At 43.7% G+C, this 250,618-nt stretch overlaps 7 protein-coding genes and 1 long non-coding RNA gene across 9 annotated transcripts in view; 3 read left to right on the forward strand and 5 right to left on the reverse strand.

Moving 5' to 3' along the window:
* Window positions 1-1,625: 1,625 nt before the first annotated feature.
* LOC124048251 (vesicle-fusing ATPase) lies at window positions 1,626-53,972 on the reverse strand. Of its 2 annotated transcripts, none has more exons than XM_046368850.1 (22): window positions 53,831-53,972; window positions 36,788-36,873; window positions 35,385-35,484; window positions 33,885-33,924; window positions 29,365-29,531; window positions 26,172-26,279; window positions 25,016-25,091; window positions 24,210-24,365; window positions 21,398-21,597; window positions 20,265-20,430; window positions 15,022-15,096; window positions 14,548-14,735; window positions 13,549-13,644; window positions 12,726-12,882; window positions 8,051-8,184; window positions 7,778-7,844; window positions 7,425-7,504; window positions 6,325-6,459; window positions 6,089-6,202; window positions 3,727-3,782; window positions 3,549-3,623; window positions 1,626-3,420 (listed from the first exon to the last, which is right to left on the reverse strand). In XM_046368850.1, exons 1-21 carry the CDS (start codon window positions 53,840-53,842, stop codon window positions 3,593-3,595), a joined length of 2,244 nt encoding a protein of 747 aa, XP_046224806.1. In that variant the 5' UTR covers window positions 53,843-53,972; the 3' UTR covers window positions 1,626-3,420; window positions 3,549-3,592. The 2 variants fall into 2 exon arrangements, with proteins under 2 accessions (XP_046224806.1, XP_046224807.1); XM_046368851.1 differs by having other exon boundaries at window positions 36,783-36,873; window positions 53,831-53,884.
* Window positions 53,973-60,001: 6,029 nt separating this feature from the next.
* Window positions 60,002-66,632, reverse strand: LOC124048252 (26S proteasome non-ATPase regulatory subunit 11B-like). Its single transcript, XM_046368853.1, has 13 exons — window positions 66,494-66,632; window positions 65,444-65,545; window positions 64,637-64,833; window positions 64,386-64,443; window positions 63,896-64,090; window positions 62,282-62,426; window positions 62,133-62,193; window positions 61,949-62,011; window positions 61,686-61,811; window positions 61,535-61,570; window positions 61,336-61,387; window positions 61,067-61,209; window positions 60,002-60,956 (listed from the first exon to the last, which is right to left on the reverse strand). Exons 1-12 carry the CDS (start codon window positions 66,582-66,584, stop codon window positions 61,067-61,069), a joined length of 1,269 nt encoding a protein of 422 aa, XP_046224809.1. The 5' UTR covers window positions 66,585-66,632; the 3' UTR covers window positions 60,002-60,956.
* Window positions 66,633-67,421: 789 nt separating this feature from the next.
* cdk5r1b (cyclin-dependent kinase 5, regulatory subunit 1b (p35)) lies at window positions 67,422-74,545 on the forward strand. The gene is made up of 2 exons (XM_046368854.1): window positions 67,422-67,946; window positions 69,571-74,545. The coding sequence occupies exon 2, from the start codon at window positions 69,807-69,809 to the stop codon at window positions 70,713-70,715; it is 909 nt and encodes a 302-aa protein (XP_046224810.1). The 5' UTR covers window positions 67,422-67,946; window positions 69,571-69,806; the 3' UTR covers window positions 70,716-74,545.
* A 3,345-nt stretch (window positions 74,546-77,890) lies between these two features.
* LOC124048254 (unconventional myosin-Id-like) lies at window positions 77,891-212,212 on the reverse strand. Its single transcript, XM_046368855.1, has 23 exons — window positions 211,653-212,212; window positions 177,861-178,069; window positions 177,152-177,245; window positions 167,986-168,151; window positions 167,821-167,874; window positions 167,155-167,250; window positions 166,379-166,495; window positions 164,839-165,042; window positions 164,313-164,458; window positions 163,934-164,048; window positions 163,581-163,751; window positions 139,273-139,343; window positions 138,314-138,388; window positions 133,660-133,698; window positions 133,482-133,575; window positions 131,733-131,899; window positions 129,068-129,275; window positions 113,771-113,994; window positions 113,140-113,278; window positions 112,286-112,390; window positions 111,909-112,022; window positions 104,005-104,159; window positions 77,891-80,945 (listed from the first exon to the last, which is right to left on the reverse strand). The coding sequence occupies exons 1-23, from the start codon at window positions 211,745-211,747 to the stop codon at window positions 80,789-80,791; spliced, it is 3,015 nt and encodes a 1,004-aa protein (XP_046224811.1). The 5' UTR covers window positions 211,748-212,212; the 3' UTR covers window positions 77,891-80,788.
* Window positions 212,213-212,956: 744 nt separating this feature from the next.
* LOC124048255 lies at window positions 212,957-216,859 on the reverse strand. The gene is made up of 10 exons (XM_046368856.1): window positions 216,535-216,859; window positions 216,346-216,407; window positions 216,085-216,122; window positions 215,806-215,883; window positions 215,524-215,589; window positions 215,296-215,358; window positions 215,159-215,198; window positions 214,441-214,893; window positions 214,125-214,217; window positions 212,957-214,035 (listed from the first exon to the last, which is right to left on the reverse strand). Exons 3-10 carry the CDS (start codon window positions 216,097-216,099, stop codon window positions 213,626-213,628), a joined length of 1,218 nt encoding a protein of 405 aa, XP_046224812.1. The 5' UTR covers window positions 216,100-216,122; window positions 216,346-216,407; window positions 216,535-216,859; the 3' UTR covers window positions 212,957-213,625.
* On the forward strand, window positions 216,388-217,935 carry LOC124048256. The gene is made up of 2 exons (XR_006841195.1): window positions 216,388-216,664; window positions 217,342-217,935. It is a non-coding gene; the product is annotated as an uncharacterized LOC124048256 (long non-coding RNA).
* Window positions 217,936-220,924: 2,989 nt separating this feature from the next.
* Window positions 220,925-233,696, reverse strand: pdk2a (pyruvate dehydrogenase kinase 2a). Its single transcript, XM_046368857.1, has 11 exons — window positions 233,455-233,696; window positions 228,189-228,330; window positions 225,389-225,460; window positions 225,117-225,301; window positions 224,932-225,021; window positions 224,650-224,727; window positions 224,195-224,271; window positions 224,011-224,109; window positions 223,191-223,301; window positions 222,825-222,938; window positions 220,925-222,518 (listed from the first exon to the last, which is right to left on the reverse strand). Exons 1-11 carry the CDS (start codon window positions 233,570-233,572, stop codon window positions 222,375-222,377), a joined length of 1,230 nt encoding a protein of 409 aa, XP_046224813.1. The 5' UTR covers window positions 233,573-233,696; the 3' UTR covers window positions 220,925-222,374.
* Window positions 233,697-241,568: 7,872 nt separating this feature from the next.
* The window catches only part of tbkbp1 (TBK1 binding protein 1), an 86,745-nt gene continuing 77,695 nt past the window's right edge, over window positions 241,569-250,618 (forward strand). The window contains exon 1 of the mRNA XM_046368858.1: window positions 241,569-241,723. The gene's annotated coding sequence lies outside the window, so the exon portion shown is untranslated. The remainder of the gene's footprint in view (window positions 241,724-250,618) is intronic.

Genomic DNA, 250,618 nt, shown 5'->3' on the forward strand with positions numbered 1-250,618 from the left:
TCGTGCAAGCTAACAGGTGGGTCCATGGCCCCATCCTGCTTGTTTACAACGGTACAGGCTGGTGGTGGGTACGTAATGGTGTGGGGAATGTCTTCCTGGCAAACATTAGGTCCCTTGATAGCAATTGAGCTATGTTTCCATGCCCCAAAGAATTCAGGCGGTTCTGGAGGCAAAAGGGGGGTCTGACCCGGCACTGGATGGTGTACCTAATAAACAAGTACTTGGTACTTGTGATTATCTGGGGGGAAAATAACTGCATACTGTAGCTACTGTATGTAAATGGAAGTTTGTTAGGCATGCACACAAATGGGGTGAGAGGTGGTGCAATAGTGTCTAATATCGACATTATCCTTCTATTTTAGGGGGCAAACACTCAATAGAGTACCACAGTATGAGTCAAAATACGAACAGCCCAGTACATCACGGGGGACAAGCTTCCTGCCATCCAGGACCTCTATACCAGGCAGTGTCAGAGGATTGCCCTAAAAATGGTCAAAGACTCCAGCCACCCTAGTCATAGACTGTTCTCTCTGCTACCGCACGGCAAGCAATACCGGAGCGCCAAGTCTAGGACTAAGAGGCTTCTACCCCCAAGCCATATGACTCCTGAACACCTAATCAAGTGGCTACCCAGATTATTTGCTCTTTAATTACTTGTTACTTTTATTTCTTATTCTTATCCGTGTTTTTATAAACTGCATTGTTGGTTAGGGGCTCGTAAGTAAGCATTTCACCGTAAGGTCTACACCTGTTGCATTCGGCGCATGTAACTAATACAATTCGATACCCATTAAACCTAGAGGTCAAACAGGGAAATGGTTCTAGAAACACAAAAAATTAGGGGTGTGTTTCGTGTAGGCTTAACCTGGTGTGACGTTTTGATAATTGTGACTGTCATCAATATATTTACCTGTATTTACCTCCCCCCAAAATGAAATGCCAATTAGCAGCTAATGTGGCTATCTTGAAGAACTAAATGTGCCATGATGATCTGGACGAGATATACTGGGGTGGCGGGGTAGCCTAGTGGTTAGGGCATTGGACTAGTAACCGGAAGGTTGCAAGTTCAAATCCCCAAGCTGACAAGGTACAAATCTGTCGTTCTGCCCCTGAACAGGCAGGCCGTCATTGAAAATAAGAATTTGTTCTTTAAATAAAGGTCATTAAAAAAAATAAACGCAACAATTAATGGTTTTACTGAGTTACAATTTTAACAAATTCATCAGGCCCTAATGTATGGAATTCACAACTGCACATAGGCCCACCCACTTGGAAGCAGACAATTTCCCCACAAAAGGGATTTATTACAGCCAGAAATACTTCTCAGCTGTCCGGGTGGCTGGTCTCAGACGATCCCCCAGGTGAAGAAACTGGATGTGGAGGTCCTGGCCTGGAGTGGTTACGATGTGGTCTGTGGTTGTGAGGCCAGTTGGGTGTACTGCCAAATTCTCTAAAACGACATTGATGAACATTAACCGCTCTGGTGGACATTCCTGAAGCCAGCATGTCAATTGCACGCTCCCTCAAAACTTGAGATATCTGTAGCATTGTGTTGTGACAAAACGGAACATTTTAGATTGGTCAGTTATTGTACCCAGCACAGAAATAAGCTTTTTGTGCATATGGAACATTTCTGTGATCTTTTATTTCAGCTCATGAAACATGGGACCAAACACTTACATTTCTTTAAATGGACAATTCTGTAAACTGTCTTATGCACGTTGACCCAATACCTGTTAACAAACGTACCTGCTAGAGGTGACGTGCAGGAGCTTGCAGGGATTTGAAGTTTTGTGTGATATCTACTTTGATGCTAATTAGCATTTTTTGAATCAGAGTGAATAGAGCCAAAAATATTGAGATGAACATGTTTATCAAAAAGTCACACCAGGGTAAACCTACACAAAACACGATCCTTATTTGAAGTGTTTCTAAAATGCAAAGGCATGCCAGAGGGTCTCCAGAGATCCTTCATAGAGAACAGCACAATGCAGAAAAACAACAACCGGTCAACAGTATCATGTGTGTTCGCACACGTGTGTCTGTGAGTGGTTGGGGAGAGGTTTCCTTCTAAAATGGTCTGGGTCTGAAAATGTATCACTTTTTCCAGTTACTAGCTAATCAATATTAGTAACATTATTATTCATTCATAACAATTATTCACAAAACAGACTGCTGTGATACTTTGGTCCTATTAGGTTTTGTGTGAGTAGAGTTAAGAGTAAGGCTTGGAACCATCACTTCCCGGAATGATTATAAAATCTAAGCACATAATATATTAGAGCACACACAATACATGCCGCAATTAATCAGTTTCACCATCATGTTGCGCATATTCAGCATATGATGCATTTATAGAGAAGTTTGACTGGTCAGTTATGCATACAATTTGAAAATTGCTTTGTCAAATGCATCAAGCCCAATGTTGGAGTTGTATCAAACTCAAATAGGTCATCATATACACAGAGTACAAAACATTATAAACACCTGCTCTTTCCATGACAGACTGACCAGGTGAAAGCAAGGATCCCTCAAAATTAGTGTAGATGAAGGAGAGGCGACAGGTTAAAGAAGGATTTGGGACAGCCTTGAGACAGACATTTGAGAAATGGATTGTGTAGATGCCCATTCACCCTCTGAATGGCACAAGACTAAATATTTAAGTGCCTTTAGACGGGGTATGGTAGTAGATGCCAGGCACACTGGTTTGAGTGTGTCAAGAACTGCAACGTTGCTGTTTTTTGTTGTTGTTGCTCAACAGTTTCCCATGTGTATCAAGAATAGGTCCCCCACCCAAAGGACAGCCAGAAAACTTGACAACAGTGGGAAGCATTGGAGTCAACATGGGCCAGAATCCCTGTGGAACGCTTTCGACACTTATTTCCACGCGCCAACGAATTTAGGCTGTTCTGAGGGCAAAAGGGAGTGCAACTCAATATTAGGAAGGTGTTCTTAATGGTTCATACACTCAGTGTAAATGGTTTTGCATACACTTTTCTCATGTTTAGTTATAAACATACATTTGATTTTTATACATAAAATCCCCTGGAGAGCTAGCAGCACAAATCACAACACTTTGGATGCATCTCAAATGGCACACTATTCCTTATACAGTGCACTTCTTTTGACCAGGGCCCATAGACATCTGGTCAGAACCTAGTGTACTATACAGGGAATAGAGTGTCATTTGAATCACAACACTTTGCCTTCAGAAATAACAATTACAGACTTAGTTTACACACACAGAGAAATAGTGCTGATGAGGAAGGAGGACGATGCAGGTCGATCGAGTTGCCCTGGAAACACACGGTACAGCGATTTACGCGGCGAGCGTTTGCGATGGCCAGATTAGGTCGGAGATATATAATCTCTCGCTCACTCCATCTTGCCGGCCGCATACGGGCTTCCACTCCTCGCCCACTGAGGGTAAAAGACAGAATAAAAAAAGTGGGAGGAGTTAGAAGAGCAGGAAGGAAGATAGAATCTGCTAATTTTGTTCCAAACCCACTCTAACACGCCCCTGCTCTACCCTCTGTTCAAGCACTTACTGTGAGAGGCAGCTACTGCTGGGCAATGCAGCTCCACCATTGGCTTAAATGGCTATGTGCTTGTCAGAACCCAGCCTGTGGGGAGGGAAGGAAATATATATGGATTAAACAGTCAACCAACTACACAAGAATTAGCTGGTGTGAGATTGGGGACAGAACAGAATAGTGCTCTACTTACGCTCCCTGTTCTCTCAGCAGGGTCAAGAACTTACTAACTCGGTATTCGGGATCCATCTGGAAGACACACACGTTAGCTCTCTGTGCATATGTCCATACACTGGCCTACATAGCCTCCTTTCCTATAAACGTGTCGAAAAGTACAGGCCCGGGGCCAGCACAGCAAACGTTCAACGTCTGTAATTGTCTGGGAAGGTGTGAGTGAGGGGCTCACAGAAACAATGTTACGTAACAATGCAGATATGTGGTAGCATTCAAATATGGTCGTCTTCTCAGTTTATGACGGAGATATAGACTCAGTGCACAGTTTATTAGGTACACCACCCTGTTCACAAACATTTTTCACGTGGCTGTGGCTTGCTATATAAAGCATGCAGACAGGCATGGAGGCATTCAGTTTTGCCCATACAGTTAGAATGGGAAAAAGCGAGTGACCTAAGCGACTGAGCATGGTATTATGGTCGGTGCCAGACAAGCCAGATCCAGTATCTCAGAAACAGTCGTCCGACTGGGCTTTTCACGCACAACAGTGTCTAGGGTTTACCGAGAATGGTGCGACAAACAAAAAACATCCAGTCAGCGGCAGTCCTGTGGGTGTGCGTGTGTGTAACCTTTATTAAACTAGGCAAGTCGGTTAAGAATTTGTTCTTAACTGACTTGCCTATTTAATATGACTGCCTACCACGGCCAAACCCAGACGACGCTGGGCCAATTGTGCGCCGCCCTATGGGACTCCCAATCACGGTCGGATGTGAAACAGCCTGGATCCAAACCAGGGACTGTAGTGACACCTCTTGCACTGAGATGCAGTATCTTAGACCGCTGCGCCACTCGGGAGGGTGAAAACAGCTCATTGATGAAAGAGGTCGAAGGAGAATGGCAAGAATTGTGCAAACTAACAGGCGGCCCACAAACAGGCAAATAACGGTGCAGTACAACAGTGGTGTGCAGAACGGCATCTCAGAACTCACAACCTGTTGGTCCTTGTCACGGATGGGTTATTGCAGCAGACGACCACACCGGTTTCCAATCCTATCAGCTAAAAACAGTGGGTACGCGATCACCAACACTGGACATCCCCTGGAATCCCAGTTCCTGCTACGTCATGCTGATGGCAGTCATGATATGGCGTAATCCTGCCTGGTGTCAACGGTACAGGCTGGTGAAAGTGGTGTAATGGTGTGGAGAATGTTTTCCTGGCACACGTTAGGTCCCTTGTTACCAACTGAGCAATGTTTCCATGCACCAAAGAATTCAGGCTGTTCTGGAGGGGGGTCCGACCCGGTACTAGATGGGTGTACCTAATAAACTGGCCTCTGAGTGTATATGATTGATTTGGACTGAACACGATTAACTGTGTTACATAAAATATGTGGAATTTCAGACATGACCTCGAGTTCATGCTTTTCTATAGAGGAAACAGGATTTGAAGATGTGTGTGTATCATGTGTGTGTGTGTGTGTGTGTGTGTGTGTGTGTGTGTGTGTGTGTGTGTGTGTGTCACGTCGGTTGGAGCAGGGCGTCTGTGTGCAGCATGTCTCGGCAGACACTCGTTCATACTTCTCCTGGATGGAGGGAGGGAGCAGTGCGTGTGTGTGCATGTGTGTGTGTCGGTGTGCCAACTCAACATGGCTGCATTAGTGCATACCACAGCAATTAGCCTACACGGCATTCAGCAGCCACATGGACAAGCGACCAGAGACCATACAACCAAGCACACCACAGCCACATACCGTAAACTACGGTTACTACTATACAGTAGTAACACTCGCACTGGATTTTTACACCCTGGTCCTTGGGAACCACATCTGATTCAACCAATTCAAGTCATCTTCCAGCCCTTGATTAGCTGAATCCCTCTATGAGGAAGTTTCTGGACGGGGCCTAAGAGAGTAACGACCCTCACAACAGTAGATAAGACATTTCCAAGGTGCGATGTGGTCTTTATGTGTGGCATCCCTCTACTAGTCAGAGCATGTGAACACATAAGACAGGGAAGTATGCGGAGAATGATCGGGAACTATAGCGATGACATTTTTGGGGCTCACCACAAAAATCACTGTTGAATCCAAACTGGTTTTAATGAAAGGTCGTAATTAACAGCAGGTTGTTTTGACTGAAACCAGACGAGATTCCATCTGTGACTCCCAAGACTGTGGTTGTCTAGGCCCGGGGTTCTCCAACTCACACTCTGGGAGAGCTAAAGGGTGTGTGTAGGCTTTTGTTCCAGCCCAGCAGTAACACATCTTAACCCGCTAATCGTGGTACAGATTGAAGAAGGCCACGGTTAGGTGATAATTTGATGGTTAGTGCTGGGCTGGAATAAAAACGTGTCACCTAAACCGGGGCTTTGTCTCTGTCACCTGCACCGCCATCTCGATGACCATCGTCAGCTTCTTGATGCCGATCCACACCGCCTGGCTCTTCACAGCCTTGGCAATGGCTGCCCGCTCTTTCTCCTGGAAACTCCCCAGCATCTACAGCAGACACAGAAGCAGTTTAAAAGCTCACGCAACAAATCCATCACTACTTATCACAACTTTAAAACCGGAGAGCGAGGAACATCCATTTCTGTGTGTGTGTGTGTTTGTGTGTCTACCTCCAGGGCTTCAACCAGCTGCTCTCCTCTAGAGATGTTGGGGATGTGGATGGTGGTACTGAAGGCGTCCAGCATCTCCATCTCCTGCAGCACGTCCTTCCTGCTGGTGGTGCCAATGATCAGCAGCTTACGGCCCTGTGAGTGTGTGTGTGGGGGGGGGGGCACACACATGATGGAGAATGAAATTAAGCTCAGTGCCAGACAGGGCATCCTGTACCATATCATGTACGGAGGTGTATCAAACACATTTCAAAACGGCGTGCTTCACATCATCAACATCAATGGGTTGTAAAAGGTGGGGTCCCTACTGCCTAATATGAGCCTTGTGGATTTTTATCAACCTTTTGCATTTTTATCAAGCTTGATTCTGGTCAGTCTGTCAGTCTCTCCACGGTCAACCACCTCTACATAGCTGCTTAAGTCTAGGTGACTCTGAATCAGGAAAGTGGATAGTTTCTTTCCCCAGGAGGCCCTAGTCGCTCGTTCGGGGCCAGAGGAGAGGAGGATTATGGGCTGTCCCCCCCCCCATTGTGCGGAGGGGGTGTGCCCATGCATGCAGATGAGGTACCACACAGGCGGCGGTGCTGCCAGGTTGTCCCCCCACCCCCCCGGCTCTCTCACAGAGCCCATTCTCTTCTGTTGTCCCCCCCCCCCCCCTCGAGGCAAGGCCTCCCCTGGCCTCACCCGGGCCGGGCACCCCGCTGGGCCTGGAGCTTCACAAGCCTGGAGAAGCAGCCCCGGCTCCCATTCACACCCAGCACAACAGCCTGCCTGGACCAATACATTATCATACTCATTGACAAACGTTCACAGCTGAACGTAGGCCTACAGCCTTAAATGTGGTAGTGTCTTACATTCAGGAGATATAGCTCCTGCACACAGAAACACAGGGGTAAAGATGTATACTGTCCCACAACTAGGATACACTTTGATTCACTCTGCATGGAAATGACTTGCATTACTGGGGGCATCAGTACGATCTGCTGACATCTGTCTGTCACTGGCAAAATAACGACTAGAGCATACACAGAAACATTTAAATGCTAAGACTAAACACACACACACACACAAGTAAGTGCCAAAGTTCACAGAATACTGACTTTGGGAGGGGGTTTCTTGAGGAGAACCAGCAGAGCTTGAAGGACCAGGTTTGAGAAACGAGGGCCAATCGGGACATAGTCTGAGAACAAGGACACCAAAGCACAAAGAGAGAACGAGAATTTTGAATAAATATTCCGACCTCGTGATTCAATGATCTGTGGACTTTTACCATCAAAGTGATGCTTGGGTTGAAAATATAAGAGCATGGTTTTCCAACTCATTGTTCTTTAAAAAGGTCTGTATCCTAAGCAAACTGCCCAGTGTTTACTGTATGTTACAACCCTGAACTTAGGATACTTAAAAAAGAAACGAAAAGGAGAACAGTGTAACCACAATGCAAGCAGGACCTTACCCAGCAAGCGTTCAATGTCGTCCACCACTACACAGCTCAGCTGGGACTTGTAGGCATCGTCAAATATCTGGAACAATGAGGGTTAAGGGTGGTCAAGACACAGGTACTGACACGTGTGTGTGTGTGTGTGTGTGTGTGTGTGTGTGTGTGTGTGTGTGTGTGTGTGTGTGTGTGTGTGTGTGTGTGTGTGTGTGTGTGTGTGTGTGTGTGTGTGTGTGTGTGTGTGTGTGTGTGTGTGTGTGTGTGTGTGTGTGTGTGAAACCCTTTCCTCACCTTCTTGATGGCCTGGCACTTAGCGATTTCGGAGTGACCGATCATCTTGTCAGGAGAACAGATCTTTATAAAGGGAAACTGGGATTCCTCTGCGATCTTAGCAGCTAGGGCCGTCTTTCCACTGTTGGGGGGACCTAGGAGAGAGAGAAAACAGGATACTATATATACCGCTATCCTGTATTTTGAACCAAAGGAAGTCTTAATGATAATATGACTATTTGAATAAATATTTGCATTTATCAGTATGCTTAAATATATCTTTCAGCTCTTATAATGCCAAACGTTGGAAAATGTCGTTCTTTTATACATCTTCATTTTACCATCTTCATGCTGGTGTCCCGTTTAGCAGTAAAGGGGTAAAAAGTAATATATACTATAGATACTATACATGTGTTGCAATGTTCTATAGATGTGTTGCAAGGTTCTATAGTATATTCTATACATGTGTTGCAATGTTCTATAGATGTGTTACAATGTTCTATAGTATATTCTATACATGTGTTGCAATGTTCTATAGATGTGTTGCAATGTTCTATAGTATATTCTATACATGTGTTGCAATGTTCTATAGATGTGTTGCAATGTTCTATAGTATATTCTATAGATGTGTTACAAGGTTCTATAGTATATTCTATAGATGTGTTACAAGGTTCTATAGTATATTCTATAGATGTGTTACAAGGTTCTATAGTATATTCTATAGATATGTTACAAGGTTCTATAGCATATTCTATAGACGTGTTACAAGGTTCTATAGTATATTCTATAGATATGTTCCAAGGTTCTATAGTATATTCTAGAGATGTGTTACAATGTTCTATGGTATATTCTATAGATGTGTTACAATGTTCTATAGTATATTCTATACATGTGTTGCAATGTTCTATAGATGTGTTACAATGTTCTATAGTATATTCTATAGATGTGTTGCAATGTTCTATAGTATATTCTATAGACGTGTTACAAGGTTCTATAGTATATTCTATAGATGTGTTACAAGGTTCTATAGTATATTCTATAGATGTGTTACAAGGTTCTATAGTATATTCTATAGACGTGTTACAAGGTTCTATAGTATATTCTATAGATGTGTTACAAGGTTCTATAGTATATTCTATAGACGTGTTACAAGGTTCTATAGTATATTCTATAGACGTGTTACAAGGTTCTATAGTATATTCTATAGACGTGTTACAAGGTTCTATAGTATATTCTATAGAGTTACAATGTTCTGTGTTATTCAGATGTGTTAATGTTCTATAGTATATTCTATAGATGTGTTACAATGTTCTATAGTATATTCTATAGATGTGTTACAAGGTTCTATAGTATATTCTATAGATGTGTTAAGGTTCTATAGTATATTCTATAGATGTGTTATTCTATAGATGTGTTACAAGGTTCTATATTATATTCTATAGTAGATATTCTATAGATGTGTTCCAAGGTTCTATAGTATATTCTATAGATGTGTTATTCAAGGTTCTATAGTTCTATAGTTCTATAGCATATTCTATAGACGTAGTTATTCAGATGTGTTCTATAGTATATTCTATAGACAATGTTCTATAGTTACAAGGTTCTATAGTATATTCTATAGATGTGTTACAAGGTTCTATAGTATATTCTATAGACGTGTTACAAGGTTCTATAGTATATTCTATAGAGAGGTTCGTAGTTATTCTATAAGGTTCTATAGTATATTCTATAGAGGTTCGTGTTATTCTATAGAAGTTATGTAGTTCTATAGTATATTCTATAGATGTGTTATTCTATAGATGTGTTCCAATGTTCTATAGTATATTCTATAGACGTGTTCCAAGGTTCTATAGTATATTCTATAGATGTGTTCCAAGGTTCTATAGTATATTCTATAGATGTGTTACAAGGTTCTATAGTATATTCTATAGACGTGTTACAAGGTTCTATAGTATATTCTATAGACGTGTTCCAAGGTTCTATAGTATATTCTATAGATGTGTTACAATGTTCTGTAGTATATTCTATAGATGTGTTACAATGTTCTATAGTATATTCTATAGATGTGTTCCAAGGTTCTGTAGTATATTCTATAGATGTGTTACAAGGTTCTATAGTATATAGTATGTTCAAGGTTCTATAGTATATTCTATAGATGTGTTAATGTTCTATGGTATATTCTATAGATGTGTTACAATGTTCTGTAGTATATTCTATAGATGTGTTACAAGGTTCTATAGTATATTCTATAGATGTGTTACAAGGTTCTATAGTATATTCTATAGATGTGTTACAAGGTTCTATAGTATATTCTATAGATGTGTTACAAGGTTCTATAGTATATTCTATAGACGTGTTACAAGGTTCTATAGTATATTCTATAGACGTGTTCCAAGGTTCTATAGTATATTCTATAGACGTGTTCCAAGGTTCTATAGTATATTCTATAGACGTGTTCCAAGGTTCTATAGTATATTCTATAGACGTGTTCCAAGGTTCTATAGTATATTCTATAGATGTGTTACAAGGTTCTATAGTGTTATTCTAGTATAGAGATGTGTTACAATGTTCTATGGTATATTCTATAGATGTGTTACAATGTTCTATAGTATATTCTATAGATGTGTTCCAAGGTTCTGTAGTATATTCTATAGATGTGTTACAAGGTTCTATAGTATATTCTAGAGATGTGTTACAATGTTCTATGGTATATTCTATAGATGTGTTACAATGTTCTATAGTATATTCTAGAGATGTGTTACAATGTTCTATGGTATATTCTATAGATGTGTTACAATGTTCTATAGTATATTCTATACAATGTTCTATTCTAGATGTGTTGCAATGTTCTATAGATGTGTTGCAATGTTCTATAGTATATTCTATAGATGTGTTACAAGGTTCTATAGTATATTCTATAGATGTGTTCCAAGGTTCTATGGTATATTCTATAGATGTGTTACAATGTTCTATAGTATATTCTATACATGTGTTGCAATGTTCTATAGATGTGTTGCAATATTCTATAGATGTGTTCCAAGGTTCTATAGTATATTCTATGATGTGTTACAAGGTTCTATAGTATATTCTATAGACGTGTTACAAGGTTCTATAGTATATTCTATAGACGTGTTCCAAGGTTCTATAGTATATTCTATAGATGTGTTACAATGTTCTGTAGTATATTCTATAGATGTGTTACAATGTTCTATAGTATATTCTATAGATGTGTTCCAAGGTTCTGTAGTATATTCTATAGATGTGTTACAAGGTTCTATAGTATATTCTATAGATGTGTTACAAGGTTCTATAGTATATTCTATAGATATGTTCCAAGGTTCTATAGTATATTCTATAGATGTGTTACAATGTTCTGTAGTATATTCTATAGATGTGTTACAATGTTCTATAGTATATTCTATATGTGTTATTCTATAGATGTATATTCTATAGATGTGTTCCAAGGTTCTATAGTATATTCTGTAGTATATTCTATAGATGTGTTCCAAGGTTCTATAGTATATTCTAGAGATGTGTTACAATGTTCTATGGTATATTCTATAGATGTATTACAATGTTCTATAGTATATTCTATACATGTGTTGCAATGTTCTATAGATGTGTTGCAATGTTCTATAGTATATTCTATAGATGTGTTACAAGGTTCTATAGTATATTCTATAGATGTGTTACAAGGTTCTATAGTATATTCTAAAGACGTGTTACAAGGTTCTATAGTATATTCTATAGACGTGTTCCAAGGTTCTATAGTATATTCTATAGACGTGTTCCAAGGTTCTATAGTATATTCTATAGACGTGTTCCAAGGTTCTATAGTATATTCTATAGACGTGTTCCAAGGTTCTATAGTATATTCTATAGACGTGTTCCAAGGTTCTATAGTATATTCTATAGACGTGTTCCAAGGTTCTATAGTATATTCTATAGACGTGTTACAAGGTTCTATAGTATATTCTATAGACGTGTTCCAAGGTTCTATAGTATATTCTATAGACGTGTTACAAGGTTCTATAGTATATTCTATAGACGTGTTCCAAGGTTCTATAGTATATTCTATAGATGTGTTACAATGTTCTATGGTATATTCTATAGATGTGTTACAATGTTCTATGGTATATTCTATAGATGTGTTACAATGTTCTATGGTATATTCTATAGATGTGTTACAATGTTCTATGGTATATTCTATAGATGTGTTACAATGTTCTATAGTATATTCTATAGAACATTGTAACAGTTGGTGTCATTGCTTTTCTTACATGCACTGACTTTGCTCAGAGTTGCTTTGCTGAGGGAAATTTGAACTACTATGTAAGATGCTGTGAGATGCTCCTGTGTGGCGCAGTGGTCTAATGTGTCACTACAGACCCTGGTTCTATCCCGGGCTGTATCACAACCAGACGTGATCGGGAGTCGCATAGGGCGGTGCACAATTGGCTACGCGTCATCCGGGTTAGGAGAAGGTTTTCCCGGGGTAGGCCGTCTTTGTAAATAATAATTTGTTCTTAACTGAATTGCCTAGTTAAATAAAGTTTAAATAAAATGTGCTTGTTGTATCTAGCTACCTTAAGATAAATGCACTAACTGTAAGTCGATCTGGATAAAATTGTCTGCTAACTGATTCAAATGTAAAAGTGTGTGTGTGTGTGTGTGTGTGTGTGTGTGTGTGTATTACCTTCCAGGAGCACAGACACCAGCGGTGTGCGGTCGCTGTTCTTAGTCTGCTGCACCAGCAGCTCCCCATCATCCAGCACAGCAGTCACCGGGTCACCCCACTTTATGATGCCATTCATGATGTAGCTGGCATAGTCCTCAGAGTTGGTACCAAACGCCTGGCCATTGAGAGAGAGAGAGAGAGAGAGAGAGAGAGTCAGATCCACTAAACCAGGGATCCTAAATAGGCAGCCCGCTGGCCAAATTCAGCCTGCGGGGGATTTTATTTGGCCCCCCAAGTTTTTTTTCGCAAAAACATTCATTCTTGAATATTAAGACTGTATAATTACCAGGACATGAGCTCAAAGTGATTTTAACGAAGGAAATCTGTTCCCAAGTATTCCCACGCATAAATAGAGAGGCATATGTGATCTCTTCCAAATGTAATCAAGGTTTGAAAATATTCTGTTTTTGTCATATACTATATCTGTTTGGGGTTACTGCAGTCAATTTGCAGTGTACAAATGATTTATAACTATGTTCCGGCCAACCGACCATGCACTCAAAGAAGAATTGGCCCACGGCTGAATGTAACTGGGGACCCTTGCACTTAACCATCCATAGCCTGAAAGGGTCCCTTATTAAAATCACTTCTGAAAAATATCTCAAAATGATTAAAAAAAAGATCTAATTCCCTGCGTATAGTGGACACTGCCATCAACTACAAGTGGATGATGACGTTTTTGTAAGTCCAAATGTTGAGGGGGACTTTTGGATGTAGGCAATGGTAAAGAGAGGGGTCTGGAGAAAGGTAAAGAGATGGAGGATGGAAGGGGTCTACTCACAGGTTTGATGTCGTTGTCCAGCGAGGCCAGGAAGTCATCTCTGTGGACCTGCAGATTCACAGCCTTCTCCAGGTCCACCTCCACGGTGGCACTGGCCTGCAGGGGGACAGAGGGATGTTATTAGGATGGTCCGATGCGGACGGTTAATAGATGTTCAACTAACTATCAACAAACTGTTCGACTAACTTTAATGCTAAGACCTGACACTAGATTAATTAGACAAATTGTGGACAAAATGTTCAAGCTAATCATTGATAGTATCTACCTTTATTTAGTCATGTAATGATGACAAGCTAATAGTGACTTTTGGGTCTTACTGATTTCACACACACACACACACACACACACACACACACACACACACACACACACACACACACACACACACACACACACACACACACACACACACACACACACACACACACACACACACACACACACGTCGCCAGATTAAGTGAGGTGGTAGTCTGTTAAGTGGTCTGCCCCCCCCACCACACTCCTGGACCATATTAGAGGGTGATGACATAGACAGACAAGGGCTTACGCAGGTGGAATGGCTGGAGTGCTCCCTCCCCTCTGTCTCTCTCTGTCCTTATCACTCGTTTTCTCCCTCCCAGATGAGAGTTGTCTGACCTTTCCGCTCTGAGGGAGCACTTTGTCTCATGACTGATTGTGAAATAACTACCGAGACCTACAGCCCCTTAACGCATAAAGATGGTCAGTTGTGGAGTTGATGATGAAGAGGGGAGAAAAACGCTCTCTATCTTGTCCAGGGCTGCCCAACCCTCTTTTTGGAGATCTAACGTCCTGTAGGTTTTCAGTCTAACCCTAACTTAATATATCTGAAATGGCTACTTAAGGTCTTGGCGAGCAGCAAATAACTAGAACCAGATGTGCTAAATCAGGGTTGGACGGAAAAACCTTCAGGATGTTACCTCTCCAACCAAGAGGGTTGATCTAGGCTAATGAAAATGGCCGCCTGTGTGTGATATTGACCTTGATGTGTCGGTTCATGGCAGTGGACTGGGCAGCTCTGACCAGCCCCTCCAGCTCGGCTCCGCTGTAGTTCTTGGTCTCGGCGGCCAGCTCGCTGACGTCCACGTCGCTGCCCAGCAGGTTGAACTGACGCATTTTAGCCGTGTGGATGTTGAGGATCTGGACACGCCCCTTCTCATCAGGCAAACCTGGGGGAGGAAGCGCGAGGGGAAACGTCTCATATATATCTGTGTTTTTTTTTTTACCGCGTAACCGCATACTGTACAAGAGATGGACCCGGAACAGTAGAAATGTCTGGGTGTTGTTTTGTTGGTTGTCGGGTAAAAAGGTACAACATCTATGAATAACAATGTCTTCCTCAGAAGAAACTACCTGAAAACAAACTAATACCGGAATACAGTAAACTAACAAAAATTAAGCAAGGTCTTTGGTTAGGGTGGATGCTTTGTGGTGTACTACGTTGTGCTTTCTTACCGATCTCCATTTTGACTTCCAACCTGCCTGGTCTCAACAAGGCCTCGTCTATCAGGTCCGGCCTGTTGGTCATTCCTTAGAGGCACAGAGGGAGAGATAGAATGAGAGGGAGAGATAGAGGGAGAAGGAGGATGAGATAGAAGAAGAGGGCAAGAAAGGCATAGCTCAGATAATCCCGCTCATCTTCTCAGACCACAACTGGACCGGTCAGTCAAGCAGACTGTGGCCCTACTACATACTATTTTAGAAAGTACTGTTTAGTTAAAAAGGTAAGCAGTAAGCAACACATATCAACATACTACTCAACCATACTGATAAGGCGTCATCTAACGCGCAATCATGCTTGTTGCGCGCCATTCATTCATTTTTGTAGTGTCCCCTATTCTGTCCCCTATTGATTAATTGATCTTATAAACTGGTTGGTTCGAGTCCAGAATGCTTATTGGTTGACAGCCGTGGTACAGTATATCAGACCATATACCACAGGTATGACAAAACATTTATTTTTTACAGCTCTAATTACGTTGCTAACCAGTTTAAAATCGCAATAAGGCACCTCGGGGGGGTGGAGGTGGTATAAGGCCAACATACCACAGCTATGGAATGTAGCCAGGAAATCTGCGTTGCGTTGTGCTGTTGAACAGCCCATAGTCATGGTATTTTGGCCATATACCGCACCCCCTTAGGCCTTAATCATACTAAACAAAAGATAAATAACTTTGATTTTTCAAAACGAATCCAAGTAGTTGGACTTATTGCAACTGTTACAGAGATGGTTGTTCCAGTTTCGAACTTTGGGGTAGTCTTGTTTGACAAGCTCTTCACCATAGCAGTCGCTCTGAATGCAGGTTGTCGGTGATAAAAAAGTTCAAATTGTTGAATATCCTCCCTCTGGCTGGATTCCAATAGGAATTACAAATCATTTCACTAGCCAGCATATTGTGACTTGCAGATCTGATATGGCACATGAGCCAGGATCATCAGATCACAATGTAAGACTTCAGTGTTTTGTTAGACTTCAGTGGTGCTTTTGGCTTTATCGATCATAGTTGCTGCTGGAAAAACGTGTGTTATGGCTTTATGCCCCCTGCTATATTGTGGATAAAGAAGTACCAATTTAACAGAACACAGAGCGTGTCCTTTCATGGAAGCGTCTCCAACATATCCCGGTAGAATCACGAATTCTCCAGGGCAGCTGTCTAGGCCCCTTACTTTTTCAATCTTTACTAACGAGTAAAGTCAGTGTGTCTATGTATAACTCAACACTATACGTGGCAGCTACTACAGCGACTGAAATGACTGCAACACTTAAAGAGATGCAGTTAGTTTCAGATTGGGTGGCAAAGAATAAGTTAGTCCTAAATATTTCTAAAACTAATAGCATTGTATTTGGGATAAATCATTCACTAAACCCTAAACCTCAACTAAATCTTGTAATAAATTATGTGGAAATTGAGCAAGTTGAAGTGACTAAACTGCTTGTACTAACCCTGGACTGTAAACTGTCATGGTCAAAACATATTGATACAACAGTAGCTAAGATGGGGAGAAGTCTGTCCATAATAAAGCGCTGCTCTACCTTCTTAACAACACTGTCAACAAGACAGGTCCTACAGGCCCTAGTTTTGTCACACCTGGACTACCATTCAGTTGTGTGGTCAGGTGCCACAAAAAGGGACTCAGGAAAATTGCAATTGGCTCAGAACAGGGCAGCACGGCTGGCCCTTGGATTTACACAGAGAGCTAACAGGAATAATATGAATGTCAATCTCTCCTGGCTGAAAGTGGAGGAGAGATTGACTTCATCACTACTTGTATTTATGAGAGGTATTGACATGTTGAATGTCACCCATGCATACCCTACAAGACATGCCACAAAAGGTCTCTTCGCAGTCCCCAAGTCCAGAACAGACTATGGGAGGCGCACAGTACTACACAGAGCCATGACTACATGGACATCAAGTAACTGATGAAAGCAGTACAATTCTATAAAAGAAAATTATGCAAATACACCTTCTGGCGGGGACAGCGGGGACTGTGAAGCAACACAAACATAGGCACAGACACATGCGTCCACACACACACACAATAACATATGCACTATACACACACATAGATGTTGTATTGTAGATATGTGGTAGTGGTGGAGTTGGAGCCTAAGGGCACACAGTGTTGTGAAAACTGAGAACATATTGGAATGTTTTTAAAATTGTATAACTGCCATAATTTTGCTAGACCACAGGAAGAGTAGCTGCTGCTTTGGCAATGGGGATCCATAATAAATACAAATACAAATGTTAGGGAAGAACTAGGCCATAACTAAAGGCCTTATGAAATGTCTAATATATGGTCATAAATGTTTTACTTTTAATTCAAACACATTCACTTGAAGGTTTCAGGACTATACGTTTTTGACTGCAAAAACCATGCCTCCGTCACTAACACACACATTCACGGGTCGGTATGTCTAACAACGACTTGACAGGCATGCTGGGAAATATGTAAATGAGGCTCTACATCCTACAATGTTAAAACATCCCAAAATATTACTTTAACACAACTAAGTGTTCTTTTAAAGATGCATTATGTAACTTTTTGGGCGACCTGACAAAATCCACATAGAAATGTGTATTATAGCTTTGTCATTCTCATTGAAAGCAAGTCAAATAAGTGGTTGATCTGTTCTATGTGTGCCATTTCTACGTTTTCCATTTTAAAGTTTCTGTTTTTGGGTCTTTTACTTTCAGGTTTGTACCCCAGTTTCAAACAGCTGAAAATACAATATTTCTGGTTATGGATAATATATAGCGGTTAAGATGGTACAATGACTCTCTACACTATTGCTTGTTTTGGTACATAAACTGAAATTAGGCAAACTATTAGAATTTTTGCAACAAGGAAATGGCGAAAAAAATTCTGCATAGTGCATCTTTAAGTCGGAATTTGCAACACCCACAGTGTTAGTGATCCAACACTTAGGGTGTTAGCTTATCAACACTTTGAAAAGTGTTGGTTTAACACTATTTCAGTGGGTCACATGCACACACTAAGAAAGTGTTAAATTTAACACTGTGGGTGTTAAACTTCTGATCTCAAATTTGCTGTGTATTCATAAGTATTTGGACACGGCCTGTGTGTGTGTGTGTGTGTGTGTGTGTGTGTGTGTGTGTGTGTGTGTGTGTGTGTGTGTGTGTGTGTGTGTGTGTGTGTGTGTGTGTGTGTGTGTGTGTGTGTGTGTGTGTGTGTGTGTGTGTGTGTGTGTGTACACTACCGGTCAAAAGTTGTAGAACATATGGAATAGTGTTTAAAAAATGAATAATCAAAATCGATTTTATATTTGAGATTCTTCAAAAAGCCACCCTTTGCCTTGATGACAGCTTTGCACACTCTTGCATTCTCTCAACCAGCATCACCTGGAATGCTTTTCCAACAGTCTTGAAAGAGTTCCCACATATGCTGAGCACTTGTTGGCTGCTTTTCCTTCACTCTGCGGTCAGACTCTTCCCAAACCATCTCAATTTGGTTGAGGGCAGGGATTGTGGAGGCCAGGTCATCTGATGCAGCACTCCATCCCTCTCCTTCTTGGTCAAATAGCCCTTACACAGCCTGGAGGTGTGTTGGGTCATTGTCCTGTTGAAAAACAAATGATAGTCCCACTAAGCCCAAACCAGATGGGATGGTATATCACTGCAGAATGCTGTGGTAGCCATGCTGGTTCTAAATAAATTACAGACAGTGGCACCAGAAAAGCACCCCCACATCATAACACCTCCTCCTCCATGCTTTACGGTGGGAAATACACATGCGTTCACCCACACCGCGTCTCACAAAGACACAGCAGTTGAAACCAAAAATCTCCAAATTGGACTCAAGACCAAAGGACAGATTTCCACCAGTCTAAAGTCCATTGCTCCTGTTTCTTGACCCAAGCAAGTCTCTTATATTATTATTGGTGTCCTTTAGTAGTGGATTATTTGCAGCAATTCGACCACGAAGGCCTGATCCTCTGAACAATTGATGTTGAGAAGCGTCTGTTACTTGAACTTTGTAAATCATTTATTTGGGCTGCAATTTCTGAGGCTGGTAACTCTAATGAGCTTATCCACTGCGGCAGAGGTAACTCTGGGTCTTCCATTCCTGTGACGGTCCTCATGAGAGCCAGTTTCATCATAGCACATGATTGTTTTTGCAACTGCACTTGAAGAAACGTTAAAAGTTTTTGAAAAGGTTTGTATTGACTAACCTTCATGTCTTAAAGTAATGATGGTCTGTTGTTTCTCTTTGTTTATTTGAGCTGTTCTTGCCCTAATATGGACGTGGTCTTTTACCAGATAGGGCTATGTTCTGTATACCACCCCTACCTTGCCACAACACAACTGACTGGCTCAAATGCATTAAGGAAAGAAATTCCATAAATTAACTTTTAACAAGTCACACCTGTTAATTGAAATGCATTCTAGGTGACTACCTCATGAAGCTGGATAAGATAATGGCAAGAGTGTGCAAAGCTGTCATCAAGGGAAAGGGTGGCTATTTGAAGAATCTTTTTTTTAACTGTTTGAATTTGTTTTACCCCTTTTTCTCCCCAATTGTTAGTAGCTACTATCTTGTCTCATCGCTACAACTCCCGTACGGGCTCGAGAGAGACGAAGGTTGAAAGTCATGCGTCCTCCGATACACAACCCAACCAAGCCACTTCTTAACACAGCGCGCATCCAACCCAGAAGCCAGCTGCACCAATGTGTCGGTGGAAACACTGTGCACCTGGCAACCTTGGTTAGCGTGCACTGCGCCCGGCCCGCCACAGGAGTCGCTGGGGCGCGATGAGACAAGGATATCCCTACCGGCCAAACCCTCCCTAACACGGACGACGCTGGGCCAATTGTGCGTCGCCCCATGGACCTCCCGGTCGCGGCCGGTTACGACAGAGCCTGGGCGCGAACCCAGATTCTCTGGTGGCACAGCTGGCGCTGCAGTACAGCACCCTTAATCACTGCCCCACCCGGGAGGCCATAATAAAATATATTTTGATTTGTTTAACACTTTCTTTGGTTACTACATGATTCCATATGTGTTGTTTCATAGTTTTGATGTCTTCACTATTATTCTACAATGTAGAAAATAGTAAAAAAATAAAGAAAAACCCTGGAATGAGTAGGTGTGTCCAAACTTTTGACTGGTACTGTATGTGTGTCTGTGTTTCTGTGCGCACATATGAATATGCGCATGTATGTGTGGTTTACCTATGACCAGGATGTTGTTGAGCTGCTCGACTCCGTCTATCTTGGAGAGCAGCTGGTTGACCACAGTGTCGTGGACACCTGTGCTGCCTGCCATGCTGCCACGTTGCTTACAGATGGCGTCGATCTCGTCAAAGATGATGATGTGAAGCCCACTGTTGGCGCCCAGCTGTGGAAGGAGAGAGATATGGGTGAATGAAGCAGGAGGAAGGATGCTGTGGTCACACAGGCAATGCAGTGCTAACTTAGGAGAGTATGTAGAATGTCTACCACTCGCAGCCATGGCTGTTCTGGGCTAAATTCTCCTTTCAAAGCCTCCTCATCCTCCCTCTGCTCTACCATGGAGGGACAAAGTCCACACAAACAGAGAAAGAGAAAGAGAGAAAGAGAGAGTTTGTGTGAGGGAGAGACCGGGAGAGACCGAGAGAGACCGGGAGAGCCCGAGAGAGACCGAGAGAGAGAAAAAGAGAGCGATGTGAGAGAGACTGTTAGCAAGAGATAGAGAGAGCGGGGTGGGGGGTTATCTGTCCATCTCTGGCCCTGTCAGTCTCCAGACGTAGCATTTAAAGCAGGTGTGGAGCTGAGCTTATTGTGGGCTAGGTGAGAGAGGGGGACAGAGAGGGGGGCAGAGATAACCCAGCAACTCATTAGGTGGCGAGGAGTGAGGCCGTCACTGTCACACCGCCGTCACCATGGAGGCTCAATACACAACTGTCCCCCAGTATGGAGAAACCCACGGACTTTTCCACCGTTATTATTACTAATATGCCTCTTTAAAGGGCAAATCAATCTTCTGCAGGAGAAATGAGCTTCTCCGTGAAGATTTGTGTGATGCTTATCTGTGTTTCGTGGAGTAGGCTGCATATTGGCCTCAGGATAAGGAATCCATTTAGTATGACATCTATTTGATTGACTTGTTATCAGGTATGTTGTGCTTGATAACCACACGAGTAATTGCAGTGAAGGTACTGGGTGGATTTAATGACATACACAATTGATTTACTGGTGTGTGTGTGTGTTTGTGTGTGTGTGTTTGTGTGTTTTTGTGTGTGTTTGTGTGTGTTTGTGTGTACGCATCTTGCTGGAGCTTTTATCTATGTCACATAGTGTTTATGATTTTTTTTTCTCCCTCCCACCCTCTTCTGCTCGTCCTCCGCGTCGGCGAACAGCTTCCTGATGTTGGCCTCGGACTCTCCCACGTACTTATTGAGGATCTCGGGGCCGTTGACCACCTTGGGCTCGCGGGCGTTCAGCATCTTCCCAATCTGCCTGGCCATCAGAGTCTTACCACAGCCAGGAGGCCCGAACAACAGGATGCCCTTCACATGCTTACAGCCTGACAGGGAGGGACACAGACAAAACGTTCAAAGAAACACATCAGACTCGGTGTGAATGGTTTGTGTGTGTCACAATCGTATCAGAGTCGGTGTGAATGGTTTGTGTGCGTCACAATCGTATCAGAGTCGGTGTGAATGGTTTGTGTGCGTCACAATCGTATCAGAGTCGGTGTGAATGGTTTGTGTGCGTCACAATCGTATCAGAGTCGGTGTGAATGGTTTGTGTGTGTCACAATCGTATCAGAGTTGGTGTGAATGGTTTGTGTGCGTCACAATCGTATCAGAGTCGGTGTGAATGGTTTGTGTGCGTCACAATCGTATCAGAGTCGGTGTGAATGGTTTGTGTGCGTCACAATCGTATCAGAGTCGGTGTGAATGGTTTGTGTGCGTCACAATCGTATCAGAGTCGGTGTGAATGGTTTGTGTGTGTCACAATCGTATCAGAGTTGGTGTGAATGGTTTGTGTGCGTCACAATCGTATCAGAGTCGGTGTGAATGGTTTGTGTGTGTCACAATCGTATCAGAGTTGGTGTGAATGGTTTGTGTGCGTCACAATCGTATCAGAGTCGGTGTGAATGGTTTGTGTGTGTCACAATCGTATCAGAGTTGGTGTGAATGGTTTGTGTGTGTCACAATCGTATCAGAGTCGGTGTGAATGGTTTGTGTGCGTCACAATCGTATCAGAGTTGGTGTGAATGGTTTGTGTGCATCACAATCGTATCAGAGTCAGTATGAATGGTTTGTGTGCGTCACAATAGTATCAAAGTCGGTGGGGAAAGTCCTTAGGCCTTCTTTAGCACTCTATGCTCCTATTGGCTGTTTCTCCAATGCACTGTGTTTGAGGTGACTTTGGCCTTAAAGTCATTGTCCGATCTCATCCCTGATTCCTATGTCACATCCAGATATGAAACATTCCCAAGGTATTTAAAGTTCACAAGTTCAATTTGTGAGAATGAGCAGGAAAAAAACTGATGAATGGGCTAGATTTACTGTATTTACTGCTATGATTCACTACAAGTTGACTCTGTGGTGTGTTTCTTATAAAGATCAAGTCTTGTGATTAGACCCAACCAATTAGGAGCAGTTTTGGGTCTAGACTGAAACCCAGACTGCATTGGTCCTAGCAGCTTTTTGCACCTGTTTAGTGACATTTGCTCCCGACTCATCGAGGGGCCAGAGATAGACATCGCCCCTGTCATATATACGTGCTGAAGGGGAGACAGACAGGGGTAATGAGGAGGGGCTCCAGGTAAACCATTATAGTGTGTGTGTGTGTGTGTGTGTGTGTGTGTGTGTGTGTGTGTGTGTGTGTGTGTGTGTGTGTGTGTGTGTGTGTGTGTGTGTGTGTGTGTGTGTGTGTGTGTGTGTGTGTGTGTGTGTGTGTGTGTGTGTGTGTGTGTGTGTGTGTGATCCCTTGCTGTCTTCCTGACTTTTGCGGGAGTGTGAGGAGACATGGAGAGAGTGAGAGCCCCACCACACACACACCTCCCCCCTATGATCATCTCTCTCAGCACCTGCGCTCCCTGACACTCCCCAATTACACCCTCACCTTTAGACTCTCCTCTATCAGGGCTCGCCATCTCATTAGACCAGCCAGCTGGCCACAGCCAGGGGCCAACTCCTGCACCCCATAGCACCCAGCCGCCCTGCTTAAGGTCATCTCTCGCACTCACACTGGACGCCACGAGGCTAGGACTGGGGCTCTTTCTTTCTGTCTGTGTGTGTGTGTGTGTGTGTGTGTGTGTGTGTGTGTGTGTGTGTGTGTGTGTGTGTGTGTGTGTGTGTGTGTGTGTGTGTGTGTGTGTGTGTGTGTGTGTGTGGATGACGCAGAAGAGCACCTGACTTGCTTTCACTATGAACCATTCTTTAGTGATGGGAATCAGCATCGTAATCTGAGACATGTCAAACAACTATTTACCAGTGCATGCAAGGATTATTCCATGGGGGATGGATGCCTGCGTCATAACTGACAGACGACTGACAAATGAGAGCAGCTTCTCGAGAGGACACTACATTGTCTGTCCAATAATGGACGCCCCCTTGGGCCTAACCGAGTGAGTGAGACAATTCATTTTTCAAATAACTAGTTTACCGGTAGTCTAGTGTTCAGTAGTGTTGTCAAACAAAGAGAAAAGTCTGAAACTACATTGTCAGTCAAATAATAGTATCCCCATTCGGTCCACTTGTTTGAGACTTTGTCACAATGTGCAGTAGTATTGGTCTGAAAACCAATGCCATCAGAACACAGAGTCTTATTCATATCATGGTGTTTCATCCAGAGACCGATTGTGTGATTTGGTTTGGCAGGCTGTCCTGCCCCCCCCTCCCCTCACAGTGGCTAATGGTTCAGTCTGTCTGACGTTAGGCTGGAACACACGCTCACTGGGACCTTGAAAAGTGGTTAGCGGGGGGATGCGGTGAGAGAAAAATACACAGAGAGCTATAAAAAGTACAAGTAAGAGAGCGAGAAACTGAGTGTGCAAGAGAACAGGCATGTGTGAAAATAAGACTGAATACAATGGATTGAGTGAAAGTCAAGAAGGAGAAACTGCTGTTGAGAAAGAAAGATCTGGAGGACGAGAAACACCAACAGAGACAGAGAGGAGCTCACCCATCTGCTCCACGATGTCTGGAGGAAAGACTCGAGAGGCGAAGGCCCTACGGAAGATATCAGAGAACTCCTTGTCCAGGCCACCGATGCCCATGCGCTCAAAGTTCCAGTCTGGGTTGATGATGGACTGACGAGACTCTCTGGTCTTCGCTTTCCCTTGATTTTCAGAAAGGCAAACACACAAAAAGGGCTAAATACGTTGTTAACCTCAGGTTCTCATCTATTTAACGTTTGACATTTTCTTCTTTATTAGTGTTTTGTATGTGTGTAAACCTAGCACCAGTGGCAGCTCATAGATGGGGAATGGTGCAAAGCTTTTAATGTATTAACTAAATAGTCCATCAAAGACATAATGAAGAAGATGTACTCTACATGCCACTGAATGAATGACACTTTCCTCTCTAGGAAACTTTCGCCATCTCAATTTCGTCACTCAAAACAACTGAAAGCAAGGAGAGGATAGCCAAACATAAAAAGTGGACAGGGTGCCCCCTTGGGGTCGTATTGGGTTACAACAAGCACATGCCACAAACTGATAAAGTCAGTCAGGGTGGTTTAGTGAGGCCGAGTGTCACTTAGCTTAGCCTTGTAAACACATCCACTTTGGTTCATTATGGAAATATCAAGCCTAATTTGTTTACATCTTAATATCCCGGGTCTATTACGCTTTGAGCGGACCAACTTGTCAGATATACACAACCCTGATTTACAAATACCGTAACGGAGTGAGACTAAATAGATTTGCTGTAGTCACTTAATACAAGACAGCGTTTTCCACATGAGAGCAAGCCGAGGATGACACTTACCAATGAGGGTAAGAGAGGAGCTCTCTGCCTTCTCGAAAACCACCTGGCTGTTGCCCAGCAACAAGCCAATGTCAATCTGTAAAGACCACGGAGATAGAAGACAGTTAGGAGTGAGATGGTGGACAGAGAATTCCACACGTTTCCTATGAGAATTTACTTCACTAACTAGCTAGCACCTTCGGTGTGGCTTACATCACCATGTTGTGTACACAATAACTACTGTATAGCTAGTGTAACTATAATAACTCAGGAAAAAAAGAAACGTCCCTTTTCAGGACTCTGTCTTTCAAAGATAATTGGTAAAAATCCAAATAACTTCACAGATCTTCATTGTAAGGGTTTAAACACTGTTTCCCATGCTTGTTCAATGAACCATAACCAGTTAATGAACATGCACCTGTGGAACGGCCGTTAAGACACTAACAGCTTACAGATGATAGGCAGTTAAGGTCACAGTTATGAAAACTTAAGACACTAAAGAGGCCTTTCTACTGACTCTGAAAAACACCAAAAGAAAGACGCCCAGGGTCCCTGCTCATCTGCGTGAACAGGCTCATACTGACATGACCCTCCAGCATGACAATACTGCTCGTTCTGTGCGTGATTTCCTGCAAGACAGGAATGTCAGTGTTCTGCCATGGCCAGCAAAGAGCCCAGATCTCAATCCCATCGAGCACGTCTGGGACCTGTTGGATCGGAGGGTGAGGGCTAGGGCCATTCCCCCCAGAAATGTCCGGGACCTTGCAGGTGCCTTGTTGGAAGAGTGGGGTAACATCTCACCGCAGGAACTGGCAAATCTGGTGCAGTCCATGAGGAGGAGATGCACTGCCTTACTTAATGCAGCTGGTGGCCACACCAGATACTGACTGTTACTTTTGATTTTGACCCCCCCCACCCTTTGTTCAGGGACCATTATTCAATTTGCTAGTCACATGACTGTGGAATGTCTGTTGCTGAATCTTGTTATGTTCATACAAATATTTACATGTTAAGCTTGCTGAAAATAAACGCAGTTGACAGTGAGAGGACTTTTCTGTTTTTTCTAAGTAGTTATGATTAGTTATAGTGTATGAATAGTCCTATGTAATGTAACATGGAATGGTGATAATCTAACTAATAAAGGTCATGAGAGGGTTGATGCTGGAGGTACATGTACATTGTGCTTCTTCCCAGCGCCTGCATTTCCCTTGAGGATGCTGGGGTCCATGGCCTCGATGTCCTTTATCAGCAGGCCAAATAGCTTCTCGCAGAAACTAAACACCAGCTATATAGACAGAGAGAAACAGGATGAAAAGTGGACAATATGTCATAAGAATGTAAAGCATAACAGCATGTGAACAAATACAAACCGTAGCAAATTGTCACAACGTAAGTACACCATTCTCAAAGGTTCTTGCACGCCATCAATGAGTATTTCGATCGTCTAATCGATGGGGATAAACAGGATTTGTTAAGGATCGCCTTGCATCAGACGATGGAAGTTGACTATTGCATGTGATATATTTTGATTCCCCTGACATCTTACCATTGGATGCAGAAAAAGCCTTTGATAGGTTAGAATGAGAGTACCTACAGATCGCACTAGGTCATCTGGGCTTGTGTGCTAAATACATCAATCTGATTTTGTACGCCAACTATTGCGCAATGGTGATGACCGGCACTAACTGCTCCTCCTTCTGTCCCCATCTCTAGAGCTTCTGTCCCCATCTCTAGAGCTTCTGTCCCCATCTCTAGAGCTTCTGTCCCCATCTCTAGAGCTTCTGTCCCCATCTCTAGAGCTTCTGTCCCCATCTCTAGAGCTTCTGTCCCCATCTCTTCGTTGCTTCTCATTCTCTCACTTCAGCCTCTTGCCCGAGCCGTACGGCAACCCAATGCCATAGAACCAATTATCATTAATGGCTCTTCCCATTTTATCTCGCTGTACGCAGATGATGTCCTCTTGTTTTAAACACCATTTTTATTGAGTACATTTAGTAGCTTCTCGGGATAGAAAATTAACTGGCTAAAGTCTGGACTGTTGTCCCTTAACAATTCTAATGACTCTGTAATAGCTGGTATACCTTATGTTGAAGACCTTAGATATCTGAGCATTGACAAGAGTCTGGAAGTGATTGTGACAAAGACATATACTTCCTTTCTAAACAAGTTTGAATGTGATTTAAAGAGACGACTCAGTCCTCATTAGCTTCCCAGTCTTGCGTTTCTGTAATTAAAATGAATGCGTTGCCCCTTATGAACTTTATTATCTCTATGATTCCGCTGTGTCTACTATCAGGATACTAGGACAGGCTTCATAGTGCAATCTTAGAATAGCAAAATACAAATAATCAAATGATCGACTTTACAAAGACCCAAGCCTGCTGTTGGGTGGGGTGTTCCGGATGTTACATTTTATCACTGGGCTTTTGTATCACGACCAATTCCAATATAGATAGAGCCTAGTAGTGACACAGATTGGCGATCAAATGAGGAGAAACTTGTTCTTTACGCGGTTTGTTCGTGCTTTTTCAGATAAACAACAGATGTTTAATTTATCTTTATTTTGTGTGTGTGTATTTTACCACTATTTTTGAGCTTGTCTCATCGCTGCAGCTTCCCAACGGGCTTGGTAGTCGAAGGTCGAGTCATGCTTCCGCCAAAACATGACCGGCCAAACCGCGTTTAACACCCGCCCGCTTAACCCGGAAGCCAGCCGCACCAATGTGTCGTAGGAAACACCATTCAACTGCCAACCGGGGTCAGCCTGCAGGCACCCGGCCCGCCACAAGGATGCGCTAGAGAGCGATGAGCCAAGTAGAACTTCTCGGCTAAACCCTCAATTAATAACAAATTCTTATTTACAAAGACGGCCTACCACGGCCAAACCCTCCCCTAACCAGGACGACACCCTATAGGACTCCCAATCATGGCCGGTTGTGACACAGCCTGGGATCAAACCCAGGTCTGTAGTGACGCCTCCAGCACTGCGATGCAGTACCTTAGGCCGCTGTGCCACTCGGGAGGCCCTTTGTTTTCTAGTTATGTGCTACCTTAAAGGCTTATGGTGTTCTCTGGATTTCACATTTATGTAAACATCCATTTACTGACTGGATGTATGTAAAAATCTAAAACCAAAGGAATTGTATCAGTTATTTATTTGAAAATTGTTTATGGTACAAACAAACCCTTGAAGATGAATGAAACCATGGAATAATGACTTTTGAGTTCTAGAGGAAGACATTGGAGTGGGAAACTGTGTGGAGTACATAAGTGGGGCATCTCGGGAACCTTAACCTCAAAACAATTCACTTCAACTTCATTCATAGAACGTATGCTACTCCACACAAAATATATCAAATGTCTTTAGTACCCTCCCCTTTACGTACCTTCTGATTACAGCCACTGCTTTATTTATGCATGTAATGTGCAATTGTCCTCAGGTTTATTGTTTTGGGAAAAAGATCACTATATGTCTATCTAAAAATACTTGGTAGAAAGTGTAAGATCTCCCTGCTCTCCTGTTGTGTTGCTGTTGAATGACAGCACATCGGGATCAATGTCTTTAGATCACAAAAGGGTGTGGCTAGCAGGCCTAACAACTGCAACAACAACTATGCTTGTCTTGAGATGGAAGCTCCAATGGGTGTTCTCATTTTTAGATATTGTTATTTAGGAATTGTCCACTGCTCGTTCTCAAGGTGACAGTGAAATAATCTTATTAACGTGGTCAAACACAGCTGAAAGTGTAAGATCTCTTGCTATGAGAAGTTAAATCCAAAGAGTCACGGGTGGAATGTTGTGGGTTCTATTTTGGGTTTATTTTCTAATTCATCTTGTTTTTTTATTTTACTTGCTTTGGTGGACTCAATTAGCATAGCATTTATTGTTGCTTGGTAAGTGCATGTACTATGAATGTATCTTGTGGTATTGATAAGCATGTAATGATTTGTCATGTGATATGGACATGCGCTGACAAGGTATTTATCATTTGTCCAATGCTGTTTATTCTGCCAATTGATTGAATACAGAATAATAATAAAAACATATTTTAAAAATATATACAAAATGTAAGTACACAACAAAAAAGTTTGGGCAATTAAATTATTTGACGAGATGTGCGCTCTATACTACCCCTCAACCTAAAGCCAAGAGTACGACAAAGTTAACCCTTGACAATGATCTACAGTCAGTTTTGCCACTTTGCAATGATTAAGGATTTAGGATAAGGGTAAGCTGATCCCAGATCTGTGTGTACGGGCAACTTCTACCCAGAGCTTCAAGACCAACAAAGTCCTCGAGGAGATAGTGTGTGTAACCCCAACCTGTCATCCCAGCCTTCCCCATCCATCTGTAGGCTACAGTTCCAGTACCTGCTGGCCTACACTGAAGGCCTGGCTGTTGAAGTGCTGGATGAACTCTGCAGCCATCTTGTCTGAGTCGTATGGGCTGCTGTCCACGCTCTTCTTCTGCAGGAAGTCAATCTCCACTATCATGGTGCCTACACACTGCTTGGACTTGTCAAAGTTGTAGCCGGTCACTACATGGACACAGAGCGGAGAAAGGACACACACAGTGAGATGGCAAAAGAGTAGTAGCCCAATTACTCTTCACCTCGTTTCTCAGTTTTTATTTTCACGTACAACGTCAACTGTCTGGTTGGTGTTCGATTACAGTACCTTGCTTGTTAGTGCTATTCACGTTGTAGCATATTGAACTGAACAACCTCATCTAGGACTAACAACTAATTATTACCATTTGTTAGAGTGTACTGTTCACGTTACAGTAAGTTCAAATGGGCCTCTGTCGTTCAGGGCTTCACATCTGAGAGAGCACACTGCAACACGGGGCTGAAAGTGATTAAGGGAACCAGCTGTTCACAGTGCTCCGTCCACACCCGTTCACACCCAGCTTGTGTTGCCTTACCGCCGTTATGCAAATGAGCCATGTTGCGGATCTATTCCGGGGCAGGGTGTCTTTACATATCAACACTTTGCTGATTTAAGGGCTCATATTTTGATTTGCCTAGGCAGAGCTAGTCTGGTCCCAAACCGCATGTGCTGTAGCCAACTGTTGTTGCCATGCCTACATGTTTCGCTTGACAAAGAACGAACACAGAGAGGAGTTGGCTGTAGCACTAAAACAGATTTGGACTATGAGGCTAAGGCAGAGCTACAGGACTTAGGCCTATTACAATAGGCATTGTCGCTACAGATATAATCGGATAGTAGGTTTATAATGGCTTTGGTCACTACATGATTCCATATGTGTTATTTCAAAGTTGATGCCTTCAATATTATTCTACAATTTAGAAAACAGTTCAAATAAAGTAAAACCTTGGAATGAGTAGGTGTGTCCTAACGTGACTGTTGCTGTATATACACTACCAATCAAAAGTTTAGACAACTACTCATTCAAGGCTTTCTTTATTTTTACTATTTTCTACATTGTAGAATAATAGTGAAGACATCAACACTATGAAATGGCAAATATGGAATCATGTAGGAAGCAAAAGTGTTAAACAAATCTAAATAAATGGTATATTTGTGATTCTTCAAATAGCCACCCTTTGCCTTGATGACTGCTTTGTACATTATTGGATTCTCTCAACCAGCTTCACCTGGAATGCTTTTCCAACAGTCTTGAATGAGTTCCCATTGCAAATAAATCAACGACAGCGTCACCAGCAAATCACCCCCACACCATAACACCAGCTTCTCCTCCATGCTTCACCGTGGGAAATACACATGTGGAGATCATGCATTCACCCACACCGCATCTCACAAATACACGGCAGTCGGAACTAAAAATATCAAATTTGGACTCCAGACCAAAGGACAAATCTCCATCAGTCTAAAGTCCATTGCTCGTGTTTCTTGGCCCAAGAAAGTCTCTTCCTCTTATTGGTGTCCTTTAGTAGTGGTTTCTTTGCAGCAATTCGACCATGAAGGCCTGATTCACGCAGTCTCCTATGAACAGTTGATGTTGAGATGTGTCTGTTACTTGAACTCTGTGAAGAATTTATTTGGGCTGCAATTTCTGAGGCTGGTAACACTAATGAACTTATCCTCTGCAGCAGAGGTAACTCTGGGTCTTCCTTTCCTGTGACAGTCCTCATGAGAGCCAGTTTCATCATAGCGCTTGATGGTTGTTGTGACTGCACTTGAAGAAACATTCCAACGTTTTTTCCCGTATTGACTGACCTTCATGTCTTAAAGTAATGATGGACTGCCGTTTCTCTTTGCATATTGGAGCTGTAGTTGCCATAATATGGACTTGGTCTTTTACCAAATATGGATATATTCTGTATACCCCCCTTACCTTGTCAGAACACAACTGATTGGCTCAAATGCATTAAGGAAAGAAAGAAATTCCACAAATGAACTTTTAAGAAGGCACACCTCTTAATTGAAATGCATTCCAGGCCACTACCTCATGAAGCTTTTTGGGAGAATGCCAAGAGTGTGCAAAGCTGTCATCAAGGCAAAGGGTGGCTATTTGAAAAATCTCAAAAATAAAATAGATTTTGATTTGTTTAACACTTTTTTGGTTACTACATGATTCCATATGTTGTATTTCATAGTTTTGATGTCTTCACTATTCTTCTACAATGTAGAAAATAGTTTTAAAAAATAAAGAAAAACCCTGAGTAGGTGTTTTAAAACTTTTGACCGGTAGTGTATATTAGTGAGATTTTCCACATTTTCTTACATTACAGCCTTATTCTAAAATTGATTAAATAAAATAAAAATCCTCAGCAATCTACACACAATACCCCATAATGACAAAGCAAAAACTATTTTTTTGAAATGTTAGCAAATGTATTAAAAAATGAAAACAGAAATACCTTGGTGCGGCAGGGTAGCCTAGTAACCGAAATGTTGCAAGTTCAAATCCCGAGCTGACAAGGTACAAATCTGTTGTTCTGCCCCTGAACAGGCAGTTAACCCACTGTTCCTAGGCCTTCATTGAAAATAAGAATTTGTTCATAACTGACTTGTCTAGTTAAATAAAGGTCAAATAAAAAATACATTTACATAAGTATTCAGACCCTTTGCTATGAGACTCGAAATTGAGCTCAGGTGCATCCTGTTTCCGTTGATCATCTTTGAGATGTTTCTACAGTCCACCTGATGTAAATTAAATTGATTGGACATGATTTGGAAAGGCACACACCTGTCTATATAAAGTCCAACAGTTGACAGTGCATGTCAGAGCAAAAAAAACTATCCATGAGGTTGAAGGAATTGTACGTAGAGCTCAGAGACCGGATTGTGTCGAGGCACAGATCTGGATAAATGTACCTTCTGCAGCATTGAAGGTCCCCAATGGTCTCCATCATTCTTAAATGGAAGAAGTTTGGTGGCCCGTCCAGCCAAACTGAGCAATTGGAGGAGAAGGGCCAATGGTCACTCTGACAGAGCTCCAGAGTTCCTCTGTGGAGATGGGAGAACCTTCCAGAAGGACAACCATCTCTGCAACACTCCCCCAATCAGGCCTTTATGGTAGAGTGGACAGATGGAATCCACACCTCAGTAAAAGGCACATAACAGCCCACTTGGAGTTTGACAAAAGGCACCCAATTACTCTGGTTTAATGAAACCAAGATGTAACTTTTTGTCTGAATGAAGAAGAAACCTGGCACAATCCATACGGTGAAGCATCATTCTGTGCAGATGTTTTTCAGTGGCAGGAACTGGGAGACAAGTCAGGATCGAGGGAAAGATTAACAGAGCAAAGTACAGAGAGATCCTTGAAGAAAACCTGCTCCAGAGTGCTCAGGACCTCAGACTGGGGAGAAGGTTCACCTTCCAACAAGACAACGACCCTAAGCTCACAGCCAAGACAGTGCAGAAGTAGCTTCGGGACAAGTCTCTGAAAGTCCTTGAGAGGCCCAGACAGAATTGAACCCGATCAAACATCTATGGAGACCTGAAAATAGCTGTGTAGCAACGCTCCCCATCCAACCTGAAAGAGCGTGAGAGGATCTGCAGAGACAAATGGGAGAAACTCCCCAAATACAGGTGTGCCAAGCTTGTAGCGTCATACCTAAGAAGACGCTATACTATAATCGATGCCAAAGATACTTCAACAAAGTACTGAGCATCTGAATACTTATGCAAATGTGATATTTCAGTTTTTTTTATATAAATTAGCAAAAATAAAACTTTTTTTTGCTTTGTCATTATGGGGTAGTGTGTATACATTGAGGGGAAAAAGCAATTTAATTAATTTTTGAATAAGGCTGTAACTTAACAAATTATGGAAAAAGTCAAGGGGTCTGAATTCTATCAAATATATTCCAAAATTATTTAAAAAATGAATACAAATACATTTGAAAGAAAAAGAACACCTTCTTAATATTGAGTTGTAATTTTGTCTTTCCCATTCACCCTCTGAATGGCACAAATACACAATCCATGTCTCAATTGTGTCAAGGCTTAAAAATCCTTCTTTAACCTGTCTCATATCTTCATCTACACTGATTGAAGTGGATTTAACAAGTGACATCAATAAGGCATCATAGCTTTCACCTGATCAGTCTATGTCATGGAATAGGCAGGTGTACCTCATGTTTTTTACACTCAACTGGAAGCTCTATCACTGCAGCAAAGGATCATGGGATAATTGCCATTTCTCTGACATAGTAGAAACATCTATAACCAGAGTGAAATATGATTAGGTTGCAGGGTTTTTGCTAGAGAAGGATGCTGGGTTGTTATTGTTAAGACTGAGTGGTTATTGTGGCTATGGACCAGAGCTAACCATCAATAGGAGAGCAATAATACAATGGCAATGGTAATCAATGGCCTTAAAGAGGCTGCTTGAAGCCGAAAGTACCTTCCTGCACTCGCACACAATCACCTCACAGTTCATCATGTTTTACTCTTACCTTCCACATCCTGACCAATGGAGATGCCTGCCCATTTTCTCTGAAAAACAAGTCATTTATCCTAATCAGTGTACAGTTCACACATTTCCATTATATAAACTATTTATGGCAGGGTTGGGCCAACTATTTGGCTTGAGAGCCACAATGTGATTTTGAAATTCAACAGAGGGCCCACAGATTTTTTCTTACAGATATGTTTGTCAATATCATTTTGCGGGCCAGAAAAGGGAAGTTATTTGATATATAGGTCCATTATAATTTAAAAGGAGTGGCCTGGAGTGGTTTTTTTTGCCCAAAATAAATCACCCCCCCACCCTGATTTATGGCATCCAGTTTCTCAGCAACAAGGTATAAACAGGCCCAGGAAAAATACATTCTTGCATATGTGGACGACAGTACATCTCCAACGCAACAACACTAATAAATAGGGTGTTCTGACAAAAACAGTGGTGTAACGTTCCTCTCAAACATGGTCTTATTTTACAACCCATTTCATCTTTCAAGAAGAACATCAGTCACACAACGGTCAAAAACCATCAGGACCAGGCAACAGGTTTTTGACTGATCGTGAACTGATGTGTCACCTACTTTACATGATTTAGGCCTAAGCTCTTGGCTGATGTATGGAGCATTACTTTACATGACTTAGGCCTAAGCTCTTGGCTGATGTACGGAGCATTACTTTACATGACTTAGGCCTAAGCTCTTAGCTGATGTACGGAGCATTACTTTACATGACTTAGGCCTAAGCTCTTAGCTGATGTACGGAGCATTACTTTACATGACTTAGGCCTAAGCTCTTGGCTGATGTACGGAGCATTACTTTACATGACTTAGGCCTAAGCTCTTGGCTGATGTACGGAGCATTACTTTACATGACTTAGGCCTAAGCTCTTGGCTGATGTACGGAGCATTACTTTACATGACTTAGGCCTAAGCTCTTGGCTGATGTATGGCACATTAGGCCATTGACAAATGTCCAGTGAAGAGTTATGGTGTAGTGCTTCGCTACACCTTCAAATGTTTCTTACGTTTACACTCCAATCTAGTTGTAAAATAAGACCGGGGTGAGGATGTTACCGTAGTACCTGTGTGCTGCTGTGGCTGCAGAGTTTAAAGATGGAGAAAGAGCAGGCAGTCAGGCAAGGTCAAAGGTCAAAAGCAGTGACATACATGATAGAAAGACAACAGACCGGGTGAGGAGGAGCACACAGACAGGCCATAGAAGTCAGACAGCTAGAGCACAGTACAGCCCCAGCTGAAGTAAGACGCTCAGATGGCGTCAGTTACATCCACAAAATGTTCCGGGATCTGCACTTGTAGAAACCCACTTCATCCTCATTGATTAAATAATGGCTTTATTTATAAACGCCCTAAAGGTGTGGGTTAGACCTTTAGTCCGTTTACTGTTACAAGACATTTTACACAAGACATTCAAGCAAGGATAGGCTTAAACACAGTGTGTAGCCTATTTCTGAAGGCCATGATGGTGGCTCCTACCTGGGGAAGACTGAAGGCGATGGTTCCTGGGACCACACTCTGGTGGGTCTTCACTGTGAACACAAACTTGTGGGTCGGCGTGGTTCTCACCGTCACGTGACTGCGTAGAGGAGAAGAATATCATACAAAGTACTAGAATATGCATGGATAGCAAGCATTCCATTGAGAGAGAGAGAGAGAGAGAGAGAGAGATTTTTCCATGTTCCATGTTGTGTGTTAAAGACATACTACCGTTCAAAAGTTTTATATATACTACCATCCCAATTTTGTATTTATTTATTTTATTTTACCGCCTTTTTCGTAGTTACTATCTTGTCTCGTCGCTACAACTCCCGTACGGGCTCGGGAGAGACGTCCTCCGATACACAACCCGGGTCCTTCTGTAGCTCAGTTGGTAGAGCATGGCGCTTGTAACGCCAGGGTAGTGGGTTCGATCCCCGGGACCACCCATACGTAGAATGTATGCACACATGACTGTAAGTCGCTTTGGATAAAAGCGTCTGCTAAATGGCATATTATTATATTACAACCCAACCAAGCCGCACTGCTTCTTAACACAGCGCGCATCCAACCCGGAAGCCAGCTGCACCAATGTGTCGGAGGAAACACCGTGCACCTGGCGGCCTTGGTTAGCGCCCACTGCGCCCGGCCCGCCACAGGAGTCGCTGGTGCGCGATGAGACAAGGATATCCCTACCGGCCAAACCCGGACAACGCTAGTCCAATTGTGCGTCGCCCCACGGACCTCCCAGTCGTGGCCGGCAGCGACAGAGCCTGGGCGCGAACACAGAGTCTCTGGTGGTATAGCTGGCGCTGCAGTGCCCTTGACCACTGCGCCGCCTGGGAGGCCCTACCGTCCCAAACTTTTGAACGGTAGTGTACATATTTAGCTTGGCTATAATACAGTATATGGAAGCCTAGCAGACATCAGAAACCTGGAGTGAACTAGAGCTGGGAATTACCAGGGACCTCACGATACCATATGTATAGTGATTGGACACAGAGATTTTTATTTCAATTTCAAGTTTCAAACACATTGCTGACTATACGTCTGCTGCAGAGAGACAAGGGAAAAAACGTTTTTGATCAGTCAGGGAAATTAAAATGCTGAAAACAGAATGGGTTATTTCTTTCACCAGGTGAGAAGGTTTGTTGAGTCCCCACGCCTGCCCCAGAGGGAGATGTGCAGGCCAGAGATGAGAAAAGACCGAGAAAATGTAGTGACACGATAGAAAAGGAAATCAGAGCAGCCATAGTGTGATGGCCCCGAGGCTTTTTTTGGCATCGTGTCTAGAGAGCTGAGCCCCAGTGATGCACTGTGACCTGCCACTAACCACACACTGATTAAACAGAGGCACCTCAGGGCTGGGACTCAAAACACACACACACACACTCACACCTTACTGTTCAAACTGTGACTCCTTCTCACTCACGACTGCACAGTTGGTCAGTGACAGTTCATCTGTTGGACATCGCCCGGCTTGCAGAGTCTGGAAAGGAGAAGAAAAGGAGGCTCAATAACCTTTACAAAAGGGACACATGACCCAATGACATATATGTATATGCTGTAATGAGAAGACCTCTTCCCTTGGCTGTGTATCCTTACAGGATCACAGCAACTGTACTGATGTAAATGGGTCTTTCTCTAAGGAATGGGGCCAATGTGTGACATTGGGATCAACATTTCAAAATGTTTGAAACAAAACATAAAAAAGGATTTTCATGCAGTTCCACGTGTGTACTAAAAGGAATAAAAGTGAATATATGCAAAATTGACCCATAACTCCACCTATACAACAACATAGGCCTAAGACTATACATCCTTTGAGCAGAGTTCGTAGAGACATTAGCAAGTCAAATTCAAGGAATTTCAGGGGCTTTTTCAAGTGCTTAATTGTAATTTTCAAGGACCTCAATGTTATACAATTGTATAATGTATATAATTCTACATATAGGGCCTAATATAGAACCCTCCCTCCTCCCAAAAATGCATGCAAAAAGTTGTTGTTTTATTAAATAAGAAAAAAGTAGGCCATTATCACTGAGAATAAAGTATTATTTAGGCCGACCTGTGTGGTCGACGCAGGCACACATAATAAATACATGAATAGCGATTGAATTGATCTCACTATCGCTGTTTTTATCCTGAGAAAGTGACCAAAAACCAGGTTACTTTTTTAATGGGAGGATTTGTATGGGGAGGATTTGTATGGAAAGGCAAGTTGAAGCCAACATCAGATGGTGGCATCCCCATAATAACAGCACGTGGTTTTACAGCAACAGAGTAGCGCAACACCCTTCAATTGAAGCGGTGGGAAACAAACGAAAGTGGCCACATCGCTCACAAAAAAAATGTATCAAAAATTAAATCACGGATAATTATAAAGGGAGCAGGAGAACTTATAAACTGGCTACAATAATTACAATAACTTTTCATGCACCAAATTGAGGAAATGTTTGGTTTTCAAGCTAGGCTATTCCAATAATCCAAATTCAAGTTGAAGTAGGCTACTTCAAGCCCATTTTATTGTTTAAAACTGCAGGTCTAACATTGAAAACAAAATTTATTTGTCATGCTATTTCATTACCAGATCATATTGTGATTAAGCCCACTGAGCTATGTAATTTGTTGTCATCATATCCAGAATAATGAATAGGAATAGCGCCGGGTGTCATTCAGGGCAAGTGTTTTGTATGTTATTTTGGCATTAATTCGTGTCACATATGAGTTTGCAAACAATGAAAAAAAAAACGAAAACATTTGGCTTAAGTTAATAAAGCCACATACAAACTAAGAAAAGCAGCTCCAAATGCGGGTGTTTTAGCCTAATTCAGTGCTTTCTGTGGTGGAGGGGCAGTCAGCGAAAATACAGAGAGTAAACTAGATTGTCTCAGAGTTGTCACTAATGGGGACACTAGGTCACAGGCGAATCTACAGGGAGAGCTAGGCAGTTCAAATCCCCTTGGGTGCTGCCATAGATTTACATTAGAAGTGCCCATCCAATAAGGCGCAAGGTCATGGGACAAATCACGTTACATCTCCTGTAGCTTTGACTGGACTGATCATGTCAACATAACACTTTCACAATCTTAGCTAGCAAGCTAGACAAGCAGTCATCTTCATGAATCAAGTAAAATAAATCTACAGGCAAATCATTTTCAATCCTTGTCATATGACGAGAAATTATAGATAAAGCATATCGGTGCTCATCAGCCATTGGACATAAACATTACCCAACAAGTCAGCAATCGCAAATTCAACAATGAGTGGTTTGGAAGGAGTCAATGGCTAACTGCAAGTGTCACAAAGCAATCACTATTTTGTTTCCCCTAACTGCTATTTGGTGGAGAGGGTGTGTGGTCCAAGTCTGGGTTTAAGGATTTAAAACATCTGTCAGGGTCTCTTTTACAAGCTTAAAAGGATAAACATTCACACAACACACTATGGGGAAGAATAGGTTGAATACATTGCCCCTGCTGTCAATCCAGCATGACTTCTGCCGCGTTCAAAACAACTGGGAATTCGGGAAAAAAATAGTTTGGACTGGAAAAATATGTTTGGAACGGTCATCCAGCTCGCAATTCCAAGTCGGGAACTCCGGCCTCTTTCTAGAGCTCCAACCTGAAGATCATTGACGTCCTGAAAGCACCATAAATCCAGAGACTGACAGACTTTGATGACAAAATTTGATGAACGTTCGCCAATAAGAAGGACCGCCTCGCCACGTTCAAGTGAGACCATGTCTTGTATACTGCTGCATAAATGATGTAATATGACAGGGAGATATGTATACTGTAGCTAAAAAATAAAAAATGTATGTTGTGTAGTAAGCTGTTAGTAGCCCATGTGTCTCACCTTAAGAATTTGGTCCCTCTCCCCCTCATAACTTAGCCTACTGTTCTGACATGGTGGTGCACATGTAGCCTCTAGCCTGTTTTAGAGAAATATTATCATCTTGAAGAGCTTTCATTGTCTGCTTATATGCCCATGTTATTTATCCTACGGTTCTGACTTGGTGTACTGGGAGAATACTGTAACAAAGGCCCGTGTTCTGAATTCTGTCTCTGTACATTTCAAAAGTGCTGAATCGGCTACTCGCTCATTATGTCATAGTTTGTACATCTCAATTGTTTCATTGCTTATATTGTAGGTTTATCTCATTAGTACACTACATGACTAAAAAGTATGGACACCTGCTTTTCGAACACCTCATTCCAAAATCATGGGCATTAATATGGAGTTGGTCTCCCCTTTGCTGCTATAACAGCCTCCACTCTTCTGGGAAGGCTTTCTACTAGACTTTGGAACATTGCTGCAGGGACTTGCTTCCATTTAGCAACAAGAGCATTAGGGATGTTGGGCACTGATGTTCGGCAACTATGCCTGGCTCGCAGTTGGCGTTCCAATTCATCCCAAAGGTGTTCAATGGGGTCGAGGTTAGGGCTCTGTGTAGGCCAGTCAAGTTCTTCCACACCGATCGACAAACCATTTCTGTATTGATCTCGTTCTGTGCACAGGTGCATTGTCATGCTGAAACGGGAAATGGGCTTCCCCAAACTGTTGCCACAAAGTTGGAAGCACAGTATCATCTAGAATGTCATTGTATGCTATAGCGTTAAGATATCCATTCACTGGAACTAAGGTGCCTAGACCGAACCATGGCAAACTGCCCCAGACCATTATTCCTCCTCCACCAAAATGTAAAGTTGGCACTATGAAGTTGGCACTATGCGGCTGAGCTTTCGTTGCTCTTAGATGTTTCCACTTCACAATAACAGTACTTACAGTAGACCGGGGCAGCTCTAACAGGAGAGAAATTTGACGAATTGACTTGTTGGAAAGGTGGCATCCTATGACAGTTCCACATTGAAAGTCAATGAGCTCTTCAGTTAAGTCATTCTACTGCCAATATTTGTCTATGGAGATTGCATGCCTGTGTGTTCAATGTTATACACCTGTGAGCAATGGGTGTGGCTGAAATAACCTAATCCACTCATTTTCAACTGTTCTGCCTGCGGCTATGGAACACTGACCTGTTCACCGGACGTGCTACCTGTCCCAGACCTGCTGTTTTCAACTCTCTAGAGACAGCAGGAGCGGTAGAGATACCCTTAATGATCGGCTATGAAAAGCCAACTCACATTTACTCCTGAGGTGCTGACTTGCTGCACCCTCGACAACTACTGTGATTATTATTTGACCATGCTGGTCATTTATGAACATTTGAACATCTTGGCCATGTTCTGTTATAATCTCCACCCGGCACAGCCAGAAGAGGACTGGCCACCCCTCAGAGCCTGGTTCCTCTCTAGATTTCTTCCTAGGTTTTGGCCTTTCTAGGGTGTTTTTGCTAGCCACCGTGCTTCTACACCTGCGTTGCTTGCCGTTTGTGGTTTTCGGCTGGGTTTCTGTACAGCACTTTGAGATATCAGCTGATGTAAGAAGGGCTTTATAAATACATTTGAGTTGAAAGTGTCCATATACACTATATATACAAAAGTATCTTATTCATAATTTTAGGCAATGTTGGAATGATTTCATTGTTTTGCTTACTTTGTGTATTATAATTAGCTTGTGTGTTTTCCTTCACGAGGAGGGGATATTATATAATGTTGTTGGGTCTGTAACCATGCTTCCCATTCAAATATTTGTTTTCAACAGAAAAGCTCAGGAATAGACCCTTGTATTTCCAGTTGATATTGCGAGGGTTGTTTTGTTTGCGCAATGCTCCATCTTTGTCAGTATATTTTCTATAAAAGTGGATCCCCGTGATTGTATTTTCCTTCCTTTTTAGACCACATAGGACATATAAAATAACACAAAGCAGTGTAGTGGCTTTGCTGGCATGCAACAAAAAATGGTGGTCGACTTCACTCCACTAAGACAAACATGCTAAAATCGCCACAATTGTGCACAGTCGACTTCCAAGGCACAAAAACATACGAAAGAATGAACTCATTACCTGTATGCTTTCTCTGTTAAACTGATGAGACACTGCTGTAAATCAAGCAGACAACAGACGATCAACATCAATTCACTAGGGATATCGAGGCACAGCGGCCTTTACCGGTGTAATGAATGAGACAGCAAAATACTCTGGACATTCCACTCAAACACCTTTTTTCCCTCAGGACCTGGGCTGTTGTTGAATCGCAGGCACCATCACAACAGCTGTTCGTCACTTGACTGTCATTTGGACAATTCCTTCCTGGATCAGATGATGTGTGAAAATAATCAAATAATCAGCTGGACACCAAATACACATCCAACAAGTATTGTGTATAATTATTTTAGAACCATGTTAATTACAGTATCGATTTAGGTTTTAAGTATCAAGGTAAGGTGGCTCCTTCAGTAAGAAGCATTCGATTTGAGGATATATAGAAAACCTTGCACAATCTGACAATCTCTTAGGGGGGAAAAACTATTGGAACCAAGACTTTAAAATAACTGATATTGGTATAAAAATGGAGGGAATGAAGGAGCATAACTAATGAAATTACGGTTAATGAAAATTTACGCTCAATTCAGTATAAACTAATATATCGAATGTATTATACAAGAGTCTTAAGTGTAAAACCAAGAATGCCTTCTGGGAACACTACAAAGCCCAAAAGTTACGGGCAGAGTTAGAAAGTTGGCTGTCTTTTAATTAAAAATGTACTTTTAATCCGCCCGTCTGCATATTTCTAGACATGGCACATGAGGGTGCAGTGAGATACCGGATGGGTTGGATGATACGTTTCTCGTCAATCCTCTTGAAAAAAAACGAATACTTAACGATGGAGGATTGGTTGATTTCCAGTTAACACAATGGAAAGGTCAAAGGTTTTATTATCCAAATGTTGAACGTGTGATAGACAGAAACAAAATGGTGCCGTCTGAATCTGTGTCGGAGAGTGATACAGACGCTGGAGATGGGGGGTGTGAGCAGGTGGCTCTTGGCAGATCGTTGATGTTTGTATTGTCGTCTGCATGCTGTCATTTGTATGTTTTGTACCGTTTGAAAAAATTATCATAGTACAAAAAAAAAAAAGAAGCATTCAATTTTGCAGTGCATACATTATTTGGAATTTGTGTTCCCATAAAGTGTTTTCACCCTGTAACATAAGGAGACAGGAAATGTTACACTGCATTTCTGAGATTTCTATACAAAAAAAAATTCTGACCGCTAGATCCACGATTCTTACAGGGTTCAAGTTCAATGTCTAATTTAACTGATTAATGCTTAATATATGATATGACAACTTACACTGCCATAAATGCAAGGACAGCAAAGTCATGTTTTATGTCACACCAATTTAGACAAGTCCGTCAAGACACCAACCATGATAAAGGGTTAAACATTCATTTTTTAAAACCGACTCGTGAATTTAATTTAATCTAGATATGATTCCCCCTTTATATCGTAATGTAACGACATGAAAAACATAGGCAGATTATTATAAACGACTTAACAGCTGTAATAAGTTGTCCAGTGTAGAAAATCCTTAGTTTATAGAAAATCCCAAATGTTATCACATGGCCATGGCCTTTTAATGAGCATAGCTATTTGAATGGATTGTACTGCTAACAAGCTGCTCTAATTCAGAATATCCTCAACATTGTAATGTGAGGAGTCTACTACGCAAACATATTACGCACACGTCTACATGTGGGAAACAGGTTCACTGCCTTGCATTCCTGTGTAGATTGTCAACCGATGCACCTTTGCCAGACGGCTTGTGTTCAAATACACTGCTCAAAAAAATAAAGGGAACACTTAAACAAAACAATGTAACTCCAAGTCAATCACACTTCTGTGAAATCAAACTGTCCACTTAGGAAGCAACACTGATTGACAATAAATTTCACATTCTGTTGTGCAAATGGAATAGACAACAGGTGGAAATTATAGGCAATTAGCAAGACACCCCCAATAAAGGAGTGGTTCTGCAGGTGGTGACCACAGACCACTTCTCAGTTCCTATGCTTCCTGGCTGATGTTTTGGTCACTTTTGAATGCTGGCGGTGCTTTAACTCTAGTGGTAGCATGAGACGGAGTCTACAACCCATACAAGTGGCTCAGGTAGTGCAGCTCATCCAGGATGGCACATCAATGCGAGCTTTGGCAAGAAGGTTTGCTGTGTCTTTCAGCGTAGTGTCCAGAGCATGGAGGCGCTACCAGGAGACAGGCCAGTACATCAGGAGACGTGGAGGAGGCCGTAGGAGGGCAACAACCCAGCAGCAGGACCGCTACCTCCGCTGTTGTGCAAGGAGAAGCAGGAGGAGCACTGCCAGAGCCCTGCAAAATAACCTCCAGCAGGCCACAAATGTGCATGTGTCTGCTCAAACAGTCAGAAACAAACTCCATGAGGGTGGTATGAGGGCCCGACGTCCACAGATGGGGGTTGTGCTTACAGCCCAACACCGTGCAGGACGTTTGGCATTTGCCAGAGAACACCAAGATTGGCAAATTCACCACTGGCGCCCTGTGCTTCACAGATGAAAGCAGGTTCACACTGAGCACATGTGACAGACGTGACAGAGTCTGGAGACGCAGTGGAGAACGTTCTGCTGCCTGCAACATCCTCCAGCATGACCAGTTTATCGGTGGGTCAGTCATGGTGTGGGGTGGCATTTCTTTGGGGGGCCGCACAGCCCTCCATGTGCTCGCCAGAGGTAGCCTGACTGCCATTAGGCACCAAGATGAGATCCTCAGACCCCTTGAGAGACCATATGCTGGTGCGGTTGGCCCTGGGTTCCTCCTAATGCAAGACAATGCTAGACCTCATGTGGCTGGAGTGTGTCAGCAGTTCCTGCAAGAGGAAGGCATTGATGCTATGGACTGGCCCGCCCGTTCCCCAGACCTGAATCCAATTGAGCACATCTGGGACATCATGTCTCGCTTCATCCACCAACGCCACGTTGCACCACAGACTGTCCAGGAGTTGGCGGATGCTTTAGTCCAGGTCTGGGAGGAGATCCCTCAGGAGACCATCCGCCACCTCATCAGGAGCATGTCCAGGCGTTGTAGGGCGGTCACACAGGCACGTGGAGGCCACACACACACTGAGCCTCATTTGGACTTGTTTTAAGGACATTACATCAAAGTTGGATCAGCCTTAGTGTGGTTTTCCACTTTAATTTTGAGTGTGACTCCAAATCCAGACCTCCATGGGTTGATAAATTTGATTTCCATTGATAATTTTTGTGTGATTTTGTTGTCAGCACATTCAACTATGTAAAGAAAAAAGTATTTAATAAGAATATTTCATTCATTCAGATCTAGGATGTGTTATTTTAGTGTTCCCTTTATTTTTTTGAGCAGTGTAGTTTTAGTGGGTCAATTTAGTCTATTAGCACAGGGTGTCAATGGGCTTGTCACTCCACTCCAAGCTAATTTGATGGGACGGAAAAGCTATTCCTGCTATAGGCTATCCATTCATACTTATCCCCAGGAGAGGGAGGGAAGCATTTCACAATGTGGCTGTACAGACTGGATTGATCGAATTGGAGGGATTTGTAGACTGTTCTTGAAAATATTGGTAAACAGCTGAAAATCATTAAATATTAAATATTGAAGGTAGACTCAGCGATATGACGTAGATGCAGAAAGTAAACAGCATAGTGGGTCAATTTCCGCAACATCTAAGAGAGTTGAAGCCCGAGGCTCAACTTCTCCTCGGTTTTGGTCCTGTGGCAGGTAACAGGTACAAGCAATACGCTGTGCACATTTCACAACTGTTTTCTTGAGCTCAAACTACAGGATAGGATCGGCCTACATCAAATTTAGAGCATGATAATCTAATAGCCCACAATAAAGACTTAATATAATATATAATAATATATGCCATTTAGCAGACGCTTTTATCCAAAGCGACTTACAGTCATGTGTGCATACATTCTACGTATGGGTGATCCCGGGAATCGAACCCACTACCCTGGCGTTCCAAGCGCCATGCTCTACCAACTGAGCTACAGAAGGACTTCCCTTCCTCCCAAATAACACACCACTTCTACTTTTCCAAACAGTAATTAAAGAGCCTAAAAGGGGAAGCCTCGCTATAAATAGTGATTCCCTGCTTACTGTTGAAAAGGGGGTCCATTGTTTGTAATATAATGACACACACGACAAAGAGGGCTGCTTTGCTGTCCTAATGATCCGGATTGTTCACAGCAGGGAAACGTGTGAAATAGTAGAAACGGAGGTGGAAATTGTGGTGAATTATCTATCAGGTCTAAGGGACACTTCAGGCCAATTTGCAAAAAGGAAACTCTTCTTAACAATGATTAAGATGTGAGGAATTCAAATTAAATGGTAAAAAGACACTCATGGACCACCCAAACCAAGCCCACCCCAGAACACGGTATAATTCAATTGGTTTGACAAGTTGTATAAAGCCTGGACTTGGAATATTGTTTATGCATACAATATAATGTATTCTCAGTGAATTTCGGGAATTTTTATTCCCCTGTTCAAAGAAATTAGCCATTGAAATGGCTTGCATTTTCCCAATAAATTAAGTGAAAGTATCAAGTGTTGCCCACTAGATGCCGCTGTTCCTGCTACTGCCACACCCTTTTATCCATTTTGCTGGTCTCTTATGTTAATCAAATGTATCACAACAATTTCTTTGCAACTTTGGTCAGAAAACCAATAGCTTTCGCTCATGATGAAAATACATGGTGTGGTCGTCATCACAATTCTATCCAGTCTTCCATGAAAGCAAAGAAGTTTGTCCTTCTCTTAGCAACCTAATTCTTCAACCCAACTCTCCTTGAATAGTCCAACAAGAGGCAGCTCTCAGGGGGCTATCCCTATGGTGCAATTCTCATACAAGCCCAAAACTTTGGAGAAATGGGCTAGTGACTAAACTGTTGTGACAACACTAAGAAAATAATACAATTATAAACCACTGCATGGCAGTCATATGTTTTTCAGTACAATTATTAGAAAACATCTATGTGTAGTGTGATTAGTGACATTTACTATTAAATCCAAACCAATACCATTTGAAAACACCATACAGTGGGTGTTTGGGACTTTTACCATTGAAAACTCTTAGAGACCATAACATTGAAACCAGTAGATCTGCTATAGACCAGTAGTTTGTTTGTTCACCAAACACACAGGGGCGGTTTCCCGTTCACATATTAAGCGAAGGACAAACTAAATTGCTTTCATGGAGGACTGGCTTGAATTGTGAGGATGACCACAATGTATATTTATCATGAGCAAAGGCTATTGGTTTTCTACCCAAAGTCAGTGGCGTAAAGTACTTAAGCAAAAAATACTTTAAAGTACTACAAGTTCGGCCCGCCTTTTCCTGTAGTTCACAATCAGCTCCTTTGTCTTGCTAACATTGAGGGAGAGGTTGTTGTCCTGGCACCACACTGCAAGTTATGTGACCTGTTCTCGTTGTCGGTGATCAGGCCCACCACTGTTGTGTCGTCAGGAAACTTAATGATGGTGTTAGTCGTGTTTGGCCACGCAGTCGTGGGTGAACAGGGAGTACAGGAGGGGACTTAGTATACACCCCTGAGGGGCCCCAGTGTTGAGAATCAGCGTGCAGACGTGTTGTTGCCCACCCTTACCACCTGGGAGCGGCCCATCAGGAAATCCAGAATCCAGTTGCAGAGGGAGGGGTTTAGTCCCAGGGTCCTTAGCTTAGTGATGAGCTTTGAGGGCATTATGGTGTTGAACGCTGAGCTGTAGTCAATGAACAGCATTCTCACATAAGTGCTCCTTCTGTACAGGTGAGAAAGGGCAGTGTGGAGTGCGATAACGTCATCTGTGTATCTGTTTGGGCGGTATGCGAATTGGAGTGGGTCTAGGGTATTTTTATTTGACCTTTATTTAACTAGACAAGTCAGTTGGAAGTTTACATACACTTAGTTTGGAGTGAATAAAACTAGTTTTTCAACCACTCCACAAATTTCTATAGTTTTGGCAAGTCGGTTAGGACATCTACTTTGGCATGACACAATTTTTCCAACAATTGTTTACAGACAGATTGTTTCACTTATAATTCACTGTATCATAATTCCAGTGGGTCAGAAGTTTGAGCAGCCTTTCAGGTTGTCGATATAGGACTCGTTTTACTGTTGTTCTGGGATTGATTTGCACTTTTCGCACCAAAGTACGTTCATCTCTAGGAGACAGAATTTGAATACTTGTAGGTCTTCTATCCCTGATATCCTTCAACCCTGATCTTATTCTCTCGATATTAGCTAAAAATGCCAACATCGGAATCGGCCGACGTCTAGTTTAAAGCCGATGTTAAAAACCGATGTCAAAGCTACCGTGCATACCTATATAAAGTAGGTACATGACGCAATGTCGCCACGTAATATTTTGCGCTACACATGCAACACGGCATTCCTAACCTAGCCCACAATGTCTGCTGTGTGGATCAAGCAGTCAACAAGTTGAGCAGTCATTTGAAAGAGTAAGAAAATTTCAGCGAGACAACTCAAAAGGTGAAATCCATTAAAGTCAAGATAATAGAATTCATTGCCCTTGACAATCATCCATTCTCTGTCGTGGGTGATGTTGGCTTTCGCCGACTGGTCGAGCACCGGTACACACTACCAAGTGTACTATTTTTCAGATGTTGCCCTACCGGAGTTACACAGTAATAGCGTTACTGATATTAGCTTCACGACATACTATGGAATGCCATTTGGCTCTTTGCGTGTCAAAAAAAATACAGTAGCACTGTCAAAGCAGGACAAAAAAAGTCTGCAAACAAGTAAACCCCGGACACGAATGATGTGTTTACAGTACCCCGTTGGTAATAAAGCATCATTTGTTCGACTGCAACTTCTGGGGTTGCTAGCTTTAGCTTGGTACCTAGCTAGCACCATTACAACCAGCCTGAAAACAATGACCAGTCGAAACTGCAGTTATTTTCATTATTCTTAGCAATGATTTAGAAAACCTTGTGAGTAAGTATTAGCAAGGTTGCCATTTGTTGTTCGCCTATTGAAATTTAACTTCAGTTCATGAAAATAAATAGCTAGCCAGCTACTTAACCCTGTTGCCCAAAGCTAATGTTATAAGCAGCCAGCTAGCTTCATCTGGCTAGTGATGTTCGACCGGACCGGATTGTGTGTTGTGAAGCTAGCCACAATAAGATTTAGGCACAATAGTGGAATTTGCAGTTTGCATTCAAAATAAACTTGTAATTGACAGTGATGCAAATTCATACGAAATTGTAGACTCATACTTTTATTTTGAAGGCTAACCGCAAAGTCCACTATTGCGGCTAACCCTTATTGTGGCTAGCTTCACATAGATGGGTCCGACCACCATTAATCAAATAAGAACGGTCTTATAAATTTGGGTTATTTTAGATGATGACACCTGGCTATATAGTTAGCTACTGAAACAGACTGTCATTTTGCTATGTTTTTGGGGAAGAAAAATGTTTGCATCTATGAGCTAGCTAGCTTTTTTTAATGACCAGCACTGTAAATACGGGAGACAACTCTACCAGCATCATAGCACACATATCGATGAATTGTTGTACATTTACATTTACATTTAAGTCATTTAGCAGACGCTCTTATCCAGAGCGACTTACAAATTGGTGCATTCACCTTATGACATCCAGTGGAACAACCACTTTACAATAGTGCATCTAAATATTTTAAGGGGGGGAGGAGGGGGGGTGAGAAGGATTACTTTATCCTATCCTAGGTATTCCTTAAAGAGGTGGGGTTTCAGGTGTCTCCGGAAGGTGGTGATTGACTCCGCTGTCCTGGCGTCGTGAGGGAGTTTGTTCCACCATTGGGGAGCCAGAGCAGCGAACAGTTTTGACTGAGCTGAGCGGGAACTGTACTTCCTCAGTGGTAGGGAGGCGAGCAGGCCAGAGGTGGATGAACGCAGTGCCCTTATTTGGGTGTAGGGCCTGATCAGAGTTGTGACATGAAATACAAGTGATAGTGTAATCAATGTGTGATAATTACGTAAAAACGTGAACGTGTTAAATTATTATGTAACGTGCAGTCATATTCAAGTCTTGATTGGTCAAAGAGTGTTATTTGACGTGTATCTTTTTTGACACACAAAGACCCAAACGGCGTTCCATAGAAATCCTGGTTGAGAATGAAATGACTGAACAAATGAACAACGAAACAGCACAGCAAGTAAGTGAAAGAAATGGGTTTTGATTCTGTTTTACTGGTAATGGGGACATACGTCCCTGGTGACGCTGGGCCAATTGTGCACCGCCCTATGGGACTCCCGATCATGGCCGGAAGTGATACAGCCTGGATTCGAACCACGGACTGTTGTTACACCTCTTGCCTACGACCGCTGCGTCCATGTGTGTGCGTTAACTATTTAACTGGACTAGAATACTTAAAAGGGCGCTAAAATTTTTTATATTGGTTATAGGTATCATTTTTATTGGCAAGGAAAATATTGAATATCGGTATCAGCCAAAAATGTAATATCGGTGAATCACTCATTTCAATCCAAAAAATGGAAGGGGCTTAACGTTTACGGGGCCTTAATAGGTACACTTACCACATATGCTGAGCACTTAATGGAAAACTGTGGAATACTGAGCTCAGTTGGCTGACAGGAGCAAATATCTAGGGCTTTCACCCTCTAAGGCAATGAAATACTTTCTAATGATGTGTGGAACACTAAGAGCACAGTTTTAACTAAGCAGTTTCAATTAAGTTATTGCGAGTTGCAGATTTTGTTAAGGGAATTCTTCACATTCTTTTGAAATGTAATCAGCTCAAAATGAAAAGAAAAAACCTAAAGGGAAAACTACACGTGAACAAGACTCTGCTTGATTTAAGTACAGTTAACTGCCAAAATAAAGAACCAAAGTAAAGTGTCTGAATAGGGCATTGGGCCACCACGAGCCAGAACAGTTTCAATGCATCTTGGCATAGATGGTACAACTGCCTGAAGGTCTATTGGAGAGATGCGACACAATTCTTCCACGAGAAATTCCATTATTTGGTGTTTCATTGAAGGCGTTGCTTAAACTGGTGCGGTGATTTTCAATGCCTGTGTGCAGATGATAAACTGTTTCCACTAGATTCCAAGGCCAGAAAAAGTCAAAAATCTCTAATGTGCTTTTTGGTAATGATAAACACGGTAAACACGGGTGAAATTAGCGCAAGGATGGGGGCCTCTTGTTTCTGTTTTTGAGGAAGGAGACTTCACTTCCTTCTTTTCCAGAACAGAAAAACCTACTGAATGCAGCCGGGCAGGATATGAGATATTATTTTTGGTAAACAAGGAAATTAGTGATGGGTGAATGCTCAAGCAATTATCCTATTCTTGCAGACAGTTATGCTGACAGCTGCAGCAGGGGCCCCAGTCACATCATAACATTTTGTTATCCACAGATTCCACACATTTACAGTCAAAGATGAATCTCCATTTCATATGTGCTACAGTGCCACTGTCAGTCAGTGGATACCCAGATGGCTAGCTAGTCCACATTGTTCATAGAGCTAGAGCGAAAGTGGAAAGCTATAGGTAACATTAAATTACATTTGGACTTCACTATCGGTTGTGCCTCTTTCCAAGCATTTGGCAATTTCAATGTCACTTCCCTGCTGGTACGAGTGTGTGTGGGCATGAGAGTATCTACACTAGAGTACGTGGACACCCCTTCAAATGAGAGGATCTGGCTTTCAGCCACACCTGTTGCTGACAGGTGTATAAAATCAAGCACGCAGCCATGCAATCTACATAGACAAACATTGGCAGTAGAATGGCCCGTACTGAAGAGCTCAGTGACTTTCGAATTGGCATCTCCAACAGGTCAGTTTGTCAAATTTATGCCCTGCAAGAGCTGCCCCAGTCAACTGTCCGTGCGGTTATTGTGAAGTGGAAACGTCTAGGAGCAACAACGGCTCTTCCGTATAGTGGAAGGCCACACAAGCTCACAGAACGGGACCACCGAACGCTGAAGCACATAGCGCGTAAAATTCAAAATTCATCTGTCCTCGGTTGCAACACTCACTACTGAGTTTCAAAACTGCCTCTGGAAGCAATTTCAGCACAAAACTGTTTTCGGGAGCTTCATGAAATGGGTTTCCATGGCCGAGTGGTCCTTCTGTAGCTCAGTTGGTAGAGCATGGCGCTTGTATACGCCAGGGTAGTGGGTTCGATCCCCGGGACCACCAATACGTAGAATGTATGCACACATGACTGTAAGTCGCTTTGGATAAAAGCGTCTGCTAAATGGCATATATTATTTATTATTATTATATTAGCAGCACCCAAGCCTAAGATCACCATGCGCAATGCCAAGTGTCGGCTGGAGTGGTGTAAAGCTCGCCACCATTGGACTCTGGAGCAGTGGAAATATTTTCTCTGGGGTGATGAATCACGCTTCACCATCTGGCAGTTCAATGGACAAATCTGGGTTTGGATCATGCCAAGACAACACTACCTGTCCCAATGCATAGCGCCAACAGTAAAGTTTGGTAGAGGAAGTACAATGCTATGTGGCTATTTTTCATAGTTCAGGCTAGGCCCCTTAGTTCCAGTGAAAGGAAAGCTTAACGCTACAGCATACAATGACATTTTAGACAATTCTGTGCTTCCAACTTTGTGGCAACAGTTTGAGGAAGACACTTTACTGTTTCATTGTTACCATTCCATACAGAAATGTTTTGTTTTGGAGATCGGTGTGGAAGAACTTGATTGGCCTGCACAGAGCACTGATCTCAACCCCACGAACACCTTTGGAATTAATTGGAACACCGACTACGAGCCAGGCCTAATCGCCCAACTCAAGATTAAAGCCCAAGATTTTGGAATGAGATGTTCGACGAGCAGGTGTCCATATACTTTTGGCCATGTAGTGTACCTAGCTAGACTGGTCATAAAAGCTACTCAACAAGTTATCCAGCTGTTAAACCTTGGCAGGCGGGATTTAGAAGAGCGTGGGGCCTAGGATTGAGCCTTGGGGTACTCCCTTGGTGACAGGCAGTGGCTGAGACAGCCGTTTTCTGACTTTATAAACTGCACTATTTGAGAGAGGTAGTTAGCAAACCAGGCCAAAGACCCCTCAGAGACACCAATACTCCTTAGCTAGCTCCACTAGCACCTCAGATTGAATGCAAGGGAAGCCAGCTATCATTTGGCCTCCCTTGATAAAAAAAATATATAAAAAAATAGCCAATCACCATTGAGCTAAACTGATTGAGCTCAACTGTGAATGGTCTTGGCACACCAACAACAACAAAAAAATGTCAAGGGAAGCCACTTTGGATGTGGCTTCACACCAAGCACATCAAAAGCAAAACTACATTTACAGAAAAAACTTGAATTGTTATATCATGTTGTGTCGTTGTCCTCCATTGGCTACCTAGCTAGCTAAAATGGTCCCTTTCCTAAATTACCCATGGATGGAGATAGGGACTTGAACTTGTGATTTTACCTACTTCTCCGTACGGATTATAACGGCAATTTGGATCCAACCATAAATTCAAACATTGTGCCAGAGAGGGTAGAAGTTCAATATATAGCCAGATGTAGTAGGCTAAAACTAATGTTAACTAGCTGGCCTGGCGCATCGTTGCCCATGCCCAAGGAAGTTAGGCCAGCGAGCAAGCATTTTAGCCTAGGATAACAAACACTAAGTGTGTACTGTATGACAGTCATAGACCGGTTCAGCGACATGAAAGACAGGATGGCATTAATTGGCATTTCTCTACAAGTAGGGTGAGTGAACATGTTTTTTCTACTTGCGTACACACACACACAGAAATCAGTACCATGGACAGCTACATCATATTAGTTTACATTGATTGGCCCAAATGGTTTTTGATATATTTTAGTTGTCACTGTATTAGAATAAGCATAAGTGATTTGATGATGTTGAAATATTGAGTTGAAATGGTGCTGGAATAGTGGAGGCAGCTCCTGTTTTCTTTGCAACTTTCGGGTAACTCTCCATGGTTCAATCGATAGTTGTTTAAGTAGTCCGAAAAATGCGAAATGCTTTTGTGGACTTCACCGGACAGATGTTGTTTTGTGATGAAACAACGGTGTGGTTGAAGTTATTCTGCCACTGTGTCTTATTGCCTCGACTTTAGGTCTATATCACAGTGGCAAGGCATATGAACTAACAGGTTATAGAGTAAACAACGCAACTATCACAACACATAGGTTGTAATATGGCTTTATTTTTCTGGTTTGGCTTCCCCAGTTATTTTACCCACGCACCGGTACTCGCATTGTGTTGCTAGCAAGCTAGATATTGCATGGCTTGCAGTCACTGACGTATGCTCGCAGTGGACACTGGTCATAAAATACTCTTCCGGGCTAAGATTTGAATTACGTAAATTGCTCTGCCACACAGGCTAGTGAGTTGGAGGTAGTAGCAGATGCTTAAAAATCCTTAAAACACAGCATTGTTATCTTTCTCGCCAATGTGTAAATATGTTTAACTAAAGCCATTTACTTAAAGGAAACTCACCCGGCCGGCCATCTTGGTGTTTGTTGTCGTTTTTCAAATGCAATTCAGCATAAAAGTTCCCAACACTGCTGTCAGCACAACCGTGCGTTGAACAGGCTTGAAAAATGGAGTGGGCGGGATCGACGTTGCTTATGAAGTGATGTCATCACGTACACGTTGGCGACGAAATCTTTGACCAGATACTCAAGTGACGCTCTAAAAATGAAAAAAATACAAATGGAAGGAAGTCGGGAGGAGACAAGATCAAGTGGGACCATTCTAGCCAATGAGGGGGCAGATACGTGTTGCTTTAAAGGCACAAATCTGATATAAAGTGCGTTGTTTCAAAGTTGCCGGGATGTCACATGTCCTATTTATAGCAGTACATTTTTATCTGTATTTATTTAACCTTTATTTAACTAGGCAAATCAGTTAAGAACAAATTCTTATTTACAATGATGGCCTACCAAAAGGAAAAAGACCTCCTGCGGGGACGGGGGCTCGGATTAAAAAATTTAAATAAATGAATAAATAATATATAAATATAGGACAAAACACACATCACGCCAAGAGAGACGACACAACACTACATAAAGAGAGACCTAAGACAACAACATAGCAAGGCAGAAACACATGAGAACACAGCATGGTAGCAACACAAAACATGGTACAATCATTAAGGGGCACAGACAACAGCACAAAGGGCAAGAAGGTAGAGACAATACATCCCGCAAAGCAGCCACAACTGTCAGTAAGAGTGTCCAGGATTGAGTTTGAATGAAGATATTGAGATAAAACCATCCAGTTTGAGGGTTTGTTGCAGCTTGTTCCCATTCGCTAGCTACAGTGAAGTGAAAAGACGAGCGACCGAGGGATGTGTGCGCTTTGGGGACCTTTAACAGAATGTGACTGGCAGAACAGGTGTTGTATATGGAGGATGAGGGCTGCAGAAGATATCTCAGATAGGGGGGAGTGAGGCCTAAGAGTGTTTTATAAATAAGCATCAACCAGTGGGTCTTGCGACGGGTATACAGAGATTACCAGTTTACAGAGGAGTATAGAGTGCAGTGATGTGTCCAATAAGGAGATTTGGTGGCAAATCTGATGGCTGAATGGTAAAGAACAGCTAGGCGCTCGAGCACACATGTACCTGCTGATCTATAAATTATGTCTCCGTAATCTAGCATGGGTAGGATGGTCATCTGAATCAGGGTTAGTTTGGCAGCTGGGGTGAAAGAGGAGCGATTACGATAGAGGAAACTAAGTCTAGATTTAACTTTAGCCTGCAGCTTTGATATGTGCTGAGAGAAGGACAATGTACTGTCTAGCCAAACTCCCAAGTACTTGTATGAGGTGACTACCTCATGCTCAGAGGTAGTAATCACACCTGTGGGGAGAGGCACATTCTTCTTACCAAACCACATTACCTTTGTTTTGGAAGTGTTCAGAACAAGGTTAAGGGTACAGAAAGCTTGTTGGACACCAAGAAAGCTTTGTTGTAGAGCATTTCAAACTAAATCTGGGGAGGGGCCAGCTGAGTATAAGACTGTATCATCTGCATATAAATGGATGAGAGAGCTTCCTACTGCCTGAGCTTTGTTGTTGATGTAAATTGAGAAGAGCATGGGGCCTAGGATTGAGCCTTGGGGTACTCCCCTGGTGACAGGCAGTGGCTGAGACAGCCGTTTTCTGACTTTATACACTGCACTATTTGAGAGAAGTAGTTAGCAAACCAGGCCAAAGACCCCTCAGAGACACCAATAATCCTTAGCCCACAAGAATGGAATGGTGTACCCTATCAAAAGCTTTGGCCAAGTCAATAAAAATAGCAGCACAACATTGCTTAGAATCAAGGGCAATGGTGACATCATTGAGGACCTTTAAGGTTGCAGTGACACATCCATAACCTGAGCGGAAACTAGATTTCATACCAGAGAGAATACTATAGACATCAAGAAAGCCAGCCAGTTGATTATTGACACATATTTCCAATACTTTTGATAAACAGGGCAAAATAGAAATAGGTCTATAACAGTTAGGATCAGCTTGATCTTCCCTTTAAATAAAGGACAAACTGTGGCTGCCTTCCAAGCAATGGGAACCTCCCCAGAAAGGAGAGACGGGTTAATAAGGTCTGAGATAGGCTTGCCGATAATCGGGGTAGCAACCGTAAAGAAGAAAGGGTCTAAACCATCTGACCCAGATGTTTTTTTGGAGTAAAGTTTCAGGAGCCCCTCTAGCACCTCAGACTCAGTGACTACCTGCAGGAAGAAACCTTGTAGCGGGGCATTCCTAACAACCTAAGCATTACGGAACTTATATTAGATCAAATAAGCCTCACATATTAAATACACCATTACATTTTTTGGGGACCAAATTCAACACTATAATTGAGCTTCATTCAAACAATCCGCTTGGTGAGAAAAAAATAAGAAACACCACATGCAGATTTTGGGCCCAGTTATCCCTCTCGCTTCACCTCTTCCTCTCTGTACAAACCCACTGGGCATCTTTGCCAGTAATCCACAGATACAATAAGTACATTTACACAGTGGTGTAAATTGCTTAAGTAAAACTACTTTCAAGTACTACTTAAGTATTTTTTTGGGGGGGGATATGTACTCGACTTTACATTTTTGACAACTTTTAGTTTTACTACATTCCTAAAGAAAATAATGTACTTTTTATTCCATACATTTTCCCTGACACCCAAAAGTACTTGTTACATTTCGAATGCTTAGCAGGACAGGAAATTGTCAAATTCCTGCACTTCTAAAGAGAACATCCCTGGTCATCCCTATTGCCTCTGATCTGACTGACTCACTAAAAACAAATGCTTAGCTTGTAAATTATGTCTGAGTGTTGGAGTGTGCCCATGGCTATCCTTAATTTGTTTTTAAAAATAATACACTTATCCCATAAGTGATTTATACTTTTATTTTGATACTTAAGTATATTTTAGCAATTACATTTACTTTTGATAGTTAATATCCCAGCCATATCACAAACCCCCAAGTTGTGTGAGGTTCTGTGTTATGCACTATATCCCGTTACCATATCATATGTGATGGAATATTATTTGCTGTTGGCTTGTGTGGGTGTATGTGTTATGCAACATAGGGCAGCAGGGTAGCCTAGTGGTTAGAGCGTTGGACTAGTAACCGAAAGGTTGCAAGTTCAAACCCCCGAATCTGTCGTTCTGCCCCTGAACAGGCACTGTTCCTAGGCCGTCATTGAAAATAAGAATTTGTTGTTAACTGACTTGCCTAGTTAAATAAAAAAACATTGTTAACAGTTTCAGGGCCATGGGCCTTTCTTGTGATGGAAAAATACAGAATAACATAAAAATGGACACATACAGAACATAGTGTAGGGAACAAATGGTATTTTGTTAGATAACAGGAGCCAGGTGTGTGATAACTGTATCGAGTGCATGGGCGCATAGATATTCTACACAACTACAATGACTGACCGCTGAAGCGCCAGCTCGTATGCCAACAATCAACGATAGGCTGAGTGAGTTTAAACCACGCCCAGTCTCTACTCTGACAGGCCGGCTCGGAAGCAGGAACTACTTCTGTCAGAGTATATTATAATAACTTTGTCAGGAACAAGTCAGTTCTCTGTTTGCTCTGCGAGGTGTGACAGAGAGCCCGTATGTACGAAAATTGCATTTATCACTTATTGCTTAGCTAATAAAAAGTACATAGTATGAAATTCGGTGACTCAGTGTCATACTTATCCTGATACCAGATTCGATTGACGGAAGCCTTAACAGTTGCCTTATTGCTATTATAAACTGGTTACCAACGTAATTAGAGCAGTAAAAATACATGTTTTACCACGGCTGTTAGCCAATCAGCATTCAGGTCTCGAACCACCCAGTTTATAATACACAAATGACCACCGGCTAAATCTATGACATTAAAATGGCTATTTACTCTGTTTCATCTGAGTGCGCAATCCACAGTCTCATCAGCCTAGGCAGGGAAGTTATAAACTTGCTCTCCGCTATAAAAAGCATCTAGACTTTATCTCACATTTCTTTTAGACTAACATTTAGTTTTCTACAGGGGAGATTTGTATAAACCTTATTGTCTGTCTCCCCGGCATTTGCAACATTGTTTCAATATTCAAATTATATCTACAACTGTCCCATAGTAATGAAAGTGTATGTATCAGGACGAGAGAGAATGAAGCGTTTCTCAGCCAGTCGAAATCACGAATCAGCTGGCATCATTTTTATGGATATATACAGAGAAAAGTCAATTGAATTGACTCAATTGAAAACAGGTAAAACTAAACGAAGTGCAGCTAGTTTGCAGTCTTTCCAGCTTCAGTTCTAAGTTATTGTGTTGGCTGTGTTGTTGGCTAGCTCCTCTGAACAACAGTGTCCCGACGAGAGAGCACATTTTCTATCCCAGGCGAAATCGTGCCTCATTAGCTCATTGTTATGGTCTCCAAATAAATGTCAGACGAAAACGGCTTAAACATGCAGCTACTTTGCGGTTATTCTGGCTGCACTTTTTGACGTGACTGTAAATTTAGCCGTAGTTGGCTAGCTAGCAAGCAAGGGATAGGACCGTAGCCAGTCAGTATGACAAGGGAACATTTAGAACGAACGACTGTCGCGTCAATAGCAACAATGATTGGTGTCGGGACTATACCTCGTGGAAGGATGAAATAGTACGAATACATTAATCAAAATAACGTTTTTAATGAAAATATGTCATCATAATTTGAATATGTTGGTAATATGTTTGAAAAGTCAAATGGAAAAGTGAATACCTTATTGCAAATAGGCTGATCCATTGATCATCACTAATCCACCATCAAAACACTAAAACAGAAGAGAGAACTCAAACATTTTTGAAAAAAAAGAGATTTATTTTGAACTCATCTGAACATCAGATATACTCGGTAATTGTTGGTCAGCAAGAACCGTTTGTACATTTGATATTGATGTGTATAGAAATCCAAAACAAGCAACAATACTTTTTTGGGTTTGGAAAACTGGGTGAAGCGGTTGGATGGCTTTAGGGGCTATATTACATACCTGTCAAATATACATTTAAAATAAAAATACACAAAGGTTGCTTGAGGGGCCAAGCTGTAGATGTGTTATATCTACTCTATTTTTCATAAAAATGTTGGGCACTTTCTGTAAACAATAAAATAGGTCCATCATGTTTCTGCTCAATTGTTATACCTACATGTACATGACATCTATTCACCTCAAGCTTTTAGTTTAAAATTGCATTTTGTCAAAATCGTTTGTCTCAAAATTAATGGATTTACACATATAGGCCCTATGTAACAGATAAAGAGATGTGGACATCCTTGAAATGGGACTTCCACTAGTGAAAGTGTTTAATGGCTGTGCTTTTTGTCAACATACTGAAACACTGAAATGCTTCACTGACAACAAGAGGGGAAAAAGCTTGATTTCACTTCAGTGCAGTTTATGGCACTTTAATATTGGAGAACTCTGGTGCACAAGAAACAGAAGTCATGAACTCTACGTAATGATGAACCGTCTGAACCAAAACTTGAGCGAAAACAGAATATCATGGTCTTATCCAGTGCATAAAACACCATGTCAGAATCCAAAACCTCCCCTTTTCAACTCAATGACCACATTTCATTTCACAAAACAGGTTCATAAAATGTTTACATTGTACATCTGTAAAAAAACAAAAAAAACAATCCAAAGCTGTCATTGAAATTGTGTTTTAATGCCCTTTGGGACGAGGCCATTTTCCAACACAGGAACATTTGCCCAACAGGAGTAAAGACAATACAGAACGCCATCAGTTCTCCTATACAGCATTCATAACCCTCTAATGCAGTTCACAACATGGTAATCCCAGAGTTGATTGGACAGGGATTCTTCCTACTGCATACACTTCTCCCTTTCCTTCCACCCAGTGAGCAACTAGAAGGCATTCATTATTCACCGCCCAGTTGAAGCTGCTAGTCCTAGCAGACATTTACTTCCAAGGCCTTGGTCTATTAGACCTTCATTTCTACACTGGAATCTAAATCAACTGAAGTCAGTAATCCAACATCCTACCCCTATTACCTCAGCACAAGAGCACATCAGAGGGCTTTGTGCACATCAGAGGGCTAAAACAGCCCAATTGATCTTGACCAAGGTCAGTGATGTTTTTTTCCAAGAGGCAGACAAAAACATTAAAAATACAAAATATTTATTTTTGAAAATGACAAATGAAACGAAACAATTGTTTGGTTACTAGCATACCACACTAGGGCTAGGCAATAACAATGGATAATCGTTCACTTCGGTTCACACAGACGCTCAGAGGCAAAACAATAAATCTCACATTTCTATACCCCTAAATTATGTTGCAGCCAAACGTTGAGGCAAAGCAGAGGGCCGAAAAGGGGCCACTGGCATTGTGAAATGGCATCCATTCTGCTCTATGTACTTAAGAAGGGGACAAATAGTGTCAGGCAATTTATTTTAGTTACAAAACAAATGCAATCCGAATGAAGTGAGGTTGACAACCATTTGAAATGTCATGTAGGGGAATTGGACTGACTGTTGGCATGGATATGATGAGAACAGCAAGAGCTAGAGGGAGCTCTTTGACCAAATGTAACTGCCGGGATATCCCAATATTTTCTAACCTACCTCTAACTAGCTAAAAACCATGTGCTTTCGAAAGATATGAACAGAGGGGGGGGGGGGACCGCCTTGACCAAAAGCCTTGTCCCTGCATGTAAAAGAAGCGTGATTGGTGGCGCTTGCTTGTGGTCGATATTGCACCTTTGTGGGTGGTAACAGAGTCAGCTGGAGGCTTTATAAGCCCAATCTTTATTCTACAGGAGATAAAAGTGTATTTAATCTTTCTTAATATTTTGTGGTTGTACAATATTCCCTGATGGCCTGCTGTGGCCGATGAGATTTTAACAGAATCCTAAAAGAAAAGAAAAAAGGAGAAGAGATTATGAAATTGTCCATTGAGGGGGAACTTTCATGAGGGGGAACCGGGAATCCTGTTTTTGTTGCAGTTTGTTGTGGGACTTGTTGTTTTGTCACTCTCCCTTGTCCCTTTCTTAAAATGTTACACACGCTGGTCACACACACATCCGCCACTGTGCTGCTGTGGTCTCGCCATTTGTTCTGAGGACGAAAAAGACAAGATCTACAAGTAAGCACAGTGGTTTAAAAAAAAAGTCTTCCTTTGCTGTTTGAAAGCAAACATGTGACATGTCTCTCTTGAGGAGCCCTACCTATGTTAGCTTCTTCGCTTTGTTGTAAAGCGAGTCCACAACTTTGCTCATGTTCTGAATAGTTTCCAGGGCCGCGCCATAAGTCTTGTCCACAGGTGGCTCGTCAAATATGATCAAGACACCCTCGCCTTGGTCCAGGATCCCTATAATGAGTCATACAGGCATTTTAGACGACATTTACATTTCACTGAACGAAAGAAGCGCAACACAAGTAGAGTTATGGTACAGTCGTTTATACCAGGCTGGTACCAACCAAACCGGCAATTTACCATGAAACTTCTTGTCCAGGATCATCTGTGACAATTTCCTCTCGACATCCGCCTGAGGGAAATTAAACATATCCACTGATTACTGACAACATTCAGAGCTGTACATGTCTCACGGGATAGAAGACTTCCGATGTGTCACTCTTGTACCACAGGACTGAATACTTCAAATATGAAGATATTAAAGAAGAAACCTCCATACCTTTGAAAGTTTGATGAGACCTGATATGTGTTCAATCTGGGGGGGAAAGCAACGCCATAAAGGATTACGATTTAAGGGTGGTTAGCCTCACCAAAAGAAAGAAGAAGAAGAAAAAAACAATATTAACGGTACCCAGATGAACGTGCTGTACCTGTACTCTGGAGAAGGGTTCGATGACACGGATAAGGTTCCCTTCCAGCAGGTTGTCATACAGCGTGGCCAGGTGGGTTCTGATGATGGGGTCGTCCCTCAACTCTGCTTTGTATTCCGTAAGGGCCTAGAAAGATAAAGGGAGGAATAGGAGGAGAGAAAGAGAAGAGGGTTAGAAGGGAGGACACAAATGGGCCTGGCACAATAGAGATCCTCAGAGAAACAAACATAGCAGCAAAAATGAGGGCTAAAGGAAGGTCTTACCTTTTCAAAGTCGGCTAATGATCTGTTCTTGCTGGCTTGTGCAACGCATTTCAGTGCATCCGTCTGCAGAGTGAGGGAGGAAGCGACCACGGTCAGCCAGGTACCAACCAATTTAAACGTATTACACAATGCAAGTTGAGAAAGACCGCCCAACTGCCCCCCCACAAAAATCGTGGGTTCTTACCTGTCGGCCCGCATGCCGCAGGGCCAGTTTTCCGCTAATCAGGGACTGCACCTCTTCTGGTCTGAAAGAGAACAGCAACAGAGGGTCAACCAAGCTGTACCCGTATGCTTCATATCATTGCAACACAGCAAGGAGGTAGTATCACTCACAGGCTAAGCATGATCTTGCAGAGCAACATGTATTTGAGACCGGTGATGGCTTTAGGGTGGTCGATGGAGTCGTAGCCTTCGAAGGCCTCAAAGAAGTAGGAGTAGGCAGTCTTCCAGTCCTTCTCCGAAGCCGCATGGACGATCCCTGCAGGTGAGGAAGCACGGTCAGTCGTTCACACTAAGCATGGCACTTTTCCACCTCAACACACAGCTCTTCTTCATTTGGGTCCGTAAACTAATATTGGGTTTTACAAATGAAGAAGACAGTAGCTAGTTTTCCATCCAATTAGCAACCGATTTTCATGTGAATATTCTCAAATCTGATTAAAAAGAAGGAGCATTTTCCCATCAGAGATGATTCCATCAAATTAACTTAAAGAGAAAAGGCTGTGGGTGACGTAGTGCACATAAAAATAACTTTTGCTGTTAAATTTCCATGTGTGGAATAAAAAACACAATTTAAACAGGTTTCCATCACATTTTTAACTCCACTGATGGTTTTGTTCGAAAAATGTGTTATATTTATTAGGATCCCCATGATCCCCACTAGTAACAGCTAGTCGTACTGCTAGTCTTACTGGGGTCCAAAACATAACAAAGAGGACAGACAAAATACTTCATAATTTAATGTGCCCACTCTGACCTTGGCACGTGCGTTCTAGCCAACAGCTCGCAGATACAGTAGAAAATAGCCTACTACATGAGATTATTATGGACAAAAGAGTGAGATTATTTTATTTGTCAAATTGCAAGCAAATAAATAGAAATAAATGTTTTATTGTCAGATACACCAGATACAGTGAAATGTGTTGTTGTACAGGGTCAGCCATAGTAGTACAGCGCCCCTGGAGCAAATTAGGGTTAATTAAGTGCCTCGCTCAAGGGCACAGACCGATTTTTCACCTTGTCGGCTCGGGTATTCGAACCAGCAATCTTTCGGTTTCTAGCCCAAAGCTCTAACCGCTAGGCTACCTGCCGCACTAAGCATCGATCATTATGTCACCAGAATTGGACCCTGAATATTTATTGAAAAGGAGCATCAAACTAAGCACTGTGCACTTTCACCAACCTGTGAAGTTCATAACTTATTTCATCTGTAGCCTGAATGTTTTCCTTAGTCTTAGTGGGATGTCCACACAACAACATATCGCGCGACTACAAGGTTACTTCGATACGATAGTTATTATAGCATTTCCACCGCCATTTCTCATGTTCATTAATTTTACTGACACAAAAAGATCCCACCTTGTCTAGCGTATTTAGGTTTTTTTCGACATTTGGAAAGTTTACAGAAAAATTTTCCGTTTCCACCAGGCCCGTCGTGACTTTTTTATCTAATATGTACTTTACTCAAAAAGTCTGGATGGAAACCTGATTAATGACTCGCTGAAATGTCTGGTAAATGGATAAACACTGTGCACATAAGCCCTCTTACTGATTGATTTACAGTTCCATAGATTATTTTATCAGTTGAACAAAACGCATACAAGAGCTCTGAGTGGATGCTATTCTGTTGTTTCTGCCAAAACAACAGCTTAAGCTACCATTGGTTTCTAAGCCATTGAAGAACACTATAGGGAGGCTTTAGATGGAGGCTTGTTCACTGGGACTGACCTGACATCATGTCCAGGGCGGCCTGCAGCTTGGGGGGACAGTAGATTCCGTTGGCCGTAGTGCGGGCGGATGTGAGGGCGGCGCGGGCCTTGGGCAGGTTGCTAAGCGCGTGGTACGTCTTGCTCTCCTGCAGCTGCACCTCCACCAGCAGCGCCTTGTCGTCCATCTTCTTCAGCTCATGGAGCAGCTGGGTGCCTGAACACCAGAGAAACAATTTACCTTACTTTGGAGATACCACAGCTTCTGTATACAGTATGTGGTCCACAACCCTGGTGTTGAGTAATATCAAAGTTCAATGTCATCATGACTCAAATTGTTTGACTCCTCATCACAAAGCTTCCAGGATAATGGGATACTGAGTTCTGCTACATAGCTATGGGTAAACATATCCAAGCATTGCACAATTCTTAGCCCTCCCTGCTCAGACAGATGCTAAGCTCATTTACCAGGAATAATATTGTCAGTCCATTCAAATGGAGCTGTCACTCACCAAGCGCCAAGGCCTCCTGGTATCTTTTGGTGTCAAAATAGAGTGAAATCAGGCGGGCCTGGAGAAAGGGGAAGATAAAGGTGACATTGCAACAGTCACAGTATCGTGTAAAAATATTAATCATATCACTCTGAGGTGGTAGGGAAATGTGTTGAAAATAACCACATGAATTTCAGTCTCCAAACTAAAACGCCACCGCATAGGAACAATAGCTTGTCTTTTAGGTGAAGAAGACACCCAGGCCAGCTTACCTCCAGAGCCTGCCTGAGGAAGGTCCTCTTCTCCACCTTGGCCCACTCAATGCATTCCAGACACAGATCCACCTCCTGGCCTGTGGCTGCCTCCATGTCCAGGAAGAGGTCCAGCAGGGAGCGGACAAGCCGGGCCGCCTTGGCCTTACTGATGGAGATGAGGAACGGCCGCACAAACTTCAGCAGACCCCCCAACTCTGGAAGAATCAACACAGCAGAAAATAGGGCTAAATGAATAGCAACAGTAAGCATATCTTGTCTACTCAATAAGTCTATCTGTCCAAGGTTCTGTTGTCTACTGTCAAACGAGTGACATTCGCTTCATAAGCAGTTCTTGTGTACTACAGCAGTGGTTCCCAACCAGGGGTACTAGGACCCCAGCGTACTTGGCCTATCCACCGTGGGTACTTTAATTGTTTGATTTAACCTTTATTTAACTAGGCAAGACAGTTAAGAACAAATTCTTATTTACAGTGACTGCCTAGGAACAGTGGGAACAGGAACACTGCCGTGTACAGGGGCAGAACCACTAGGCTACCTACCTTGAGAAGAATCATAAGAGCATAGGTTTTTTTACTGGTAAAATGCACAAGGTGATTCTTCAGGGGTACCACCCAGGCAGGGGAAGAAAAAAAAACAGGTGGTGGGACAGTAACCGCCTAAAAAGGTTGGGAACCAGTGTACTACAGAACAGTTAGGCACATACAGTGAATCATCGTGCAGTTACTGGATGAATCACCACAAGTTCCTCAAGTTCAACAGCCAGGCAAATAGACCAGATTATGTGTTTGGTGTTTTGAGTCTCACCTGCAGCCTGTCCTGTTTTGGCCAGGAGTGACCCCAGCTCCAGGATGCTCTGTTCTTTAACCCGAACGGATTCTTCATCACTGTCCTGGATATTTCTCCTCACTGTGGGGACAAGGAAAATAATGCACTGATTCACATTGACTATTTAACATACACTGACAGTCTCCTATTCTAAACTATTGTTTGTGTTCCTTATTGTCTTTTTCCTGAGTTACTGTTTATCTGGATCAACGAGGCTAACAAGTCAACAGCTAACTGAGGCCCTGTGACTAAGGCATTTTTTTGGACAGCCACATGCTAGTACAAAGCTAGCTACAGAACTGTCAACAAAAGCTAGGTATCTAGCTAGCTAACCGTTAACTAACGATAGCTACGTTAACTTAATGAACAGTGAACTTGATCTCACTGTTAATTTGGTAACGTTAGCAAGCTACCTAGCTAAGTTATCTGTCATTTTAGAGCATATAGGAAGCTATATTGTAAACACCAAAATGACATAGCTACATCAATGAACTTGAGAATTGAATGGATCTTGGTTAGCTAACTAACTAGCTATAACATAGGGTGCTTGACTAACGTTAGCTAAATAGTAACGTTGAATTGTATTGCAATACTGTTTCATAAAGACAGCATAAATAGTTAGCTAGTTAACGTCTCTTTCCAGTTCATCATGGCCTAGCTAGCTAGCCATCCAGGGACTACCTAGCTAGCTAGCCATCCAGGGACTACCTAGCTAGCTAGCCATCCAGGGACTACCTAGCTAGCTAGCCATCCAGGGACTACCTAGCTAGCTAGCCATCCAGGGACTACCTAGCTAGCTAGCCATCCAGGGACTACCTAGCTAGCTAGCCATCCAGGGACTACCTAGCTAGCTAGCCATCCAGGGACTACCTAGCTAGCTAGCAACCCCACGATTCTACAGTGAGTCAGCACGACACACAACCCGGCTCTTGTCAGTGTATAAAACTGCCTTTGCGATGACTTAAATCAAGCATAAATTCAAAAATAAGACGAGACATACTCGCCTGAACGCCTACAAACATCACTTACCAATAGAATGTAGAATATCAATAGAGGCGTTACGATCCGTGCTAATAAGAGACTGAGCTCTCTGAAACTCAACCACTGCCGCAGCCGCCATCTTACCTATTCAAAAGCTGCCTGCCTACAACAGTCAAGAATGCGATAGGAAATACGTAAATGAGCTACTCAGATACATCACGAGAGGGAGCCAAATATACTTTCTGGGGATTGTAGTTCAGTATTTTACATTAACCAGTTGATATACATTATAGCACAATGTTCCTATTTTGTCATGCTGACTCATCTTATCAAATAAACTGTAGCAGAATGTCATGATCATTTTACCTGAGACCCCCATTCATAATTTACTGTAGGCCTACAGGTCTATTTAATCCAAAGTGGTCTGTTCATGAAATAAGTGAACATTGAGCTGGATGATAGACTATAGGAATTTGTTGGATCATGTGTTTATTAAAATGGTAGGATGCTATGGGAAATTAATACACGCCTATTAGTTCTGTACAATGACAGCTAGACATTTAAAACGAGATGGTGCATCAGAAGAGATTTCCATCCTGCACAATTTCAAATAAATGGCCTAAATACATGTTGTTGTTTTTTTTAAATATCAGGTTATCCCCAAGCTACGTTGTTGCGTATGCCCCTCGTTTTAATAGCTTAAATGCGATCTAACATGTATGTTATTAGTAAATACAAATAGTTTTCATGTGGATATGCATTTATTGGTTAGGCCTACTTGTATTGTGTGATTGAAACAACCCTAGTCTACATGCTGAAAACCATTAATTGTTTTTCAAGAAATGGATTTCAGTTCATTGAGTGCATTGTGCTTTGAGTTCATTGAATGTTTGTTGTGATGGGGCGGGGTTGCAAATCTGTATGTAGCCTATCTCCGCTGCGCTGTATCAGCAAAATAAATGGACAGCGCACGACACACTAAAACACTAGTGAATATAGGCTACAAGATATATTGGGTAATTCACCTATTACAAACAGCCTTTGTGACTGCAGCCACACAGAGCTGCAAATTACAGCACCACGGACAGAGCACAGAGCGGCGCCCGACCACTGCCTTTCTCCTTTTTTACACCAGCCATCCTTTCACAAGCCACAAGCTAGTGAGAGCGCAAAGAAACCCTCGAACCCGTATCTCTTGCGCTGAGGACCAAATGCACATCTTCATATCAGCATCCGTTCCATAGTTGCCTACCTACCGCCTGCGCAGCAGAGAGACTGTCGATTCCTTGACTATGTCAAGGTGTGCGGATATTCTGGCTTGATTAACGCCTTTTCTTTTCTTGGATTGTACGGTGTTGTGTTTTTTTAACCGCATTTTTCCAAGATGGTTAATAAGGTTTCACCTTGATGTGCACCATATCAAAGGAATTAGCTGTTACTGGTAAAGAAGCCATCACTGCTGTGCTATTATTTGTTTCATTGACTGGAGGAAAAATATCAAGTAAGTATAATATTTTTATATTATTTTATAATGTGTCTAATATCGTAACCTATTTCGAAGGATAACCTGCTGAATTATTGTAAACATCAACATGTAAGAATGTAGGCGACACGTCACTGAGAAACATTGGCTATGCTGCCAAATTTGAAGGTATTCTATATTTCTCTGAATAATAACACTTTGCATAACACGAGGCTACCCATATGCACCATAATAAACATGAGTCATGTCAAAGCGGTTCTTTGGAATTCTGCCCCTTTATTAGCAAGCGGACGCTCATTTCAGAACCATGGACAGCAGCCTATGTACACAACCACATAACAGCCTTGGACTCAAAGCTTGCCGCTAAACAAACTGTCTTGATTTTTCAATTAACACGTAAAATAGCAAAACATATTTTAGATTTTCTAACAACTCGACTAGCCTGCTTGAAAGTTTTTTTTGTGGCTATTTCGGTTACGGCTGAATCAAAAACAAATTCTCAACGCACATCATGAGCTGTAGACACATTATTAGTCTAGCCTAAAGATGCAAATGTTGTTATACAACATTATATAAATTCGTTTACATTCGGATTATATTACAAACCTCGTTTTAAAAGTGGATGATTTAGGCTATCAAAGGCGACCTTCACATAAAGGTGTTTACATTTCAGGTTTCCATTTGAAATGGAAGGTGCCAGCCAACTATATGAGCAGGAATGCATCCTTCGTTAGGCTTCAATCGAATGAAATTATGTTCATGTAAATCAGGATGTGAGCTTCGAGCAAAGCATTATTCTTAGAAGAGAAAATTGATATGGGCTGAAAGATGGGCATGCCTTAATCAACAATTGATGAGCCAGATGTGATCTTTTTATAATCGGTATGAATAGTTTAGGGGAAATCTAATTGAAAGTAGCTAACCTGCTCTCGATTTCAATTCAACAGGAGACCACGGTAAACGTTGCTGTAAATTGCGCGGCTGTTAGATTTGTTTGAAAGGTATAGAGATGTTTTACACCGGTTTACTATGCGGATAGTCAGGAAGCAAGCAGTGTTGTTGCCTCAACTAGCTTGTTGTCATTGCTGTCTGATTTGCTGAGCGCTAAGAGACATCATAATATTCCCTGGCATAGGCCCTACATTCACCTATGTATTTTTAAATTCAAATCAATTCAGCTAATTAGACTATTCAATGTGGATGGTCGAGCACTTGTCGATATATAATTTACTGCGTACACATTTATGAAAGCATGTCTGGATGTTTTGGTAATTCCTGTGAATTATTAGAGACAAGCAAGATATCTCAACATAGCCTTCACAGCATCCTTTTATGACATGCTCCTTTATTAGGACAACGCAGACGCTTGATTTCAGGACCTAGGACAGCAGCCGATTTACACAACCATATCAGATTTGAAATCAATGCTTGTCGCCAAACAATTCATCTTTATCTTCAACTAGTAAGAAATATTGAAATATCTTTGGATTTAAAAAAATGTAAAATCAATATCGCAATCACAGCCGAGATATCTGATATTCAACAACAAAATGATGTACTCACAACCTTAATGTTAATGATACAATGAAAGTGGGAACATGTAGCTACTAGCTACTGAAGCCATGCATTTTGTTTTCCACAGGCACTATTGACCCAGCTGAGAAGAAGAGCTAAGTGCCCAGAGAGAATCTGCTCAGGTCAACTCCCAATCCATCCAGCACGTACCTTCCTATCAGGACCTACCGTGGCATTAGATGCCTGAGAGTAACCCACGCTTGTAGCCAGGGTCTCCCAGCTCAGAAGCATTGAGGCCCTCAGGATCTCCCCTGCCATTCTCTCTGGTCTGTCATCCACTAACGAAATTGCTACTCGGTCACCATGGGAACCGTTCTGTCTCTCTCTCCCAGCTACAGGAAGGCGTCCCTCTTCGAAGATGGGCCAGCCACGGTGGGCCACTACACCGCTGTTCAGAATAGCAAGAATGCCAAAGACAAGAATCTGAAGCGTCACTCGCTCATCAACGTTCTGCCATGGAAGCGCATCGTGGCTGTGTCAGCCAAGAAAAAGGGCTCCAAGAAGGTGCAGCCCAACACCACCTATCAGAATAATGTGACCCATCTCAACAACGAGAACCTGAAGAAGTCTCAGTCCTGTGCCAACCTGTCCACCTTCACCCAGGACCAGAGCACCCCAGCCCTCGTCAAGAGCTCCAACAACGCTGTCTCGTCGGTCAAGAAGGCCCCCCTGACCAACTCCAATGCGGCCCCCGGCACGCCCAAAAGAGTGATTGTCCAGGCCTCCACCAGCGAGCTGCTGCGCTGCCTGGGTGAGTTCCTGTGCCGGCGCTGCTACAGACTAAAGCACATGTGTCCCACCGACCCGGTCCTGTGGCTGCGGAGCGTGGACCGCTCGCTGCTCCTCCAGGGCTGGCAAGACCAGGGGTTCATCACCCCGGCCAACGTGGTGTTTGTCTACATGCTGTGCCGCGATGTGGTATCCTCTGAGGTGGCAAACGAACATGAGCTGCAGGCCGTGCTGCTCACCTGCCTCTACCTGTCCTACTCCTACATGGGCAACGAGATCTCCTACCCACTAAAACCCTTCCTGGTGGAGAGCTCCAGGGACATCTTCTGGGACCGCTGCCTGTCCATCATCAACCTGATGAGCACTAAGATGCTTCAGATCAACTCGGACCCGCACTATTTCACCCAGGTGTTTGCCGACCTGAAGAACGAAAGCCAGAAGGAGGAGGAGAGGAGCCGCTTGCTCATTGGTCTGGACCGGTGAGGGCCCTGGGGAGAGGGGCCGGGGAGGGGGCAGGGGCCTACTCCAGTCTGGCATTTCAAAATGGGGGAGGGGATTGGTTGAGGGAGTAGGAAGAGGGGAGTGGGGAAGTTTTGATGGGAAGAGATTAATTTTGAGGGTTGATATAAGGGTTAATTTGGCATAGATATACCCCAAAAGTTTTTGATTATAAGCATGTTTAACAGCTAACATTACAACAGTTCACTGGAAGAGGGACATGAGAACACAGTTTGATTAAAAACAAATGACATTTTATGGTAAAAATATTATTTATCTCAATTTATCTTAAAACCAACTAATGTTTTTCGAAAGGAAAGAGGATTGTATTTTCACTGCACCTAAGAATGAAAGCTTTTGACACCTAAAAAAAATGCCAGACTTGGGTACATCCTCTGTTTACGAACATGTATATAAAAACATTGAAAAATACAAAACCAACAATAATACACAATTTAAAAAAACAGTAGAAAAGGAACACAAATCTGCAGCTATGAATGTGTAGAGGACTGAAACCAGCCACCTGCTGACTGTCTGAGATGCACTGCCTACTGTGTGAGTGGGCTACTACTCACATCATGGATGAACAGACAAGCTGCAACCCTGGTTCTTTAGACTGAAGTGAACACCCAGCTCTGCTGCAGCGTAAACATGATTTGACCTGAAAGGAAAAGTGGGGCCACCGATGCAGATTCATGTTGTGCGTTTATTGTTTGTGACTTGGCGAGAGGGGTTTGGTGGAGAAAGATTGGTTCAGAAGGATTTGAAAAAAAAAGCCTGCATTGCATTGTGGGATTTTTTTGACCACAACACAACAGGACATGAGGAATTACAGTACAACCTAAAGACACAACACTTGATGGTCGGTCACACTACATGTTAAGAAAGACCTACTTTATTTTCATCTCAGAAAAAAATTAATGGATGTTCAAAGGCTCAAGCCCAGGGAGGCTTATCTATTGCCCCTTTTCTTTTTTTAAACTTTGAAATAATAGCCTAATGCACGTGTGCCATGCAATTTTGGAGGGCAGGAATGACTTAACTGCATCTGCATTAGAGAATGCTGTGAACAAAGTGATAACTAGTTTATTTAGCTATGCTTGCTTAAATAGGCTATTTGTTTACCAAGGACTTCTTTTGTACTTTTGTCTGATGGTTGTGTCTAAAAACACTTGGGAATGAAGGTCCATATTGTGCTACAAGACATTCAGCATTAACAAATGTTTAACTAGTGCCATATCTTTGATGAAAATCCTGTAGGTCTGAAAACACAGCGAAAGATGTCCAAATGTTGAGTGAACTTAATTTATTGTAATTTTATGTTCTCTTGGCACATCCCTTGTAATCAAAAGATCGTGAATGAATGATCAATTGGTCTCTTTCAAATTACAGGATATGGTGGGAATGAAGATTGATGGTTGTTGCAAATGAATGTTCCATGGAATAAGCTATAGATTAACCCTAGATTAACAACCAATAAAAATCTGACCATCGACAAAGTAACCAACACATCAGAGAGACCTTGAGTAAAGACAAAACCCATTAGAACCTTTAGCACCCCTAGAACCCTTAGAACCCTAGGCACAGAGCAATCCCAAACCCAACACACCACCCAGCTCCACATATCAACAAGACAACATAACCATCAGCCAATGGCAGGGCATTTCACTCAAAACCACTCAGTGGCACAGCATAAACATTTACAGACAGCCTCCCCTGGCGTAATCTCTCCATGCCAATATTAATCAAATCTAAGATAACAATGTATTCAGCTGGGGAGGAGATGAGGCCATGGTCAGGTTAGATTCTAGTTGACCTCCATGGAGATAATCAGGTTTGCAAATCAGCTGAAGCCACTAGGATAAATGGAAGAGCATAGAGGGAAATAAGAACACCATGGCAACCTGGACTACATCTACATGAGAGTTTACGGAGCAGTCAAGATACATGGCTATCATTTGCATTGAAGAATTGTAGAGGCTAGAAAAGATTATAGAACTGATAGCATCTCCATCTCCAATAACTGAGATAAAGGGAGGTGGTAGGTTTTTCTGTCAACCACTGTTATATGTTGTAAGAGATATGTCGAATTGAATCCACAGATGAACAGGAATATGTTTTCTATAGTATACAGTACAGAGACTTAACTGGACCTTGGGGGGAAAAAAACAACAAATGAAAATAATGCACATAAAAACAGGCGAATAAAAAGTAGTATTTGGCATCTTTTTATCACCTCAACAGTGAGAAACTCTGCATGCTTTCTTTCATTAGTTGATTCTCAAATTTCTTTCTAGAAACGCAAAATGGTTATAGTCATATGCAACGAATAAATACCATTTTCATTTGTATGTCTTTTCCATGCCCACAAAAGGCTATTTATTCTCTTCTGTCATGTGATGAAGGTTGTTCTTGGGGACTGTTGGTTGACATATGATAGATCTCTCTCCTCTGCTGTATCAGTGGGAGTCAAAGAGAAAAATGTATGGTGCAAATGGACATGGTTGTGGAGCGGTACCGTGGCATTGTGCCTTGCAATGGGAAATGGGTTGTTGTGTGTAGCGCAGTAGGAGGGACACACACTTTGGATGGGCTACTGCTTTGGGGAAAAAGCAGGGCATTGGGGTAAGGTGTCAAAAGCAGGGGAATCTTGACCCTCTGGCTGGTCACTCGCCCCAACTCACTCAAATGTGCCATTTTTTGCCACTTGCATCACTGACTAGTTATTTGAACGACTTGGAAAAACCTTACAAAAAAAAAGAGAAAAAAGTGATTATGTTTGAACATTTCAGTCGACTTCGATTTCAGTATCTTGTTGCTTACTTTGTAGAACAAAAAAAGGGTGTTAAAGAAGATGAAAAGGGGGCATTTCAATGATGCATGTGAGCGCAAGTGTGTGAGAGTTTATCTGTACAGAAGAATGTGTGAATTTTGTTTTCTTATGACAAAGAGGAAGTGGAAAAGAGGATACTCTACACTGATAGACTACTGGGACAGGATGTGATCACTGATAGACTACTGGGACAGGATGTGATCACTGATAGACTACTGGGACTGGGATGTGATCACTGATAGACTACTGGGACTGGGATGTGATCACTGATAGACTACTGGGACAGGATGTGATCACTGATAGACTACTGGGACTGGGATGTGATCACTGATAGACTACTGGGACTGGGATGTGATCACTGATAGACTACTGGGACTGAGATGTGATCACTGATAGACTACTGGGACTGGATGTGATCACTGATAGACTACTGGGACTGGGATGTGATCACTGATAGACTACTGGGACTGGGATGTGATCACTGATAGACTACTGGGACTGGGATGTGATCACTGATAGACTACTGGGACAGGATGTGATCACTGATAGACTACTGGGACTGGGATGTGATCACTGATAGACTACTGGGACAGGATGTGATCACTGATAGACTACTGGGACTGGGATGTGATCACTGATAGACTACTGGGACTGGGATGTGATCACTGATAGACTACTGGGACTGGGATGTGATCACTGATAGACTACTGGGACAGGATGTGATCACTGATAGACTACTGGGACTGGGATGTGATCACTGATAGACTACTGGGACTGAGATGTGATCACTGATAGACTACTGGGACTGGGATGTGATCACTGATAGACTACTGGGACAGGATGTGATCACTGATAGACTACTGGGACTGGGATGTGATCACTGATAGACTACTGGGACTGAGATGTGATCACTGATAGACTACTGGGACTGGAAGTGATCACTGATAGACTACTGGGACTGGGATGTGATCACTGGACTGGGATGGGATGTGATCACTGATAGACTACTGGGACTGGGATGTGATCACTGATAGACTACTGGGACTGGGATGTGATCACTGATAGACTACTGGGACTGGGATGTGATCACTGATAGACTACTGGGACAGGATGTGATCACTGATAGACTACTGGGACTGGATGTGATCACTGATAGACTACTGGGACTGGGATGTGATCACTGATAGACTACTGGGACTGGGATGTGATCACTGATAGACTACTGGGACTGGGATGTGATCACTGATAGACTACTGGGACAGGATGTGATCACTGATAGACTACTGGGACTGGGATGTGATCACTGATAGACTACTGGGACTGGGATGTGATCACTGATAGACTACTGGGACTGGATGTGATTGTTGGGGGTGGGGGGGTGGTTAATTAGAGCTGTTCAAATATGTTATTTTGAAAAAGACAAAAAATACTTTGCTCCAATTGAACTTTTCTCAGTTTGTTTCTGCTTACTTTAATTTATTTTTGTACTGTGATGGAAAATAAAATGCACTGATTGTTCATGACGCACAAATGAGTGGTGTCTTCAATATACAAGTCTATAGTCCATATACTGTATAGTTAAAAAGTAGCAGGGGTTATGAACTGACTAATCTGTGAAATAAAATCCATTAAATAATCATTTGAAGATTAAACATGGCATATATCTCATATCCAGAAGGGATTCCAGCTAGTTACAAAAGATTGAGACATAAAGAATCAAATCTGGTTGAATCATTGCATTATCTATGACCATTCAATCTGTCTCAATTTGATTTAAATTGGCCATGGGGTAAATCAAAGGCAATATAATCAAAGAGTATGAAATATAGCACAACTGCCGGCTCTTAGTTTGACCTAATTTATACCAACATGTCATGTGCAACCAGAGGGAAAAATAACTCGAGACCACCTTTAGTCCACACACAGAGAAGTGTACAAAGCTCTCCCTCGTCCTCCATTTGGCAAATTTGACCATAATTATGTCCTCCTGATTCTTACTTACAAGCAAAAACTAAAGCAGGAAGTGCCAGTGACTCACTCAATATGGAAGTGATCAGATGCACAGATGCTAAGCTACAGGACTGTTTTGCTAGCACAGACTGGAATATTTTCCGAAATTCATCCGATGGCATTGAAGAGTATACCACATCAGTCACCGGCTTCATCAATGACATCTTCACAACAGTGACCATACGTACTGTACATATCCCAACCAGAAGCCATGGATTACAGGCAACATTCGCACTGAGCTAAAAGCTAGAGCTGCCGCTTTCAAGGAGAGGGACACTAATCCGGACACGTATAAGAAATCCCGCTATACCCTCCAACAAACCATCAAACAGGCAAAGTTTAAATACAGGACTAAGATTGAGTCCTAATACACCGTCGCTGACGCTCGTTGGATATGGCAGGGCTTGCAAACTATTACGGATTTCAAAGAGAAGCCCAGCCGCGAGCTGCCCTATGACACAAGCCTACCAGACGAGCTAAAATATTTCTATGCACGCTTCGAGGCAAGCAACACTGAAGCATGCATGAGAGCACAAGCTGTTCCAGACAACTGTGTGATCACGCTCTCCGTAGCCGATGTGAGTAAGACCTTTAAACAGATAAAGCTCAGCATTCAACACCATAGTGCCCTCAAAGCTCATCACTAAACTAAGGACCCTGGGACTAAACACCTCCCTCTGCAACTGGTTCTGGACTCCCTGACGGGTCAGTCCCAGGTGGTAAGGGTAGGCAGCAACACATCTGCCACGCTCTTCCTTAACACAAGGGATCCTTAGGGGTGCGTGCTTAGTCCCCTCCTGTACTCCCTGTTCACCCACGACTGTGTGGCCAAGCAAGACTCCAACACCATTATTAAGTTTGCCGACGACACAACGTTGGTAGACCTGATCACCGACAACGATGAAACAGCCTATAGGGAGGAGATCAGAGACCTGGCAGTGTAGTGCCAGGACAACAACCTCTATCTCAACATGAGGAAGACAAAGGAGCTGAATGGCTCCATTCAGATCGACAGGGCTGTAGTGGAGTGGGTCAAGAGTTTCAAGTTCCTTGGTGTCCACATCACCAACAAACTATCATAGTCCAAACACACCAACACAGTCGTGAAGAGGGCACGGCAACACCTATTCCCTCTCAGGAGACTGAAAATATTTGGCAATCGGTCCCCAGATCCTCAAAAAGTTCTACAGCTTCACCATCGAGAGCATCCTGCCTGACTGGTTGCATCACCGCCTGGTATGGCAACTGCTCGGCATCTGACCACAAGGCGCTACAGAGGGTAGTACGTATGGCCCAGTACATCACTGAGGCCAAGCTTCCTGCCATCCAGGACATCCATACCAGGCGGTGTCAGAGGAAGGCCCTAAACATTTTCAAAGACTCCAGCCACCCAATTTCTAGACTGTTCAATCTGCTATCGCACAGCAAGTGGTACCAGAGCACCAAGTCTAGCTCCTTAACAGCGTCTATCTTCCAAGCCATAAGACTGCCGAACAGTTCATCAAATGACTATTTGAATTTACCCTACTTATTATCTATGCATAGTCACGTTAACCCTAATGTACAGATGACCTCGACTAACCCGTACCCCCACACATTGACTCGGTACCCGTTCCCCCTGTATATAGCCTCATTATTGTTATTTTACTGTGTAACTTTTTTGAACTTCAGTTTATTTAGCAAATATTTTCTTACTCGGCATTGTTGGTTAAAGGCTTGTAAGTAAGCATTTCACGGTAAGGACTGTTGTATTTGGCACATGTGGCAAATTTGATTTGATTTAGTGATCGTCCATCGGAAGGCTGATGATGTGTCTGTTGAGGACAGGGAGAGGGAAGTGGTGATGCTGTCGACCTGACCTGTGACCTGCCTGCAGAGGCTTTGGCTGTCGCGACGTCATCTAGGGAAACAGCTGCTAGGTTAGCAGGCGCTTTAGCGTGGTTTTGCTCCCCCAAAAAATCACACAGACAACACAACAGCTGGAAAAAGGAAAAAAAACATCACAGACTAGCCTATATACCAGCAGACCTTGATGAACCATGTCTTTTCCTGGTTGAAGAGAGATAAAAGGGGTGTCATCATCACATCTCCCCATTCACAAATTTGCACACACACACACACACACACACACACACACACACACACACACACACACACACACACACACACACACACACACACACACACACACACACACACACACACACACACACACACACACACACACACACACACACACACACACGCACACACGCACGCACAAGACTAGGTGAGTAATATAAAATGCTGTATGCCAACAAAAGATGAAGTAATTGAGCAAACTTGAGCAAATACATTTATTAATCAAATGATTGATCAAATAACTATCATTGTGGCTCTTGCATATAACATAAAACAGTGACGTTCCCTTCAGATTTGGTCCAAACACTATTTCTTTCATCATCAATATTGATATATTACATAAATATGCAAAATATAAAATTAGGCACGTACATTTTCTGATCAAACTATCTATATATTCATCTAGATATTTGGTGTATTGAATACATTGAAGGAAATGAGAAGACACAACAATGTTACCAATATTCCCCAGTTTAACATTTTTGGATATCTGTTTTTGCAGTACAATTTAAACCATTTTAACCATGAAAAGTTGGGAATACGGGACACATTGTAATCAAAAGGGTTACCAACAGAACAAACCCAATGAAATAGCATAGACTGGGATCCCTTTCTGAAGGAACGTTAGTGATATCCGGCTAGGAAAAAAAAAAAAAAATTGAAGGGATTGTAGGTAAAGCTTTGGATCAGACAAGTCAAACCCAACACAAACCAATGAGGGACAAGGATGCAGCAGACACAACACCTTCTAGAGTCACAGATCACAAACTGTAAGGTACAGCTGATAGAACATTTGAGTGTAAGAGACTCAACCCAAAAAACCTGGAAAACGTGATGGAAAAAGTCATCTATTTTCACTTTGATGACCTTTTCCCATTTGCACTGGTTGTACGGTAGAGGACTCAGGATGTGAATAGTCCCCTATTGCTGCACCCCAAAGAGTGTCAGTGAACCATTAGAATCCTTTACTCAACTGAAGAACCACGTGTTGTTTCCGTCTTATTTATGTAGTAGTGGGGAAATTGGGCATCTCATCTAGCTCAGTGTCTTCATTGATGCACTTTCCCTCTCTCTTTCTCTTTCGTCTCCTCCTTCCTTTCCCTCTCTCCTCAGGGCATGGGGGGGTCAGAGTAAACTCCTCCTCGGCTCTGCAGTGGCACAGTCTACCCACCCGGGCATAGTGCCAAGACGTGATGGAGTGAGGGGAAAGAGAGAGAGCGATAGAGAATAAGAGGGGAGGAGAGGAGGCAGCCAGGCTGGGCTTTTGTTCTCAGACAAAAGTATCCTTCCCTACAAGACAGGCATGTCGGCAGACAGGAGATAGAGAAACCTATTTCGGTGGGATGTGACGCACAGTCACAGACAGAGCATTGTAATGAGTAGTGGAATAGAGAAGCCCTGTCGAAAAACATATTGTATAACTGGAGGATTTGGGGGGATAGCTATAGTTGGCCTTCTCATAATAACCAAGTCTTACAGGCAGCCCTGAGGACTAGCCACATATTAAAAACCTGCAGTTAGAGATACTACTGTGACGTCCCTGATAATAGCCACAACACAATACATAGCCTACAACTTTCCCCCCAATACAGGGACATTTTCTGGTCTGAAGTGGCTTATTAACCAACAGAACAAGGTCATCATAGCTGCAAGGTAAAGGAATATTTGATCAGTTGAGAGGGACGCTAACTAACTAATTACAATACCGATTTTTACGGACGATATTCAAAGCAATTAGCGCTCGGCAGCAATTCTGAAAGTGATTGGAGAAAACTTTTTTCACTCTGAAAAGAATGCCAAGTGACAGAGCGATATCTGCAGCAGTGCTTTGACACTGAAACTAGAACTACTGGAAGTAGGCCAAGGATCTTGGGAAATGGCGGTGTTCATAATATCCCTCCACTGCCACCTCAGTCTAAGTCAATACCCACTGGGCATTGCGAGGGTACAGCGAGGGTACAGCGAGGGTACAGTGTCGACATACTTTCTCTCGTCTATGGAAAACGTACAGCATCTGGCTGTGTCGTCTATGGAAAACGTACAGCATCTGGCTGTGTCGTCTATGGAAAACGTACAGCATCTGGCTGTGTCGTCTATGGAAAACGTACAGCATCTGGCTGTGTCGTCTATGGAAAACGTACAGCATCTGGCTGTGTCGTCTATGGAAAACGTACAGCATCTGGCTGTGGTCATATAGCATAGACGTGCTGAAATGTTGACATAATGGATTAAGTAATTTACGATGCATCAATAAATCATTATCTAGAACTATTGTCATGAAATGTACACAATCTGGCGGGGGCAAGTTCCAATTGGAATAGACATTTTGCGTAATACTATAAGCATGTAGAGTACTATTAATGTACATACTGTACACAGAGAGAACAGATAACAGGTTTTAAATTGAGATTTCAATGCTCCCCTCAGAGCACGTCGTGACGTTCGGGTTCAAGATATGCTCAACACATCCCACTCCACACCCTGTGACTAACCGGCTAAACACTTCTCATCTGTGCCTCTGACACGGGTTCTGTCCCTGAAATACACGGGACAACATTCTCTCCCGTTCTTGTTTCCAATGTGTACATGTAGGACTGTCTGTGAGTCTCTAGTCCAAAACAAAAGGGTGGTGTTAAAAAAAACGTTCCATCAAATCTCCACTTTAGATCAAAATAAATAACGAAATCTGATTCTAATCCAAATAAACCAAAGCTAGCGTAATATAAAACGAATAATGCCCCAACTAAACATATGAACTTGATATTGAAAAGTGAGGTGGGAAAAAAAATCTACTCTTTGATGAATTATTGTTGTGCATGTGTGAGAGTCTGTCAAAGAAATGTTGTTTTTTTTGCACGTGTTAAACATCTTACATGTCCTATTGAAATTTTTTGTTGTTGCGTAAAATAAATACCCATTCAAAAAAGGTACACATTTGGCATGTCTGTCATTCTGAGAGCTCAAATCGTCCCATGCATCATTTCCAAACTATCTAGTTCACAAATCAGCTCTATACCTAACATATATATGGTTCCTGTAGTCTTCATTTGACACTTGTCATCGTCACAGACCGAGTGGCCCCCGAGGGGCCCTTTTAGTTTCCAGGAACTGCCAGAATGTAACCGGAGCGGCTCTTAGTGAAGTCTGGCTGTGATTGGTTGATTTTGGGCTCCACAATGATGGTGCACTTCCTGCCGTTCATACTGCACTGGATGGGACTGGCGATATTCACTTGCAGCTTCCGCTTCTCACTGCAGAGAGAGGGAGAGAGAGAGAGAGAGAGAGAGAGAGAGAGAGAAGAGAGAGAGAAAGAGAGACTTGTTAAGCATGTGTTGAACATGCATAGCTTACAGCTGTTACATCCATATCAACAGAGAGAGAGAGAGTATGGTGTATGATGTTTGGTGTGTGTTTCTCGTTCAAAAGGCTAAAGGCCTTTTTACACCAAAAACACTGACATGGTTCACTACAATTGAATGTGCATCCTTCACCATTGTCAATATTCCTCGTCATAATATGGACATGACAGCGAATTGGATGCCAACGGGCATAGATATAGACTATAGAGCAAGGCTCTCCATACCTGTTCCCGGAGAGCTACCATCCTGTCGGTTTTCGCACCAACCCTAATCTAGTGCACCTGATTGTAATAATTAGCGGGTTGACCAGCTGAATCAGGTTAGTTACAACTGGGGTTGGAGCAAAAACCTGCAGGAGGGTAGCTCTAAAGGGAACAGGGATGGAGAGGCCTGCTATAGACCATGTTAGACTGGTCATGTAGATTGACAATAGCGAGCCCACGCTAGGCTAACCTATACCCCAGGAATGATCCCTGTGCCTGTACTGTAGGTACGGCTCACCAGCCGATTGGATTTTAGCGCTTGCCATCTAGTGAAGGGGTTTCTGGCTGAATGGCCATCTTGCACTATTCCCTCTTTGAGAGGATCAATGAGGCAAATCAAAGATTTGTTGAGGGGGGAAAAAGCATTTGTGAGGGAGTCAGGGTGTCTGGGCAAAGAGACGGAGTGTTTTAAAGTGTGTGTTTAAGAGCTGTAACTAGTGCTACAGTGAACGACAGCACCTGGGAAGAGAGGGAGAGAAATGCTTGTCTACGTAATCCAACTCTCATCCTGACACCATTCCACCATAACGACGGTCGCTCGCATCGTTTGTCAACAAAACATAATTCATGATAATACACTTGGTGACTCGTGGAAACGGCCGGAGCCAAAACATCCACTCAACCAGCGGCGCTAAGTCTACAGAAATTAATCAGCGCGACCTTGACACCCATTAGTTACGCAACAATGCCTAACAAACAAAAATAAATCACCACAAACTACCCATGTCAGACTTCTGCATTTTACATACAGCACTGTAGCCTAGCAATGAGGGCTGCATCTGTCATGGCCGCCCATGCCAGGGCCAGCCAATAGGACAACAGCTCTGATGAATGCCCGGGCCTGTCTCTGGTGCTTTCACCACCTCTCTTTCTCTCTGTCCGTCCGTCTCAGTCCGTCCGTCTGTCTCTGTCTCTGTCCATCCGTCCGTCCGTCTCTGTCCGTCCGTCTCTGTCCGTCCGTCTCTGTCCGTCCGTCTCTGTCCGTCCGTCTCTGTCCGTCCGTCTCTGTCCGTCCGTCTCTGTCTGTCCGTCTCTGTCCGTCTCTGTCCGTCCGTCTCTGTCCATCCGTCCGTCCGTCTCTGTCCGTCCGTCCGTCCGTCTCTGTCCGTCCATCTCTGTCCGTCTGTTTTTTCACAATTACTGACATGTAACCCTAGTAAAGAATTCCCTGTCTTAGGTCAGTTAGGATCACCACTTTATTTTAAGAATGTGAAATGTCACAATAATAGTAGAGAGAATGATTTATTTCAGCTTCACAACCACAGTGGGTCAGAAGTTTACATACACTCAATTAGTATTTGGTAGCATTGCCTTCAAATTGTTTAACTTGGGTCAAACGTTTCGGTTAGCCTTCCACAAGCTTCCCACAATAAGTTGGGTGAATTTTGGCCCATTCCTCCTGACAGAGCTGGTGTAACTGAGTCAGGTTTGTAGGCCTCCTTGCTCGCACACGCTTTATCAGTTCTGCCCACAAATGTTCTATAGGATTGTGGTAAGGGATATGTGGTGGCCATTCCAATACCTTGAATTTGTTGTCATTAAGCCATTTTGCCACAACTTTGGAAGTATGCTTGGGGTCATTGCCCATTTGGAAGACCCATTTGCGACCAAGCCTTAACTTCCTGAGTGATGTCTTGAGATGTTGCTTCAATATACCCACGTAATCTTCCATCCTCATGAAGCCATCTATTTTGTGAAGTGCACCAGTCCCTCCTGCAGCAAAGCACCCCCACAACATGATGCTGCCACCCCAGTGCTTCACGGTTGGGATGGTGTTCTTCGGCTTGCAAGCCTCCCTCTTTTCCCTCCAAACATAACGATGGTCAGCATGGCCAAACAGTTCTATTTTTGTTTTATCAGACCAGAGGACATTTCTCCAAAAAGTACGATCTTTGTCCCCATGTACAGTTGCAAACCGTAATCTGTCTTTTTTATGGCGGTTTTGGAGCAGTAGCTTCTTCCTTGCTGAGCAGCATTTCAGGTTATGCCGATATAGGACCCAGTTTACTGTGGATATAGAAACTTTTGTACCCGTTTCCTCCAGCATCTTCACAAGGTCTTTTGCTGTTGTTCTGGGATTGATTTGCGTGGTCCCATGGTGTTTATACTTGCACACTATTGTTTGTACAGATGAACGTGGTACATTCGGGTGTTTGGAAATTGCTCCCAAGGATGAACCAGACTTGTGGAGGTCTACAATTTTTTTCAGAGGTCTTGGCTGATTTCTTTTGATTTTACCATGATGTCAAGCAAAGAAGCACTGAGTTTGACGGTAGGCCTTGAAATACATCCACAGGTACACCTCCAATTGACTCAACTTATGTCAATTAGCCTATCAGAAGCTTCTAAAGCCATAACATAATTTTATGAAATTCCTCAAGATGTTTAAAGGCACAGTCAACTTAGCAACTTGGTTGAAATCGGAAGTTTACATACACTTAGGTTGGAGTCATTAAAACTTGTTTTTCAACCACTCCACAAATTCCTTGTCAAGAAACTATAGTTTTGGCAAGTTGGTTAGGACATCTACTTTGTGCATGACAAGTAATTTTTCCAACAATTGTTTACAGACAGATAATTTCACTTAGAATTCACTGTATCACAATTCCAGTGGGTCAGAAGTTTACATACACTAATTTGACTGTGCCTTTAAACAGCTTGGAAAATTGCAGAAAATTATGTCATAGCTTTAGAAGCTTCTGAAGCTTCTATTTGGTTTGGTCAGGGTGTGATTTGGGGTGGGCATTCAATGTTTTGTGATCTACGATTTTGTATTTCTATGTTTTGGCTGGGTATGGTCCTCAATCAGGGACAGCTGTCTATCATTGTCTCTGATTGGGAACCATACTTAGGTAGCCCTTTTTTCCTCCTTTCTTTGTGGGATGTTGACTTTGTTTAGGGCACATAGGCTTTGAGCTTCACGGTTTGTTTTTGGTAGTGTTTATTGTTTTGTTTGGCGTCATTTAGATTAATAAAATAAAATGTACGCGCACCACGCTGCACCTTGGTCCTCTTCGGAGAGGAGGACAGCTACCTTCCATCCTCCTCTGGCTACATTGACTTCAATACAAAACCTAGGAGGCACAGTAATTAAGACAACTTCCAGAGGACTTCCTCCAACCTATCAGAGCTCTTGTAACATGAACTGACATGTTGTCCACCCAAACAAAGGATCAGAGAATTAATCTAGTACTTAAATCATAAGCTACAGCTAGCTAGCACTGCAGCGCATAAAATGTGGTAGTTGACTCAAAGAGACAGAAAGAAAATAGTTGAACAGTTTCAAATTAATTTATTCAAAAACAAAAGAGAAGCAGCGTAAAGAGAGAGATAGCTATATTTCATTTTTTTTTTCACTTTAATGTACTTCGCTAGTTAATGCAGCTAGCTAATTTAGCCTACTCAAATACCCGGCTCATACCGAGAGGAATGCTATTTATGTTGGATAGCCTTAGCCAGCTAGCTAACGCTGGAACTCTTCCAAATCAAGGTAAGCTGTCTGTTGTATTAATCTATTGCAATCGGGGCCCGCTGGTGTAAGTGCTAAACTGCTTGCTGTACACTGTACTGCGTGATTTGCCTAATAGAAACATTCGTTTTCAACTGTTGGACTAATGATGACACCCTAAATCAGCTAGATGCAGGCAAGAGTGTGCAAGGCAGTATTGAATGTGCCACTGTTTTGATTCTCCAATTTGTCTTTTGAAATGTGCACCGTTATAAACCTTCATTGATAGGCTTGGTTGTAGAAACCTCATGATGGGTATAGGGAAAATTTGAGTATCATGTAATAGCCTAAACCTATGGATTTTACATTGAGCTGGGTGAATGGGATATGAATGAGAGTCATCCAATATGCTGTAATAGAAATAAAGCCATGCTCATAAAAAAAATAAACATCCTCCCTAATCTTAAACAGCACCGACCGCCACTGACACACACAGACGTTGCATAGAATATGTGTATTGGGACATCTTTATATGTGGTTAATACTAAGAAACGCTTAAGAAATCATTTTATCCATTGTAAAATCCCTGTGATTCTGGTAGACGAAAATGCTACGAAAGCAAATCAGTCGACTGTTGACGTCACATCAATCCAATACTAAGTGACCAGTCTTAGTCGAGTTATCTCCCCAGGGGGTCACTCAGACACCACTGCCTCCTACTAGAAAAAAACATGATTTCCTACTCGCTTCCCCAGTAACTGTCTCTTCTCTGACTTATGAATCCTCTACCTCAGCCTCTCTGAGGATAAAGTGGAAGAACAGGAAGAGAAGTAGGGAATCTTCTTAGAGGTTGGGGACCGACAGGGCAACCTATCTGCATCCACGCAACACTGCTGACTCATCCTTTTAGGAGTGTTTTTGTCTCGGAGCCAAGCTCTCCTGTCTCCTGCAAAATATATGAGAACTTCCCATACTTAAGAGATACAGGTAAAGTCACTCAGAAAAGCCACTGTGGCTTGCAGAAGACTCTGGGCTCAGGATTAGGTTAAATACTGAGCAAAAATCTAAACGCAACATGCAACAATATTTATGATTTTACTGAGTTATAGTTCATATAAGGAAATCAGTCAATTGAAATGAATTAATTAGGCACTAATCTATGGCGTTCACATGACTGGGCAGGGGTGCAGCCATGGTTGGGCCTGCGAGGGCATAGGCCCATCCACTTGGGAGACTGGTCCACCCACTGGGGAGCCTGGCCCAGCCAATCAGAATTAGTTTTTCCCCACAAAAGGGCTTTAGGTGTCCAGGTGGCTGGTCTCAGACGATCCCGCAGGTGAAGAAGCCGGATGTGGAGGTCCTGGGCTGGCGTGGTTACACGTGGTCTGCGGGTTGTGAGGCTGGTTTGACGTACTGTCAAATTCTCTAAAACGACGTTGGAGACGGCTTTATGGTAGAGAAAAGAACATTCAATTCTCTGCGAACAGCTCTGGTGGACATTCCTGCGGTCAGCATGCCAATTGCACGCTCCCTCAACTTGAGACATCTGTGGCATTGTGTTGTGTGACAAAACTGCACATTTTATAGTGGCCTTTTATTGTCCCCAGCACAATGTGCACCTGTGTAATGACCATGCTGTTTAATCAGCTTCTTGATATGCCACACCTGTCAGGTGGATGGATTATCTTGGCAAAGGAGAAATGCTCACTAACAGGGATGTAAACAGATTTGTACACACAATTTGAACGTTTTAGAGAAATAAGCTTTTTGTGCGTATGGAACATTTCTAGGATCTTTCATTTCAGCTCATGAAACATGGGACAAACACTTCACATGTTGTATTTATATTTTTGTTCAGCGTAAAATAATTGATATGTGTAGGTTATATTTAGACCATTTAAAATCTTCTCTGAGAGACTTTAAAGTCCCTTTCAATGGGCTATGCTGGGATATACCTATCAAGCTAACTAACAACAGAGGACTTGTTATAGTGTGACGCAAATATGAGCAGATTACTGCAAATCTGGACAGTGCATGTGAATAGACTGTCTGTGGCAGAGACAAAGACAGACCAGATGCTCAACAAGAGTGCAGGTTCTATGCCAAGAACAGCACACCTGCCCCGAGGGAGGGGCTCCATAGGGTGCTGTTGATGTGGATCGGAGATGGAGAGAAACCCCCACTGTTCGCCTGTCAGATCGAATTTCCCTGCTTTCCTTAACAGCAGTTCTAAAATAAAACCTGCCCGCCTCCTCTGATCAATACTGAGATTGTGTGTGTGTGTGTGTGTGTGTGTGTGTGTGTGTGTGTGTGTGTGTGTGTGTGTGTGTGTGTGTGTGTGTGTGTGTGTGTGTGTGTGTCTTTACTGACATTTTCAACCTCTCCCTGACCGAGTCTGTAATACCTACATGTTTCAAGCAGACCACCATAGTCGCTGTGCCCAAGGAAGCGAAGGTAACCTCCCTAAATGAATACCGCCCCGTGGCACTCACGTCTGTAGCCATGAAGTGCTTTAACCTGTTACTCCTACCCCCCACTTTTTCGAACATTCTGTTAAAAATCGCGCAACATTTCAGCGCCCTGCTGCTCATGCCAGGAATATAGTATATGCATATGATTAGTATGTGTGGATAGAAAACACTCAGACGTTTATAAAACGGGTTAAATCACAGCTGTGACTATAACAGAACGTGCGTTTCATCGAAAAGCGCATGAAAATCTGATCACTGAAAATTGGAAAATATATCAATGCGCCACTTGCATGAATTGTCTATGGGAAAGCAAATTACCTGGAGCCGAGATTGCAATTCCTACAGCTTCTACACGATGTCAACAGTCTTGTCATTTGCCTAGGCTTTGTTTCTTGGTCAAACGAAGAAGAGACAGCCGATTTCTTCAGGTCTCGGACCGGATATTTTGGTTGAGATTTACCTGGACATTATTTCCAGACGTACCCCTATAGAATATACATCGACTCGTGATCAATTTGATCGCTTATTAACGTTTACTAATACCTAAAGTTGCATTACAAAAGTATTTCGAAGTGTTTTGTGAAAGTTTATCATCGACTTTTTTAATTAAAAAAAAATGACGTTACGTTATAAGACGCAATTTTTTTCAGTTTATCACACAGTCTTCATAGATAGATATCTAGGCTATATATGGACCGATTTAATCGAAAAAAAGACCCAATAGTGATTATGGGACATCTAGGAGTGCCAACAAAGAAGATGGTCAAAGGTAATGAATGTTTTATATTTTATTTGTGCGGTTTGTGTAGCGCCGACTATGCTAATTATTTTGTTTACGTCCCCTGCGGGTCTTTTGGGGTGTTACATGCTATCAGATAATAGCTTCTCATGCTTTCGCCGAAAAGCATTTTAAAAATCTGACTTGTTGCCTGGATTCACAACGAGTGTAGCTTTAATTCAGTACCCTGCATGTGTATTTTAATGAACGTTTGAGTTTTAACTAGTACTATTAGCATTTAGCGTAGCGCATTTGCATTTCCAGATGTCTAGATGGGACGCCTGCGTGTCAGGTAGGAGCAAGAGGTTAAAAGGCTGGTCATGGCTCACTCACATCAACAGCATCCTCCCGGATACCCTAGACCCACTTCAATTCGCATACCGCCCCAACAGATCCACAGATGACACAATGTTTATTGCACTCCACACCGCCCTTTCTCACCTGGACAAAAGAAACACCTATGTGAGAATGCAGTTCATCGACTACAGCTCAGTGTTCAACACCATAGTGCCCACCAAGTTCATCACTAAGCTAAGGACTCTGGGACTAAACACCTCCCTCTGACACTGGATCCTGGACTTCCTGACAGGCCGCCCCAGGTGGTAAGAGTAGGCAACAATACATCTGCCATGCTGACCCTCAACACTGGGGCCCCTCAGGGGTGTGTACTTAGTCCCCTTCTGTATTCCCTGTTCACCCACGACTGCGTGGCAAAACACGACACCAACACCGTCAAGTTTGCTGACGACACAACAGTGGTTGTCGATCACCGACAACAATGAGACGGCCTATAGGGAGGAGGTCAGAGAACTGGCAGTGTGGTGCCAGGACAATAACCTCTCCCTCAATGTCAGCGAGACAAAGGAAGTGATCGTGGACAACAGTAAAAGGCGGGCCGAACAGGCCCTCATTAACATCAACGGGGCTGTAGTGGAGAGGGTCGAGAGTTTTAAGTTCCTTGGTGTCAACATTACCAACGAACTATCATGATCCAAACACACCATGACAATCGTGAAGAGGGCACGACAAAACCTTTTCCCAATCAGGAGACTGAAAAGATTTGGCATGGGCCCCCACAAGGTTCTACAGCTGCACCATCGAGAGCATCCTGTCCGGTTGTATCACCGCCTGGTATGGCAACTGCTCGGCATCTGACCGTAAGACGCTATTGATGGTAGTTCTTGAACTGCACTGTTGGTTAAGGGCTTGTAAGGAAGCATTTCACGGTAAAGTCTACACTTGTTGTATTCAGCATTTCACGGTAAAGTCTACACTTGTTGTATTCAGCATTTCACGGTAAAGTCTACACTTGTTGTATTCAGCATTTCACGGTAAATTCTACACTTGTTGTATTCAGCATTTCACGGTAAAATCTACACTTGTTGTATTCAGCATTTCACGGTAAAGTCTACACTTGTTGTATTCAGCATTTCACGGTAAAGTCTACACTTGTTGTATTCGGCGCATGTGGCAAAGAAAGTTTGATTTGATTTGGGGACAGTATGCTCATGTGTTTCTGCTTATTACTATTGTCTGTGGGGGAGCGGCTGGGGGTAGGAGAGTGTCGAGACGAACCAATGGCCCACATGTATCCGATAGATAGCCAACTCCTCTCACAAATTCAACACCCAAGCCAAGCGGCCAACCCCCAATCCAGTATTCCACAACACGAGCAAACATAATCCAGCCCGAGGAGGAGGTATAAGGAAGGAGGGGGGGGAAGAGAAGGAATAGAAATGGTGGATAAAAGGGTCTCTACAGCCGTCATTTCCACCTCAACCATCCACCCTCTCCCTCCCAATGGATCTGCATCCACTCTCTCACACGTCTCCCATGTTCCCCGCCAGCTCCAACCTAGACATCCCACTGGAGACAGAAGGGAAAAGTAAACACACCTCTTTCAGGTCGCTAATGGTTCTAGCCAGGCGGCACAGCGGGTTTAGAATTGTCCTTCAGTCGCGTCACAACAGAGACAGTGATTCATAGTTCAAGGCAGTTCCGCTGGCATCGGCGGCACTACAGGTCAGAGAGAGGTGGTTAGTGAGATGATGTTGGAGTGCTTTCAACTCCATTGTTCACTTTACAGTTGAAGGTATGAATATAGAGTCTCGGTGACTCAACTGAATTTACAACAAGGTCGCCATTAGCCAATGCTTCCGCTGTCTCGCCAAATCACAACTCCTCTCAGACATGTCTCTTCCAGCCTCTTCTGCCCCAGAACATCCAATGTGATATTAAACCACAGAGAAATCAACAACAGGAAGCAACAACAAAACTGCTCAAATGCAGGAACTCCGACCCTTCAAAATAGCCCGACAACCATTACAATATTTAGTAAGCTGTGAGAGTGCAGATATCTTCCTCTCCTCCTCTGTGTCTCTTTCTCCACCATTTCTTTCATGAAAAGAAGAGCTATATACTCTAAAATGGTGGACGACTAAGTAGGTCATTTAAAAATGTCTTAGCAGCAAAAAGTCTATTGATCAATGAGCCCTGAACGTAGAGAGGAGGAGAAGAGGAAGAGCACAACCAATCTGGAGGAAAGAGAAAGAAAGAGGGAGGAAATGGAGACACGAGAGAGACAAGCACACAATAACACACAATAGCACGCACACACACACGCGCACACACACACACACACACACACACACACACACACACACACACACACACACACACACACACACACACACACACACACACACACACACACACACACACACACACACACACACACACACACACACACACACACACACACACACACACACACACAGAGAGAGAAAGCAGCCTAGCACTGCCAAGGAGTGTTGATCAAAGCCACTGTAGCCTAGGTCAGCTAAGTGCCTAATGTACAGTAGCAGTGGAGGGAGGGGTCAAAAGGCCTTAACTATAGAGATCCTATAATGTAACTCCACACTCTTAATCATGTGAGGCGGCAGGTAGCCGAGTGGTTAGAGCATTGGGCCAGTAACCGAAAGTTTGCTTAGATAGAATCCCCGAGCTGACAAGGTAAAAATCTGTCGTTCTGCCCCTGAACAAGGCAGTTAGCCCACTGTTCCTAGGCTGTCATTGTGAATAAGAATTTGTTCTTAACTGACCTGCCAAGTTAAATAAAAAATATATAGTAGAGGTTCAGCTGGTCCTGAAGGACACGTGTGTTGTACCGCCGTTCGCTACAACCTTCGCTGACAATAAGGTTTTATTTGATGTTCTTCAGAGTACATGATATGAAATATGAATGCATTATAAGAGCACAATAATTGAACGGGAGGGACGACCAATACTAAAAATCCACTTCCAACAGGACTTAACCAACAGTTGGATTGGATCCACGGATCGTCTCATCATGCCTACTGATGGGACTGATAACGTCAGTGTGAACCGAACACGTTTAGCTGCGACAGTGGAGACAGCGGAGACAGGTTTAACGCACGGCAAAGTGAGACCAGCTCTACTCCCATAAGGGTAGAGACACTACTATTATCAGGGGCGGTACAGAGTATTCATCAGTCCTCAGTCCTCTGCTGTCATCGGTGGTGACGTCCTCTCTTTATTGTTTATGTTCATTTAACTAGGAAAGTCAGTTCACAGCAAATTCTTATTTACAATTGACGGCCTACCCCGGCCAAACCCGGACGACGCTGGGCTAATTGTGCGCCGCCCTATGGGACTCCCAATAACGGCTTGTGATACAGCCTGGAATCGAACCAGGGTCTGTAGTGACGCCTCTAGCACTGAGATGCAGTGCCTTAGACCACTACGCCACACGGGAACCCCCGATGGACAAAGCAAGGGGCCACTTCCCCCTGAGGGACCGTTGATAGTAGTACACACTCTACACGGACAGCTGAGTCTTCACACTGATGGAGCCACAATGGCTTCACAACAGGAGTCTCCGTCCATCTTAAACAATCACGCCTGGCTCTTCAAATTCTCCAGTTTCTCTTCTCTCCGTTCGGTTCAATAGGCCTCGCATGACACTGGTCAATGAACCAGAATCCCTCGTGTCTCCCTCTCGTCTTCTGAAGCACCCAGTATAATCACATGGGTGGCTGAACCACTGAAGGACCATCAGGGAAATCAATATATCGATGAGGATGAGTCAAGCGCAGGGAAAGAAAAGCAAGAAGAGTGTCTTCAATGGGTTTCTTCATTACAGATGGAGCGACCGCTCCCTTTTAAAAGAGACTCGGCTCTCACTTTGTCACCCCAGCCAAAATCAATAGATCAACGAAGACGCCATTCCTTCCAGCTTATCGATGCTTCATGGGTCCGAGTGACATGGGGGAAGGGGACGAGGTTGCGTTTGGAACCGGGATAATAGAGTTGACAGGCCCAAGCTGGAGGTGACAGGGGGAAAAGACGAATGGGGAGAAGTGAGGGATGAGAAGGATGAGAATGATCAGGAAAAAGAGTGGAGGGTAAAGGTCAAGCGGGGGCTACATCTCGGTATACTGTACAAGGATCGAGAGGCTTGCAGCAAGATGGTAGAGTACGTGGGTGTCTCTGTGTGAGCGTAGGTGGAAAGGTAGGAAGGGAGGCCAGGGACCTTTCACCCCAGTCAGGGAAGGGGATGTCTGGGGCCACAACACCACTCTATGAGCATGGTAGAGGCCTGTTGACCTGCACCTCACTGCGTCTTTCACTGGTTGGTTGGTTGGCGGGCAGGCAGGCAGACAGCACTGCAGTGGTGCAGGGACCCACGCAGAGGGAAACTAGGTCAGATCCCATCTCTCTCAGACACACACACACTCAGTCTACACCCCTCCCCTTCAATCACTCCACCAACCAAGTGAACCCCCAGGCTGATATTAAATATAAAACAGAGCAGGACTCTCTACTGTCCAGCAAAAACAGTGTGTGTGTGGTGGCTGTAGCCACATGTAAGTGTGTTATGATGACACACACACACACACACACACACACACACACACACACACACACACACACACACACACACACACACACACACACACACACACACACACACACACACACACACACACACACACACACACACACACACACACACACACACACACACACACACATCCATTTATGCAGGAGGTAGCAAAAACACCATTTTACCATATGCTTTTGTAAGGCAAATGAGTGTTTATACGGATGTCTATCATTGGTGCTCTGCACAGTTTTACATGATAGGAATACTATCCAATCCATCACCTGGATAATGTATAAGGATGGAGACAGATCCATTCATGGCTAAAAAAAAATACTCTCCCTCCCTCTAGCCCCCTGTTTCTCCCTCTCCCCCTCTCTTTGTCCTTCCTACAGCTTCTGTTTACCTGTCTGACACTGTTTTTCTGCCTCTCCATCCTTTTCCTCTCTTCTTCTCTGTCACTCCCTCCACCCCCCCCTCCCTCTCTCCCTCTCTCCCTCTCCAGAGGAGATGAGTTAGTTCTCAGCCAGCAGGGTTATTATTGGACTAAATACCAGACAAACATGGATCGGCTGGTCGCTATGGCAACTGCATCTGCAACACCGCACAGGGAGGGAGGGAGGTAGGAAGAGTAGGAGGGATGGAGGAAAAAAGGGGAGGAATGCTGACAAACAGAGGGGGGGGGCAGAGAGGGAGGGGGGAAGTGGGAGGGAGTGAAGGAGGGATAAAGGAGAGGGAGTGGAGGGGAGCATGACTTCCTTAAGTCTGAAATGCTCCACTCAGCATAAAGGGTGACCTTGATGGCGTAGGGAGACAAAATCACCAGTTAGCAGCATGCCGCCTCTGTCTGTCTTAGTGTCTTTAAGCGTGATGATGATGATGATGATGATGCCATTTCAAATTACACAGGAAAGTGCAGCACGACACATTTGTTCACGCCAAGCAGCACTTCTTCAAGGTTTGAATATTCATCACGCTTCCGTTGTACTGACACTGCAATAACACAAACTTAACGGATCGTCTTTCTCCGGAAAGGAAAACAGATGCCTACTTTCTCTGCCCGGGGAGGAGAGCAGAGAGGATTCGCCAGAGCAATCAGCGGGCCTCAGACTTCGGCTACCTGGCTGACAACAAGCAACAGATCTGTCACAGTCTCTTATATCTCCTTCTCTCGCTCTCCTATGGCTCATCTTCTCTCTCATGAGTCAGCAGTATGAAGCCCATAGCCTCTGTATTGATCTGATGTAGCCTTTTGGTTATGTTCTGACCTGGGGCTGAACTGAGGGCTTGAATTGATCATGTAACTACGCTGCCCTGTCAAATCTGGGCCAACCTCAATCTGTGACACACATAACAAGGGAATGACGAGGAAGAGAGAGAGGGGGGGAGAACAAAATAAGAGAGCTTGAATGAAAGGAAACAACAAAATGGTAGAAGGACTAAGCAAACAGTTACTTCCAATAACTGGTGTCACAAAGACATGAACAGTATTACAGCGCAGAAGTGTCTCATATCTTTAGTCTGTCGGGCGCCCTCTCTCCCTGTCTTTCCCTAGTGCTATTACGCAAGTGATGCTTTCCTTCTTATTACCGGGTTAGGCTGGGCCCAGAATAACACCATTCATCTCCACAGTGGAGAACACAGGAAATAATTCCTGGAGAGAGAGAGAGAGAGAGAGAGAGAGAGAGAGAGAGAGAGAGAGAGAGAGAGAGAGAGAGAGAGAGAGAGAGAGAGAGAGAGAGAGAGAAGAGAGGGCGAGAAGAGCGCGAGAGAGAGCGAGCGAGAGTGGAGGAAGAGACGGCGACAAGAGACACACACTCATCCATCGTTTGCCTTCACAAGGATCTCTCCCTCCACCCCCCGTGTCAATACTTTCTGGACTTTCAGTAGTCACTGAAACAGCAAGACAACAGCAAGACAACCTACACACAGAACGCTCTTTTCTCAGAACCCAGTAGTTCAAATACAACGGCGAAACAAAGCTACATCTAGGACCGAGACCATCGCAACAGAGTCATCTCTGTCAGGGACTCACACATGTCACAGTGGAACGTTCTCATTGGATCGGGTTCCACTGGAGCACAATGTATAGTTTAGAAACCATAACAAAGGGAAGAGTCATCTCTGTCAGGGACTTACACATCTCACAGTGGAACGTTCTCATTGGATCGGGTTCCACTGGAGCACAATGTATAGTTTAGAAACCATAACAAAGGGAAGAGTCACTATATGGAAAAGTAGGGAAGTAGGTCTGAGTCCGAATCAGACGGACATAGAGTAGAAAGACATAGCTAGACGTTTGAATTTGGACGTGAAGACAGAGCTTGTGCATTGCTGGTATTTCACAGAGTTAGCTTCTTTATAATTCCTGAGAAAAATGAATAATTAACAAGGAGGCTATTTGTAGGACAGGTGTGAACTGGTGATCGGGTAAGCTGAATGTAATGCACATGTAATGTACACTGACTATACCAAACATTAGGAACGCCTTAATATTGAGTTGCATCCCCCCTTTTACCCTCAGAACAGACTCAATTCGTGGGGACATGGACTCTACAAGGTGTTGAAAGCGTTCCACAGGGATGCTGGCCCATGTTGACTTCAATGCTTCCCACAGTTGTGTCATTTTGGCTGGATGAACTTTGGATGGTGGACCATTCTTGACACACACGGGAAACTGTTGAGTGAGAAAAACCCAGCAGCGTTGCAGTTCTTGACACAAATCGGTGCACCTGGCATCTACTATCATACCCCGTTCAAAGGCACTCAAATATTTTGTCTTACCCATTCACCCTCTGAATGACACACATACACAATCCATGTCTCAAATTGTCTCAAGGCTTACAAATCTATCCTTAACCTGCCTCCTCCCCTGATTGAAGTGGATTTAACAGGTGACATCTATAACGGATCATAGCTTTCACCTGGATTCACCTGGTCAGTCTATGTCATGGAATGAGCAGGTGTTCTTAATATTTTGGACACCCAGTGTGTATCAGGGTCATATACAGTCGACTGTAATGTACTGCATGTAGGGTGGATGATGTATAAGTAGTGGTCAATCCTCCTCCTGGAAAGCTGCCGATGTGCCCTTGAGCAAGGCAATTAACCCGTAATTGCTGTAAGTCGCTCTGGATAGGAGCGTCTGCTGAATGACTCAAACGCAAATATAAAAACGTACTGGGTATGCATGCAGGCTTTTGATCCAGCCCTGCAGTAACACACCTGATTCTACTAATGAGTTGTGTGTTAAGTGTTGTGGTGTGTTGTGCTACAGTGGGGTGTATGTCAATAGAACATAGGTCTGGGCTAAATATAGGAGAGAGAGAGCAGAGCAGAGCAGCTCATCACCTTAAATATTTAATCTCTCCTCTTCTGAGTTGGAGGGAGAGGGGTAGGGAGGGAAGGAGGAGAGGGAGGGATGGGGGAAAGGGAGGGGCAGGAGAGATGGAGGGGGGTATGAGAATGACAGAGTGAGAGAGAGGAAGAGAAACAGATGGAGGAAGAGAAACAGAGAGAGAGAGAGAGAGAGAGAGAGAGAGAGAGAGAGGGAAGAGAAACAGACGGAGAGAGAGCAAGAGAGAAAGGAAGAGAGAGCGAGAGCGAGAGAGGGACAAGAAACAGAGGGAGAGAGAGGATGAGAGAGCGAGAGAGGGAAGAGAAACAGATGGAGGAAGAGAAACTGAGAGAGAGAGACAGAGAGAGGGAAGAAAAACAGAGGGAGAGAGAGCAAGAGAGACAGGAAGGAGAGAGAGAGAGAGCGAGAGAGGAAAGAGAAACAGAGGGAGAGAGAGCAAGAGAGAGGGGAAGAGAGAGCGAGAGAGGGAAGAGAAACAGAGGGAGAGAGAGCAAGAGAGACAGGAAGAGAGAGCGAGAGAGAGAAGAGAAACAGAGGGAGAGAGAGCAAGAGAGAGGGGAAGAGAGAGCGAGAGAGGGAAGAGAAACAGAGGGAGAGAGAGCAAGAGAGAGGGGAAGAGGGAGCGAGAGAGGGAAGAGAAATAGAGGGAGAGAGAGGGAGAGAGGGAAGAGAAACAAAGAGAGGAAGAGAAACAGAGAGAGAGAGAGAGAGAGAGAGAGAGAGAGAGAGAGAGAGAGAGAGAGAAACAAAGAGAGAGAGAGAGAGAGGAGAAACAAAGAGAGAGGGGGAAGAGAGAGAGAGAGAGAGAGAGAGAGAGAGAGAGAGAGAGAGAGAGAGAGAGAGAGAGAAAGACAGAGGGAGAGGGAGAGGGAGAGGAAAGATAAACAGAGAGAGAGAGAGGGAGAGAGGGAAGAGAAACAGAAAGAGAGGAAGATAAACAGAGAGAGAGAGAGAGAGAGAGAGAGAGAGAGAGAGAGAGAGAGGAAGAGAAACAGGGAGAGAGGAAGATAAACAGAGAGAGAGAGAGAGAGAGAGAGAGAGAGAGAGAGAGAGAGAGAGAGAGAGAGAGAGAGAGAGAGAGAGAGACGGAGGTACAAAGAAGAGGAATGAAAATAGGGGAATGACAAAAAGGAAATAGAGATGAGAAAAGAAAAGAGCGAGGGAGGAAGTGAGAGCATAGGAATATAATCCGTTTTCATGCAGAAGCGGCTGGACTATTTGTGAGTTTCCAGACAACTGTTGTGCGTCACAGCCGATAAGAGGGTTATGTTCTTATTCACATGTGGAGCAGAATTCGCCGCGTCTGTTTTACTCTCAACAGATTTGGCCCCGATAAATTCTGAGAGGGCGCCTATCTACTCGTAAAATATGACAGCTTTGACATTTCTTGAACAAACCCGTCAAGTTGCGAACTCAATCTGAAAAGTAGCCTTTTGCGCCCCCCCCACCCCCCACCCCTCCCCTCCAGTGAAATAATCCCCCATATTGAAAGTGGGAACTCTCATACACTAACTACACAGAGAAAGAACCACTGTTATTTGGAGTGGGGCTTACACAGTGTCACTATCACTCTGCACTGCACATGCTGTACATTTGGGGAATTAAAAAGCCAGCCATTGACACTGGGTCCCTGTGTGTGATGTAAGCTGCTATGGTGCTCTGCTCAGTATTGTGTGGGCTGTGCACCATGCTGAAGGACAGATAAAGGTTACATCTACAGGGATGTGTAGGGCACATAACACATTATACACACATTATACACACATTATTCAAACATTATACAAACATTATACACACATTATAGCTAAGGGATCTTAGCTATAATGTGCTACTAACAATTGGACACCACGAAATTGGGGAGAAAAAGGGGTAAAAAAAAAAGAATGGTTCCCCACCAAAGGACATCCAACTAACTTCACACAACTGTGCATTGGAGTCAACATGGGCCAGCATCCCTGTGGAACGCTTTCGACACCTCGTAGAGTCCATGCTGAGAGTCCTGTTCTGCAACTCAATATTAGGAAGGTGTTCCTAATGTTTGGCGTACTCAGTGTACATGGAAACACACACTGAGATGTCTCGGCGTGGCCTTTTGTTCTGGCCACGTTTCATTGTGATAGATGGGCCTCTATAGGAAGCACATGGAGACTAATTAAGAGGGACCCAATGGCAGAGGGCTTTCTCTCTCTCGGTCTCTCGCTGAGAGCGCGTACATGATAGCATCGGAGCAGAGGCGTGTTCAGGCACCCCCCCCACAAAATAGACCCGTTTCAGACCAGAGGAAGGATATGATAAAGTGCCTTGGCTTAATTATAATGTCGGTATTCTACAGCAGGGAAAAACATGCTGCAATCATCTATCATACGTTACTGAACTATCATACAAGGCCCAACTTAAAAACAACAGTCATTAATGCTTGTTCTCTTGTCCGGGACAAGTAAAATAAATAATAATAATAATAGTCGCACAAGAAGAATATAGTTTTAAGTTGTCTGAAAGGGCAAGTAAAAAAGTAAGTAATGAAAATCACACAAATCACGATATCACAAGCATTGGAATAATATACAAGTCACTGTGTAGGTGCTACGCATATTGGCTACAGCCTCGCGTCCAAACCGATGCTGACATGAGGAAGGCGCCAGAAAATGGAGCCAAACTTTAATGAGACTTTTAATGACAGAAATATAGGCTAAACGCCAGTCAGGTTTGACAGGTATAATGAAGGATAATTAACATTAACATCTGAAAGGCTCGATTTGGTTGACGTTCTGAAGGCACGGTCGGTTCCGATCAAATGGTCAGACGACCGGAGAGTGAAGGACAGTGCCTGACAGGCACCACACATCACCCACCTTGAATCGGAGCAAAGGTGGTCAGCATTTTGAAACTATTTAAAGATATACTTGTTTAAAACCTGGATATTTTATGAAGCAAGTCTAACCTGGTTTCAAAGTCGCCTAGTCAAAATACGACCAAATGCTGAGGGAATTACTTAAACACTTAATATGTCATTGAAACCAGCATTTTTCAGGTAAGATTGGTTTTCAAATCAACTTTATTTGATTGTGCAGCAGCAAAAGGCATAATCCTAGTCATATTAGTAACCCATGCTAGATGATGATAATCCTAGTCATATTAGTAACCCATGCTAGATGATGATAATCCTAGTCATATTAGTAACCCATGCTAGATGATGATAATCCTAGTCATATTAGTAACCCATGCTAGATGATGATAATCCTAGTCATATTAGTAACCCATGCTAGATGATGATAATCCTAGTCATATTAGTAACCCATGCTAGATGATGATAATCCTAGTCATATTAGTAACCCATGCTAGATGATGATAATCCTAGTCATATTAGTAACCCATGCTAGATGATGATAATCCTAGTCATATTAGTAACCCATGCTAGATGATGATAATCCTAGTCATATTAGTAACCCATGCTAGATGATGATAATCCTAGTCATATTAGTAACCCATGCTAGATGATGATAATCCTAGTCATATTAGTAACCCATGCTAGATGATGATAATCCTAGTCATATTAGTAACCCATGCTAGATGATGATAATCCTAGTCATATTAGTAACCCATGCTAGATGATGATAATCCTAGTCATATTAGTAACCCATGCTAGATGATGATAATCCTAGTCATATTAGTAACCCATGCTAGATGATGATAATCCTAGTCATATTAGTAACCCATGCTAGATGATGATAATCCTAGTCATATTAGTAACCCATGCTAGATGATGATAATCCTAGTCATATTAGTAACCCATGCTAGATGATGATAATCCTAGTCATATTAGTAACCCATGCTAGATGATGATAATCCTAGTCATATTAGTAACCCATGCTAGATGATGATAATCCTAGTCATATTAGTAACCCATGCTAGATGATGATAATCCTAGTCATATTAGTAACCCATGCTAGATGATGATAATCCTAGTCATATTAGTAACCCATGCTAGATGATGATAATCCTAGTCATATTAGTAACCCATGCTAGATGATGATAATCCTAGTCATATTAGTAACCCATGCTAGATGATGATAATCCTAGTCATATTAGTAACCCATGCTAGATGATGATAATCCTAGTCATATTAGTAACCCATGCTAGATGATGATAATCCTAGTCATATTAGTAACCCATGCTAGATGATGATAATCCTAGTCATATTAGTAACCCATGCTAGATGATGATAATCCTAGTCATATTAGTAACCCATGCTAGATGATGATAATCCTAGTCATATTAGTAACCCATGCTAGATGATGATAATCCTAGTCATATTAGTAACCCATGCTAGATGATGATAATCCTAGTCATATTAGTAACCCATGCTAGATGATGATAATCCTAGTCATATTAGTAACCCATGCTAGATGATGATAATCCTAGTCATATTAGTAACCCATGCTAGATGATGATAATCCTAGTCATATTAGTAACCCATGCTAGATGATGATAATCCTAGTCATATTAGTAACCCATGCTAGATGATGATAATCCTAGTCATATTAGTAACCCATGCTAGATGATGATAATCCTAGTCATATTAGTAACCCATGCTAGATGATGATAATCCTAGTCATATTAGTAACCCATAACCCATGCTAGATGATGATAATCCTAGTCATATTAGTAACCCATGCTAGATGATGATAATCCTAGTCATATTAGTAACCCATGCTAGATGATGATAATCCTAGTCATATTAGTAACCCATGCTAGATGATGATAATCCTAGTCATATTAGTAACCCATGCTAGATGATGATAATCCTAGTCATATTAGTAACCCATGCTAGATGATGATAATCCTAGTCATATTAGTAACCCATGCTAGATGATGATAATCCTAGTCATATTAGTAACCCATGCTAGATGATGATAATCCTAGTCATATTAGTAACCCATGCTAGATGATGATAATCCTAGTCATATTAGTAACCCATGCTAGATGATGATAATCCTAGTCATATTAGTAACCCATGCTAGATGATGATAATCCTAGTCATATTAGTAACCCATGCTAGATGATGATAATCCTAGTCATATTAGTAACCCATGCTAGATGATGATAATCCTAGTCATATTAGTAACCCATGCTAGATGATGATAATCCTAGTCATATTAGTAACCCATGCTAGATGATGATAATCCTAGTCATATTAGTAACCCATGCTAGATGATGATAATCATGCTAGATGATGATAATCCTAGTCATATTAGTAACCCATGCTAGATGATGATAATCCTAGTCATATTAGTAACCCATGCTAGATGATGATAATCCTAGTCATATTATATTAGTAACCCATGCTAGATGATGATAATCCTAGTCATATTAGTAACCCATGCTAGATGATGATAATCCTAGTCATATTAGTAACCCATGCTAGATGATGATAATCCTAGTCATATTAGTAACCCATGCTAGATGATGATAATCCTAGTCATATTAGTAACCCGAGCCAGTTGATGCATCTTTAGATCTCCTCTCTTCATTTGTAACGGATATTTTAAATCTCTGTCATGATGAACCTAGTCATATTAGTAACCCATGCTTTGATGATAATAGCATTTTGGAACATATTAGTAAGCCATGTGCATGACAGTTGATCTTATAATATGAAGAAATGCAACTTCATCAACATTTTAAGATAAACGGTCTGACCTGTTGCATCTGCCTCATTGCTTTTGAATTTTCTTCATGTTCAGCGGTATGAATTTTGGATCTGTCGTCCCAGAACTTTTGGAACCGTAGACATATTTTGAATCCTACATATTAGTAACCCATGCTAGATGATGATAACTAGTCATATTAGTAACCCATGCTAGATGATGATAATCCTAGTAATATTAGTAACCCATGCTAGATGGACACCTAGTCATATTAGTAACCCATGCTAGATGATGATAATCCTAGTCATATTATTTAACCCATGCTAGATGAAAAGATAATAACAAGTGCTAGTGATGATAATTTGGTAACCCATGCTAGATTGTAATGATAATCCTAGTCATATTAGTAAGGCCAGTTGATGCATCTTTAGATCTCCTCCTTCATTTGTAACGGATATTTTAAATCCTGTCCAGGAACCCTTTTTAAAAAAATGCATGTCCTCCTTGGGCAGTGTTGTGGTTTGAGATAGCATTTTGGAACATTAAGGACAAGTGCGTAGCCAACAGCCAGTGTAACACATCTGTCCTCCTTTTTGATCTTATAATATGAAGAAAAACAAACTTCATCAACATTTTAAGATAAACAAGTAAAAACAATCTGTCCTCCTTGTCCTTGACTTGAGCTTTTGGCATCTGCCTGTCCTAAGGACAATTGCTTTTGTAAAACAATCTGTCCTCCTTGTTAAGGACAAGTGACTTGAGCTTTTGGACAAGTAAAAACAATCTGTCCTCCTTGTCCTAAGGACAAGTGACTTTTGGACAAGTAAAAACATCTGTCCTCCTTGTCCTTGACTTGAGCTTTTGGACAAGTAAAAACAATCTGTCCTCCTTGTCCTAAGGACAAGTGACTTGAGCTTTTGGACATCTGTCCTCCTTGTCCTAAGGACAAGTGACTTGAGCTTTTGGACAAGTAAAAACAATCTGTCCTCCTTGTCCTAAGGACAAGTGACTTGAGCTTTTGGACAAGTAAAAACAATCTGTCCTCCTTGTCCTAAGGACAAGTGACTTGAGCTTTTGGACAAGTAAAAACAATCTGTCCTCCTTGTCCTAAGGACAAGTGACTTGAGCTTTTGGACAAGTAAAAACAAGTATTTGTCCTCCTTGTCCTAATGGACAAGTTTGATAGGCTAAGGGTGGCCAATCTGTCCTCCTTGTAAGGACCAGGAGAGCCTTAAAGCTTTTGGACAAGTAAAAACAATCTGTCCTCCTTGAGACAGCCTTTTGAATATGTAAAAAGAAGCCAACAGGACAAAGTGTCCTAAGGACAAGTGACTTGAGCTTTTGGACAAGTAAAATTCAATCTGTCCTCCTTGGTAAAAACAAGTGACTTGAGCTTTTGCAACAAAAAAAATCCTTTTGTCCTAAGGACAAGTGACTTGAGCTTTTGGACAAGTAAAAACAATCTGTCCTCCTTGTCCTAAGGACAAGTGTCGAAACGAAACATGTTCAAAGTCAAGCCCTGGTATATAATAGATGTACAGTACCATATCAGGTGGGACAGTAGAGCAGTTCAAATCTGCTGCGTGTGCAGTTTTTCCAGGGGTGACCGAAGGGACAGTGAGTAAGTAACACAGTAGGTGGGGGGTGACAGCTGGCCTGGACCACAATCTCCTTTCCTGTCTGCACATCTGAGAGAATGCACCATACAGAAGGTGCTGGACTTTGCGTACAGGAGAGCACATGAGGCTGCTGAAGGGAGGACGGCACATATTAACGGCTGGAACGGAGCGCATGGAAAGGCATCAAACACATGGAAACCATGTATTTGATTTAGTTCCACCGATTCCGCTCCAGCCATTACCACGAGCCAGTCCTCCCCAATTAAGGGGCCACCAACCCCCTGCGGAGGACAGGTTCTGTATAGCTGTACTGGTTCTATGGCTCCCTGCAGACACACGTCACCAACATACGCAGACAGACAGAAAGACGAGTAGAAAGACAGACAGACTCACCCATTGACCGACCGACCACCTGACAGAAAGGCAGACACATGCATGGCACACATAAACACCCACTGGTTACCTTTTGAAGTGGCTGAGCAGGGTGCCCACCAGCTCTCCAATGCGGCTGTCCCCGGCAGGCATCATGCCCTTTAGACAAACCACCAGGTCCCGGCTGTCCTTAGTGTGAAACACCACCAATTGATCCTTACCAGGGGACACACTGATCCCAGTCACCTGGTAGGACAGAGAGAGAGAGGACACACGCGTAAGTACGCACACACACACACACACACACACACACACACACACACACACACACACACACACACACACACACACACACACACACACACACACACACACACACACACACACACACACACACACACACACACACACACACACACACACACACCAGGGAAGTTTGAGTTAGCGCAGCTCAATGGACACAGCAATACACTAGCGGTTCTCAGACTGAATCAAAATTGCTATCCATCACCCCTCATTTGCTTAGTAAGGAAAGGGACCAGGGCTTATTCTGACATGGTCCTACACAGACTGCAATAGACAGGTAAAACCCCAAGGTTCTGTGTGTAACGTCTGGCTGCTTCAAGGGTTATTGTTCCTGGTGTGATTTTTTAATTTAACGGAACATAACATCTCTAAGGAACGTAATGAAGATAATGAAAAGTAGACTGTATATTGTGCATTTGTTTGCTCTGGAATGAATCATATTTTGTTTTGTTTATGGATTTTGGCTGAGTGGGTTATACTGTTAAATAAATATGAAATGTACCGAGCAGAACTGTGTTTGTAAAAAAAAAAAAAAAGTGGTTGCTCAGAGAGGCTGAGAAGAATGTGGCCAAATATCTTCTTCAAGATAGAAATGTTTTCAGTTATTGGTCTTGATCGCACAGGACTAATCAATGACTGATCGAGGCTCATTGAACCAGCCAGTTTGGTCAGATGCCAACATTCTGCAGGTGTGTAGTTGGGCTTTACTGAGCTCTGCAAAACCCCACCAAATGTGTTAGACCTAGCCCTAACCTCTATTTAATAGCATCACAGGTAAACACCGCTTAAAGATGAGGGCTATGCCTAAAGGTCATGGTGTGTCAAATTACCTCTCTCTTAGACACCCTCCTTCTCTGTCTCTGTCTCTCCCCCCCCATCGTTCTCTCTCTCCCACAGGTCAATACAGAGCAGAGGTTCGGGTCTAATGCTCATAGCTTATAGTTTCTTGCTTTCTTTCCCTCTCGTTTTCTATCCCTTCCCCTTTTCACTCCTTCACCCTGTCTCTGTGAGTCCAGGCCCCATTAAGCACAGTGTAGAGTAGACTATGGCAAGAGTCTTACACATTAACCCTTTAGCCCAGCATCATACTGGGACTAAACAATAATTATACTATATCTCCATCAGATGAAGGAAATGTGACAGCTTCACCATGGCAACATGCGTCAAGGGGTAAACAACCAATAGCTAGCTGCTTCACCAATAGCTAGCCGAAATAACTGAACGTGAAATGAGCCCAGGGGTTAGAAACGATTTCAACAGGTATACTCCCAACACCATATGCTCGTGTTCGTGACAGCATATTAAGAGGAACAGGTTACATTTATATTTAAATGAACGGGTCAATTGATTGGAACGAGCCTCATTTCTTTTTAATTAGTTGGGATAATGAAACAGTCAGACTGGCGTTTTTTTGATTCGGCTTCTTTCATCGAAATCAAATCAAATATTATTAGTCACATGCGCCATATACAACAGTGAAATGCTTACTTACAAGCCCCTAACCAACAATGCGGTTGAAAAAATACGAAAAATAAATAAAAAATGTTCAGGAGTCTTATGGCTTGGGGGTAGAAGTTGTTTAGAAGCCTCTTGGGCCTAGACTTGGCGCTCCGGTACCAGGGTAGCAGAGAGAACAGTCTATGACTAGGGTGGCTGGAGTCTGACAATTTTTAGGATCTTCCTCTGACACCGCCTGGTATAGAGGTCCTGGATAGCAAGAAGCTTGGCCCCAGTGATGTACTGGGCCGTACACAACTAGTCAGTATGCTCTCGATGGTGCAGCTGTAAAACCTTTTGAGGAGCTGAGGACCCATGACATACTTTTTCAGTCTCCTGAGGAGGTTTTGTTTTGCCCTCTTCACGACTGTCTTGGTGTGCTTGTACCATGTTAGTTTGTTGGTGATGTGGACACCAAGCAACTTGAAGCTCTCAACCTGCTCCACTACAGCCCCGTCGATGAGAATGGGGGCGTGCTCAGTCCTCCTTTTTCTGTAGTCCACAATCATCTCCTTTGTCTTGATCACATTGAGGGAGAGGTTGTTGTCCTGGCACCACACGGCCAGGTCTCTGACCTCCTCCCTATAGGCTGTCTTGTTGTTGTTTGTGATTAGGCTGTTGTGTCATCGGGAAAACTTAATGATGGTATTAGAGTTGTGCCTGGCCATGCAGTCATGAGTGAACTGGGAGTACAGGAGAGGACTGAGCACACACCCCTAAGGGGCCCCTGTGTTGAGGATCAGCGTGGCGGATGTGCTGTTACCTACCCTTACCGCCTTGGGGGCGGCATGTCAGGAAGTCCAGGATCCAGTTGCAGAAGGAGGTGTTTAGTCCCAGGGACCTTAGCTTATTGATGAGCTTGGAGGGCACTATGGTGTTGAACGCTGAGCTGTAGTCAATGAATAGCATTCTCACATAGGTGTTCCTTTTGTCCAGGTGGGAAAGGGCAGTGTGGAGTGTAATAGAGATAGCATAATCTGTGGATCTGTTAGGGCGGCAAACTCGGTCTCAACCTTTAAGTCTTTACTGAAGACTCATCTCTTCAGTGGGTCATATGATTGAGTGTAGTCTGGCCCAGGAGTGGGAAGGTGAATGGAAAGGCTCTGGAGCAACGAACCGCCCTTGCTGTCTCTGCCTGGCCGGTTCCCCTCTTTCCACTGGGATTCTTTGCCTCTAACCCTATTACAGGGGCTGAGTCACTGGCTTACTGGGGCTCTCTCATGCCGTCCCTGGAAGGGGTGCGTCACCTGAGTGGGTTGATTCACTGATGTGGTCATCCTGTCTGGGTTGGCGCCCCCCCTTGGGTTGTGCCATGGCGGAGATCTTTGTGGGCTATACTCAGCCTTGTCTCAGGATGGTAAGTTGGTGGTTGAAGATATCCCTCTGTGTTTTGGCAAAGTGGGTGGGGTTATATCCTTCCTGTTTGGCCCTGTCCGGGGGTGTCCTCGGACTACCTGACATGATTACTCCTTGCTGTCCCCAGTCATATGCTCTCTCTAATTCTCTCTTTCTTTCTCTCTCTCGGAGGACCTGAGCCCTAGGACCATGCCCCAGGACTACCTGACATGATGACTCCTTGCTGTCCCCAGTCCACCTGACCGTGCTGCTGCTCCAGTTTCAACTGTTCTGCCTTATTATTATTCGACCATGCTGGTCATTTATGAACATTTTGGCCATGTTCTGTTATAATCTCCACCCGGCACAGCCAGAAGAAGACTGGCCACCCCACATAGCCTGTTTCCTCTCTAGGTTTCTTCCTAGGTTTTGGCCTTTCTAGGGAGTTTTTCCTAGCCACCGTGCTTCTACACCTGCATTGCTTGCTGTTTGGGGTTTTAGGCTGGGTTTCTGTACAGCACTTTGAGATATCAGCTGATGTATGAAGGGCTATATAAATACATTTGATTTGAAATGTCAGTGAAGACACTTGCCAATTGGTCAGCGCATGCTCGCAGTACAAGTCCTGGTAATCCGCCTGGCCCTGTGGTCTTGTGAAGGTTGACCTGCTTAAAGGTCTTACTCACATCGGCTGCGGAGAGCGTGATCACACAGTCGTCCGGAACAGCTGGTGCTCTCATGCATGTTTCGAGGTTATTTGCCTCGAAGCGAGCATAGAAGTAGTTTAGCTCATCTGGTAGGCTCATGTCACTGGGCAGCTCTTGGCTGTGCTTCCCATTGTCATCTGTAATGGTTTGCAAGCCCCGCCACATCCGACGAGTGTCGGAGCCGGTGTAGTACGATTCGATCTTAGTCCTGTATTGACACTTTGCCAGTTTGATGGGTCGTCGGAGGGCATAGCGGGATTTCTTATAAGCTTCCGGGTTAGAGTCCCGCTCCTTGAAAGCGTCAGCTTTAGCTTTTAGCTCAGTGCGGATGTTGCCTGTAATCCATGGCTTCTGGTTGGAGTATGTACAGTACGGTCACTGTGGGGACGACATCATCGATGCACTTATTGATGAAGCCATTGACTGATGTGGTGTACTCCTGAATGCCATCGGAAGAATCCCGGAACATATTCCAGTCTCTGCTAGCAAAACAGTCCTGACCACTTTTTTATTAACCAAGTCACTGGTGCTTCCTGCTTAAATTTTTGCTTGTAAGCAGGAATCAGGAGGATAGAATTATGGTCAGATTTTCCAAATGGAGGGCGAGGGAGAGCTTTGTACACGTCTCTATGTGTGGAGTAAAGGTGGTCTAGAGTTTTTTCCCCCTCTGGTTGCACATTTAACATGCTGATAGAAATGTTGTAAAATGGATTTAAGTTTCCCTGCATTAAAGTCCCCGGGAGCCTCCTCTGGATGACCATTTTTCCTGTTTGCTTATGGCGGTATACATCTCACTGAGTGCGGTCTTAGTGCCAACATCGGGCTGTGGTGGTATGTAGACAGCTACGAAAAATACAGATGAAAACTCTAGGTAGATAGTGTGGTCTACAGCTTATCACGAGACACTCTACCACAGGCGAGCAACACCTTGAGACTTCCTTAGATATTGTGCACCAGCTGTTGTTTACAAATATACAAAATCACTTGATTTTGTAATGAAACACTGAGAATGGTGTTGTTGTTTTTTTAATTCAAGATGTTGTTTGATTTTGTAAATGTCATGTCGGTGGGTTGCAGGTAACCTAGTGGTTAGAGTGTTGGGCCACTAACCGAAAGATTGCTGGATCGAATCTGCCGTTCTGCCCGAGCAAGGCAGTTAACCCACTGTTCCGCGGGCTCTGAAGAAGTGGATGTTGATTAGGGAAGCCCCCCTCTCTGATTCAGAGGGGTTGGGTTAAATGCGGAAGACACATTTCAGTTGAATGCATTCAAATGTACAACTGACTAGAAAAAAGCAGGTCCGGGACAAGGTAGTACGTCCGGTGAACAGGTCAGGGTTCCATAGCCGCAGGGAAAACAGTTGAATCTGGAGCAGCAGCACGACCAGGTGGACTGGGGACAGCAAGGAGCCATCAGCCCAGGTAGTCCTGAGGCATGATCCCGTATTGATGTCACTGGTAAATCCACTTCAATCAGGGTGAATGGGCAAGACAAAAGATTTAAGTGCAATTGACTGGGGTATGGTAGTAGGTGCCAGAACTGCAATGCTGCTGGGTTTTTCACGCTCAACAGTTTGGTCCACAACCCAAAGTTCATGCAGCCAACATAACACAACTGTGGGAAGCATTGGAGTCAACATGGGCCAGCATTCCGTTTTTACACCTTATAGAGTCCATGCTTCAATGAATTGATGCTGTTCTGAGGGCAAAAGGGGGGGGGTGCAACTCAATATTATCACGGTGTTCTTAATGTTTTGTACACTCAGTGTATATTGATAAGATCATCTTTGAAAACTAACAACCACCAAAATAAAAACTAGACAGTCAGGGAGAATAAAAAAATCCCAAAATGTTATGGCATGAGGAAACCATTGATTTAGTTATACTGTTGGAGTCACTCAATGTTGGAGATAACCTAAGAACATGTATAAGCCATGGCAAAATGTGTAAAATTGCAGGAAATTAGTTTAAAACAGCAACATTATGTCTATGTGACCAAGAGGTTGGAGACCACTCTCCCCCCACCCATGCAAACTTCGCCACCGCTGATGAAAAAAATCCTAGGGGAAACACTGGGGAAACAATGCATGTTTGGAGAGATGGAAAGATAGAGTGAAATAGAATGAGAGGAAAGACAAATAACCTCTATTGGAAAGCGGAGCACATGTAGCAGCCAGGCGATTTGTGCACATGCCTGAACGACACCAGACATCAGCTGATCTGCCCTCCCGCACGGTCGTCATGACAACCCCGTCTCCTGGGAAGTTGGCATGACAACGGCGGAGGGAGAGAGCAACGGCCGGAGAGGGAGAGGGAGGAAGATGGCAGGAAGCAAAGGGAATGTGTTGGGAAAAAGAGGGATGGAGGGAGGTAGAGAGGGATGTACAACGGATATTTGTTTTATTTTTTAATATATTTTTTTCAAGGGCACAACAGTTAACACACTAACGATCGCTGTATGCACCGCAAGGTGGTGGTTAATTGACCTATAAATCGGAGGTAGACAGCCATGACTCCTCAGTAGCATGGACGTGTGGGGAGCTATCCATCTCCTAGTGGATGCGTCTCAAGTCGCACCCTATTCCCCACATGGCGGACTACTTTCGTCCAGAGCCCTATGGACTACAGGGAATAGGGTTCCATTTGGGATGCACAAATTGCCTCTGGTTCCTGCAGGGGCAGGAAATAAACACAAGGGCAGCCAAGATTTAGCGTGGCAGCAACCCAGCTAGCTCGCTAATCTACAGGCCTTTCCCCTCCATCTGACCTTCAAGTAATCGACGGTTCCTCGTCATGCCTCGCTGGCTCCCCTAGCAACCATACGTCTCCATTCCAACCTACTCTCTCACCTTGACCAGCTCTCTAGCTCCTATAGATGCCATTCAGAATAATGGAATATTTCGTCATACATACAGTATGTGCGACCGCACTTGAAGAAACCTTCCGGATTGACTGACCTTCATGTCTTAAAGTAATGATTGACTGTCATTTGAGCTGTTCTTGCCATAATATGGACTTGTTCTTTTACCAAATCTTCTGTATACCACCCATACCTTGTCACAACACAACTGATTGGCTCAAACGCAGACTGGTACTGTACTGTAGCTGTACACAATGTTCTATACTGTAAGTACTGTGGGCACCATCATTTTCTACCCCTCCGAGTAGTCTTCTTATGTCTCCCAGTCTGTTCAATTTAACAACACTGAAGCTTCAGCCCGTGTGTCCAGCACACACACATTCTCTCTCCAGGATCTCATGCGTGTGTGTGTGTAAACAATAGCCAATAGCCCTTCAGCCAACCCCATTCTCCTCCTAGCCCTGCTTTTCCATTTCCATTACAGATGCAGCGATAGGACCGGGGTGTCCATCCTATAATTCTTTCCTGACAGTTTCTCCAGATTGAACACCGTGGTTCCTTGTCATAGTTGCTATCGGTCGCCTCAGCTCATTCCTCACTTATGACAACAGCACATGGAGGGAATATCTGGTCAGACGGATGACCTTTTTATACCTTTCTATCCTCCCTCCCTCTCTCACCCCCCCCCCCCACTGTTATTATCTGCCTGTTCTGTAATACCAGAGATTATACTTTGCCGCGCACTTTGACTCGTACGTGGAACGAGGACAGAGGCTTAAATGCGGGTGTAGGTTACATAGACGAGTTCTGATAAAAAGCCAGGGTGTTTTGGGTAAAAACAGGGACGCACTGCTGTGAATCTAAAAAACAATCATTCTCACCATGGAAACAAGGCTCATTCTCTTTGTGTGCCTCATAGTCCACCAATCAGTGAGAATGTTTTTAACATAACATGAATGCAGCAGGGAGAAAGGATTGGGAGAGTTGCACATTTAAACGCTGTTGCCTTAGCTACAAATAACAGTCTCCGTATATAGCATAATAAGAGACGATTTAAAAGGAAACAAAATCCCATCTAACCTTTTTTCAATGGAAGTCTACCAGGACATGGGAAAGACAATTATTCCATTATCTCAACATAGGGTTCAATTTTCTCCTCCTCCTCAAACCGTGCTGTTATTAATTATCAATTGAGAATCATTTAGAGAGATCCATTATGCTGTTTGGAGCAGCAGCTAGTAAGATCCCCATCAAATCCACCACATTAAGAACACAGGGGAGATGATCCTACGTTGTAGAGGGGGATGCTCTTCATGGGTTTGTACTGCTTCAGGGGGTCCATCTTGTACAGGTGGCGGTCTGTGATGAGGACGGCTCGGTCCTCTGCCTTGTGGAAACGGTTGATCTGAGGAACACAAAAGTCCTCATCAGTTGCCCCCACAGGAGACACACAGCACTGGGAGTTGGCTAAACTCAGAGACAGTTAGGTGAGTGTGTGTGTATGTGTATGTGTATGTGTATGTGTGTGTGTGTGTGTGTGTGTGTGTGTGTGTGTGTGTGTGTGTGTGTGTGTGTGTGTGTGTGTGTGTGTGTGTGTGTGTGTGTGAGATGTGATCGGAATCTCTATTGTGTGTGTGTGGGTGCGGGCCCGCGTCTGCATCTACGTACCTTGCGCACGTTGCAGGAGAAGAGAACTCTCATGAACTTGTCCTTACGCTGCAGCTCACTGGACACCAAGGTGAAGGAGGACGCTGTGTCAGGACTGTCTCGTTTCTGGACAGACAGACAGACAGACAGACAGACAGGCAGGCAGGCAGGCAGGCAGGCAGGCAGGCAGGCAGGCAGGCAGGCAGGCAGGCAGGCAGGCAGGCAGGCAGGCAGGCAGGCAGGCAGGCAGGCAGGCAGGCAGGCAGGCAGGCAGGCAGGCAGGCAGGCAGGCAGGCAGGCAGGCAGGCAGGCAGGCAGGCAGGCAGGCAGGCAGGCAGGCAGGCAGGCAGGCAGGCAGGCAGGCAGGCAGGCAGGCAGGCAGGCAGGCAGGCAGGCAGGCAGGCAGGCAGGCAGGCAGGCAGGCAGGCAGGCAGGCAGGCAGGCAGGCAGGCAGGCAGGCAGGCAGGCAGGCAGGCAGGCAGGCAGGCAGGCAGGCAGGCAGGCAGGCAGGCAGGCAGGCAGGCAGGCAGGCAGGCAGGCAGGCAGGCAGGCAGGCAGGCAGGCAGGCAGGCAGGCAGGCAGGCAGGCAGCAGCAGGCAGACAGAGGCAGCAGGCAGGCAGGACAGACAGACAGACAGACAGACAGACAGACAGACAGACAGACAGACAGACAGACAGACAGACAGACACAGACAAAGACTGTCATGAAGATCATCAACTCTACAAAGACAAACCTCTTTCCATTGTATTTTAGTTCCAACAATACACACGGCGCACACACACATTTACAACTACATTCAAATAAAAAACTAAAATCACACACATCAGAGCTACAGTGTCAGAAACCCCCCCCCCCCCCAGCCAGTTCAACTCACCAGGTAGTTGCCCTCCCAGGTCCTCTGCAGCCCCAGGTCGGGTCTCTGGTCCTTGAGGGCCTCCAGGGTGGCCCCCTTGGCTCTGATCCGCAGCTTCTCCTCTGGAGTCATGTCTTTGATCAGCATCCACGCCCACCACCTAAAGCAGCATGGAAACACCCACAGGAATAGCCATGGAGCCAAGATATCGACTCTGATACAGTAGAATCTATAGCCTTGACAACAGGATTGGCTATTTCTGACGTGATGATATTGTAGAACAGTGATTTCTTGGGGGGCTGCACTCTCTCTGACAAGAAACATCCTGCCTTGAAACTATACTTTCGGGGATTTACGTGTGGAATTTCACTTTCTCCGGATGAAAGTATTGAATGAGGCTTTGATGGGGGAAAATCAATGTCCACCACGGAGCTGAGGCTGGAGGAAACATGGGTAAGCACCTTCAAAGGAAACCGGTTGGAGTTTAAATCAGCACCCCTGGTTATGGCACTCCACAGAATTCTTATCACACTGATGATATACTGATGGAAGGGCTTACAGTGTATTGCGTTCAAGGGTTGATGTTCTGTCTGAACAGAGGTGAGACAAGTCATATTACAACCTTGTGTGTGTGTGTGTGCTGTTTGTTAACCTGTTGTAGAAGCTCCGCAGCGCCTCTTCAAACCTCCTCAAGACTTTGGGCGGCGTGGGCCACTTGACGTGCTTGCCGTGGTCCTTCATGGAGCGCACGTTTTTGAATTTGCGGTTGACGTCTTTGATGTAAGACTTGACTTTGAAGCACCGGTAGGCCCGTAGAATGATGGCGGCGGCACGCATGCGCCGGTAACGCATCCTGGCTATGGTACCGCGCCATACCTGGTGAACAGGACCGAAGAGAGAGAAGGGGATGGAGAGGTTCATACAGTGGAAGTGAATAAACTTTATTGATACCGCCCAATAACAACTTTTACGTGAACAGGATGTAGGTCTAGAGTATGAAACAAACTAAATATAATACCTGTAAAATGTATATCAAGGAATACTTTTTTCTCTCTATATATTTTAGATACATAAACTAGATTTTGTGTATGTTTTAATGAACTCAAGCAAGAAAGCCAGAACAAAGATTCACACTATTAAAATGTCAAATTGAAGTTAGCTGTTGTAAATGTGAACAGCATGTATGTTGGACCTTTATTGAAAAGAATACAGACAGTAACTTGAATGTGCGTTTTTTTATGAGCTCAAGCAAGAAAGCAAAAACAAAGATGAACATACTTACATTTCACGTTCAAGTTAGTAGCTGTACATCTGAACAGCTTGCATGTTGGACTATTACTGAAAAGAGCCGCCATAACCATTTTACCGATGGCAATTTGAATGCACAGATATACTATCACGAGATCCTGAGGCCCATTATTTGATATTATTTGGCCATTCAACCGCCGCCATCACCTCATGTTTCAGCATGATAATGCACGGCCCCATGTCGCAACGATCTGTGCAAAATTCCGGGAAGCTGAAAATGTTCAAGTTCATGCATGGTCTGCATACTCTGACATGTCACCCATTGAGCATGTTTGGGATGCATATCTGTATTCCCAGTCATGTGAAATCCCTAGATTATGGCCTCATTTATTTATTTCAATTGACTTTCCTTGTATGAACTTTTAACTCAGTAAAATCTTTGAAATTGTTGCATGTTGCGTTTATATTTTTGTTCAGTATAATTGAATACAGATCCACAAAAAACATTACTTTTCTAAACTATTTGAATACAGATCTTGGAAAGTGACTACTTTTCAAAACTTTGTGAATACAGAATTCAGAAAGTAACTACCTTTTAAAACCGGACGCATATCAGAGAAAGCAACTAATTTGTCATTATGGGGTATTGTGTGTAGATTGATGAGGATTTTTATTTTATTTAATCCATTATAGAATAAGGCTGGAACTTAACAAAATGTGGAAAAGGGAAGGGGTCTGAATACTTTCCGAATGCACTGTACTCTAATGTCCTCCATGTCCTTCATGTATTTAATTATAGGATATAGGCAATATTAAGATGAATATCCAAGAGCCCTCCAAACCATGTGCTAATGATCATATATATAAACTAATTCAACTAACTGTTGTAGTTTTTGGCTTTTCATCAAATATTTGACAGTCATCACATTTGTTTTGTTTTCAAATAACTTGCATATTTTCAAATACCTTCAAATATGATATGGTTTTCTGAGAGGTATTCAAAATACCTTCAAATATGATATGGTTTTCTGAGAGGTATTCAAAATACCTTCAAATATGATATGGTTTTCTGAGAGGTATTCAAAATACCTTCAAATATGATATGGTTTTCTGAGAGGTATTCAAAATACCTTCAAATATGATATGGTTTTCTGAGAGGTATTCAAAATACCTTCAAATATGATATGGTTTTCTGAGAGGTATTCAAAATACCTTCAAATATGATATGGTTTTCTGAGAGGTATTCAAAATGCCTTCAAATATGATATGGTTTTCTGAGAGGTATTCAAAATACCTTCAAATATGATATGGTTTTCTGAGAGGTATTCAAAATGCCTTCAAATATGATATGGTTCTCTGAGAGGTATTCAAAATACCTTCAAATATGATATGGTTCTCTGAGAGGTATTCAAAATACCTTCAAATATGATATGGTTTTCTGAGAGGTATTCAAAATACCTTCAAATATGATATGGTTTTCTGAGGTATTCAAAATACCTTCAAATATTATATGGTTTTCTGAGAGGTATTCAAAACACTTTCAAATATGACTTGGTTTTCTGAGACCTGTATTTGAAAATCAAAGAAAATAGTTGTTTTTATTTGAACCAAAAAATATATTAGACTACCTTGAGATTTGAATGTTGCTATTTGAAAATAAACTACAAAATACAACTATTTTCTGCCCATGTGCCTCACACTCCCCCAGTCCCCCACCTTGCTGCCCTAGGTGACTCAGAATTAAGGAGGGACGAGAGAGATCAGAGTGATTCATATTCATCGGTCCCATCTACCCATAGGCTGTATTTATTAGGCAGCAAACAGAAGAAAAAAAATACTGAAAACCGGGAGGGACTAACTGAACTTGTCCAATAAGAAACCCTCATTTTCGTTTTCCATTGCAAAATGTGTGCAATAATGAATACAGACGGGCCTGTTATTATCCTCCCACGTGACAAGGATGATGATGAGGTGAATAAATGAATGGAATCCAACTCATAGATGGTCCCCACTAGCTAACAGTGTTAGAAAAAAACACATTCTAATTCAGATCTGATCAAATGTTTGGAGAAATGAAGTCCAACCGGTTCCGGTTCGAGCGAGTGGTCGCATCTGCACTTCGCTCCAACGGGTAGTATAACTTTTTCATTATATTTCATTATATCACAACGGTTTGATTTGTCTTATCTTAGCAATTTCTTCTCAGCTAGCTACATAGCCGTCTTTGTATCAAAGATAATTGCGTAATTATCGTATTTCGCCGTCCTAACGTAGTCTTCACTAGCCAGCTAGCTAACGTCCACTGATTAGCTGCACTGGAGAAACTATTACACTCAACTGAACGACTTGATTAGTTTAGTGTTAGCTAGCTACATAGCTGTCTTTGCTGTCTTCGTATCATCGTATCCAAGATAATTGTGTTGTTTAGGTTTAGAGTGTGTAGTCTTAGAGTGATTATCTTAATTTACCGAGGTTAGCTAGCCAGCTATTTGTCGTCCTTAACGTAGGTGACTCTGCTAGCTAGCCAACGCTAGCCAACGTCTTCTGTATAGAACTCAACTACCCGGTCGCATTCACAGGTAGTATCACATTTTCACTTCATTTCATTACAGTACAACGGTTTGATTTGTTTGATCGTAGCTAGCTACTTAGCTAGCTACATAGCCGTCTTTGTATCAAAGATAATTGTGTAGTCTAGAGCGATTTTCTAGGTTCGCTAGCCATCTATTGTCGTTCTTTTAACGCAACGTAACGTAAACAACACTGCTAGCTAGCCTGCTAGCCCCCGAATAGCAACACTGCAGAAACTATTACACTCAACGGAACGACTTGATTAGTGTAGTGTCAACAACGCACCACTGCCAGCTGGCCTACTTCAGCAGTACTGTATCATTTTAATCATTTTAGTCAATAAGATTCTTGCTACGTAGCTTAACTTTCTGAACATTCGAGACGTGTAGTCCACTTGTCATTCCAATCTCCTTTGCATTAGCGTAGCCTCTTCTGTAGCCTGTCAACTATGTGTCTGTTTATCCCTGTTCTCTCCTCTCTGCACAGACCATACAAACGCTCCTCACCGCGTGGCCGCGGCCACCCTACTCTGGTGGTCCCAGCGCGCACGACCCACGTGGAGTTCCAGGTCTCCGGTAGCCTCTGGAACTGCCAATCTGCGGTCAACAAGGCAGAGTTCATCTCAGCCTATGCCTCCCTCCAGTCCCTCGACTTCTTGGCACTGACGGAAACATGGATCACCACAGACAACACTGCTACTCCTACTGCTCTCTCTTCGTCCGCCCACGTGTTCTCGCACACCCCGAGAGCGTCTGGTCAGCGGGGTGGTGGCACCGGGATCCTCATCTCTCCCAAGTGGTCATTCTCTCTTTCTCCCCTTACCCATCTGTCTATCGCCTCCTTTGAATTCCATGCTGTCACAGTTACTAGCCCTTTCAAGCTTAACATCCTTATCATTTATCGCCCTCCAGGTTCCCTCGGAGAGTTCATCAATGAGCTTGATGCCTTGATAAGCTCCTTTCCTGAGGACGGCTCACCTCTCACAGTTCTGGGCGACTTTAACCTCCCCACGTCTACCTTTGACTCTTTCCTCTCTGCCTCCTTCTTTCCACTCCTCTCCTCTTTTGACCTCACCCTCTCACCTTCCCCCTACTCACAAGGCAGGCAATACGCTCGACCTCATCTTTACTAGATGCTGTTCTTCCACTAACCTCATTGCAACTCCCCTCCAAGTCTCCGACCACTGCCTTGTATCCTTTTCCCTCTCGCTCTCATCCAACACCTCCCACACTGCCCCTACTCGGATGGTATCGCGCCGTCCCAACCTTCGCTCTCTCTCCCCCGCTACTCTCTCCTCTTCCATCCTATCATCTCTTCCCTCCGCTCAAACCTTCTCCCACCTATCTCCTGATTCTGCCTCCTCAACCCTCCTCTCCTCCCTCTCTGCATCCCTTGACTCTCTATGTCCCCTATCCTCCAGGCCGGCTCGGTCCTCCCCTCCCGCTCCGTGGCTCGATGACTCATTGCGAGCTCACAGAACAGGGCTCCGGGCAGCCGAGCGGAAATGTAGGAAAACTCGCCTCCCTGCGGACCTGGCATCCTTTCACTCCCTCCTCTCTACATTTTCCTCCTCTGTCTCTGCTGCTAAAGCCACTTTCTACCACGCTAAATTCCAAGCATCTGCCTCTAACCCTAGGAAGCTCTTTGCCACCTTCTCCTCCCTCCTGAATCCTCCGCCCCCTCCCCCTCCTCCCTCTCTGCAGATGACTTCGTCAACCATTTTGAAAAGAAGGTCGACGACATCCGATCCTCGTTTGCTAAGTCAAACGACACCGCTGGTTCTGCTCACACTGCCCTACCCTGTGCTCTGACCTCTTTCTCCCCTCTCTCTCCAGATGAAATCTCGCGTCTTGTGACGGCCGGCCGCCCAACAACCTGCCCGCTTGACCCTATCCCCTCCTCTCTTCTCCAGACCATTTCCGGAGACCTTCTCCCTTACCTCACCTCGCTCATCAACTCATCCCTGACCGCTGGCTACGTCCCTTCCGTCTTCAAGAGAGCGAGAGTTGCACCCCTTCTGAAAAAACCTACACTCGATCCCTCCGATGTCAACAATTACAGACCAGTATCCCTTCTTTCTTTTCTCTCCAAAACTCTTGAACGTGCCGTCCTTGGCCAGCTCTCCCGCTATCTCTCTCTGAATGACCTTCTTGATCCAAATCAGTCAGGTTTCAAGACTAGTCATTCAACTGAGACTGCTCTCCTCTGTATCACGGAGGCGCTCCGCACTGCTAAAGCTAACTCTCTCTCCTCTGCTCTCATCCTTCTAGATCTATCGGCTGCCTTCGATACTGTGAACCATCAGATCCTCCTCTCCACCCTCTCCGAGTTGGGCATCTCCGGCGCAGCCCACGCTTGGATTGCGTCCTACCTGACAGGTCGCTCCTACCAGGTGGCGTGGCGAGAATCTGTCTCCTCACCACGCGCTCTCACCACTGGTGTCCCCCAGGGCTCTGTTCTTGGCCCTCTCCTATTCTCACTATACACCAAGTCACTTGGCTCTGTCATAACCTCACATGGTCTCTCTTATCATTGCTATGCAGACGACACACAATTAATCTTCTCCTTTCCCCCTTCTGATGACCAGGTGGCGAATCGCATCTCTGCATGTCTGGCAGACATATCAGTGTGGATGACGGATCACCACCTCAAGCTGAACCTCGGCAAGACGGAGCTGCTCTTCCTCCCGGGAAGGACTGCCCGTTCCATGATCTCGCCATCACGGTTGACAACTCCATTGTGTCCTCCTCCCAGAGCGCCAAGAACCTTGGCGTGATCCTGGACAACACCCTGTCGTTCTCAACTAACATCAAGGCGGTGGCCCGTTCCTGTAGGTTCATGCTCTACAACATCCGCAGAGTACGAACCTGCCTCACACAGGAAGCGGCGCAGGTCCTAATCCAGGCACTTGTCATCTCCCGTCTGGATTACTGCAACTCGCTGTTGGCTGGGCTCCCTGCCTGTGCCATTAAACCCCTTCAACTCATCCAGAACGCCGCAGCCCGTCTGGTGTTCAACCTTCCCAAGTTCTCTCACGTCACCCCGCTCCTCCGTTCTCTCCACTGGCTTCCAGTTGAAGCTCGCATCCGCTACAAGACCATGGTGCTTGCCTACGGAGCTGTGAGGGGAACGGCACCTCAGTACCTCCAGGCTCTGATCAGGCCCTACACCCAAACAAGGGCACTGCGTTCATCCACCTCTGGCCTGCTCGCCTCCCTACCACTGAGGAAGTACAGCTCCCGCTCAGCCCAGTCAAAACTGTTCGCTGCCCTGGCCCCCCAATGGTGGAACAAACTCCCTCACGACACGCCAGGACAGCGGAGTCAATCACCACCTTCCGGAGACACCTGAAACCCCACCTCTTTAAGGAATACCTAGGATAGGTTAAGTAATCCCTCTCACCCCACCCCCCCTAAGTTTTAGATGCACTATTGTTAAGTGACTGTCCCACTGGATGTCATAAGGTGAATGCACCAATTTGTAAGTCGCTCTGGATAAGAGCGTCTGCTAAATGACTTAAATGTAAATGTAATTGAGATAAGATATTATAATACAACATATTAAAATGTAGATGGAGAATTAAAGATATTTCTTAAGGGACCCGGGTGTATTATGGTCTTGGGTTGAGATTCACAGAATATGCTTAAAGGTGCAATATGCAGACATTTCTCCACCATTTCCTGGTTGCTAAAATTCTAATTGTTTGCCTAATTTCAGTTTATGTGAAACAATAAGCAATATTGTAAAGCGTATAGTATAGTGTAGAGAACCATTGTGCCATCTAAACCGTTGTGAAATATATTTTCATTTAGCAAAAATATTGTATTTTCAGCTGATGTACAAAACCGAAAGTTAAAGACGCAAAAACTAAACTCAAGAACGGAAAGCATAGAAATAGTGCACATATAACAGCTCTACCGCTTCTTAGACTTGCTTTCAATGAGAATGACAGATCTTTAACAAAACATTTCTACGTGAATTTGGCTAAATATTGCCACTTTAAACTGATTGTGAGCAATATACTGTAGGGCTATTGGACCCTCAATGACCTTCTTCACTTTGATTTTAAACAAAGACTGGGATTGTGAGCAGAGAGATGGTGGGATGACTGCGTGTCAAAAGAAGCTCTCGAGTTAGAAGAACCACGCAAGCTGATTTCATACAGTACATCCCTTCCTAAACATTTCATATGAGAAATGTTATCTAAGTGACAAAATACTGTAACCACAAAATACTGTAACCACAAAATACTGTAACCACAAAATACTGTAACCACAAAATACTGTAACCACAAAATACTGTAACCACAAAATACTGTAACCACAAAATACTGTAACCACAAAATACTGTCGTCACATATTATGATACAACTGTGGCAGTGGTGTCATAATATTGCTAATTGATGGTAGCTACTTAGCATCAATCAAGCCCTTTGTATAAACATACATTTCAATGCGAATGTCATGAGCTAAAAGTAAGAAGCCCGGTTACAGGAAGAGCAACAGCTGCATTGGATAAGGCCTAACGTCATCTAAATCTATCTGAATTATCTTAAGCCGACTAAAATATACAACAGGTAAACGGCGGGATGTGTGCATTCACCATGGATTTAGGTGGACCGCCCGCCTGCCCAACACACACACCCCACTGCTTGGCTGTGCTTAAACAAAGGAGGGGCAGACAGTGTGGGATGATCATGAGTAGGAAGGTGGGGAGAGGAGAGGACGACACCCAGGGGAACGTGTGTAAATCAGGCCAATAACACGGCCGGACCTCAGTCTTCTCCAATAAAGCCATCTGATGAGCTTTTTACAGACTCCCTCCATCCTCCCTCCAACATTGGGTTGTACTAGCCACACGCTGCCCTGGTTTTGGGGCACCAGATTTACGAGCTCGTCAAAGCCAAATTGGGGGTGTCTTGGCCAGACAAAGTGGGACAGATTGGTAAGGCTTTATTGGGGCGCTTTGAAATGCATGCTGGGTAGAGAGAGGCCGGCCGGCACAAATCACGTACCATGACAATGGCTGGGTGTGTAGGGGGTTTGAGAGATATATATCTTCATGTAAACGTAGAGATATATAGGCTACACCAAGCGATGCAACTGCTTTAGGCTTACTGAATATCCATATACCATTCATAGTCTCTGACCAAACATGCTAAACAAAATATCCTTTTATGTCATCCACAAAACGAATCAAACATGGAAAGACGGATAACCTAGTCAATTTGGGCCGGCAGGGCGACACACTCGACTACAATCCAATGCTGAGCGCCACCATTTCCCTGTCCTCTGGGGACACCAGGCTGGTTTTCCAGTGACATGCTCAACACCAAGGTGGGTGGAGACGGCATCAAGCGGAGTGTGTGACACAATTTAACAAGGGCACCACACACACACACTCTGACCGCAGGCAATCACCAGGGACACTGGGTGAGACACTGGGCCAACGGGTATTAGCATAAATCAATCCAGCGCTCGGGTGAACAGCAACAGCATCGCCACATGCTCAAGGCAGCAGGCTTGCTCTGAAACCCTCATTAGACTGACATCCTCTGTACATGATCACCATGTTCCATCATTGGGCTCATGTACTGTGTGACAAAGGATTTTTAACAATGGGAATACTGGAACTGAAGTGATGAGGAAACAGGCTGGCTACGGATACTGATACGAATTTTGATATAAATAATTTGTGTTGCCTCCAATGACCGACTGTCAGACGCTAAAATCACTAACTGAATCAAAGAAACCATCCAAAATTATCGCTTGTATCCGGTCCGTCAATTAGAAATCCAGACAAGTAGATCATACTGCATTGTACATGAACAGACATGCCAGAGGATAGAAAGCAAGGGGGGATTCTATGAGGAGTCGGGGAACATTTTAAATGAAGGTCATCTCAGAGGAAAGGCTGGGAGCCAAACCTTGGTTGCCATGGTGAGAGCCCCGTCGATCCATATCCTTCCACTGTCAGGGGGATGCGTCAGGTCAGTGGATTGTTTTGAATGTGGAACGCCTGGCAATACTGTATCTTGTTGCTAGTGCGGTGAATTCGAGCGTGAATAACTATACCCACAATAGCCTACAACTAATCAATTACATGACCAACTCAAGGATTATTTTGCAATAAAACATGAGCCGGTATTAATTCGGTTTGCATTGTAAAATATCAAATAAGTATGTAATTATGAATCCAAAGGAAACAGCGGTGCCTTGATTGTTCAACGGTGGGAAGTGGGAAGTTGTCGGTGCAATGAGAAGTTGCAGCAAAAGAGAATAATCCAACTGACACGGCGCTAGTTGACAGCACAGAACAAACAGCATGAAAGAACACAAAAGGAGAACGCAGCTGAGCTCCGGGAGACAAGAGGGAAAAATACTCCGGTACAATCTAGACACACTTCTTCATCATCAAAGTCTTCCTTACTAACAGAGGATGCATGTGCAGTATCTCCCTAAGCGAAGCAAAAGTCACTGACAAAAGGAATGACAACAAGAGAAACAACATGGTTTCAACCTGGCGAGGCATTGGGGGATAATTTACTAAACAACAGTTGCTGACTTCTTACGTCTTACAAACACGTACGTTATCAAATGTCCTAGACTTTAGTAGCAACATTTGCATTGATGTGACGTTGTTCTAACTAAAATGTGTATGTATACGGGGAGCTGACCCTCATAAGCCAAATTGTATCTTAAAAGGCATCGTTTCAGACTGAGGGTTGCTGTAACTCTGTTAGGGTTTGCTGTTCTTCTGTCTGTCTGTGGCATGGCCTCAGGGAGAGAGTGGAGGGCTCAGAGACAAAGCTCAACAGGGTCACGGCGCAGGGAGAGAGAGCAGACTGAGCGAAGTTCTGATGCAGAGTCGAGGGACGGAGGCCGTGGGTGCGACCGACGAACACACAACCACACCTGACATCTGGAATGAGGTGAATGAGCTGAGAGACATGGTGGTGGAGCAGAGAGACAAGCTGAGGTACACAGAGGCCAGACTGACAGCCAGTGAGGGCTTTACAGTGGAGCAGAGAATCACTACGAAAGAAGTAGACGAACTGAAGACAGGCAATACGGCCTTGGAGGCCAGACTGACAGCCAGTGAGGGCCTTACAGTGGAGCAGAGAATCACTACGAAAGAAGTAGACGAACTGAAGACAGACAATACGGCCTTGGAAGCTAGAATGACAGCCAGTGAGGGCCTTACAGTGGAGCAGAGAATCACTACGAAAGAAGTAGACGAACTGAAGACAGACAATATGGCCTTGGAGGCCAGACTGACAGCCAGTGAGGGCCTTACAGTGGAGCAGAGAATCACTACGAAAGAAGTAGACGAACTGAAGACAGACAATACGGCCTTGGAAGCCAGACTGACAGCCAGTGAGGGCCTTACAGTGGAGCAGAGAATCACTACAAAAGAAGTAGACGAACTGAAGACAGACAATACGGCCTTGGAGGCCAGACTGACAGCCAGTGAGAGCCTTACAGTGAAGCAGAGAATCACTACGAAAGAAGTAGACGAACTGAAGACAGACAATATGGCCTTGGAGGCCAGACTGACAGCCAGTGAGAGCCTTACAGTGGAGCAGAGAATCACTACGAAAGAAGTAGACGAACTGAAGACAGACAATATGGCCTTGGAGGCCAGACTGACAGCCAGTGAGAGCCAGGTGGAGGAACTGAAGAACAAGAATGCAGGTAGGCCTAATACACCTGTGTACGAATTACGACGAACAACATTTTGTCCTCATCTGCTTTATATGAGCATTAATGGCTTATGTTTACATAATTTCAAGCCAAGAAGCTGAACTGTCAGGAGCGGAAGCCAAAGAGACTGCCAGTGAGAGAACAGAACAGCGCAAATCAGCTCTAACCAGAATAGAAAGAGGAGTGGCCCCGATGCACAACTGAGCAAGAGGACAAGTACATTAAAGTGTCTAGTTTGAGTAACAGACGCCTCACAAGTCCTCAATTGGCAGCTCTCATTAAATAGTACCCGCAAAACACCAGTCTCAACGGCAACAGAGAAGAGGCGACTCCGGGATGCTGGCCTTTCTCAGGACAAGAATAGACTGATGAGTTCCAGAAGAAAGTTCTTTGTTTCTTGACATTTTGAGCCTGTAATCGAACCCACAAATGCTGATGCTCCAGATACTCAACTAGTCTAAAGAAGGCCAGTTTTATTGCTTCTTTAATCAGGACAACTGTTTTCAGCTGTGCTAACATAATTGCAAAAGGGTTTTCTAATGATCAATTAGCCTTTTAAAATTATAAACTTGGATTAGCTAACATAACACAACGTGCCATTGTAACACAGGAGTGTTGGTTGCTGATAATAGGCCTCTGTACGCTTATGTAGATACTCCATTAAAAATCTGTTGTTTCCAGCTACAATAGTCATTTTCAACATTAATAATGTCTACACTGTATTTCTGATCAATTTGATGTTATTTGAGAAAAAAAAAAAGAGATTTTCTTTCAAAAACAAGGACATTTCTAAGTGACCTCAAACCTTTGAACAGTAGTGTATGTCACTAAAGGGTGTAGGCTATATGATGATACTAATCACATGATCTTTAGTAGCTCCTTGCTCTTCACTGTGCGAGAACATTGTGAATACTCAATGCTGTAATGGTCTGAGGTGAACCTATTTTTGGAGCCCCAAATGCATGATAAAAATCAATACTACTTGGTGTTGTTCATTAACAAAGACATTGTCGACAAAACTTGGAGTAAAACAGCCTCATATTGTGTTATAATGAGGTTAGACAGTCGTTCTCAGCTCATGAGGCATTTCAAAACTGCATTATTCAAAAATGAAATGGGCCTACGTCACTAACTGAAATGATCATTGAAGAGTTGTTCATATTGCAGAATGTATCTTTACATCCTATTTTCATTTCAAGGTGATCATGCGGAAAGGGTGTTATCAAATCAAATTCGTCACATGCTTTGTAAACAACAGTGAAATGCTTACTTACGGGCCTTCCCAACAATGCAGAGAGAGAGAGAGAAAATGTATAGATAATAGAAAAGTAATAACACGTAATAATAAAAACAACAATAATAATAAATACATAGTGAGTAACGATAACCTGGCTATATACACTGTACACAGGGTACCAGTACTGGGTCGAGGTATTATCTGTTCTGCTGTAACAGTTCTACGAACTTCTATCACATAAAAAGACATTGACAAACTTGCATATATTTCTGTCAGATTGCCCATTTTGGAGGTAGCTAGGTGTTTTGCAGTCAGCAGGTGTAAATCTACCATAAGTAGTAGAACACCATACACGCCGCTGCAATAATGCCTACATCAGACCAATTAGGATCAGGTTACATAGTGCTGAGGCGTGTGGATAGAGGGGGATCAGTTCAGGCCCAGTAGGCAGACAGACAGGCTAACGCTAGCCTAGCCTAGCCTACAGCCTAACTGATAAAAACCTCAGCCGCTCAGATACATGTAATGCTTTCAATAGCGATTGATGCCCAGTTCCTTATACACAGGGGACTGACTCTCTGTCATCTCAGCTAAAAGAAAAGCCCTGACAGAAACTGATGTGGATGGCTGGGCTTAAATGTATGAAATATTCATTTAAAAAAAAGGGTAGAAGCTCATGAATCATTTATAAAGTCTCTGCATTTGTGTTGGATTGTAGTATTTAATCCCCTTTAGGTTGGTTCAGATTGGGACTAATCGGCCCTTTCTGAGGATAAGGTTCTGACTGCGGGTTGGATGGGGACTTGTGTGCTCAACTGCCCGCACAGTCCACACTAGGGAGTGGGCAGTGGAGCAGATACAGGCCATTGATAGTGTGATGTAGTGCACTCAGTCAGTCAGCGGGGAGGGCAGAGTTGATAGCTGTGACGGTGGATTCAGCGGAGCCAGGGTTCTATCCGCTGGCTTGGGAAGCAGAGGAGAGCTGGAGTGGAACGGCTTAGACGGGGGCTCGGGAGAACTGGGCGGAACCCGAGGAACGACGGAGCGAAAGGTAGCGTGAAATGAGACTGGGAGAGAGTCCCTCTCTCTCTTCCCCCGCCCTCTTCAGGGGATGAGGCTCACGTAACGAGGCTGTAACGAGGGGATGACCGGGTGGTAAGGAGAAAGGTGCATTGTGTACTCCAGAACCAGGCATGGAGAAGGGTACCTCAAACCTAATTGTCAGGTTCTATATATAGGACCTCTCACTTCTTATGTGGAGTGCAGTCACTGACAAGCACTTGTGTTTGTCTGGGGAAGGAGTCTCGTATGGGGGTAGGGGAAGAGCGCTTGAGATACTGGCATGGGTTCTGCCACCCCTGGCATGGTGGGGCCCATTGGCATAAGGCACATTGGTGTGCCAGCTGCTGATAAGGGGATTGCGTCGCACAGAGGATGAGCTGAGTGAGCTGAGCAGGGAACAAATAGAGTAAAATAGCAGTCTATTTTGCTTATTTCTGGAGGGTGGTGCATGAGTGTGTGTGTACCTGTGTAGGTGTGAGCAATGTCCATTGACAAAGAACTTCTGTTCTTATTGTCTGGCAGAGCCCCTACACGATTCCTTCCACCCTAAACCTCCCTTTTGTGTGATGTTTGTTTTGGTAGAACGCCGGGAATTCTCTCTGGTGTTTGTACTTGGTTATCAAAGTGACAACATCCTTTGAGGTAGGAAAACAGGAGCACGAGGCGAGCTCGTCTGTTGGGCAGCCCAACCAGGTCCTTGTAGATCAATACAGAGGTCAAACAATCGATCCCAGATTGAAGCCATTTGGTTGGTTTAAGCCTTTGATGTCTGTGGGCAGTTAGATCGCAGCACAGTCCTCTGAGAGAGCTGACTGAATCAAAGTTTTGAACGTGAAGGAATGTACTCCTAGGGATTTGAGTATCATTAACAGGCTAGGTAAATGTATAGCCGTCAATCTTTATTCTGCCAGAACACCAAACATATAGATGGCTCCCAAAATAGGCGTTCTAATCCCAAACTGGGAAAAGGAAAAAACTAAATAGAACAGATAGACAGGTGCTGAGAAATGGAGGTTTTGGAGCTCTGTACAGAGAAGGCATTACCTTTAGAGATGCTCAGCTAGATTTCACAGCAAATTGACAGCGCAACATCCCCCCCCCATCTATACAGAAGCCTTGTACAGTCCTAGCCTGTCTTAGTGGGTGTGTAGGGCACGTGGTTTGACACACGCTATCGTCACATCAGAGTTGCTACCGTTCTTACCTGAGGAGTACTCTCATGCACCACACAACCACATGATTTTCTTTACCAACCAATCAACGGAGGAAAGCATATAGAAAACCCAACATCCATGTCCCCAATCCAATCACATAACAGAGAACATTTATGGAGAATTGGCTGTAATAAAGCAATAGCGGATTACGCTCCGGTCTGTATCAACGTCATAACAACTGTCAATATGATAAAAGGGTCTCGTACTAAATGGATTTCCCCTACAGCTACAGTACATTAGCTAATGGTTTATATTGATACATGTGGGTATCAGCATCTCAGGAGCTGTGGTGATATATTCCAACTTCGAGAGGGAGTCGCTGATAAAGGTTGAATAGGAGTATAGGGAACATTTTGATTCTGTTTTCACAGTTGGCCTGTTCTTTTAGTGTGCATGAGTTGCTAGCGGCGTCGCAGAAGTCTGCAGTGCGGATGTGTGGACCCCTCTTCTCTCCTCCAGATCATTTACTGAGCTGGGTCGGCGTGGGCAGATGAAACCCAGAGAGGAAGAGGGAGAAAGCCAACGCTATAATAATACAACATTATTTTAGGCTCTGAAAAGATCTCGGCGCCTAGTGGCAGTGGCGTATCAAGTGCTGAGTCGTTCCAGTCTCGGGAGTTTGTTACTTTACATGAGAAGGAAGGAGAGTGAATTTAAACGAGGACACAAGAGAACGAGGTCACTGGATTTTAGGTAGCTTTGACCAACAATCAGGCTCCCTGTCAATGTGATATTGAATATTAAAGTGTCCGCTATTGAATTTGTAGCGTATTTTTGTCTTAAAACGTATTTGTATTCATTTATACTAATAAATGTACCTGTAGAGGTAACACCTATACAATGTTTGCTCTCGACCTAGGGCCGTTGCGATGGAGACCAGGCCAAAGGTCAAATGTGACGAGATTGACACTGACCTTCTGAAGGAAGAGAACGATCCTCCCAACCATTTCGGTCCTCTGCTCCTCCAGGCAGAAGAGGGTGCGTGGCGTGCGGATGAACACCTTCGTCTTGCCGTACGCCACGTCCTGCTCGAAGCCGCAGCCCTGCAACAGCTTCTTTACCGCCTCTTTTTCCGATGGGAGGTCGTGATTGGGCCACGTGAACTCCGAGATCATCTTGTACCTGAAGGGGTGGAATGGAGGCCGAGGGGAAAGAAATCCAATATTATTGGACATCAACATACTTCAGCACGATCGCAAACCAGAGTGGTTCTGATTGCTCAGTGGTCAGAGCACGGGGGTGTGTACAATGCCATTTATTGGTTTAATTCCTGCATGGGTCATAAACACGGTACACAGTGTGTTAAATGTATGTCAAAAGCATCAGCTGAATGACTAGGACTTAAATTCCTAATGGTGCTTGCTTCTTTTATGAAATCTGAACAACAGAAATACTGCCCAGCAAAATACAGAATGATTTGTAACTACTACAGGACACTGTGATAAGATATTATTTGACTGCCAAGAGAGGTCAGCAGGCCTGACAAAAAAAAAATCCTACATTATTTATTTCACTGGCATTTTACTGCTAAGGTATGATGTAACACCAAATTATAGCAAATTCCAGTGAATGAAATTAGTGAGTGGGATAGTTAGAGGAGAAGTGTGCAAAATAAATCACTGTTAACTATCACAACTATTACCTAATCTATACTGAAAAAAAGTATAAACTCAACATGTAAAGTGTTGGTCCCATGTTTCATAAGCTGAAATAAAAGATCCCAGAAATGTTCCAAACGGACAAAAAAAAAGCTTATTTCTCTCAAATTGTGTGTACAAATTTGTTGACATCACTATTAGTGAGTATTTCTCCTTTGCCAAGATAATCCATCCACCTGACAGGTGAAGAAGCTGATTAAACAGCATGATCATTACACAGGTGCACCTTGAGGCCACAAAAAATGTGCAGTTTTGTCACAGAACACAATGCCACAGATGTCTCAAGTTGAGGGAGTGTGCAATTGGCATGCTGACTGCGGGAATGTCCACCATAGCTGAAGCCAGAGAAATGAATGTACATTTCTCTACCATAAGTACGCCCAACCGGCCTCACAACCGCAGACCACTTGTAACCACGCCAGCCCAGGACCTCCACATCAGGTTTCTTCACCTGCGGGATCATCTGAGACTAGCCACCCGGACAGCTGATGAAACTGTGTATTTCTGTCTGGAATAAAGCCGTTTTGTGGGGAAAAACTACTTCTGATTGGCTGGGCCTTGCTCCTAAGTGGGTGAGGCCCTCCCAGGCCTCATGGCTGCACCCCTGCCCAGTCATTTGAAATACATAGATTAGGGCCTAATTCATTTATTTGAATTGACTTATTTCCTTATATGAACTGTAACTCAGTAAAATCGGAAATTGTTTCATGCTGCATTTATATTTTTGTTTAGTATAATTTGACCGAGGAAGGGCAGGGGAGTGGGAGATCGAGACAGCTGTGAATGAATTAGGGAAAGGGATTAACAGTTAAGAGAGTGTGTGTGTGTTTGTGTGTGTGTGTTTGTGTTTTCATCATTTGGAGCTTGTGTGTGACAGTGCAGTTTGGACCAATTCCTAATTAAACATTTGGTCAGTCTTGACTGCCAAGAGTCCAAAATAAATCCTAGAAAAATCCTCATTTTGCATAAACAATATAAACCTGTTTCTGTTTCCCAGATAACACACTTTTAGAGAAAATTGTCCGAATTTATTATGCAACATCTCATCTGATGTAAGAGACTTGCTGCCACCTCAGTGACATCACTGCTGTCGCTTAGCGCCCGATCTAGCTCTGGAACAGAGACGCAAGGTGATGTGATGATGCAAAAGCCCATCCTCCTCTCTCCTCTGCACAGATCTCTATGACCTAGTCCAGTACTGACTGGATTCTGCATGATCAAACTCAAGCCCAGGCCTGGTTAATTCACGAGTTGGTGTTAGTAGGAGAACTGTTGTACACAAAATAATATCATAGCATCATGGTAGAGAAACATGGTTGGGAATGTTCAGTCTATACTGGTGAATGGATTGAAAACAGAGGCAGGAAGAAGGGAGGGTCACAGAGCTTGTTCTCCCCACTTAATTGCAGTGCGTCGACTGAATTCGATGAAAAGGAAATTCATTAAATACATCCACTCTGTTACAAGGCTGTTCCTAGTCAAGGGCACAGGAACATTGTGTTGGTGGGGAAGTATCAAATCAATTGTCTGGGACATTGGCTAAACAACACCTTAATATCGGACAGCAGGAAGTAACAAGATAAGGAAGGTAGGTAGGGAGGATGACGTTGCCCCTAGCCAATGATCTTATGCAGGGGTGGGCATCTTGTTCAGGCTCTTGTTCCAGCCCAGTTATAAACATGGATGTAAGAACATCTTGCAATGAAATCACACATATTATCATGTATTTTTTAGCACTATGAAAATGTTGCTCTCACAGTAAGACTGCTGATCTAGGATCAGGATCACAACTTTTAGATCATAATGAATAAGATTACATGGACAGGAGAGACTTGATCGTAAAATCAGTACAACTCTGAGAAGCTTTTTGAATACAGCCCTGATTCTACTTCTACCCGGGAGATGGGGTGGAAGCTCATACCTCTGGAGGAAGCGGGGGTACTCCTGGCGGTTGGCGAATCCGGCGCGGCGCACACGGACGTTCTCCAGTAGGCCTAGGTACTCGACCTGGTGGCGACAACGCTCGTGCTCGAACAGCAGGGGCGACTTGACGTCGTTGGGCTTGATGCAGCGCACGTAGTACGGCTCCTACACACACACGCCACAGTAAGGTAACACATCATTGGCTACTATGGGGTTCGTCAGCAAGTGGCACTGATCACTGACAACAAGTCAATAGTCTGACATGGCTTTACCCACTGGTCTCCTATCTATTATCTACACTGTTGTGGAAGAACGGGAAACGGGAAAGCTCATTCGTGTAGGATAGCCAACATGTTTTTACACCTATCCTGTGAGTTCACATTCGTGTAGGATAGCCGACATGTTTTTACACCTATCCTGTGAGTTCACATTCGTGTAGGATAGCCGACATGTTTTTACACCTATCCTGTGAGTTCACATTCGTGAGTAGGATAGCCTGTGAGACATGTTTAGCCGACATGTTTTCTACACCTATCCTGTGAGTTCACATTCGTGTAGGATAGCCGACATGTTTTTACACCTATCCTGTGAGTTCACATTCGTGTAGGATAGCCGACATGTTTTTACACCTATCCTGTGAGTTCACATTCGTGTAGGATAGCCGACATGTTTTTACACCTATCCTGTGAGTTCACATTCGTGTAGGATAGCCGACATGTTTTTACACCTATCCTGTGAGTTCACATTCGTGTAGGATAGCCAACATGTTTTTACACCTATCCTGTGAGTTCACATTCGTGTAGGATAGCCAACATGTTTTTACACCTATCCTGTGAGTTCACATTCGTGTAGGATAGCCAACATGTTTTTACACCTATCCTGTGAGTTCACATTCGTGTAGGATAGCCAACATGTTTTTACACCTATCCTGTGAGTTCACATTCGTGTAGGATAGCCAACATGTTTTTACACCTATCCTGTGAGTTCCTAGGATGCCAACATGTTTTTCTATCCTGTGAGTTCACATTCGTGTAGGATAGCCAACATGTTTTTACACCTATCCTGTGAGTTCACATTCGTGCAGGATAGCCGACATGTTTTTACACCTATCCTGTGAGTTCACATTCGTGCAGGATAGCCGACATGTTTACACCTATCCTGTGAGTTCACACAGGATAGCCGACATGTTTTTACACCTATCCTGTGAGTTCACATTCGTGTAGGATAGCCATGTTTTTACATGTTTTTACACCTATCCTGTGAGTTCACATTCGTGTAGGATAGCCAACATGTTTTTACACCTATCCTGTGAGTTCACATTCGTGTAGGATAGCCAACATGTTTTTACACCTATCCTGTGAGTTCACATTCGTGTAGGATAGCCAACATGTTTTTACACCTATCCTGTGAGTTCAGGATACATGTTTTTTCGTGTAGGATAGCCAACATGTTTTTACACCTATCCTGTGAGTTAGCCAACATGTTTTTACACCTATCCTGTGAGTTCATATTAGGATAGCTAAGCCAACATGTTTTTACACCTATCCTGTGAGTTCATATTCGTGTAGGATATTTTTACACCTATCCTGTGAGTTCACATTTGTGTAATTTTGGAGGAGAGGAGCTGAGGAAAGAAAACCACTTTAGCCGTTGAAATACACACACACCAGCCAAATCAGTAGTACAAACAAAAATTGGAAGTTGTTGGCCAATGAAATAGTTGCCCGGCGGTGGCCGCGCCCCTCACCTTGCAAGCCAGGTTCTCCACCAATGCGATCATGGAGTTCTTAAAGATGGTAGCGGCCGTTAGGGGTCGTTTGGTGACCTCAGTGATCTTCAGCCAGGCGCAGGCCGTAGCTGACAGAGACACCTGCTCACACGCAGCATCTGATGAAGGCAAAAACACGGTGAATTCTAAATCAAGCTTGCCCTCCGGCCACATCACTTTCAGCACTGGGTTGGAGCTACGGAGAGAGAGGAACAGAGATTCAGCTTCAGAGATTCAGAACAGATTCAGCTAACCACGGTTTGTGGTCATCAGCTATCCTTTAGCGCGAAAAGCTATCGGCAGTTTTGTACAACGCGACTCAGACCAGAACATACCGGACCTTTTTTTCTCTCCATATCCCCGAATTTCTACCACAAGCTCTGGACATTTACATCTGGATATCGCAGCTAGCTAGCTGCTATCCGTGTGACTATTGGCTTACGTCGATCCTGGAGCAAACATCAATTATTCCGGAGCCAGCTGAAAAGTTCCATCAGCCACTCCTGGGCTACAATCACCTATCCGGACCCGTTTTACTGCCGATGCGGAGCCCCACCGGGCCTTCACGACTGGACTACCGACATTATCTGCCCGAGGGAGTTATCCAACTGGCACCTCCGTCGCGACGTTACCTGAACGCCCATCTGCGGCCCGCTAATCGTTAGCTGTCTTATTGGCTGCTATCTGAATAGGCCTATCGGACAGTTTATCTTGGGTCACAATAACTATATCTATTTTGCCAATTGGATTGATCCCCTCTACCACACGGTACCCCACTAATCTACTGACGGAAACGCACGAGGTGGCTAAAAACAGACCTCCCTCCTATGCCAGCTTGCTACCGATGGCCCGGCTAGCTGTCTGAATCGCCGTTACCCCAACCAACCTCACTTCTCACTGGACCCTTATGATGACTCGACTAAGCATGCCTCTCCTTAATGTCAATATGCCTTGTCCATTGCTGTTCTGGTTAGTGTTTATTGGCTTATTTCACTGTAGAGCCTCTAGCCCTGCTCATTATACCTTATCCAACCTTTCAGTTGCACCACCCACACATGCAATGACATCACTTGGTTTCAATGATGTTTCCATATCTCTCTCATTGTCACTCAATACCTAGGTTTACCTCCACTGTATTCACATCCTACCATACCTTTGTCTTTACATTATACCTTGAAGCTATTTTATGGCCCCCAGAAGTCTCCTTTTACTCTCTGTTCCGGACGTTCTCATAGCGTTTAGCCGTACCCTTATCCTACTCCTCCTCTGTTCCTCTGGTGATGGAGAGGTGAATCCAGGCCCTGCAGTGCCTAGCTCCACTCCTATTCCCCAGGGGCTCTCTTTTGATGACTTCTGTAACAGTAATAGCCTTGGTTTCATGCATGTTAACATAAGTTTTTTTAAATTCACTGCTTTAGCACACTCTGCTAACCCGGATTCTGAAATCTCCATCCCTTACTACAACATTTTCAGACAAGATAGAACGGCCAAAGGGGGCAATTTACTGCAAAGATAGCCTTTTGCAATTTACTGCAAAGATAGCCTGCAGAGTTCTGTCCTACTACCCAGGTCTGTACCCAAACAATTTGAACTTCTACTCTTAAAAATCCACCTCTCTAAAAACAAGTCTCTCACCGTTGCCCCAGACCACAAAGGAAGAAATAGGGACTCTAATCAGGGGAAAGGATGAGGAACAGGTGTGGGAAGACAAAGGGAAGAGACCGTGCGCAGATCATGATATTCCTCAGAGCTCCAGCTGTGACACCATATGTGAACTGATTGGCCACCATCTATCTTCAGATCTCGTGCTGCTAGGTGACCTAAACTGGAACATGCTTAACACCCCAGCCATGTTACAATCTAAGCTTGATGCCCTCAATCTCACACAAATTATCAATGAAGCTACCAGGTACCACCCCAAAGTCACCCTCATAGATATCATCCTAACCAACCTGCCCTCTAAATACACGTCTGCTGTTTTCAACCAAGATCTCAGCGATCACTGCCTCATTGCCTGCATCTGTAATGGGTCAGCGGTCAAACGACCTCCATTCATCACTATCAAACGCTCCCTGAAACACTTCAGCGAGCAGGCCTTTCTAATTGACCTGGCCGGGGTATCCTGGAAGGATATTGATCTCATCCCGTCAGTAGAGGATGTCTGGTTATTTATTTTAAATGCCTTCCTCAACATCTTAAATAAGCAGACCCCATTCAAGAAATGTAGAACCAGGAACAGATATAGCCCTTGGTTCTCTCCAGACCTCACTGCCCTTAACCAACACAAAAACATCCTATGGCGTTCTGCATTAGCATCGAACAGCCCCCGTGATATGCAGCTTTTCAGGGAAACTAGAAATCAATATACACAGGCAGTTAGAAAAGCCAAGGCTAGCTTTTTCAAGTATAAATTTGCTTCCTGCAACACAACCACCAAAAAGTTCTGGGACACTGTAAAGTCCATGGAGAATAAGAACACCTCCTCCCAGCTGCCCACAGCACTGAGAATAGGAAACACTGTCACCACTGATAAATCCACTATAATTGAGAATTTCAATAAGCATTTTTCTACGGCTGGCCATGCTTTCCACCTGGCTTCCCCTACCCCGGTCAACAGCACTGCACCCCCACAACAACTTACCCAAGCTTTCCCCATTTCTCCTTCTCCCAAATCTAGTCAGCTGATGTTCTGAAAGAGCTGAAAAATCTGGACCCCTACAAATCAGCCGGGCTAGACAATCTGGACCCTTTCTTTCTAAAATTATCTGCCAAAATTGTTGCAACCCCTATTACTAGCTTGTTCAACCTCTCTTTTATGTCATCTGAGATTCTCAAAGATTGGAAAGCAGCTGCGGTCATCGCCCTCTTCAACGGGGGGGGGACACTCTTGACCCAAACTGCTACAGACATATTTCTATCCTACCCTGCCTTTCTAAGGTCTTCGAAAGACAAGCCAACAAACAGATTACTGACCATCTCGAATCCCACCATACCTTCTCCGCTATGCAATCTGGTTTCAGAGCCGGTCATGGGTGCACCTCAGCCACGCACAAGGACCTAAACGATATCTTAACAGACATCGATAAGAAACAATACTGTGCAGCCGTATTCATTGACCTGGCCAAGGCTTTCAACTCTGTCAATCACCACATCCTCATCGGCAGACTCGATAGCCTTGGTTTCTCAAATGATTGCCTCGCCTGGTTCACCAACTACTTCTCTGATAGAGTTCAGTGTGTCAAATCGGAGGGCCTGTTGTCTGGGCCTCTGGCAGTCTCTATGGGGCCGCCACAGGGTTCAATTCTTGGACCGACTCTCTTCTCTGTATACAGCAATGATGTCGCTCTTGCTGCTGGTGAGTCTCTGATCCACCTCTACGCAGACGACACCATTCTGTATACTTCTGGCCCTTCTTTGGACACTGTGTTAACAACCCTCCAGACAAGCCTCAATGCCATACAACTCTCCTTCCGTGGCCTCCAATTGCTCTTAAATACAAGTAAAACTAAATGCATGCTCTTCAACCGATCGCTGCCTGCACCTGCCCGCCCGTCCAACATCACTACTCTGGAAGGTTCTGACTTAGAATATGTGGACAACTACAAATACCTAGGTGTCTGGTTAGACTGTAAACTCTCCTTCCAGACTCACATCAAACATATCCAATCCAAAGTTAAATCTAGAATTGGCTTCCTATTTCGCAACAAAGCATCCTTCATTCATGCTGCCAAACATACCCTTGTAAAACTGACCATCCTACCGATCCTCGACTTCAGCGATGTCATTTACAAAATAGCCTCCAATACCCTACTCAAAAAATTGGATGCAGTCTATCACAGTGCAATCCGTTTTGTCACCAAAGCCCCATATACTACCCACCACTGCGACCTGTACGCTCTCGTTGGCTGGCCCTCGCTTCATACTCATCGCTAAACTCACTGGCTCCAGGTCATCTACAAGACCCTGCTTGGTAAAGTCCCCCCTTATCTCAGCTCCCTGGTCACCATAGCAGCACCCACCTGTAGCATGCGCTCCAGCAGATATATCTCTCTGGTCACCCCCAAAACCAATTCTTCCTTTGGCCGCATCTCCTTCCAGTTCTCTGCTGCCAATGACTGGAAAGAACTACAAAAATCTCTGAAACTGGAAACACTAATCTCCCTCACTAGCTTTAAGCACCAGCTGTCAGAGCAGCTCACAGATTACTTCACCTGTACATAGCCCATCTATAATTTAGCCCAAACAACTACCTCTCCCCCTACTGTATTTATTTATTTAGCTCTTTTGCACCCCATTATTTCTAATCTCTACTTTGCACATTATTCCACTGCAAATTTACCATTCCAGTGTTTTACTTGCTATATTGTATTTACTTTGCCACCATGGCCTTTGTTTTGCCTTTACCTCCCTTATCTCACCTCATTTGCTCACATTGTATATAGACTTATTTTTCTACTGTATTATTGACTGTATGTTTGTTTTACTCCATGTGTAACTCTGTGTTGTTGTATGTGCCGAACTGCTTTGTTTTATCTTGGCCAGGTCGCACTTGTAAATGAGAACTTGTTCTCAACTTGCCTTCCTGGTTAAATAAAGGTGAAATAAAATAAATAAATTAAAAGATAGAGGACGAGAGGAAAAGAGACAGGAGAAGATTGTTTATCAGTTCATCATTGTAGGTGCTGTTGTTCTGTTAATTGAAGGCTACTGCGGTGTCATGTGAGGGGAATAACCCCGGTCTTTTTTTTTTTTTTTTTTTTATAGGAGGAGGAGGAGAGGAGAGGGGTAAGCAGGTGTGTGTTGAGTCTCACCTGTTGTACAGTAGCCTTTTGAAGTCCTGGAAGAGAGTGTCCTTGTTCTTGTCGATGAAGCCAACCACCGAGTACCTGTGCAAATACAAAAGTGCACACACACACACACACACACACACACACACACACACACACACACACACACACACACACACACACACACACACACACACACACACACACACACACACACACACACACACACACACACACACACACACACACACACACACACACAAACCTCTTGATCATCTTTTCCTGACACTAAGACCGTCTTAAAACTTGCATCACCGAAGACGGTGCTTACAAATGACAACAGCGTCTCCTAAACCCTACTCAGAAACGATTAAAATGGATGAATCCCAGAAGAATTAGAGAACAAATCCTCTGTTTCCAGTCTGAGACAGTGGAAGAGTAGGAGCCATCTGTGTTACTCAGTAAGACCCAGGGGAAACTGGCCCATTACACCCCTTACTCTACAGTATCAGCTTGCATCTCAAATAGCACCCTATTCCCTATATAGTGCACTCCTTTTGGCCAGAACCCATTGACCAGAGACCTACAGTATGGGCCCTGGTCAAAGGTAGTGCACTATCTAGGGAATAGGGTGCCATTTGGGATGCAGAGAGTCTGAAGTTTGAGTGCTCCCTGAACCAATTAGGCTACACTGCAGGAGGCAGAGTACATGGTTATTACAACGGTCTCATCTTTAAAGCCATATGATATGTTAACTATGGGGAGTTAGCTAGAGCTGCGTTGCTGGACAGGCAAGCAGGCACTGAGGATGGTTGACACACTGTAGCACACAAAGCGTGTGATTTGGTTGCTAGTGTTGGATGATCTCACGCTGTTGTACCGATTAGGGTATTAAGAGGAACACAGTGAACTCCCTACTGCCGCCACGGTGACTTTTAGCCGAGAGTGGTTCCATACAGTACACCACCGCAGTGGCTACTTACACCACATTCCCTGCATAGTGCCGGACACGGAAATCTCTGTCAAACTCCAAACTCTTGTCTGTCGGGGAGAGCTGAGGATGGAGAGAGATAAATAAAGAGAGAGAGAGACAGAGAAAGAGAGAGAGGGAGAAAGAAAGAGAAATTGAGTAACACAACCCGGGGGAAGTGGGGACATGTAACCTAATAGCTCCCGTGCAGAGGAGCTAAAAAGATGGGGCAATATACTCTGTAATATCAAGGATACCTGTTTTCATATGTGCTATGCTCAGTTTTTCCTTATGGGAAAGTTGCTTCCCCAGATATAACATAGTGTGCACCATTAGAGAGCGACAGAAGCAACATCCCCAGATGAGAGAGAGAGGAAATCTGTGCACATGAAATATGAATGAGCTGTGTGTGGTGCTGCAGGAACTCGTGTGGATGGCTGTATGTAGGCCAGTGGTGCTACAGGAACTCATGTGGATGGCTGTATGTAGGCCAGTGTTGCCGCAGGAACTCATGTGGATGGCTGTATGTAGGCCAGTGTTGCCGCAGGAACTCGTGTGGATGGCTGTATGTAGGCCAGTGTTGCCGCAGGAACTCGTGTGGATGGCTGTATGTAGGCCAGTGGTGCTACAGGAACTCATGTGGATGGCTGTTTGTAGGCCAGTGGTGCTATAGGAACTCGTGTGGATGGCTGTATGTAGGCCAGTGGTGCTACAGGAACTCATGTGGATGGCTGTTTGTAGGCCAGTGGTGCTACAGGAACTCATGTGGATGGCTGTATGTAGGCCAGTGGTGCTACAGGAACTCATGTGGATGGCTGTTTGTAGGCCAGTGGTGCTACAGGAACTCATGTGGATGGCTGTATGTAGGCCAGTGGTGCTACAGGAACTCATGTGGATGGCTGTATGTAGGCCAGTGGTGCTACAGGAACTCATGTGGATGGCTGTTTGTAGGCCAGTGGTGCTACAGGAACTCATGTGGATGGCTGTATGTAGGCCAGTGGTGCTACAGGAACTCATGTGGATGGCTGTTTGTAGGCCAGTGGTGCTACAGGAACTCATGTGGATGGCTGTTTGTAGGCCAGTGGTGGAGTGCAGTGAGGAGAGAAACGTAGCGTGACAGGAAAGGCAGAGAGGTCTGCCGCAGTCCTCTGCAAACTCTGTAATGAGCCTGTGTGTGTATGTGTGTGTATGTGTGTGTGTACCTGTTTGTGTGTGTCTATATATACAGTGCCTTGCGAAAGTATTCGGCCCCCTTGAACTTTGCGACCTTTTGCCACATTTCAGGCTTCAAACATAAAGATATAAAACTGTATTTTTTTGTGAAGAATCAACAACAAGTGGGACACAATCATGAAGTGGAACGACATTTATTGGATATTTCAAACTTTTTTAACAAATCAAAAACTGAAAGATTGGGCGTGCAAAATTATTCAGCCCCCTTAAGTTAATACTTTGTAGCGCCACCTTTTGCTGCAATTACAGCTGTAAGTCGCTTGGGGTATGTCTCTATCAGTTTTGCACATCGAGAGACTGAATTTTCTTCCCATTCCTCCTTGCAAAACAGCTCGAGCTCAGTGAGGTTGGATGGAGAGCATTTGTGAACAGCAGTTTTCAGTTCTTTCCATAGATTCTCGATTGGATTCAGGTCTGGACTTTGACTTGGCCATTCTAACACCTGGATATGTTTATTTTTGAACCATTCCATTGTAGATTTTGCTTTATGTTTTGGATCATTGTCTTGTTGGAAGACAAATCTCCGTCCCAGTCTCAGGTCTTTTGCAGACTCCATCAGGTCTTCTTCCAGAATGGTCCTGTATTTGGCTCCATCCATCTTCCCATCAATTTTAACCATCTTCCCTGTCCCTGCTGAAGAAAAGCAGGCCCAAACCATGATGCTGCCACCACCATGTTTGACAGTGGGGATGATGTGTTCAGGGTGATGAGCTGTGTTGCTTTTACGCCAAACACAACGTTTTGCATTGTTGCCAAAAAGTTCCATTTTGGTTTCATCTGACCAGAGCACCTTCTTCCACATGTTTGGTGTGTCTCCCAGGTGGCTTGTGGCAAAATTTAAATGACACTTTTTATGGATATCTTTAAGAAATGCCTTTCTTCTTGCCACTCTTCCATAAAGGCCAGATTTGTGCAATATACAACTGATTGTTGTCCTATGGACAGAGTCTCCCACCTCAGCTGTAGATCTCTGCAGTTCATCCAGAGTGATCATGGTCCTCTTGGCTGCATCTCTGATCAGTCTTCTCCTTGTATGAGCTGAAAGTTTAGAGGGACGGCCAGGTCTTGGTAGATTTGCAGTGGTCTGATACTCCTTCCATTTCAATATTATCGCTTGCACAGTGCTCCTTGGGATGTTTAAAGCTTGGGAAATCTTTTTGTAACCAAATCCGGCTTTAAACTTCTTCACAACAGTATCTCGGACCTGCCTGGTGTGTTCCTTGTTCTTCATGATGCTCTCTGCGCTTTTAACGGACCTCTGAGACTATCACAGTGCAGGTGCATTTATACGGAGACTTGATTACACACAGGTGGATTGTATTTATCATCATTAGTCATTTAGGTCAACATTGGATCATTCAGAGATCCTCACTGAACTTCTGGAGAGAGTTTGCTGCACTGAAAGTAAAGGGGCTGAATAATTTTGCACGCCCAATTTTTCAGTTTTTGATTTGTTAAAAAAGTTTGAAATATCCAATAAATGTCGTTCCACTTCATGATTGTGTCCCACTTGCTGTTGATTCTTCACAAAAAAATACAGTTTTATATCTTTATGTTTGAAGCCTGAAATGTGGCAAAAGGTCGCAAAGTTCAAGGGGGCCGAATACTTTCGCAAGGCACTGTACATCCATCCATCCATGTTTGCACATCTGTGTGTTGATGTGTGTGACTGCGTCAGTGGGATATTGGTGTGCTACTGTAGAGTAGCTAGTGTGTCTGGTGACAGGGAGAGGACGCCCTAGGCAGCCCTGTGGCATGGTGGGAGTAGCATTATACCGTGGGTTTCATAAGTATTCACCCCCCTTGGACTTCTTCACATATGTATTGTGTTACAAAGTGGGATTAAAATGGATTTAATTGTCATTTTTTTATCAACGATCTACACAAAATACTCTGATATTTTTTGTATTTGTTGTATTGAAAAATAAAACACTAATATATCTTGAATAGATAAGTGTTTAACACCCTGAGTCCATACATATTAGGAACAGCTTTGGCAGCAATTAAAAGCTGGGAGTCTTCTTGGGTGAGTCTCTAAGATTTGCACACCTGGATTGTGAAATATTTTCCATTATTATTATTTTCAAAAGTCTTCAAGCTCTGTCAAAGTGTTGGGGATCATAGCCAAACAGCCATTTTCAAGTCTTGCCATAGATTTTCAAGCAGATTTAATTCAAAACGGTAACTTGGCCACTCAGGAACTTTCACTGTCTTCTTAGTAAGCAACTAGTGTAGATTTGGCTTTTTGTTGGAGGATATTGTCCTGCTGAAAGGTGAATTCCTCTCCCTCTCCTGTTTCTATGTTGTGTCTGGGTGGTTTAATACATCATCCACAGCATAACTATTAATGTGACCATGCTTAAAAGAGATATTCAATGTCTGATTTGTTATTACTACCCATCTACAAATCACTGCCCTTCTTCATGAGGCTTTCGAAAAGCTCCCTGGTGTTTGTAGTTTAATCTGTGATTGAATTCAATACTTGACTGAGTGACCTTACATATGTTGTATGTATGGAGGACAGAGGAAGTGGTGGTCATTCAAAAATAATATCAACCCCTATGTAACATATTATCTCACACAGAGAGAGAGAGTGTGCCTGAGTCATCAAGCGGAGAGAGAATAGTCCCATTAAAACACAAGGCAGAAATGATTTGCACACAGCAATAGATTAGAGAACCTCCAATAAGCCATTGGGACAGACACTGCTATATAAAACAGGGACCGCCAGGACGTTTGGAGGAGCAGAGAGAGAATAGAGAGCCTGAGTGCCTGTGTCAATGAGCAGAGAGAGAATAGAGAGCTTTAGTCATCGAGCAGAAAGAGAATAGAGAGCCTGAGTCATCGAGAGGAGAGAGAATAGAGAGCCTGAGTGCCTGAGTCATCAAGCGTAGAAAGAATAGAAAGCCTAAGTCATCGAGCAGAGAGAGAATAGAGAGCCTGAGTCATCGAGGAGAGAGAATAGAGAGCCTAAGTCATCGAGCAGAGAGAGAATAGAGAGCCTGAGTCATCGAACAGAGAGAGAATAGAGAGCCTGAGTCATCAATTGGAGAGAGAATAGAGAGCCTGAGTGCCTGAGTCATCGAGCGGCGAAAGAATAGAGATCCTGAGTCATCGAGTAGAGAGAGAATAGAGAGCCTGAGTTATCGAGCATAGAGAGAATAGAGAGCCTTAGTCATCGAGCGGAGAGTGAACAAAGAGCCTGAGTGCCTGAGTCATCGAACAGAGAGAGAATAGAGAGCCTGAGTCATCGAACAGAGAGAGAATAGAGAGCCTGAGTCATCGAACAGAGAGAGAATAGAGAGCCTGAGTCATCGAGCGGAGAGAAAATAGAGAGCCTGAGTGCCTGTGTCAATGAGCAGAGAGAGAATAGAAAGCCTTAGTCATCGAGCGGAGAGAACAAAGAGCCTGAGTATCGAACAGAGAGAATAGAGAGCCTGAGTCATCGAACAGAGAGAGAATAGAGAGCCTGAGTCATCGAGCGGAGAGAAAATAGAGAGCCTGAGTGCCTGTGTCAATGAGCAGAGAGAGAATAGAAAGCCTTAGTCATCGAGCGGAGAGAACAAAGAGCCTGAGTGCCTGAGTCATCGAACAGAGAGAGAATAGAGAGCCTGAGTCATCGAGCGGAGAGAACAAAGAGCCTGAGTGCCTGAGTCATCGAACAGAGAGAGAATAGAGAGCCTGAGTCATCGAACAGAGAGAGAATAGAGAGCCTGAGTCATCGAGCGGAGAGAAAATAGAGAGCCTGAGTGCCTGTGTCAATGAGCAGAGAGAGAATAGAAAGCCTTAGTCATCGAGCGGAGAGAACAAAGAGCCTGAGTGCCTGAGTCATCGAACAGAGAGAGAATAGAGAGCCTGAGTCATCGAGCGGAGAGTGAACAAAGAGCCTGAGTGCCTGAGTCATCGAGCATAGAGAGAATAAAGAGCCTGAGTCATCGAGCGGAGAGAAAATAGAGAGCCTGAGTGCCTGTGTCAATGAGCAGAGAGAGAATAGAAAGCCTTAGTCATCAGCGGAGAGAACAAAGAGCCTGAGTGCCTGAGTCATCGAACAGAGAGAGAATAAAGAGCCTGAGTGAATGAGTCATCGAACAGAGAGAGAATAGAGAGCCTGAGTGCCTGTGTCAATGAGCAGAGAGAGAATAAAGAGCCTGAGTGAATGAGTCATCGAACAGAGAGAGAATAGAGAGCTTGAGTCATCCAGTGGAGATAGAACAACGCAGCCACTGCCAGCTAGCCTACAAAGTCAACAACGCAGCCACTGCCAGCTAGCCTACTTCAGCAGTACTGTATCATTTTAATCATTTTAGTCAATAAGATTCTTGCTACGTAAGCTTAACTTTCTGAACATTCGAGACGTGTAGTCCATTTGTCATTCCAATCTCCTTTGCATTAGCGTAGCCTCTTCTGTAGCCTTTCAACTATGTGTCTGTCTATCCCTGTTCTCTCCTCTCTGCACAGACCATAAAAACACTCCACACCGCGTGGCCGCGGCCACCCTAATCTGGTGGTCCCTGCGCGCACGACCCACGTGGAGTTCCAGGTCTCCGGTAGCCTCTGGAACTGCCGATCTGCGGCCAACAAGGCAGAGTTCATCTCAGCCTATGCCTCCCTCCAGTCCCTCGACTTCTTGGCACTGACGGAAACATGGATCACCACAGACAACACTGCTACTCCTACTGCTCTCTCTTCGTCCGCCCACGTGTTCTCGCACACCCGAGAGCTTCTGGTCAGCGGGGTGGTGGCACCGGGATCCTCATCTCTCCCAAGTGGTCATTCTCTCTTTCTCCCCTTACCCATCTGTCTATCGCCTCCTTTGAATTCCATGCTGTCACAGTTACCAGCCCTTTCAAGCTTAACATCCTTATCATTTATCGCCCTCCAGGTTCCCTCGGAGAGTTCATCAATGAGCTTGATGCCTTGATAAGCTCCTTTCCTGAGGACGGCTCACCTCTCACAGTTCTGGGCGACTTTAACCTCCCCACGTCTACCTTTGACTCATTCCTCTCTGCCTCCTTCTTTCCACTCCTCTCCTCTTTTGACCTCACCCTCTCACCCTCCCCCCTACTCACAAGGCAGGCAATACGCTCGACCTCATCTTTACTAGATGCTGTTCTTCCACTAACCTCATTGCAACTCCCCTCCAAGTCTCCGACCACTACCTTGTATCCTTTTCCCTCTCGCTCTCATCCAACACCTCCCACACTGCCCCTACTCGGATGGTATCGCGCCATCCCAACCTTCGCTCTCTCTCCCCCGCTACTCTCTCCTCTTCCATCCTATCATCTCTTCCCTCTGCTCAAACCTTCTCCAACCTATCTCCTGATTCTGCCTCCTCAACCCTCCTCTCCTCCCTTTCTGCATCCTTTGACTCTCTATGTCCCCTATCCTCCAGGCCAGCTCGGTCCTCCCCTCCCGCTCCGTGGCTCGACGACTCATTGCGAGCTCACAGAACAGGGCTCCGGGCAGCCGAGCGGAAGTGGAGGAAAACTCGCCTCCCTGCGGACCTGGCATCCTTTCACTCCCTCCTCTCTAAATTTTCCTCCTCTGTCTCTGCTGCTAAAGTCACTTTCTACCACTCTAAATTCCAAGCATCCGCCTCTAACCCTAGGAAGCTCTTTGCCACCTTCTCCTCCCTCCTGAATCCTCCTCCCCCTCCCTCTCTGCAGATGACTTCGTCAACCATTTTGAAAAGAAGGTCGACGATATCCGATCCTCGTTTGCTAAGTCAAACGACACCGCTGGTTCTGCTCACACTGCCCTACCCTGTGCTCTGACCTCTTTCTCCCCTCTCTCTCCAGATGAAATCTCGCATCTTGTGACGGCCGGCCGCCCAACAACCTGCCCGCTTGACCCTATCCCCTCCTCTCTTCTCCAGACCATTTCCGGAGACCTTCTCCCTTACCTCACCTCGCTCATCAACTCATCCCTGACCGCTGGCTACGTCCCTTCCGTCTTCAAGAGAGCGAGAGTTGCACCCCTTCTGAAAAAACCTACACTCGATCCCTCCGATGTCAACAACTACAGAACAGTATCCCTTCTTTCTTTTCTCTCCAAAACTCTTGAACGTGCCGTCCTTGGCCAGCTCACCCGCTATCTCTCTCTGAATGACCTTCTTGATCCAAATCAGTCAGGTTTCAGGACTAGTCATTCAACTGAGACTGCTCTTCTCTGTATCACGGAGGCGCTCCGCACTGCTAAAGCTAACTGTCTATCCTCTGCTCTCATCCTTCTAGACCTATCGGCTGCCTTCGATACTGTGAACCATCAGATCCTCCTCTCCACCCTCTCCGAGTTGGGCATCTCCGGCGCGGCCCACGCTTGGATTGCGTCCTACCTGACAGGTCGCTCCTACCAGGTGGCGTGGCGAGAATCTGTCTCCTCACGACGCGCTCTCACCACTGGTGTCCCCCAGGGCTCTGTTCTAGGCCCTCTCCTATTCTCGCTATACACCAAGTCACTTGGCTCTGTCATAACCTCACATGGTCTCTCCTATCATAGCTATGCAGACGACACACAATTAATCTTCTCCTTTCCCCCTTCTGATGACCAGGTGGCGAATCGCATCTCTGCATGTCTGGCAGACATATCAGTGTGGATGACGGATCACCACCTCAAGCTGAACCTCGGCAAGACGGAGCTGCTCTTCCTCCCGGGGAAGGACTGCCCGTTCCATGATCTCGCCATCACGGTTGACAACTCCATTGTGTCCTCCTCCCAGAGCGCTAAGAACCTTGGCGTGATCCTGGACAACACCCTGTCGTTCTCAACTAACATCAAGGCAGTGGCCCGTTCCTGTAGGTTCATGCTCTACAACATCCGCAGAGTACGACCCTGTCTCACACAGGAAGCGGCGCAGGTCCTAATCCAGGCACTTGTCATCTCCCGTCTGGATTACTGCAACTCGCTGTTGGCTGGGCTCCCTGCCTGTGCCATTAAACCCCTACAACTCATCCAGAACGCCGCAGCCCGTCAGCCCGTCTGGTGTTCAACCTTCCCAAGTTCTCTCACGTTCTCTCACGTCACCCCGCTCCTCCGCTCTCTCCACTGGCTTCCAGTTGAAGCTCGCATCCGCTACAAGACCATGGTGCTTGCCTACGGAGCTGTGAGGGGAACGGCACCTACACCCAAACAAGGGCACTGCGTTCATCCACCTCTGGCCTGCTCGCCTCCCTACCACTGAGGAAGTACAGTTCCCGCTCAGCCCAGTCAAAACTGTTCGCTGCTCTGGCCCCCCAATGGTGGAACAAACTCCCTCACGACGCCAGGACAGCGGAGTCAATCACCACCTTCCGGAGACACCTGAAACCCCACCTCTTTAAGGAATACCTAGGATAGGATAAGTAATCCTTCTCACCCCCCTTTAAGATTTAGATGCACTATTGTAAAGTGACTGTTCCACTGGATGTCATAAGGTGAATGCACCAATTTGTAAGTCGCTCTGGATAAGAGCATCTGCTAAATGACTTAAATGTAAATGTAAATGCAAAGAGCTTTTAGTCATCGAACAGAGAGAAAATAGAGAGCCTGAGTGCCTGTGTCAATGAGCAGAGAGAGAATAGAGAGCCTGAGTGCCTGTGTCAATGAGCAGAGAGAGAATAGAGAGCCTGAGTGCCTGTGTCAATGAGCAGAGAGAGAATAGAGAGCCTGAGTGCCTGTGTCAATGAGCAGAGAGAGAATAGAGAGCCTGAGTGCCTGTGTCAATGAGCAGAGAGAGAATAGAGAGCCTGAGTGCCTGTGTCAATGAGCAGAGAGAGAATAGAGAGCCTGAGTGCCTGTGTCAATGAGCAGAGAGAGAATAGAGAGCCTGAGTGCCTGTGTCAATGAGCAGAGAGAGAATAGAGAGCCTGAGTGCCTGTGTCAATGAGCAGAGAGAGAATAGAGAGCCTGAGTGCCTGTGTCAATGAGCAGAGAGAGAATAGAGAGCCTGAGTGCCTGTGTCAATGAGCAGAGAGAGAATAGAGAGCCTTAGTCATCGAGCGGAGAGAGAATAGAGAGCCTGAGTGCCTGTGTCAATGAGCAGAGAGAGAATAGATAGCCTGAGTCACCGAGCAGAAAGAGAATAGAGAGCCTGAGTGCCTGATACATCAAGCGTAGAAAGAATAGAGAGCCTGAGTCATCGAACAGAGAGAAAATAGAGAGCCTGAGTGCCTGTGTCAATGAGCAGAGAGAGAATAGAGAGCCTGAGTCAACGAACAGAGAGAAAATAGAGAGCCTGAGTGCCTGTGTCAATGAGCAGAGAGAGAATAGAGAGCCTTAGTCATCGAGCGGAGAGAGAATAGAGAGCCTGAGTGCCTGTGTCAATGAGCAGAGAGAGAATAGAGAGCCTGAGTGCCTGTGTCAATGAGCAGAGAGAGAATAGATAGCCTGAGTCACCGAGCAGAAAGAGAATAGAGAGCCTGAGTGCCTGAGTCATCAAGCATAGAAAGAATAGATAGCCTGAGTCACCGAGCAGAAAGAGAATAGAGAGCCTGAGTGCCTGAGTCATCAAGCGTAGAAAGAATAGAGAGCCTGAGTCATCAAGCGTAGAAAGAATAGAGAGCCTGAGTCATCAAGCGTAGAAAGAATAGAGAGCCTGAGTCATCAAGCGTAGAAAGAATAGAGAGCCTGAGTCATCGAACAGAGAGAAAATAGAGAGCCTGAGTGCCTGTGTCAATGAGCAGAGAGAGAATAGAGAGCCTGAGTCAACGAACAGAGAGAAAATAGAGAGCCTGAGTGCCTGTGTCAATGAGCAGAGAGAGAATAGAGAGCCTTAGTCATCGAGCGGAGAGAGAATAGAGAGCCTGAGTGCCTGTGTCAATGAGCAGAGAGAGAATAGATTGCCTGAGTCACCGAGCAGAGAGAGAATAGATTGCCTGAGTCATCGAGCAGAGAGAGAATAAAGAGCCTGAGTGCATGAGTCATCGAGCAGAGAGAAAATAGAGAGCCTGAGTGCCTGAGTCATCGAGGGGAGAGAGAATAGAGAGCCTGAGTTATCAAGCAGAGAGAGTATAGAGAGCCTGAGTCATTGAGCGGAGAGCTCACACACACCAAAGGAAGAAGAGAAAGTCCCTGTAGATGGGAGTGAGGATGTTGTTAACGAGAGAACAACTCACAGGCAGCAACCTGTGGAGGAAAGTATACACATCTCTGTGTGACCGCATTCAAGTTCCTATTCAAAGCATTGAAAATGTAACATGTTTTCCATAGCAGAAATTCTTCAGTGGAGCTGTGATAGGGAATTGATCCATGAAGGGCCCCATGCTCTTTACAGGCCAGTACCGCCAGCCAACCTGGCAGCTGGACATACAGCCATCTAGCCAGACAGACAGACGGAGGCTGCTGGAAGCCACCTTGTCCTCATCTATCACAATAAGTCCCCCCCCCCACGCACACTGCCAGCTATACTATTACCACCTCTCTCTCACTCTCTCTCTCTCTCTCTCTTTCTCTGTGTCTGTCACTCTTTATCCAGCCTAACGCCTACTGTATATCAGATGAGAAAGAGGGGGGGGGGGGGATACAACAGAAGGTTTAGAGAGAGGTAGAAAATAAAGAGAGAGAGGGACAAAACAATGGAAAGTAAAGGGGGTGAGAAAAGGACAGAGATACGCGAGGTGGAACAAAGAGGGTATGAGGGGAGACAGAGCGAGAGGGGATACAGCAGAACACCTTTCGACTGGTACAGAACGGAGAGAGAAGACGGAGGTAGTGTTATGGGCAGGGGGGGATATTGGGTTCTTCACAGGTAGATATAGGACACATAGAACATATAACACATCAGGTGGATCCAAAACAGGTTTTGAACAAGTATATTGTGCCTATTTACACAGTCATGTGTACACGGACTGTAATCATTGGCATAAGTTCCCTTGCCTTTTGCATCTTTTAGTTCCACATTCACCAGTGAACAGCTTTATGGCAGAGACCCCTTCTGATCACCCCAACACCTGCTGTCCCTCGTCCTCCTGCCCAAATTTCGCCCTCCCTCCAGCATCTCTCCTCTCCTCTGCCACCTCCGCCGCCATCCTGTTCACCACCTGTGCCCCCCCCGCTGACTAAGCTGGCACCTGTCGGATAAACACGCCAGGCGGGCCGACTGACTGGATCCAAACCGGTCAATCACTCACCACAGGAGCCAATCAGGACACAGGGAGATGGACGGTGCAGCTGTCATGGTATTTACTCTCTCACTACATAACCTCTCTAGACTGCAGATGATGACTTATTAAAAACAGAAACAGACAGACACTGAGTGTACCAAACATTGGGAACACCTTCCTAGTATTGAGTAGCAATACCATTTTGCCCTCAGAACAGCCTCAATTCGTCAGGACATGGACTCTACAAGGTGTTGAAAGTGTTCCACAGGGATGCTGGCCCATGTTGACTTCAATGCTTCCCACAGTTATGTCAGGTTGGCTGGATGTCCTTTGGGTGGTGGACCATTATTGATACACACGGGAAACTGGTGATCGTTAGAAACCCAGCAGCGTTGAAGCTCTTGACACAACTGGCACCTACTACCATACACCGTTCAAAGGCACTTAAATCTTCTATCTTGACCGTTCACCCTCTGAATGGCACAATCCATACTCAATTGTCTCAAGGCTTAAAAATCCATCTTTAACCTGCCTCCTCCCCTGATTGGAGTGGATTTAACAGGTGACATCTATAAAGGGATCATAGCTTTCACCTGGATTCACCTGGTCAGTCTATGTCATGGAAAGAGCAGGTGTTCTTAATGTTTTGGACCCTCCGTGGATAAACTAGGCACCCACTTCTAGGACGAGTTCAAACGTGATATCAAGAGTATGATGCATTGAGAGGTAAAAAAAAGACATTGCGTTGGAACCGGAGAACTTGCGAAGCTTTCTCGCTTTCTCCCAGACGTGAATGAGAGCACTCTAGACATCCTTCCTTCCTGCCTCTCCAGTGCTTGTGTTGTAAACACCCTACAGCCTTGAACAGCAGGCCCATGCTATTAGCATCACATGGTGTATGCTAGGGTAATCACTTAACGATGGCCTGGCGCTGCCGCTGCCTCTGACGCACACACGCGCACGCACACACGCACGCACACACACGCACGCACGCACGCACGGTCGCACACACACACGCACGCACGCGCGCACACACGCACACGCGCACGCACACACGCACGCACGCACGCACGCACACACGCACGCACGGTCGCACACACACACGCGCGCACACGCGCACGCGCGCACGCACTCACACACGCACACACGCGCACGCACGCACACACGCACACACGCACACACGCACAGCATCCTATGCTGCATCTGAACAGAGACGGCAAAGAGCAGGATCAGTGGGTGGATAGAAGAGAGGGGGGGGGAGAGGTAGTGTGTGTCAAATAAAATAGTATTTGTCACATGCATCGTAAAAAACAGGTGTAGACAAACAGGGAAATGCTTACTTACGCCCCTTCCCAACAATGCAGAGAGAAACATAGAAAAATAATAAATAGACCATTTGTAACGATAACGTGGCAATATACACAGGGTACCAGTACCGAGTCGATGTGCAGGGGTACAAGGTAATTGAGGTAGATATGTACATATAGTTAGGGGTAAAGTAACTAGGCAACACAATAGATAATAAGCAGTAGCAGCAACGTATGTGATGAGTCAGAATAGTTAGCACAAAATGGGGTCAAATGCAGATAGTCGGAGTAGCTACTTGTTTAACTATTTAGCCGTCTTATGGCAGAAGCTGCTCAGGGTCCTGTTGGTTCCAGACTTCAGCAAGCTGAGAGAACAGTCTATGACGTGGGTGGTTTGAGACTGACAAGTTTCTAGGGCCTCAAACACCGCCAGTTGCCATACCAAGCGTCGATGCGGCCAGTGAAGATGATCTCACTGGTGCCGCTGTGTAACTTTTTGAGGATCATGCCAAATCTTTTCATCCTCATGAGAGGGGAAGAGGTGTTGTCGTGCGACTGTGTTGGACTGTGTGGACCATGTTAATTTCCTTAGTGATGTAGAAAAGTAGCCACAAAAAATAATGAATTCCTAGCATGTACAAAGACAGTGTATTACAGGGGTACGACCTCACAAAGTGTACAAGAGAAGGCGGAGAGCAAATTTGTAACGGTAGCGTTCAGTGGAAGGAGAGGAGGACCAAAGCGCAGCGTGGTATGTGTAGTACGAATGACACCTGCCTCTGATTGAGAACCATACCAGGCCAAACACAAATTTGAGGATGGTATCAACTAGTCTGGCTGACACCTATCTTGAAGCACTCGTTACTTCGGAGTCTGGAAAGGCTATTTTGACGTTGTCGGCACGGCGTGTTCATAATCAAGCTAAGATGCCGCCTGCTACCGACCCCCCTCAGCTCCCAGCTGTGCCCTGGACACCATTTGTGAATTGATCGCCCCCCATCTAGCTTCAGAGTTTGTTCTGTTAGGCTACCTAAACTGGCATATGCTTAACACCCCGGTAGTCCTACAATCTAAGCTAGAAGTAACCACTCCTGGAACACAACAAAGAGGAAGTAACCACTCCTGGAACACCACAAAGAGGAAGTAACCACTCCTGGAACACCACAAAGAGGAAGTAACCAATCCTGGAACACCAAAAAGAGGAAGTAACCACTCCTTGAACACCACAAAGAAGAAGTAACCACTCCTGGAACACCACAAAGAGGATGTAACCACTCCTGGAACACCACAAAGAGGAAGTAACCACTCCTGGAACACCACAAAGAGGGATGCCATGATCACAATAGAGACAAAAAAACATCCACCTGAACGTCCTGGCCCATCATAGTCCCATTATATCAAATACATCCAGTAGTTTTATCTAAGCGAGAGGTCTATGTTAACAACAACCCAGCTCCAACCACCCCTTGATGTATACATAAACAGCCCTGACAAGACTGAAAACCAAATACAGGGATATTTAAAAAGGGATATTTTCATTAGACAACATGCGCCTGAAGACACAGCTACTGATCAAGACACTTCTTCGTTTCCACTTTCTCTTTGACCTGGAGCGTGAGGTCTTTGCCAAAGGGTGGAACAGTGTGTGTGTGTGTGTGTGTGTGTGTGTGTGTGTGTGTGTGTGTGTGTGTGTGTGTGTGTGTGTGTGTGTGTGTGTGTGTGTGTGTGTGTGTGTGTGTGTGTGTGTGTGTGTGTGTGTGTGTGTGTGTGTGTGTGTGTGTGTGTGTGTGTGTGTGTGTGTCAGAGTGTTTACGGGGTGACAGTTAGCCAGGAGAACAGAGAGAAGCTTGGTGTGTAGCAGCTCTAGGTCTTCAAAAAAATAGGGTGACAACATTAGTGCTGACAGACAGTGCAAATCTTATAACAGGCTAATCCACTATTATAGCACTGCTTCTCTCGCTCTCTCCCTCTTTCTCCCTCTTTCTTACACCCCCCCTCCCACATCCCTCGCTCCCTCACTCGATAGCTTTTCTCACCCCTTTTCTCACCCCCTCCCTTATCTTTCTACACATCCCCCACTCCCTCTGTAACACATCCCCCACTCCCTCTATCACACATCCCCCACTCCCACTGTAACACATCCCCCACTGTAACAAATCCCCCAACTCCCTCTGTAACACATCCCCCACTCCCTCTGTAACACATCCCCCACTCCCTCTGTAACACATCCCCCACTCCCTCTGTAACACATCCCCCACTCCCTCTGTAACACATCCCCACTCCCTCTGTAACACATCCCCCACTCCCTCTGTAACACATCCCCCACTCCCTCTGTAACACATCCCCACTCCCTCTGCTACACATCCCCCACTCCCTCTGTCACACATCACCCCACTCCGTCTGTCACACATCACCCCACTCCCTCTGCTACACATCCCCCACTCCCTCTGTCATACATCACCCCACTCCGTCTGTCACACATCACCCCACTCCCTCTGCTACACATCCCCCACTCCCTCTGTCACACATCACCCCACTCCGTCTGTCACACATCCCCCACTCCCTCTGTCATACATCACCCCACTCCGTCTGTCACACATCACCCCACTCCCTCTGCTACACATCCCCCACTCCCTCTGTCACACATCACCCCACTCCGTCTGTCACACATCCCCCCACTCCCTCTGTAACACATCACCCCACTCCCTCTGTAACACATCACCCCACTCCCTCTGTAACACATCACCCCACTCCGTCTGTCACACATCACCCATCTCCCTCTGCCACACATCACCCCACTCCCTCTGTAACACATCACCCCACTCCCTCTGTCACACATCACCCCACTCCCTCTGTCACACATCACCCCACTCCCTCTGTCACACACCACAATTCTCACACTCACTTGAGAAGAACTCCAACAAAAACTGCAATTTTAAAAAACTGCCCGAGGTCTTTCAAGTCTGCAGAGTCTGAGCCCACTGAACCTGGCAGCCGTGAACATGTCTAAACTTTTCAAGCAGAGCTGCTTGTAGAGTATGGGACGTGAAGCGTGAAAGTAAAAATGTATCCCTCCAATGCACCAGGGATCAGCCTTAGAGCATTTTCACATATGCTTTTGCAATAATTACCACTTCTAAAAGTAGTCTTAGAGTTTTTTTCTGCCTCCTGATAACAATGAGAGTCAAGCATTTTTACTATGTCTACCCAGACCGCGGCTGATAGCATAACAACTCTACGGAAAAAGACATCCAAATGCACACAATCATGTAACATTCTAAACTACCTTTCTCATTCTCTGCTTTTTTAAAATGGTTTCATGTATGTAGTTCTGTCCTTGAGCTGTTCTTGTCTATTGATGTTCTGTATTACGTCATGTTTCCTGTTTTGTGTTGGACCCCAGGAAGAGTAGCTGCTGCTTTTGCCACCTCTAATGGGGATCCTAATAAAATACCAAATATTCTCCACTAGAGTCTATGGGGACCGTGTACTTGAGCACACACCAAATAAAACAACATGTTATTTGTCTCACGCGCCCAATACAACAGGTGGAGGAGACCTAACAGTGAAATGCTGACTTATAAGCCCCTAACCAACAATGCAGTTTAAAAAATAAGAATAAGAAAAAGAGGGAACAAGTAATTAAAGAGCAGCAGTAAAATAACAATAGCGAGACTATATACAGGGAGTACAGGTACAGAGTCAATGTGCGGGAGCACCAGATAGCCAAGGTAATTAAGGTAATATGGACAGTTGAAGTCGGAAGTTTACATACACTTTAGCGAAATACATTTAAACTCAGTTTTTTCACAATTCCTGCCATTTAATGCTAATACAAATTCCCTGTCTGTTAGGATCACCACTTTATTTTAAGAATGTGAAATGTCACAATAATAGTAGAGAGAATGATTTATTTCAGACTTTATTTCTTTCATCACATTCTCAGTGGGTCAGAAGTTTACATACACTTAATTAGTATATGGTAGCATTGCCTTTAAATTGTTTAACTTGGGTCAAACGTTTCAGGTAGCCTTCCACAAGCTTCCCACAATAAGTTGGGGGAATTTTTGGCCCATTCCTCCTGACAGAGCTGGTGTAACTGAGTCAGGTTTGTAGGCCTCAGTGCTCGCACACGCTTTTTCAGTTCTGCCCACAAATTTTCTATCGGATTGAGGCCAGGGCTTTGTGATGGCCACTCCAAAAGCTTGACTTTGTTGTCCTTAAGCCATTTTGCCACAACTTTGAAAGTATGCTTGGGGTTATTTGTCCATTTGGAAGACCCATTTGCAACCAAGCCTTAACTTCCTGACTGATGTCTTGAGATGTTGCTTCAGAATATCCACATAATTTTCCTTCGTCACAATGTCATCTATTTTGTGAAGTGCACCAGTCCCTCCTGCAGCAAAGCACCCCCATAACATGATGCTGCCACCCCTGTAATTCACGGTTGGGATGGTGTTCTTCAGCTTGCAAGCCTCCGCCCTTTTCCTCCAAACATAATGATGGACATTACGGCCAAACAGTTCTATTTTTGTTTCATCAGACCAGAGGACATTTCTCCAAAAAGTACGATCTTTGTCCCCAAGTGCAGTTGCAAACCGTAGTCTGGCTTTTTTATTGCGGTTTTGGAGCAGTGGCTTCTTCCTTGCTGAACGGTCTTTCAGGTTATGTCGATATAGGACTCGTTTTACTGTGGATATAGATACTTTTGTACCTGTTTCCTCCAGCATCTTCACATGGTCCTTTGCTGTTGTTCTGGGATTGATTTGCACTTTTCGCACCAAAGTACGTTCATCTCTAGAAGACAGAACGCATCTCCTTCCAGAGCGGTATGACGCCTATGTGGTCCCATGGTGTTATACTTGCGTACTATTGTTTGTACAGATGAACGTGGTACTTTCAGGCGTTTGGAGATCCCAAGGATGAACCAGACTTGTGGAGGTCTACAATATTTTGGCTGATTTCTTTTGATATTCCCATGATGTCAAGCAAAGAGGCACTCAAATGATGTCAATTAGCCAACAGAAGCTTCTAAAGCAATAACATAATTTTCTGGAATTTTCCAAGATGTTTAAAGGCACAGTCAACTTAGTGTATGTTAACTTCTGACGCACTGGAATTGTGATACAGTGAATTATAAGTGAAAACATGTTGGTATTACAGACTTGGACAGGGAGAGGTTGAACATGTCAGTGAAGACACTTGCCAGTTGGTCAGTGAATGCTCGCAATACACGTCCTGGTAATCCATCTGTCCCTGTGGCCTTGTGAATGTTCACCTGTTTAAAGGTCTTACTCACATCAGCTGCGGAGAGCGTGATCACACAGTCGTCCGGAACAGCTGGTGCTCTCATGCATGTTTCAGTGTTATTTGCCTCGAATCAAGCTCGTCTGGTAAGCTCGTGTCACTGGGCAGCTCTCGGCTGTGCTTCCCTTTGTAGTCTGTAATGGTTTGCAAGCCCTGCCACATCCGACGAGCGTCGGAGCCGGTGTAGTTCGATTTGATCTTAGTCCTTTATTGATGCTTTGCCTGTTTGATGGTTCGTTGGGGGGCATAGCGGGATTTCATATAAGCTTCCGGTTTAGAGTCCCGCTCCTTGAAAGCGGCAGCTCTAGCCTTTAGCTCAGTGCGAATGTTGTCTGTATCCGGCAGGTGTCGTTAGTTGTCTCTGATTGAGAATCATACTTAGGTAGCCTGGGTTTCACTGTTGGTTTGTGGGTGTTTGTTTCCGTGTCTGTGTTTTTCACCACACAGTACTGTTTCGGTTTTGTTTATTTCACGTATCCGTTTATTGTTTTTGTGTTTCATAGTGTTCAGTGCTTTTGTTTTAAAATCGTCACGAACACTCACCACACCGCATCTCGGTCCGATCCTTACTCCTCTTCAGATGAAGAGGAGGAAATCTGCCGTTACAAGTAATGCAATGGTTCATCGGATCAGTCTAAAATGTTGCAGATACACTGCCGCCATCTTTTGGTCAAAATCGAAAATGAGCCTAGACTCGTAAGTCATATAACAGCCATTCTCTTGCATTTCAAATATGAAAAAAAAAGAAAATAAAAATAAACATGTTTTTTTCTTTGTATTATCTTTTACGAGATTTAATGTGTTATATTCTCCTACTTTAATTTCACATTTCCACAAACTTCAAACTGTTTCCTTTCAAATGGTATCAAGAATAAGCTTATCCTTGCTTCGAGTACCGAGCTACAGGCAGTAAGATTCTGGTATGTCATTTTAGGCAAAAATTGAAAAAAAGTTACGATCCTTAAGAAGCAAAAAAACGCACACGGTATGATAGCCATCTGCCTGCAAGCACTCAAGGCCTCAGCCTTAAGCTAATCTTTGAGTTGATCTATGACCAGATGAATGGCACAGATGTAACGATCGCTTTACTTGAGGGGGAATGCAGTCTATATCATTACCCATGGGAGTGATTGGACAATGAAACCTTGGCTAGTAGCATTGCCCAATGTGCTGTCTTTGAATGGAGCAGGGATCATCAACTAGATGCAGTTGCGGGACTATTCTTTTTTGAGAGGATAGATGGTCAGGGGGGGGCGGAACATAATTACAGATAATCTGTAAACTGCAAATTGACCGCAAGAAGCCCAAACATATATAATATTGGACTAAAACATAATAATGTCCAACCTTGCTTACATTTGTATTCGAAGTCTTCGGGGCATGGATTTTACAATGTGTCGGAAACGTTCGTTGCTCAATTGGTATCAAAGGACCTTAATGAGTGCCGGGAAAACATTCCCTACACCCGTACACCACCGCCACCAACCTGTACCAGGCAGGATGGGTCCTAGGACTCGTGTTGCTTACGCCAAATCCTGACTGTCATCAGCATAAAGCAACAGTAACCGGGATTCTTCGGACCAGGCAATGTTTTCCCACTCCTCAATTGTGTTTCCCACTCCCCAGTGTTGGTGATTGTGTGTCCAGTGTTGGTGATCGTGTGTCCAGTGTTGGTGATTGCGTGTCCAGTGGAGCCACTTCTTCTTGTTTTTAGCTGATAGGAGTGGAACCCGGTGGGGTCGTTCTACTGCAATAGCCCATCCGTTACAAGCATTGACGAGTTGTGCGTTCCGAGATGCCGTTCTGCGCCATTATTTGTCTTTTCGTGGCCCGCCTGTTAGCTTGCAAGATTCTTGCCATTCTACTTCGACCTCTTTCAGCAATGAGCTGTTTTCACCCACAGGACTGCCGCCAGCTGGATGTTTTTTGTTTGTCGCACCCTTCTCTGTAAACCTTAGCCTAGACACTGATGCATGAAAAGCCCAGGAGGGCAGCCATCTCTGAGATACTGGATCCGGTGTGCTTTGCACTGACGATCATACCACGCTCAAAGTAGCTTAAGTCACTTGTTTTGCCACTTCCAATGTTCAATCGAACAGTAACTGGATGCCTGTCTGTCTGCTTTATATAGCAAGCCACAGCCACGTTACTCACTGTCTGAAGGAGAAATCAATCTTCATGAACAGGGTGGGTGTACCTTATAAACTGGCTGTTGAGTGTATGTGTCTCTATTATGCGTGGGAATACTTTGGAACAGATTTCCAGCTGATTTGCTGGTGTATTTACAGTCTTTTATAACAAACAAGAAAACTTTGTGGGGCAAATAAATTCAACTGGCTGCCAATTGGGGAACCCTGCCATAGAGAAACAGCTAAGGTGATGACACATAACACCGTCTAGGAAGTTGAGGGTAAAACAACCTGGCTGTTAGTGATAGGTCCTCTATCTTTACCTTGTGCCTCCCCTCCTCTCCATCTGTTCCTCTTGTTATGATTCTGTCTCTTCTCCCTCTCTCCCTCCCTCCCTCTAACACCCATGCCAGCACAGCGAGACACCAACTCCATTGACTCCCATTGGCTGCCAGTGACATCACTGGGGGCAGAGTGTTGAGTCAGATAGAGAAACGAGTGCTGGGCTGACGCTTGTCTCCCTCTTGTGGTCCACTGAGTGAAATACAACCCTGTAAAATGCAGCCTTCTGAGCCACTGGGGAACAGATGTGCAGGTCAATTAGTTCATGTTCGTCTGGTGGTGCTTCTACACCTGCATTGCTTGCGGTTTGGGGTTTTAGGCTGGGTTTCTGTACAGCACTTTGAGATATCAGCTGATGTACGAAGGGCTATATAAATACATTTGATTTGATTTGTATACAATGACTTTAATGCCAATTAGACTTTAAACAGGATTTGATGGAACTGATAATTGAAGCGTATACAGTAGATGTCTCGTCTTATGTTTTAAAATACTACTCCTCCTCTGTTCCTCTGGTGATGTAGAGGTTAACCCAGGCCCCCAGTCCCACACCCATTCCCCAGGAGCTCTAATTTGTTGACTTCTGTAACCGTAAAAGCCTTGGTTTCATGCATGTTAACATCAGAAGCCTTCTCCCTAAGTTTGTTTTATTCACTGCTTTAGCACACTCCACCAACCCTAATGTACAAGCTGTGTCTGAATCATGGTTTAGGAAGGCCACCAAAAATGCAGAAATTTCCCTCTCCAACTACAACATTTTCCATGAAGATAGAACCGCCAAAGGGGGTGGAGATGCAATCTACTCCAGAGATAGTCTGCAGAGTTCTGTCATGCTATCCAAGTCTGTGCCCAAACAGTTTGAGCTTCTACTTTTAAAAATCCACCTTTCCAGAATTAAGTCTCTCACTGTTGCCGCTTGTTATAGTACCCCTCAGCCCCCAGCTGTGCCCTGGACAACAAATGTTAATTGATTGCCCCCATTTATCTTCAGAGTTCGTACTGTTAGGTGACCTAAACTGGGATATTCTTAACACCCCAGCCATCCTACAATCTAAGCTAGATGCCCTCCATCTCACACATATTATCAAGGAACCTACCAGGTACAACCCTAAATCCGTAAACATGGTCACCCTCATACATATCATCCTGACCAACCTGCCTTCTAAATACAACTCTGCTCTCTTCAACCAGGATCTCAGCGATCACTGCCTCATTGCCTGCGTCCGTAATGGGTCCGCTGTCAGACGACCACCCCTCATCACTGTCAAACACTCCCAAAAACACTTCAGTGAGCAGGCCTTTCTAATAGACCTGGCCGGGTGATCCTGGAAGGATATTGACCTCATCCCGTCAGCAGAGGATGCCTGGTTATTCTTTAAAAGTGCTTTCCTCACCATCTTAAATAACCATGCCCAATTCAAAAAATGTAGAACTGAGAACAGATATAGCCTTTGGTTCACTCCAGACTTGACTGCCCTTGACCAGCACTAATACATCCTGTGGCATACTGCATTAGCATCGAATAGCCCCCCGTGATATGCAACTTTCAGGGAAGTTAAGAACCAATATACACAGTCAGTTAGGAAAGCAAAGGCTAGCTTTTTCAAACAGAAATTTGCATCCTGTAGCACAAATTCCCAAAGGTTTTTGGACACTGTAAAGTCCAGTAAGAGCACCTCCTCCCACAGGGCAGGAAACCCCGTCACCACTGATAAATGTACAATAATTGAGAATTTCAATAAGCATTTTACTACGGCTGGCCATGCTTTCCACGTGGCTACCGCTACAGCTCTGCACCCCCCGCTGCAACTTGCCCAAGCCACCCCCCCACCCACCCCCCCCCACTTCTCCTTCACTCAAATCCAGATAGCTGATGTTCTGAAAGAGCTGCAAAATATCGACCACTACAAATCAGCTGGGCTAGACACTTTGGACCCGCTCTTTCTAAGATTATCCGCCGCAATTGTTGCAACCCCGCCTGAGATCCCTAAAGATTGTAAATCTGCCACGGTCATCCCCCTCTTCAAAGGGGGAGACATTCTAGACCCAAACTGTTATAGACCTATATCCATCCTGCCCTGCCTTTCTAAAGTCTTTGAAAGTCAAGTTAACAAACAGATCACCGACCATTTCGAATCCCACTGTACCTTCTCCGCTATCTGGTTTCCGAGCTGGCCATGGGTGCACCTCATCCACGCTCAAGGTCCGAAACGATATCATAACCACTATCGAAAAAAGACAGTATTGTGCAGCCGTATTCATCGATCTGGCCAAGGCTTTCAACTCTGTCAATCACCGCATTCTTATCGGCAGACTCAATAGCCTTGGCTTCCCAAATGACTGCCTCGCCTGGTTCACCAACTACTCTCAGATAGAGTTCAGTGTGTCAAATCGGAGGGCCTGTTGTCCGGACCTCTGGCAGTCTCTATGGGGGTGCCACAGGGTTCAATTCTCAAGCCGACTCTCTTCTCTGTATATATCAATGATGTCGCTCTTGCTGCGGGTGATTCTCTGATTCGCCTCTACGCAGACGACACCATTCTGTATACATCTGACCCTTCTTTGGACACTGTATTAACAAACCTCCAGACGAGCTTCAATGCCATACAACACTCCTTCCGTGGCCTCCAACTGCTCTTAAATGCTAGTAAAACTAAATGCATGCTCTTCCACCAATCGCTGCCCACACCCGCTCTCCTAGCATCACTACTCTGGACAGTTCTGACTCATGTGGACAACTACAAATACCTAGGTCTGTGGTTAGACTGTCCTCTCCTTCCAGACTCACATTAAACATCTCCAATCCAAAATTAAATCTAGAATCGGCTTCCTATTTCGCAACAAAGCCTCCTTCACTCATGCTGCTAAACATACCCTCGTAAAACTGACCATCCTACCGATCCTTGACATTCAGCGATGTCATTTACAAATAGCCTCCAACACTCTACTCAGCAAATTGGATGTAGTCTATCACAGTGCCAACAATTTTGTCACCAAAGCCTACTATCCACCACTGGGTAGTATATGCTCTCGTTGGCTGGCCCTCGCTTCATATTCGTCGCCAAACCAACTGGCTCTAGGTCATCTATAAGTATTTTCTAGGAAAAGCCCCACCTTATCTCAACACACTGGTCACCATAGCAACACCCACCCGTAGCACGCACGCCAGCAGGCATATTTCACTGGTCACCCCCAAAGACAACTCCTCCTTTGGCTGGCTTTCCTTCCAGTTCTCTGCTGCCAATGACTGGAACGAATTGCAAAACAAAAATCACTGAAGCTAACTTTAAGTATCAGCTGTCAGAGCCGCTCACCGATCACTGCACCTGTACACAGCCCACCCAACTACCTCATATTGTTATTTATTTTTGCTCTTTTGCACCCCTGTATCTCTACTTGCACATCATCATCTGCACATCTATCACTCCAGTGTTAATGCTAAATTGTAATTATTTTGCCACTGTGGCCTATTTATTTCCTTACCACCCTAATCTTACTACATTTGCACACACTGTATATATATTTTCTATTGTGTTATTGACTGTACGTTTGTTTATTCCATGTGTAACTCTGTGTTGTTGTTTTTGTCGCACTGCTTTGCTTTATCTTGGCCAGGTCGCAGTTGTAAATGAGAACTTGTTCTCAACTGGCCTACCTGGTTAAATAAAGGTGGAAAATAAATAAATCACTGGGCCGGGAGCAAGCCTTTAAAATCACAAATGTTTTATAATCGCTACTGTTGTCCTAAAGTTAACACCACGCCATGTGGTAAGAAGAAACCCATTGGTGCATCAAGCCTAGGTTGATCAATTCCATGTGTCAACATTGTTGGTGTGAATTCCACGTTCAATTCAGTCAATACTGGAAATTAATAACAAATTAAATGAATGAATTGCCAAAGATTTCCTATTGTTTCCAACGTACCTTGCGGCTGGTGTAGTGGGCGTGATTGGCCAGCTTGCTGTTGAGTCCCTGTAAGAAGACCTTGTCGGTGACTTTGCCCACGTTCATACAGGCCTCGTCCAGCACAGAGAAGATGCCCTTGTGTTGCAGCTCCACCAGGTCCACAATGATCTGGTTGTTGAAGAAGTCAATCTACGCCCAGGTACAGAGAGAAAACAGGGGATGAGTATATCATTACAACTAAAACCAGTACAGGGAGGAAGGCGCTCTTAGTAGTCATATTCAATGGGAAGGAGAATGACTTGAGGCAAAGTGACAATGCTGCCGTAGAAAATACAAGACATGAGTGGTGTGGAACCAAGATGCGACCTTACATGTTTCCAGGGGATTCCCTCGCGCTGGTACTCTTCCTGTTCCTGCCTCAGCACCAGCTGAATGAAGAGCTGCTGCAGCTTCTCATTACAGTAGTTAATACAGAACTGTTCAAAGCTGACAGACAGACAGACAGACAGACAGACAAGGAGAGGGTGAGTGAATGACTGTGACCCTGGTTTAAATTGAACTAGACCATACATGTTTTACGCTGTGTTACATACAAATAAATTAAGTGTCATGACAGAGAGATTGACACTAAATCTGTATAAATCCAGTACATTTCATATTGATGTATAAGAAAAGAGACCAACTCAAGTAGACGTTCTATGCTGAAGTACATTCTCTGTTGACATATTTCTAGCGGACACGGCTCATAACCTGTTGTTCTGAAAGATCTCAAAGCCGTAGATGTCCAGCACGCCGATGACCGTGTTCTTCCCGTGGACTTTGGCATCATAGTTTTTTACTTCGATGACATCATTGATCCTTCCCACGATCCAACAGAACATTCTTTCGTACATAGCCTGTTGGTCACAAGGCCCAACACCAAGGCAGACAACAGTAGACCAAAATCAATTGACAGAAAGCAGAGTGAAATGCATCCATAGTCAGCCTATCTACATTGGCTCCTCTTTTACACAGAAGCATTCATAAGATGTTACACTGGTTACTTAAAAAATGGGTAGCCCTACCACGTCTAAATCAACATTGGGCCCATTTCACAAACCCTTTTTGAGAGTTGGCATTATCATTGAGAGTTGGCATTATCGTTGAGAGTTGGCAATAGCTGCTGTTAACGAAGCGGCTAATGTAGTGTAGCGTGCTAGATAGCTACCTTAGCGAAGAGTCAGCATGTTGACAGTTAACTGTGCATCGGTTAATATAGCGTACTGGCATTAGCTACCTTAGCCAAGGCGTCCCGGCCATAGCTGGCCTCCTGGGCTGTGTGCTGCTTGTCAATGACGTCACGGCCGGTGGCCACAGTGCGGTAGAGCAGGGCCTTCTCAACATTCTCCTCCTTAGTGGCCAGCAGGTCCCCGATCACCGCCACCACCTTGGAGTTCTCAATCAGTGTTGTGTCACCATCCACACCAAACGTCAGGTTGCCCTGGGAGAGGTCACATGGAGGTAAATACAGGAAGAAAACTGTAAACTAAAAAGAGACTATGTGGAGTAATAGCATTGGAGAAAAGGGGAGGAGAATAGCACAAACAAAGGGCTGGACAGTTTTCATTCAAATGACAACGACATATTGCTGAGTATACAGTGCCTAGTGAAAGTCTACAAACCCTTTACACAGTCGTCACATTTTGCTGCCTTAAAAATACATCGAAAAAGGATAACATTCATTTATTTTCCTACAGATCTACACAACCTACTCGACGTTCACAAGGTGAAAGACATTTAGAACATTTTCCAAATGAACACATAAACAACACTTGGTGGACGCTCCTTCGGCAGCCATTACAGCTGTGAATGATTTTCAAATAATATTCTACCAACGTTGCTCAACTCTTAGGGCAACATATGTTTTTCTTCAAATTTCTCAGTAATGCTCATGAAATTTGGTTGAGAATCATTGATGGACAGCAATATTCAAACCTCGTCTCTGATTTTCATGCAAATTTAGGTCAGGAATGAGGCTAGACCACACAGGAACACTTAACACCTCTTGGAAAGCCATTCTGGTGTGTCTTTAGATAAAAATGTGTGTAATTGTCTCGCTGCAAAATAAAACTACATCCCAGGGTTAGGTTTTCCTTTAACTAACAAACTCCCCAGTCCCTGCCGATGACAAGTATACCCATAACATGATGCTGCCACCACAATACAGAGGGTTTCACTTCTGCGTTGTGTTGTATTAGATTTTACCCAAATCTGTAGTTTTTAATTTAGGCCAAAAATTGTGTCGTTGCGGAGTTATCTTGCAGTATTATTTAACAACCTGTTTGCAAATAGTCCAGTCAGAATGGCCTCTCATGACTTAATACATCTGAGACAAGGTTTGAATATTGCTGTCCATCAACGATTCCCAACCAAATGTTCTGAGCTTGAGCAAATTTGACAAAAACAATGCATATACAGCATGTTGTGCAAGGTTGGTAGAATCTTATTGAAAATGATTCACAGCTGTAATGTGTGTAATGTATTACCTGCTTCCACCAGGCAGTAACTCTTGGTTGTGGAGACATACGCAATCCTCATTTTGTATTTCTTCAAAATCTGTCATATATTTTTAGAATGTGGAGTAGGTTGTATAGATCAATAACAATCTAATGTAGTCAGTCCATTTTTAGATTACATTTTAAAGCAGCAAAATGTGAAGACTGTACAAGGGGTGGGTAGGTTTTCACACGGGACTGCACATTTAACCCTGTTCCATTTGAACCTATGCTAACCCTGCTGGCAGGCCAATAGGGTTAGGAGTTAGTATGGGGTATTACCAGGTGCAGGATAGTGGCCAGGACCTTGTAAACCGTCTGGAGCTCATCTGCTGTGAAGCCGATCACCTTCATGGCGTCTGCCACTGCTTTGAAATCGCCACCATCGTCGATGGACGACTGTGACAGGGAGAGAGAAAGGAGGGAGATGGAGGAGTAGAACAATTGGAAAGTATTTGTCCCCTCATTTCACACAAATCACGTTACATTTGGTCAGTTTTGAAGGAAAACTTCCAGCTAGTGTCGTGAATTTAGTCAAGATATTTACATGGCATCTACTTTGGGTCCATCTGTAACACTGGCCAAGTACACCACTTCCTCACTTTGGCAAGGACGAGTTCATTCCTTACATGTTTCCCCTCCCAGCAGCCAAAGTCATACAGTAGGAATCACTAGATGACCACAAATGTCTTCAAGACAGAACACTGAGTGTCAGTCGGGACGATTCCTATGAAAATGGGACCATGTACAAACCACTTCAGCAGTGTGGGCCCTAGCTCTGTTCTGTTCCATGATGTCACGTTGTTTGTTGCTATAAAATATTGTTTTGTTCCTACTCGTTTAGCTTAAAGTGCAGAGACAGCAGAACGGATATGCCTGCTTTAATTAAACAATGTTTTAATAGCTGGGCTTGTGTATCTTTATTCCTGGGAAAATAAACAGTGTGACCAAATAAACACAGCATGATAGTGACATTCTCTGTCTAGAACTTGTTTTTGTGACCTTTTCTACAAAATTAGAGTTCAAACTAGATATAGTTCTGTAGTAACCTACAGTACCTTGATGTGGCCTCCCACTTTGATGTAGTTGAAGGCTGTGGGGTCCTTCGAGACGTGGAGGGACCGCAAGAGAGACTCAGGACCTCCTTTAACCATCTGAAGAGAGCGGATCGAGAATGAGAGAGATAGAGACTGAGTCAGTACTGACACATGCCAATGACTGTTCAGTATTTACATTCTAAACCACTTACATTTAGCGACTTTACAGGAGTAATTAGGGTTAATTGCCTTGCTCATGGGCACAGACATATTTTTCACCTAGTCGGCTCATGGATTCGAACCAGCGACCTTTTGGTTACTGGCTCAATGCCTTTAACAGCTAAGCTGCCTGCCGCCCCCTATTTAATTTGAATGTTGCCATTAGTCATATGTAACTCGCCAGTAAAATGGAGCAAAGGAGAATAATAATCTAGATAGCGAGACCGGACCAATGGAGGGTGAAGTCCCTTGAGAATCGGGAGTTTATGGAGTGAGAAAGATGGAGGTTTATTAGTGGAGATAATGGGGTGAGAAGATGGATATATATTTTCAACTGACAGCACGGGGCTGTAACAGCTATGCCTTTATGATTAACACAGTCACAGACCCACGGCCCATCTGGTCTGTATACCAGCTTATGGTGGCATCAGTCTGGCGTGTAACACACACGCAAACGCTCACACACACCTGGTAGAAAGAGTGGAAGCTTCTCTCCCCCTCCTGCTGGAAGATGACTCTGGACTGTAAGAGAAACAGATTTAGTTTAGTTGATTCAGAGAGAAATATATTTGATCTTTATTTATACAGGTGATCTCATCGGGAATAAAACATGTATTTTCTAGCGCCCCCTACCTTCTCCAGCAGGTAGTTGTTGATGTGGCCCCCGATGGGATCTCCCTTGAAGTCGAAGTTGATGTCCATGTACTTGCCGAAGCGGCTGGAGTTGTCGTTGCGGTTGGTCTTGGCGTTGCCGAAGGCCTCTAGTACACAGTTGGATTTCAGCAGCATGTTTTTCACCCTGGAGAGAGAGGCAACACATGTTCTCAGTGATACTAACGGCTCGCCGGGCTCCTATCAACTGATACTAACCCACGGAGATAAACAATAAGGTGGCCTATGGAGGACGACGGGGATGAATATAGTAGTGTGAGGTAGATACACGAGAGTTAAGACTTAAAGGGATAGTACGACATTCTGGCATTGTTCTACTTACTCCGAGTCAGATGAACTCGTGGATACCATTTCTCCGCATGCAGTATGAATTAAATTAAAGGCAGCTTCGCGAGCCATTGCTAACATGCGTTAGCACAACGACTAGAAATCTACAGGTACGCTGGCCAGAATCTTACACTATTCCTGTAAGTTCTCCATTTTACACCGATTTAGGTAGAACTGTCATTACTCGGTCAGATCCTACAGTTGCCTGTCCCTTACGGGGCCCATCTGTGTTAGGACAAGGTTATAGATGGTTGGAGTGTCTTATATCAACATGTTTATGTGCTGTATACGACAACTCCATTTAGCACAGAGACTACGTTGGCCCTGGATATTTATGCTGTGTATTTATGCTGTGTAGTGCTGGGTCAGACCACAGGCTCCTCACAACATACTCTGTGCTGGGGTGCACACCTCCTCCCATGGCCCATACAAACACGAGCACCGCAGCGCACATATACCACCCACTCTGGCTATCCCATTAGTCGGAGCGCCATACAGCCTGTAGCATTTCCCTACAGGCAGGGCAGAACTGGGAGAGTTGTGGGCTTATAAACGTGACTTGTACGCTCTGTCTTAAAATAACACAAAATGACAGTTTTACTCCTTTAAAATGGCTACAGGGAAGATGTAGTGGGTCAAGGGCAATATATTCAGCACTAAAAGGCCATAAACAGCCCTATTTCTGGGATTTTATTACGAGTGGTGTGTGCCAATCATGTGTGTGTCATAAGGAGGGTTATAAAGCATTTATACAGCTGAGCTTTGATCCTTGGGGGAATGTAGAAATTATAACAGGGGTAATAACTAGTAATGACCTGATAGGCAGGGGTGTAGTGCTGCATGGAGTGATACTCTCTCACTTTTGGTCAAACAAATTCTGTAAAATTAATTTAGATTCATTTTAAATAAATTATATTTAATTACCACTGAAATTCAATGAAAAACGATAGAAAGACAAACCAAATCAATATGTATAGCAGCCTAGAGATAAATGGTAGTTTCTTCCCTGTCTTCTCTGGTGTTGTCAAGGACGATGAAGAACTGTAGGCTTCGCAATAATGCATTTAGGTAATCGTTTTTAACAACGGTTCAAACAAGCTGTAGCTAGCTACAAACTAAACTGAAAAAACACACTGCCGTGAAGCTACATTTTCAGATATTATATGTTTCTTAAAAATAAAAAAAATTCTCCCCAATTTCATGATATCCAATTGGTAGTTACAGTCTTGTCCCATCACTGCAACTCCTGTACGGACTCGGGACAGGCGACGGTCGAGAGCCATGCGTCCCCTGCCAAGCCTTACTGTTTCTTGACACACTGCTCGCTTAAACCCGGAAGCCAGCCGCACCATTGTGTCGGAGGAAACACTGTACAGCTGGTGACCGAAGTCAGAGTGCATATGCCTGGCCACCACAAGGAGTCGCTAGAGAGCGATGGGACAAGGACATCCCAGCTGGCCAAACCCTCCCTTAACCCGGACATCGCTGGGCCAATTGTGCGCCGCCTCATGGGTCTCGCGGTCGCAACACAGCCCGGGATCGAACCAGGATCTGTAGTGACCACTGCACCACTCGGGAGGCACATTTAGTTTATAGTTTAGGATGAGTTAATAAACTACACTAAAAGATTGATTTTATGGCTATTTTTAAATTAATTTCCTGCAATTCTAGGTAGTAATGATTTATGTACACTACTTGGTCAATTGATTTGATAGCCTGTTTAATCTATGCAATTCAATTATATGAATTGATAGTTGACCTCTGTTTTCTTTTATTCTGTAATAGGGTATATTAGGGTAGGCCGTCTTTGTAAATAAGAATTTGTTCTTAACTGACTTGCCCAAATAAATAAAAGGTTACATTTAGAAGAAAAAATATAGAAAAAAACAAAAACAAAAAATATTGTAACCATGTGTTCAAGCTAATCAAATCAAAGTTGATTTATGATACAGTAGGCTACAAAATACAATCAAATGCCTACTCGCAACTAAAGCTCTCCTCGCAAACAGTGCAATGATATCAAGCTAAATGTATTTGTGTTTACATTAGGCTGTAGTGTACAAATAGCTATACCACGTGGTCGTAGGTCTATTAGGCAATACTGCAAATTATTCCTGAACTGACCGCATGGCTAAGTTGGTTCAACTTCTTTATCATTGAGCGATCCTGACGCTGTCCTTTCATCACCAGGAAGGGTGCTCCAATCGTTTAAAGTAACACTCATCAAGATATGTTGCCTACGGCTAATAGTCCTTCTCATCACTTAGGCCTAGTATTATTATTACAAATAGAAGATTATCACTTCTCACAATGTTGCTCGTTTAGTAAAGTTAGATCAAAGCTAAATCAATGTCTCGCAAGATCACATAATGATTCATTTGAGTTTTACAAAACAGAACTAAATAGAATAGCATAGAATAGTAGGCCTATAATGTTACACCAAAAACACCTAACTTCTAACAAGATTTTAGGATGGTTAGCTGAGGCGGACGAGTCCCCAAAAAATGATCATGCGCCAAATCTCAACAAATATGCTTTTATTGAAACAAAATACAAGAAAAGGCTAATAGTTTGTTGACACCATCTGGTCTAATTAGCTCAAAATGCATATTTCCATGAAACTGATTAAGATCAATCAAATTATTAGCATGCAGATGCAGTTTTGAATTTTTCAACTGAAAAAATGTAAAGAATTCACGATGGACAGTGATTTTGAAATGAGGAATGTTTGAGGGTATACATTTTTTTGCATTTGTGTGGGCATAGGCAGACATTGCAATTTTGTACATTTAAAAAAAATGTAACCTTTATTAACTAGGCAAGTCAGTTAATAACAAATTCTTATTTTACAATGATGGCCTAGGAACAGGGGGTTAACTGCCTTGTTCAGGGACAGAATGACAGATGTTTACCTTGTCAGCTCAGGGATTTGATCTAGCAACCTTTTGGTTACTGGCCCAATGGCTACCTGCCACCCCAAATTGGAGGATGTATTGGATAATGTATTTTATGCATAGGCCTGTTCTACAATGATATTTGATACGCTACATCTGTCGGTACAAACTTTCAGGAAATAATGTCATTAATAGCACTACACTACTGCTGATAGGAGATATAATACAGCATGTGTACTTTAGAAGATAAGGCCTATAAGGATTTATACAACGGGTGGGTCTAATCCTGGATGCTGATTGGCTAAATCCGCATTCCAGCCGGTGTCTACTCCACAAGTTACCACCAGCTAAAAGCTATGAGGTTGAAATGCCTATTTACTCTGTTCCATCTCACTGCGCAATCCACTGACTCATCAGCCCAGCCAGGCAATGTATAAACTTGATATCCATTATAAAAGCATCTAGACATTATCTCCAATTTCTTTTAGACTAGCAGTGGAGATTTGCATAAACCTCTCTGACATTTGCAGCATTGTTTCCATATTGAAATTCAATCTCCAGCTGTCCCATAGTAATGAATGTGTCGGGACACGACAGACAGGCAGGGAGCTTTATCAGCCAGTCGAAATCAAGAGTCAGCTGGCATAATTTTTAAGGATATATACAAATAATGTCAACAGAAAACAGGTAAAACTAAACGAAATGCAGCTATGCAGCTGTCTTTCCAGCTTCAGTTTTGTCACGTTCTGACCTTTATTTCCTTTGTTTTGTTGTTATTTAGTATGGTCAGGGCGTGAGTTGGGGTGGGCAGTCTATGTTTGTTTTTCTATGATTTTGGGATTTCTATGTTTCGGCCTAGTATGGTTCTTAATCAGAGGCAGGTGTCATTAGTTGTCTCTGATTGAGAATCATACTTAAGTAGCCTGGGTTTCACTGTTTGTTGGTGGGTGATTGTCTATGTTAGTTGCTTGTGTCAGCACAGTTCTTATGATAGCTTCACGGTCGTTATTTGTTTATTGTTTTTGTATAGTTTCTATTCAGTTGTTCAGTGCTTTCTTTAATTAAAAAATCATCATGAACACACACCACGCTGCATTTTGGTCCGCTCCTTACGACGATCGTGACAAGTTTGAAGTAATTGTGTTGGCTAGCTCATCTGAACAACAGTGTCCTGACAAGAGAGCACATTTTCTATGCCAGGCGAAATTTAAGCTTCCCACAAACCTTGGGGGAATCTTGGCCCATTCCTCAAGCTCGCACACGCTTTTTCAGTTCTGCCCACACATTTTCAATAGGATTGAGGTCATGCCTTTGTGATGGCTACTCCAATACTTTGACTTTGTTGTCCTTAAGCTATTTTGCCACAACTACTGACCACAACTGGAATTATGCTTGGGGTCATTGTCCATTTGGAAGACCCATTTGCGACCAAGCTTTAAGTTCCTGACTGATGTCTTGAGATGTTGCTTCAATATATCTACATAATTTTCCAGCCACATGATGCCATCTATTTTGTGAAGTCCACCAGTCCCTCCTGCAGCAAAGCACCCCCATAACATGATGCTGCCACCCCTGCGCTTCATGGTTGGGATGGTGTTCTTCAGCTTGCAAGCATTTTTCCTCCAAACAATGGTCATTAAAACAGTTCTATTTTGTTTCATCAGACCAGAGAACATTTCTCCAAGAAGTAAGATCTTTGTCTCCATGTGCAGTTGCAAACCATAGTCTGGATTTTTTATGGCAGTTTTGGAGAAGTGGCTTTTTCCTTGCTGAACGGCCTTTCAGGTTATGTCGAAATAGGCCTCGTTTTTACTGTGGATATAGATACTTTTGTACCTGTTTCCTCCAGAATCTTCACAAGGTCCTTTGCTGTTGTTCTGGGATTAATTTGCCCTTTTAGTACCAAAGTACATTAATCTCTAGGAGACAGAATGCATCTCCTTCCTGAGTGATGTGATGGCTGCGTGGTCCCATGGTGTTTACACTTGCGTACTATTGTTTGTACAGATGAACGTGGTACTTTCAGGCGTTTGCAAATTGCTCCCAAGTATGAACCAGACTTGTGGAGGTCTACAATATTTTTTCTGAGGTCTTGGCTGATTTCTTTTTAAATTTTGAAGGTAGGCCTTGAAATACATCCACAAGTACATCTCCAATACGCTCAAATGACGTCAATTAGCTTCTAAAGCCATGGCATCATTTTATGCAATTTTCCAAGCTGTTTAAAGGCACAGTAAACTTAGTGTATGTAAACTTCTGACCCACTGGAATTGTGATACAGTGAATTCTAACTGAAATTATGTCTGTAAATAATTGTTGGAAAAAGTAATTGTGTCATGCACAAAGTAGATGTCCTAACCGATTTGCCAAAACTATAGTTTGTTAACAAGGAATGTGTGGAGTGGTTGAAAAACAAGTTGTAATGACTCCAACCTAAGTGTATGAAAACTTGCGACTTCAACTGTATATTTAGAAAAGTAATAAAATACAACAATTGTTAAAGAAGTAAACTACAACAACATTATACCATTCTAGATAGGCAATGTTGGAAAAATAATTACTATTAGACTTTCCATGTATAGTATTTTATAAATTGATAAGACAGCATTTGAATAAAGGATCATTAGTGAAAGAATTACATCTTCAAATATAAGGAACTGGAACACAACAGTAGTCAATCAACATGGTAGAGTTAAAACACAGCAAACAGAGGACATAGAAGGCACAGTATGTGGGTATGTGAGGATGTATTGTGATGGAAGGTGGGATGTGTGTTTTTGTGTTTGGAAAAGTGTGGAGTTAAGTGAGTGAAAAAGGAAAACTGTTGCAAATCCCAGAGCTCATGTGTGTTTGTGAGCAGGGGTTGTGTGAGAGAGAGCTTTCAATTTTGTGTAGATATGGGATATACATACATTTTAAAATATAAATCTAGTTTATTTATTTATTGTCCTATCATAATTGAACGTTCCCCAATCCTATACCCTAGACACCCACCAGAGCGACCCATAAACTAAAGAGAACTACTAAAGTAGCACTTTCCCCTCAAGATTCTGAGCCTGCCTGGCAGGGTTGGTCCTACAAAGCCAAAGCCCCCTAAAGGGAGAGCATACTGCACAAGGAAATTCCAAAGCTGCTAATGAGAACCTTGACGACCTTGTACCTTGCCGGTGGGGATTCCGGTGGGGTGCCCCCACCCAGGTCATGGCAGTGCTGGAAACACTAGATGCGGTAACCCATTGGGAGGGGGTCACCCTCGGACAATCAGAGAGGGGGCATATTATTGTGGCCCCAAAGTCTGACGGAACAGAGATGCTTGGGAAAATGGTCACAACGGGGGACCAGCGTGTGTGTGTTTCAGGGGAAGGGGGTGTATCTGATCTCAATCACCCAGGACTTGAAAATGGTTAATCAAATCTCCCCATTTTTGCCGGCATTAGCTCAATTTTGCATGCGTTCTCAAACAGCTGCAACTGTATATGAATTTGTAAATCAAGTCCTTTCTTGAATTGGGCTCAGGGATGGAAAGATTTGAGAATCCGAGCTTATGGTTGTTTGTGGTAGAAATGACCTTGTGAAGATTCTGGAGGAAACAGGTACAAAAGTATCTATATCCACAGTAAAACAAGTCCTATATCGACATAACCTGAAAGGGTGTATGAGTGTGTGTATGTATCCCACATCTGTTGCTAGAGGGTAATGATGTTAGGATGAATAATAACAATTGTGTCTGGTAATCTACCATTTATATAGGAGTGGTTAAAACATGCTAATAACGGTCCTCTGAGAATATCAAAAAAGTCAAAGGTTTGGACACACCTACTCATTCCTGGGTTTTTCTTTATTTTTACTATTTTATTCATTGTAGAATAATAGTGAAGACATCAAAACTATGAAATAACTCATATGGAATCATGTAGTAACCAAAAAAGTGTTAAACAAATCCAAATATATTTTACATTTGAGACACTTCAAAGTAGCCACCCTTTACTTTGATGACAGCTTTGCACACTCTTGGCATTCTCTCAACCAGCTTCATGTGGTAGTCACCTGGAATGCATGTCAATTAACAGGTATGCTTTGTCAATAGTTCATTTGTGGAATTTATTTCCTTCTTAATGTATTTGAGCTAATCAGTTGTGTTGTGACAAGGTAGGGGTGGTATACAGAAGGTAGCCCTATTTGGTAAAAGGCCAAGTCCATATTATGGCAAGAACAGCTCAAATACGCAAAGAGAAATGACAGTCCATCATTACTTTAAGACATGAAGGTCAGTCAATACAGAACATTTCAAGAACTTTGAAAGTTTCTTTAAGTACAGTTGAAAAACCATCAAGCTCTGTGATGAAACTGGCTCTCATGAGGACCGCCACACGAAACGAACACCCAAAGTTATCTCTGCTGCAGAGGATAAGTTCATTAGCACCTCAGATTGCAGCCCAAATAAATGGAGTTCAAGTAACAGACACGTCAACATCAACTGTTCAGAGGAGACTGCATGAATCAGGCCTTCATGGTCGAATTGCTGTAAAGAAACCACTATTAAAGGACACAAATAAGAATAAGAGACTTGCTTGGGCCAAGAAACATGAGCAATGGACATTAGATCGGTGAAAATCTCTCCTTTGGTTTGATGAGTCCAAATTTTGGATTTTAGGTTCTAACCGCCGTGTCTTTGTGAGACGCAGAGTAGGTGAATGGATGATCTCCGCATGTGTGGTTCCCACCGTGAAGCATGGAGGAGGAGGTGTGATGGTGCTTTGCTGGTGACACTGTCTGTGATTTATTTAGAATGCACACTAAACCAGCATGGCTACCACAGCATTCTGCAGCAATACGCTATCCCATCTGGTTTGTGCTTAGTGGGACTATCATTTGTTTTCAACAGGACAATGACCCAAAACACACCTCCAGGCTGTGTAAGAGCTATTTGACTAAGGAGTGATGGAGTGCTGCATCAGATGACCTGGCCTCCACAATCACCCGACCTCAACCCAAATGAGATAGTTTGGGATGAGTTGGACCGTAGAGTGAAGGAAAAGCAGTCAACAAGTGCTCAGCATATGTGGGAACTCCTTCAAAACTGTTGGAAAAGCATTCCTCGTTAAGCTGGCTGAGAGAATGTCAAGAGTGTTCAAAGCTGTCATCAAGGCAAAGGGTGGCTGCTTTGAAGAATCAAAAATCAAAAATATATCTTGACTTGTTTCACACTTTTTTGGTTACTACATGATTCCATGTGTGTAATTTCATAGTTTTGATCTCTTCACTATTATTCTACAATGTATAAAGAAAATAGTGAAAATAAAGAAAAAACCTGGAATGAGTAGGTGTGTCCAAACTTTTGACTGGTACTGTAGAGCCATTGATTCTTGAGGAATATAACTTAGAAATGCCTCATGACCTTCAGTTGAACTGGAGTGTGACAGATTACTGACTACAATTTTGGACAGGTAACTAGTAACTGTAACAGATTACATTTAGAAAGTAACCTACCCAACCCTGGTTATAAGCAGTGCTGTAGCATGCACCTCCGTGAGGCGGTATTTTGTATACAATATTCAACATTTAGAAATAACACCGTATATGGTGTGACGGTATATCACCCAAGCCTACCTTCAACCAATATTAATCTTGCATGGAAAGCAACGCACTTTTACTCAAGACTGTGTTCCAAATCATCACATTCTCTACGGCGATAGAGAGGCATTTCTGCTCCATCTAGCAGAAACCCTCCCAGTGCATACCACAGCTGAAATGGTGACAACGACCTCAGCCTTTCGTTTATCATACTGTACTCCTGGGAATGCAAACCATTTCTGATTACTTCTGCATTCCCAGGTCATTTAGTATGGACATTCTGAGAATGTTCAAATGGAAACCTCTCACAGAAGAATGGCAGAATGTCTCACCTTTCCACCTCCGCTCTTTGCCCGGGGTTTGTGATAGCAGCAATGTATTGCATTATATATTTGCTGGCTTCAGTCTTCCCAGCGCCACTCTCCCCTGCAATGAAATAAAGAAACACAAAAATGTGTTAGAAAGTGCCAGGGCATCCAATGAGAGCATCTAAAATGTCATCTATATTAACACAGGCTTCTTCAGGGTGAGTTTTGGGATTGATGCCTTTTGATACAGAATATTCCTCTCTTCACCACTAAGTGGCACTCTGTCAACCAAATAGATTCACCACGCTGTCACAGCATGTGGCCACTTTCAATGTTTTCTTAGAAATAAGGTCAAGAATTGGTCCTGCTATTTTCAACTATATAGGGTCATATTGAGTTCCCCAAAAGGCTTTCCACTGAAATGAAAAACTCACATTACTCCAGACAGAAAACTTTAGAGCAAAAGTCAGACATGACTTCAATATTTTGAGAAAATATTTTACACTTTAAAAAGGTACGTTTTCAAACGAAAACTAAAGTTGGCATCGAGGAAGACGCAATTTGACCTGAACCAGTGTTATGTACGTGTATTACTTCTTATAAGCATTTATGAGCTCTTATAATATCCTATAATTTTGGGTATTTCTATGCTGCAATTAATTCACTAGACTAGATAAGAATTCATCAATCAAAACTGATTTGGTTGGCCATTTCTGGGGGCTTCCCCCGTTACCTGAGATGACAATACAGGTGTCCTTGTTCCTCCTCTTCATGGCTTTGTAGGCTGCGTCTGCAATGGCGAAGAGATGTGGCGGTCGCTCGTACAGCTCCCGGCCCTTGTACTGCTCGATGGTGTCTCGACCGTAGATGTTCATGGCACGGTAAGGGTTAACCGACACCACCACCTCGCCGATGTATGTGTAGATACGACCCTTCTCAAACCTGCAGCCACATGAGACAACGAGCATGGTCAACTCCTCCTCATGTCACCTGACAACGTACCGGTACCCCCCCCAGTATATAGCCTCGCTATTGTTATTTTACTGCTGCTCTTTAATTAGTTGTTAATTTTTTTATTTAAAAAAAAGTTTTTAATTTTTTTTAACTGCATTGTTGGTTAAGGGCTTGTAAGTAAGCATTTCACTGTAAGGTCTGCCCTGTGGTATTCGGTGCATGTGACAAATAAACATTTGATTTGAACGTGTGATGCTACACTGCTGATTCATAAGATTATTAGAGGAAAAGGAACGTTTTTGGAGTAGAATGTATACATTTTCAAAAAGGCATATATTTAAAACATTTGTGGATAAAACATATCCACAAATGCTGGTCAGAAGTACAGGTATTCCAGTCAAATCTAACATTTTAGCACAACAACTGTAATGTTGTTCGTCTGCTGTTAGAAGAAAGTCAGACCGAAATGCAGCGTGTAGGTTACTCATGACTTTTAATGAAGATAATACGGTACATGAAATAACGGAAGAAGAAAACAACAAACGAATGAAACTAATACAGCCTATCTGGTGACTAACACTAAGACAGGTACAATCACCCACGAAATACAACGCGCACTCAGGCTACCTAAATACGGTTCCCAATCCGAGACAACTAGAATCAGCTGACTCCAATTAGGAATCGCCTCAGGCAGCCAAGCCTAACTAGACACACCCCTAATAATACACACTCCCAATTAATACAAACCCAATACGAAATAACAACATATAAACCCATGTCACACCCTGGCCTACCCAAACATATAACAAAAACACAAGATACAATGACCAAGGCGTGACAACAACAAAAAAGCTCAAGACTATACGAGGTCATGTTTGGACAACCAAGCAATCTGCTCTCCCTCTCATCATAACGCTTGATTAGCCTTTATGATGTTCTATCACCAACCTTATCATCCCAACATCGACAGTAATCCACTGACTCCGTGCAGAGGTAACAGCATCTAGCGCTGAGAAACATTACATTAGTGTCCAGCTCTCTATGTAAGACTATAAAAAAAATGTTTTATTGTCACATACACCATATAGGTGCAGTGAAATGTGTTGTTTTACAGGGTCAGCCATGTTCAAGGGCACGTCAGATGTTTCACCTTGTCTGCCCTTTTGGTTGCTGGCCGAATGCTCTAACTCAATAGGGGGGGTGCAAAGTACAGTCCGCCGGCCACTTCAATCCGTATTTACAGTCTTGTCCCATCGCTGCAACTCCCGTACGGACTCGGGGGAGAGGCGAAGGTCGAGAGCCGTGCGTCCCACGAAACACGACCTAGCCAAGCCGCACTGCTTCTTGACACAATGCCCGCCTAACCCGGAAGCCAGCCGCACCAACGTGTCGGAGGAAATACCGTACACCTGGTGACAGTGTCAGCATGCATGCGCCCGGCCTGCCACAGAGGTCGCTAGAGCGCGATGGGACAAGACAGCTGTGCCACTCCGCAGGGCCCCCGCCAATTGATTTTATTAAACAATTGGTCCCCCCAAAAATGCGGCCCTCCGTTGGATTTCAAAATCCCGATGTGGCCCTTGAGCCCAAAAAGTTTACCCACCCCTGCTCTAACCGCTTGGCTACCTGCCGTCCTATCTAAACAAAGAGGTCCTCCATCACTATAGAATGAAGCATCCCTCTCTATATCTCAACCCTCCTTTCAACACAACAATGATAGCTGTCTATACTGATCTGCAGCCTAGAGGGATGCATGTATGCAGGCATGGATGCTACCAGGAACATGGTCTTGGTAGGTCCAACTCCAATGGCTACACACATTATGGAGTTGAAGACACTGAAACTACAGCTGTGTAGAATGCAGAGAGAGGAGCTGATCTTGGCCTTCTCACTCTCTCTCTCTCGCTCTCTCTTTCTCTGCCCTCCGGCAGCCTGCCTGCCTGTCTCACTTCCTTCCTCTGCTGGACCAGGGTCTTTTCCCCCTACTCATAAGAATAGAGCCTTTCTTCTCAGCTGCACCCTGGGCCAAGCCTACCTCTGCTCTGGCCTCTGGGTTCTTCCTGGCAGCTCTGGGTTCCTCCTGGCAGCCCTGGGTTCCTCCTGGCAGCCCTGGGTTCCAGAGGCCTACACTAACAGACAGTGGAATACAGCTTCAGGATCACTGCTTTTCCAGACTGTGTACCTCTGTATTGATGTACTTATGTGATATATTCAGGTAAGTTACTAAGAAAGTCTTGGATTACTAAGTCATCCATACACACGTTAGTCTCATTCAAAACATCGTAAATTGTTGGTTATCTGCACGAACCCAGTCTTCACTATGAGTCATCCATACATCAATTAAATCATTTATTTATTACTAAGTAATTCACAGAAATGCATAAACAAACAAACAAAGGTAAATGTAATGATAGGAGGATGTACCCTAGTGGGCTAAACCAGCATGTCGGCTTGTTAGACAAAAGGGGAAGTGGGGGTCGACTAAGAAGTCACTACAGAGTTATAATTATAACAACTGAAATGCTAATCCTTTACACATGAACGCTCACTCATTCGGGAACAATTGCAATCAATATATATATTTACGCTCAGTGTGTCGTCTTGATCGCTGGTGAAAAGTTTGTGTCTTTTGTAGATTTGTCCGTCTCTCTCCCGGTTGTGGTTAGAGGGGACTGTTCAGAGTGATAGAATGGATGTTTCGGCGGTTGTCGTTCTTCGCGTTCAATGATACAGAATTTCTAGCTGCAGACTAGTAATTCATTTCAAAGACTTTTTCTCATTCTGTCGGTATCGATAGTCTGAGAGTATAACCTTGTGGTATGGTTAAAAGATTCAGCAACGGTCCACAACCTTTGTCCCTCCTAATGGAGAAAAACATGGTCTGCAACCTTTAGCCATCTCGTAATTGAGGTCAGCTCGGTCTTCTGATCGAAAACCCGAATGGGGTTTTATTCAGATAAAGCAAGCAATCTTGTGTTGTTAGATATAGGCCTATTGATAGTCATGGTGTGTTGTGCATTGGACATGCTTAAATGATGAACACTGAACGGAGCAACATACAAACATTGACAGAGCAATTGAGGTAAGCCACAACACACACACAATGGGGTTGTTGAAGAACTGGCCAAAACACACACAGAGCTGACTGTAATCGAACCAGTGTTTCAGCTGAAACACCCAGACAGACAAACAGAAGAGAAAGATGGCTTTAGATATTAAATGAGAACTGAGAGAACAAATGAAAAGAGACCGAGAGCTTAATTAAAGTACACTACAGTACACTACTCAAACAACCACGGCTAATTCTCTGACAGGTCAACACAGGTGGTGACCGGCTCATTCTCCTGCAGCCAGCCATCTGTGAGCCCTCTCATGTCGTCATGCCACGCGCCACTGGGCATGGCTGACACAGAGACGCCGTGTTCGTGTGCCCAGGTTGGCATCGTGTGCCCAGGCTGGCATGGTTGCCCATGCCCGAGGGCCTATGGAAGTGGTGGGCAGGCTGCTAAGCCTGGCAGGTTGGCTGGTGGCACCTCCCCTGGCACTAGAGAAGGAGCCATTGTGCCATCCTACAGGGCAGAATGCTGCTGTGTGCACTGCCCGCTCCATTGTTCACACGTCAATTGGGGGTCTTTGTATGAGAAGCACAGATAGGCCTCCTTTCCACTACATACCCTGGGCCAACACAGTGAGCTGCCCACTTAAAGTGCACGTGTACAATGTGATCTGGGGGAATGTAAACAATGAACTACCAGTTGGGAGTGTTCCATCTATGGCTGTGATCTCTGCTGGTTAGGAGTTGACAGCAACAAAAAGAAAAATTGCTGAATGCGAATCTACGTAACACAATATAGGCTACTGTAGACCTAACAGGTTTCAGACGGGACGTGGGGAAGTAGAAGTCCAAAATCGAGAACATCACTAGGGAGTGTGATTTTGCCATTGTGGTTTGGTTTCCATCCACACTCAGTAACGTCATATATGGTAGAGAAGAAACACAATGGCAGACAAGGAAACAATCTGTTTGCGCTATATTACCGTTCCACCCAAACAGTCCGTCAGGCCGTTTCAACAATACAGACAGTGTCCTGGTGTTTTCCGGACCTCTGGGGTTTTAATAAATAGACATTATGATTCATGTCCTATTCCATCCTCATCTCTTCAGGATCAGAGGGCATCTGTCCAAAAACAGAATCAATTGTGCGCGTATTATGATGAGAGACACATCTGTGGGAGAGTATGTGTGACACCACTGGATGGCTCAGTGAGTCTCATTCCAGGGGATTTCAATAACGCAGAGAGATTATTACAAAGATAAACAAACGGACTGGAGTGTGAGTCTAGACTAAACGTTGGGTGGCTGTTTCTGGGAAGGTTGAGAGACGTTCTAGATCCCGGCTAGGGTCTTTAGAAAAACTGGAGGTGGGTGGGAGGGTACTATGGCAACTCTAGCGTCAGAGCGTGAGGGTGTTGATGTCAGCATGTCTCAGCGCTCCTCCCCTCTCTCCCTCCCTCCTTCTCTCCCTTCTCCTCCGGTTTCCCGGCAGCTCAAGGGAGGGGTACTGCTGGAAGGACATGAATGCTGTGGGTCATGCCAGTCAGACACTCTTCAACTCACAGCTGGGCCCAGAGCAGAAAGAGGGAGAGGGAGGATGAGAGGTAGACAGCGAGAGAGTACAAAAAAAGTACAAAAATGTATGAGCTTACCAGGATTGAGGGCAATTACATGTACATATTACCTCAGCACCGGTGCCCCCGCACATTGACTCTGTACCAGTAGCCCCTGTATATAGCCCCACTATTGTTATTTACTGCTGTTCTTTAATTATTTGTTATTCTTACCTCTTACTATATTGGGGGGTATTTTCTTAAAACAGCATTGCTGGTTAAGGGCTTGTAAGTAAGCATTTCACTGTAAGGTCTACCTACACCTGTCGTACTCGGCACATGTGACAAATACATGTTGATTTGTTTTGAATTCCAATTCAATTCAGGAAGTACACTAACATTCCAATTATCTTCAATGCTTTTCAATGAGGAAAGTTTGGTTCACTTTTTGAGTTGACTGCACTCTGGATAAGAGCATCTGCTAAATTACTAAAATGTCAAATGAGAGAGAGAGAGACTAGGGAGAGAGACTAGGGAGAGAGACCAGGGAGAGAGACAGGCAGTGAGACAGGCAGAGACCAGGGAGAGAGACGACCAGAGAGAGAGGGAGACAGGCAGAGACCAGAGAGAGAGAGACCAGCCAGAGAGACCAGAGACCAGCCAGAGAGACCAGAGAGAGCGGGAGAGACCAGAGAGAGAGCGGGAGAGACCAGAGAGAGAACGGGAGACCAGAGAGAGACCAGATAGAGAGCGGGAGAGACCAGAGAGAGAACGGGAGAGACCAGATAGAGAGCGGGAGAGACCAGAGAGAGAACGGGAGAGACCAGATAGAGAGCGGGAGAGACCAGATAGAGAGCGGGAGAGACCAGATAGAGAGCGGGAGAGACCAGATAGAGAGCGGGAGAGACCAGAGAGAGAGCGGGAGAGACCAGAGAGAGACCAGAGAGAGGGAAAGGTTGGATAGGGAAAGTGTGTGTATTTTGGACTCAAGATTAAGGTGTGGCCGACATTTTGGGACTGTCGTTTTCACTCCATTTTCCTTGACCTCTCCTGCCCTCTTCTTTTTACACCGCATTTCCCAGTTTCCAGTGACTTGTGCCTGAGGTAGTTGATTGGGACTGGGCCTCCTTACACAGTACAAAAAGCGGAGAAGCGATATCCTTTGAGCTACACCACAAGCTAGACCACAAACAATCAATCTCAAGAGCTACCTTGGGCTTGGAGCTTGTTGAGCCACTGTAATGTCTACTTCACTATGACTGTCTGTCCCTACCGTTCGTATAAAGATTCCAATGCCAGCCCATGCGCACACACCCCTCAGAAGTGAATTACAAGCCGAAGCAAAGCATATAACTGCTGGCCCCTATCTTGTTTGGGTGGGTCTTTTATGGTTCTTTGTCAGTGGTTAACTAGGGTGGGGAGCAATTTTTTCACTCAAGTTTAGTTTAAAGTTGTATTGGTCGTATGTACAGGATACCCATGGTATACATTGACCAATGAAATGCTTACTTGCAGGTTCCTTCTCGACAATACAACAATAAGAAATAAGAAAATTTGAATACGAACATAAAATAAATGGCAGTATAATAGATTAATACATTTCAGCATAAGCACAATACAGGAACAATTTATAGTCCAAATATTTACACGTGTTTTGGGAAATGGGGATGGGGGCAAGTGACTAAATTGAGCAGAGCAAGAGTCTGGTAGTAGCCTTGGGTGGTATACCGTATATATATATATATATGCCCCAGGACTACCTGACATGATGACTCCTTGCTGTCCCCAGTCCACCTGGCCGTGCTGCTGCTCCAGTTTCAACTGTTCTGCCTTATTATTATTCGACCATGCTGGTTATTTATGAACATTTTAACATCTTGGCCATGTTCTGTTATAATCTCCACCCGGCACAGCCAGAAGAGGACTGGCCACCCCACATAGCCTGGTTCCTCTCTAGGTTTCTTCCTAGGTTTTGGCCTTTCTAGGGAGTTTTTCCTAGCCACCGTGCTTCTACACCTGCATTGCTTGCTGTTTGGGGTTTTAGGCTGGGTTTCTGTACAGCACTTTGAGATATCAGCTGATGTACGAAGGGCTACATAAAATAAAATAGATTTGAAATATGAATTGATTTGATATATACCGTATACTAGGGTATTTGAAAATAGCCACGGGATGTTTCTTCAATTACCGTCAATACCGTTGAAACAAATTCCTTGAAGTCGTTCTATACATTTTAATATCTGCAGCTACTTTTTAAGCAGCTGCAGTCACCTTGCGCAATACGTTACGAGATCAATCAGATCAAGTTCTTCATTTCGCCTGTCACATTATGAAGATTACCGTAGTTCCCCTGAACAGGTGAGCCAGTCACGTGCTTGTTTGTAAATAGCACAACGGGAGGAAATGGGAGCAGGTGAGTCCTATTGACAGGGGTCGCGTTTATTAATATATGTCATTTAGAAGTCGCTTTTATCCAAAGCGACTTAGCCATCCATACATGCATACATTTTTACTTATGGGTGGCCCCGAGAAAGGTCTGTGTTTTTCTGCTTCAATAGAGTGATCAGGGACGCGCAACAATAGTTCTCCTTCACAGATAATGCATCAGTGCAACACATTCGGCAGAAAATCGCTTCAATTTCATCGGATGACAACAGAAGTGCAAAGCTATTTTCTGCCTGCAGCCACACGAGTAAATGAGCTTACGATGGAAAAGCAAGGTCTTTTTGAAAGAACAACGCATGCCTATCATATTTCAAATGTTTTGCTTAAAGTTCATCTTGCATTTTACCAGAGAAAATTAGATACACATCAGTCATAACACTGTCTGCAGATAAATAAGAATTCACAATCAGCCATTCTGAGTGGAGAAGCGCAACTGAACCACAAAAAAATGTGTCCCTCTAGCAGAGATGACAATAAGAAGCATTTTAAATCTGCATTTACAAAAAAAGTAAGTGGCTGAATGAATAAGGTGGCGGGACATCTTATTGTGTTAGCTTTCTGCCGTGTCTCCTCCGAGCAGAGCAGGCAGGCCCGTTGCCCTAGCGACTCCAGTCTCCACACAGACACAGTGGATACATGCTGCTCCAAAGCCAGTACTGTTCTTCCTTCATACAAGCAAGTGTGGGGCCTCCCGAGTGGCGCAGAGGTCTATAAGGCACTGCATCGCAGTGCTAGAGGGGTCACTACAGACCTACGTTCGATCCCGGGATGTATCACAACCGGCCATGATTGGGATTCCCATGCGCACAATTGGCCCAGCGTCGTCCGGGTTAAGGGAGGGTTTGGCCGGGGGTGCTTTACTTGGCTCATCGCGCTCTAGTGACTCCATGTGGCAGGCCGGGTGCCTGCAGGCTGATCTCGGTTGTCAGGTGAACGGTATTTCCTCCGACACATTGGTGCGGCTGGCTTCCGGGTTAAGCTAGCGGGTGTTAAGAAGCGGGTCATGTTTCGGAGAACGCATGACTTGACCTTCACTTCCTGAGCCCGTTGGGAAGTTACAGCAATGAGACAAGATCAAACATTTGGGAGAAAAAGGGGTTAAAATATTTTAAAAACTGACGGAAGTTTTGTTGTCTGAAGAGAAAGCCTTGAATTGTACATCTTGTCTCATACAATCGTTGGTTCCTGTAGGTGCTGGGTAGAGATATGACAGAGAGACTGTCATGGCCCCCTCCTCAGACTTTTTGGCAGAACGCCAAGAATATGTTCTATAAGTTAAGATAGGAGACGGTGCCAGTCACATGCAGGAGCCAAATGTTAATTATGGATTCATTATGTTCCATGAATAATGTAAATTTTTACATTTACACATTTACATTTAAGTCATTTAGCAGACGCTCTTATCCAGAGCGACTTACAAATTGGTGCATTCACCTTATGGCATCCAGTGGAAAAGTCACTTTACAATAGTGCATCTAAATCTTAAAGGAGGGGGGGGGGTGAGAGGGATTACTTATCCTATCCTAGGTATTCCTTAAAGAGGTGGGATTTCAGGTGTCTCCGGAAGGTGGTGATTGACTCCGCTGTCCTGGCGTCGTGTGGGAGTTTGTTCCACCATTGGGCGGCCAGAGCAGCGAACAGTTTTGACTGGGCTGAGCGGGAGCTGTACTTCCTCAGTGGTAGGGAGGCGAGCAGGCCAGAGGTGGATGAACGCAGTGCCCTTGTTTGGGTGTAGGGCCTGATCAGAGCCTGGAGGTACTGAGGTGCCGTTCCCCTCACAGCTCCGTAGGCAAGCACCATGGTCTTGTAGCGGATGCGAGCTTCAACTGGAAGCCAGTGGAGAGAGCGGAGGAGCGGGGTGACGTGAGAGAACTTGGGAAGGTTGAACACCAGCATTTCACGGTAAAGTCTACACTGTTGGTTAAGGGCTTGTAAGTAAGCATTTCACGGTAAAGTCTACACTGTTGGTTAAGGGCTTGTAAGTAAGCATTTCACGGTAAAGTCTACACTGTTGGTTAAGGGCTTGTAAGTAAGCATGCAAATATAACTTGTCTATGTAAGCAGTATATAACAGAACTAACGGGACTGCCCCGGAAGAGCTCCCGACCGACGTGTACTATGGTGCATTAGGTTTGTTGGAACCTCTCCAGAACCTCTTAAGTTTGACTTTGAGTCCCTGGTGGTAATTTCCACAACACAAACATGCCTCAAAACTTTGTTCATTTGCACATTTTCATATTCGCTTGTAAAATGTCCAAACTCACCAAAAATGGCATTCGGTAGCTCCTACCGATATACTGTATGTATAACTTTATGAGCTGCATAGCCTGTCTTTGCAATTAGTTTATGTTCTTTTGTACTCTTTAGCATATGTAGCAGCAGGCTCCACGAAAATTCACTATTTTTGTGTGCTAATTATGTTAGCATTCTGGTAATAGATGCACAATGGCCGTTTTATTGTTTTTCTGGCGCCCACTTGTGTACTTAGCCGGTAATACCATAAATCCCGGAATGAGAGAAACGGTGTGACGACATGAAAATCTGGATACCGCCCAACCCTATCTGGTAGCAGCAGTTATGATGTGTGTGTGTGTGTGTGTGTGTGTGTGTGTGTGTGTGTGTGTGTGTGTGTGTGTGTGTGTGTGTGTGTGTGTGTGTGTGTGTGTGTGTGTGTGTGTGTGTGTGTGTGTGTGTGTGTGTGTGTGTGTGTGTGTGTGTGTGTGTGTGTGTGTGTGTGTGTGTGTGTGTGTGTGTGTGTGTGTGTATGAGTCAGTGCATGTGTGCTAAGGTGTGGAGAATCAGAGCACGTGGTCAGTCCAGTTCAATTGTTCAGCAGTCTGATGGCTTGTAGATAGGAACTGAATGACAATTCTTAAAAATACAGATAAAGAGAAGAATGCAACCTCACGAACGTACGTATATAACATAGCATGGTGGTCCTAAGAGACCTCTTTAAACCAAATAGCCTCTAGAGCCTATCCCCTAGACCAAGGGGGGACAATGTACCAGGCACTTCAATCCAGCCCACGAGACATTTTTTTTTACCCCTTTTTCTCCCTAATTTTGTGGGATCCAATTGGTAGTTACAGTCTTGTCCAATCGCTGCAACTCCCATACATAGTCCGGAGAGGCGAAGGTCGAGAGCCGTGCGTCCTCCGAAACATGACCCAGCCAAGCCGCACTGCTTCTTGACACAATGCCCACTTAACCCGGCCGCACCAATGTGTCAGAGGAAACACGGTACCCCTGGCGAACGTGTCAGCATTCATGCGCGCGGCCCGCCACGCCACAGGAGTCACTAGAGCGTGATGGGACAAGGACATTTCGGCCTGCAAAACCCTCTCCTAACTCGGACAACGCTGGGCAAATTCTGCGCCGCCTCATGGGACTCCCAGTCCCGGCCAGCTGTGACACAGCCTGGGATCGAACCCGGGTCTGTAGTGACGCCTCAAGCAAAATGCATCCCTCTGTTGAATTCCCAACAGGTTTGCACACCACTGCCCTAGACACTTATGTACAGCTGAACGGATTGGAATGGCATATTTCTAAAAAACAGCGCACGGTGGAATTGTTACCATATTACTTCATCATTCCAAACCTTCAAAAGATGCCTAGGGGTAAAAGGAATAGGACACAGCCAGTGTTATCGCCAAGGATCCAGTATAATAGACAACACAACACGTGCTGGCTGGCTGTTATCAGTGACTGTGACCTTGTTGGGGATTTCCAGTAATCAAGACAGGGATAATCTCTGGCTGTTCCAATTTTCTCTCTCCCCATGAATTTACCACCAAGCAGTCTTCTGCTGTCCCTGTTTAGACTGATTGAATGATTTACAGCTTATCTGGCCCAGTGCATGCTGGGTACGACCTCTCAGGGATTACGATTTTTTTCACACTTTTATGGAGCTGTTTCATAGAGAGAAATGGAAACTGGTGATTCTGGCATAAATTAAGTTTGTCTACTCGAAGTTAAGGGTCATTTGAGGACATTTTGGGTCATTTCAGCCAGTGCTATTTCAAAGGAAAGCATAGTTCTGGAAAAGTGTTTGAATCCATTGAAGAGATATTCACTTCAAAAACTCCCATTACTGGTCAATATTTATACGTACATGTTCTTATTCATTACTTTGCACTTGTGTGTATAAGGTAGTTGTTGTGAAATCGTTAGGTTAGATTACTTGTTAGATATTACTGCATGGTCGGAACTAGAAGCACAAGCATTTCGCTACACTTGCATTAACATCTGCTAACCATGTGTATGTGACAAATAAAATTTGATTTGATTTCATAGATATAAAACACATATTTAGTCACAGGCATCAACATTTACATTACATTTACATTTAAGTCATTTAGCAGACGCTCTTATCCAGAGCGACTTACAAATTGGTGCGTTCACCTTATGACATCCACTTTACAATAGTGCATCTAAATCTTTTAAGGGGGGTGAGAAGGATTACTTTATCCTATCCTAGGTATTCCTTAAAGAGGTGGGGTTTCAGGTGTCTCCGGAAGGTGGTGATTGACTCTGCTGTCCTGGCGTCGTGAGGGAGTTTGTTCCACCATTGGGGGGCCAAAGCAGCGAACAGTAAAAAGTAATTGTGTTCCAAAACAGGTCCAGTCGCCAGGACCACAAATATAAATTCCATCTAGACACCTTTGCCCTAGAGCACACAAAACTATACATACCTTGGCCTAAACATCAGCGCCACAGGTAACTTCCACAAAGCTGAGAACGATCTGAGAGACAAGGCATCAAAGGAACATGAAATTCGATAAACCAATTAGGATCTGTCTAAAAAATACATTAAAAAGTTATAAATCTCATTGCCATTTACGGTCATGAGCTCTGGGGTCCGCTCACCAACAATAATTCACAAAATGGGACAAACAACAAATTGAGACTCTGCATGCAGTGTACAATGTAAAACACCAAATAATGCATGCAGAGCAGAATTTGGCCGATATTCGCTAATTATCAAAATCCAGAAAAGAGCCATTAAATTCCACAACCACCTAAAAGGAAGCGATTCCCAAACCCTCCATAACAAAGCCATCACCTAAAGAGAGATGAAGCTGGAGAAGAGTCCCCGAAGCAAGCTGGTCCTGGGGCTGGGGCTCTGTTCACAAACACAAACACACCCCACAGAGCCCCAGGACAGCAACACAATTAGCCCCAACCAAATCATGAGAAAACAAAAAGATAATTACTTGACACATTGGAAAGAATTAACAAAAAAGCAGAGCAAACTAGAATGCTATTTGGCCCTAAACAGAGAGTACACAGCGGCAGAATACCTGACCACTGTGACTGACCCAAACTTAAGGAAAGCTTTGACTATGTAAAGACTCAGTTATCAACAGACAAATCTCCGAAATCTAGATATCTCTGAAGACTTTGATCAGCTGAACGACAACTACGAGTCAAAGTACATACTATATCTGATCCGATACAAAATGTTATCTTATGGCCAACTGGCCATTACACCTGAATGAAGCAATCCTAACATCGATCACGCCCACTCTCTTCACAGCCATCTATGGGCCTCCTTCTCCTTCAGATCTTGTCAAACATCTGAGAACTGCATTGGGAGATTTTCCATTGCTTTGTAAACTGTTCCTTAGTGCTATAAAGAGAAGCTCCTGGCTCCCACTCCAGCCTGTCTGCCTGGGGCCTTAAACACAACACTCTCAGCCCTTGGCCCACAGACAAATCAATTTTCACAAGCACATACTGTAGGAGTGGATCTGGACTCCCCCTCTGTACCATAGTGCAGCTTCTGCAGCACAGCTGGCGCAGATCTGACTGGGTGAGATCACTACAGTACCTCCCCTTCCCTCTACTCTAATGACAGCACGTCTGCAGATTTATGATAGCAATCAGATGGGTTAGCAACTAGTGTTAGCGGCTCTTCTGGCTCTATAGGGGAGAGGATGCAGCTGAGAGTCCTTTACTTTTCAATGGTTTGGGACAGATGTTAGGATGTGACAGGGAAAATACAGGACATGACACACCCAGTATTGAAAGGGTGAGACAGAGAAACAAACAAGGTAACCTTCCCACTATTTTGAAATGAACCATTATTTACGAAATGAACCATTATTATGAACCAATCATATGATTGGAGTTTCTCCTGACCACGTGACTAGGAAAACCTCTGGGTCATAGGTCGTACATTGTAGGCCCTTCATATGATGACAATTACTAGAGGTGCCCATCTTGTCGTCTTACACATTCAGTCATAAGAACACTGAATGAAATGTAGAATAAAGCAGTGGGGCATATTTTGTGTTGACGCGTGAGATACAGACTAGCATGTGTTCCCATGAACTCCACTTTCATTGGCTCGCGTCTGAATACTTAGGAAATGGGAGCCAGGTGTAAGTAAACAGCTTGGCTGGAGATCTGGTGGCTGACAGACAGTAGTGTTTCTTTGGGCCTCTGCCCTTTACGGTTTACTACTCTAACGGAGGAGATCACAGCTACTTCCCAGGCCGATCCTGAGCTAGGGGAGCTCAGCGAGAGAACAAAAGATTCATTTTAGTCAGATTAAGTTTCAAGAATTCAATAAAGAGACTTCAGAGAAGAGAAGGGAGGGGAGGCTGGCTGGCTGTTGGGCCTGGCTGCTGGTCCGATGCGGAACATGCTTGCACTTTAACATGTTGGCCAGTCCATTTACCTATGGAAATTCACAGCCAACCAGCCGATGGGAGGATGACAACAGGCCGCTGGAGAGAGAGAAAGACAAGTCCATCCAAATTGACTCAGACGTTACTCAGCAGGCTATTTTAGGAACGCGCTGAGATTTCTGTCAGGGGTAAAAAAGAGGGCAGGAAAAAGCACCAAAACAGACAGAGGGAGACAAAGAAAGAGGGAAGGGAGAAGTTAGGGTAGAAATATGAGAGCATACTTAGCTACCGTATAGGGATAGAGGGAGCATAGGATAGATATAAAGAGAAAGAAAGGAAAAGAGAGAAAGAGGGAGTGTCTCGGTGGGCATTCAAAAGGTATGTGAAGTGAGTCATGCTGGGGCTGTGATCTGATCTCAGACCTGGCTGTGAAAGCCAGATCCCCCACAGTGCCTTAGGGCATTGAGCCAACAGGTAGACAAGGGAACAAAAGATCTAGAGAATGACATCGCCCAGCCACTACACCCACACAGTTTGACACACACACACACACAAGCACAAAAAGGTCCAAAGCAGCCATTTTCATCTAAATATCAAATGTAACCCGTTTCAAGAAGCTAGGCTTATGTCGCAAGTCACTATTTCACAGGAGAGGCATTTGATTTGTTTAATTTTTTACATTTATTTATCAAAATGCATTTTTTGGGCAGAAATGCCTCCTGGAACATATGAACTTCCATGACCCCTTAATAACAGACCTGTATGCCATCTGCAAATACGAATGGAATTGTTAAATTACGAGCCTAGTTGGTTTAGAACCTTCTCGCAAGCTGTGATTGCCTGAGATAATGGATGGGCTAGACATCTGTAACATGCCTACAACATGAGCTGCTCGGTATGTGTAGATAATCCTTGCTACAGCGGCTTTTATAAAATGTATAATGTTAGCCATGTAGAACTGCAAAAGTGTTGCTACTGCACTCAACAACATTGCTGCCCAGAATTTAGCAGGCACTATCGACAAAGATCAATGGGAAACAGTTGTGACGGACTACTTTTAACGCAACGTAACGTAAACAACACTGCTAGCTAGCCAGCTAGCCCCCGAATAGCAACACTGCAGAAACTATTACACTCAACGGAACGACTTGATTAGTGTAGTGTCAACAACGCACCCACTGCCAGCTGGCCTACTTCAGCAGTACTGTATCATTTTAATCATTTTAGTCAATAAGATTCTTGCTACGTAGCTTAACTTTCTGAACATTCGAGACGTGTAGTCCACTTGTCATTCCAATCTCCTTTGCATTAGCGTAGCCTCTTCTGTAGCCTGTCAACTATGTGTCTGTTTATCCCTGTTCTCTCCTCTCTGCACAGACCATACAAACACTCCACACCGCGTGGCCGCGGCCACCCTACTCTGGTGGTCCCAGCGCGCACGACCCACGTGGAGTTCCAGGTCTCCGGTAGCCTCTGGAACTGCCAATCTGCGGTCAACAAGGCAGAGTTCATCTCAGCCTATGCCTCCCTCCAGTCCCTCGACTTCTTGGCACTGACGGAAACATGGATCACCACAGACAACACTGCTACTCCTACTGCTCTCTCTTCGTCCGCCCACGTGTTCTCGCACACCCCGAGAGCGTCTGGTCAGCGGGGTGGTGGCACCGGGATCCTCATCTCTCCCAAGTGGTCATTCTCTCTTTCTCCCCTTACCCATCTGTCTATCGCCTCCTTTGAATTCCATGCTGTCACAGTTACTAGCCCTTTCAAGCTTAACATCCTTATCATTTATCGCCCTCCAGGTTCCCTCGGAGAGTTCATCAATGAGCTTGATGCCTTGATAAGCTCCTTTCCTGAGGACGGCTCACCTCTCACAGTTCTGGGCGACTTTAACCTCCCCACGTCTACCTTTGACTCTTTCCTCTCTGCCTCCTTCTTTCCACTCCTCTCCTCTTTTGACCTCACCCTCTCACCTTCCCCCCCTACTCACAAGGCAGGCAATACGCTCGACCTCATCTTTACTAGATGCTGTTCTTCCACTAACCTCATTGCAACTCCCCTCCAAGTCTCCGACCACTGCCTTGTATCCTTTTCCCTCTCGCTCTCATCGAACACCTCCCACACTGCCCCTACTCGGATGGTATCGCGCCGTCCCAACCTTCGCTCTCTCTCCCCCGCTACTCTCTCCTCTTCCATCCTATCCTCTCTTCCCTCCGCTCAAACCTTCTCCCACCTATCTCCTGATTCTGCCTCCTCAACCCTCCTCTCCTCCCTCTCTGCATCCCTTGACTCTCTATGTCCCCTATCCTCCAGGCCGGCTCGGTCCTTCCCTCCCGCTCCGTGGCTCGATGACTCATTGCGAGCTCACAGAACAGGGCTCCGGGCAGCCGAGCGGAAATGGAGGAAAACTCGCCTCCCTGCGGACCTGGCATCCTTTCACTCCCTCCTCTCTACATTTTCCTCCTCTGTCTCTGCTGCTAAAGCCACTTTCTACCACGCTAAATTCCAAGCATCTGCCTCTAACCCTAGGAAGCTCTTTGCCACCTTCTCCTCCCTCCTGAATCCTCCTCCCCCTCCCCCTCCTCCCTCTCTGCAGATGACTTCGTCAACCATTTTGAAAAGAAGGTCGACGACATCCGATCCTCGTTTGCTAAGTCAAACGACACCGCTGGTTCTGCTCACACTGCCCTACCCTGTGCTCTGACCTCTTTCTCCCCTCTCTCTCCAGATGAAATCTCGCGTCTTGTGACGGCCGGCCGCCCAACAACCTGCCCGCTTGACCCTATCCCCTCCTCTCTTCTCCAGACCATTTCCGGAGACCTTCTCCCTTACCTCACCTCGGTCATCAACTCATCCCTGACCGCTGGCTACGTCCCTTCCGTCTTCAAGAGAGCGAGAGTTGCACCCCTTCTGAAAAAACCTACACTCGATCCCTCCGATGTCAACAATTACAGACCAGTATCCCTTCTTTCTTTTCTCTCCAAAACTCTTGAACGTGCCGTCCTTGGCCAGCTCTCCCGCTATCTCTCTCTGAATGACCTTCTTGATCCAAATCAGTCAGGTTTCAAGACTAGTCATTCAACTGAGACTGCTCTCCTCTGTATCACGGAGGTGCTCCGCACTGCTAAAGCTAACTCTCTCTCCTCTGCTCTCATCCTTCTAGATCTATCGGCTGCCTTCGATACTGTGAACCATCAGATCCTCCTCTCCACCCTCTCCGAGTTGGGCATCTCCGGCGCGGCCCACGCTTGGATTGCGTCCTACCTGACAGGTCGCTCCTACCAGGTGGCGTGGCGAGAATCTGTCTCCTCACCACGCGCTCTCACCACTGGTGTCCCCCAGGGCTCTGTTCTTGGCCCTCTCCTATTCTCGCTATACACCAAGTCACTTGGCTCTGTCATAACCTCACATGGTCTCTCTTATCATTGCTATGCAGACGACACACAATTAATCTTCTCCTTTCCCTCTTCTGATGACCAGGTGGCGAATCGCATCTCTGCATGTCTGGCAGACATATCAGTGTGGATGACGGATCACCACCTCAAGCTGAACCTCGGCAAGACGGAGCTGCTCTTCCTCCCGGGGAAGGACTGCCCGTTCCATGATCTCGCCATCACGGTTGACAACTCCATTGTGTCCTCCTCCCAGAGCGCCAAGAACCTTGGCGTGATCCTGGACAACACCCTGTCGTTCTCAACCAACATCAAGGCGGTGGCCCGTTCCTGTAGGTTCATGCTCTACAACATCCGCAGAGTACGACCCTGCCTCACACAGGAAGCGGCGCAGGTCCTAATCCAGGCACTTGTCATCTCCCGTCTGGATTACTGCAACTCGCTGTTGGCTGGGCTCCCTGCCTGTGCCATTAAACCCCTTCAACTCATCCAGAACGCCGCAGCCCGTCTGGTGTTCAACCTTCCCAAGTTCTCTCACGTCACCCCGCTCCTCCGTTCTCTCCACTGGCTTCCAGTTGAAGCTCGCATCCGCTACAAGACCATGGTGCTTGCCTACGGAGCTGTGAGGGGAACGGCACCTCAGTACCTCCAGGCTCTGATCAGGCCCTACACCCAAACAAGGGCACTGCGTTCATCCACCTCTGGCCTGCTCGCCTCCCTACCACTGAGGAAGTACAGCTCCCGCTCAGCCCAGTCAAAACTGTTCGCTGCCCTGGCCCCCAATGGTGGAACAAACTCCCTCACGACGCCAGGACAGCGGAGTCAATCACCACCTTCCGGAGACACCTGAAACCCCACCTCTTTAAGGAATACCTAGGATAGGATAAGTAATCCCTCTCACCCCCCTTAAGTTTTAGATGCACTATTGTAAAGTGACTGTTCCACTGGATGTCATAAGGTGAATGCACCAATTTGTAAGTCGCTCTGGATAAGAGCGTCTGCTAAATGACTTAAATGTAATGTAAATGTACTTTCTGCACACGGTCAGTGTGAACCGGAGTGACTTGATACAACAACGCGTCAAACAAGCTGTAGCTACAGACTAAACTGAAAAAACACGCTGCCGTGAAGGGTTCATCCATGTACTTTTATTTGATTTTTTTTAAATGTATACACCTTTTTCTCAGAAATTATATATATATATTTTTTCATTATTTTTCTCCCCAATTTCGTGGTATCCAATTGGTAATTATATTCTTGTCCCATTGCTGAAACTCCTGTACGGACTCGGGAGAGGCGAAGGTCAAGAGCTGTGTGTCCTCCAAAACACAACCCAGCCAAGCCGCACTGCTTCTTGACACAATGCCCGCTTAACCAGGAAGCCAGCCGCACCAATGTGTCAGAAGAAACACTGTGCACCTGGCGATCTGGGAGTGGTCTGAGTGGGGAGGGGGAAACTAAAAACTAGCTGTTATTGGCAGAGAGTTTAGGAACTCTTTTTCTTATTGGTCTATTAACTAATTTACCACCTTGTGATGGCACCAGGTAGGCTAAAACGCCATCCCACTAAAACAGCTTATCACCATTTTCAACATTTCCCAGTATTATTCCAACCTCATAGTGTGGAGATACTTTTTTATATATAGGGTACAGTGGGGCAAAAAAGTATTTAGTCAGCCACCAATTGTGCAAGTTCTCCCTCTTAAAATGATGAGAGAGGCCTGTAATTTTCATCATCGGTACACTTCAACTATGACAGACAAAATGAGAAGAAAAATACAGAAAATCACATTCTAGGATTTTTAATGAATTTATTTGCAAATTATGGTGGAAAATAAGTATTTGGTCAATAACAAAACGTTTTCTGTAAGCCTTCACAAGGTTTTCACACACTGTTGCTGGTATTTTGGCCCATTCCTCCATGCAGATCTCCTCTAGAGCAGTGATGTTTTGGGGCTGTTGCTGGGCAACACGGACTTTCAACTCCCTCCAAAGATTTTCTATGGGGTTGAGATCTGGAGACTGGCTAGGCCACTCCAGGACCTTGAAATGCTTCTTACGGAGCCACACCTTCGTTGCCCGGGCGGTGTGTTTGGGATCATTGTCATGTTGAAAGACCCAGCCACGTTTCATCTTCAATGCCCTTGCTGACGGAAGGAGGTTTTCACTCAAAATCTCATGATACAGGGCCCCATTCATTATTTCCTTCACACAGATCAGTCGTCCTGGTCCCTTTGCAGAAAAACAGCCCCAAAGCATGATGTTTCCACCCCCATGCTTCACAGTAGGTATGGTGTTCTTTGGATGCAACTCAGCATTCTTTGTCCTCCAAACACGACGAGTTGAGTTTTTACCAAACAATTCTATTTTGGTTTCATCTGACCATATGCCATTCTCCCAATCTTCTTCTGGATCATCCAAATGCTCTCTGGCAAACTTCAGACGGGCCTGGACATGTACTGGCTTAAGCAGGGGGACACGTCTGGCACTGCAGGATTTGAGTCCCTGGCAGCATAGTGTGTTACTAATGGTAGGCTTTGTTACTTTGGTCCCAGCTCTCTGCAGGTCATTCACTAGGTCACCCCGTGTGGTTCTGGGATTTTTGCTCACCGTTCTTGTGATCATTTTGACCCCACAGGGTGAGATCTTGCGTGGAGCCCCAGATCGAGGGAGATTATCAGTGGTATTGTATGTCTTCCATTAACTAAAAAGTGCTCCCACAGTTGATTTCTTCAAACCAAACTGCTTACCTATTTCAGATTCAGTCTTTCCAGCCTGGTGCAGGTCTACAATTTTGTTTCTGGTGTCCTTTGACAGCTCTTTGGTCTTGGCCATAGTGGTGTGTCTTTTATACTGATAACAAGTTCAAACGGGTGCCATTAATACAGGTAGCGAGTGGAGGACAGAGGAGCCTCTTAAAGAAGAGGTTACAGGTCTGTGAGAGCCAGAAATCTTGCTTGTTTGTAGGTGACCAAATACTTATTTTCCACCATAATTTGCAAATAAATTCATAAAAAATCCTACAGTGTGATTTTCTGGATTTCTTTTCTAATTTTGTCTGTCATAGTTGAAGTCTACCTACGATGAAAATTACAGGCCTCTCTCATCTTTCTAAGTGGGAGAATTTGCACAATTGGTGGCTGACTAAATACTTTTTTGCCCCACTGTATGTGGACACCCCTTCAAATTAGTGGATTTGGCTATTTCAGCCACACCAGTTGCTGACAGGTGTATACAATTGAGCACACAAACATTGGCAACATGACACCTTCACAGGATTCCACCTTTCCAACAAGTCAGTTCGTAACATTTCTGCCCTGCTAGAGCTGCCCCGGTCAATTGTCTGCGCTGTTATTGTGAAGTGGAAACATCTAGGAGCAACAACAGCTCAGCCTCGAAGTGGTAGGTAACACAAGCTCACAGAACGGGGCGAGGGCTGAAGCACATGCAAATCATCGGTCCTTGTTTGCAACACTCACTACGCGCGTAGCACGCGCTCCAGCAGGTATATCTCACTGGTCACCCCCAAAGCCAATTCCTCCTTTGGTCATCTTTCCTTCCAGATCTCTGCTGCCCATGACTGGAACGAATTGCAAACATCTCTGAAGCTGGAGACTCACATCTCCCTCACTAGCTTTAAGCACCAGCTGTCAGAGCAGTTTCCAGATCACTGCACCTGTACTTAGCCTATCTGTAAACAGCCCATCTATCTACCTACCTCATCCCCATACTGGTATTTATTTATTTGGCTCCTTTGCACCCCAGTATCTCTACATGCACATTCATCTTCTGCCGAACTACCATTCCAGTGTTTAATTGCTATATTGTAATTACTTTGCCACCATGGCCTATTTATTTCCTTAACTTACCTCATTTGCACTCACTGCATATAGACTTTTTGTTTTCTTTTGTTCTACTGTATTATTGACTGTTTTGTTCTCAACTAGCCTACCTGGTTAAATAAAGGTGAAATAAAATAAATTAAATAAAACTACCGAGTTCCAAACTGCGTCTGGAAGCAACATCAGCACAATTTATATTTAACTAGGCAAGTCAATTAAGAACAAACTCTTATTTACGATGATGGCCTAGAACAGTGGGTTAACTGCCTTGTTCAGAGGCAGAACAACAGATTTTTACCTTGTCAGCACGGGGATTCGATCTAGCAACCTTTCGGTGACCGGCCCAACGCTCTAACCACTAGGCTACCTGCCGCCCTGCTCAAACAATGACTGTTTGTCAGGAGCTTCATGAAATGGGTTTCCATGGCCGAGCAGCTGCACACAAGCACAATGCCAAGCGTTGGCTAGAGTGGTGTAAAGCTCACTGCCATTGGACGCTGGAGCAGTGGAAACACCTTCTCTGGAGTGATGAATCATGCTTCACAATCTGGCAGTCCGACGGACGAATCTGGGTTTGGCGGATGCCAGGAGAACGCTACCTGCCCCAATACAACCAACTGTAATGTTTGGTGGAGGATAAATAATGGTCTGGGATTATTTTTCATGTTTCGGGATAGGCCCCTTAATTCCAGTGAAGGGAAATCTTAACGCTACAGCATACAATAACATTCTAGGTGATTCTGTGCTTCCAACTTTGTGGCAACAGTTTGGGGAAGGCCCTCCTGTTTCAGCATGAAGATGCCCCTGTGCACAAATAGAGGTCCAAACAGAAATGGTTTGTCAAAATCGGTGTGGAATAACTTGACTGTCCTGCACAGAGCCCTGACCTCAACCCCATCGAACACCTTTGGGGTGAATTGCAAGCCTAATTGCCCAAAATTTGTGCATGACCTCACTAATGCTTTTGTGGCTGAATAGAAGAAAGTCCCCGCAGCAATGTTCGAACTGGAGGTCGACCGATTAATCGGAATGGCCGATTAATTAGGGCCGATTTCAAGTTTTCATAACAATCGTTAATCTGTATTTTTGGGTGCCGATTTGCAGATTTTTTATATGTATTTTTTTTATACCTTTATTTAACTAGGCAAGTCAGTTAAGAACACATTCTTATGATCAATTACGGCCTAGGAACGGTGGGTTAACTGCCTTGTTCAGGGGCAGAACGAGAGATTTTCACCTTGTCAGCTCGGGGATTCAATCTTGCAAACTTACAGTTAACTAGTCCTACACAATAACAACCTGCCTCTCTCTCGCTTCACTCCACAAGGAGACTGACTGCCTGTTACGCGAAGGCAGTAAGGTAAGGTAAGTTGCTAGCTAGCATTAAACTTCTTATAAAAAACAATCAATCATAATCACTAGTTAACTACACATGGTTGATGATATTAATAGATATTATCTAGCGTGTCCTGCGTTGCATATAATCTGACTGAGCATACAAGCATACAAGTATCTAAGTATCTGACTGAGAGGTGGTAGGCAGAAGCAGGCACGTAAACATTCATTCAAACAGCACTTTCGTGCATTTTGCCAGCAGCTCTTTGTTGTGTGTCAAGCATTGCGCTGTTTATGACTTCAAGCAGATCAACTCCCGATATGAGGCTGGTGTAACCGAAGTGAAATGGCTAGCTAGTTAGCACGAGCTAATAGCGTTTCAAACGTCACTGGCTCTGATCCTTTAGTAGTTGTTCCCCTTGCTCTGCATGGGTAACGCTGCTTCGATGATGGCTGTTGTCGATGTGTTGCTGGTTCGAGCCCAGGGAGGAGCGAGGAGAGGGACAGAAGCTATACTGTTACACTGGCAATATTAAAGTGCCTATAAGAACATCCAATAGTCAATGGTATATGAAATACAAATGGTTTAGAGGGAAATAGTTCTATAATTCCTATAATAACTACAACCTAAAACTTCTTTCCTGGGAATATTGAAGACTCATGTTAAAAGGAACCACCAGCTTTCATATGTTCTCATGTTCTGAGCAAGGAACTGAAACGTTAGCTTTCTTACATAGCTCATATTGCACTTTTACTTTCTTCTCCAACACTTTGTTTTTGCATTATTTAAACCAAAATGAACATGTTTCATTTTTTACTTGAGGCTAAATTGATTTTATTGATGTATTATATTAAGTTCAAATAAGTCTTCATTCAGTATTGTTGTAATTGTCATTATTACAAATACAATTTTAAAAATCGTCCGATTAATCGGTATAGGCTTTTTTGGGTCCTCCAATAATAGGTATCGGCGTTGAAAAATCATAATCGGTCGACCTCTAGTTCCAACATCTAGTGGAAAGCCTTCCAAGAAGTGTAGAGGCTATTATAGCAGCAAAGGGGGGACCAACTCCATATTAATGCCCATGATTTTGGTATGAAATGTTCAACGAGCACGTGTCCACATACTTTTGGTCAGTGTGTGTGTGTGTGTGTGTGTGTGTGTGTGTGTGTGTGTGTGTGTGTGTGTGTGTGTGTGTGTGTGTGTGTGTGTGTGTGTGTGTGTGTGTGTGTGTGTGTGTGTGTGTGTGTGTGTGTGTGTGTGTGTGTGTGTGTGTGTGTGTGTGTGTGTATATATATATATATATAAATGAATATATATAAATGAATATATATAAAAACACACGGAAAAATCTAGTTTTTGACTGCACTGGGCCTTTAAGGGATTCTTGGATGACATGACAAGGGATTCATGACAAACACCTTACTCATTCATTACAGAAACGGATCGTTAATCACATGAATGCAACATGCGTCATGTCTGTAAGTCAATTGGTTTCTGGGAAATTACAGCAGAAAGTTAATGTAGTGGAGGATGTGCTTCACCTCGTTAAAGCCAGACAGCCTTAATTGGGAAACCTAATCTCATTGAATCTATCAAGATTGAATCAAGGTCTTCCCAGAGCTAGGATAGATTGCCCTGTGCAGTGAGCATATGCCAGACAGAACTGTCTACTGAATGAGTAGCACACATCCCATACATAAGATGGGTAACTTACTGTATGACCCTACCCTACATATTTTGATTTGTTAAACAGTTTTTTTGTTGTTCATTTTTTATTTATTAAACCTTTATTTAACTAGTCAAGTCAGTTAAGAACAAATTCTTATTTTTAATGACGGCCTAGGAATAGTGGGTTAACTGCCTTGATCAGAGGCAGAATGACAGATTTTTTTACTGTCAGCTCGGGGCTTCGATCTTGCAAACTTTCAGTTACTAGTCCATTGCTCTAACCACTAAACTACCTGCCGCCCCATGATTACCAATAACACATGATTACATATGTGTTATTTCATCGTTTTGATGTCTTCCCTATTATTCTACAATGTAGAAACTAGTGAAAAGAAAAACCCTTGAAGGTTGACTGGTATTGTATATAAACGCAACATGTAAAGTGTCGGTCCCATGTTTCATGAGCTGAAATAAAAGATCCCAGAAATCATCCACACCATTTGTCCTTTGCCAAGATAATCCATCCACCTGACAGGTGTGGCATATCAAGAAGCTGATTAAACAGCATGACCATTACAGGTGCACCTTGTGCTGGGGACAATAAAAGGCCACTCTAGAATGTGCAGTTTTGTCACACAACACAATGTCACAGATGTCTCAAGTTGAGGTAGCATGCAATTGGCATGCTGACCACAGGAATGTCCACCAGAGCTGTTGCCAGAGAACTGAATGAATTAAACTGCCTCCGTCGTTTTAGAGAATTTGTCAGGCATAACCTACGGACAACGAACACAATTGCATTTTATCGATGGCAATTGGAATGCAGAGATACTGTGATGAGATCCTGAGGCCCATTATCGTGCAATTTATCTGCCATGTCGCAAGGATCTGCACACAATGCCTGGAAGCTGAAAATGGCCCAGTTCTTCCATGGCCTGCATACTCACCAGAAATGTCACCCATTGAGCATGTTCAGGATGCTCTGGTTCGATGTGAACAACAGCCAGTTCCCGCCAATGTCCAGAAACTTCACAGTCATTGAAGAGGAGTGGGACAACATTCCACAGGCCACAATCAACAGCCTGATCAACTCTATTGGAAGGAGATGTGTCGCGCTGCACGAGGCAAATGGTGGTCACACCAGATACGGACTGGTTTTCTGATCCACACCCCTACTTTTTTTAAAGGTATCTGTGACCAACAACTGCATATCTGAATTCCAAATCATGTGAAATCCATAGATTAGGGACTTATTTCAATTGACTGATTTCCTTATATGAACTTTAACTCAGTAAAATCTTTGAAATTGTTGCAGGTTGAGTTTATATTTTTGTTCAGTGTATATTAGACCGATCGTGTACAACAGGAAGAGGAAGAAGAACTTTCGACCTCTCTCGTCTGCTTCTGCTCACTGCACCTGAACTGTGAAGAGACTTTGATCCCTGTGTTTGCTCTGCAGGGAGGGAGTCGGGTTGCTATGTTTGGTGTGTCGCACCTATTCAACTATTAAATCTGCTGTTACGGCAACAAATTAATGTTAACAAGCCTGAAATGGGAGAAGCTGCCAGGCCCTATTTGTTCAGCACTTTCATAGTGGTTAAAGAAGAAGTTAGTTGTTTTTCTTTTACAACCAAATCTAAATGTTTATGTAAATAGCATGTTATAGAAGGGTCCAGACACTTGCGAGTTTAATTGTTTTGAGAAACTTACTCCAACCAGCAATTCACTTCCTCATCCTTGTTGTGCAGTACAGGGGCTCAAAGATCTTGAACAAATGCATCTTTTTAGAAATGGAAACACTCTCAGTATAGTGATTCAGGTCTTTCCATCCGGTGTATTCTAATTTGTGTGACTCGAGCAGTTTCCCCTATCCAGCTGTTCCATTCTCCATGTAGCCTGCTGCTAGAATGAACGGTCACTCTAGTCACAACCAAATGGTATAACGTTGCAGATCAAATTCAGAATGACAATTACATGTGTACAACATCTAAAGACCTGCATCACTATACAGAGCTTTTCCGTTTCTAAAAGGGCTTATTTTATTATTTTTGGAGCATGTGTTCATGTTTTTTCAGAGCCCCCGTACTGTACAACGAGGATGAGGAAGTGAATCGCAGGTTTGGCTAAGTTTCTGAAAAACAAGTGAAATTCCAAAAAAAAAAAAAAGTATCTGGAACCATCTATAAAATAGAGATTTGGTTGTAAAAAAAAAAGAAGAAAAGCACAATTCTCCTTTAAAGCCATAGGATACACTGCAGATACTGGGTTACAGTGGGGCTCAATGGTAGACCAGACACACAAACTCAATTTCGCAGAGCATGCCTTTCCTAGCCGGAGTGGACTCTAACAACTCTCCCTGCGGAATTGGGAGGTGCTTTCATGCAGATACAGTCCCAGTCTGAGCAGGAAGTGGAGCGCCAGTTCTGTGTACGGTACATGAAAATCATGAGCCTATTCCTCATGTTGTCATCCGAGTGTTATTATTTTAATCTTGTCATCATAACTTCAGTAGGACTTGCAATCTCAACATTGTGCCTTGTCAGATAGTTTCAGCCAATATTCAGGCTTAGAGAGGACATGCAGAAACAATGAAATGTGAGGCCAAAGACAGGGAAATGCCAATGGGAAAAGGCAGCTTTCCTTTGCCTTCCTCCAGATGCCATATGTTTGTCTCCTTCCTTTCCCAATCCCCCAAAACCCTCTTAGGAGTTCAAAGATCAAACCAATTGAAACGACGATAGACACAGAACATTTTTAGCTTTGTATACTACACAAAAAGAGTAATACTGTAGTCCCTAAGTCATGATGTTGCCTACAAGGGATACCACCATCTTCATGTTTTGATTAGGTGTAAAGCATTATCTCTTGGCTGGCAAAAGAAACCTGCATCCTAATCTAACCAACCCAACACAACTAGAGTAGTATTGATGGGCAGGGTCACTATAAGGCTAATAGTTGTAATAGTAATAATAGTTGTAACTATTTTTCTCATTAAAAAATAAAACACATTTTTTTTTAAAGTACACATTTTCAAAGAAATGTCTCAATCTGGTATTTATTAGGATCCCCATTAGCCACTGCAAAAGCATCAGCTACTTAGGGTCCACATAAAACAGTACAGAACATTTTTAGTCAAGGCCTGAAATACACACAGTGCATTTGGAAATTATTCAGACCCCTTCACTTTCCCCACATTTTGTTTCAGCCTCATTCTAAAATGTATTCAATTGTTTCCCTCACCCCTTCAATCTACACACAATACCCCATAGTGACAAAGCAAAAACGGGTTTAAACATTTTTGCAAATGTATTAAAAATGTAACTGAAATATCACTTTACTCAGTACTTTGTTGAAGCACCTTTGGCAGTGATTACAGCATTGAGTCTTGAGTATGAGGCTACAAGCTTGGCACAGCTGTATTTGGGGAGTTTCTCCCATTCTCTGTAGATCATCTCAAGCTCTGCCAGATTGGAGGGGGAGCGTCGCTGCACAGCTAGTTTCAGGTCTCTCCAGAGATGTTCGATCGGGTTTGATTCAGGGCTCTGACTGGGCTACTCAAAGACATTCAGAGACTTGTCCCGAAGCCCCTCCTGCGTTGTCTTGGCTGTGTGCTTAGGGTTGTTGTCCTGTTGGAAGGTGAACCATCGCACCCAGTCTGAGGTCCTGAACGCTCTGTAGCAGATTTTCAGAGAGGTCCTTGATGTACTTTGCTCTGTTCATCTTTCCCCTCAATCCTGAAATGTCTCCCAGTCCCTGAAAATCATCCCCGCGGGATGATGCTTCCACTACGCTTGACTGTAAGGATGGGGCCAGGTTTCTTCCAGACGTGACGCTTGGCATTCAGGCCAAGGAGTTTGATCTTGGTTTCATCAGAGTAGAGAAGCTTTTTTCTCATGGTCTGAGAGTCTTTAGGTGCCTTTTGGCAAACTCCAAGTGGACTGTCATGTGCCTTTTACAGAGTGGTTCAGTCTGTCCAATCTACCATAAAGGCCTGACTGGTGGAGTGCTGTAGAGTTGGTTGTCCTTCTGGAAGGTTCTCTCATTGCCACAGAGGAACTCTGGAGCCATGTCAGAGTGACCATTGGGTTCTTGGTCACCTCCCTGACCAAGGCCCTTCTCAACCGATTACTCAGTTTGGCTGGGTGGCCAGCTCTAGGAAGAGTGTTGGTGGTTACAAACTTCTTCCTTTTAAGAATGATGGAGGCCACTGTCTTCTTGGGGTCCTTCAATGCTGCAGGAATGTTGCTGTACCCCTCCCCAGATCTGTGCCTGCACACAATCCTGTCTCTGCGCTCTAAGGCAATTCCTTATACCTCATGGCTTGGTTTTTGCTCTGATACACACTGACAATGGTGGGACCTTATATATAGACAGGCTTGTGCCATTCCAAATAATGTCCAATCAATTGAATTTAACCACAGGTGGACTCAAGGATGATCAATGGAAACAGGATACACCTGAGCTCAATTTCGAGTCTCATAGCAAAGGATCTGAATACTTATCTAAATAAGGTATTTATTAAATGTTTTATATATACACAATTGAAAATGTTCATTATGGGTTATTGTGTGTAGATTGATGAAGGATTTTTAATTTTAATTTTATTTTAGAATAAGGCTGCAAAGTAACAAAATGTGAAAAAAGTCAAGGGGTGTGAATACTTTTCGAATGCACTGTACATTTAAAACGTCACACATAGCCTACATATCAGTACATACACACAATATATTAGTCTAATACATAGTACAGTGGAAATTACAATACAAGATGTATAAAATGGCTGTCTCTTCACAGTCCCCTTTGTGCAGTAAGGCGTTCTTTTATCTGTTTTTTTTAAACTGGTTTTATTGCTAGCTTGAGTTACTTGGGGTGGCAGAGAGTTCCGTGTAGTCATGGCTCTATTTAATACTGTGCATTTCACAACCTCTGTTCTGGACCTGGGGACTGTGAAGAGGCCTCTGGTTGCATGTCTTGTGTTGTACCAATGCGTGTCCGAACTGTGTGCCAAATGCACAAAGACCAATAGCGATGCAGTCAATCTCTCCTCAACTTTGAGCCAGGAGAGACTGACATAGAAACGTAGAAAGGAAAGATCTAGAAAGAGGATGGAGGTTTAGGCATCAGTGAGAGAAGAGAACATTTTTAGCTACTGACAAGTAGAGTGGTTGTCAACTATTTCATCTGCAGCATGTGGGATGCCCGTTTTGGAAGAATTTAAAATAAAATAAAAACTAATTGTTTTGTTAATGGTAGCGGTGTGCCAAAAAAGTTCCCTGCAGACCCAACAACAGACAGAACAACACTGCCAAAGTGCCATATTAAGACAAACAGTGAACAGTGATAACATTGTGCTCCAAAGAAGAGTACTTGGTGTACACCCCCAGAGGTATATATCAGGAGTTTCCAGAATCAGACATGAGGAAAGAAACTTCGAGACTACCAACTTTCCTTTACAGTTTCCACCATTGTTAGGTTGGATCACAATGGTTTATTTGCTCAGTTCCAATGTGCTGCAGAGGCTTCATGGCCTCTTATCTGCTGACTGGTCCATTGAAGCAAATTCCCAAGACCTTTACTGGAGTTTCACTGTTTTCATATGGAATGTTTCCAAAGAGATTGGGCATCTGTTGGGGTTATATTTAGGAAGTTCCTTGGCACTGTGCTCCCTGAGGCCAGACTGTTCAACTTTAAGTCAAACAAAGTAAATGTCAACTGGACAAGCACTCTGGCCAAAAGAAGACGGAAACTAAGCAGGCTACTCCACATCATTTATCATATAGTCACTAGGGGATAGATTCTGATTAGCGACTCAACATGGCTATCATGGGCTGACCGCAAAATACACCCCCGAGAGCCACGATGGCATTGAAAGTGGATATTTGGGAAATTTCGCACCTCAAAATAGCTATTGAAGGAGGCAAATAGATGCCTCATGTACTCTTGTCGGTGTATCCCTTCTCCAAGTGTTTCTCTATGCCTCCTTCACCCTGCTGCACACACACACACAGGATGAGAAGGGACAGGAGGAGGAAGTGCTCCTGGTCGGTCACACCCTCTGCAAATAACAACTTGCATACATCCTCTCCACTCTGGCTTGTCCAGCTGGAGGGAAAACAAACAGTAGGTCCAGGGAGAGCTAGGAAAATGATGCATGCAGATCCTGCTGCCTGGCTATCAAATGCAAACAGCTACGCTATAAACTGGATGCTTATCAGGATAGAAACACCAATAAAATTGAATAATTGTGAGGACAGCTTTAGACGTGTGTCTGTGAAAAGACTATTGTACTGAACTACATGGTCTGTCTGTGGTCTGTCAAATAGTTCCCAAATCCACTATTCATCCCTGACCCTACAAGGTCCAGAGCCTGCTGGTTTTCCACCTGATAATTGCACACACCTGGTATCCCAGGTCTAAATCAGTCTCTGATTAGAGGGGAACCATGAAAAAACACAGTGGAACTGGCTTCTAGGTCATGAGTTGAGTTGGAGGACACTTTCTCCACTCAGTTACAACCAGGGCTCGCCAACCCTGCTCTTGGAGAGCTACCATCCTGTAGATTTTCGCTCCAGACCCTAATCTAGCACCCCTGATTCTAATAATTGATAAGATTAATCAGGTTAGTTACAACTGGGGTTGGAGTGAAAACCTACAGGTGGGTAGGACTCCAAGAACAGGTTTGGAGACCCCTGGGTAAAACATATATGACTTGGCACCAATGTTACGCATGATAAAGATAATTTCAGACATATAAGATGTAGGCCTATGTCTGTTTACACATGCATTCAATAACAGAGCTGCATGTTTCCCATTTCCATGCATGGATTACAAACTGCGGTTTGTATAATACTATAGTTCAGATAATGGGTTGAGGCCCATTAAAGGATGACAAGTTATATGGATGTTTATTTGTGCAGAAACAAACATTGGAGAGGCTGCCTATAAAGTAAGGTCTTTTGGTAAGCTATATAATTGATCTTCAGGAAACTAGATCCTCAAGGGGAGAACGGCTCATAATAATGGCCGGAACGGAGCAAATGGAATGTTAAACACCTGGAAACCATGTGTTTGATGTATTTGATACCATTCCACTCACTCTGCTCCAGCCATTACCAGGAGCCCATCCTCCCCCGATTAAGTTGCCACCAACCTCCTGTGGGCTATAATGTTCCAAATATTTAGAGGTCATTTCCATAAAAGTCTCAAGCGTGGTTACGTTAAGCGAGTAAGCTAAAGTTCAGCTCGTCGCCATTACCTGCAGTAATTCGAACAGGTCAAGGTGTTGACATTGTTCATTGTCGTCAGCAATAAGGAAGTGTGACTTGCACTTTGATGTAGGCTCGAGGTGCTTAGGAAAACAGACTTCAATATTGTTCCAACTAATTTCATTGCATTATCAGAACAGAAAATTATTTGAGAAGATCTACTAGAATCATCTCTGGCCATATTCAAGTCAAACAGGAGTAAGCTATTACAATGAGCATTAGATAAAAAAGGGGACTCCCATCCACAAGTCCCCACCCTGACATTCGATAGTGTCAGAAACCACATGCAAAGTTGCATGCAGCTGCAGCAGAGGACAGGTACACAGGGCCAGGGCAGTGAGTGACTGAATCTTTCCCACATTCACTTTCCCAAACATACCACGCTTGGTTGGCATCATCCCACAAACCACTCATGATGCAAAAATAGCCTTGGACAATCTGTATGTTAGGATGACGCTTTTCATCGGGAGCACCGTGAATCCTTGGGTGAAGCCCCATTCACACACAGCATGGCTCATATAATTACCAGTCGGACAAAGACAACATCTCTGAGGAATGCTGTGTGTCTGGACAGAATTACGGTCCAAGAGGAAGCTATGTCCATTGTTCTATGTCTGACCTGCATACATGATTCAAAAAGATCATGTGTGCAGACAAAACACAAGGAATAGTGTTCACATGATAGGTCAATTCCTGTAGTAAAGGCCAAGTAATAGAACTGCATAAAACAATATTCTTCACGGAATCGTGGCTGAATGACGACATGGATATTCAGCTAGTGGGATACACGCTGCACCGGCAGGATAGAACAGAACACTCCGGTAAGACGGGGGGGGGGGGGGGGGTCTGTGCATATTTGTAAACATCGACTGGTGCACGAAATCTAAGGAAGTCTCTAGATTTTGCTCGCCTGAAGTAGAGTATATTGTGATAAACTACAGGCCACACTACTTGCCTAGAGAGTTCTCAGCTATACTTTCCATGGCTGTTTATTTACCACCACAGACAGATGCTGGTACTAAGACCGCACTCAGTCAGCTGTACAAGGAAATAAGCAAACAGGAAACGACTCACCCAGAGGCGGCGCTCCTCGTGGCCGGAGACTTTAATGCAGGGAAACTTAAATCAGTTCTACCAAATCTCTATCAACATGTTAAATGTGCAACCAGAGGGAGAAAAAAAATTCTAGATCACCTGTACTCCACACACAGAGACCTACAAAGCTCTCCCTCACCCTCAATTTGGTAAATCCGACCACAGCTCTATCCTCCTGATTCCTGCTTACAAGCAAAAATTTAATCAGGAAGCACCAGTGACTCGGTCTATAAAAAAATGGTCAGATGAGGCAGATGCTAAACTACAGGACTGCTTTGCCATCACAGACTGGAACATGTTCTGGGATTCTTCCGATGACATTGAGGAATACACCACATCAGTCACTGGCTTTTTCAATAAGTGCATTGAGGACATCGTCCCCACAGTGATTGTACTACATACCCCAACCAGAAGCCATGGACTGAGGCATGCACGTGACAAATAAACTTTGATTTGAGCATTTTCCCCACCAGCGATGTTTCCATCACTGACTTTTTTCGGATAAAAGTCTGTGGGTGATGACGTGGTGGTCATAAAAATACTTTTGCCGTTAAATGCCCATGTACCGAATTAAAAATAGAAATTCAATTGGTTTCCATCGCATTTTCAACTCTACTGATGGTTTTGTCGCAAAAACTATTGCATTATATAGCAAATGTGCCCACTCTGGTCTTGGTACATGCGCTCCACCCAACAGCTCGCAGATACAGTGCGGGTAGGGTACCATTATTATGGATAAGAGCAATATTATTTCACTTTATCAAACGGCAAAAACAATTTAATGTTTTCATCAGCCTGCTCGTGGCTTTTTTTCAGGTTATAATTCATCCGCATGAAATGGTTGGATGGAAACGTGACTATTGATAAACAAATGTTGCTCTGCAAGATGTGCACTCCATAATTGAATGGGAATTCCATTTATATTACTCTGAAAAGTCATTAAATAGTAGCCTCGGCTATGGCATCGGCAGTCTGGCACAGCCAACTAAAAATAAACAAATCTGACAATTATATTGTAAGGTGTGGTGTAGGAATGTAAGCACTGCAACTCTGACCTGTCAAAATGAACAGCAAGCACTCTTGCACCTGTGGTGCTTGAAACCAACTCATACATTAGTCAGTCCTATACACATAGTGGCCTAATTGAACGAACAAAAAAAGTATAACTATTTAGGCTTAGTACTATAAAAAGCGTCCATCAGACAGGGAAAGATGGCTTTCCTGAGCCAGCAGGCTACGTCTCGCCTCATCGAGGTGAATGACCGTGGTGGACGCCACTGCCTACCTGAGCTTTAGGTTAGCCATGAATTCCTCCAAAGAAACATTGTCCAGAAGAACAAAGTCAGCCTTTCCAAACTCCAGACTCTCGTGTTCTGCCATGTTGTATTTTTTATTTTTTTTGATCGGTTCAGAAGAAAATACTTTTTTGAAAAAGACAACTTCACTGTTTTGAGGTGGTCCTCCGCGACACCGGGTAAACAATGGCGAGCTGGTCAGTGCACCTATTCAAGCTCTAAATGGTCGAGGAGCATTGTCTTCATTCAAGGAACGTTAGTCAACAGTACAAGTGATACGATGTTATTTTTTACTCATTTTGAATGAGCTGCAAAAAAAATAAGGAAACGATACAAAACAGACAAACTTATAGCAAAACGTATCTAAGTATTTGTTCTCAATACAACGGACGGTTCAAATAGAAATAGTTAGTTCAGAATATGCTTTCATATCCAGACACTTGTTGCTTTCGCCGAAAAGGTATTGTCCGGAGTCCCGTTACACTAAACGCCTATCAACAGAGCCCTTTCCTTGAATTTCTCGTCTCGACTCGATACAGACGAATACAATCCTACCCGCCTCGCAACGCTCCACCCCCTGGTCAGAAGTGTTGGTCTAAACTTGCCATGTGCACATTTTGAAAAAAGTACAATTCCCATGACAACTGAAGAGTTTTAATACATTTCTTGGTTGACTAGTCATTTTGACAAGTTCTTCGAATCCAATTCAGTATGCCTAGTCAGGGCCTCAAATGATTCCCAATAATTACGCCATATAAGGAAACATTCATAGCCTACAACATCTCTTATGTGCAGACTAATCTACATAGCAGGCCTAAAAGAAACACCTGAAACTTGATCCCCCAACATTCTGGTCTTGACTGGAATAAAAAATACTGTTGGGGAAGGTTCTCTGCACTGTTCAAACAATCCAGTAAATGTGAAGGAGTTAAGATAGAGCGTGGTGTATGCTTGTTTGCATGTGACTATTCCTCTTTTGTTTGTTGATATTTGTCAATTAAAAAATAGAGCGTGGCCTTGTTAACTTCCAAAGGTGGAAGTTGCATCACAGGTGCTCTCTACCGTTTCCCTTGAAAATCGGAGCTTCCGGTTGTCAACAACTCAGCCTAGCTACATGCAGGCCTGCCATTTGTGACGTTGGGTAGTTTTTGTATGTCAAAAACAATAGGATGTAAAAAATAAAACACTTTTTTTTTTCAAGACAGCCTGTCATTTTTAGGCTCAACTCAACTCCCTGTTACAGAATTTGTACCATTGACTGACCATATAGATGACGATGAACATATGACAAAAACACACTCAGCACTTTTAATTTATTGGAATTAGGCCTACTGAACACTGGCAAAATAAACTCAACATATAGGTTTATGACTGACAGTCTATATCACTTCACTGATGTTGCTGTAATTTGTCTACTAATTACAAGTGTATGCCCTAGTATGCCATCTTGTGTTTGAGAGAGGTAGGCTATTATTTTACAATCTCTTATTACTGTACTGTAATTGTATTAAAATACAAAAAGGCCTATCTTAGTGATATAGAGTATCAACTAACACAGCATTTTACTCTGAAAACATCATGGGCGGGAAATATTTTTCTTACTGGTGCCTTTTGCGAATGTCAGCAAAATATGGAAATTAAATGTCAAACAATCTGAGAATTACATTAAGACTGCCTAATTTAAACTCTTGAGAATCTAAATTGTTTTCATTTTGAATTAAAGCAAACTTTCACTTACTACAGAAGCAACATACAGTATTTATTTTAAGCCAAATGATTGATGTCCATGCATCTGACTGTAAGTTGCTCTGGACAAGAGTGTAGACTATGCTAAATGACCAAAATAAAAAATAAAATGTTAGAAGAAGTGTTTTCAACTGCAACGCTGTTTTGACAGAAACACCATTAAATCTATAAATAAGAATCATATACTAAATGAAAACAGACACATATTTGCTTTAGTCTACCTCTTCGACTGAGCAAGCAGTGACCCACCAAATGTGATGGTATTGGACGAAGCAGTGGCCCAAGAGCTACCACAGTCTTGGCTCACATACACCAGGGACCCTCTGCGCAGAAAGGTCATATAAGTGGACAGATTACCCACAGTGGAGGGACTACTGATTTTGGTGTGAGAGACAGCCACCCAGTAACCATTGATCACCAACCATAGGTCCGTCTTGACACCATGTTTCCCACTCTGTGTGGAGAAGAAGAACTGGTAGACTCCTTTGACAGGAGCCCGGAACACCCCGGTCCTCCGGTTGAAGGCTCGCCCAACGTTCACAAGGACAGTCCTGTACTTGATGCAGTTCACCTTGCCTGAGATGGGCCTGGGATAGGAGGCAAAGAAGTGGACTTTTCTCTTCAGGGCTGGAGGAGAGAAAATGACCAGAGATCAGCATGGACATTTGGAAATGTATTTTGATTGTTTTAATTCAAAATGTTTTATGACCACTCACGTTTTGGCTTCTTCTTACACCTCCAGTTTATATTGTCTCGACTAACACAGGTCTCGCTTTTCCTGCACTTTCCACACACAATGGTGTTGATATCTGACAGGGGGGGAGTGTCACATGTTCAAATTGTAAAACACTCATGAACTACCACAATGAGAGTCCTAGCTATACATATCGTGTCCGTTTCCCAGACACAAATTATAGCAAAGTCCTGCCCTAAAAGGCGTTTTTAATGGAGAATTTCGATTGAAAATGCTTTTAGTCTAGGACTTACACTTAGTCCGTGTCTGGGAAACTGGCTCACAAAGACCAATCTTACCTGCACAGTAGGCTAGGTGACATGTCGTCGGTTTGGTTAACTTGTAGACGTAATAATTGCCCTGGCACTTCTTCACTTTGATGGGTGTGGACTTGAAAGCGCAGCAGTTCTTGTTCCAGTGGCCGCAGACCTTGCGGGTGACGATCCCTTCCCTCCTCTTCGGGTGAGGCCCGGCCAGCCACAGGGGGGCGTGGGTGCCACACTTGTTCATGGGCACACACCTCTCGGGCATCTGCAGACTGTTGCCCTTGTAGAACAGGCGGTACCAGCCTTGCCACTTGACGTTGCGGTCACACATCTTGTTCTTGATGCTGGTGTTAGTGGCCCTCCAGGGCTGGTCCAGGACGGTGTAGCGGAAGCAGGGATCGAAGGGTCGCATGGAGTCTTCTTCCTCTGATGACCGCACGATGTCCCCCTCTCCATGGTTTGGGGGGTATACAAGAGAAGTGCTGCCTACCAGAGATATCACATAGACAGAGACCAGACAGGAAAGGAACAACAGACCAGTTATGCTCACACTAACGCTAGTCATATGGAGATATTGTCAAGGATTATAATGATGATCAAATTTAACTTATCAACAATAATGAAATTGACTGCAGTAAATGTCAGACAGGTATACTACATAACAAGCTGCACAAACTATCATTGTAAAAAAAGTTGTAGAAATGTAATTGTGACGTAAAGGACTAATAATCATATCATTTCATTCACTGACCTATTTCTGTTGTAGTCTCATTCTTAGGGCTTGTCAGCATCTGTGGAAGAAGAATCAAAAAGTCTAATCTGCCCGTTTAAAGAAGTACAAAATCCTTTCACAAAAGATAGATCTTAATTAAGTGGAAAATCCCTTACCTGATTCAGGGCCTCCAGCTGTTGCCTGATATTTGTTTGTTCACATTTGAAGTGTTCCATTTCCTGAATAGATTTTTAATACTTTTTTTATATGACAATAACCAATGAATAACTAATGAATCTTGTTACGCAGCATTATTGTTTAGGGGCGAACAAAGATTGATTCTTAGACTACATCATAGAAAGAATTTCTAAAACATGTAAGTTAAGTCTAAAAAATTGCATTACCTTGTAGACAGCAGCAAGTTGCGTCACCAAAGGTTGATCCTCAAACTTCCAAATCTTAAACTCAACCTGGAAGATTAAGATTTTTAAAAAGCGTTATTCATTCGGCAAACCTTTGGAAGTTTTATAGCACTGTGCCAATCTCAATATTAGGTTGGGTTTGGAACTTCCATCTGATGTAAACAACATTGGGAAGAATGTATTTAATACATAATGTATGATTTCTATATTCCAAATCTCCATCTGCTCTGCTTTTGAACATCACTCTGAGTAGTTGATACTCACAGAACTGGCATTCCCTACCGAGCCCACTGTGTAGGATGATAGCACAGCAAAGAACACAGCCACAGTTAACGCAATCATCTAGGGAAAACAGTGACAAATCAATTATATAAGATAGTACTATTTCAATTATTATACATTTCTAAGATTATTTTTTAGATATTGTGCTATTCCCAAATGAATGCTCTTGTAATTACATATGTAATTACATATTAATTAGAAGAGGAGCGTGATCAGATATAAGGTATTTCGTTTGAAATTATGCTGGTTAAATATTCTTACCTGGAAACACTGCATCTCAGAGCCAATGATGAGGGACCCTGTAGATTAGGATACCAAAGTTAGGGAAACTATAAGGGCTGTCAATCCCTCTGTCAAATGTGTTGAATCAGCACATATCAGAACATATCAGCATCATGGAGCAAATGATTCATGTAATGAACCTAAAGGATTCGAAATGGTACCAATGGTACAGGAACTGATATTTTGTCTTTAAATAATATAACCCTACAAAGCACTTGAAATTTAAAAACGTGTCCCCACCTGTTTAGGTCAGCATCTTGAAAATCAGTCCGCGGATGGACTTATATACCCATGTACAGGGACTAATGTCACACACACAAAAAAGAGAAGTTATTAAGGACTTCAGTTAAACAGCATTTTACCCACTCAGTAAATTTAGGTGTTACTTTTCACAGACAAGATGCAGACGTGTACATGAAATGATCTTACTATCAGCAGTTTTGGATGCAGTGTGGTCAACAATGGCCCATGGAAAAAGTTGTTGGCTATTCATATTCATGAACGAAATTTGGACTTTTCATGGGTCAAAATGGGTCCTCATCGGGATACAAAATCACAGGTGAATTGGGAAAGAAACTTTCAGTGTTGATTATATCAGACAACCAGGACAGTTAAACGTATTCTAATGGGGCTGATTCAAATCAGAACAAAACAGATACTAAGTGGTGGATCAATATAATAGATCAATATAGCCAAGAATTTGATGCTGTCCATTAAATAAAATGAACCCGATATACCGACCTGAAATGTAAAATCAGAAATGGCTCTTCAAATGAAAAGGTTCCCTGTCAAGTAGTTTTCATCTGTTTGATTTAGGTTTTGAGACATGTTGCTTGTGTAAGCAGCTAATGGGGCAATGCATGGGAAAACCACATGCAAGATATGATTGGTTGGAGCCATGGGTGTGCAAATGTTTTTTCAGCATCAGCAAAACTAAGAGCGGTGACATAGGCGGCAGTATGAATCTAAAAACACTACCTACATTTTCCATTCAATCGTTTGTGGGCTAAACCTAGAATTGAAAAACAATGATACTTGAAACATTGATTGGATTAACGTGTGAAAATGTTGAATACGTAGTACTACTTCACGTTTCCTCTGTATTGAAAATGTCCAGTTTTTACATGCGTAAATGTCAGCAATGCACTCAGCACTGTAATAACCCGAGAAAATAGGTCCTATTCTAGACTGAGGGGTGCAGGCATTTTAACATTTTAAATGTAATTTATTTTGCAGATGCTCTTATCCAGGGCGATTTGGTGACTCACAGACTAGTGAGTGTATACATTTTCCTATTTGTTTGTTCTGGTCTCCCTAGGGAATAGAACCCACCACTGTAAGGAAGTGCTATTTCTTATGCAAATGACCAGCTTACTGCTATTACATTGCTATAACTGAGACAACGTATTTTCACAGTGAAACATGTTAGGTCCCATACAGGATAGCTTCCACACCCACACACACACAGCACACACACATACACACACTAACTGCCGAGGACACACAGATAAGACATACACCCACACATTGGGGGGAAGAGACACAGCCTTGACTTGCAGACACAAGCACACACACACAATCTCCTTCCTAGCCGAACATTGTGTGACTGAGAACGGCACTACGAGACTCAGAGGAATGACGGACGGCCCAACAGGGCCAACCAGAAGACCGGACTTCCAGACTCAACCTACTTTCTGTACTGTACATAACATGCTTGCAATCTGTTATCGGGGCTTCTTTCTGCTGGTTCCTTGTGAGCCAAATGAATGAGCCCGTATACGTTGTACCAGATATCTTTACTCTGAATAAACTGTCGCTTGTCATACAATTTACCATCTTGTCTGAATCGATCCTTGACCGACTCGCCCGATCTACATATCCCATTATCAACACCACCCTGGCATTGCAAGTGCCATGCTCTACCAACCGAGCCACACGGGACCCAGCCACTGAGGAATAAAGAACTTCAGACTACGTCCAAGATGTCCGAACGTTGCTTTCAACATGATCTACTCATGCAATCGATGGACCGTCTATATCCAGCTTGCATTCGGTTTAGACGGCCCAATTTCACACTCAGTGCACACAGGGAGCAGCGCAAGCAGCGATAACTTCATCACGTTGTCCAAAAACATGGTAGACATTGGATGAATATAAAATGTTAATATTTTCGGCTGTTAGTGATGGGAAAAATAGGCCTCATCGACAGTTATTTTAATAATTCAAATGATATAAATGATATTTTGTACACAAAGATGACTAAAATGTCTTATTAGGAATTTTCAAATCCGACTTCTCTATGCGACTGTCTATGGAAATTGGCTTTATGGGCCCAGCTTCAATTAAACTGCAGTACTAAATCAAGACTGTAGGAGCAGTCCAAACCGTCTAGACCAGAACCCTGGCCCCTAGACTAGGCCTAGGGCATTGAACACAATACTCTATCCCACTTTAATCTCATGGTTCTAATTCTAATCACCTATTCTTATCAATATGAAAAACACTGTGCCGCCGACGCGGCCCGCTACCAAAGACTGTGGGTTCTCCTTCTCCGTGGCCGACGTGAGTATGACATTTAAACGTGTTAACCCTCGCAAGGCTGCCTGCCCAGACCAGCTGGCTGGTGTGTTTACAGACATATTCAATCTCTCCCTATCCCAGTCTGCTCAAGATGACCAACATTGCTCCTGTACCCAAGAAGGCAAAGGTAACTGAACTAAATGACTATCGCCACGTAGCACTCACTTCTGTCATCATGAAGTGCTTTGAGAGACTAGTCAAGGATCATATCACCTCCACCTTACCTGTCACCCTAGACCCACTTCAATTTCCTTACCGCCCCAATAGATCCACAGACGATGCAATCACCATCACACTGCCCTATCTCATCTGGACAAGAGGAATACCTACGTAAGAATGCTGTTTGACTACAGCTCAGCATTCAACACCATAGTACCCTCCATGCTCATCATTACGCTCTCGGAGTGTGGTGTCAGGAAAATAACCTCTCACTCACCGTCAACAAAACAAAGGAGATGATTGTGGACTTCAGGAAACAGCAGAGGGTGCACCCCCCTATCCACATCGACGGGACATTAGTGGAGAAGGTAGAAAGTTATGTTCCTCGGCGTACACATCACGGACAAACTAACAGTGTGGTGAAGGCGCAACCGCACCTCTTTAACCTCAGGAGGCTGAAGAAATTTGGCTTGTCACCTAAAACCCTCAAACTTTTACAGATGCACAATTGATAGCATCCTGTCGGGTTGTATCACCGCCTGCTACGGCAACTGCACAGCTCTCCAGAGGGTGGTGCGGTCTGCACAACGCGTCACCGGGGACACCTACAGCACCCGATGTCACAGGAAGGCCAAAAAGATCATCAAGGACAACAACCACCCGAGCCACTGCCTTACCACGCTACCATCCAGAAGGTGAGGTCAGTACCGACTGAAAAACAGCTTCTATCGCACAGCCATCAGACTGTTAAACAACCATCACCAGCACAGAGGATGCTGCCTACATACAGACTTGAAATCATTGGTCACTTTAATGTTTATATATCTTGCATTACTCTTCTCATATGCATATACTGTCTTCTATACTATATATTGCATCTTAGCCTATGCCACTCGGTCATTGCTCATCCATATTTTCTTATTCCATTCCTTTACTTAGATTTATGTGTATTAGGTATCTGTTATGGAATTTGTAGATATCACTGCACTGTCGGAACTAGAAGCACAAGCATTTTGTTACACTCACAATAACATCTGCTAACCATGTGTATGTGACCAATAAAATTTGATTTGATGACAGTCACTCACAATTTTTTTTAGATATATATTGGTATTTTAGCTGGCTAGACTATCTAAACTTATAGTAATCATGGCCGAATTACTGACCGGGCATGAAGGGCATGTGCTCAGGGGCCCTGACCTTCAGGCGCCCTCATTGTATAATTTTAACATGGTGTAAGTCACAGCAAAATGTGTAGAATTTCAAGAAATGAGCACGAGACTAACTGTAAAACGTTCCTTACTTGACTAGGCCACCCTCGATTCCATTCAGTCAACAAAGACGAGGGTGTCCCTGCAAAAAGCAAAAAATCCCTGCAGCTCTGACGTCAAGGCTGCCTAACTGTTGTCAGGTACATCACTCTGCTACAGTAAGGCAAAACAAAAGGATCATGCTACACATAGGACACCGCATTAAAGATACTGTCCTGTGTAAGGACTAACAGTAGCCATGGCTGTTCCAGAGAGAGCTTTTTGTTTACTATGGGCTGCCTGTAGAGGCCAGCTCTCCCACACTTGGCATAGGGTTAACTACAACCTGGGTCAATCACTTCTATTTAAACTTAACTCCAAGTCATCGTGGAAAATAACGTGGCTGTTCTAAATAGGCTGATGGAATAGGTCAAAGAAGAGAGTCAGTGTACTGACAGAAGCACATGCAGGGTGACATTCTAGATGTGTAGGGACATGTATACTGTGATGAGGGCAAGGTAGAGTTACTGAACTTGAAAGGTCATGGAGCTGGTTCCAGCCAATGGCAAGACAATTGTTTCTGCCTAGAAACACATCGCACTGATTATCTGGGCCCGGACAAGAAACAGCCACTAAGCCTTGACTCCTTACACATAGATTAAATAAGCAATATAGCACAAATGATTCATACCCCTTTAGAGGGCTAAGTGGAAACAATTATTTCAGGTCTGTATGAACTGCCTGGAGATTGGTGGCTAGGGGTTGTTTCTGTACAGGGTCATATTGTCGTTATCTTCAAGCCCTACATTACAGAATTATTAAAACAAGGATTTGTCATTGAAATAAGTTTAATAATACCACATATTTACAATGTCAATGAAAAAAATATTTAAAAAAAAAACTTAAAATAACTGAAGAAATGTATATTATATGTATATTACAAAATAAAAGGGAATTGATAAAAGCGGATAGGCTGGGAGCATCTTCCCATCACATACACAGCATCAAATATTCCTATGTGACTGGCCTAGCCTTAAGGGTCACAGACAATAAGAACTGGGCAATAGAACACCGGTGCGTAAAAGATGAACACTGGCTTCCTATCACAAAGTATATCACTGTCTTACTGCAAATGAACTTGGGTAAAATTGTTTCCACAATGTATTGCTCTAGAGCTTGAGTTCACAGGAATACAGAAAGTCGCAACACTGAACAGACCAACTAATTTTTGTTAGTTGAATTCTGTCCATTGAACTGGCAAGAGAAAATGTACTTGAAATCAATATATAGACATCAAGACATGGTAGAACAGTACATAATATTATTTTAGAATCAAATAAGTCATAAGCAGCCTTCTCCAAGATTGAATACTACATTGTTAATAATGTACATGTTTCAAGTAAAGAAAACTTGACTGAGGCAGTTAAGGCTGAGGTGGCATTTTCTGACAGTCAGCGATTTTAGAGCAAGGGAGGTCTAATGCCCGCCAGGACATTCAGTTATTCTACAGTACTGGTTCATCTAAGGAGTTCTACAACACCTCACTTCCGTTTACAGTACATAAAGATCCTCTCAGAGAGTCCAACCAACACGTCGGATTGTCTTTTCAACCTGGGTCCGGTTCAGAAGGACGCAACATTCTGAATGTGGCAGATAGAAAATTTTATGTAGAGATGCCGTGATTCCCTAGTCGACATGATAGAAAGGCGTGGCTGCTCTACACAACGTTGCGCACAGTATCTGAGTCTTCAGACCCACCCTGCCACATCTCTCCCCCCAAAATTAAGTATGACATTGGGACCTCACTACCCTGCACACCCTCCCATGTTTATTTCATCAACATCGAGCGATAGTAAAAGGCATAAACTGACACACCCAGAAATGTTTTTTAATAGAAGTGCTGACTATAACGGAGAGTAAACTAGAAAAAGAAAGAGACACATTCTTATGCTCCCAAACATTTCATGGGTAAAGCAACCATGTTTGTATGCGCATTAAATGTTTGGGAGAATAATTAAGTGTGACAACTTTTTTTATTTTATTATCAACATCTGGCACTCCCATAAAACCACTCATGGAGGTGAACAAAGATGATGTTTTTATAATCTAAGCTAAAATAAAACCATGAAGGGCATCATTGTGAGAACAAGAAAACATGCCAATGCCAAAACCAGGATGGAAAACAACATCCAGTCATATGTGGGCGAGGTTAGGTGGCTGTCTGCCTTGGCTGTTGGCATACAGAGCCTCAATCTAACCAGGGTGGCGTCGACATTATCCTCATTTGGCTACCCTGTAAACGGTCAGGTCCAGGGGTTCTCTGCTGGGCACACACCAGTCGTCTGCCTCCTGGCTAACCTTGTAATTCCGCAGAGCTGTCTTGTTGTACACCGGGAGCCTCTCCACAGAGTCTGTGGACAAGGCCTGTGGAGGGAAGGAGATCGAGTTGTATTGCGTGTTCAAAGCATCCCCCCCAAAAGAAAGAAAGGTCACTTCTCTTTTCCCCACTAGCAAGGCCTTTGCTGATAAATACTTTGTCAATAGAAAAATGTAATCGATACGATTGTGATGTGTTGTCTCACCTAGCTATCTTAACATGAATGCACTAATTGTAAGTAGCTCTGGATAAGAGCGTCTGCTAAATGAAAAAATACAAAATTCGAATGAATCCAAAGTCAGACGAGTTATATGACAATTACACGAGTCCCATTGTCTCAGTATGTAGCTTACCTTCATGTGGAGGACAGCGTCAGTGCCATAACCCTCCATAGAGTAGAGCTGCAGGTCTCCCTGGAAGTACTGAGCGTAGAGCCGGGAGATGGGCAGGCCGTAGCCAAAGCCAGCCTGGAGAGGACACGACACGGCTCTAAACTATGGCTGCTTCAACAGTCTGATAAACATGAGTGTTTTGGGAAGTTTGGATAGAAATATGTATTGTGTAGAACAGACAGACATGCCTCTCTGACATGTAGAGTAAGGAATCATGTCAGCTCTACTTCACAGCATTTCTATCGGCAATGTTCAGTACATTGCACCCTCCTGAACACAAACCTGGTCCGTGAAAGAATAGACTTGACAAAGAGCAGAGGCACTCACCAATGGAGTCTGAGAGTGCTCACCCCTCTCTGGCGTGGGGGCCGTAGAGTACATGTAGCTGAAAAGATTCTCAATCTTCCTGAAAGGGACTCCGCCACCCCTGTCACTCACCTACGCGTTGCCAGAGAGTGAGGGAGAGAAAGAGAGAGAAAAAAGAAAAAAAGTCAGGCATTAGAGGAATGGCCAGTCATAAAAAAGGTGGACGTGCTGCCAGAAAGGTGGGTGCCCCTCGTGCCATTGGCTTGAATTCAACAGCCTGCCTTACGACAGGCCAAACCAAGGCATCTATTCTGCATATCGTCAAGGTAACTGGACAATAAGGCCACTCAGTTCCCTCTCCCTCTTTGTCACTGCAAGAAGCGTATTCCTTACGGAAGCCGTTTCAGGACCAAACGGAAGTAAACAGAGAAAATTGAGTTTCTATTGAACAAATTCAGGTAGGTCCTTCCCCATTTAAGAAACGCTTTGCCACAGAATCAGAGTAATGAATACTCCCCAGGTGCACTGGTCAGCTCTCCAAAAGAACAAGCAGTACTGAGATCAAGTTACTGCAGGACAAGGTTAATGGGCTCTTAGTATGGAAGTCAATGTAGACCTAATCCTGTTCATCTAATCTGGGATTAGCAGCTTGGTTTAACATTAAACAGAATTAATAAGGGTCAAAATCTTACATAACAGCTTTAATAATGATTTGGGGGGGGGGGGTGGAGACAAAAATGTAAATTCATTACGCCACAGATTATCATTAGCACTTGTGAGTGTGACAATGGTATTAATTGGGAATAATGGCATAGCAATACAATTCACTAACATACTGTACCTTGATTGACAGGTCCTCTCCTCCAATAGCCACCATGACTTGAATGGGTGGTAGCCTGTTGCTGGATTCATGGTTCTCAATTGTGGCCCTCATAGCATTCTGGAAAATGGACCAATAGATAACATTCACAAGTGACTAACATCTTCAATCTAAGAATACATTTTTAATGCAGGTTCTACCATACCTTGAAAAGCTCAAACAACATGTGGTAGAGATGGGAGGGCACATAGACAATGCTTATAGGTTGTTTCCGGTTGTTGACTAGGTAAAGCAAAAGAGAATAAATGAATAAACATCTGCAGTATAATTAAAATACAAAAGCCATTAGGATGTAAAGCGTCAGACAGATTCTGTTGACATCCATTTGGATTATTCTGGGAAGAGAGGGGATTTAGTCACAGTGTCAATATTGTTCGAGGCAGCCAGCCAGCCATCGCCACTTATCCATTACTTCTGCCTCGCTGGAATAATTACTTGGCCCTCAGGTCCAGACAGAAGAGACTGTTGGTACACACAGCGGTGGTACTCAGACAATTGCATCCAAGACTCCCAAATTAGCATAAAATGGTCATCTACATGCATGAGTCATCGGTGATATCAGTGGAATAGATGATTAGTTACTCTTGGTTTGGTTCTTACCATTCATTTCTTGGAGCATCAGGTCTGGCGAGCTCAGATAGTACTGATCACACACCAACTTGGCGCTCTGGTAAGCATCTGGAAAAATACAACACCATGAAATGACACAATAAGGGTGTTTGGGTACAAGAGAAATTAAAAAATATATATATTCGACTACATTAAAAAAAAAATACAATTGGTCACCTCTATTCTCTCCATGCACCCATAGATTATAAAGACTTGTAATATCCTATGACAGCTCAACACCACATTAAAGATCCATGAATTATTGTTTTCTACCTCGGACCACCTCTGTGACATCGCAGTGAGGGTCGATGCTCCCTATTGTGTTGGGGTGAAGTGGATTCGTTGCTCCATCAAAGACAAGAGCTACAGAGAGTCCAATGAGTGGAAAAGTCAGTTTCAAAATGGCCGACAATTGTCTGAAATAATGGATAACTCAGTGGACTGACATCTGTACTCACTGTGCTGGTTGATAAGCATGCGGATAGATATACGGCTCATGTAGAAACGGTCCAGGAAGTACTGAATGTTCTGGTTGGTGACTGGGTCCTGGCCGAACACCGACTTGTACTCAATGACGCCCTGTGCCATGGTGGGCACTACTTCATTGTGCCTGTTCCTGATATTCACCAGGGTGTCCACAAACCTAGAGGATAAAAGGTGACTGTAAGACAAACAGCATGAGATAGCCAGGTAGGCCCTCTCAATCTATCAAAGATGATTGAGGACTTACTCATCCAGGACACTGTGGCTGTCAGGAGTCTTGTCCAAGAACGCCAGGATTTCCATCAAGCTCTGGACATACCTGAAAACACATTTTTCAGTTTGCATCATTCCGGAGTAGTGTGGTGTATATGTTTAGCTGCAGCAATACACCTTATAACTAGGGTTGCAAAGCTACCTGTAATTTACCAAAGTTCCCGGAATCTTCAGTAATTAACAGAAAACCAATGACGATCTATTTTCATTTTGGTCATTTATACTTGAAGAACTTTAAGAAATATATATTTATATATAGTATTCATCAGTGTCCATATCGTCCATGAGTTTCTAATAGACAGACCATATGGTTCAAGAGAAAATAGATAAGAAAGCATCTAATCAACAATGGTATTTTCAATTAACTCGGCTAATCTTCCAACTATTGACTTTTTTGCACAACTGCCACCAGTTTAACGTCAAAACATTAACAAATGCATATCGACATAGTAACATAATTAAAGGATATTTCATGCTGAAACCCTCACATTACAACACCAAATGGTATTCAATACATTGATAGCTTATATTTAGGATAATTTTTTACAGCTTTGTCATTCTATTTCTTATTTAAAAGCCTTATGTAATTATTTAACATGTGATAAGGCCAGAGAGAGGGCCAAGGATAATCTGAAGTACCCAAGAGACACTTGATGTCTTGTGATAGATTACATAAAATCCTTTAAAAATGTTAATTCTATAGCTAGAGGACTCCTGATATCTTCAGAAGTGATAAATCTACTTTTTTTGTCTTTATCTGTTGTGATATAGTACTGTCTCTTTGCTAGCTGGGGCCCTCTACTTTAAGTGCTGCATATCTTCCCAGTGGCCTACTTGGTGTGTGAACTGCATCACTTGCAGATAGTTGTTGACACATCAACCAGGATCACAGTAATCAGTGGCTGTATTGGAGGGGGGAGTGGTTTCACCTCTACTAGGCACTCAGTAATTAGTACAGGGAGGCATGCTCTCCACCTCTGCTAAGCAATCCCCTGGTTTCTCAGGTTTGTCGCAAAACTAAGACCGTTGCCGAAACAAAAACGTTTTTGCGGAGTTGTTCGAGGAAGGCACCACACCGCTCTCACTTGAGTATCTTACCTAGTTATTTTACAGATTAAAAATGTTGCTCTTTTGTTGCTTTGGCAACTATGTGTGTTTTCTATACCCATTTGCACCTCTCCCTGTAGCCTTTATACACACTCCCCACTCCTTGGCTGCAACCCTTGTAATTTAGTGTACCCTACGCGCACAACCCATTTGGAATTCAGGTTCTCTGGCAGTGTTTGGAACTGCCGATCTGCAGTCAAGAACGCTGAGTTCAACTCAGCCTATGCTGACCTTCAGTCCCTTGAATATTTGGCCTTGACGGAGACGTGGATCACCCCCGAGAGCACTGCTACTCCAGCTGCTCTTTATTCATCTGACTGTTCTCTCAGAGCATCTGGTCATTGCAGTGGTGGCACAAGTCCACTTATTCCTTTTAACTTCTTGGTCACTGGGGGGCAGTAGTGAGTAGCTTGGATGAATAAAGTGCCCAGAGTAAACTGCCTGCTACTCAGCCATAAAAGCCAGAATATGCATATAATTGGAATATTTGGATAGAAAACACTGAAGTTTCTAAAACTGTTTGAATGATGTCTGAGTATAACAGAACTCGTATGGCAGGCGAAAACCTGAGAAAAAAAAATCCAACCAGGAAGTGGGAAATCTGAGGTTTGTAGATTTTCAACTCATTGCCATTCTAATATATCTTCCTAAGGCTTCCACTAGATGTCAACAGTCTTTAGAACTGTGTTTGATGCTTCTACTGTGAAGGGGGGCCGAATGAGATGGAATTGAGCTAGGTGTCTGGCAGATTGCCACGAGCTTGTGACGCGCGGTTATGTGAAAGTTAACTTGCGTTCCATTGCTTTTCTACAGACAAAGGAATTCTCCGGTTGGAACATTATTGAAGATTTATGACAACATCCTAAAGATTGATTCTATACTTCTTTTGACATGTTTCTACGACCTGTAATATAACTTTTTGGACTTTTCATCCGACCTTTCGGCTGGACTTGCACGCGTTTGGATTTGTTTACCAAACGCCCTAACAAAAGGAGGTATTTGGACAAATTATGAACTTTATCGAACAAATCAAACATTTATTTTGGAACTGGGATTCCTGGGAGTGCATTCTGATGAAGATCATCAAAGTGAATATTTATAACGCTATTTCTGACTAATGTTGACTCCACAACATGGCGGATATCTTTTTGGCTGTTTGTCTCTGAGCGCCGTACTCAGATTATTGCATGGTATGCTTTTTCCATAAAGTTTATTTTTATTTTTATCTGACACAGTGGGTTGCATTAAGGAGAAGTGTATCTAAAGTTCCATGTATAATAGTTGTATCTTTTATCAGTGTTTACTATGAGTATTTCTGTGAATTGATGTGGCCCTCTGCAAAATCACCGCATGTTTTGGAACTACTGAACATAACACGCCAATGTAAAATTTGATTTTTGGATATAAATATGCACTTTATCGAACAAAACACATTATGTAACTTGAAGTCCTATGAGTGTCATAGTGATTCATTTATCAATTAATTTATTTATTCTGCTTTTTGGGACTCCTCTCTTTGGCTGGAAAATTGGCTGTGTTTTTCTGTAAATAGCTTATATGAACTACATTTTCAAAGGTGAATGAAACAATAGAAAACTTGAAAAAAAAATAAAAAACTTCAGTATCACCCTCAAACTTAACTGCACTTACAGAATAATCACTCTTACCAGCTCTGCACCATCTGCACGGATGGGGTTGTAAGCAATCGGTCAGGTAGCAAATTGATCTCCTTCATGATGTTAGATAGTCGCACAGGTAGCTCTTGTCTCAAAAAGACAAATGATGTCGTCTCGCATGCATTGGTGGAACCTGGGGGGGAAAATGTAAAATAAAGTAGAGGCAGGCAGGCCTAGCTTCTTTGCTCTGGGAGACCTATACATAATGGGCTCCTGTCGCTGAAGGATACATTCTGTATTCCTAAAACATAAACCCATTTACCAGCCCTCTGGTTCAATAAACTTTTCCTGTCATCGAAGGCTTGCCTACAACCCAGAACGCCTTACCAGTCACTAAAATATGCTAACTACGGTAAAAATCAGCTTTTACATTTCCCGAAGCTCACACCCTGGTCACCATACTATGTAGCTCTCACCACGAGATTACTGCGTGATCCTAGATGACAGCGCACCGAATATGGAGTGAATTTGGTAAACTCTGGAAAAGTTTAACGGCGAGCCACTGGAAGAAGAAAAAAAACTTCAGACAGACAATCAGGTTACAGCAGTCTTCTCCTACAATCTTGCTTTGGTACTGCAGTTTAAACACCGGCCCAGAAAGACAATTTCCATAGACTGCCACAGAGACGTCAGATTAGAAAATTCCTAATAAGACACTTTAGTCATCACCTTTGTGCACAAAACAGCCATTGAATTATTCAAAACATTGTTGCTGAGCTTTTACATTTTTTTTAACTCCCATTTTATATCTATCCAAATGTCTGCCATGTTTTTGGATGACTTCGTCACTGCTACCTGTGCACACTGAGTGCTTGTGGACATGTGAAGTTGGGCCGTGTAAACCGGATGCAACCCGGATATAGAAGATCCACGAACTTCGGTTGTCAGCTGAACAGTGTTCCCTCCTACACATTGGTGCGGCTGGCTTCTGGGTTAAGCGGGCGGGTGTTAAGTGCGGTTTGTGTCGGCGGATGTATGACTCGACTTTTGACTCTCGAGGCCGTTGGGGAGTTGCAGCGATGAGACAAGATCATAATTGGATATCACGGAACTGCAGAGAAAAGGGGGTATAGCTGGCTGCATAGACTCCAGTTGGACACAGAATATCCATCATATTGACCAGATACTCAAGTGGCCACTCCAACGATGAAAAATCTCAAAATGTAAGGCAGTTGGGAGGAGGCAAGATCAGATGGGACCAGTCTAGCCAATGAGAGGGCAGACATGCGTGGTCCCAAATTAGTGCATTCTCAAAGTTCCCGGGAGGTCACGTGTCCTACTTATATCAGTACACTCAAAAACAACCTAAGCATTACAACACTTAAATTCACTAAAATAAGCCAAATGTATCAAAGAAGCCATTATTTGTTCACCAAATCCAACACTCACTGACATCCATACAAAAATTCCTTGCTTGATGATTGTAAAAAATAAATATGAATTAAAAGACAAATGCTGACAGATTGGGGGCCCCAGTTATCCCTCCTGAGGCAGATGACAAATACAACGTTGCTATTATTCCTTTACGTCTTGTTAACCAGTTGGGCTAGGGATGTACTAGCCTTCAATGACAGGAGCCCAGTGTGTAAGCTACAAGGTCTCCCAGAGCAAAGAGTGCAGCCTAGGCCTGGCTAAATAACTTCTATACATTTCTAGTAGGGAAAATTATACATAAGGTAGGCTACAATAGGAAATTATGTCAGTGTTTTTGTGCCAAATTATGAATCCATAAAGATAACATTGTTGCAAGTGATGTTGAGAATAGGATAGCATACTTCTGATTAGTTTACTTCTGACCAATGTTTCCTCTAAGCTGTGTGTGTGGGCACGCTGTAGCCCTGAGACTACCGAGCAGTTCCCCCCCAGGACTGATGCGCAGAAACATCAGCCCACGAAGAGAAGTGATGGTCACCAACCAGTCGATCACGATTGACTGGTCACTCTCCAAGGCATTCCTTGTCGATCGACAAACATTTGTGAGAAAGGAAAAAAAACGAACACTTATGTTCGTATAATTTTCTTTGTGTCTCAGGTTGTTAGGGTTAGGTGCACCCGATTCAGCTGCCCTGCCCTCCGGGTAGGCAAAAGGTTTCCATTTTATTTCTGAAAAGGTGCAAAGTCTGCTTTCCCGGATAGAAAATCAAGTGCACTATAGTAGAGGTCGACCGATTAATCGAAATGGCCGATTAATTGGGGCCGATTTCAAGTGTTCATAACAAATCGGAAATCTGTCATTTTGGACGCTGATTTTGCCCATTTTTACACCTTTATTTAATCTTTACTTAACTAGGCAAGTCAGTTAAGAACATTCTTATTTTCATTGACTGCCTAGGAACAGTGGGTTAACTGCCTTGTTCAGGGGCAGAAAGACAGATTTTTTACCTTGTCAGCTTAGGGATTCAATCTTGCAACCTTACGGTTAACTAGTCCAAAGCTCTAACCACCTGCCTCACGAGGAGCCCGCCTGTTACGCGAATGCAGTAAGAAGCCAAAGTAAGTTGCTGGCTAGCATTAAACTTGATCAATCGTAATCGCTAGGTATAACTACACATGGTTGATGATATTACTATTTTATCTAGCGTGTCCCGCGTTGCATATAATCGATGCAGTGCGCATTCGCGAAAAAAGACTGTCGTTGCTCCAACATGTACCTAACCATAAACACCAATGCCTTTCTTAAAATCAATACACAGAAGTATATATTTTTAAACCTGCATATTTAGCTAAAGGAAATCCAGGCTAGCAGGCAATATTAACCAGGTGAAATTGTGTCACTTCTCTTGCGTTCATTGCATGCAGAGTCAGGGTATATAGTCAAAGGTATATTAAATAGAAATGGTATCGCGAAAAATGGTCCTATCATAACTACCTAAAACGTCTTACCTGGGAATATTGAAGACTCATGTTAAAAGGAACCACCAGCTTTCATATGTTCCCATGTTCTGAGCAAGGAACTTAAACATTTAGCGTTCTTACATGGCACATATTGCACATTTACCTTCTCCAACACTGTTTTTGCATTATTTAAACCAAATTGAACATGTTTTTATTTGAGGCTAAATTTATTTTATTGATGTATTATATTAAGTTAGTGTTCATTCAGTATTGTTGTAATTGTCATTATTACAAATAAAATAAAAATTTGTCCTCCAATAATCGATGTTGAAAAATCATAAATCGGTCGACCTCTACACTAAAGGCCTACCGCTGGCCAATCGGATGGCTCAGATTAGTGTCTGCAGTAACATAGACATAAAAGAAAGCTAAAGCAACGTTATTACTGTGAGATTTCAAAACATTAAACCATGACTAGAGAGACTGTCAACAAACTGCTGTTTGGAGTGAGTTAATGTTTCAGTTCTTACTCAGCACTGTCAACCATTTGTATTAAACACGTCTAGAAGCCATAAAATGCAGGCTCTTATTTCCACTCAGGGAACAAACAAGCACCGCAGCAGTGATTACTGAGTATGAAAGTGTATCCATAGGCTTGCATTGTTGTTATTAGCGGCTTGGGTCTTTTTAATAAAGGAATATTTCTCTTGTTCATTGGAGTAACAACATGAATGTGTGCATGAGGCAGAAGTAATGTGGTGCGGCTCGAGTTTCGCCATCAGCTGGAAGACGGTGTCCCCTTTTGGTCAGTGTCAGTCCAGGAAATGGAGAGCAGAGGGATGTTGAGAAGCGGGCACTCAGTCTGCTGCGCTCTCCCTCAGCTGAGACTGACCAGCTGATGCAGGCACATCAGCCCAGTAAAATAAAAAGCTAGCCATTTAAAATGTATGCTCACTCAGGTGTGCCTCAAGTAGTACAACAACTGATCTATTACCGGTGTGACCATGGAGACTACCTCAATGTTAAAATGTTTTATTGATGGCCCAATCAATGCATTGGCAGGGAAATTCAAGCAAAGTCAATGTGGTGAAAATGTATTGGGCCTATAGCTTACTGCACAAACCTCATTGCTACAGTACTGTTTATTTAATTAAAACATTATTCTTTGCTGTGGAAATTGTGATCAAATCAACTCAATATTAGCCACTTTCAATGCAACATCCCAAAACAAAACTATGCAAGAGATTTTGTTGTAGGCAGAACACGTCGGTGTAGGATTATATTGCATTGACACATGACTCAGCCCGGTGCGTCATAACCAATCAGAGCTGCAGTAGGACTATATGCAAACAGACCATTGTCAAATATGGATCTGTGCCATTCATTTTGAACTGGACTTTGTTAACAACATGAGCAAACGGGCTTGTTCTGAGATCAAAGGGAGAACTGCAAACTGTGCAGTTTGTCTTAAAGGGGCAGTGTTGTATTGAGACAGGCTTGATTAAGTGGAGCCAATAGGCAGGATGTTGTATAATGTCTTATTCTCTAATAAATGGTATGGGAATAATGCATTTTATTTAGTAAGTGGTTACTTGCATCAAACAACAACATTTGCAGTCACCTCTGTCTGAAAGACAAATGGATAAACAGGTTCATGTCAAGCCTTGCATGTTTTTTTCTCATGGAATGTAGTAGGTCTACATTGAACACCACCCATTTGCTGTTACGGTAGGCTGAATGATAGAACAGCCATTTCCATGTTAATGTTATTTTCTCCATTGTTTTTGATGGTAGACCCACATTATGATGTAGGCTACTTCTTGGCAACTTAAAACTAACTTAAAGCGGTTACAGACTCGGTGTTCACAGTAAACGCGCGCTGGAAGTTGCAGACTTTTCACAACGTTCAAGTTTGCGCTCACCATAAATGACATTTGCTCAGTGGCGAAAACAATTAGAGGGAACATTGCTTCTGACTAGCAGTTAAAATGCCCAACAACTCCTCACCCTATCCCCTCCTCTCTTCTCCAGACCATTTCCGGAGACCTTCTCCCTTACCTCACCTCGCAATTATCCCTGACCGCTGGCTACGAGTTTGCTACAAATGCTGACGCAATACTCAGCACTATGAACTAGCCTAGTCTAAGAAAGGCAGACCAAAATATCCAGGAATTTCGCCCAGTAAACTGAAACAAATGCGTACATGCCAAGACAAGCATAGTCTTGTATCTGTCATTCAAAACAATAATCTCTCTGAATCTGACCATTCAAAGTGGTGCAAAGTCATAAATCGCACTAGCCGCCAATGTCGCTCCAAAACAAGAGCGCGATAAAACTCAAATTTAATTGCCTCAGCTCAATGTTACATATTGCATTAAAGTCAGTTGTCCAACATGGCAGCAACATTGAAGGGCTTACTCACCAAAATCGAGAAATTGTTTCATAGAGAGCGGTGACGGCGAAAATTTTGCAAAATGTTCTATATGTTTAGGCACATTGGGCAATGTTGCATTTTTCATTATAAATCTCACGAATTTCATCGTTGAGGTCTTCAGTAAATCGCTTTGGGGGGGAAAAAAAATAGGGCTACTACAAATGCTCCTTCTGTTCCAATGTTGATTGCCCAAAAGAACAGCCTCGGTGAAAACCTGCAGCCAATAGGACACCAAAGTAGTTGTTTTTCCATCCAATAAAAAGGTTGTGGGTCCGTCGGAGGGGAGGGGCTTCTGACGAGACAATTGACGCACCCACAACCTTTCACAGCTTCTAGCTTCTTACAAATAGGCTTATTTTCTATTTTATTTTACAAATGGGTTTATTGTGAAATAGAAGGCTCTAGAAATATCAGGCTCTGGAAATAGAACTGCTGGACAGTTTGAGGGTAGAATGTCCTCTCATCCAAAGTTGCAAGATGCTCTGAATAAGTAAGCTTCCAATAGAGTACCACAGTATGAGTCATAATACCCAGAAAACCTAGCGGTCAAACAGGGAAATGGTTCCAATCGTTTGTCCACCATTCAATTTTCAGGGGATTTTAGAAACACATAAAATAAGGGCTGTGTTTCGCGTAGGCTTACCCTGATCTGACGTTTTGATAACTGTGTAAATCTTTCTAGGACAAGGTGACTTTTATCAGTATTTGCGCCTACACGAAACACAGCCCTTATTTTAAGTGTTTCTAAAATCGCCTATGGGAAAAATGAATGGTGGAAAAACGATTGGAACCATTTCCTTGTTTGACACCTAGGTTTCATGGGTATCTCTATGATGTGTTGACCACAGAAGCTGCAGCCATCATATGATAATTGCACCCCAATGCACTACCACAATAAAACACATAAACAGTAAAAACACAAACAGTTAAAGGCCCAGTGAAGAAAAACATTTCCACACTGAGGTTTGAATAATATTGTGAAAATTATGATAATGCCCTTTTAGTTAGTGCTGGAGCCGTTTGAAAAGACCACCTCAATTTTTTGCCTGTTTTGGTGGGATGGAATTTTGTCCTGCCTGGTGACATCATAACAGCTAGTTTTCAGTCCGTTTCCCCTACTCAGACCACTCCCAGACAGTGAAAGAGAGAGACCTGGCTCTCTGTGTTTGCTGGTCTGTGATCCTCTAGCACCTCCCTGGGTAAGATGGGAATGAGGCAACCTCAGAGTTACACACAAGGATACTTTATTGGCACACACAGGAATGAAAGGGACATGGAAAGCTAGTGGCTCTGTAACAGGAGAAAACAGAAGCAATGAATGTACACATACCTAATGAATACACCAGGGCAAGAATGCACATATATCAGAATAAAGCTGTGATAAAGGACTGTATTGACATTTAAGCTGACATGCTGCTGAACAACTGGCCATAATATACACAAATACACAACTTCATACACGCACACCATCCCACATGTCCAGAGATATGAATAAGTCCAGTTGTGTAGGACAGAGATTACATCATACCCCTGCACATCGACTCAGTACTGGTACCCTGAGTATAAAGCCAAGTTATCGTTACTCATTCTGTATTTATTCCTCTCTATTCTTTTTCTATATCTCTTTTTTTTCTCTGCATTGTTGGGAAGTGCCCGTAAATAAGCATTTCACTGTTAATCTACACCTGTTATTTAAGAAGCATGTGACAAATAAAAATGACATTTGTTATGCGCTTGCTGCTCTCTCTGTGACTGCTTGAAGGAGACTGAAAAGTGACAGATGGGCAGATGTCTGGCCCGCTAGCAACCACCCTAACAACTAACCTGTCAACCAATCATTGACCAGAGCCCTAGGTGTAAACGGACAGTTTATGACATTATGTCCCCTAACTTAGCCTGCTAGGCTCCAGTGCGGGAAGGTTGCCTACTGCAAAGGTTAGAAAGTTAGTGTTTGCATCTCTGAGAGGACTGTGAGATGGTATGCTACGAGTCTCCGGCAGTGGATTCATAACAGACAGTCCTGGCACAATTCTTGCTTGAGAAATTACTCTCAGCTAACAAGCTGTTTTTGTTTCTTTTTTACCATTTTAATTGAAAACAATCACAGTAAGGTACTTAATTGTTACCCAGAAATGATTTGATGTTGAGATAAAAATGACTGCTTTGAACCTTAAATATTCAAGAGTATTGCTGCATTCAAGTTCTAGTCAGAACTAGGAACCTCCAAGTTAAAATTAACTTAAGTTATTTGCGTAGAGCTTCCTATTGGTTGATTCTGATATCTCCCAAGTAATAAACTTGGGATCCGATTTAGGCATAACACATCAACCCTTGATCACAGTAGGTTGGTGGCATCTTAATTGGGGATAATGCGCTTGTGGTAATGACTGGAGGAGAGTCAGTGGAATGGTATCAAATACATCGAACACATGGTTTCCAGGTGTTTGATGCCATTCCATTTGCTACGTTCCCCGGACATTATTATGAGCCATTCTCCACTCTGCAGCCTCCACTGCCCCAAATAGGCCAGATTATTTTAATACAAGTACACATTTTTCGTTATGCTTGCATTCAATTGCCCCGCCCTGTTGCACACAACACGTTTCCATCCCCCCTGTCACACGGGAAGCTATGGCTAATATAGGATGATTTAGTACTTTTTCTGAATTTTACCTCTTGACATGTGAAAACATGTTTGTTATGAAGTTGAACATGTTCTCTTTATGCCAGACTGTTAAAGGTGAAATAAAGTACACTCCCCGAAAGGCACTCTATTCATGGAATGACCCACCAAATAACCTTGAACAATAATTGTTAGGTGTGTGTGCATGGATCACACGTAGTACACTGATTAATATCTATCATTTCAAATTTCATGAAGCAAAAAAGAAAGCTTCACAGCAGTTGATAATAGCATTTTATTTGACATGGTACAATACCACAAGTGTTGTGTTATCAATTGTAATCTTATTTAATGGCATTGTGTTTATTTACGTAAAGGTTTGTCAGCCGCTCAGTATCCTACCGTATAGTGCTATCTTACAGCCACCCTGTCTGTACTGTCTGCATGGTCTGCATCCATGGTCCTTTCTCTCTCTTGGGCATGGAAATTGTCCCTCCAAGCGTAAGCCCCTGGCAACTGACAATCCGCTGTTTTGAATAAGAATGCCATTGTTGGGGGGGTCCATGCAATCCAAGATCCTTGAGATGTCCCTACCCCATTGAAGTTAATGTAAAATGGTGAAGGTTAGGGTTAGTTAAAGGTTATGGTTAGGGATGTCCCAAGGATTCCGTATAGCACTGACCATTGTCAGGGGGGACATTTTCACCATCAAATTACATAAACAATGCCAATAAGGTGCAAATTCATATGAAGTGCTTTCTCCCTTGATCAACTTTTCGATAAACTTGACTATTCAAAACAACTCTCCAAAGATTACACTGTGCTGTTGCTGTATGATTGAAAGATTGGAAAATAAACAAGCTGGAGTGTAATTCAATAACTATGAAAGGTGAAAGAGAGTCATGCAGAATAAAGTCTCTTCTCATCAAATTATTCTGCTACACCTATGCCTATCTAACTATTCTGTATTAATTTTGGCAGCAGTTCGCCAACTAATGGTCGATGCCTAAACACAGCTCAATCTGACAGTATTAGTCACTTTGTTTTCAGGTGTCAATAATGTAGAAATACCATGTAAAGCACTTCCCCTATGATTATACACCCCCATGTGGTGATCATAAGAACACCATTCAGCATTATTTTCTAATCTACAACCCTTGCTCTTATACCTGTGTGTAATTACTAGTACCTAACAACGATAACAAAGATATAATAACAGAACTAAGGTCAGAACGTGACAGCCTGTTCAACATTTCCTCATCTCCCGCCCCTTCTCATGCGTCTAGCCCCGATGCTCCTCCCTATTTCCCCCCTGCCCCTCTACAAAGTTTTCCCCTGCAGGCAGACACTGAGTCTGAGGTGCTAAAGGAGCTCCTGGAACTTGACCCCCCCAAAACCACCTGGGTCAGATGGTTTAGATCCTTTCATCTTTAAGGTTTCAGCCCCTATCATCTCCAAGCCTATCTCTGACCTTTTTAACCTGTCTCTCCTCTCTGGGGAAGTTCCCATTGCTTGGAAAGCAGCCACAGTGTGTCCTTTATTTAAAGGGGGACATCAAGCTGATCCTGTTATAGGCCAATTTCTATTTTGCTCTGTTTATCAAAAGTGTTGGAAAAAATTGTCAATAGTCAACTGACTGGCTTTCTTGATGTCTATAGTGTTCTCTGGTATGCAATCTGGTTTCTGTTCAGGTTATGGGTGTGTCACTGCAACCTTAAAGATCCTCAATGATGTCACCATTGCCCTTGATTCTAAGCAATTTTGTGCTGCTATTTTTATTGACTTGGCCAAAGCTTTTGATAGGGTAGACCATTCCATTCTTAAGGAGTATTGGTGTCTCTGAGGGGTCTTTGGCCTGGTTTGCTAACTACCTCTCTCAAAGAGCGAAGTGTATAAAGTCAGAACATCTGCTGTCTCAGCCACTGCCTGTCACCAAGGGAGTATCCCAAGGTAGGCCCCACGCTCTTCTCAATTTACATCAACAACATAGCTCAGGCAGTAGGAAGCTCTCTCATCCATTTATATGCAGATGATAGTCTTATACTCAGCGGGCCCCTCCCCGGGGTTTGTGTTAAATGCTCTACAACAAAGTTTTCTTAGTGTCCAACAAGCTTTCTGTACCCTTAACCTTGTTCTGACTCCTCCAAAACAAAGGTAATGTGGTTTGGTAGGAAGAATGCCCCTCTCCCCACAGGGTGTGATCACTACCTCTGAGGGTTTAGAGGTTGAGGTAGTCACCTCATACAAGTATTTGGGAGTTTGGCTAGACAGTACACTGTCCTTCTTTCAGCACATATCAAAGCTGCAGAATAAAGTTAAATCTAGACTAGGTTTCTTCTATCATAATCGTTCCTCTTTCACCCCAGCTGCCAAACTAACCCTGATTCAGATGACCATCCTACCCATGCTAGATTACAGAGACATCATTTAAAAATCAGCAGGTAATGGTGCTCTTGAGCGGCTAGATGTTCTTTACCATTCGGCCATCAGATTTGCCACCAATGCTCCTCATAGGATACATCACTGCACTCTATACTCCTCTGTAAACTGGTCATCTCTGTATACCTGTCGCAAGACCCACTGGTTGATGCTTATTTATAAAACCCTCTTAGGCCTCACTCCCCCCTATCTGAGATATCTACTGCAGCCCTCATCCTCCGCATACAACACCCGTTCTGACAGTCACCTTCTGTTAAAGGTCCCCAAAAGTACACATATCCCTTGGTTGCTCCTCTTTTCAGTTCGCTGCATCTAGCTACTGGAACAAGCTTCAAAACACACTCAAACTGAACAGTTTTATCTCAATCTCTTCATTCAAAGACTCAATCATGGACACTCTTACTGACGGTTGTGGCTGCTTTGTGTGATGTATTGTTGTCTCTACCTTCTTGCCCTTTGTGCTGTTGTCTGTGCCCAATAATGTTTGTACCGTGCTTTGCGCTGCTACCATGTTGTGCTGCTGCCAAGATGTATTGCTACCATGATGTCCAAAAAGTATCCAACTCTACAGTATCTTACTCTCAGAGAGACTATTCTAACTGAACTCTCAGTGATTCACACTTACAGCCTCTCCCATCCACTGCTCAGCCCTGGGGGTCAAATAACTTTACCAGTGGCTACTCTGGTAATTTTCCTCTCCCTTGTTAGTCCTAGGTGTAGTCCAGGCTGCAGTCCCCCATTGTAAATAAACAGGCTGTTATGTCAAGCCTGATTGCCGGAGCATTCTGTCTGTGCCTTAGTGATTGCCAGATAGGAGTGTGGACAACAGCCCCAGTGGAATTTTCCTCTGCGGCAGGGCAGGGGGAGCTGATGGCCTACTTAGCACAACCAAACCAACCCTACTCCAAATGGACCAATGCACCGCTTTGCCACTTAATGAGATCAATCAGCTCCCATTGCATTGCGGATGGATGAGGCTGTTTGGAGAACCACTCCAACAGTCACCTTTAGAGGGCATTTAAATGTGAATGACTGAAATGCCAACATCATGTTGTGCTATGCCCTTAACAGAGTGCACAGTTGAAGTGCTACGTTTGAACAATTCAGAAGTGTAATTGGGGAGGTGAACAACAGTGCAGAACCTGCTGTCTGTCAGTGGTCATTGTCATCAGTCTTTTGCTTGTTGTGTTTTGGGGATGGGGATGCAAAGAAAGAGGGTGATTCCTTTGAAATACACGTTTTCTTGTAGGAGCATGGCCCACCGTTTGAACTACACAAAGAAAATAAAAAGTACATGAAACAGACAGAAAGTGTATGTGTGTGTGTGTGTGTGTGAGAGAGAGAGAGAGAGAGAGAGAGAGAGAGAGAGAGAGAGAGAGAGAGAGAGAGAGAGAGAGAGAGAGAGAGAGAGAGAGAGAGAGAGAGAGAGAGAGAGAGAGAGAGAGAGAGAGAGAGAGAAACTACTGATTCTGTAGTTACTTTGAGCACACCTGAGACCACAACCAAAACATCATAAATTTACAATAAGCCTGACTGGATAGTTTTCTATTGCCCAGACAGCACTGGTCTCTTGTGACTCAGATGACTAATGGCTGTTAGTTTTCATGATCAATTTATCCAAATAAACCTTTGCAGATGACAGCAGCAAAGCTACCAGAGGAGAAATAAGATAATGGTCTTTTGAAATAAGTGAATTGCAAGCTATTGGGTTCTTGGAATAGACCAAGGTGGATAATACTGTACACAGCAAATTTGCAGGTGTTAAAATCTTGGTGTTCAGGTAAAAAGTGTTGTGAGTATTGATTCTAGTGAGGTTAACACTAGCGGGATTGAAAATGACCCCACATGGTGTTGTTACTCGACTGTGTTGAGTTCATTTCTGCTAACTTTCTGAGTGAAAAATATGTGGGAGGGGCCTCATTATCATACTTAATTCTGAATGCAGGTTACAGGTGTTAAAATGTTCCAACTGTTGAATTTTCGCCCTCTAGCTGGACTCACAAATTCCCTTCACAGGCCAGCATATTGTTTACCTGGCTACCCAAACTCTTAGCTCTGGGCAAATGCTATGTCATGCCCACGGATGTTAGTTTGTTCTCTGCAATGAGTCTGGATCCGAGTAACTCCCCAACGATTACTAGAACCCAAAAACATTCTAATTGTTCTGATTGGTCCCAAACCCCGATGTGTTGGGCCAGAGCCAGAACACAACTGGGTAAATCACCATTTGGAAAATGCATCATTGGCTTTGATGGTTAGAAATGAACCAATCGCTGATGACTCTGTTTTGTACAACACCCCTCATTTTGACATCATCACGAACGACTTCAACGATGGCCGTCTCAGACTGAACTATGTTGCGAACAAAGCGGAATAATTATTTTTGAGCCGTCAGGCAAGCATATTGTTACTTGCATATCTGATGTTGGCCATGAGACCACAATGTTGGGGGGAAACTAGGTCATAACTAAAGGCCTTATGACATGTATAAAACATGGTCATAAATGGTTTGCTTTTAATTCCAAAACATACACTTAGTGAATGAAGGTTGGTGAAGGTTTCAGGACTGGAAATTATTGGCTGCAAAAACCATGTCTCTGTCACTAACAAACACAGGGATACGTGGGTGTCACTAGCAGTCCTTTGCAAGGCATGGTGGGAAATACTCTTAGGGTGTAAATTTGTTAACACTTTGAAAAGTGTTCATTTAACACCATTTTGGTGGGTCACATATACACACCTAGAAACAGTTACATTTCTCACTGTGGGTATCACAATTATTATCTAAAATTTGCTATGTAGAATGATTGATGTTATAAGTAGCCTAAAGTTAAATTCATTTTTGCATAATCTGAAACAGTTTTTATTTTGACAGATTAAGATTGCCTTTTATAGTTCGTTTTCTAACAAACCGACAGAGGCAAACGACGTATTAAAACGTTGAGACAGTGTGATGTGCTGCTGCTGCGGTTTTGACCCGTATGACGTTCCTATTCCCGCGACAAGAATCCACATCTGTCGAGCACAGAAGTGTGTGATCTCCAGTCATATCAGCGGTTACTGTGGAAGAAAGGAGAGGTGGAGAACACTGGCCACTATCAACGGACATTGGGACTCGCCGTGAACAAGCGCTTTTTTGGGGTGCACTGTAACCCTCTTGAGCAATGGCATCAATAGATCGATCAAAGGGAACGTGTGAGTATTGTCTCGCCTTTTTTTATTACGATTTATCATCCGTATATTTTACATAACGTACGGTGATGGTGATTGTAGAGTTTCCAATAGAGCATCTTGATTGTGTGTGCAAGGAGACAGATGCAGACAAGGTTGAGAATGTAAAAGAAGCAACGCGCTCCGTGTATACAGCCATGTTGTACAGATTGCACAACAAATGACCACGGAAAAGAACGGCACAATAAGTATTGATTCATTATCAGCTGCAAGCGAACATACAATAAATTAGCAGTATCTTAAAGGAGACGCGCGCGTGTTTTGACAACATCAGCACCACCTCAAATGGATGGAGTTGTCATCTGATCTTGGCGACAGAAATCGCCCAACTTCAAGCGCCACGTAGGTGAGGGATGCATGCTCATACGATATTTTCAATAGACGATTAAACAATTTTCTCAAGGTAAATGTCGATTACATAAGCAAAATTGTATAGCTTGCAATTCAATTGTTAAAACTGTGCAGGTTTATTTAATTAGACCACTTATTTAGTAGCCTTGACCAATTACAATTCTATACCAATACATCAATTAAGATAGTGTTGTGTTATTATTGAAACGCAAGGAACATTTGCACTGTGTGGGAAGGAGTTTAGGCATGGGGGCCTGCCTGCCTCTTCACTTTTGGTGTAGATCGACTTTTGCTCTCCAGTTATGTCAGAAATGTTTGGTTGGCTATAGGACAACCATAGCATGATGGCGTGCAACTAATAGACCGTGTGATCTTGGGATGGAATCAGTCTAATGGAAAACCACAGTAGCAACATCTGGACTGAAACCTAAAGGGGAATGTGACATGACACAAGGTTTCATTGGATAGGCAATGACGTTTATTCTGAGGTGAGTGAAAGGCAATGCATTTTTTATTTATCTTGGATAGGCCTAAACTCACAACTGTGCATGTAATACCGGCATATACTTTACCATTTACCTAAAGAGGAAATATAATTTGTCTACTTGTGGGATATTACAGTGCCTTGCGAAAGTATTCGGCCCCCTTGAACTTTGCGAACTTTTGCCACATTTCAGGCTTCAAACATAAAGATATAAAACTGTATTTTTTTGTGAAGAATCAACAACAAGTGGGACACAATCATGAAGTGGAACGACATTTATTGGATATTTCAAACTTTTTTAACAAATCAAAAACTGAAAAATTGGGCGTGCAAAATTATTCAGCCCCTTTACTTTCAGTGCAGCAAACTCTCTCCAGGACTCTGTCCATAGGACAACAATCAGTTGTATATTGCACAAATCTGGCCTTTATGGAAGAGTGGCAAGAAGAAAGCCATTTCTTAAAGATATCCATAAAAAGTTTTGTTTAAAGTTTGCCACAAGCCACCTGGGAGACACACCAAACATGTGGAAGAAGGTGCTCTGGTCAGATGAAACCAAAATTGAACTTTTTGGCAACAATGCAAAACGTTGTGTTTGGCGTAAAAGCAACACCCGGAACACACCATCCCCACTGTCAAACATGGTGGTGGCAGCATCATGGTTTGGGCCTGCTTTTCTTCAGCAGGGACAGGGAAGATGGTTAAAATTGATGGGAAGATGGATGGAGCCAAATACAGGACCATTCTGGAAGAATGGAGTCTGCAAAAGACCTGAGACTGGGACGGAGATTTGTCTTCCAACAAGACAATGATCCAAAACATAAAGCAAAATCTACAATGGAATGGTTCAAAAATAAACATATCCAGGTGTTAGAATGGCCAAGTCAAAGTCCAGACCTGAATCCAATCGAGAATCTGTGGAAAGAACTGAAAACTGCTGTTCACAAATGCTCTCCATCCAACCTCACTGAGCTCGAGCTGTTTTGCAAGGAGGAATGGGAAAAAAAAATTCAGTCTCTCGATGTGCAAAACTGATAGAGACATACCCAAAGCGACTTACAGCTGTAATCGCAGCAAAAGGTGGCGCTACAAAGTATTAACTTAAGGGGGCTGAATAATTTAAATGTCGTTCCACTTCATGATTGTGTCCCACTTGTTGTTGATTCTTCACAAAAAAATACAGTTTTATATCTTTATGTTTGAAGCCTGAAATGTGGCAAAAGGTCGCAAAGTTCAAGGGGGCCGAATACTTTCGCAAGGCACTGTATGTTTGAGTCTTTCTGGTGACAGGGGAAGCAGGTAGCGTATCAGTTAAGAGTGTTGGGCCAGTACCCGAAAGGGCACTTGTTCGAATCCCTGAGCCGACTAGGTAGAAAAATCTGCCGATGTGCCCTTGAGCAATGCACTTAACCCTAATTGCTCATGTAAGTCGCTCTGGGTAAGAGTGTCTGCTAAATGACTGCAATGTAAATTTAGTCATTGAGGAAGCCTGTATAAAATGGCTAGCATGATGACAAATTCAATCACAGTACTGAGACGCTTTAGGGGGATACGAGGTTGCCTTGAGAGGATAAATTATTATTGTCCAGTGGACTGGACTGGACAGTTGGCTGCAGTGGCTCTACTGTGGTAATGAAGAGTGAACAGCGCCATGGTGCTGAAATTCATCCGCATCGCTTTGCAGAAATGAAAGGGTTTAAATAGGACTTTTCAGAAGAGAGAGAAGGAGGGATTGTTGAGTTCATCTCGACTGTAGGTTGTGCTTATATTGGGGTTTGGGTTCTCTGACAACCCAGGTCCTTGTGTATTGGCCGTCATGTATACAACTACCACCACTCTAACCTGTTCCCCCTGCAGACCCTTGTGTTGTTGCTTAGGCCTAAGCCTGACTTGATTACTTCGCTCTCCATTTGCAGTACTGCTGTACTGCTGGGCCCGCTGGGGCCTGTCCATCTGTGTGCAGTTGCTTATTGAAGGGACTGAATCACTTTGTGTATTAGCCTACCTGCTAATCGCCATCCACATAACTACTGTAGCCTCTAACGGGGCTGTTGATGTGTCTCTCAGTTAACCATGTTGTTTTTATTTTCTCAACCCTAAATTGGATTGTGGGAGCATCTCAGCTTGTTTCTGACGTCTTATGTTAAGTGTTGTGTTTGCGTTGTAATTAGTGCAGAACTGTGGAGCTGAGGTACTTGTTAGTAGGTTGTTAGTATGTCCATTTTGAGGCTTTACTGCTTCCTTTAAGGAAAACAAAGCACAGACATGCTGCACAGCAGAAGACCAACCAGGAGTACATAGGGAACCATGGGGAGAAGGATGTACAGTATCTCCACACCACTGACAACCGTGGGGACACGTATTTACCAGTTACATCATCATGTGTGAAAGGGAAAAGGCCATTTGCTGGTCCAGCCCAATTTTGCCCTGTCCGAGGTCCCAAAGGACACAAATCTCTCCAGTTTCTGTCTTGTCTGGCATTTTATGGGTCACCCATAATCAGAGGCCCAACCCATAATCAGAGGCCCAACCTATCAAGCAGCCGATTTTGCTTCAGTCGATTAATTAAGACTGTTGGCGCTGCATTGTGCTGTCCGACCTTCACTAAGTGGGTTTAGCCTAGGGAGCTCACCATCTCCTTACTCTCTACTGGTGACGAATGGGGATTGAGCGGTTTGGCACCATACTGTTGGAATGCTGAATAGAAGAGTGTTTCTCTCTGAGAGGTAACCCGCCGAGGGAGAGTAATGCGTTGAATTAGCTGGTTTAACCAAGTGGAATCGAATTGGTCTGGAAATTGCAGTTTCTCTTCCCTATCATCGGAGTCAACTCTTTCCTTTAGAATTCAATCTTTTTGGGCAATCTGTGAGGGCTGGTGTGGTGCAGGTCTTTGTTCCAGTCAGGCAGCATCACACCTCATTATACCAATCTAACAACTACTTTTCAATCAAGACTTCTTTAGAATTGGAACAGCCAGTACTAGGAGAGGGCAGTCTTACCCACATAGGCTTGGTGTAGATGCAGGCTCTTTTGTTCCAGCTTTTCAATCCAAACTTTGATTAGTTGAATCAGAGGCGTCACCTCTTGCCCTTCTTGCCCCTCTCACCTACACCCATACTGCAGCGAGATCTACCTCTGCAAAGCCAACCACCAGAGAGTATACCCGAGTGATGCTGCTGGTCCTTCTGTAGCTCAGTTGGTAGAGCATGGCGCTTGTAACGCCAGGGTAGTGGGTTCGATTCCCGGGACCACCCATACGTAGAATGTATGCACACATGACTGTAAGTCGCTTTGGATAAAAGCGTCTGCTAAATGGCATATATTATTATTATTATATTATTATTATATGTGTCTTTAATACAGCCAGTACCTGCAAGACTGCCTAGCCTAGCACACTGGCATATTGAGGTCATCCATCTCTGTCCATGTTCTCAACACCTGAGACCTGCATTCCTTCCACCTCTGGGCTCTCTGCTTAGCTATGCATGTGTAGTAACTTCATAAGCATGACTGAAGTACCCCTCACTACCGACCAAGAAACAGCCCTAACGTGACTCACGGCATAGCCTGCCCATGTATATAAAGCAAATTCCATGTCTCACACAGTGTCTTTCCAACGATGTGTCACTCATTTCTGCCTAGCCCATTCGACATGGATGCTGCTGGACATTTATGTAAGCCACTCACACTCTGACACATTTAGCTGATGATGAGGGAGGAGAGAGAGCAGGAACCCTGCTACATGATGGAATATTCATGGCCTGCTTTTAAGGGTTGTGAGGGGTGATTGAAGGAGAGACGGAGAGAGACAGAGAGACGGAGAGAGGGAGAGAGACGGAGAGACGGAGAGAGGGAGAGAGACGGAGAGAGAGACGGAGAGAGGGAGAGAGACGGAGAGAGGGAGAGAGACGGAGAGAGGGAGAGAGATGGAGAGAGAGAGAGATGGAGAGAGACAGAGAGAGAGAGAGCCTGAAGTTGTGCACTGATCTCTTCTCCTTCCTTCAAAAGTAGCCTACTGTATAACAACACACCTGGAAAATCTATTAAGTAGCTTGGATTCTTTCTATGGCCCATTTCTTCTCTCTCCCTTTGTGTTTCAGACTTGAACCCGAGGTGACCCGGCATAAACGTCTCTTCCGTTGATCTAGTCCAGGTCGGGGGAGTTTTCCAGCTATTGTCTATGTCAGAAAAGTGCAGCGTTAATTTGTAGGTTGCGTTAATGTTCAAACAGGTTTTGACCATAAAATGGCACATCACTTTGGTTGAGTTGTGAGGGAAGGAGGGGCATTCTCTCTCAAGTTCAGTCTGATGAATATTGGGGAAACAATCACCATGTTAGCCCAGGGTCATTGCTAGTGTCATTGCTAGCTCCTCCCCAGAGCTTTATCAACTACCAACTGCTTCTCTTACTGACTGTCAATCATTAATTCCAAACATCAAAATCATCCACTCAAACAGACAAGCACCAGAATCCAATTAACCATAATAGATCCTGAGGCGTGGCTACAGAGGGGAAATTGAAATGCATGGTGCTTTTTGAAGTATGACGGATACTACTGTTTGTTTGATGACTAGCCGACACAAGTGTTGCCAGGTGCTTGACTTAATATGAGCACAACAAATAGCAGCCACCCGTAGAGCCGACTGTTGTGTTCCAAAAGCACAATAATGTGCAACCAGCTAGCACATACAGTTTGCGCTACTGTGCTTTCCACTACAACACATACACCAAGTGGAAAAAACATTAGGAACACCTGCTCTTTACATGACATGGACTGAGCAGGTGAATCCAGGTGAAAGCTATGATCCCTTATTGAGGTCACTTGTTAAATCCACATCAATCACTGTCGATGGAGGGGAGGAGACAGTTTAACGAAGGATTTTTAAGCCTTGAGACAATTGAGACGTGGATTGTGTATGTGTGCCATTCAGAGCGGCAGGGTAGCCTAGTGGTTAGAGCGTTGGACTAGTCACCGGAAGGTTGCAAGTTCAAACCCCCGAGCTGACAAGGTACAAATCTGGCGTTCTGCCCCTGAACAGGCAGTTAACCCACTGTTCCTAGGCCGTCATTGAAAATAAGAATTTGTTCTTAACTGACTTGCCTGGTTAAATAAAGGTAAAATAAAAAAGAGGGTGAATGGGCAAGACAAAACATGTAAGTACCTTTGAATGGGTTAAGGTAGTAGGTTCACCAGTCTGTGTCAAGAACTGCAGTGCCGCTGGGTTTTTCCATGCTCAACAGTTTTGTGTGTATCAATAATGGTCCACCACCCAAAGGACACCCAGCCAACTTGACACAACTGTTGGAAGCATTAGAGTCAACATGGGCCAGCATCCCTGTGGAATGCTTTCAACACCTTGTAGAGTCCATGCCCCGACAAATTGAGGTTGTTCTGAGGGCAAAATGGGACGGTTGCAACTCAATATTGGGAAGGTGTTCCTAATGTTTGGTATAGTCAGTGTAGACGTTAGCCAGAGAGCTCCCCTTTCTAATGCAAAGCTTTCCCAGTGCTTCGCTTGATGTGAGCACAACAAATATCTGTCATGTCCAGCCAATTTGCTTCCCCAACAGCATTTCGCCCATTTAGGATCATCATCATTATCAACTTCTATGCCTCGAGACTTGGTGCTACAATATTTCCAAATAATAGGTCAAATTTAAAGCAGTGACTACATTAAGGATGTTTGAGTACAGTTTTGTTCTCTGACCTCTGGCAGGTTACAAGAGCCGGAAACTGTATATTGCAACACATACCTGCCTCTCTAATGTTCCTCCAGTCTCTTTCTTTCTTCTCTCTTTCTTTTCTGTCTGTCCCTCTCTCTCCCTCGTCTATGTCCATTCCCCCTCTCTCTTTCTTTTCTGTCTGTCCCTCTCTCTCCCTCGTCTATGTCCATTCCCCCTCTCTCTTTCTTTTCTGTCTGTCCCTCTCTCTCCCCTGTTATTCCTTCCCTCTCTCTATATATCCCGGCTTCTGTTTTTCACCTCTCTTTTCTCTCCCTCCCTCCTTTCCTCTCTCTTTCGTCTCGTCTCTGTTACGTAACATGCCGTAGTCTGTGTGGAGACAGAGGCGGTGACCCCCGCTTGACAATATTTTGACAGCCAGACAAAAGGTAGGGCTTGGCACTGGCATCTGCCCTGTGTCTGAGCTCCTCCGTCAGAGCGCTTGCTTCAGATGAATCTCTGCTGGGACCTATTCATTCTGGAAGGAAGGGGCCTCACCTTTCCATCCCTATTTGTTTGCTCCTCTCAATAAGAAGCAACTCCACTGCTTGTCCAAGCTGTTTTGATCACTCTGCACACAGACTACTTCCCTATCGGCTCCACTCTATTTGGCGGTTGCTAGTTAGTCAGACAGTGTTAGTGTGGGTTTGTGTCAACGTGACATATCGTTGCCTTGATGTTGCTGAGGCGTTGTGTGAGCGTTGGGACGGGAAGGTACATGGTCTCTGTTCTGTTCCTTTAGTGTAGAGAACACCTGGTTCAATTGGTGACGGACTGGGAAAGAGTGATGCAACTGAATTGAAATGGGACCTCTCTCTCTCTCTCTGCCCACTCAAGGCACTAAGCCCGACCATGGAGGCGTAATATAATATGAGAGAGAGAGAGGGAGAGGGAGAGAATTTGATAGAGAGAAACTATGAGAGAGAGAGGATTTGATAGAGAGCAGGCTGTGTGTGTGTGCTGTAAGAGAGAGAAGGCAAGAGTGTGTGGGAGAGAAAAAGATAGTGAGAGAGAGAGTGTGTTGTGTGAGGGAGTTTGCTTTAGGCCCCTATTCACCCTGGGGATTTACAGGGTTCTTTTTGTGTCTCGAAAAACCAGGTTACCCACTTGCCTGTCACTTGGTGATGTGCTGGACTGCCTTAATTCCCCCAGGTGGCACTAAAAATAACCACTAATGCTATGAGAATGCCCCAGCTGCCTCGTTTGGCTGGAAAACCCTCTTTCCTTCTACTGACGTCTTCAACGTTTGCAGCGCCATGACAGCTATTGTTAACAGTCCTAATCCTGCTGCAACCAAAGCATCACAGCCCTGCATATGAAATAAACCACGAGGAAGTACAAACAAATAGATAGTTAGACAACACAGCGGCACGTTTCAATGAACAAGAAACTATCTCGCTCTTCAAATGAGGCTCTACTAATATACTGGGCGGTAAATTGACTCAGAGGCACCGAAAATCGAAAATCGTTTGTGGCTGTAACAGAGCGCACAAGGCCAATATATTTCCTATAAATATCTTCCAAAAAAGGCCAGCTGAGGAAACAGTGTTGTGCTAGCTGCTAAGATGCATTGTTGGTACCTGGAGAGAACAGAGATTGAGAGGAAGCTGAGACTTGTCTTTGAACTCCATTTGTTGCAGTCTTTTGTTCGAGCGGAGGGGAGTCTAAACTGGGCCTCTCTCTCTTTGTGCCTCCTAGCTGAGTCAGTCTTTGATGCTCCTAACAACTGACACGGGCAGTTTTGTTGTTTTGCTGACATTGGTTGAGGGTAAGTGGAAAAAAACAATATCAGGGATGGGTTTGGAAGGGTCCTTTCCTGCAGTGCAGTATGCTCACTGCCCATGGTCCTGAATCTATGTGACTGTGTTCACAAACATCGGCAGTAGATTGTCCTTACTGGATACTGACCAAGACTCCCTGTGAGTTTTAGAATTTATTTGAAGATTATTCTATTGATTTTCAAATCAATCCACGATTATGCACCCCAACACATATCAGACGTGCTTTTAAGTTATGTACCCAGTAGGTCCTCTGGAACGGGCCTTCTAACTATCCCAAAGCCTAGACTAAGTGGCATGGACAGGCTTTTCCTTAAGGTGCTTTTTACTTTGAATTATTATTTAAAACATTGTTATCCTCTTATGTTTGTCGTGTAGTAAATCTTTTAGTTATTTGACTTTGTTAGTTTTCTACTGTGAAGTGCTTTGTTGCATTCGTGTCTGAAATGTGCTATATATACTGAACAAAAATATAAACGCAACATGTAAAGTGTTGGTCCCATGTTTTATGAGCTGAAATAAAA

The sequence above is a fragment of the Oncorhynchus gorbuscha genome, linkage group LG11, assembly GCF_021184085.1.
Source record: "Oncorhynchus gorbuscha isolate QuinsamMale2020 ecotype Even-year linkage group LG11, OgorEven_v1.0, whole genome shotgun sequence".
NCBI lineage: Eukaryota > Metazoa > Chordata > Actinopteri > Salmoniformes > Salmonidae > Oncorhynchus > Oncorhynchus gorbuscha.

Bases quoted from the DNA above. Each gene is read 5' to 3' on its own strand.
- LOC124048251 (XM_046368850.1), bottom strand. The intron at 33,925-35,384 runs GTAGGAGCCACC...CTTGTTTTTCAG, and splicing joins TCGCCTTCAGTCTTCCCCAG to AGAAAATGGGCAGGCATCTC. The intron at 8,185-12,725 runs GTAATACACACA...TCTCTCTCCTAG, and splicing joins GGTGTCTGTGCTCCTGGAAG to GTCCCCCCAACAGTGGAAAG.
- LOC124048252 (XM_046368853.1), bottom strand. From the start codon at position 66,584: ATGGCGGCTGCGGCAGTGGTTGAGTTTCAGAGAGCTCAGTCTCTTATT. The intron at 64,091-64,385 runs GTGAGTGACAGC...TCTGGTGTTCAG, and splicing joins CCAGGAGGCCTTGGCGCTTG to GCACCCAGCTGCTCCATGAG. The intron at 61,210-61,335 runs GTAAATTGCCGG...GACTCATTATAG, and splicing joins CCTGGACAAGAAGTTTCATG to GGATCCTGGACCAAGGCGAG.
- cdk5r1b (XM_046368854.1), top strand. From the start codon at position 69,807: ATGGGAACCGTTCTGTCTCTCTCTCCCAGCTACAGGAAGGCGTCCCTC.
- LOC124048254 (XM_046368855.1), bottom strand. From the start codon at position 211,747: ATGGCAGAACACGAGAGTCTGGAGTTTGGAAAGGCTGACTTTGTTCTT. The intron at 167,875-167,985 runs GTAGGGGGCGCT...TTTCTCTTACAG, and splicing joins ACAACTACCTGCTGGAGAAG to TCCAGAGTCATCTTCCAGCA. The intron at 139,344-163,580 runs GTACGTTGGAAA...CTCCATCCTCAG, and splicing joins CCCACTACACCAGCCGCAAG to CTCTCCCCGACAGACAAGAG.
- LOC124048255 (XM_046368856.1), bottom strand. The intron at 215,590-215,805 runs GTGAGTATCAAC...TTAATCTTCCAG, and splicing joins CGGTAGGGAATGCCAGTTCT to GTTGAGTTTAAGATTTGGAA. The intron at 215,199-215,295 runs GTAAGGGATTTT...CTTCTTCCACAG, and splicing joins AGCTGGAGGCCCTGAATCAG to ATGCTGACAAGCCCTAAGAA.
- pdk2a (XM_046368857.1), bottom strand. From the start codon at position 233,572: ATGAAATTCGTGAGATTTATAATGAAAAATGCAACATTGCCCAATGTG. The intron at 222,939-223,190 runs GTGAGTGCCTCT...TGTCCTCTCCAG, and splicing joins AGCACTCTCAGACTCCATTG to GCTGGCTTTGGCTACGGCCT. The intron at 222,519-222,824 runs GTAAGCTACATA...TTCCCTCCACAG, and splicing joins ACGCTGTCCTCCACATGAAG to GCCTTGTCCACAGACTCTGT.